This window comes from Cydia splendana, chromosome 7 (assembly GCF_910591565.1).
Source record: "Cydia splendana chromosome 7, ilCydSple1.2, whole genome shotgun sequence".
Classification (NCBI taxonomy): Eukaryota; Metazoa; Arthropoda; class Insecta; order Lepidoptera; family Tortricidae; genus Cydia; species Cydia splendana.
The window spans coordinates 8,137,955-8,426,312 of record NC_085966.1 but is presented as its reverse complement, the minus strand read 5'-3'; the positions used below and the strand labels follow the sequence as shown (position 1 = coordinate 8,426,312).

Sequence of the window (288,358 nt, the reverse complement as noted above, 5' to 3'; positions counted from 1 at the left end):
TTGGAATCCAGTAAATTATACCTATAACATTTTAGTTCCTTGATATGAACAACATTACACCATTAAAATTCTTCGGGTTCCTCCCCGGCAACTGGTACAGTCAAGTGTAAGAATATGGGTGCACCAATCATCTCAAAAATATGTCCCATAGCTCTTATGTCAGCGAATTAAGAACTATGGGACATATTTTTGAGTAAGTTGTCTACACCCATATTTTTACACATGACTGTACTAACAGAAACACACTTAGCCAACCATTAGTGGATACCTTGTATCTGAGCAATAAGTAGGGTGGTTAAAAAAACATTTTTTTTTTTCCGACGGGGCACCCCCTTATTTTGTTACACTTATTATGCTGATAAAATACACCAAGTTTCGTAATTTTATCTCAACTACAAGGGGGTGCTCAACCACTCTGAAAATTTTGTATGTTGTATGGAAACCAAAAAAAAACAAGTATTTATTATTCAGAATTTTATTTAAGTATCTGTTTTCACATTATTTGTACATGTGATTTATAAGTTTTTAAGTAGAAAAACATTTTTATTTCTATTTTTTATAATTTTTCAAAAGTATGATTTTTAGAATTTCACCTAAAAAAAATCATAAAAAATAGAAATAATAAAAATGGGTTTTCACCAAATAAATTTTAAATCACACTTTCAAATAATGTGAAAACTACTACTTACATAAAACTCAAAAAAATAATAACTTGATTTTTTTGGATTTCATACAACTTTAAAAAATTTGTAAGTGTTTGAGCACCCCCTTAGTAGTTGAGATAAGATTACAAAACTTGGCATATTTAGTCAACAGAACAAGTGTAACAAAATGAGAGGGTGCCGCTTCTTCTAGCTAGAGTTTGAATTTTTTCCATACAAACGTGAACCACCCTAGCAATAAGGTTTACGAATTGTCATTTTACAATGTGCACGATAGTTTGCTCGTTCAGTTAAGGCGAACGCTCGCCTTTGACCGGCGAACGATTTAATACAACCCAGAAGTATAAGTATTCGCCGGCCAGTTTGCCCGCAAGTCAGATAACGGCTAATGCTGCCAGCCCGTGGGATTCCTGAGGGTATACTGTGAAAATAGAAATTTCGTTATTTGCCTCTCTATCACTCTCGCATATTCCAGCGTTAGAGAGGCAGATAACGAAATTCCGATTTTCCATATTCGCGGTAGACCCTCTGGCTCCGCGCCGAGTCGTCAGGACGTCGACACTATCTAAATGTTTGTCCAACTATAAACTTGTTTCTAACATTAGGACCGATCCAATGGCAAGTGAGGCTTGTTAATTGAACTAATTTTCGAATTTCAGGATTGTTCATGCTAATATAAATTGAAAATTGTCTGTATGAGTTGAGGATTTCAATAGATTCAAATAACAGGAGAGATCTTGTTATGTTGTTTCGAGCGGGTGATGGGAGTAGAAGTCAAACACCTTATGTGTGATAGTATAAGAACGTATATTCTCTAAATGCCTGCCTATATATACACGTTAGGTTGCGCTGACACAAGCAATACGCGTTTATGTCGCAGTAAACCAAAGCGTTACTGCTAAACACTAAAAGTGGACAATCGCCATATTACACCTCCCCCGAACGTTCCTCTCACCGCCGGGGTGGCAGAAGAAAAAATTTAAACGCATGTTACTTGTTTACAATTTTTTCTGAAATCAATAAAAAAAATGTTAATAAATTATATAGGTATAATGCAAACAATCTTTAGCTTGATTTTATGTGTCGTATTAATGTCGTAGTCCTTGTAAAAAAAATATCGTGATCTTTTAATAAGAAAATATTATTTTCACTTAAAATGTTATCATCTCTCAAACGTTAAAATATTAATTTACTTCCTTTTCTCATAAAATATAAATCTCGTTCTTTAAAAACATTTACCTACTCTTCATCTTTAAAACATTTACTATTCAACTTTAAAACATTTAAAAACATTTGGTATTCAACTTTAAAATATTCACTCTCGCTGTTTATAGTTACGGTACCCTATAAATCTCGTAATAAAAATAACTAATGCCGTATTAAGACGGAGTCCTAAGCTCCTAACATAATTAATGGGAATGGTTACCCAGGGCATGGTCACCCTATAATCAATACATCATGGGCTACGCTCCCGTGCGTACCCGAACTTCATAACTACACGTGGGATTGGCTACCCGAGGGCATGGTCACCCTAAAACACAATAATAGCGGCATATCAGGCCAGGCTGTACGGATCTGCCTGTACCTAGAGACACAAATACATTAAGACTTAAAAGTCTCCTACAACTTTCACGGAGGATACTGTATATCACACTATGATCAAGTACGAAGGACTAGTGCTCTAGCTATAAGGTCACATTGTACGAATGTGCCTATTAAACTCCTTAAAACTTCTCAAACTTGTACCGTACTGTAAGGTTTTTTATAAAATAAACACTATTATTTAACTTCCAAAATTAAAAAAAAAATGTAATAAATCAAACTTTCGCTGTATATCAGGTGATCAGTCCGACACGTAGCTAAAGTATTAATCATTACTCAAAAACAATTAAATAATTTTATTGAATTGAGTTGTTTATTACTTAATCGTTATGCGATGTATCAAATTTCATTCATCGCTTATTAAAATATTCTAACTCGCGGCAAAGTCTCGCGGCCTAGTTAAGTTTTCTGTCGACGTGCGCACAACGTGTGGCACGCGCTGCAAATTGCAACATACATAATTGAGGACACTATTCGACACTTTTAATTTTTATATTATACTATGACTTCTTATGAAAATTATTTATGCTCGAAACGAAATTGAGTTTAGCGACAACCTTTAATAATTATGCATGATTTAAATATGACTGCTACTGAATTGGAAAAAAAAAATGCTGGCTTTTAGAGAAAATTAAATAAAATACTAAATTACACGTAGGATATACATCCTATTGCTGCGTGGCTGGCCGTCCTCGGCTTCGTCTTCGTCCGGTCCGGTGCGAGTTCGCGACCGGCATTCTTGGCAGCTGTTGACGTGGCCTGGCGAGCTGGCACCTCCACGTGGCACTCGCTTGACGCTTCATATGGCTGGCTGGCTCTGCTTCCGATGATTATGGTGGGCCGGGATAACCCTGGACACCTCTTGGTTTGCGAGCCGGGAAACCCTGGACAACGCTCTTCGATCTTCGCTCTTCTTGATTTCTCTTCTTAACTTGGTTTCTGTTTTTTGATGTTGGGTGGTTCTTCTTGTTTGTTGGTTCTTAATGCTGGTTGGTTCTGACTGCGTGGATTCTTGCGTTGAAAGTGTGATTGATTTTCTGGGTTGATCTTGACTGCGTTGGTTCTTCTCTTCTTTTGTAGTCTTGGTAGATTTTCCTTTTTAAGTGTTAGTTCCTTGGTTCGCTGGTCCGGGTCGCCATCAAATAACAGGATAGAGTTGTTGTTTATGGTTTCGAGCGGGTGATGGGAGTAGAAGTCAAACACCTTATGTGTGATAGTATAAGAACGTATATTCTCTAAATGCCTGCCTATATATACACGTTAGGTTGCGCTGACACAAGCAATACGCGTTTATGTCGCAGTAAACCAAAGCGTTACTGCTAAACACTAAAAGTGGACAATCGCCATATTACAAGATATTGAACAGTATAAGCAGGAAACGCACCACGTAATACATGCGTGACCAAATGGGTATGTTACTTAGTTAGATATGAAGTCATTTGAGCGAACATAATTTGCAGATCCCGACCCAGTTTTGAGACTCTCGGTGTGTTTCATTAAATAAAGATGTTTCATTTCATTTCAACTACCTACCTACACTCATGTTGAATTCAATTGAGAACTGATGAGAATCTTTATGCACTTTGTTACTACTAACACTTTAATAGTAATTAGTGTACCAACGCGAGAGCACTCTGCGTTTATCAGTAGGTACGAAGACGCCGTGTGTATTCCATATAAATAAAACGACCTGTGTACGAGTTCAAATGCATCTCAAATTGTTAATAATTTAAATTATTCATGTCTTTAGTCTGCACTATACTATTTATTTGACATAATTAACATAAATTACAGTTTCCCCGATAACGAACAGCATTTACCATTTTTATATTTAGAACCCTCATCGATTCCTTTGCTAACATTAGAAATTAAAAGTTAAATAAGACTAAACAAAGTTAAGGTAGTTAAGAACAAAAAAAGTTTCGTTTACCTTTCTTCGTTTACTTTCATCCTCTATGGGTGAATCGACTTTTTAGTGTCACTCGTTGCGAAGATTACGGTTACGTATAGTTCGTTTTTTTAGGCATTAGAAATAAATTAAAAAGTCTTCACGTGTCTTTTTATTAAAAACCCTTTTGAACGGGTCACGGCAAATATGTAACAATTATGAAATTTATGAATCATATACGATTATTTACATTTTTTTGCTTTCATAAGTATTTAATAGTTACTGATTTTTAAAAAGTGTTTTCAATTAAAAGACACGTCAAGATCGCGTAGTCTTATTCTAATGCAAAAACGAACTATAGGAGAAAAACAATCCATAAAATCCTTATTTTTTGTTAGGTACTTTAATTGCCCAACCATGCATATTTGTGGTAGTTGTAAGTAAGTGTAAGGTTCTTGCTACTAATTATGTTAGTAAAACATGATACAACATCTCTTAACAAACTAGCACACTGTGCCCGTACTATCCCATTAGACAACGACACAGAATAAAAAAAGATGATCCACTCTATACAGAGAGACTGCATAAAACAAAACGATGTCTGTGCGAGTGCAAATTGACACCTTCCCAGGCCACATTCATTATTCAAATCGTATTACCTCGTCCGGTGCGACTCGGGTCAAACATTTCGCTTAAATCGTGTCACCAATCATGAAAAGCCGTAATTTATGCGAATGTCGATTTCGTAGCTTTGTCTCTCATATTCCGCCTGGAAATAATTGATAGACCCTTTATAGTTTTTTAAATGGACATTTTTGTAACAATGTATATTTAGTCTGAACAGTTTCTGCTCACAAAGTGATTTCCGGCAATTTCCACACAACGTATTCTGTTGTATGTCGTATCAACACATGAGGTGACATACGGTGTCAGATGTTATTATTATAATTATAATTTATTTTTAGTTTTTAAGTTTGTTTCAAGTTTACAAACAAGTACGTTCACCTACTCTTGTTTAACGCACGGACTCTGTGGGTACTGGTTTTTGTCTATTAATAGTTTAAACTCACTTTCTCCCACATGTTAGCTTGGTTTTGTTTTATTTTATTTTTATTGTGTTATCCCTGGGTGCCCTGAAAACCAGCGCCATGGCTTAAGTATCTTAGTCATCTGCATGTGCTGAGTGGCCTCCATTTTGGTCTAAGAATATATTAGAATAAAATGTATTATAAGTTAAGTTTTATGTTTTACACCAAATAAAGTATTTCTATTTTATTCTATTCTATCTTTAAAAATTATAATAAACATTTATTAAAAATAAAATATCCTCTTTCTTCAATGCAAATATGTAGCCGATAACACGGGATATGCGGAATATAGGTTAAAAATATTTTTAAAAATGTTCGAAGTCGAACATTTTAAACAAAAAAAAGTTAGATGCAATCCTCGTTTTGAATTAAAACTCGCAGCTACATTTTCCTTTTTGGCTTTAATGATTTTTCGTTTTCGCAGACAATATCATTATGAAACGACATTTCCAATTACTTAGACTAAGTATTATATGAGACTTAATGCGGCGATATACTGTTGACTATTGACCATCTCGCTATGTAATTAGATCACACGTCAATCACGACACACAAGGGCCGATAATGAGGTCCGCAGATTGGCCACTGGATGCGGAAGTTATACATCCCACTCGCGCCACCGCATCCTGTCCTGCCGGCTTCCGGCAACCATCCTGTATGTTTGGAACAGACTATCAACCAAAGACTCCAAATAACTCGGTTGCATCCTTCACCATTTTGTACTAAATCACCCATAGTCTAATAAAACATGGTCTTCTCTTCCCAGAGTGACACAAGCCTACGTCACAATTAAGGAATGCAAATCGGTTATTTTTTGTATGGAAATAACCGCGGTTTCGGTTAAAAACCGATTATTTACATACAAAAAATAACCGATTTGCATTCCCTAGTCACAATAACATTGGCACTTTGTATAGCGATATTGCATACTATTATATAGCGCTGTCGCATGATGACGTAGACTTGTGTCAGTCACGTGGTCGGAAGAGAGTACCAGGCGGAGTATATTATTATACCATGTAAAGCGCCCATGATGCCGGCGGCCAATGACACTGTGCGAGCGGGACAGCGATATAATTACGCGCGATCGATAGAGATAGGAACAGGAGGGTCAATGTACGAAATACTTCGTGCTCAGTGACCTTACTTTACCTACAACTAAAATTTTTGTCCATATTTGGTATTTACATGAATTAGTTTACCGCGACCGTTTAGGTACACTGACTACGTAACTCGGTGCATCTATAGTTCGTTTTTTTAGCATTAGAAAAAGACTACGCGATCTTAACGTAACTTTTAATTAAAAAAACGCTTTTTAAAAATCAGTACTTATGAAAGCAAAAGAATGTAAATAATCGTATTATGATTCATAATTGTTACATATTTGCCGTGACTTATTTTTCAAAAGTGTTTTTCAATAAAAAGACACGTCAAGATTGTTTACCTTTTTTCAAATGCTAAAAAAACGAACTATAGCTCAAATACTAATAGATTGGTGTGAGTGTGCAGCTCGCGAGCGAGTTTGCGCAGTAGCTAGCCCTAATGCGGCCTAGATATGAGCGCCGCGCCGGCGCGCCGCCGCCGCCGACAAAATTTTCGCGCCGCCGCCGCCGACGTTGCGCTATCGGCGTGGCATCGGCGTGACCTTGTTAGATACTACTATTTTCAGAATCAGATAATATATATTTTATCTAGTTTAGATCTTTAACGGGGCCAGTCTGAATAGCTTATAGACATTAAAAGGTATTTTAGGTCCATATAATTCAAAAATATCGATGGTAAATTCAAACTTTTCTGTTTGGTAACCGCGCTACTAGTGTTAGGGCAACGAAATGACTAATTTTGCCAGCTGGCTAGCTCATCCGTCATTCACCGCTAATTTAACCATTGCAAACATGGTTGAATGTCTTAAAAAGGTGTAAAAGGGGGTTAATTTCAGATATTAAGTGTTTTCACGCCCAAAGGTGGCCGTTGGCTTCGCACGGAAGGCATCGGAAGCGGAATCAGGTCTCATTCAAGCTTGGCCATTGTTCAAATTTCAAGCGTTGCTCCCTCGCAGCCCAATCTTTGGCCTCGCATCGCTCGCATAGAAGTAAGCCGCTATCTGAACCTCCAAGTTTTCGACCCTGTTTGTAGCCTAACTTTAGGCCTCGCTTTTAAAATGCTTGGTCATTGGTTCTTCTCCGATCTTAGCTCCACTGCTGCACAGCCTTTGGCCTCGTACAAATGCACCTGCAGGAAAGCTCCAGGTCTTTAACACTATGGCCTCGGTCTTTATCGGCCTTCGGACTTGCTTACACTGGACCAATAGTTCAATTCCAGCTTTGCTCTCTTGCAGCTTGTCCTTCGGCCTCGCAAACAAGCGCGCCGTAGTCGGCGCTCCGCGCATTCGGCCTTCAGCCAAGCTCACACTTGGCGTTCGATTCTAAGCTGTAAGCTTACCTGCAACTCAGCATCTAGCCTCTCATGGGAAGGCGTCGGAATCAGGTCTTCGGTGTTAGGTGGAGCTCGGCCTTTTTGACATTAATCGGTTTGTTGGGTCGATATTGGTTCATGACGGAGTTTGATTTTCCTCACTTCGGCTCTTTGTACTGTCGACCAGACGTTTCCATGATACAGTCAATCCGCTACTTTTTACTTAGTACAAAAGATAAGGGCCACGGAAAGATCTTCCGGCCAGGGCCTCGCCAAGATTAAGACCGCCTCTGATGATGCGCGCTATCGTTTATACTATATTAAAAAAAACCGGCCAAGTGCGAGTCGGACTCGCGTTCCAAGGGTTCCGTATATTACACAATTTTTAACAATCAGTGCCGGATTAAGATATGTTGATGCCCTAAGGATTTCTAGGTGCCCCCTCTCCCTCGGGTCATCAAGATTACATTGATTTTTTGGTAAATTGAGAGAAGTTCATTGCTGCGTTACAGCTGAGAATGGAAATCAGTCACATCATTTTATCACGAAAATTGACAGTGCCGCAGCAGTAATGTTGCAACAGAGTAGCTAATGCTGTTGCAGTCGCCACCCGAATGTCACCTTTATCATTGGTTAGAAAGTAATAGAAACGCGAGCGAAGCGAGCGCGGAAATTTTTCGATATAAAAACGCAATATGATAGACAGTTGTAAATTTTTACTTTTAGTATGGAAATCAGTCACATCATTTTATCACGGAAGTTGGCAGTACTGCAGCAGTAACGTTGCAGAAAGTACTGCAGCAGAAAATTTTTCGATATACAAACGCAATTTTACTTTTAGTCCCAACCAGGCGCGAATCCAGGATTTCATACAGAGAAGGGATGGGACAGTTTTCTATCAGCCTAGCTTCGCATAGGGCTCGATATTTCTTAGGCTTCGATATTCGAGGTTGTTTTCATGCATAAAATATGCAAGAAAGCAGAGCTTGGAATTGAATTGGCGAAGTGTGAGAAAGGCAGTAGGCCTAGCTGCGAAAGAGGAAAGCTTGGATTTGGATCCACGCCCAAGTGTAATTAAGGCAGAAGGCCTCGCATAAGACCTAACGCCGAACCGCAAAAGAGTGGGTTGAAATCGAATCTATGCATGTAATCACGACTCTTCTTCTGCTACCGATTGTTTCCCAAAGAATTACGCGCCATTATTTTTGCAAATTAGCTTTTGGACAGCTAAAAAAAATCGTGTGGTAAAAACGATGTGTCTGTCCCTAATTTTAAAATTTGTTCATCTTTTTCAACCTGGCATTTTGGTGCCCCTCCTGAACGTGGTGCCGTAAGCACGTGCTTGTTTTGCTTATTGGTTACAAAGTCTTTATTAATTCAACCATTAAAGTCGACGAGTACAAAAAACTTTAAGCTAGCTCTCAATTTAACATTTTTTTTAAACATTATTTTTAGTTTGACCTTACAATTACTCGTAAGTAGGTAAGACCGTTAAATATTTAAAATGATTATCTTATCAGAAAATTATCACCAATTACTCTAAGAAAACTAATACTCTAAGTAATCCGGCACTGTTAACAATGTATTTTTTATGTGAAACGTGAGTGAAATCTCTTTAAAAAATCCGTAGGGGTCGGATTAAAAACTGTAATTAAGTCCGACTCACGCTTGACTGTACATTTCTAATAGGTTTTCCTGTCATCTATAGGTATAGACCTATTTTATGTATTTTTTTCAAAATTTTAGACCTAGTAGTTTCGTAGATAAGGGGGGGGGGGGGGAAATGGTCATTTTTTGCCTATTTTCTTGAATAACTTCTAAACTGTTGATTCGAAAATTATAAAAAAAAAATATTTGAAATCCTTACAATAAGCTCTTTCATTTGATATGTAACATTTTAGAAGTTTTTAAACATTTTTTTTTCATTTTTTCATTTACCCCCCAAAAGTGGCCCCCATGTTTAAAATTCATTTGTTTACGTTACATGTCCATATTCGGGTAATAACATAACACATAACTTACATATGTGTACCAAATTTCAACTTGATTGGTCCAGTAGTTCCGGAGAAAATCGGCTGTGACAGACGGACAGACAGACAGACAGACAGACAGACAGACGCACGAGTGATCCTATAAGGGTTCCGTTTTTTTCCTTTTGAGGTACGGAACCCTAAAAACCGGACAAGTGTGAGTCGGACTCGCCCACCGAGGGTTCCGTACTTTTTAGTATTTGTTGTTATAGCGGCAACAGAAATACATCATCTGTGAAAATTTAAACTGTCTAGCTATCACGGTTCGTGAGATACAGCCTGGTGACAGACGGACGGACGGACGGACAGCGGAGTCTTAGTGATAGGGTCCCGTTTTACCCTTTGGGTACGGAACCCTAAAAATCGTACCTTTATTCAATAAATTTTGCTTGAAATTGAAAAATGCACTTATTTTATAACTTTCTTACAGAAAAAACATGTATTTTCGGTAAAATTTTGGTTTGATTTATTTTTTCATTAATCAAAGGTGTTTCAAGGCCACGCCGCCGATTCGCCGCCGCCGCCGACCGATTTTGACCGGCGCGCCGCCGCCGGCTAAATGCCTATCGGCGCTCATATCTAATGCGGCCACACTAAATTAATCGTTGTGCGTTGACGTTACAGAAATTCCGCATCGTATATGCTTAATCTAGCAAGTAATTGATCTGGGACTCGAAATTTCAAACGTTAACATTTTACTGCGAATCGAGCAACAGTTTCCCAATAACAGGTATGCGATTTGCGAACTCTCTGCTCGTGTTATGACTGGACCCCGTGATGGTCTATCATGACCCCGAGACCTTTAGTCTGAGGTTGGGGTTGAGGTGAGGTGAGGTTGAGGTTGAGGTAGACACTCAATTAGGGCCCGATTTGACAGAAGAAAATTAGAGAAGCTGACATGTTTACCATTATATGGATAGATTCTGTGTATTGTGACAGAAAACGACAAAGTAAGATATAATTATAACCAAAATAGCGCCATAATGATGAGCGAATATAAATTATGAACAAAGGCTTATTAAATGTATATTTAGGTTTAAAAAACTCTCTGCCAATTAATAGCAACGGGTAATAAATATACGAGAAATAAATGAAGGGATAATCATATGTCAGAAAAGCAATTTGTAGGTATCAGTTACCTAAAACGTAAGCGCTCGATCAAAAAGTTTTGTCGATTCGAGAAAATGTTAAGGGGATATGTGATCTATCACGCTCCGCGACTGATAGCAACAAAATTACCGAATCACTTTTATCATTTTCAATTCAAACGACTCATGACGTAAATGGACTATACAGGGTGGAACATTTCTAGAGACTGAGCTGAAAGGATAATGTTATCTAAGTGATCTACAATCGAGTTATTATAATCGTAAAGCTGAAGTAACAAGTAAAACAAAATCACTAAAATGAAATATTTTTATATCAGTGACAGCCCTACAAAGATATTTACATTTTAAATTGACACATGTCATGTCATACAATAAGATCTACTCGCTAGGGTTGTAACATACAGATTTTTGCACTAATGTTTAACAAACTGTATCTCTAAAACAGTTAGAAATATTAACGTGATTAATAAGTGAAAAATAAAGTACGTAGCCTAAACAATTCCCCGTTTGCGTAAAAGTCCTTCGTTCTGTTCCACCCGATATAAATCGTGTTTGAAACAAAAGTATGTTAACCTATTAAACGTCTCACACATGGCATTTTCATTGGTTTATTGTGGATTGAGATTAATAATAGTTTGGGCCCGTTTTTGCTTTTCAATACAAAGTCTCCTACAGCATTTTCAAAAGTGTCAGAGTTGTCACTTTTGAAAAAAATTGTTTCAATCGTTTCAGTAGTTTTAAGAAAAAAAATATGATTATTGCTGTACATTTTTTACAAACAGCAACACTCCTAACTGTACATCGGTGGACCTTATTACAAAAGGCATAAAGGTCCACTTATGTACAGTTAACAGTGTGGGCGATGGTACAGTCGACGTCAAATATATGTTTACACTTTTCGCCTTATTACAACGGAGTAAGGTGCAAAAGTTATCTATCTTTGACGTCAACTGTACGTTAAAGGCCTAAAACATCTAAACAAAGTAAAGTTCACTGTACTACTTACATCGATACGAATTGAAGCCTTCACAGCTACCTTGTGCCGAAATACGACCCTGAATCCAATGAACCTCAAAGTTCATTGTACACTTGTTCAGCGCAGCACGTGATTCGAGGCTCAAGACAGGACGTGATCTTTAATAATATTGTAGGTGCGAAATTGCATTGCAGTCCTCTTGAATTACCACTACCGACACGTGATGCTTGCGATTCTCTATGAAAAAAAAAACCGGACTAGCCCACCGAGGGTTCCGTACTTTTTAGTACCTATTTGTTGAGGCAAAAATACATCATTTGTGAAAATCTTGGCTATGAGATGTATCATGTTATATGTATCTCAGACCACTGTGTCTCATGAACCATGATAGATGGACAGTGGGGTCTCGGTAATAGGGTCCCGTTTTTACCCTTTGGGTACGGAACCCTACAACGTAAAATTAAACATTCTAATGCTATTTTTGCAAGATAATACCTATAGCATATATGCCTCGGTAACCAACAAATTGTGTTTAATTTCAGCCTAGTCATACAGGGAACGGCAAACTTCGCTTATAAAATCAGTGAACAATTTAAATTTTCTCATTTAGGAATTCTCGGCGTCCGCACCCACTTTAACTAGCTTTTTACATACTTTAAAAGTTATATGGAGTTGGAGTGCTGAAACATTCGTTGGTGGATGACAGGCGAATAATTTTACACAACAAATTTCCAGACTTTTTAAATTCAAAATATTCCGTGCAGTGAGCATTATAACATTTTGCAACGCTGAAATGTTTATGTAAACGGTATTTTATTGGTCATGAACAACCTTTGAATGTACGTATAACTTCCAATTATTTTTAGCGATATAGCTTGACACGGCTTCTTTCATCTTCATACATTCATTCATACATACATTAATATTTATTGCTTTAACGTCCGACTTTTGTTTTGGTTAAAAAATAACATAGGTATTTAACCACTTTTTTTTACATAATTTTTATTTTTTTTAAATTTTTTTCATTGTCAATAGCTTTTGAACTGTGGTATATTTCGGAACACAATGTATAACTTAAATGTGGGTCGTATATTTGATCTACTTTCACACGCGTATATGCAATACATAGTTTGGGTGCAAATATATTAATTCGCATACCTCGTAACTCCATTTTTTTTGAAAATCATGTTTTGACACTTTTAGATAGTACTTTTCTGAATGCATCTAACGGCAAAACTCTTAAATACCAAAAATAAACCGATTACGTTTAAAAAGCAAAATAGAAAACCTTGTAGCTCCCGACCGCCATTTTGTAAAAGGAATACCTCGTATCTCCACCCCGCCACTCCCTTCAGTACAGTTTGCGACGGGGTTTTTTTTTTTGAAAATCATGTTTTGACACTTTTTGATAGTACTATTCTGAACGCATCTAACGGCAAAACTCTTAAATAGGTACCAAAAAGAAACCGTTTACGTTTAATAAGCAAAATAGAAAACCTCTCCCGACCGCTATTTTGTAAAAAGTTTAACTCGTATCTCCCCTCCGCCACTCCCTTCAGTACAGTCATAAAGTAATAAGTAAAGAAAGAGAAGGAACTCCATAGTCACACTCACATGTTTGACTAATCAAAGCATAGATGGCATTACTATACACTCATGAAAAATAATACTGATGAATTCGCCACATTGTTTCACTTAAATAACCCAATTCGTAATATTTATAAATATGAAACTTAATCGTACAAAATTATCACTTTATAACACCTAAAATTGGAAAATCATTTAAGGCAATTTTTACCAGTCGGCTACTTGAATCAGCTTGAATTGATGGAACCTTTTTTTGTAAGTTAAATGACTAAATAACGAACGTCGTATTCCGGTAGGTGGCGCGTGCGCAAGGTGCACACCAGTGCGTGCCAGTGTATGCTAAAGAAAGTTGCCATATTGACGAAAAAAAAGAGAAACCTAAAATTTATATACAGGCACGGATTCCGATTAAAAATAAATATTGCTAAAAAACTACATTTTTATACTTCAAACTTCTTTTTTACAGTTTCCAAAACACATACAACATACAATAAATGACTTGACACCGTTCATCTACGGTTGAAAATCACAACGGCGACAATTAATTTTATGTGGATGGGATTGTTTAAATTTCTCAGCTTATGTTGCCTACATTACAAATTTCAAATCTGGAAAGTCTATTTGAACATTTCATTAGGTACTAGAGCCTGTGTGGAAGGAGAAGAGTCGTAGGGTTTTCGCATAGACTCTGCATAATTGAAGAATTTTAGTTATAGAAATCAACCATTACAGTATTTTGAACAAATTATTTAGCTCTACTCATTAATTATACAAAACTAGACTAGAACATGAACTAGACTAAAGGAATATTTTTATTTATTTTTTGGTTTATTGAAATGGCAACCTGACACTACACTAACTCGAATAATGAGTAGGTACACAATGCAACGACAGGATGCGACGTTGTCTAGTCAGTGGTTTGGCGGTCATTGCGATTTGGCAACGCCGCGTGGTTCAGAATTTCAGATACACACAAATTTATTATCAAGATTGTGTTCGCATAACGTTCCGTTTCAAATTCTTATTATGACCACGGTAAAATAAATTAAGTATATCTTAGCTAATATAAATAACAACAACGTATTATTGTATTTCTAATAAAATGTTCTACAAAAAATATACTTAGTTTTTAGGCTGTTGCTAGAATGGACGCATGTATTTAAATTACAAATTATGTTCACTAGGGAGCCAACTGCGTAAATAGAAACTGTACCAAGTACGGGTTGTAATTCTATTAAAACAGTACCCTACTTCGGGGTGTTGTTATAATGCTGCTTCTTAAAAAACGACTGGAAATTTTAGGCATGTATTTTAAAATTCAAACATTATAGTAGATTTATATTTAAAAAGTATTTTTGGACATAATTTTTTTATTTGATCCATTAACATGTGCAATTAAGAAGCAGAAACAATAATGACATGACAGCACCTCTAGCACATCTTGCATCCGCGACTTAGACCGCGACTCGAGTCGACATTCCCGCGGCTGTCAAATCTGTCGATTTCCGTAGCACAACTTGTACCCGCGACTGCAACAGCCGCGTAGAGAACTCAAAGTCGCGGCGCGACTCATCAGTGTTCCCCGATAGAATCAAAGTCTAAACATAAATGCTATTTACATGTGACAACACTGAATCGGAAACAGGGTTGCGCTATTTCATTCGTTCTTTGGTGGTAAAAAATCTAGTTTATTGTCGATGGTTAAGTTTTTCCTGTCAAAGTCAAGGAACTTTCAAATTTTGTCAACATTTAATTACGAGAAAAAATATGAAAAAATGTAAGTAATAGAGCCTTATATACTAAATTTTGATAATATTCCTTAAAATATATATTGTTTTTTTAATTTCTGTTTAATAAACCTTTTAAATAAAATATTTGTGTAAATAACTATAATTAATGGAATTGCTATTATTGGTTTTAGTTCTCATATTCCTGTTGTAAATTGTGTTTTTTTTTTTCAGAATAAGTCCAGCATTATCCTAGACACGATTGATATCCCAGCACCCAAAGGAAAATATTGTTAACAGGAACGTGCCAACGGGCCCCGAAGTGGAGAGTCAGGAAAAGAAACACACTAGGCAAGCTTTTAGGTTTCAAACGCGGAGCTGTCCCCGTTTCTAAAGTCACTAAGATGTGAGAAGCGCTTTAGCTTTAAGAACACCACCGAGGAAGTGAACTATTATAATAACCATAATGGTTATGGCGTACCTATCTATAGTTCGTTTTTTTTTAGCATTAGAAATAGGTAAACAATCTTGATGTGTCTTTTAATTGAAAAACACATTTTAAAAATAAGTTACGGCAAATATGTAACAATTATGAATCTAATACGATCATTTATATTTTTCTGCTTTCATAAGCAAATATTGTGCCAATAATGGATGGCATTCGTGTGTATGTGTACTGTGTAACTGTTTATGATTTGACAAATTGATAAGAAAAGCTTATTTCATAGTCCTCGATGAAGCCACGACCATATTTTATTTTTTTGTTTACAAACCAATTTTCTTTCCAGGGTGATATTTAATTGTCCTACGCCGCATGTCGAAGAAAAAGGAAGAGATAAAATACTTTTCAAGGGTAATAAAGAAGATTCTTACAATTTCTCTATTGTGGTTCTAGATGTTAATAATATATTAGGTTTAATAATAAGAAGTCGAATATTGCAAGAATATATAAGGCAAAGCTATATATTATTAATTTAAATATTGTTTTTTTTTCACTCCTGTATTTTTTACTTGAAATGAAACAAAAATAAAGTAGGTAGGTACCTACAACTCCTAGAAGCCATGATTAGCTCCCCAAGGCCCACTTCATACTTAATGCTGACAGCAACGTATCATAGCATGATCGTATCAGACCCTGTTAAACATGAAGTGAAACATCTAGAACGCGAGTATGATCTAGAGGAGTTTCAATATGGTAGAGTAGACCATATTATTATGATAACCGTACCTATGCTACGCAGACTATGACATGAGCGTAACGACTCCTTCAAAATATTGTTGGTCGGGTCGGTCCAGTCACGTCACGGTATGGTTTTGGCAGGGGACGGAATGGTTTAGTGGGTGATGACTGATAATATTTCATACAAAGCATGATTTTGAGCCGGACATGATCCTGTTACAGCCACGTATTACATCATTCTGTTACAGTACGATGCAGCGGGCACAGGCCACATGTAGGTATGTTTTGTTGAAGTCGAGGAGGGTTCCAAACGGTACCTAAATAGTAAGAGATTGTTGAAATTAGACATCTAACCGTGATCCTAAATACTACTACTAAGGCTTACTTAATAATAATAAGTTAACTACTTATACTAAATTACTTAATAAGTTGGATAGTTTGTTTTGAACATTTGTACCTACCCACCTCATCGGCTTCGTTATGTACAAGCAAGCGGGCTCCGTTGTTAGTTGTTAGGTTGATGAAAGTTTTGTGTAAGGAAGTCTTAGGATTATACTTTTACAAACTTACGAACCTGAATTGAAATTTAAAAAATCCTACATATGTACCTATTTACTTAATTGAGTACCTACAAGCTAGCTGTTTGAAATTAAAGTTGTAAACATGATGGGTGTGTTGTGGTACTTGTGGTACTTGTAGGTATCACCGTGCATAATCGATATAAGAGTGCGTAAAGCGCATTTAGTGATTGTTCCATACTTCCTTATCCCTTAGGGCAATAAGTAATTATACAAATTATATTATTACATAATATATGAAACTTGTTTTTAAGTTATAATTATCATGAGTTCAGTTAAAAAAGTACAAGCAAACCACCCGCGAGAGCGAGTCGCGTTATAAAGTCGCGTAGACTTCGACTCGCGGATTGACATAAAGCCGAGAGAATATTTTGTCTCAAAATAGGCAGTTGTGCTACGGATTTTAGTTCAAAGTCGCGATCGTTGTCATTTTCTGACAGTGACACCTGATCGCGAGTTTGTTGCGGCTCTCGCGCGTGAGTTGTGCTGCCAACACGCGACAAGCCGCCAAGTCGCGCCGATCTGTCTCTTCTCGCGCCTGTCGCGGCCAGTTGTGCTAGAGGTGCAGATATATTTAGGGAGACTAAAAAAATCAATGGCAACACTAAATATAAACTGTCAGAGGGCCTACCGCGAACCACGTTCGACGTGTTGCCTCTCTGTCGCTATAAATCCGTACTTAAGTGTGACAGGGAGGCAACATCTCGTACGTGGGTCGCGATAGGCCCTCGGGACCATGTCGTCGACGGCCGCCTACCGCGTAGCGTCTGTTTATGTTTATAACATCATTATGATTTTTTTTTATTTCATGTGTTAAATTTAGTTCGGTTCGGTATTTGATATTATTCGAAATGTAGTTCACAATAGGTACTGAATTCCTGTGGATTCCTGAAGTACCATCAGAATTAAACTAAAGCAGGTCAAACAAACCTGAGGAGAGGGTGTTTGCCAATCAGTGATGAATATTGCCTGCAATGGATTAATAATATGCATCAGGTAAGTTTATTAAAGGTTATTTAATGTAAACTACTGAAACATTTTAACATATTCAACGCTCTATACATATAACTTTTTATTTTAACCTCTTGTCAATCCCGAACTAACGACCGTGAACACGGTTAGGTACCTATGTAAACTTGAGTGGTGCTTTGACATTATTTACTGTCGAAAATAATGAAGCAAATCACTCTTGGCTGGTTTTACTTTAGTGAACGGAATTTATTGGTTATGTAATCTATTGGTTGCTCAGTTATTAGTAAAATAAGAGTATAATTATTCTGTAACTATAAGTTTTCCAGTTCTTAATTTCAAACCATGTAAGATAATCCTCAGTAACATTTTACTGAATCTATGTAAGTTGTTAATATAATCTAGTTTTACCAACAGAAAGGTCTTAATGTAAGGTTGTTTTTTTTTTTTTGAAAAGTAACAATTTTTAGAAAATACAGATGTAGTTCTAAACACTCAAGTTACGGACTTTATTTTGAAAACATAATGATTTTTATGATGAATGCTTGCTTTCCTTCCAAAAAATTTTGTAAAAATTAGGGACCGTTACCGGTATCCGGTATAACTAATAATAAAATATCACATAGCATTCACAGTATTTTATTTTTATTTTAGAATAGTATTTAGGTAAGGATAGTGATTGATAAGATAGCTAAATTAAATGCAAAAATATAGTGAATAGAATCAGGAATCAAAAATATACATAAACAACCGTGATACCGAAATTGAATACCCGTTAATTTGTATGAAAAATATACTGGTATTCGGTCCCTGGTCAGAATTGTATCTTTAAAATATTTTTGTATGCAACAAATTATTTTTTTTATTTCAGGTGCTCCCATTCTAGCTCCTATCACCCGAAAAGCGAACAATTGGAAATATTTTTTAAATTTAGAAGGGGAAACATGTCGTTAAACATCGTACGCCTGCTAACCAATGGATAGAGTTACTACTGGTCAATGTATTATATCTGACTGAGCTGGAACGAGGCCAAGATGGATGCTCGAGACAGAAAAGCGTGGAAGGATGTTGTGGAGGCCCTACACACCTACGGGTTGCCGTTGAACAATCAACAACAACAATGTATTATATCTGAAAAAATTAAGTGACAAAATATAATTTATATGGAATAAGAGGAGAAACATGAAATTGTCAATTCCTGCTTCAATGGATGCAGATCGATGCAATGAAAAATTTTTAATTAGTTATTAATACCCATTAATAAATTTTATCCTTATTTCAATCCATGCTTTATTTTTGTCTACCCACCTTCATTATATTTGCTGAATTGCCACAACTGTGTTCTGTGTTCAACGATAGTTGACAACAGGATCCTATTTGCTGTAACTATAATTTGTAATATGTGGCTTTCCATCACAGAAGGGTCCTTATGGTTCAAGCACAATAAGGTCTTTTCCATCTGAAATTCCAACTGAAATTCTGATAAAAAGGTCCTTATTGTACATAACCATAAGGACCCTTCTCTGATGGAAAGCCACATTTATACTCTGGTACACCAACATTGTCAATAGAAAAAGGCAGCAAATTTTAAAAATGTATGCGTTTATTTACTGATAAGGGGGTTGTGTTTGTAGTTTAAAAAGTATTCTTTGTAATTTAAAATTTTAATTTCTTGTAAGTGTGTTGGCGTAGGCTGTAAAAATATGAAATAAACAGAATAAGCCTAAATAAAGTTTTACATGAAAAGCCATAGCGTTACGAGTAGGTATTCTAGTTTCTGACGTTAGCACCAAGAGGGGAGTTTAAATTTTAAGTCAACGCATTCAAAACATAAGTTTGGTTGTGTCAAATATTTCATACAAAACCCAACTAAAGTAAGGGAGTATTTTTCGAAACTAAAGTGAAGGAAAATGAGGTTGGTGTCCAGGGGACAACTGCAATTTTAAGTTTGTATCTCAACATATCTCAATGATAGGTAAATATCTAGATTCTATTTGTAATAAGTATTATTCGTTGCATCACTAAGAAAATCTATAAATCAGGAACAACTAATATTAACTATTTGAGAGAAACATATTACATACCTATCGGTAAGTATATTCTAGGTCCAAGGACTCCTTGTTTAATATGATATATGAGCACAAATTAACATAAGATTATTATTGCTTTAATTTCGGGAAAACATACTTTTGAGTATTGTAGGTATATCTTTTGTATCTCATTGAGATACAAAATGTAATGTATAGTGGCAGATACCATGGTATCTCCCACTATACATTACACTGTAGAACAAACGCTCTCACATTATAAATACATGGCGTTAAATACAAAGATATTTTTATTAATTATGTTTTTTACATATACCTATAGGATGTTTTTGATTATTTTATAATTTTTAATATGTAGGGGTCTCTTCAGAGACATTTATGGATGTAACAATGTTTACTTCATGAATTGTATGATACATTAAAAAAAAATTTTGATTAAACATTTTCGGATAATGTAAAATAAAATAAAAAAGTGCCACCGGAGCTGGGTCTCGAACCCGAGTACTCAGAATTGCAAGTCAAATACTCAAACCTCTCGACCAAAACTGAAGTGGCGCAGGTGTCAAAATATTAAATCAATTCTTAGATATGGTTACTTGACGGTGTAATTCATTGCTACCTCACTAGATGTCACTATTATTTATGATATTTATTGATAACAACGCCATCTAAAAATAACGCGAAGACATTCGAGGTACCGGCGAAGATAACGCGATTTACGTGAGCCGTGTAGCAATGTACCGAGTTACTTTTCTTCGTTACTTCTTTATTCTATGGTACAGTCTGCAATGGCGTTGTGACTGCACGTCAGTTTTGCGTAAAGAGGCTTTTCTGTTTAAAGTTTAATAAAATAATATATTTTTTGATCCACAATTACCTTGTTCAGTTCAAAAGATTATCCTCTATTTTCAAGGATTTTTATAGCAAACTCCCGATTAACTTTCGAAAATTTTCGAGAAAAACTCGTAACTCCAAATTTTCCAGGTTCAGGAGATTTAAACAAAAATTGGTTTTAACAATCTGACGGCTAAATTTAACTTAACATTATGTAAAAAAAAACTAAGCAAGTCTTCATGCAAAATTTTTTGTAATTAAGTTTTTTGTGCCTCCTGTAAAATTTGGTCAGATTGAGTTACGAGGTTTGCGATTTAGGCCGACGGTATGCAGTAATCGGAACGAGCCGAGGTCCATTTTGATGACGTCATTACGCTGAAGTACACTGTCTCCTGGCAGCTTTGGAATCCCAATACCACGCCCAAACACATACTGAAAATTAGTAACGGTTACCGGCTCTGAACTATCTCTTCGATTCCCGTAAGGAATAATTGTAAAAACTGCTACGACGCACAACGTAGCGCGTAGCAAGTTAATCTGGATAGAATTACAATAGTTTACCCATATTTTCATAATAATAGTCCACAACAGTACAGTAGCAATTATCTGCATAAGATTATGACGGCGTTAAGGCTAATCCGCCTTGGCAGCTCTGACTATAAGCTAATAGAGGCTGTCATCAAGATACGGTCAAGCAAGTTGGTTGGTTCATAAATATCTTATTCGTTTCACGCTTGAGACGTCGGTTCAAATAAATGAATTTTCATAGATTTATGTGTGTTTCATTGCCAAAAGGTTGTTCAGGTATAAGTAATATAATACAAGCAACTTCAATCTATTATATAGCACATCACATTACCATTGTACATATTCAGTAGGTACCAAAAACAGTTATCCTTTCCAGATTTCCTTTTAAATTCTACACATTATCAAAATGTTGTGCTTGGTAGTTATTGAACTGTAAATTCATTATAATTTTATCAAAAAATGTTTAAAATAATTTACATTTTACCTTGCCTGATACTATAATACCTACTTAAACTTATTAATAAATACTCCAATGAAAGTCAAGCTAGTATAAGAGCTAATAAATTATTATATCCGCAAGCCACGCGGGGCATATCGTGTGCTTGACGTTAGATAGGAAGGATTTTCTTATCCTATCCACCCGTCCAACACATGCATGCTCATATTACGTAAATGAGTATTTATGAACAAGAAACCATCTATTTACGTGAATATCTGAATCTAGTTTCTCGCACAGCGTACCACACAGATATATTAGATATGCAATATATATTAACGTATGCGCCAGGACTGACTCAAAGAAACTACAAATTTGATCCCCATGTAGGTATGTTCAGCGAAAAGAAACGCTGGTGACCTAGCGGTAAGGACATGCGACGTTCGATCCTGAGGTCGTTGGTTAAAACAATTAATTTTTCGGAACATATGTACGAAATTTCATTTCGGTGAAGGAAACCGGACTAATCCCAATAGAGCCTAGTTTATTTACCCTCTGGGTTGGAAGGTCAGATGGCACTTGCTTTCGCAAAAAAACTAGTGCCTACACCAAGCGGACCCCAAGCTCCCAGGAGCCGTAGCAAAAATGCCGGGATAACACGAAGAAGATGATGTATGTTCAGCCAAAATGGTTTCGGAGATATAAATGACTTTGTGTAAGTGAACCGTGCTCCTTAAACTTTTCCATTTTGGTTATTTCTTGGTAAAAGTATGGATGTCGGTAGGTAAGTCAAATATGCCCTCATAAAATGATGGACAAGACATCAAAATGAGACATGTTACCCAGAATTGACTAACTGTCTTGATGGTTTTCAATGTATCTCTTAAACTGTTTATTTGCTGATGGATTGGGGTTCACATCGATAGCTTTTATGGTCCTCTATAATTGCCTAATTGGCCTTCGTTTAACCCGTACTAAACACGACATTGTATATTCTATTGCGTGCTATAGCCAAGGCATGAAAATATTTCATGATAGGATAGCCGTTAGGTTAAAGCCGTTAAAGAATTGAGGAGTTTCTTTTCAAAGGGACTAATTTTTGTATAGTGCTCATAGAGAAATAAGCCCTTTTAAAAAGACTCTCTCCTCAATTGTTGAATTACTTTGAAACTCTCCTCATAGTACAGAATCAATAATATTAACTACAAAAAGTAAACTATACTTACTTTATAAAATATCATCATATCTTGATAGCGAAAATAAACTTTCAAAGGAACTTAATAATACAGCCGTCTGCAGAACCTGTCTAACATTGTAGTTCCTAGACGTAGACAAATTATAACAGGGGAATGATTTATGAACCTGACACCTGTTTGGATTTATTTCTTACTTGTTTTACTGTATAAATGAAATGAAAATATTTATTTACAGGCAACTATTGGCCCATAGATAAATACCTTAAAGCATGCATACATATTATTATAAAATATATCTTAAAACTAAAAACACCCAATTATGGCTGCGATGCAGTTCGCAACCCCGCAGTGTCAGGGTGTATAAAGTCTGAATGGTTTATAAATAAACAGTTTTAACTCATTGAGATACTTTGACCCTGATTTTATTAACCCCTGACTCAAAAAGAGGGTTGTTATGAGTTTGACCGCTATGTAGGTATATATTGTGTGTTTGTCCGTAGCACTGGGTAAACCGATTTGGATGCGTTTTTTTATTTGAAAGTCGGTTCTTTACTTTAGCACTAGCTCTTAGACATTTTTTATCGAAATCCGTTCATCGGTTTCATTGGATTGTTTTTTTTTTTTACTTAAATAATGAGCTGGTTATACAATCTCATAACTGACCGACAAACACGCATGGCCCAAAAGAAATTGTAACTTAATCACCAACTAACAGTTAAATATGAATCCCCAAGAAATGAGTCCGATGAGTTTCCTAGCGTCGGTAACTTCTCGGGGCTGTGATGTAGGATAGGTTAACGAATCGGTGGTAGTTTTTGGCATTCATAAGTGCATTGTAATTATGCCTAAATTGAAGAATAAAGACTTTCATTTTCAACATCATCCGAAACTAAAAGATCTTTATAATAGGTTTTTAATAAAAATATAATAAAAGAGAGTTTATAATGTTTTCGCCAATTTAAATAGTGCAGCAATAATTAAGCATTTTTGGGAATGATAGCTAAATATATATATAGGTACCTAAGGAAGATTATATTATTACCATTTTATATATATATGTCGGACCCTGACACCAGAAAGACGTATTGCAGCGTTATAGTTCATTATTTTAGACGCCTATATAAAATCGATTAGCAATGTTGAGCTACGTATTATTTGGTTGTAACAAAATAAATAAAGTTGTGTAGAGAGTAACTCCGTCTATTGGCGCATTGTTGAAATAAAGTTGCGTAGAGAGTAACGCCATCTATTGGCGTGTTGTTGAACTGAGATGACAGGTAGAAGGCTTTGGAACGTCGAGAGGTTTCTCTCGAGTGAGCGTAGGCACGAGTTGGCGTTTTTATCGGTATGTTGGTAGACTGGTCGAGCAGGTTTGCCAACTTGACTGAGGCGGGAGCGGAGAGGCTCCGCCGCTGGTAGTTCTTCTTGATCGGACCGCGCTAGAGATCGGACGTACTCGTTAGCCAACCTCGTGCCTAACTCGCTACGTTCCTGAAGGTTTATACCTGAAGGATTATTCTGATAGCTTATAGAATCCCGCGTTCTTTAACCATTTAGCTAAGTGTTTTATTTCAAGTGTTATTTTGATTTCTTATGTTTCATTAGAAGCTTACTTTTGTGAAATAAAGAAATGATGTGTTATGTGTTGTTTTAATGATGTGTTAAGATTTGTCCTTCTGAGTTTGTTGCCGGTCCCATATAGGGCTAAATCTTCTCAGCAATGGTGGCATACTGGTTTAGCTGTGAAGTAATACATCGAGATACTACCCCACGCGCCCACCGCTTTAGGACCATCGGTTATCGATATATATATATATTCACAAATTAAAAAAATACACTGAATTGCTTTCATCGAATAGATATGTTGTTTATTCCACGTTAGTAATAAAATCATCATACCGGAATTATTAACAAAACCGAAAGAATTACAAAAAACTATTTTACAAATGATGAATGCTGAATGTACATATATATAATATAAAGAGCAGGACAAAGAGGTTTATTGATAATTTAAATTTATTTGGCTGTTAATTATCATAAAGCTCCGACCGCTTCGTTTAAAGTCAATAATACTTTAAATACAAATTGACCAAATTACAAAATCAAAATCAATGAAATATTTCATTCCTCGTACCATTTAAATGTAAATATGTGTAAATTGTGTAACAACGATTTTCGTCCAACCAATTCTCGAATTTATGGAATTATTTGCACGTTCTTTTTACGCGTATGATTCTGCCGCCACAAAAGGCTTTTAAAATACATGTTGGTAAATGTAATATCTGTGTTAAATTGCTTTATCTCACGAACTTTTAGGTTAAGCGGGAATTTGGAGTGGCCATTCAATTTTCCGTTAACATGCGCTTGATATTCCATATATGAAAAAGCTTTAACACAGCTATTCTCAAAGTGTGCTTAGAACTACTATGATGAGATTGATGAGGCCAATTGCAGTGATGACAGCACTGCATGCATTACACTCGTAATTGTCCGTACATGTGTTAGCGCGAGCGACAGGCCAATTCGAACGTGGACTTAACATCAAACCGACATTAGAATGATACTCCAATCAGTTAGCTGTCATTCGTGCGGGCGTCTCACTTACCTACACGGACAAGTCCGACCGTATCATTGACCGCGCGAATGACAGCTAACTGTATATGATTCTAATATCATTCTAATATGGGTTTTATGTCAGATGCACGTTCGAATTGTCCGCGAATGTCCCCGGTAGTACTAAGTGGGTCATACACATTTAACATGTTCGCGTCTTTCCTGTAGACATCGCAAAGCTAAGGGAATCTAGACCAAATTTTTACGCGGCACCTAAGGCGGGATACATTTTTTCAGTACTTGAGACTCAAATAAGAAAAATAGGATATCTATGTAACAACTAGGTACCAGAGTCGTTAACTTTTATTGTCCACAGAAGTAACCTTATTCTAAAATGTGTTTGATCCAAGTACCAACAGCTACCATTCATAACAAAACTCGAAGGGGTTCGATACAATATGTAAATAGAACGTAATTTTAAGATAGCACCGCCGCTGATCTTTACAGTTTGAGAAGCTCAGGTCTAGCATAATACGCTCTCGACCCTACAATGGCGTGTCCCAAACTTGTCAAAAGTTTGCGGCGCCCCAAACACCAGCTCTGGCGTGACATACGTGACTACGAACAAACGTCCGTTAGTTCGCGACATCTATTTAGACTAATTTATTTTGGGACAATCAATTGTTTCTTGATGTTATTTTGTCCCGTCAGGCAGGGGACAAAAGTAGCAGTTTTATTAGAAGAAATGATGAACCATTCTACTAACATGATTAGTAGATGAAATGCATGTTTATTGAGTTTAAATAAAATAGTTTTCACCACACCAGCTCGGAAAGGCTTACTTTGCACTTCAAAAACTGATAGCAAAGTTGCATTTTATTCACATGTGAGGCAAAGTAATCAAATGCTAATTTTGAGTTGTTTTCTTATGTTTGCTGGAAGAATTGACTTTTAAATGATGATTTTGGATGATAAATATTTAATAACATTCATTTGGATTTGATTTTCTTTGATATTTTACATTTAATATTTGCTTTGGGTTGGTGTGGTGAAAACATTTGTGTTTCACTTGGGGGCAAATTTTGTTTAACCCTCGTGCTTTGAAACCCTCGCAACGCTCAAGATTCCATTTTTCGAACCACTCGCTACGCCTGTGGTTCAATTTTGGAATCTTTCGCTTGCTCGGGTATCAATATTAGCACGAGCGGTTAAACAACAACTTTGCCCCCTTGTTAAACAAATAACTATTTTAGTTAGTTTTAAAAGTGAACCAGGAGAACGTAACCATGGCGTTATTAAATAAATAATATTTTATACAGACATATTATTAACTATACACATTATGTATTATCAAAGTATGATACAATATGATGTATATATGATTCCTAAAAATCTCTCAACATGCACTATAATAATGCTGTCACATAGATATACTTGTGACTGTGCTTTGTTCCAAGCGAGATCGGAATTTTTTTTAATGACAGGTAGGGAGTTTTGATATCGATAAACTCAATTATCGATGCTTCTCTGATCTGACGGCATGTATACCTACGGTGTGTACCTATTGTATTCCTGATAGTAAGTGCCAGAGCTCCCGAGAATACACTGTAGGTCTTAACGGAAAAGCTTTAATCCTGTATTTGCACCTTAAGCTGGCAAACGCCAGTTGGCAGCAAATCCTCATCCAACTTATAAAGGACCCAGAAAGCTATAAGACATTTCTATGTACCCAAATTCCAAATCCTTATACTTAGGTACTTGCTAACAAGGAGATCATGCGCAATTTGTCGCAGTTGTGAATGTTGTGATACTTAAAAGCCCCTATGAATAAAAGAGGTACAATTAATAGGTAAACTAATTAAAATCGGCGACTGGAACCCCGACGAAGGCGGCACGCTACAAGTCCAAATATTTGATATAATATATATATATAGTAATTAGTGGGCCAAACGCCAAATGCAAATTTATATCGATACAAGGCTTGTGGTTTCAATAGTACGAGTTCCCTTTCAAGGAAGTCCGCGAGACGTAAACTAAAGTACCTAACTCATTACAACAGGATCGAGTTAAGACGTTAAAAAACAAAAGAGTATCCGTTAAGATTGAGCTTGTTGGAGTGGAGTAGAGGTACACTTGGAACTGCGAACTCTTAACTCAATCGAAACTAGTCAAATGTTTGAAACAACTCGGCGCGCCGTGGCAGGCGTTTTAAGTTTGTGTTTATGGGTTACGGGACTTACGGCTGAGCGGGCCAGTCGAGTTCCAAGTGGAGCCACCTCAACATCCTGACCCGAGTTTGGGCCCATTAGAAAGGTCTCGAAAGTAATCAAAACAAATGTATGACTGCAACAAACAAACAATATGAGACTACAACATCAGCCTCCCCTAGACTTTTAAGGCCATGTCGTTGTTGTAGTAAATTGATGTGATTTCGTAAGGCTGGTCCCCGCCGCGTTCAACTCGCCCACGTGCAGCAACACCGTGAAACAACAGCATCCAAGTTCGCCCGCCGTTGTCGGACAACACGGAATGTACATTATACATTACATTTGCATCGAGCTAATCCTCTTATTGCGTTTTAATAGATCCTGCGGCACCATTAAACACCGGCCAAGTGCGAGTCGTACCCGCGCACGAAGGGTTCTGTACCATTACGCAAAAAACGACAAAAAAAATCACGTTTGTTGTATGGGAGCCCCACCTAAATATTTATTATATTCTGTTTTTAGTATTTGTTTTACTATCACGGTTCATGAGATACAGGCTGGTGATAGACAGACGGACAGCGGAGTCTTAGTAATAGGGTCCCGTTTTTACCCTTTGGGTACGGATCCCCAAAAACAACACGGCCAACAACCAACTTTTTTACGTGGTTCCCACAACTTCGTTCTAAGAGGAATAATGAGCTTTTAATATTTGTTTCACGCTAAAGCCACGTGTTTCCAGCATGATTAAATTAAATCTTTAAAAAATAGAATTAGTATAAATTTACATTACCATCTAAACATGCGTGGATAGCAAACATGCGTATTAGAGAAATGGAGGGATTTATTTTGTTTCTGGTGAGCCTAGAACTCGCCTGTTGACAACATGTTACTCGTACCTATAGGCAGAGTATTGCGAAGCAATGAGAAAACGCTTCACGGCTTCAGAAAGCCTTCATAGAGAATTGCAAATGACTATGCTTCTATGGTAAAGATCCTATCAGCCGATAAAGTAAATATTCAATTTTTTAAAGGCCGTTACTGATCACCCTTTTGTGAAAACGCGTTCATACGTTAAATTGCTCTTTGAACTATAACGACGATTTCCAAGGTAGTAAACTTAACCCCTTACTGCATATAATAAAAAATATTTGTTAAAATTTGAACTTTAATAGCTGTCAATAGAGTTAAATATCATATCCGCCATATATGGCTTCGTATGCGGTAAGGGGTTAAAACATTACAAAATTAATGTAACTGAATATTTGTTATTCAAAATCATCGCTTTCAATTCCATATTTATATATTATGTATTCCATCAACTTACATGAAGTAACAAATCGTTTCATCTAATTACGTTGCACACTGAAGAGTCAGACAAAATAAGAGTCCATTTATGTATACGGGATAGTGTAATTATGCAGTCAGTAGTCATGTTATTGTAAGATAAAATTATGTTACCCAGGAACAAGTGATAAAACCTTCCAAACTGCGGAATTTGAGTCCGCCAGAAGCAAGTTAAGTCATTGACAAAAGGACACACCTGGGACCGCGTTCGGTTCCGAAACTTTACAACATTCGTTAATGAAATACTTGCCTGTACAAATTCACTTTGTTTGCGACTTTACCCGGAATAAACTTATTTATAGAGGTCCAATTGAAGTGACTCTATATGGGAACTTCTATATACTTATATATTTGTATGTAGCGTTAGTTCAAAATTACAAATGTTGTGAGACATGTCAAATAATAGGACTCAATTTTTAAAAACTATTCAGGAGGTATTCACGCACATTAGGGAATAATATTCCCTCATTAAAATTCTAACCGGAACTGTAAGTTCTACAGGATCACCAAAAACTACTCTCGAAACTGTCGTCGTACGGAAATCCTAATCATTTATAAAAAAAACATTCGACAAAACCTTTTTCCGCTTTGATCATGACTTTATAAACTCATTTTACGTGCCCATTGCCCATAGGCACCGGCGTAAAAAGTAGCACAGCTACCCAAAATCGAGTCCGCTAAAAATTTTTGCTTTTCCAACGCACGTTGATGACGCGTTTTATGCGACTTGCGCGTATCTCTGTGAATTATGTCGACCGTAAATATTTTGAATACATCCTGTATTCCTGTGGCGGTGTTGACGGGGAACAATTGATCACTGCGCTGTGTACAAATTTTCAATTTTTAAATGAAATTCAATCTGTTCTGAGCTGAATTTAAATTTCAACTGTGGGTCGTTTTTAGGAACTGCTGATGTTTATCCTACCCCCTGATGTTACCTTTAAACGAGCAAATCTCGGGAACGGCTCTAACAATTTCGATGAAATTTGCTATATGGCGGTTTTCGGGGGCGATAAATCGATCTAGCTAGATCTTAACTCTGGGAAAATGCGCATTTTTGAGTTTTTATATGTTATCCGAGCAAAGGTCGGTCTCCCAGATATTTATTTTTACACGAGTTATTTTTAATAACTACATATAATTGAGTGACTGATTTGTAACGCTTGTTTGTAACGTATCGTCCGAAGAGATCTTGCTACACTGTGACAGCGACAATACCGCAAATTATTAAAAAAAATTATAGTGACATCGCAAATTTTCCACTACGCTGCATCAGCTACACAGCAGCGGTAACCCTGTAGCAGTCGCCCTCCGAATGTCACTAATCACACACACAAATACGAATTCTGATAAAGTGGCCTGATAGTTTCACGTATATATGTATTTGAAGTGTTGTTATGTGTGTGGTCTCTCTTAGACCGTGCGGTAGTACAAAATAGTTAGCTATTGCTTGGACGCTACTATTTACGCCGCTCCAGTGTGTGGAAGAGATCGCAATGTGAAGACCGCCTTGAGTGTAGTCGCTTCAATAACTATTTTGTACCATTGTGATGTTAACTAAACGTAGTTAAGGGAAAACGTAGCGGCTAGTAGCCAATTAAGGGCGGTTGCAACTCTACAAGTGGAAGTAACATGCCCATTGCCACGTCAAAGGAGAATTTCTTGAATTTGCAGAATTGATTTGTTTATCGCCGTCAACGTTATAAAATTATAACTTACCCTTCAGGTAGTATACCGACATAATTTATGAGTTTTTGGAATTACAGCTTTTTGTAAGATTTTTTTAAGCTCACATATGCGACCGTTTACCGTCTACCACACTAAGGCTTATATTATGCAAGTTTTGAGTTCACGAAAAAGCATAGTGCCGAGTTTAGACTATTACCTTCAGGGCAAGAACAATTTCCTTTTGTCAAGCTTAAACAGTCAACAGAGATGTGATTTCACGCTCAGTTAAGTGCAGACTCATTCTGTATATTATGAGCAGAGATATGTTATTAATAAAGACATATATTAATATAGTTTCTATACAAAGTAAATAAGTAGGTATAAATAATGTAGGGCTATATTCGTCAGAGTTTCCCAAGCCCTAGTCCTAGTTTGGGGCCCGTCCAGAAAGTTCCTAGGCGGGATGTTTTAATATTATATATAGATATATGAGATACTAGAGCTCTTCGTGGACCTAGGTGGCTTTTCTTCAACAATTACAAGCAATATAATTACATTACGATCGACAATATTTATTATTTAGTAGTTTCTAAATCTTGCGCTTCCATTATAATATTAATAATACATATAGGTATAGACTTGGAGTGACGTGACTTATGGACTAGTTCTTGTGTTAGTTATGAAATAAGACCTTAAAAATAACTATTTCATTTCAGGCTTTTATTACTGTAATTTATTGAATAAAAATTGAATTTCAACGGCTAAGCCCGATGAAAGATAAAGATAAGATAAAGATAGTTTATTATTTAAGTAGGCATATTACAATGCGCTTTTGAACGTCAAATAAAGCAACACCGGCTCCAGCGAAAGCTTTTTAAATTTGAAAGCCTCTCAAAGCTAATTGTGGAGAGCGAATCAAGCGCATAAAAAATAAACAGATTTTACGTTAGGAATTCGAATGCCAGGACAAAGTTGTTCTCCTACACAGGTCACTGACAGTCGCTTTGCTTATCCTTTAATTGTTATTTGTGCATCAAGGAAGTAAAGGTATTTTTTTGCTGTTGGTACTAATTGAGTCCCAAGTAAGCGGAAGATTTAATATCTATCTCGCTATACGGTAGTGATTCGAAACAAGAATGTTTAGAGATTGAAAAGCCATGGGTGCGAAAATATTTAATCGAGATTAACACATACAACTTTTGCCCTCAACTTGCGTTCACTTTTTTGTCACTAAAATATGCTTGTTTGAGCTACTCAGATGAAAAAGCAATTTTGGGTCTGTTACCAATATGTAGAATTATAATAAAACTGCAATCTTCTGGCTACATTATGAAGTCCGTTTTCCTTGGCAAGTTAAACCCGAAGCGTAAACGTGAAACGTAGAAACTGGTTTAATTTCCCCGGCTCGTTAGGTTTGCTTTTATAAAATAACCATTTGCAATGTTCATTACATGCTTCGGTGCAAACCTGAAAGATTAAATTTATGCTCGTAGGTACTGCGTCTTATATTCTTCCATGGTAGGTATACGAAATAAATCATACATAGGTCGCTTTCTGTACATAAAAACACACGACATGTGCAGCGGCAATGTACCTACTTATAGTTATTGTGGATGAGCTACTTACACAGAATTTTTCCTTTCTTGATAACCGCTCTTTAAAACTCTGCTTAAATTGATATTATACAATGTTCAAATTATTCGTTGGCATAGTAAGTATATTTGTGCTCTGTATTACAGTCTCCATTAAGTTTATGAATGCGAAATTTTCAGAAGAAAAATACCGTTTCTGTGCGTAATGTTCAGGGCCCGCCTGCTCTTTACCATCAGTCGTTTTGATTTAGGAATATGAACCTTAATTGACACGAAGTAACGTTGTTTTTTCTAATTCATTGTGTAAGATACGAACTTGGGTAATAACAATAGCTACCTTGGACCCGCTTTGTGCCACTCGACTCAAGAACGAGGACTTTTGCTTGAGAGCATCATATTGGAGCAAATGCACCGTGATTTCTTATAAGTAAAAATGCACTCTACCGTATGCTTAGAGAAAGCTTAGGGAATATTCAAGTATCATTTCTGATAAAGCAGATTTGCAGACAAGAATGTTTTAAGCTTTACCCGGAAAGGTTGTTTCTTCGTAAAATACAAAATTACCCTATAACTTGAAGGAAGATGGAGAAATACAACTTTGTTGTTTGCTTTGAGTTTATATTCAGGTAATACAATTTTATATCCTTCATATCTAAATGCATTGTTTACCTAAGTATTTATTGACAGCAATACGAGTTGAAACTGTATGTAGTTAACAAAAGAGCTCAAACTTAAGTTAAGATATAGGTATTCCTTACGATTTTATTTCAACTAGTTTTTCAAATAATGCCGGTGCCTGGCATCCTTAATTTTGCATGCGTCAACCGCATGTGGTGACCAAAGTAGTGTAATTACGGCATACCTAAGCATTTTTCGGTCATTCACAAAAAAATGTCTGCGGTCTCACTTCCGCGACCCATACAAAATGTATGAAAAGAGTCGTGGCAATTAGACGCAACGCAACCGCAGACATATGTAGGTATTCTTAGAGAATGACCCTTTTCTGGGAAAATGTCAGGTCCATCTTATCACTAAATAAACCTACAATCTCAAGGAAATTGCCATTCTATTGGGGCCTACAGAGATGTTTCTATTAAAAGCCTAAAAATGTTAAAGACTCCTCGTTTTACGGACGTATGGGCTGAAATTTTTTCTTGATGATTTAATTCGTTGGACTAATGCCTACTTTTTTACTTATGCACAATATGCACATTTTGCACGACTGTTATAAAACTTATATTTTTGAATTCATTACCTTTTATCATTTCAGCGCGCCACCATCAGGTAAGAAGATCGCTTAGTTAACAATAACGGTTTCATAAAAATATTTTATCTACTACCTACTCTAAATAAAGTTTTAAAAAGAAACTTTGCTCACTAGAAGCTGACTACAATAATGTAAATTTAGAGCGGGCCCGGCTTCAGGAGACGGTTGACAGGTTCACTGAGTGTAGTGCTGCGTATGAGCAGGCCCTGAAGGACATCAACTCATTGGAGAGAGCACTGCACGACGCCCACGAACAAATCTATGAGCTACAGGAGGCCCAACACAATGCAGCAGTGGCACACTCTCAGAGCTTGTTCGAAGAACTGGTCCGGCCCGACTCTCAGTTGGTTGCCGCACCAATTGAAAACCTTGTGGCCCCTACAGATTTAGCCTATCATACTACCACACCAAGGTTAGTAAATTGCAGCGGGAACAAACTAAAGAATTATATTAAATTAAATAGACTAATAAAAAAAAACCAAAACTTGTCAAAAATAAATAAATTGTTTTTTAAAAAATTGAGATTTTGTAAAATTAATGTTAATTTAGTGGATAAGTTAGATTTATATTCTGCCCAGTTAGAAAATAGTCAATTGCAATATGAAACCGACACACAGACTTTAAAATTAAAAATTCAGAGTTTAGAGGATTCCATAGAATCCTTAGAAAAAATAAATGAGAGTTCTAAAAAGGTGATTAATGAATATTCTTTGGCCATGGATGATTTAATATCCCAGATTAAGCTTAATTCAGAACGGTTTGAGTCACTGACCAATGCCCAGTCATGTGCTTGTAAGCAAGTGACTGAACATTCGTCGACCAGTTTACTCGACCTAAGCCTGTGTGACGGTTTACCACAACAGCATGTAAATGATAATAGCTCCTTCCACACTACACAACAAAGCACACCTAAACCTAATGTTATTATGTATTCTGATGAAATTGGAAGCAATATGAGCTCATTTTTAAGCTTTTACCTAAAGGGACTTAGTACAATCAGCAATTGTCTGCCTCACAGTAGCTTTGAAAATATCTTAAAACAAATTTTAAATGACAGTAATATTAATTCTAAGACAACACTGCTTATTATTATGGGGAATAGGGGTAATGTGAACAAAAATAATTTAATTAAATACTTTGAACAGTTAAACTCGCTTGCAATGCATGAAATTATTTTTTTCACATTCCCCTATTGTGAGCAAATGTCAGAGGCAGAAAATACCACTAGACATAAGTTAAATATATATCTCTATATAATCTTTGTACATATAGTAGTAAGTTTAGCATAATTGACACTAACAATTTTGTTAGTAAATACCATATGCCTATGGTGTTTTTGACTAAAGGCAAGTGTTGCCTTTCAAATTATTACAAAAGACAAATAGCTTTATCGCTATCATATTTACTTGACATTTCTGCCAAGAATTTGGCAGACAATTCTGCTCCTATTGAGCAGCCCAGTATGAACATGGAATTCCAGTCATAACCAATGATTTAATAGATTTAAACTAGGTGTTAAGACAAAAGATTCTGTCTCTGGCAATTTAGTTTTAAATAAATATAATGAAAAATACTGCAAACATGGAAAGTATATCCACCTGGTGCATCAAAATATTCAATGTATTAGAGGAAAAAAATTACAGATAGAACTTTTTTTGAATGATTTTAATATTGATATTTTATGTCTTACTGAACATTGGTTAAATAATAATGAATTAATGCCCCAATTTAATAATCACCAGGCGGGAAGTTCGTTCACCAGACTTAGTTCCATACATGGTGGGTCATTAATTATATTAAATAGTCAGTTAAAATTTAAGGAACGTAAGGACATTGTATCCATGTCTGTTGAACGGACTATAGAACTAAGTGCAGTAGAATTAGAGCAATTTATTGTTGTCTGTGTGTATAGGCCGCCATTAAGTAATTTTGAATTATTTGAAAACATAATGGAATCTGCCCTACTTAAAATATCATCTTCTAGTAAGAAATTGCTTATATGCGGCGACTTTAATGTAAATATTATGGAAAATTCAACAATGTCTTGTAGATTATTGAATCTTTATAAATCTTGTAATCTCAATCACATGTTTATGGAGCCCACTAGAGTGACTGCTACTAGTGCAACCTGTATAGATAATATTTTCACAGATATTTTTCCTATTGCTAAAAAAGTTATCAGCAATTTAGAATCAGACCACTTAGGTCAATTAATGGTATTTGAGGCATTAAGGAAAAATACCATGAGAAAACAAATAACTTTTGTACCAGTAACCTCGGACCGCGTGGAAAGAATGAAGCTAAGTTTAGTTCAGGCGCTACCCTTTTTGTCTTCCGATATGAGTCCTAATAGTATGTATAATTCATTCTTTCACACTTTTATGGATCATTATAATGCGATATTCACCTCAAAATCGGTCGTAGTTAGTGGTGCATCAGTTTTTAGTGAGTGGGCTACTGCGGACTTACATCAAAGAAGACGTGACCTGTATGCCTTATATGAGGAACGGCGGTTTAATCAGAGTGATGAATTTAAAGAATATGTGAAGGAGTATTCGAAGAAGTTTAAAGTAGATTGAACTAGATTGTCATATAGCTAAGCGAAATTATCTAAGTCAGAAAATAAAAAGTAGTTCCGACATTGTTAAAGCAACCTGGAAAGTTATAAATGTGGAGACTGGTCGCTCTAAACACACAATTAAAGAGCTTAAACTAAACATTGATAACAAAATTATAGATTCCAATTTAGAAGTAGCTACAGAATTTGAAAAATTTTTCACCGGGGTACCAGTATCCACAACTAAGGATTTAAATTCATCACCCTCATCTGCTGTTACATTATTAAAACATAACGCTCCAGAGTGTTGTGGAGACCTTCATTTTGAACATGTTTGTACCTCAGATGTAATAAAGGCGTTTAAATCAATTAATGTCAAAAAAAACTAATGACCTCTGGGGAGTCTCTGTCCATGCTGTCAAATCCTTAGTAGAAATTATAGCGCCTGACTTGGTAGTTATATTTAACAACAGTGTTGATTGCGGCGAGTTTCCTGATCTAATGAAACATAGTAAAGTAATTCCTTTATTTAAATCTGGTAGCAGCTCTGACCCCACTAACTTTAGACCGATATCTGTGCTACCAACATTTAGCAAGATTTTTGAAAAATTAGTTCTTTCTCAATTAGTACGACATTTTAACGTTAATAATTTGATGCATAATAAGCAGTTTGGTTTTACACGGGGTCGCTCAACAACCGATGCCGGTGTTGAGCTAATTAATCATATTTTCGATGCCTGGGAGGAGTCACGAGATGCTTTAGGTGTCTTCTGTGATTTATCTAAGGCCTTCGACTGTGTTTGTCATGAAACATTAATCAGGAAACTTCATTATTACGGAGTTAGAGGATCGGCAATGAATTTACTTAAGTCCTACTTAAATGGTAGAATACAAAGGGTCGATGTGAATGGACAACGATCACCTGGGTCATTGGTCTCTATGGGTGTACCACAGGGGTCAATATTGGGGCCTTTCCTGTTCCTTATCTACATAAATGACTTGCCATTCCTTGTTAAGACCCACCATGATATAGTATTGTTTGCAGACGACACCTCACTTATTTTCAAAGTCAAACGACAGCAACAAGCTTACAATGATGTAAACAATGCCATTTCAAAAGTAGTAAATTGGTTCAATGTTAATAATTTATTGTTAAATGAGAAAAAGACTAAATGTATTAAGTTTGTCACTAGTAGTAACGTAAGGCATGTGCAAACAAGTGTCATTGTGAAGGATGAGGAATTGGAATTAGTTGATAGTACAGTTTTTCTTGGTATAACTTTAGATTCTAAACTCCAGTGGGGTCCCCATATTGCTACTCTTTCGAATAGACTGAGCTCTGCAGCTTTTGCAGTGAGCAAAATCCGTCAGTTAACTGACGTGAAAACAGCTCGATTAGTATATTTTAGTTACTTCCATAGCATTATGGCATATGGTATTTTACTGTGGGGCGGTGCTTCAGAGATAAATACCATTTTTGTTCTGCAGAAGAGGGCTATTCGAGCAATATACAAAATGAACCATAGAGACTCACTTAGAGATAAATTTAAGGAAATTGACATAATGACAGTGCACTGTCAATACATTTATGAGAATATTCTGTATGTACATAAAAATATTGTAAATTTTAGGAAAAATTGAGAAATTCATAATATTAATACTAGAAATAAACATAAGCGCGCAGTGCCCTTCACTCGGCTCCATAAAATTAAAAAATCATTCATGGGTAATTGTGTAAGATTTTATAATAAACTTCCAAACCATATTACTGAATTATCTATTAATAAATTTAAGAATTATGTAAAGCGTAAACCTATTTCTAAAGCTTATTACACCACACAAGACTACATGAATGATATTACAACGTGGGATTAATTGTTATTCGAAATGATTATTTATTTATTAGGTATATTTGATTATTGATGAGGAAATGGATATTCCGATGTAATTAGGGATTGCAATCCGGTCCGGCGGATCCGGTAATCCGTCCGGATCCGGCACTTTTTAGGAGCTACCGGATCCGGTTGAAATCACCGGATCCGGACCGGATCCGGGAAAATAGAAAAAAAGACCGCACGCTACACCCACTGCGCGTTTTAGGTGAGATAAAGGCGACGGATAGAAGAAAGAAGTTAAACAGAATAAAGAACGAATGAAAAAATCCAAATTTAGTAAAATAAGAAGATATTTAATATGACGATGATTGAGAACAGAAGGGGATTTCCTCTTCTTTCATGTTGGTGGCACGAATCGGCACGATACGACGATTACTTAAATCATTAGAAGTAAAAATTAAAGGATGGAGATGCCATGGAAGGCATTTGTAACGACCGGTCTGGCCTAGTGAGTAGTGACCATTCAGTGACCCTGCCTATGAAGCCGATGGTCCTGGGTTTGAATACCGGCAAGGGCATTTACTTGTAGAATAGAATAGAATAGAATAAATTTATTCGTAAGCACAAACAATCCTACTAATACTTGTGTGATGAACACAGATATTTGTTCCTGAGTTATGGGTGTTTTCTACGTATATAAGCATGTATTTATCAATATACTATACGTATATATATCGTCGCCTAGTAGTACTACCTAGAGCTAGCTAGTACCCATATTACAAGCTTTGCTTGGTTTGGGGCTACGAGTAGGTCGATCTGTATAAAATTGTCCCTAAATATTTATTCATGAATTATTTATTTATTTGTGATTTAGGCTATAAAACTATTTTCATGGATAAAAAATGAAAGCAAGATAATATTGGAGCGCATTTCATACAATTTTGGTTAAAAGTAAAATACCTTGTTACTAGAATGGATGCCAGCGTTACAAATAATTCCATCAAAGAACAGTTACGAAAACTTAGGACAAGTTTTCGTAATGTTCTTTGATGGAATTATAATTCAAGGAGTTCCATTTCCCATCCCATAATTATCCCATTAACAGGCTTTGGAATCTAATAACATTTATATTTTTATTGTAAACGTATAAATTTGAGCAGAATGTGAATGATTAAATATAATAAAATTAATAAATGACTTAGATTTCAAATTTTATTTTTAAATTGAGATCGACTATGTGACACTTTTTAATACTTAGTTTTATTTTATTGTTAAAAAGTTATTTCTTATTAACTTCAAATTGTTGTTTTATGAATACATTTGTAAAGATACCCTTTGTTTCTCATATAACGCATAAAACTTGAAGTTATGTCATTTAATTAACTTTAATATCCTTATATCTAACCGGATCCGGTCCGGCCGGACCCGGCCGGATTGAGGCCATAATCCGGCCGGATCCGGCCGGATTGAAAATTAATCCAGTTTGCAATCCCTAGATGTAATACTATCTACTTCTTTTGTTACTTATGCTTTTTTTTTGACATTTAGATTTTATTCTAGAAATTCTAGACTAGTATTTTTTTATACAATCTTTTTAATGTTTGACGATCCTTTTGTGAAATTCTTAGTGTTAAATTTGATATGTATAATAATCCAATTTTATTATGGAATAATATTAACATCAATAAATTGCTCTGATAATTAGATTAAGATTAATTACGATTCATAAGAGCTTGTTGCTAGGCCTACATGAATAAAGTATATTTTTGATTTTGATTTTGATTTTGACACGAAATCTCTTACAGAAGCAAACACAGTTTATAGTATAAATACGAAGAAAAATTAAAATCAAAGCTTTACAGCCGACTTGAATCAGAGTGAATCAAGTCAGGCGGTGAGATTGCCGAGGCGTGCCAACTCGTCCCCGGCGACCGTTCTGGGCCACTGTCACCTGCTGTGTCTACCTTGATACATTACACGTTACATTTGTCGTGGATTCTAAGTTCACCAAGAATAAGACAGGGAATTATTTAAATTAGGAGTATCTAAGTAGGGGAAAATCTAAAGATGCACGTTTCATTAAAACGCACGTTTGGGCACCTTTTGGTCTGGCAGGGCGCGGGATGAGTTGTTTGACTAAGTTCTTAGTTGTGGCTTGAATTTATTAAAATTAATATAATTATTCGAAATTTGAGCGAATTGCCGAACTGCGAGCGCCCTTGCCGAATAGATAGGGCATTTTTTAATAGTGTAGTTACCTACTTACTTTTAATCTTCAAAAAATCTATTGAAAAGTACGGAAATTAAATGTTCCGCACTTAACAACAATTCCTAAATTCTGCACAAACGAGATATTGTTCGTAGCACTCGTCACGCAGCACATTCTTGTTACATCACGTCCAATTGTCTTATAAACTATGCAGTAGCAAATGGTTTTGAAGTTTCATACAAAATATGTACCGTTAAATTAGGTAACTAGGTATAGTCCTATAATATAATACAACTATGGTCCAATTCTTAATATTGATTATCGACGAGCGCTTTTGATTTGTAAGCTCGCTACACTGAGAAAAAAAACTAACAAAAACACACTTAGAATTACAAAAATAAAACTTAATCCGGGGACAAGGAGAGTCAACTAATAGGAACAAATTGACTTTTGCAATTTCCATTTAGTAGGAAATACAACTTCTATATTTGTAATTTGAAGTATGCTAGAGTAATTTCATAAATTTGGTTTTGTTATTCCGAGAGGTGCTTTAGCAATATCGGAGGTGATGACGTCATGGGTGAAAACTAACCGTTTTGTAATTCTAAGCGTGCTTTAGCAATATCGGAGACGATGACGTCATAGGTTTTACTAAACTGTACTGCGATTCCAAGCTAGCTGTTGTTATTCTAGAGATAATGACGTCACAGGCAAAAACTAAACTGTTTGCAATTCCTCCGCCCCTAGCAAACGGGCGCCGCGAGAGCATGTCGCGCGCGTGGTAGCTACCCGTCTCTATTTCTGTCTGTATGAATAAAAAAGCATTTGGTAGTATATCTCTGTACTAAAGAGGCACTATAAAAGCCTGTCGAGATATTCTACCCATTCCTTTCTTATTCATACAGTCAGAAAGAGACTAGTAGTTATTACGCGCGCAACATGCTCTCGCGGCGCACCTGTGCTAGGGAGGTTGGAATTGCAAACAGTTTAGATTTACCTTTGATGTCATTATCACTAGAATAACAACAGCTAGCTCGAAGTTGCAGAACAATATATTCCTGTAGACCCCAACTACACAGTAGGTCGCGGGTTAATATGTCCATGGCCCACAATATATCCTAAATTTATTATTTAACTTAAGTATGTTTTAAACAAAGAAGACACGAGACACGCCCGCCCGACATCCGACACAATACTAACTCTAACCAAATGAACGTAGCAAGTAGCTGTGTTGGTATTACAAAACTCGTTTAGTGATTGGTACAACAATGAACATAAACACAACAAGTCTATCTACTAAATACCAGTAAACTTTGTAATGTCGCTATAGTAACAACTGAATTGTTATTTTAAATGGGGTAATGTTATTCCCGCGAACTCGTTTTTTAGATATTACAAAACTATGTAAGTGAGACATTTACTAAAATCACAAACTTTACTAGTAAAAATCGGAGAATTTTAGTAGTAATAAAAATGGATTGTAACAAATACTGAACTTTGTTTAATGCTCCATTTACTAAAGTCTGTTTGCTGAAATTAGATTTAGTATTACTGAGCTGTTTGTAGAAATAAATAAATTTTACAGAAATAGTGAAACTTCCATGATTACTACTAAAACTTCATTTTTTCCCCCAGTACAGAACTGTTTATTAATTCCTGGTGATGATTTTTCTCTCAGTGTATATTTATTTTATTGTTTAGATATACCCATATAGCTTTTTTTATCTTAGATACTCATTATAATTTGAAAAATATTAATATATACAGAGTGGAAAAACAAGTCGGGCCCTGGAGGGAAACTACCTTAAATCCTTAAGTTGGCTCATTTTACTTAAAGGAGTTATTCCTTTATTTTTATAAAGAAATAAAACTGCATTTAGATTTTTCTTTTTTTCTTAGAATAGAAATACATTTATTTATGACAAACAAACACAGATGACAAAAACAAAGGGTCACAACTCAGCATGTTGCTATCAAAGCCAGCGCTGTTCTTCCGTTGTAACCCAGGCGTACGCCGTTCGACGACGAGGCGGTTATGCTATAATTTACTAAACTAATTAAAAACTAGAACTATACCTAAAACATAAAATTGAAACTAAAACTATTTAATATACCACTGCAACATTGCGGCAATTGCCGTATCTGGAACAGGCCTGACAGCCAAGTGACAGCTGGCCGCCACGCCATGGCCACGTCACACGGCACGACACCAGCACGGCCATATTTGTGCTATGACATAGCTATCCACGTGTACAATTTGTGCAGAAAACTTATAAACTTCTAGTCGTAAAAGCTTTAAACAAACCAAACTATATCACTAAATTAATTATTTGGAAAAGACGAACAAATTAAAACAAAGTGACAAAAAATTGTGCAGAAATGGTTGGCTCATGGGACATAACTACAGGTATGTGAAAAAAGGCTTCTTAGATAAAACTAGTATCACATCTTAAACTTTCCTGTCTTTGCTGGTGTTCATATATCTCTTTTTTTAGCGTAACTTTAAAACTACTAAAAAACTCTTCAATTTTGCTTGTCTAAAAATATTCTTTACTCTATAGTACTAAATATTCGATTTTATGTATATTTTGTACGACAGACGAGTGTAAGACCTAATGTTTCTTGGAGAAATGTTATCATTAACATTAACTGTATCGACTAGTAGAAAAAAATAGCCAGTGTTTATTTTTTGGAAGTTTTACTCGGTTCGATTCCCGGTCAATACAAGCGAATTTAAAAAAATCTTTGAATGCAGTTTTGTTTCTTTTTTTTAAAATAAAGGAATGTCTCCTTAAAGTAAAATGAGCCAAATTAAGGATTTAAGGTAGTTTCCCTCCAGGGCCCGACATATCTTTACGACATATCCACACTGTATATTACTGGGACTTGAATTTGGACCACAGTTGTAAGTTGTGGACTAAAGTTACCCGAGTTTACGGTAGCCGATTTGACTCTGTAGGGCACCAACATATCGCTACAATGTCTAACGGTAACGACACAATTGCCTTATATAATGAATATATTCGTGTCTAGTGATGTGCCGAGAGTAAAATACCATTACCGGTATTTTACCATTTGGGAATATTACCAGTAAATTACCATTCTTCCCGGTAATATTCCCAAAAGCGGGTAATATACTCGTACTTGAACGCTTACGTTATAAATGAATTAATTTAATTTAAAACATGTAGGAATGGCTTAATTATCTTTACGTCTCTTCCACTCGTAGCTTCAGCTATCTCTTTCACTCAATCTTAGCGGAGTTGCGAAGCAATGCAGGTAGTATTACGCTGTATCCCGTACTGGGCTATAACCGCAAAAATCAAAGTTCGTCAATTACGGAGGTTTTTCTGTCACTAAATAAATAAACAAAATAAACAAAATAAACAAAATAAACAAAATAAACAAAATAAACAAAATAAACAAAATAAACAAAATAAACAAAATAAACAAAATAAACAAAATAAACAAAATAAACAAAATAAACAAAATAAACAAAATAAACAAAATAAACAAAATAAACAAAATAAACAAAATAAACAAAATAAACAAAATAAACAAAATAAACAAAATAAACAAAATAAACAAAATAAACAAAATAAACAAAATAAACAAAATAAACAAAATAAACAAAATAAACAAAATAAACAAAATAAACAAAATAAACAAAATAAACAAAATAAACAAAATAAACAAAATAAACAAAATAAACAAAATAAACAAAATAAACAAAATAAACAAAATAAACAAAATAAACAAAATAAACAAAATAAACAAAATAAACAAAATAAACAAAATAAACAAAATAAACAAAATAAACAAAATAAACAAAATAAACAAAATAAACAAAATAAACAAAATAAACAAAATAAACAAAATAAACAAAATAAACAAAATAAACAAAATAAACAAAATAAACAAAATAAACAAAATAAACAAAATAAACAAAATAAACAAAATAAACAAAATAAACAAAATAAACAAAATAAACAAAATAAACAAAATAAACAAAATAAACAAAATAAACAAAATAAACAAAATAAACAAAATAAACAAAATAAACAAAATAAACAAAATAAACAAAATAAACAAAATAAACAAAATAAACAAAATAAACAAAATAAACAAAATAAACAAAATAAACAAAATAAACAAAATAAACAAAATAAACAAAATAAACAAAATAAACAAAATAAACAAAATAAACAAAATAAACAAAATAAACAAAATAAACAAAATAAACAAAATAAACAAAATAAACAAAATAAATATACACGCTCAAAATAAGAATCTTATTATATCAATTAAGCTATAAAAAATTACCACTTAACGTATAAAAACAATGTCATTGTACTACACCTTACCTACTCATAAAAATGTGATGATTATTATTAAATCAATGTGATTTTTACATTTTCGTTTTAGTTTTACTAAAATTCTAGTATTATTCATTGAGTGGTTTTGACTGGAACTGGTTTTGACTATGCCCACTTGCCCAGACAAGGGGAATACTTTCTAGTAATATTGCTAAAATACCGAGTAACATTGGGAAAATTACCAGTAGTATTGGGAATTTACTAGAAAAGTAAACCTATGTTGATTTTTTGCACTTCGTATGATGCAATTGTTGACAAGTAATGATTTAATGTAAAACAACTTATGTTGACATTTACTTAATTTGAATATTACCGTAAATTACTGATTCTGGGGAATCTTACCGGTAACATTACTGGGAATTTTCCCACCTTGGGTATTTTACCGGTAACGGGTCATCACTATTCGTGTCAAACCCGGACCTTTAGTCCCCGCCCGCTCCGTGAGGTAAGTAGATTCCATTTTAACAATTTGAAATGGTTTTCATCTTGTTTTGATACGATTTCACCTTTCCAATAAGTTCGGGCGAGATGCCTTACGTTACGACACAAGTAGCCGTACAAATAGCAACACTCTTAACTGTCCATCGGTGGACCTCATTACAAAAGGCATAAGGTCCTCCGATGGACAGTTAAGAGTGTGGGCGATGGTACAACGAATTGTCACTTGACGTTTACGTTAGCGCAAACTCGATCACCGTCCATCTCGCTCGCACTTGATTTATTGGTGGGAGAAGGAATACAATCGAGTTCACGCAGTCGCTAACATAAAATAAATGTTAAATGCCAAATCGTGATCGTATCAAAACAATGCGGACATCTTGTCAAAATGTTAAAACACAATCGGCCGTATGATAAATCATGCCATTTCCCTGAAGCGAAACTGATTCTGGTTGCGGTGAGGCCGGGAAATGTAGCTGTGATTTGGGGATCCGTAATTTGATAACTTGTTGATTGTAACAGAGGCTGTTTTAGACTGGGCATGGGCACCACGTGTGGCCGAAATGTTACAGGGCACGGGAGTAGAAAAGGCTTCAAAGGTTATTTTGTGGTCGAAATACAGTTGCAATCAAAAATATTAACACAGATAACAGACAGCCAGACCAACACACCGACAGTCAGATTTTCGCATTTATAATGTAAGTAGGAATTATTTAATGTTGTGTAACAAATACACAAAATTATTACCCTGAGAACGAACTTTGTTCATTATAATTAAATTAAATTAAATTAACCTACCTTACGTAATACGGTGTTTCTGACTTTCAACTGAGTAGTGGCTTAGCAAAATATTTCTCATTTTCTTTTTATAAAGAGTTATCAGCAAGAAGGATTGCTACTAAGACCTAAACGTTACGTCTGAGATCTTTATCTTAAGGGTTATTTAATGCTAAGAAAATAAACGATCATACAATTCTTCAAGAGCCTTATTTTAACTTTAAAATAGAATTTGAAAGTCTCTGATCAAACATTAAGAAGGAATTATTCTTTCAAAAGTTTTATGGCCACCTACTTTATTGCATTATTTTTAGAATACTTAACGAGACGTCTTTTAACTCGAGAAGATTCTTTGGCCTCATTATAAAGTTCCTATAGCCGCCTATCAGCTCTCTGTTATCACTTATCGGGCTCTATAACTTAATAATATGACCTCGACTAACCGTATGTGACTGTATTAGGTAGGTATGCACGCCAAAATTCAGTTCTAAATATTAGGCACGGATAGGTTAAGTTTAAGATACAAAACTTGACACTTAGATAGAGTTTCTTAAACGCACTAAGTATATTAACTTCGATGATAACTTTAGGGGGCTGACAAAAAATCGTGAGGGATAATCCTGAACAAATTCCAAGATCCTTCCCTTAAGCCGGATTCACATTTGTCTGACGTGTCGTGAAGGTAAATCGGTTCCATACATTTAATATGGTTGCATTCACATTTCTGTGATGCACACTGCGTCAAATAAATAATAGTGAACGCAACCATATTAAATGCATACAAACGCAAAAGGACATTTTTTCTTTTCTACAACTGTAACTAATACTGTCTCGACCGGGTTTTGTGTGTGTGTATCATTTTAAAAGTCTCATACAATTTTTCAGAGCTGGATTACGTACCCTCGAAAGTAATTCTTAAAAGAATTTTTATTAAGCCTCCCGTGAGAAACGGGCTGGCATTCCGACAATCTGATGGTAAACTGTCATTAAAGTCATTTGGAACTAATTATAAGTCTGTGGCGCGATTAGGCGAGGCCATTTGATCGCTATTAACGATGCTCCGTTGGCTTCTAACTTCTGGTAATTACACCTAAGATCTTAAAATACCATTTAATCCCTGGTATTAAGGTTACGTTTGTCAATTTCAGCTTGTAACTGAATAAAGTTAAGGTTATAAGCGTAGGTTTATTCAATTATTGTTACCTAATTTAATACGCATAGAAGCGTTAATTTCGTTAATAGTTGTCTATGTCTAAGTAAGTATATACAATTATACATAGATACTTATTATTCGATTTTGTCACCATAATTCACATCGCTTTATTTGTTAAAGATTAAAAGATGAAAATACAAAAGAGATGTAGGTAATTAAAGATTTTTCATTAGTTTGTTTGTTGTTGGAATAGCTTACTGTACAACCATGCGTACACATATATAAACACAACAACACAACATAATGCGCTTAATTTAAGCTTGTCAATCGGCTAATTGATTGTGATTATCAAATTGTTTGAGTTTCCCATTAAACAGATACATGCAGGTAATACTAATATCGCTTCGCTTTCATTCTGCTCTAAACTTGATTTATAGTGAGTAGTGGTGACTAGTACCTAGTCTAGTAACTACACTACTTACACGAAAAGTTATGCAGAAGACAAAACGACGTCCTTTTTGCTACCTATATATAAAACATACCTATGTTTCAAGCAATGGCGATATTTCAGTGCAAGTAAAAAAAAAAACAAATTAAACGAAACAAGGAGAAAGCAATCTTAATCAAATAACACTATACTTACTGCAAAAGTATTTTTTTTAATGACAGTACCTTAAATTAAAATCCCAAGTCCCTACTACCAAACTTACTCTTTTCGACCAGAAAGCTGCATGTGTTACACTAATACCGATAAAAATAAAGCATTCTCCTTAGTCATGATGCGATTACCCGCTAGCGTTGCAGTTTGTAATCGGGAAATTCCGGAATAACAGTGGGTTGCCATAAATTTAATATCGGAAATCGCAGTCGGTGTAACGAGGCGCGTAGCCAAGTCAAGTGTCGGCGACTGGTGTTCGCTGCCAACACACATTGTAAGTGTTAAAATATGTCCGAAAATCCGGGCGCCGTCCCCAGTTATAGGTGATCGAGCTTACAACTTTGCAATCGTTGCATACATACAAAATGGTTGAAATCCCGGATAAGAGAAAAATCTAATGGCGTTTACAACGACCCTACGGCAGAATTCTGAAAACAACGTCGCTGTATTTTTATTCTAGTGCATAAGTTTGACAATTGTCGTGTCTTAGTAACTACAAATATAACTGGACGTCGCTAAGCTATTATTTAATTCACGAGCACGAAAATGCACATTAAAGGGGAAAATACTCTAAGAGAAAATTTAAATTTGCTTAAATCCTTTTCGGCCTCTAAATACTCTTAAATTACCTAAATGATTCCCGAAATGCAGCAGAAAGTACAGCGACAGTTGAACGTTTAAAATAGTGGATTAATTTGACGGTTCGCTCCCCGTATCGCGTGTGGAAAGGAAGCTCTTTTATTCCCGGGACGGAATCGATTATCAATTTAACGGGCAGGATGAGAGCTCTTACTGCACGTAGTCCGAGAGACAGACGCAACTTTATGAACGTAACAAATGAAAATACCACACCATATTAACCTGCCCTTGCCTTACTTTAGGTACTGGCTATAGGTAATAGCTACACTTTGGTTACCTATGTAGTGTTGTATTCCTGGCCGGTAAGATTATCAGAGCTGCCAAGGATGATGTGTTGGCTGTACAGAGATCCTTTGAAGTCTCAAAGTTCCCATTATCACAACTGGTTTTTGACAAATTTGGGACCATATATTCGTATAAATTGGACATTGGCTGAGTTTTTAATATGACGTAAGTCCGAGAGGTAACATTTCATTTTCTCACCTAATAAGCTACGCTAATAATGCTACGCCGTAGCGTAGCACGTAGCTTCTCATTTCATTATTGTAGGGTAATCAGGAATGAGCGCAAAAACATCCTTAAGAGCATTACGCCATGCCAATTTAGATAAATTTAGCATGGCGTAATGCCAGTTTTCACGACTGTTACAGATTTTCCATCCATCCATCCATCTAGATTATCAGTCAACTAGTCGTAAAATCTGCGTTTGCATCCCAGCTTAACCGGCTTTAGCTCGTTACCTAATCACCTACGAAAATCCCCCGTCCATTAAATGGGCAAAAAATTTACCGTTATTGAAAATGCATGAGCATCGAATGAATTAAATTGAGATCGCTCAGTTAAAGCAGACCAGCTCATTAACGTTTTATTCGGTTTACAGCCTTATTCTGTATTATAAAAATGATGCAAACATATTTAACGCAAAAACTATTGAACATGTACCTAATGTAGATATTTCTATGACTGACTGATTGTTGTATGACTTATATAGATTTATAAATTATAAAAGCTGGCGCGAGATTTGTACCTACTGAACTGTCAAAATGTACATAACAATAAAATCTGCGCCAGCTTTCGTGAATCATCCTTTAGGTATCTGCTTACTTAGACAACTTAGCAATTATATCTAACTGCAAATACAAACAAGGAAGCTACACAAGCTACATGCGTCGATACACTGGCCCCGTCCCATCTTCATGGCACCTCCGTCTCACCGGGTGCAGCTGCGGATGCGGCTGAGCGAAGAAAAAGGGCTAAGTACAGCCGTATCGGCCAAGAATATAGCTTTACCCCTTTTGGTGTGGAAACACTCGGCCCGTGGGGTCCCAGTGCCCTGAAATTTTTCGGAGCTTTATCAAAGAGGCTGGTGGATGTGACTGGGGACCGTAGGGCTGGCAGCTTCCTCGCACAGCACTTAAGCATTGCAATTCAGCGAGGTAATGCTGCCAGCGTCTATGGGACCTTGCCGAGGGGTGATTTTTTATTGTAGTTTAGGTTTAGGGATGTTTTATTTTTATTAATTTAGAATAGTTAGATACTTTTAGTTTATAAGTTTTTATACAATATTTATATTTATTTGATTAAACCCTTAATTAGGTAAAAAGGAAGCTTAGTTATGTACCTCTTGAACGTTGGGGTAGGTATTTGTCCTGCTCCGGAATAGTCTTTGCTCGTACCACATTTTACACACACAACGTAACACAACTCACGCACACGACACACAATATCAAGTTAAAGTTACACATAAATATGTACATCACACGCGTCGGTCACTCACGGGTTTTTATAATAAACTAGTGCTAATAAATTTAATATAACTACTGATTAAAATATTGAATAATAATTGTAGCGCTGCAAATGACAGTGCTTACCGTGTTACACTGACAACTATCATGACATTTCTTTCTTTTTAAAGACGGTAGAAAGCCCTCCAGTAAAAAGGGTAAACATTTATACATTGGGCCTACTTACCCAAGAATATAATACTCACTAGAACTACTTACATGCCAACATTGGGGCAACCAGTACTTACTTTACTCTTTGGGGCCAACGATGGTAGTAAAGTAAAGACTAAAGAGCAAGAAACTCGAGAAAGCATTAATTGCAATTGTGTTTAATCATTACCTACATTATAGTTTGTAGGTTTCTAATAGAGCCCGATGGCTAATCCTATTGTCTATTGTTAAGTAAAACCGCACGTGCTACTTACCTGCAAAAAAAGGGTCTTAATTATTCTATTTGGCATCTGAGCGCGGGCTAGTCCAACGCTCAAAAAACCAGTGTATGTGCGCTCTCCGATAACGCGCCTTTGTTACGCATCTCGATGACACATTTTAGACTGGTTCTGTAGCGTTCGACTCGCCGGCACTCAGTAACCGAAGTACGTATTTTTTATGCAGGTGGTTGTGGCACGTGGCACGAGCGTTTTACTTAACAATAGACAATAGGATTAGCCGTCGGGCTCCATTAGAAACCTACAAACTATACCTACCTATATTCTCTTATTAATAAGTGTTTTGTTTTCATTGCTATGTCGTTTCCACAATGTATGTGGAGGTATGAATTCGTGACAGCAAGAGCTGTAGATGTGCCAAAGAAATAGTTATACCGATGTAGGTAGGTACCTACACAACACACTCGAAAAAGGGTCGGCAAAACGTTGTTCTTGCGAGTTAAAACTTTGCCGTACATTTTGGAGAATTAGCCATAATCACAGACAACAGCGGCAAACTATGAGAAAACATAAGTTTTCCATATGAAGAAATTATGCAGTTTGGCCGAACTTTGTACGGAGATGAACAAACTTTGGCCGAGAATGTGGCGTCGCAGCGATAAGTTGTCCTGACCATGTATTCTGATCGGTACACGGGAGCGGGCAAGTCGACTTTCCAAACGAACCTGTCTAACTACGACCTTGTGATTCGTTACAACTATGCGAAAGCAATGAGTGTACTTTTGCACTGGTTCACCTGCCCATTCGACTCGACTGCAATTGGAATGAAACCCCTTTCCCTACCCTAATAATGCTTAGAATTGTAAAGCAGGACTATTCCTGTAGTGATGACCGTATTGTTTACTATCATTTCAGTACTATGTTTCTTACTGACATTGCTTTTAATGTTTTACTGCCCCTTGGATAATTTGTCTGTGATGTTCCTGGCACCCGTAAAACTAAGTAATTGTAGACGGCACAGGGAACAATTGCGGATTCTTCAGTTACCTTGTATTTGCCAAAAAATTTTGAACTGACTACTATTCACCACCAAACCAAATTAAAAGCAATAGATGTCACATACTAAAGTAGGTAAATAAAACAGATTTATGGTCGCGGTAATGGTAACTAATACCTGATTTATGGTGACGGTTTATGGTAACTACAACCTGATTTATGATGTCACTGATGGAAGTGAATTCCGGAGAGGAGGTCTACACTTACCTAAATACGTACAAGATTCAGAAGAGTGTAACTGTAAGGTAAAGTAGTGATTGAGTGAGTGTAGCTTAACACACCGCAGTAAGGGCCAGTTGTACCGACCACACTTGACAGACTGATCAACGTCACTCAGCAGTGAACTATGAAACTTCCCATACAATAAAATTTAGCGCACGCTTTAACGGTGACAGGCGGTTTGGTGCAACTGACCCTTAGTGGAGTATTATATTATGTAAGGTTCGAGTAATTTAAAACTAACTTTTATTACAATTTTTATAATTATTTAACATTTTTACAATTGGTAATACTGACAATATTTTTGATGAAGGTAGTTTGGGAGTTGAAAATAAAAAAATATAGAAGACGGGTAGAAGGCGGTCAGTTAGTTCGGGGGTTAAAGAACGTGAAATAGGTCGGGAAAAGAAAATAAATGTTAATTGTGGATTACCAGTACAACTGTGTTTTATTGAGGAAGATTCTAACAAGTCAGAAGCGGAAGAACCAGCGCTAACGAACGTAAGTACACCTGATACTCAAATAATGGAAAAGTGAAAGTTTAGAACAGTGCACATAGGCACAAGGAAAAAGTTGTATTTCCGACTATCATATTGTTATATTACAGTAGTATTACATATAACTACAAGTATTACGAGTACGAATGCGTATAACGTTGTTGTTTTAATTTCGTTAAGGTTTATGAGGTAAAAGTATAAAAAATCATATGAAGTCGGCAAAATACAACCGTATTGTAATGTATTGTAACGTCGAAAATGTAAATAACTATAATTAGATTTTGTTTACTTATTTAATCTTAAGGCTTATTCGGCCAACGGTACGACATATTTTGTGTTTGATGTATTCAGTTTTGAATTACAGATAATAATATTTTAGTATCTAGTTAAATGGTTGCATAAAACAGGCAGGGACATATTGTATTTAAATGTGGCTCATGCTTTTATGTTTCCAAGTTCCAGAAAATGGGTGATGCGGCTGAAAATGACCGCAATGGAGGCAATCGCAGGCTATTGACTCCATTGCGGCATGAGCACAATGAGACGGTAGACAGACGCTCCCGAAGCCGGACGCACGTGAACAGGCGCAGTCGTAGTCGCGTGAGCAGGCGCAGCAGGAGTTCTAACCGCCGTCGCTTACAAGATCGGGAAAGAGAACTGGACATCGAACGCGAACGCGTACGTCGGTTGGAACGTGACCTGTTACGAGAGCGCGATGAAGACCGTAGGAGACGCAGCGAACGCACCAGCCGTCGCTCCAGCTTTGAGAGGAGCTTACGCCACAGTCGGCCTCGCAGCACTGAGCCAGCCGAGCGCCGGAGTCGACATCCTAGCAGAGATAGGATCGAGCGGCGAAGCCGACGTCCTAGCACTGCAAGGAACGAGCGTCCGAGTCGCATAAGTGAGCCCAGCCGCGACCGACACACTCAGCAACCAGAGCCGTATCGACAGCGGGATCGTCACCCGAGCGGGGAGCGTCGAGAGATAAGGTCACGTAGTCCTGTATTTTCTAGTAAAGATATTGTAGGCATTATTCAGTCACTGAAGAGTGGTCAATCGTCGCATGCTGTAAACCAGAGTACACAAATGAATATTAAAGGTTTGGATTATAAAAATATCGTACCGGAGTTTGATCCTTCCGCGAAAAGCCAACGTATTGACGTTTGGCTACGGAAAGTTAACGAATGCGCCTCTGTTTACAACTGGGACGAAAAAACCACTGTTCATTTTGCGATGCAAAAACTCCGGGGGCTGGCCAAGACCTGGTATGAGAGCCAGAGCTCTATTTTGTTCACTTGGCCAGAGTGGCAAGAAAAACTTACTGCCTCATTTCCATGCGACCAGAACTATGGTCAGTCCCTGGAGGAGATGCTTAGACGACGTAGTCGATTTAACGAGCCAATTGAGGTCTACTTTTATGAAAAACTTGCTCTTTTAAATAACTGCGATATAAAAGGAAAACGGGCGGTTGAATGCCTAATTCACGGAATTACGGATAAAACTACTAAATCTAGTGCTTTGGCGCTCAGGTGTACTGAACCGGAGGCTCTATTACAGTTTCTAATGAGCAATAAAGAAACATATTTGCCTCAATATGCACCTTTTAAAAATAAAGCTTCTAATGGTGCACCTGGTTCAGTAGATAACAACAAAACAAATAGGCCTCCTACCAAATCCACTCCCAGCTCGAGCACTAACGGCATATATTGTTTTAACTGTAAAGAAAAGGGGCACCCTTACTTACAATGCCCGAAACCCTTGCTTAAGTGTAATCAATGTAATAAAGTAGGACACTTAGTCGAAAATTGTTACTCGAAAGAAAAATCTACAAATTCAGACACGGCGAAGACTGTAATGTGTGTTTCAAGTGAGAAGCCAAACGAGAAATATTTCAAGAATATAACTGTCAATGGCTTGCCAATGGATGCATTTGTAGATTTTGGCAGTGAGGTGACGGTATTGAAAGAATCCACTCTCCCGCTATTGAATGTTACTCACGATGGAAAATCAGCTGTATTGACAGGTTTTGGGGATGGTCTGGTAGAGGCATTAGGATCCGTCCTTTTAAAATTGTCTATCGACGGAGTAGATGCGACCGTTAAATGTAAAGTTGTAAAAGACCACCTATTGAATAGGCCTATTTTGGTTGGTCAATCGTTCACTGAACAACCGCATATTCTTGTTATTAAGGACTCGACCAGGTTACTGTTTTATAACATTGGCGTCGAAATACCTAGCCATGACCCGGACTCCGACAACGAACATTGCGTTAGGGTTAGCATAAAGGATCACAGTATTTTACACGGTATGGCTAATGTGAAGGCCGTTTCTGAGCCCAAATTTACAGGAAATATATTCTTAAGCACCAAACTCATAGGAAAACCAAATCAACAGTTCGTCGTAAGTGGGGGAGTTTACCCTGTTAAAGATGGTAACTTAAATGTCGTAATTACACCTTTAACAGTCCCGTGCTTATTACAGAAAAATGCAGTGTTTTCCCGCGGAGAAAGGGTAGAATTAGTAAATCGTATAGTCGCGCATTCAACTGAGATGCTCTCACCAAATGGTAAGTCAAGTTCTAATCCTACATGCTTAATAGCTGATCCGATAGATGTTAACCAGATAAGTGTAGGCGAAACGGTGTCGGAAGCAGATAAACTTAAATTAATGGATTTGCTCGAAAAGTACAAACATTGTTTTGCATATAACCTGTCGGGTTTAGGTTGCACAGACTCTGCCGCAATGACTATCGAGTTGAATAGTCAACGCCCGGTGGTATACAGGCCCTATAGACTATCCTATCATGAAAGGGAAAGAGTCCGAGGCATGGTAAACGAGATGCTTGAGGCCGGGATAATACGTGAGAGTGTGTCTAGCTATGCGAGTCCTATTATTCTGGTTAGGAAGAAGGATGGTAAAGTGCGTCTCTGCGTTGACTATAGGATGTTAAACTCCCTTACCGTGAAGGAGAGGTATCCCATGCCCATAATAGAAGACGAAATAGCTCGTCTATCCGGTCAGGCCTGGTTTGTCACCCTAGATTTGATGTCAGGTTACTACCAAGTGCCCATTTCTGAACAGTCGAAACATCTGACTGCATTTGTCACGCCGGACGGCCAGTACGAGTTTAACCGTATGCCGTTCGGCCTGGCAAATGCACCTGCTATATTCCAGAGGATGATGAACCAGGTTCTAGGCCCGATCCGGTTTGAAAAGGCTACAGTATATATAGATGACTTGTTGGTGTATGGCAAAAGTCCTCAAGAGTGTCTCAATCGGTTAGAGGAGGTCCTGCAACTTCTAGACAAAGCTAACCTGAAATTAAATCTTTCGAAATGCAGTTTCTTGCGAAATAAGATAGAGTATTTAGGCTATGAAATTGATGCAGAGGGTATGCGACCAGGGAAGGCCAAAATACAATCAGTAGTTGACTTTCCATGCCCAGAGAACGTTCATGGTGTTCGCCAGTTCATAGGACTGGTTAGTTATTTCAGAAAGTTTATTTACGGTTTTGCTCAAATCGCATATCCTCTGACTAGACTGCTAAAGAAAGATGCAGCCTGGCAGTGGGACAAAGAACAGGAGGATGCATTTCAAATGCTTAAATCTAAATTAATTGAACGTCCCGTGCTAGCCATATATGATCCGAAAGCAGAGACTGAGCTCCATACAGACGCCAGTCGGCTGGGGGTAGGCGGCATCCTATTGCAGCGTTACCAACCGAATGATAGCTTTAGGCCAGTAGCTTATTACAGTCGGCAGACGACGCCTGAAGAGAAAAATTTTCACTCGTATGAGTTAGAGACGTTGGCGGTAATTTGTGCTTTAAAAAAGTTTCGAGTGTATCTGTTGGGCAAAGAGTTCAGGGTCGTTACCGACTGTAGTGCGCTGCGGTCTACTTTTGAAAAACGGGATCTCATACCCCGCATAGCCAGATGGTGGTTGGCTTTCCAGGAGTTTAACTGCTCCATAGAGTATCGAGCTGGAGTTAAAATGTCCCATGTGGACGCGCTGTCAAGAAATCCTATCATTGATAGTGAAACGGAAAACATTGATCCATACCCAGCGGTGATGGCCATAAGTGATGAAGACTGGTTGCTTACTCTGCAGCTAGGAGATAGTGAGTTACACAGGATTCGAGGTATTCTATGTAGCGGGCTTGATGAGAAGGGACTCGAATACATCAAAGATAACTATGTAATCAAAGATAATAGGCTCTTTAGGTGTATTGAGGGAGACAAAGATAATTTACGATGGGTTGTCCCGAAGGGCGCGAGGTGGCAGTTGTGTAGGTTAAATCACGATGAGATGGGACATATTGGTTACGAGAAAACTTTAGAGAGGATCAAGAAGACTTATTGGTTTTCAAAAATGTCCCGATTCGTTCGAAAATATGTAAATGCGTGTATTGAATGCGCTTACGCAAAACATAATCACAGCAATCGCGAAGGGCTCTTACACCCTATTGAAAAAGTGGCAAAGCCATTCCATACCCTACACATCGACCACCTCGGGCCTTTCGTGAAATCAAAGCAGGGGCACACCCATATTTTAGTTGTGGTCGATTCTTTCACTAAATTCGTTTTCATCAAATCCGTTCGCAACACAAAAACACAAAATGTGATTAAAGTTTTAGATACGATATTTGATACCTTTAGGGCACCGGATCGATTAATTAGTGACCGTGGTAGTAGCTTTACATCCCATGCCTTCCGCAAGTTCTGTCAGGATAGGGGTATCAAACACGTGTTAAATGCAGTAGCGAGTCCAAGGGCGAATGGACAAGTAGAACGCTACAACCGTACCATATTGGACTCGTTAACTGCATCTAACCTCTGTCATAATGAAAAAGATTGGGATACCAAATTGGGAAAGATTCAATGGGGTTTGAATAACTCTGTTCAGAAAACGACGGGTAGGGCGCCGTCGGAGATAATGTTTGGCACGGCAATGTTAAGTGAAGCTACACCGATACTTAATGAGCTAGCTGATGTAGTGCGCCATGACCTTGATGTAGATACTATAAGGGACCAAGTAAAGACTAGAATTGACTCTGAACAGGCTAAGCAAAAGCAACGTTACGATAAGGGTAGACGACCTGCTCCTACTTACGATATCGGAGATCTAGTTAAAATTACTAAGACTGTTTTTCAAAATAAAGGAAATAGCTCTAAGTTACTACCTTCTTTTGAGGGGCCTTACAAAGTAGTTAAATGTTTAGGAAATGACCGGTATAAAGTTGCCCCGATTCCCGGCTTTGAGGGAATGAAGAATAGACGCAAAACCACCGTAGCCACTGATAGAATGCGGCCGTGGATACATTTACCTGCATTAGAATTAAATGAAGACGATGATGTCGCTGATGATCTTAATTGTAATGAAGACGCTAATGAAATGTCAGATTAATATATTTTATACAATTATGTACTTAGAGGTTTCTCTGTTGTTCCAGGTCAAGGGCGAGAACAGAATGGTTTGCACCTTGACGATGAAAATGCTAGAATTGATTGGTTCGCTAAATTGATATGGCCAGTGGGTAAACCTTGAGAATTGATTGGTTCAAGGAATGCTTATTGGTAAAACCTCGAGAAGTGATTGGTTCGAGGTTTAGTGTAAGTCCCTCGAGAAGTGATTGGTTCGAGGTTTAGTTTAAGTCCCTCGAGAATTGATTGGTTCGAGGTTTAGTGTAAGTCCCTCGAGAAGTGATTGGTTCGAGGTTTAGTTTAAGTCCCTCGAGAATTGATTGGTTCGAGGTTTATTTAAATCCCTTGAGAAGCGATTGGTTCGAGGATAAAGCTTAAGTTTCTCGAAAATAGATTGGTTCGAGGTTTAATAAATCATGTAAAAGTTAATTATGTCGAGTAGTTTGACGTAATTTTATACTAGCGTAAATATTTAACTCAAATTCAAATGTAGGAGGAGAAATTGTTATTGTTAATTTTGCGAATGAAACCCAAGAGTAGGTTTAGTATATCATATTGCAAATGTATTTACCAAATTAATGTGATAATAAAATAAAATGGTTTTGTTATTAACTGAACTAACTGACCGAATGTAAGGTTCCACCAGGCGCGTGTATGGGGACCATACACGACGTCAGGATGGTCGAATGTAAGGTTCGAGTAATTTAAAACTAACTTTTATTACAATTTTTATAATTATTTAACATTTTTACAATTGGTAATACTGACAATATTTTTGATGAAGGTAGTTTGGGAGTTGAAAATAAAAAAATATAGAAGACGGGTAGAAGGCGGTCAGTTAGTTCGGGGGTTAAAGAACGTGAAATAGGTCGGGAAAAGAAAATAAATGTTAATTGTGGATTACCAGTACAACTGTGTTTTATTGAGGAAGATTCTAACAATTATAACTTCTCACCCTTCCTCAATGTTAAGTGGTAGATTCTTCGAGCAACACCGGCTTCCGACACATCGGAAGGGAGGGGCCCAAGCGATATCTCACCGTACAAATCTTTCTGCCATTTTTCGCGGGGGGAAAGGTGCACACAGTCGCACTTCTCACACACTTACATACAAAATCCAATCTGTAATGACGACACAAATACGTAGAAAATGACACACGTCAAAGACAAATCTTGCAAACCTCGATCTCTTTTTGTGTACGGACGAGTGACAAGTGTCACAACACGCACACTAACACATTTTCGTTGAAGTATGTTATTGTATTCTGAGAGATGAGAAGTCGGATTTGTCGCTCGACCGATCCACTATTTGTACTGAGCGAGCAAAATCGATAAATCCAACAATTACATGAGACTAAAATATAATAATTGTGTTTGAATGTAATTAAACGTATGATATGTATAAAAAAAGATTACATGTGAAATGTAACACTTTCTTTTTGTAAATTTGATGTCTTCGACCTCTTTTTATAACAAAAAACCGAGCAAACAGGCATTTTTGTGCAGCAGTGTTCACGCGCGCGTCTGGACTAGGTCTAGTGAAAAATCCAAGTGCAACTAGTTTTATTACCCGCGCTAGATTAGATTGACGCGCTAATCTTGTACCTCGGCAGAGGGGAAATAGTGCGAATGCCGCCTCCCTTCCGTGTTGCTCGAAGGGTAGATTAGATCTACAGGTATAGTTGACAGTTCAATTCTAAATGCCATTGCCATCGTCGCAGTTCAAAATTGTTTAGTTCCAGTAAAAGCCCCACCCCAAGTGGCGTCTTTGTTCGAAATTCGAAGTTTACTGGAGAACAATAACTTCGGAGTGACGTACGTACCTATTGTCGTGGAGGTGCCATCTGGAAACTGTGGTGTCATTACAATCCCTTGCCGTACACAGGTAAGTGAACCAGTTTATAAAAGCATTCTAATTAGAATGTAGAAATGTGCAAATATTATTACATACTTACTTACCTACTATGTAGCCAACAGCAATAAGTAGTATTGGAATAGATCGATTATTTACTTTCATCAATAGCTGGTCAATTGCCAATCGGAATTAAAGTAGGTAATCGACTCCACACTCGCGTTCGCGGCTTCGCGGCCACGAGTGTGGAGCGTGCTTAGTGGTTATATTCTCTTTGCGGGCTTATGCTTCGGATCTCGTTACGGTGGTCCGCGACGTAAACTCGTCGTCACCCAAGCAAAGGCAACGAGGAAGCGACTTGCGCGCGTGGCTGGCTGAGGATTAATAGTGATGAATGCTGATATTAGATAACTTATGCCCCTTATGCATAGCTCGGTATTGATGAACGATGACCGATTAAACGGGTTAGTACCAACGGGAAATGCAACGGAGATCTTATTTTATGATGAGTTACCGCGTATGGCCAGTAGCTATGCACCTACTGGGTCCCTTATGTCCCATATATTATAAGACGTTTCGTTACACGAGTAATAAAAGGAGTTAACACATTCAACACCAAGAACCCGACTGTCGGGTACACTGTTCGTAGCGACTACGCGCTACATACGACGAAACCGTGGCTACGCGCTACGAGCGTAACCCGTAGCACTTAGTGGTATTGAATGTGTTAAGCAAAAGCTGGTGCTTTCAAGCTTTAAGAGAAAATTTACGTCCAGCAGGTACGTTACATTAGGAAGTCGTATTAAATAAGTGTAGGTATCATTATTGCAACTAACAACTCATTTAAATTATTGCAACTAACAACTCATTTAAATTATTGAAACTAACAACTCATTTAAATTATTGCAACTAACAACTAACAATAGTTAGTAAATTGCGGTTAGTACCTAGGTAATAAAAGCGAGTTATCAATATGTATTTATCCAGCGCCCATTTAAAATGGTACAAACAAGTTTGTAAAGGTTATTTTTCAACAAAATGAAAGACAACTATCCTTAGTAGTTAAGTTTTTATTTTAAAGTTTGACATTAACCATAATCCTAATGCATTACACGTCGATACTTAAAATACGATCTTAATAAATATATTTACTCTTATATCACATTAAATGTTTAAACCATGCATAAAGTCACAAATAACTTTATGGAAAACACTGAATTGATTTTTTTTTTCCGTTAATACTTGTTCATGATGCACACACAAAAAAATTACAACCATTAGTTGTTTTCTTCTACGTCCTGTAACAAATAATACAATTACTTAGCATATGGTGAAGGTAGAAAGGTAAGTGAAGAGTTTATATAGTTCAAAAAAGTACAGGTCGATTCACGAAAGCTGGCACGAACGGAATGAACGAAACGAATTATATCTGCCATTGTGTGACTGGCACAGTATCGGTATACAGTCAGAGACACCGTTTTATTGGTTTATCTGTTACACACAAAGATTTTCCATTCATTCAATTCGTGCCAGCTTTCGTGAGTCCACCTGTACGTTGTGTTGTTTGATATGTCAATGCATTTTAAAAGGAATCTGACGCCTGTGGATGCTTTTTGTTAAACAGGTAAAGAAATTTTGATTCTTATCTCCTGATTGATAGATTATATAATATTACAGTCATCTAACACACTCGATAGGCATATAAATTGTACTGAAAAATTAACAGCTTAGGACCTAAAATCTGGTCAGTTGAGCGTGAAATAAATAGAAAAAATAAATAAATAGAAAAAATAAATAAATAGAAGTAAATTGTATTTTTTTATTCTATTTTTTACTTACAGTAGGATCGCAATCAGCACAGTGCCACGAGTAGCCTCGTTTTTTAGGGTTCTTGTTGAGCGGCGGCTCCAGGCATGTGAAATGGTACCTCTTGTTGCACTCGTCACACCTGGAAAACCCACAAACATTAATCATTCATAGCAGCATTTTATAATTATAGAGGTTGAGAGAGGTCGTGTGGTCACTTTTTTGACCAAATACATCTGCTGATGATGATAAAACCTCGGGTAAAAATATCTCTAAATAGCTTTTATTGCGTATCTGGGTGTTTGGTGGAGAAAACGAGGTGAGGCCTTTGCCCAGCAGTGGGACACCAAAGTAGGCTAATAAAAAAAACTGGGTGTTTACCGTACCAACGGAGCGATTGCGGACGTTCACGAAGCTTCACAATACATCTCACGGGAGTTTTTACCCGGCGTATCCCAGTGAACGATTTGCAGCAACAAGACGCAGTACTTATATCGTTGTGCCACTCGTACTCACCGGACGAGGTTGGCGGGCCCGCCGGGCTGCTGGCACACGTCGCAGTGCGTCATGGGCGACAGCGCCGTGGACGCCGGCGCCGCGCCGCCCGCCTCCGCGCGACCCCGCCCAGCGCGCGCGACCTGTCACACCAAGTTTAATTATGAATGCGTCTTAGGGTGGTATTCCACCTGTCCAATGTGTATTTTGTCTCACATTTTGCTCAATGAGAGAGTGAGACGCGATGACATTGGACCAAGATATTGGACAGATGGAATACCACCCTTACACAGATTAAGGTCTGGCAAATCAATAGCATTGTCTGTAGAAAAAAGGCGGCGGTTTTGAAATTGTAGGCGCTAAGTTTCGACGCTCGTACAGATTTTGAATTTCACGTTTTCGCTTCTTTATTACCGCATTTTGACACGACTCGCTGATCAGTGATCACTAATCAGTCTAGAAGTCAATACATTTTTTAACCCAATTTTCGGGTTAGGTTTTCATTTGGTGTGTTTGGTTATACAGATATTGCAACACGAATAATGGGCCGATACTGACGAGCTAAGTACGGAAATCTGAGCCCATGACCATAGACCGGAAGATAGTGACACATTTTACTGGGTCATTTGTACCAGTATGGCGGTTCGTCAGGGGTCTAAGCATGTAATGAAGGAAAGAAAAATTATGGTCATAGCGCTGGTACCGGCGGCCCAATCGCGTGGGCGTTAGTCGAACGTGTCGGATAAAATACGAGTGTCGAACGATTTGTTCCACAAAAATCCTCGTATTTTCCGATAGTCCATAAAAAAGAAGTAGGCGGTAGCATAATGCCATACTTCTCCGGTGTGACTTACAGCCCACCATACTGAGGCGAACACATTAATTAAAAAAAAACAATTCAACCATTTGTGCCAAGCTAATTTTTGCACAGGTGATCATCGTCGAGCAGCCATTCATGGACATCACCATGCCATACTCTTCGGACGGTTCCAAATGGCCGCCATACCGCCGCAAGGGAGTTAATTTTTTTTTTTGTTAAACGATTTGTACCAGTATTGCATTTAAATTTTTGGAAAGTATTTGATAAAATGTGACCGTTATTATAATTGCCATACTTATAGTAGGGGGATAAAGTGCTGCCATACTTGAAATAGTACATTGTGTATTAAGGGCGGGAAATAAGAAATTACGAACGAGTGTCAATTTTAAGCCCGACGCGAAGCGAGGGCTTAAAATGTTCACGAGTTCGGAATTTCTTTACCGCCCGTGGCACACACAATGTTTTTCATCACACTTGTAAGGAAAAAAAGGAGAATTAATAAAAACAAACTTCTGTATAAAACACTTTTCCGCCCTAGGGCGAAAATTTCAATTTCCCGCCCGCAAGCCCTACGTGTAAATAAGTGTTTTTCATCACACTTGCTCGGAAAAGATTTTTTCCGCCCTAGGGCGAAAAATTCAATTTCCCGCCCGCAAGCCCTACGTGTAAATACATCTTTTCCGAGCAAGTGTGATGAAAAACTTATTTAATCGACACGTTTCAAAAATACGACTATGTATACGTAAAATAATTTTTTACAGCATGGCATCATCATATTCTGTTTGTTTGGATACAATTGTACCTAAAAAAATATATTTCAGATTATAACTACGGGGCGGACGACTGTGAGACTTAAGCCAAGACTTAAAACAAAAAACAATTTTTTGACGATTTGTACCAGTATGGCATTTGGATTTTTGGAAATTATATGATGCAATGTGACCATTATTATATTTGCCATACTTCTAATAGGGGGAAAAAGGGGCACCATACTTGAAATAAAAAAAAAATATTGTACACATTTGCCACCTCCTACAGGTATGGCATTATGAGATTTCCATTTATGATCACACAGAAAGTCTTGAAAAAAAATTACAAGATGGTACAAATCGTTTAGCAATAAAAAAAAAATTAACTCCTTTGCGGCGGTATGGCGGCCATTTGGAACCATCCGAAAAGTATGGCATGGTGATGTCCATGAATGGCTGCTCGACGATGATCACCTGTGCAAAAATTAGCTTGGCACAAATGATTGAATTGTTTTTTTTTTAATTAATGTGTTCGCCTCAGTATGGCGGGCTGTAAGTCACACCGGAGAAGTATGGCATTACGCTACCGTCTACTTCTTTTTTATGGACTATCGAATAATACGAGGATTTTTGTGGAACAAATCGTTCGACACTCTTATTTTATCCGACACGTTCGACTAACGCCCACGCGATTGGGCCGCCGGTACCAGCGCTATGACCATCATTTTTATTTCGTTCTTTACGTACTTAGACCCCTGACGAACCGCCATACTGGTACAAATGACCCAGTAAAATGTGTCACTATCTCCCGGTCTACCACGTCTCACCATTTATGAAAAGGCAAATGGAAAAAATAATGAATAGAATCACACACACACAGAGATAAGAAAGTATGGAGATACGTGTCCTATAAAAATTACACTGATTACATGACTTATATTTGTATGCTTGGCTGTCCTTGCGGTGCAACACCACACACACATTGCATACACACAACATAAACTTACCTTCTGTGCAGGTTTAACTTGCTCAAGCACTACTTGGGGCATTGACTTTTCGGGCTCAATCTGATTTTGATTGAGTTCCTTTTTCGGAGGCTTGCGTAAGAGATGTCAGTATGAAATACAATTTGGAAAAGGTAGGTATATTTTACACAAATGTTGGAATATGCTATGATACTTATGATACTTAGACTATTGATACTTCATGGCCAAGAGCGTTACTTTTCTAACGATTAAGTAGTTATAATTTCAAACTATTTTCCAAGTACCCCTACGTACGTGACCCTTCATTTAAGGTAATTTTAAGGTCCATATTCGCATTCCTGCGTCAAAAATCTTTGAACGTTAAGTGACCGTTCCGGAACGTTATTACAACGGGATAAAGCCTACCAATAATGAGTTTAGTCTGTTGGTGTCAGTACTTACGGCTATGGCTTCTGGTGTATCCGCGGCCGGAGGTTTGGCAACTACTTCTTGCTCGGCGTGCTGTACAATAATATATTTTTTATATAAATACATAGATAAGAAGCGCACGAATGAGGATAGACCTAGCGCGGTCTACACAACTTTAACACCCACCCTCTATCTTCAGTTACTCGTGAACAAGCATGTAACTGCGTCGAAATATCGGGAGGTCAAAAATAATACAAAAGGTAATTACGGTCAATATCCCGGTCGATATTTCTAGTGGGACTAACCGTGAACACCGTGAATCATTCAAAGTTAAAATATTTTTTTCTAAAAGCGTATTTGCAGCTAGTTTGAACTTTAAGTATAATACCTTGGAAAGTTTCCTCATGACGGCAGGCGGTGGCCCATCGTTGCTGTCTGTGGGCACGTAGAACATCTGCGTATCCAAGGAACCATCCGGCTTCGGGATCGGCTTGATCTACCAAACAATTTATATACATCATACATCAGAACTCTCAAGTATTGTATAGATTAGTTCTTGGAAGGAAGATTTCTATATCAACCCCTAAGATTTTATTACAAACGGAATTTGAATTGTACGGTCAGCAACAAATCTATTGTTACAGATCTTTTTTACAACAGAAATAAGGATGTCTTTAGATATATATTGGTGTCAAGGTACATCATTTCGGATCAATGTTTGATACTTTAATGTTGTCAGCAACCAAGGGTTAATAGGTTATTAGGTCTTAGGCTGCAGAAAAACTGACATATGTTGGAACATAATACATAATATATGGCTTTCCATAAGAGAAGGGTCCTTATGCTTTCATGTGAATAAGGACCTTTCCATGAGAAAACAATCCTTATGCACATGGAGCATAAGGATTCTTTTCTGATGGATACATATGTGGTATAACATACAATACAATACTCTTTATTGCAAACCTAAACCTCACATAGTTTACAATAAATGTACAGTAACATAAACAAAGACATAGTCCTATCTTACCTTAATAGTAATTCTTGGATGAGGCATATCTGGATTCTCCATATCCTGCGTTTTCTTCTTCCTCTTGTGCTTATGAGACTTGGACGGCGACCGCAGAAAATCGGGCGAATACCGCGACCGATGCTTTTCTTTCCTGCGTTTCCTATTCGCTTTATACGTAGCTATATCCGAAGATAAGTTAGCTAGAGTATTCTCAATAGAGCTTTCGATAGTTTTGCTGTCCCGTTCTTTCGGTTCTGTGAGAAGAGAGGAGAATGACGAATTATGGGACAGGAAGCTAGAATCCTCCCGTTTAGTTGGAGTCGCGGTTGCGGAGGCGTTTGAGTTTTCGTTGTGAGAATCGTTAGGGCTGTCCGCGACTATGGGGGTTATCGACATGAGAGGGGTGTTTGTCAAAGTAGGGGAAGTGAATGCACGTTTATGCATCTTCTTTGAGAGTGACTCTTCTCCGCCGGAAGCGCCATGTTCCTTCTTTTTCTTGATTCTTTTATCTTTCTTCTTGGATTCAGTTTCGACATCGTCGCTGATGAAATCGAAGGGTTTTATAGTTACTTTGATAGGTGATACATTTTCTGTGGTGGCTACTTTGACAAGTTTCTCTTTTTCAGCCTTGGGAGTTCTTTCCTGCTTGTGTTTAGCGGGTGGCGAGTTGGGTACGGAACCAGGGCTCAGTGGGTCGGTGATGATGGCGCCATCCTTGCTGTATCTGATGCGAGAGCGGCGCGGTACTTTCTTTTCGAGTACTTCTGGTTCTGAATCTGACGTTTTGTCGCACTCCGAACATTGCCTGTAGAAGCAAATAAGGCATGCCATAAGTCTTGTAAAGTTACCTATTATACGTGAAAACTGAAAGAGAATCATAAATCCTACAATAATATCCACTACAGTTTAACTAAGTTGGTTGGTAAAAAGTTACTATTTATGGTCGGCTACGGAATGGTTACAGGCTTGGCTGTATGTAAAAAAAATGTAATATACAAACTAATTTTAGTCCCAAAACTCAGCTACTTTATTTCCAACGTTCCAACTGCTTTTTAGGTATTGCAAGTTATTTTTGTAGACAGGGTCGCCATGATAGCTCGCTGTCCTGTAGTATACAATACTAGTACGTTACCAGCCGTAGAGCTTGGTCTTCTTGGGCGGGTGCAGCGGCGAGTTGAGGCGGTGATGGATGTTGTAGGCAGGGTCACCATGATAGACCCCTGTCTTGTAGTCTACAATACTAGTACGTTACCAGCCGTAGAGCTTGGTTTTCTTGGGCGGGCGCTGTAGCGGCGGGTTGAGGCAGTGCAGGTGGTAGTGTTGGCGGCACGTGTCGCACGCGGCCATGAGGTGCCGCTCGCTGTGCCGGCCGCATACCGCGCATGCGCCTATTGCCAAACAAAAGTTATTTCCAATAATCGACAACAAAAAGAAACATACTGTATTAATCATTGGCAGTGCTTTTGACAATTTCTTTGAAAATATGCGGCAATGATGACATTTGTCAAATGTCAGAATCTTATTAATTACATAAATAAAAAAGATAATCAAAACGGTCGAAGAAGGTTTCATACTATTTATTACCTCAGGAGCTAGTCTGTGCGGAAAGAAAAGAGTCGTAGAATGTATTGGGCCCCATACATTCCACGACTCTACTAAACATACAGGTTGCTCCAAAGTAAAAAAATCGTAATTTGTTAATTTCTTCGTAACCGCTACACCGATTGTTATGATACTTTGTATACTGGTTCTTAATACCCTAATGCATATGTACATTTCGGCTTTGTCCAATGGCAAAGGACAACCTGTATACTCTCAGTGAGTTCAACAGATGTTTAAGTAAGATGTTTCGTAATTTATTTTCAGAATTGCTTAGGAAAACAAAAAGAATGGCATGCAAAAAAAATTGATAATGGTAAACATTAAATTTTTGCAATTATTTAAGAATGAGGTGCATGAAAATATAAGTTAGATAGTATAAGATATTCGCAAGGTTAAAAATATGTTATTATTACATAAAAAATGACTATTATTAGGATGATTAAATAAATAAATAATTTGATATTTTAAAGAACTTATTGATATTTACCAGAGTTGGGCAAAAATTAACTTGAATAAGAATAAGAATAAAAATAAAAATTTTATTCTTATTCAAATCGATATGAATTAGAATAATTCTTGCACCAGTTATTTTAGAATAAAATTAAGGTGAATAAATCATGTGACTTTTATTTTAAATGCGGAATAAAAAACAGAATAATTATTCTAGAAGTGAGACTATTCTAAATAAGGTTTTATTCAATTAAAATGTTATTTAGAATTAAGTTAATTTTTGTAGTACAATCGGTTATACATATTTTGTAAGTTGATTTTCAGCCTTCTATTTAAAAGTCTGATTGATTTGATATTTGTCACTTCAGTTTAGGTACAGTACACATTGAAGAGTTCCGCTATATACTATCTAGTTCTATCATCCGATCAGGATGCTTAGCCAATATGCCAAACGTTAACGCTCCGTTGAGTTGCGTATAGTCTCTCTCTATCACTCTTACATATTAGTGCGATAGAGAGACAGATAGCCTTTCGTTGTCGTAGCACAAACGATTGGCATGTTGGCTACGCACCCAAGGTGCCTAGCCAAAATGACAATTTTTCTTTTTAATTTAATAGCCAAATCATTCGGTAAATTTAGCTGTTCTGGGGGCCTAGCCACGATGCCAATCGCTTGTGCTCCGACAACGAAGCACTTTCTGTCTCTATCACTCTTACATATTAATGCGAGAGAGAGACAGAGATAGCGTTTCGTTCTCGTAGCGCAAACGATTGGCATATTGGCTACGCACTCAAGGTGCCTAGCCAAGATGCCAATTTTTGTTTTTAATTCAATAACCAAATCTTTGGCTACAATTTAGCTGTTCTAGGGGCCTAGCCAATATGATAGCTTGCGCTCTAACAACGAAGGGCTTTCTGTCTCTATCACTCTTACATATTAGTGCGATAGAGAGTCAGAGAGAGCGTTTTATTGTCGTAGCGCAAACGATTGGCATGTTGGCTACGCGGTTATTAAATTAAAAACAAAAATTGTCATCTTGGCTAGGCACCTTGGGTGCGTAGCCAATCGTTTGCGCTACGACAACGAAACGCTATCTCTGCCTCTGTATCGAACTAATATGTAAGAGTGATAGAGACAGAAAGCGCTTCGCTGTTGGAGCGCATGCGATTGGCATGTTGGCTAGGCCCCCAGAACAGCTAAATTTACCTAATGATTTGGTTATTAAAATAAAAGCAAAAATTGGCATCTTGGCTAGGCACCTTGGGAGCGTAGCCAACATGCCAAACGTTTGCGCTACGATAACGAAACGCTATCTCTGTCTCTCTATCGCACTAATATGTAAGAGTGATACAGACAGAAAGAGCTTCGTTGTTGGAGCGCAAGCGATTGGCATGTTGGCTAGGCCCCCAGAACTGATTGTACCCAAAGATTTGGTTATTAAAATAAAATAAAAAATTGGCATCTTGGCTAGGCACCTTGGAAGCGTAGGCAACATGCCAAACGTTTGCGCTACTACAACGAAACGCTATCTCTGTCTCTCTATCGCACTAATATGTAAGAGACAGAAAGCGCTTCGTTGTCGGAGCGCAAGCGATTGGCATGTTGGCTAGGCCCTCAGAACAGCAAAATTTACCTAATGATTTGGTTATTAATTAAAAACAAAAATTGGCATCTTGGCTAGGCACCTTGAGTGCGTAGCCAACATGCCAATGGTTTGCGCTACGACAACAAAACGCTATCTCTGGCTTTCTATCGCACTAATATGTAAGAGTGATAGAGACAGAAAGCGCTTCGTTGTCGGAGCGCAAGCGATTGGCATCTTGGCTAGGCCCCTAGACGAGCTAAATTGAACCTAATGATTTGGTTAGTAAATTAAAAATAATACGGTTACTGAAACTATGCGACAGTCAATTTGTAAGATTTTATTCCATAAAATGGGTATCAATTAGACAAGAGACTAACTACTATTACATCTACCTAACTATTATACGTAATTAGTACCTATACGGTACCCAGACCACATTTTTATTCGTGGAATATTATTTCGAATAAAAATCATGATTATATTTATTTGATTAAGAATTTGTTATTCTCATTCAATTTTTTCTCATACGAATTATTCCCGACCAAAATTATTTGAATATTTTTGACTGGAATAAAATCGAGATGATTTTATTCCTACAAATTCTTATTCAAATAATGATTTTATTCTTGAATGCCCAACACTGATATTTACTAATTGATAGTCATGAATACACTTACCTTCAAGAGACGTAGACAAGACTTTTCCTTGGCGAGCGTCCGGGTTGTCGCTAAGAGGAAAACCAACGCCCATCTTAAGAGCAGCCGCGGTGGGCACTGACATAGACCTGGCGGCCAACCTACTATGCAGTATTCGGCATGTGGTAACGTACATAACTTATCACAAATTGGTGAATATTCGAGCGTTCTATCGCCATTATTCTCCCCAAAATCTTACTACAATACAAGAACATCGAAGGACAATACGCAACAATCTTTAACCATTTACCAGGCTGACATTTCAAACATGACAATCGAATATCAGTCTTTCTCATCGAAAATAGAACACATGTTTAAAGTGCCGTATGTGGGAAATATATATCCCTTAACCTGGTAAAGGGTTAAGTGTAAAATAAAGACGCGAAGCACGAAGTATTTCGTATATTGGGGTCTCTATTGTTTCCCAAATAGTTTTAAGTCATAATGTATTGTTTGTCCGAATTTTCGTTAGTCATAATTGGTTTTTCTCAGAAACGCGTAACTTTTCAGGATTGCCATAAAACAAACCTAACCTAACCTAACCTATCTACAGAATAACCTTACGAAAATCCTGAAAAGTTAACGGTTTCAGTTTTATGACTAACGATAATATGACAAACAATACATTATGACTTAAAACTTTATGGGAAACAAAGGGACCCTCGTATATTGACCCGCCTGTTCCTATCTCTATCGCACGCGCGTAATTATATTGCTTTCCCGCCCGTGACATGATGCCAACGGTCAATGCCACTGTACGAGTGGGACAGCGATATACTAATGCGCGACAGATATAGGACCAGGCGGGTTAATGTACGAAAATGTTGGTGCTTAGCGTCTTTACTTTGTATCGGTATTATCGTTCTTTCATATAAAAAAAAATATATTCGTTCAGGGTAGTGACGAAAAACAACGCAATACAAAGCTAAATATTCACCTGATATCATACAACTTTATGTGGAAAGGCAAGTCGAAGGCTATTACGATTTAATATTAAAAAATAGAATCGGGAATGTTTTTTATATGGTAAGAGAATGACAAAAATAAAGTTGTGTGGTTAGTAAAATAAGATCAATCAAACAGTGATTTTTAACTCAAGTCCAAAAAACCTACCAATATCACGGTGGCTTATGTCATGATCAATGTTACGATTGGTGGTTAAGATCTGAATTAGCTGTAAAATATTTCTTCCAAGTAACAATCCTTACTTTAGTGTATTAGTAAAGAATGGCTACTTTCATTTGCCCTTACAATAATTTCTAGAGAACAGCCAATTACACGTTGTAAAATATACAAATTTAATTTTAAGACGAAACAGGAGCTGAGTTTTAAATATTTTAGGTAAATATACCCGTCTCGCTAACGGAAGCGGCACCTAAAAGTAGTGCGATAAGGACAAGGCGAAAAATCCTGCGTAAAAATCTCAAAAATCGAGCTTTCGTACTCCTCTGTTTCCTCCTCCAAAACTTAACCAATCGTAACCAAATTTGGAAATCTAAATGATTATGAAATTATCTGTGTCGGACCGTTTTGCTTTTTTGGCTAATTGATATCAGTTTTGAATGCCACGCCTCTCATTGCGGCATAGTCAATTAGGCCATTTTGGCCATTTTTGAAGGGCTCTAGCGCCTTAAAAAACAAAAATATCAAAAAAAGCAAAACGGTCCGACACAGATATTGACAATATTAATCTGTGTTGAAAAAATCATTGCTCTAGCTTCAAAAACCACGGAGGAAAACGAGGAGTACGTTTGTATGTAGAAATGACCACTCCCGTTGGCTCTTAAGACCAAGTGAGTCTACGCATTTTTATAACTTTAACTATATGAAATTAAAGGCTCCGTCACACAGGCGCGTTTTGCGGGCGGCGCGTGAGCGGGGCGCGCCGCTTTTACATATAAAACGCTCACGCCACGCTCACGCCCCGCCCGGAAACGCGCCTGTGTGACGGAACCTTAAAGCAATTTGCAAATTTGTTGTTAACATTCATATTCGCAATTTAACACTAACTTTAATAAAAATTGTGCGGAGTCTATCTTGGTCTGTAATCAATTTTATTCAGTTGAAATCATACGTATATTAATGTATTTCTTCACCTTGATCGATTGCAATAAGGTGAAAAAATTTATATGTATTTATGAACTCGACTGCCCATGAATAACATCCATACATACCGTTTCTGCAGCTGCTGTGGCGTGACTTTCGGAGTAGACCGCGCCAGGACCGGCGGCAGCAGAGGCTTCTCCTCCATTATGGGGGGCAGCGTTTTGGCGGGGCAGATGGCCGTGAGCGCTTCGTATATCTTCTGGAGGGCTTGCTTGGTTGACGTCAGCTCGGCTAGTGCATCGGTGTTTTCTTTCGAAGCCTAGCAAAATAGAGAGCTTGTCAGTCGAGTACAGTGTTTAGGCAACTCAGTGCAGAGTTGCCTAAGTGAGGTACGAGATTTAAAAGCTTAATTGTATAAATCACTATTGTATAAAGTATTTTTTGAAAAGATCTTTATCTTGACAGAACAGACCAATTAAGATGAAGATATATGTATTCAGGAGCAGATAGTCCCTTTTTTCCTCTCTGGATATTAACACTACAGATAATATTTTTACACAGTTAGATTTATATTAACCACACATATGCCCCTTCGTTTGTTTTCTTTTTCGATTTTAAATTTTTATGAGTTAGGACTTAAGGAGCTGCAAACGTTGCATGGAATTTGTTTTTCGCACCTAACTGAAGGTTAGGTTGGTTAGTAAAGGTCGACTGGTAGAGAATGCCTTATGACATTAAGTTCGCCTTTTGTACAGTGTGTTTTCTTATGTGCAATAAGGATTAAATAAATAAATAAACTCTTATAATAATCAAAACATCTAAAAAAATTAAACGAAGGGGCAAAGCTACGGTTAATATACAATAAATTGTGTAAAAATATCTTCCATAATGGTAATATCCAGGAAGGAAAGTGGGGACTACTTTTAAATGGAGAAGCGTTCGTCCCTTATCCTCTTAAGTAGTCTCATTCTTCGAGTTTCTCTAAAGAGCGCTTAAATAACGTGATGCGACAGTTTTTCTAGTTACCGACGAACAAGTCTGGTGTTAACGTACAGTTATGTTTATTGGGATACTTACGTCATCATAATCGGTCCTGAGTTTCTCATCGCCTCCCAGTAAAGTCTCGTTTTCCTTTGTGAGCCTCTCCAGCGACCGCCTCAATGACGTCACACGACTGTTTCTCTCTAGATAGTATCCGACGAACTCTACTGAGAAGGCGGGGGGCACGTGCCAGCGGCGGGACACGTCTTTCAGGGCGGCCATCTGTTACAATACAATACAATACAATACAATACAATGCAGAAACAAAGCCATTGAACCAGACTAACGATGAGAAAATAATAATATACTATTTTTCATAGGCATTTACCTGTGCGTCTTGAAATTCCAATGCATGCGTGTCAACACCCATACATTCCGCTTTTCTCTGGAATTTCCTCATTGCCGAAGCGCTGCTAAACAACATTCTCGCCATTTTCTGTGTCGGCACTGCAAATAAAAATCAACTGTAATGCTAGCTCCTAAGAGTCCAATTCTGATTTGCATTATTTATCATGTAATTATGTAATTACCTCCTTATTCATAAACGCGCTACAAACCTCAATTAGCTAATAATCGTTTGTCCTTATCTATCATTTTGACTTATGTATTTGTAAGAAAGGGATAAAACATAATTTAACTAAATCAATCCCGTAAAGTTTTATGAATAAGCGGGTTAGACCATATCCTTAAAAGAAATGTGGTGTTTACAAATTAAAAACACTTATATTTGGTTATGTAAAACTGTTTGAAGTCAAATTTTGAGAATTATGCATACCCCATGGAGGATTCCGGGTTTCCTTGTGCTGCAAATACTTCTTCCTGTATTTGATAAGTTTCCGTTTGATCCTGGCCTTCTCTTCTGGAGTCGGGTTGTTTTGTAACTCGAATTTCCTAAGCAACAAAAACAAAGTGAATGGAATAGGTACCTAAATAGTGTTTTTTTATAAAGGAAGAATTCAAAAAGAATTATTTCTTGGACTTTAAACTCTACCAAGAGAACTTACCCGGTACTGGCAAATATGTCCTATACGCTTCATTGTTTCACACGCCTTTGTGGGTAAAACTGTCCCATAGCTCTTATGTCAGCGAATTAATATTTTTGAGTTAGTTGTAGGGTGGTGTTAGGGTAGGGCGTAGACCCCATATTTTTACACTGGACTGAACCAACACCTAAATGAAATTAAAAAAGTTACCTCTTTTCGGTCCTTAGTTGCAGAGCGAGCCAGTTTCTCTGCCGCTTCTTGACGAGCGTTTTATCAGAGTGCAGTTTGCAGTGAGCGTAGAACGGGTCTGCTTGCTCCGCCTCCTCGGAATGCGCCTCGGCCAACAGCCCTGCTCTTTGACCGCTAAAATAAAGTGGAAACTCTATACAAGGTGGTCAAAAAATTTCCCGTTGCCAGGGAGGTTTTGGGATTATACTGAGCAACTTTTACTATGGGACCAACCCCGAAATCGCGAAAAAAAATTTACCCTCCCATAGAAGAAAATGGACCAGCCAAATGTATGAAACAGTCAAATTTTTTTTCGCGATTTCAGGGTTGGTCCCATAGTAAAAGTCGCTCAGTATAATCCCAAAACCTCCCTGCCTCCCTTTTTTGGCTACCCTGTATAGTGACACTCAAGGTACTGGACGTTTTTTGACGCTATAGAGAGTTTCCGTTATATAGAGAGACATTAATATGAAAGTAAAGCTATAGCCAACAATTGTCGACGTTATAGGGAGTGAATCATTATATCGAGTGACGTTTTATGGAGTTTACACTTTAATTTATTTATTTAAAATTTGATACAGGCAACAATGCCCATATTACAAATACCTTATTACTATTTAGACAACAGAACGGTAAAGAATACTGTAGTTCACTTCAAATACTAAACTTTGTTTTTATTTCCCAGATATCAAAATGACAGTACGATTGCACTTATTTGTCCAACCGATCACTCATTTAAGGTCATTAGGAGATAACAATAGGCTTAATTATTAAAACCAAAATATTATTTTGCTAATCCGCGAAAAGATAACGTGCTAGTCAATCAGTGCTAACCCGTTATACTTACTTGCGTATTTTTACATGCAATTAATATTCCCACCCTCCCACCGCAAAAATAAATACGCAAATAAATATAACAAACCACCACCAAAAGAATAAACCTCGACACGTGTTTCGCCTCTCTACGAGGCATCCTCAGGAGTTGTTGACGGTCTGACGCCCGGCAACGGAATGACCTGTCTAGAATAGTCGGCCATATTTATACCTTGACCACTCCCCCTACCGTGCAAGTGTGAGTGAGATGGAAAAATTCGTAATAACGGCGATGACGCAACATTCAATTGTTCGTTAAGAATCATGCCCCTATTGTTGTACCTAATTATTTCCAGTTGTTCCAGAACACCCAAACGCAATCCCTTTTCGCAAACATGTAAAATATCAAAAGAATGATTCTCAGATAAAGTGTGACCCGTATCTAATAAGTGCTTTGCAAAATTGGACTTCTCTGGATGGTTATGTCTATATGACGCAACATGCTCTTTATACCTAGTAGTGAAACTACGGCCCGTTTGCCCCACATACACTTTATTGCAATCGTCACAGGTAAGCTTATAAACTCCAGACTTTTTCCCATTCTCGATCTTATCTTTGCCATTGCAAAGCTTTGAGTGCAAAGTATTATTTGTCTTAAAGGCCACAGGAATGTCGTTAGACTTCAAAATTTTGTAAATTGCATCAGACAACTTGCCAACATAAGTTATGCTCGCTTTATATTTTTTAATCGGTTCAGAGGATCGTGCCGCATACAACATAGTGTTGACCATACTATTCCGCTTTTTCCTGATGATACCATCCACAACAGACTTATCGTAACCATTCGAAACTGCTAAGTGATAAATATTATTTAATTCAATCTGATAGTGTTCATCAGAAAGAGGCACAGTCAATATTCTATGCACATAACAATGAAAAGCAGCCAACTTATGCTGCCACGGATGCGTGGAAGAAGCCGGGATAACTGTATCGGTATGTGTAGGCTTACGGTAAATTTTGAACTGATGCCTGTTGTTTACTTTAGTGATTGTTAAATCTAGAAAATTCAATGAGTTGTCTTGCTCTAGTTCCTTTTTAAACTTAATTTTTGGATGCTTACCATTAATTTCAGCAATAAATGCATCCAGCAGGCCCATACTCCCCGTCCAACAAATAATCAAATCATCCACGTATCTAAAATAGTATAATATATTATTGTTGCCCACAATATGCTGGTTCTCAAAATGGTCCATAAAAATATCAGCCATTAAAGGACTTAGTGGTGAACCCATAGCCAAACCATCACTTTGCAAATAATACTGTCCCCCAAATCTGAAATAATTTTGTTTCATACAAATCGCTGTTAGATCTATCAATTCATCTACTTCCCCTGGATGTAAACGTTGCCTTTCAAAAAGACCCTTAATAATCTCCAAAGTCTCTCCATATGGCACATTTGTAAACAAACTGTCTACATCCAATGAAAGAAGAACAGCATTATCTGGTATGTTAATGTCCTGGATCTTTTCTATTAACTGCAAGCTATTTTTCAAGCAATATTTCGGCTGGAACTGGGACTTGTCTCTTATAATGGAATTCAACCTTTTTGCCAGATTATAAGTTGGCGCACCCAAATATGAGACCACTGGACGAACTGGGATATTATCCTTATGAATTTTGGGAAGTCCATAAAGAATAGGAGCTCGTGGATTCATAGGCACAACCATACTCTTCTGATGTTCGGTTTCAAAAACAAACGAAGAATTCTTAACTGCTTGTCTGAGATCTTTCTGGAAACCTGGAGTTGGGTCTCTTTGCAATCTCGAAAATCCGTCACCTTGAATAAGGTCTAGTACTTTCTGATTATACTGTCCCTTCTCCATAATCACAATGCAGTTGCCTTTATCTGCCTTTGAAACCACCAAATCACTGTCTTGCACTTTCTGTTGTATAGATCTTAGCAGCAAAACATCAGAATCAACACACGCACTCTGTGCTGGACTAGTACTCTTGATAACATTAGCCACCATGGTCTTTGTATCTACATCACCACGGCCCCGCACTATTGCAACCTCAGAATCCACTGCCAAATTTTCTAATGTTCTATGAGTAATTTTTGTCTGGAAATTATACTTCAAACCTTTATCTAAAAGCCCAATTTCATTTTCTGAGAACTCCACATTAGTTAAATTCTTGACTCGAGGATGGAAAATATGGTGAGTTGTTACTTGCACATCCCTTCTCCTTAAAAATGAACCAGAACTCGACTCTGTTAACCCCTCTCTGGCTCTGTTAACTCTGTGTGTGTCTGTGTTGTGTGTGTGTGTGTGTTGTCTGGTGTCTGTGTGTGTTGTTAAGTTGCATAATCTCGAATTCGATATTCTGGACCAGAAGGCGAGATACTTTGCTTCTGAACTTGCACACCAGATGTATGCTACCCAGCTTAACAAATTGCATAGGTTAACAGAGTCGAGTTCTGGTTCATTTTTAAGGAGAAGGGATGTGCAAGTAACAACTCACCATATTTTCCATCCTCGAGTCAAGAATTTAACTAATGTGGAGTTCTCAGAAAATGAAATTGGGCTTTTAGATAAAGGTTTGAAGTATAATTTCCAGACAAAAATTACTCATAGAACATTAGAAAATTTGGCAGTGGATTCTGAGGTTGCAATAGTGCGGGGCCGTGGTGATGTAGATACAAAGACCATGGTGGCTAATGTTATCAAGAGTACTAGTCCAGCACAGAGTGCGTGTGTTGATTCTGATGTTTTGCTGCTAAGATCTATACAACAGAAAGTGCAAGACAGTGATTTGGTGGTTTCAAAGGCAGATAAAGGCAACTGCATTGTGATTATGGAGAAGGGACAGTATAATCAGAAAGTACTAGACCTTATTCAAGGTGACGGATTTTCGAGATTGCAAAGAGACCCAACTCCAGGTTTCCAGAAAGATCTCAGACAAGCAGTTAAGAATTCTTCGTTTGTTTTTGAAACCGAACATCAGAAGAGTATGGTTGTGCCTATGAATCCACGAGCTCCTATTCTTTATGGACTTCCCAAAATTCATAAGGATAATATCCCAGTTCGTCCAGTGGTCTCATATTTGGGTGCGCCAACTTATAATCTGGCAAAAAGGTTGAATTCCATTATAAGAGACAAGTCCCAGTTCCAGCCGAAATATTGCTTGAAAAATAGCTTGCAGTTAATAGAAAAGATCCAGGACATTAACATACCAGATAATGCTGTTCTTCTTTCATTGGATGTAGACAGTTTGTTTACAAATGTGCCATATGGAGAGACTTTGGAGATTATTAAGGGTCTTTTTGAAAGGCAACGTTTACATCCAGGGGAAGTAGATGAATTGATAGATCTAACAGCGATTTGTATGAAACAAAATTATTTCAGATTTGGGGGACAGTATTATTTGCAAAGTGATGGTTTGGCTATGGGTTCACCACTAAGTCCTTTAATGGCTGATATTTTTATGGACCATTTTGAGAACCAGCATATTGTGGGCAACAATAATATATTATACTATTTTAGATACGTGGATGATTTGATTATTTGTTGGACGGGGAGTATGGGCCTGCTGGATGCATTTATTGCTGAAATTAATGGTAAGCATCCAAAAATTAAGTTTAAAAAGGAACTAGAGCAAGACAACTCATTGAATTTTCTAGATTTAACAATCACTAAAGTAAACAACAGGCATCAGTTCAAAATTTACCGTAAGCCTACACATACCGATACAGTTATCCCGGCTTCTTCCACGCATCCGTGGCAGCATAAGTTGGCTGCTTTTCATTGTTATGTGCATAGAATATTGACTGTGCCTCTTTCTGATGAACACTATCAGATTGAATTAAATAATATTTATCACTTAGCAGTTTCGAATGGTTACGATAAGTCTGTTGTGGATGGTATCATCAGGAAAAAGCGGAATAGTATGGTCAACGCTATGTTGTATGCGGCACGATCCTCTGAACCGATTAAAAAATATAAAGCGAGCATAACTTATGTTGGCAAGTTGTCTGATGCAATTTACAAAATTTTGAAGTCTAACGACATTCCTGTGGCCTTTAAGACAAATAATACTTTGCACTCAAAGCTTTGCAATGGCAAAGATAAGATCGAGAATGGGAAAAAGTCTGGAGTTTATAAGCTTACCTGTGACGATTGCAATAAAGTGTATGTGGGGCAAACGGGCCGTAGTTTCACTACTAGGTATAAAGAGCATGTTGCGTCATATAGACATAACCATCCAGAGAAGTCCAATTTTGCAAAGCACTTATTAGATACGGGTCACACTTTATCTGAGAATCATTCTTTTGATATTTTACATGTTTGCGAAAAGGGATTGCGTTTGGGTGTTCTGGAACAACTGGAAATAATTAGGTACAACAATAGGGGCATGATTCTTAACGAACAATTGAATGTTGCGTCATCGCCGTTATTACGAATTTTTCCATCTCACTCACACTTGCACGGTAGGGGGAGTGGTCAAGGTATAAATATGGCCGACTATTCTAGACAGGTCATTCCGTTGCCGGGCGTCAGACCGTCAACAACTCCTGAGGATGCCTCGTAGAGAGGCGAAACACGTGTCGAGGTTTATTCTTTTGGTGGTGGTTTGTTATATTTATTTGCGTATTTATTTTTGCGGTGGGAGGGTGGGAATATTAATTGCATGTAAAAATACGCAAGTAAGTATAACGGGTTAGCACTGATTGACTAGCACGTTATCTTTTCGCGGATTAGCAAAATAATATTTTGGTTTTAATTAGTATGGATTTCCGCAAAGTAACGCCTGATTCTATTCACTATTTGAAAACGGCTTGCGTGGCCGAACAGGCACGACTTTATGTCAAACTAACCAAACAACATCGTGCAGCTGTCCAGAATGTTTGGTTTAACCAACAGTGCAAGCGTTTGAATGTTGTTCCTAATTACATCCATTTCCGCTGTAGTAGTACTTCCAGGGCTGCTAAATTGGCTATTAATAGGGCTCAGAAAATATGGTTGAACGAAGAATCTCGCCACTGGTTTTCAGTAAGGGATAATTTGAAATTGCATCTTAAGGTGTTATATTCAGAACTTTCATTTAAGTTGCATAATCTCGAATTCGATATTCTGGACTAGAGATGTGCGCCGATGGCAAAATCATCGGCGGCGGCGTCCGATGATTTTTTGACCGGCGGCGGCGGCGTGATCGGCGTGAAATCGGCGTGGCATAATTTTTGATACTTTTTGAGAACGTGGCTGTAGAAACTCTACATTAAAGCCTTCTGAGTATTTACTAAGCTATCCAAAACATATTATGTGTGTTTTCTAAATTATTGCCGAAAATTATATCCCATCCTGTCACTTGGCAACCATTTATTACCAATACCAACCTAACGGTTACCAACGGTATGTTTAAATATTATAATATAAAGGATACTTTAAAGCGCTACATTTTAGGCAGTATTTTTACTTTGTAAGCGGAATACAAATAAAACACAAAATACAATCTTTATAAGTTAAGTCTTAAGACTCTATCTATATTGACATTACCCAGCCGTCGCCTCATCTAGAATTTGTTACGAAATAATGATGAACTATGTACATAGGTACTTTACATTTGTCTGAACTGAAGTTTAACAGAGATGTATGTTAGAATAAAGATGTCATCGTTTCTAGTTTGTTTTCTTTACTGATAGCTTAGTGATGATAGTTGGTGATTTAAGTTCCTACAAGTAGGTATAATTGTGCTCACCCATATTTCATCTAAATACTTGACTTGTTACAATTCGCTCCTTAAAAAGCGCATATTTAATTTACCGGTACTTAAAGTTACAACGCCATTCTCAAGCACTGTGATTTAAAAGATAGCACTGCAAATGAGGCCAAAAACACTACCTATAAACTACTTCAATCACCGAGTTACACAGAGACAGAAGCTATTTTACAAAGTGTCACTTCACTGTAATTTTTACCTTAGACTATGTTAATTGTAAATTTTTAGTTTTAAGTATTAAATGTAAGTTTTAATGTTATTATGTGATATTAATAGTTTAATAGTATGACCTGCACACGATAACGATACTCTGTTATACAACTGTAATTGGTTCCCCGCGATACAGGTGTAACCTAGTGCGGGGGCCCCTGGTAACTATGTTTGTAACACTTTTTAGAAATAAATTATTCTTATTCTTAATTGTTTACGAATAGCTTATTACGAAGCTTTAACCTGACTTTTATAATTTTGATTGAAATATATATTGTTAATTAAAAGAAGCTGATAATCACCATAAATAGACTAAGAATTGATCGTGTTTTTTTTAAATGAAATTGTATATTATGTGATAAATAAATCAAACCATATCTATCATATGTTGACCCTTATGCGTGTCACTATCATCACACAAGAAATCATAAAATACGCAATTATAATCGTGGTGACAGCTTGCTGGAGATTCTAAGAAAAAAATAGCATGTTTTTGTTTATGTCCTAGGATATGAACCCGCTATTTTCTTGACTTTAGTTCACTGATTAAATTGACAATCAAGAGACTATTGATGTAAAACAAAATGCGTTCTGCAAAAAAGCTGTGCGATAAAATATCAAATAATAACCTGAGATCCAGAAACTAGATCTTGCTTAAATTAACGTTAAATCGTTATCACAGCTAACACCGCAACGACAAAAATGATGCTAATTTGGTTCACTGTCAAATAATAAGCGAAAAAGCATAAGGATCTTTAAATTATACCTCTGACACTATCTACTCACTACGCAACATGGAATAAGACACGATAGGTATCAAAATTTCCCACGCCGATTATACGCCGGTCAAATTTATCGGCGGCGGCGGCGTGGAAAAATCGTCGGCGGCGGCGGCGCGGCGGCGCGGCGCACATGTCTATTCTGGACCAGAAGGCGAGATACTTTGCTTCTGAACTTGCACACCAGATGTATGCTACCCAGCTTAACAAATTGCATAGGTTAACAGAGTCGAGTTCTGGTTCATTTTTAAGGAGAAGGGATGTGCAAGTAACAACTCACCATATTTTCCATCCTCGAGTCAAGAATTTAACTAATGTGGAGTTCTCAGAAAATGAAATTGGGCTTTTAGATAAAGGTTTGAAGTATAATTTCCAGACAAAAATTACTCATAGAACATTAGAAAATTTGGCAGTGGATTCTGAGGTTGCAATAGTGCGGGGCCGTGGTGATGTAGATACAAAGACCATGGTGGCTAATGTTATTAAGAGTACTAGTCCAGCACAGAGTGCGTGTGTTGATTCTGATGTTTTGCTGCTAAGATCTATACAACAGAAAGTGCAAGACAGTGATTTGGTGGTTTCAAAGGCAGATAAAGGCAACTGCATTGTGATTATGGAGAAGGGACAGTATAATCAGAAAGTACTAGACCTTATTCAAGGTGACGGATTTTCGAGATTGCAAAGAGACCCAACTCCAGGTTTCCAGAAAGATCTCAGACAAGCAGTTAAGAATTCTTCGTTTGTTTTTGAAACCGAACATCAGAAGAGTATGGTTGTGCCTATGAATCCACGAGCTCCTATTCTTTATGGACTTCCCAAAATTCATAAGGATAATATCCCAGTTCGTCCAGTGGTCTCATATTTGGGTGCGCCAACTTATAATCTGGCAAAAAGGTTGAATTCCATTATAAGAGACAAGTCCCAGTTCCAGCCGAAATATTGCTTGAAAAATAGCTTGCAGTTAATAGAAAAGATCCAGGACATTAACATACCAGATAATGCTGTTCTTCTTTCATTGGATGTAGACAGTTTGTTTACAAATGTGCCATATGGAGAGACTTTGGAGATTATTAAGGGTCTTTTTGAAAGGCAACGTTTACATCCAGGGGAAGTAGATGAATTGATAGATCTAACAGCGATTTGTATGAAACAAAATTATTTCAGATTTGGGGGACAGTATTATTTGCAAAGTGATGGTTTGGCTATGGGTTCACCACTAAGTCCTTTAATGGCTGATATTTTTATGGACCATTTTGAGAACCAGCATATTGTGGGCAACAATAATATATTATACTATTTTAGATACGTGGATGATTTGATTATTTGTTGGACGGGGAGTATGGGCCTGCTGGATGCATTTATTGCTGAAATTAATGGTAAGCATCCAAAAATTAAGTTTAAAAAGGAACTAGAGCATGACAACTCATTGAATTTTCTAGATTTAACAATCACTAAAGTAAACAACAGGCATCAGTTCAAAATTTACCGTAAGCCTACACATACCGATACAGTTATCCCGGCTTCTTCCACGCATCCGTGGCAGCATAAGTTGGCTGCTTTTCATTGTTATGTGCATAGAATATTGACTGTGCCTCTTTCTGATGAACACTATCAGATTGAATTAAATAATATTTATCACTTAGCAGTTTCGAATGGTTACGATAAGTCTGTTGTGGATGGTATCATCAGGAAAAAGCGGAATAGTATGGTCAACGCTATGTTGTATGCGGCACGATCCTCTGAACCGATTAAAAAATATAAAGCGAGCATAACTTATGTTGGCAAGTTGTCTGATGCAATTTACAAAATTTTGAAGTCTAACGACATTCCTGTGGCCTTTAAGACAAATAATACTTTGCACTCAAAGCTTTGCAATGGCAAAGATAAGATCGAGAATGGGAAAAAGTCTGGAGTTTATAAGCTTACCTGTGACGATTGCAATAAAGTGTATGTGGGGCAAACGGGCCGTAGTTTCACTACTAGGTATAAAGAGCATGTTGCGTCATATAGACATAACCATCCAGAGAAGTCCAATTTTGCAAAGCACTTATTAGATACGGGTCACACTTTATCTGAGAATCATTCTTTTGATATTTTACATGTTTGCGAAAAGGGATTGCGTTTGGGTGTTCTGGAACAACTGGAAATAATTAGGTACAACAATAGGGGCATGATTCTTAACGAACAATTGAATGTTGCGTCATCGCCGTTATTACGAATTTTTCCATCTCACTCACACTTGCACGGTAGGGGGAGTGGTCAAGGTATAAATATGGCCGACTATTCTAGACAGGTCATTCCGTTGCCGGGCGTCAGACCGTCAACAACTCCTGAGGATGCCTCGTAGAGAGGCGAAACACGTGTCGAGGTTTATTCTTTTGGTGGTGGTTTGTTATATTTATTTGCGTATTTATTTTTGCGGTGGGAGGGTGGGAATATTAATTGCATGTAAAAATACGCAAGTAAGTATAACGGGTTAGCACTGATTGACTAGCACGTTATCTTTTCGCGGATTAGCAAAATAATATTTTGGTTTTAATTAGTATGGATTTCCGCAAAGTAACGCCTGATTCTATTCACTAGGCTTAATTATAACAAAAGGAACTTCGCAAGACCCTTTTTTTGGTGTGGTGGTTTTCTTTTTTTCTCAATTTGCTGTTAAAAAACAATAAACAAAACATAACAATAGACATCGTAAAACTAAACGAAGTGTGGTCAGCCTATTCAATGAACAATTGTTTTACAACCCCTCTTGAAGACTTGGTAGTCAAATTTTAACTGTTCGGTTAATAGGGGCAATAAAGTGTACCTTCATAAAGATAAAAGGCACGAGCCAGAAAGGCAAAGGGTCAGTAAAAAATTACGTAGCTGACCGGATTTATTCTTCTTAGAACCAAGATAACAAAGAATTCTAATGTCATCAGCTCACAGCGCGCACGAACGCGCTTAAGCGGGAGTACAGTTGTAGTGCATAATTATCTTCCATCGTATTTTCACGGAAACGTACGAACGTGTCTTGCTATTTCAATCAGTCTCGGTACAAAAAGTACTGAGGTTGACTGAGGTAGCATGACAAATACGAGCGTTTTCGAGAAAGTAACGATGGAAAACAATTATGCACTACATCTGTATATCTCGAACGTGTCACGCTGTTTTATGTTACCATGTGACGTGGAAGAATGTGTAGCAGTGTGACTCTATTTTTTTTATACCATGTGACGTGGAAGAATGTCTTGCAGAGCCCGGCGTCGCAGCCGACGCACACGCCGGTGCGCGCGAGCGCGGCGTCGGCGCACAGCGCGCACGAACGCGCTCCCCAGCGGGAGTACGCCATCTCGAATAACGTCACGCCGGATAGTCTCTCCACCTGTATGCGCGTTTAATTTGTGAGAATTTTGCATGCGTACAGTCATTTCTAGGGTGCACCTTTGTACCTCAATATCAGTAAATTTTATGTGAACCTGTGTTGTGTACAATAAAATGCCAGTGTAGCTATAGACGGTCAAGCAAATCTTGTCAGTAGAAAAAGGCGCGAAATTCAAATTTTCTATGAGACGATATCCCTTCGCGCCTACATTTTTCAAATTTGCCGCCTTTTTCTACTGACAAGATCTGCTTGACCAAGATATTAGATACTTCTAATTTTTTGTATTTCCATAGCCTCGGTAGAGTGGGACTAATTTTTGTGCAATTCTTTATTTCTATAAAAGATCAACATTCGAGTTTAATATGTACTAAGTAGAACAAGTATGCCGGGACTTTCGTGGCTAACGGACTATATAGACCATCAGTGTGTTCTCACTTTTTAATAATCTTTTCCCACATCTCAATTTTAGAAGTGTGTATAATGCTTCTAAAACAAAAGAGAAATAAAAATGGAAGTAAAACAATTTTTACCTCTGAGAATGCCACTCCAGGCACGTAAAGTGCACACACAAGATGAACCCATGCTCCAACTTCTGTTTCCTTAAATATGCCACCTAAAATAACGAAACCACATCAGCTTTTATCCAAACAACTAACTTTTAATGACAATGTTTTATAAAAAAAAAAATATTGTATGTCACAAACAACTTATAAAGTTGGTACAACCATAAGGTAAGTAAAGGCAACACAAGACGAATCATACTACCTTTATTTGGACAGAGCTCACAGCTAGGGTCAGTGACCCCCGCTTTGCATGCCTCACAGAACCACGGCTCGGTGGAGGCGGAACTCACTGTGCTGGACTCACTAGTGACGTCCGAGACGCCGTAACAGCCTGTAACAAGTAGAAGTGTTTAACCCGTGTGTGTGTTTGTGTTTTGAATGACACGCCTATCGTGTGCGAGGCGTTGTCGTGAACTTACAGCGTAGTCTGGCACTGGCAAACCAATTTGTCAGACGAAAAAGAGCGAAATGCAATATTTATATGGGAGATTGTATACCTTTGCGCCTGCATCTTTCAGCTACCTATTTCTAATGAAGAAATTCGCTTAACAGACTACAATTATTACAGAAACAGAGTAGAGAACACTAAGATCTTGTTAACACTTTGCGGGATACTACTGTATATTTAAATGATGTCATTTTATTCTCACACACGGGTGCATTTCGCTTGTACTTGTTCAATAAATCGAGCAAGACGCACGGGCGAATGATAACAGAAAGACACCATTTAGATATCAATTTGATGTCAAAATGTATGTTTGAATTGGCCTCCAGTAAGACAAATTAATTGAGCTTACCTTCATGAACAGTCACACCACAACCGTCACACTCAACAATCTCATTGAAGTCATCACTCCTCGAACCAAGGCAGCCAGCACAGATCAGCCAATTGGCTAAGTCACCGGGTATCTGAAACGAATACATTGTGATTCATTCAAACAAAAATTCAGCTATGATGAATTATTTCCATTGTGCTATACTAGCTGACTATATCTAAGTAGGCAAGCGAGAAATGTGAACATTCTAACCAGCTCACACCAAAAGAGAAAGAGGCAGCTTATGTTTAACAATGAGTATGAAAAAGATGAATGGTATGTGAAATTAATCAACAAAAAAGAAACATTAGTAGGTAAGTAATGAAAAAAAAAACAACGGGTTGCACTCCGGGAGTGCCGACAGAAGTGAAAACTCAATGACTAGTCCAAAATGTCTGCAGCTCTAAAATTCGAATAGAATTTGTAAAGTTACCTTGCAGACCTCGCATCTAAATATATTTGGTCATGATATTTTGAGTTTTATTCACCAGTACTAGAGTTCACTTTTATTAGTGATTTCATCAAGATGTAGCTTTATTGAATTATATTAGAGTGATATAAAGTTAGAATGTAACTGTGAGATCCTCGTATTTCAGCCCGTACAAGATTAGAACATTGAGCTTTATTGCTTAATGTAAAAGTCCAGTTTTAAATAATTGACCTGATTATGATACATTATGACTAAAGTTCTTTGGTGAATAACATGGTCTGTGACACATGACGTCAGCGTTGCGTTACGCGTTACGCTGAATCGAGTTTATCATTTTTTCCCCACCTCAAAAAGTGCTCAGCGTCGCTAAAGAAGTTTTCACTTCAAAAATTTGGAAGTATTTTTTGTGCTCCTTATGTATGAGTATAACAAATACCTTGAATTCAGCTTTCTTGGCTCTTTCCAATAAGTCAGTGACGGATGAGTCTCCTATTTTACTATTGTCCTTAAACTCGTCCTCAGCATCTGATGCAGACTCCTCAGAGCTGCCACTGTCATCTTTTCCTGTTTAAACAATTAAGACTTTTTTATAAGAAGATTTTGCAATAATTTTCTTTTCTAATTAAATAGTTATTGATTACAAGTATCCGTACAGATACTTTATATAGGCCTTTATTCTGAATTCTTTGGCTCCGCTTCTCTAACTTTCATCCGTTCAGATATAGATAATTGTTTATAAGTAAAATATATAAATAATAATAATAAGTGTTATTAATATTGCAAATGTGTCGTAACAGTACTACCATCATCGTTACTGTTGATAGAGTGATCATCGCTGTCTTCAGGGTGGTCCTCAATTCGAAAATCCGAGTCGTCCGAGCTTTCACCTTCCCCAAGATCGAAATCCAGCAGAGACTGAGCTTCCACTGGCTTAACCTTCCTCTTCGCAGGATCACGGCCGACTAAAAATTAAAAACAAAGAATAAGTATCAGTCCGAGCATCTGCGTTGTTACTCTTGATGATGAATTCTTGTGAAAATTAGACATATAGTATACTTACGGTTGTTCATTGTGGACAAAATAGCTAAATGTTATTATTTCTACTGCACTTTCATTACGTTTGAGTTAAAAAAATCTTTAAAAATTACGAAATACTGCCGGCGCAGCTTCACGCATCATTTTGCAATTTGACAGATCAGTGTTACAAGTGAAAAAGAACGAAGTATTATTCTATTCTAAATATGTTCGGCCATAATGTACGGCCATGAAAGTACGGTCGAATCTAAACACACATTTAAGCATTTTTAGCTCAACCACCTATCTGATCTGGACCTACTTTTCCTAGAATATTCTGACTATATAATTGATGTCGAGTCCTCATCAGTCCATTAGAGATTTTATCATGAAACCTTGTAACAAATGCGATTGGCAAGCGATTGTAGATAATCACTGGCTAAACAGGAGCAACGAATTTAATAGATCGATCAAATGCCGCAATGTATTGCAAAATGCATGTGATTGTCGATTACGTTTGTATAAAGAGGCCATAAAAGTGACTGTGCTTTTAAAAACTTGAAAAATGACGTCAGGGCTATAACCGCGAAAATCGCAAATTGCGGGCATTTTTCTCCGTCACTCTAATACGCCTTCATTGGAGTAAAAGAGAAAGATCCCCGTAATTTGCGAATTTCGGTTTTCGCGGTAGCCCCTCAGGTTTGTCAGGTTAGTGACAGTGACAGTTGTGACAGCAAAGTCTGAGCAAACCCAACTAATCGAGCAAGACAAAAAGGAAGTTTTCAAAATCGCAAATACTAGTTATTTATGTTGTTCCAACAAAAGAAATAAGAAATATATTGTGTTTGTGTAAGGTTTTCTACAGAGTTTCGGGTCCGAACAAACGGTACTCGATTAATTTGTAGGGAATAAAGTAAAACATAGTCAATTACCCCTTTTAAGACATGGTTGGGATAGAAGCCGACATGAACCACGATGACGACTGCGACAACATTGGACTCGGCTGCGCTTTGGAGCACTTTTCTGAGGTCGAAGAGGTGTTAAACATGATCGATAATGTAAAAAATATTTACAACACCCCTTCCTTTGAGGTCGAATACGATAAATTAAATGCTATACTGAAACAATACTATGAGCAGCCGCATCTGCTCGATCCGCACTTAGACAAGATTTTAGGGAAGGTTATTGCCATTATCAAGGATAAGGAATGTCCTCTTGAATTAAAACATGCTACATTCAATTATATGTACCAGATTATAAGAGTAAGAGGATACAAAGTGGTTGTGAGACATCTCCCCCATGAGGTAAACAAAAAATGTTTTTTTGTACAGTCTGGTACATGTTTATGGTCACTGCTTATTAACTAATTGCTTGCAGTTTAAATTGTATCATGGTCTAACAAAACATGGTCTTCTATTCCCAGAGTGACACAGGCCTACGTCACAATAACATGGCCGCTATATATAGCGCTATCGCATATTATCATATAGCGCTGTCGCATGATGACATAGGCTTGTGTCAGTTAGGTGACCTAGAAAAGACGGGAATAGAGTACCAGGCGGAGTATATTATTATACCATGAATTGTATGAGATAAACCTGCAGAACAGAAATTCTTGATTTAATACATCTGTAAAATACTGATGTGGAATTGTTGAGTTTTCAAGCTACACTTACTTTAACCTTTTGTCTGTGTTAATTTTGGATATGGAACACATTTCTTACTGAAAGTGTTCCTTCCAAAAGTGTTGTTTCCTGTTCAAAATCCCATACGCTCGTCACAATTTTGAATGAAATTTACAAGGGTTCAGTGTTCCATTTTTGAACTCCAAAATTGTTGACAGGTTTCCGACTTGCTGTATGTTCTCACCTTCCTGGAAGCTGAAGACCCTAACAATAAGGAGACATGGCGCAGCAGATTTGTGCTGCTCTTGTGGCTGTCCATTGTAGTCATTATACCATTCCACATGAGTCGGCTTGATGGATTCGCACCTGGCCAACCTGGTAATAACTAATTTATTTAGCCATTATATTTTTTTTTTTTGCTAGCCTATGATGGCTCCCCTCATCTTCCACGACTCCCGACATAGCGCCTGCTCTGGCCAGTTACTGAGGAAGCTGTCTAGGTTGTCCCGCCATCTCTGTCTGGGCCTGCCGCGTCAGCGCTCTTCTTCTGGCATCCATTTAGTCCTTATTGAAACAAAAAAAAATTGAAGAATCTGGAAGAGGCCTATACCTCTTAGCAGGGTTCTGGAATAATTTACGATATAGATAAATTAAGTTAAAACCCAAGATTAAATTTTGTAACCCAGAAATAAATAAGTTTTTGGCAAAAATTTCATTTTTGGTACTAGCTTTTATCACTGACTGTACTTTTCTTGCAACAGACAACTAATACTCATCGAGACAATTCTAAAAACCCCTAACACAATTAGGTTGCGTTGTTTCATCACAGAGTTCCTACCTAATAAAAGCTTGTTAAAAAGGTTTTTATGTTTATGTACATTGAGGCAATATGTATAGCAATCACATAAGGCACTTCAAAAATATGTTATCAATGAGTAAGACCGACATTCTACTGTAATTTATTACTTTGCAGAATTCCATAATAATTACTAGACTAATATTGCCCGTTACTCCAATTATTTTTTCAAAATATCATATCAATATTATTTTACCCCTACATATATATTTGTTAACTATCTCTGCAGCTGACTGTACTACTTGAAAAAAAATACAAGTAGCAGACATGCCATGTAACATTCTAGAAAATACTGAATGCTTACTTTGACATGAAATTGCAGATGCTGGCACATCAAAGAAGCTGACAGTAATGGAGAGAATCCTTAATATTTGCAAGACTTATTCTATGAGCAAAGATTGCTCGGCAGAAGCTTGTGCTTTCCTGTCATCCAAATTCCTTGTCAGGTAAATGAAGTATTTTTTTTTTTATTTGTAGTATAAAATTTATTGTTTCATTTATTGAGGTATGAAAGAAAGAGTAAGGTAAATGTGGAGAAGACCAGCACATAAAATTTATTGCTGGGTAGACCACCAACCTCCTTCCTGGGTACCAACTGTGCGGGTCTACCAACCTTCTTCTAGACTTAAAAGCAACAAAAGGACTTGTAAATGGTCTGGGTTTCTCCACACTGATCTTAATGTGTGTAATTGGGTAAATGTTCTAGCCGAAGAAAAAAAACTGATTCTGATTTGCAATGATTTATACCAACACCCCTGTGGAGTAGCTAAGCTTGTAACAAGCATTTGTACACTACTTTGCAGCAGCACTGTACTGGTAATAAGCACAGAGTCTAAGAACAAAGTTTTTCTGTCTGTCAGACATATGCTGGAGTTATCAACGTTATGTCACTTTTTGATAATTATGCTCAGTTTAAAGGAATCTTCAACATACCAGTCTATCTATCTATCTATTAAGCCCTTTTATTCTGAGTTAGAGTATGTTTCTAAGCTCAGTGTGCGGCTTGGCAAAGGCCTCCTCTAACTCTTTCCATTGAGGTCTGTTGTACCAGTATCATGTGATAATCACACTTATCATATGCATGTATCATGTGTAGTATGGATATAAAGGTCACTTTCAATCCCGCGTTGTTAAATGTGACGGTTATTTTATCACGTGGATAAAGCCTTCCGTATTATATTACGCCTTTAGAGTATATTCTTTAATTAAAACAGGTCAGATGTAAAAGAGCTATACATGGGTGAATTCTTCGACTGGGCGTGCAAACTACATTCCAACATACAAGATGAAGATAACATCCATTATGGAGTATTAGCGGCGGTGGCAGCAGTGCTAAAGCATGGAAAGAGGGATGACCTCTTGCCTTTTGCGTCTAAACTACTTGATTGGGTGACGAGGCAGAATTATCAGCAGCACAAGTTCATGCTTGTCCGGAAGTACGGTGTCAAGATTGTGCAAAGAGTTGGTAAGGCATCAGTCTGTTTGTTGCATTCAAATTCGACAGATCATTCATTACATACTAGACGCAACTATCCATTAATTTCATTTGCATATTTTTATTTCATTTTATTCCTGTATTGAAAGGGGTGTTGATTCTATTTGAAATAAATTATAGCTCACACCATGCACGAAATAAAGCACCAGAAAATTAACGTAGACAGCAGTTATTTTTTGCCACAATTTATATTTATTAAATTGGATAGAACTATAAAGAGTAGGTAACTTGACCATGGCGTCACTTGTTCCGTTTTTCATATAAATTCCATAGAGGCTAATCGTTTTAATAGTTCGAAAATGAATTGATCTGACTAGTCAGGCGAATACCGTATTACATACCGTATTGCATTGCACCAGGGTTGACATTCCTACGGCCACGAGTAGCGGCGTGGCGTTACACCCGCGGCTCCCGGTCACTCGTCGTGACCTTGGGTGCTGCGGCTGCGGCGGCGGGCGACACCGAACCACTGCCCGTGCCTGAGGATGACGATGAGGACATCCCACAGGAGGTGCAATAGACTATATACTGTATTGCATTGCTAATATGACATTCCTTCACTTGCCGTGACCTTGGATGCTGCGGCGGCGGCGGCGGCGGGCGACACCGAACTACTGCCCATACCTGAAGGCGCGTCTCGATATTGCGCGGCGGCCGCGCGAGCAATGTTCGACCGCGGCAAACCTGTATTTTGGCTCGCGAGCCAATTTCGGCACCATCTTGAACTTATGCGCGGCGGCCGCGCGCGGCAGGCGATCCGACGATCGACCACATTGTATCACAAAAATTAATTATTCGGAACGAAGTATAGCCAAGTAGAAAAATGATCTGTTGCGATAATCATTTACTGTTCTATAGAAACTGTTTAGTGCCGTATAATTCAATTAAAGTACGACACTTTTCATTATCCATGTATGCGGCCGCGCGAACCAACTGAAATATATACACACCCGTCCCAACTGCGCGCGAACATTCCTTTGCCGCGCGTCGAAACACCTACAATGAATGGTTCGTAGTGCGGCGCGTTCGAGCGCGCCAATGATCGAGAGTTGGCTCGCGCGGCAGCCCGGTATCCATTGCGCGCGGCTGCCGCGCGAGCCAATGTTCGATAGCTTGCCGCGCGATATGGAGACGGGCCTTGAGGATGACAATGAGGACATCCCACAGGAGGTACAATAGACTAAATACCATATTGCATTGCTAATAGGGTTGACATTCCTTCACTCGTCGTGACCTTGGGTGCTGAGGAAATAATGAGGAGGAGGTAAGTAATAAAAGTAGTTGTAAAGCTGTGGTGGCCGAGCGGATAAGGCATCAGGTGGCGCGGTGAAGCGGGCAAAGAGGTAACTACCAACTTGTAGCGAACGAGTTATACATACATCATACATTTTATTCAAAGATTTGATAATTCTTTTCACAGGTTGAAGACATGGTGGAACTGCTTCTCAACTCGCTTCGCGACGAAGACACGGTGGTTCGCTGGTCAGCTGCCAAAGGCATCGGCCGCATCGGCGCGCGGCTGCCCGCACCCGCCGCCGCCGACGTGTGCGAGTGCGTTCTATCGCTTTTCACGCATAACGAGCGCGAGACCGCGTGGCACGGCGGTTGTATGGCGCTTGCTGAACTAGGTACGTGGCTGATCAATCGAGTCGCTTAACTTCAAACTCGGGTAAATCCATCTGTCTGATTATGCGATTTTGGTATTAAGAAAAGGTAGTAGGGTATTATTCAGAAAACTGCACTATTTGTGTCCACGAAATGCGCTTTTGCAGCTGATAGGGTACAACGTTACTAAAGGCTGAATAACAGTGAACCTGTGGCGGCTTTGTAGCGCTTAATATGATCGCTGTACAGAATAATGCATTATATTGTGTCACGTTATTTCTTATGCAGCTATTGCAGCCCGAGTGAACACTAATAAGTCGTTAAAAGTGCTTAAACAACCGATGTGGACCTAGTGTGGAATTATATAATGCATCTTTGTGCTATTTGGGAGATATTTGCTAAGAGGGTCTAATGGCTTTACCCGAGTTTGAAGTTAAGCGACACAATCTATGAATCTAGTGATATTTTTACGTGTACATATTATTCGCGAGAACGTGTCGGAAAACAGAAAAACAGGGACTGTCATTTCGGACCTTTCAGTATTTTATTTAAAAAACCGCTTGCAATTCTGTACATTTGGTACTTCATAAAAAATCAAAGCCCTCCAGTGTTCAAATACGATTCATATTTTGTTCCCAGCTCGTCGCGGTCTCCTCTCACCCGTCCAACTAGGCGCAGCGATAACGGCTATAGTATCCGCACTCCGCCGCGACGAGCCGCGCGCCGCGGGCGGCGGCGGCGGCGGCCGCGCGGCGCGCGACGCGGCCTGCCACGCCGCGTGGGCCGTGGCACGGGCGTATGACGCAAGTCAGCTCGCTCCACATGCCACAGTGTTGGCCAACGCGCTTATAGCCACGGCCTGCTTCGATCGAGAGGTCAGTGGGATTCAAGAATGAAGATTAATTTACAGCTGGGCCGTGTCGCATAATAAACTACAATATTAGTTGTACAAGAGACTTCCTCTTTTTAATTCTACTTATTAGAAAAGGAGTTCCGCTTGTAATAATAGTTGTAGTTAATTATGCAAGACGGCCCTAGTCGTCGTCTACTCTCCTCGGTTCAACAAGGCGCAGCATTAGCGGCTATGGTGTCCGCCCTCTGACGCGGCGGCGGCGGCGGCCGAGCGGCCCGTGACACATCTTGCCACGCCGCGGGGGCTGTGGCAGGAGCATATGATGACATATAATTTTGCATTTTAAGATTATAAATTGTATGGAGATTTTAGCTGTCACCGTACCCAAGCTAGCAAGCAAAAACTATAGATGTAGTGCATAATTGTTTTCCATCGTATTTTCTCGGAAATGTTCATATTTGTCATGCTACTTCAGTCAACCTCAGTACTTTTTGTACCAAGACTGACTGAAATAGAAAGACACGTTCGTACGTTTCCGTGAAAATACGATGGAAAATAATTATGCTCTACATCTGTAAGTGATGGTTTATGTTAGCTAGAAGAAAGTCATTATTTGAATTGTTGTCATATTTCCGTAGATAAACTGCCGGCGCGCGGCCTCGGCGGCCTACCAAGAGAACGTCGGCCGCCACGGCATGTTCCCGCACGGCATCGCCGTCCTCACTATAGCTGACTTCCTATCTGTCGGCGTCCGGACCAACACGTACTTAGTGGTGGCGCCACAGGTAATAATGGTTCACACTATTATTGATGCAATACTGTTGATAAACTAGAAACTACCAAGAGAACGTCGGCCGCCACGGCATGTTCCCGCACGGCATCGCCGTCCTCACTACAGCTGACTTCCTATCTGTCGGCGTCCGGACCAACACGTACTTAGTGGTGGCGCCACAGGTAATAATGGTTCACACTATTATTGATATAATCTCGTAGGTAAACTACCAAGAGAACGCGGCCGCCAGATACAAATTTAGAATTTCCTGAAAAAAAATCCTGATTTCCGAATATTTTTTCTGACATTTTTGACGACGACGACGACGGGGGGGGGGAGGGGGGGTTAAGCCGTTTAGCCGTTAGCGATGGCCGCCCGAAAGTTTAGTCCGATTAAACAAGATGTTTTACCTAAATGCGAATATTACACATGATTTCGATTTCTAAAACATCTATGTATGTATGCTTGAGTAAAGTTTTGTTAATTAATAATTACGAAGTTATTGATAAGTTGTACTAGAGGAGTTGTATGAAAATTTGTAGGTGAGGGTCAAAATAATTCCCACAAAGACGGGGTTTGGTTTTTTTAGTTCTTTGGTTGTATCTTTTTGACATACTAAAAATATATCAAAATATATGTATGCAAAACGCATTTATTGACATTTGAAATTTGAAAAATAAAAAAAAATATAAATCGTGTGTGGTATCAAATGACAGGAAATTGCACGCTAAAAAGGGTTGTGAGGTTGATTTTACAAAATAAAAATAAAAAACAAAGTGGTGGCTGAAAATCTCATGTTGAAAATTATTTCCTACATTGAAAACTAAACTAAACTATTATAGTATTACACATCAAAATACATTGTGTAAAAGAAAAGAATATTTAATTCATGAATACCTATTTTTAATTATATTATTATACATAATATGGAAAATATAGGCTCTATATAAATTTAAAAAGTTTTATCAATAAACTGAAGTAGGTGCTTGGCAGAATATAAAAAACAAAAAACTATTGTGGACTGGTTATATTTTTGTAAAAATCGATTTCGACTGGCAAATTATATTACTTTTTGGCAACCGGGTTTTTTACGCTAATTAGACCCCGCTGAATCCGAATTTGATTCTTCGTGACCGGAAGTGAGATTTCCGAGATCCGAGATCCGAATTTGATCGAATTCTTGACCGGAAGTGAGATATTTGATATAGATATGATATGATAAAGGTCCCTTTTTTTAGTATGTCGTAAATAACTCTTAAACGGTGGCGCATAGCAAAAATGTTCTTATACGTAAGTAATCTGCATAAAATTGCCTACATGAAAGATTCAGTACAATTTTTCGCTAGGATCAATATTCAAAGAGATATTAACGCGGTAAAGTTAATTATAATCACTTCTTAGGTCCCTTTTTTTTAGTTTTTCGTAAATAACTCGTAAACGGTGGCCAATATAAAAAAATGTTTTGAAATGTTAATAATCTACACAAAATTTTCTACAAAAAAGATTAATATTTAAAAAGATAATAAAGAGGGAAAGCTAATTATAATAAATTCTAAGGTTCCTTGTTTATACTTTTTCGTTAATAATTTGAAAAGTATGACTCATAGCAAAATAAAACTTATACATAAATAATGAACATAAAATTTCCTACAAGAAACATTTAGAACACTTTTCGCTAGGATCAATATTTAAAAAAACCGGCCAAGTGCGAGTCGGACTCGCGTTCCAAGGGTTCCGTATATTACACAATTTTTAACAATCAGTGCCGGATTAAGATATGTTGATGCCCTAAGGATTTCTAGGGGCCTCTCTCCCTCGGGTCATCAAGATTACATTGATTTTTTGGTAAATTGAGAGAAGTTCATTGCCGCGTTACAGCTGAGAATGGAAATCAGTCACATCATTTTATCACGAAAATTGACAGTGCCGCAGCAGTAATGTTGCAACAGAGTACCTAATGCTGTTGCAGTCGCCACCCGAATGTCACCTTTATCATAGCTTAGAAAGTAATAGAAACGCGAGCGAAGCGAGCGCGGAAATTTTTCGATATAAAAACGCAATATGATAGACAGTTGTAAATTTTTACTTTTAGTATGGAAATCAGTCACATCATTTTATCACGGAAGTTGACAGTACTGCAGCAGTAATGTTGCAACAGAGTAATGTTGCTGCAGTCGCCACCCGAATGTCACATTTATCATACCTTATAAAGTTATTGAAAACGCGAGCGAAGCGAGCGCGAAAATTTTTCGATATACAAACGCAATTTTACTTTTAGTCCCAACCAGGCGCGAATCCAGGATTTCATACAGAGAAGGGATGGGACAGTTTTCTATCAGCCTAGCTTCGCATAGGGCTCGATATTTCTTAGGCTTCGATATTCGAGGTTGTTTTCATGCATAACATATGCAAGAAAGCAGAGCTTGGAATTGAATTGGCGAAGTGTGAGAAAGGCAGTAGGCCTAGCTGCGAAAGAGGAAAGCTTGGATTTGGATCCACGCCCAAGTGTAATTAAGGCAGAAGGCCTCGCATAAGACCTAACGCCGAACCGCAAAAGAGTGGGTTGAAATCGAATCTATGCATGTAATCACGACTCTTCTACTGCTACCGATTGTTTCCCAAAGAATTACGCGCCATTATTTTTGCAAATTAGCTTTTGGACAGCTAAAAAAAATCGTGTGGTAAAAACGATGTGTCTGTCCCTAATTTTAAAATTTGTTCACCTTTTTCAACCTGGCATTTTGGTGCCCCTCCTGAACGTGGTGCCCTAAGCACGTGCTTGTTTTGCTTATTGGTTACAAAGTCTTTATTAATTCAACCATTAAAGTCGACGAGTACAAAAAACTTTAAGCTAGCTCTCAATTTAACATTTTTTTTAAACATTATTTTTAATTTGACCTTACAATTACTCGTAAGTAGGTAAGACCGTTAAATATTTAAAATGATTATGTTATCAGAAAATTATCACCAATTACTCTAAGAAAACTACTACTCTAAGTAATCCGGCACTGTTAACAATGTATTTTTTATGTGAAACGTGAGTGAAATCTCTTTAAAAAATCCGTAGGGGTCGGATTAAAAACTGTAATTAAGTCCGACTCACGCTTGACTGTACATTTCTAATAGGTTTTCCTGTCATCTATAGGTATAGACCTATTTTATGTATTTTTTTCAAAATTTTAGACCTAGTAGTTTCGGAGATAAGGGGGGGGGGGGGGGGGGGGAATGGTCATTTTTTGCCTATTTTCTTGAATAACTTCTAAACTGTTGATTCGAAAATTATAAAAAAAAATTATTTGAAATCCTTACAATAAGCTCTTTCATTTGATATGTAACATGATATAGTTTGAAAAATATTTTTTTTCATTTTTTCATTTACCCCCCAAAAGTGGCCCAATGTTTAAAATTCATTTGTTTACGTTACATGTCCGTATTCGGGTCACAAACTTACATATGTGTACCAAATTTCAACTTGATTGGTCCAGTAGTTCCGGAGAAAATCGGCTGTGACAGACGGACAGACAGACAGACAGACAGACGCACGAGTGATCCTATAAGGGTTCCGTTTTTTCCTTTTGAGGTACGGAACCCTAAAAAACAGAGCGGCGGGTAAGTTAATTATAATAAATTTTAAAGTATCTTTTTAGTTTTTCGTAAATCGACAGTTAGTTTTTTGTTTTTTATATTCTGCCAAGCACCTCCTTTGATCTGCGTTCAGTTTATTGATAAAACTTTTTAAATTAATACACCGTGTTTTTATTGAATTCCGTTAACTTCGGGGTATAGTTAAGTACGTTTATAAGAACTAAATGGCATAGTTAATTTTCAAAAAAAAATTTTTTTTTTGTTTTCTTTTTTGTTTTTTTTTTGTTTAAAAAGTAATTAAATGTAGCATATAGCGTGTTTGTAACACGGGCATTACATTTAACTCAACCAAACAATTGAAATCTGTGACATATCAATGTCATTTCGTACATCAATCGACCGAGATTGTACTTAAGTTTAGTAGCAAATGTATGAACTCATTCTAAACACTAATCAATATGTAAGCCGGCCCTAAGGCAAGTGTACACGCTTGTAGAGGCCTTATAGGAAAAAAAAAATTATGGATTATCTCCGAAATGGACTTAATTAGAACATCGGTGTCTTTGAGAAAGTTACTTGATTTAAGCTCAGGAATGCACCCTTGAAATTAACGGAAATCAAAAAAAACACGGTGTATAGAGTTATATTTTCCATATTATATTAATATTATTAAAAACAGGTATTCATGAATTAAATATTCTTTCCTTTTACACAATGTATTTTGATTTGTAAAACTATAATAGTTTAGTTTTCAATCTAGGAAATAATTTTCAACATTGAAAAAAAAACAGTTTTTCAGCCACCACTTTGTTTTTTATTTTTGTTTTGTAAAATCAACCTCACAACCTTTTGTAGCGTGTAATTTCCTTTCATTTGATACCACACACGATTTTTAATATTATTTTTGTTTTTTCAAATTTCAAATGTCAATAAATGCGTTTTGCATGCATATATTTTGATATATTTTTAGTATGTCAAAAAGATACACACAAAGAACTAAAAACATCAAACCCCGTCTTTGTGGGAATTATTTTGACCCCAAAGGCTATATCTTCTCTACTATTGAGTGGATCTCATTTATTATTTTTTTACATTTTTTGGATTAATTTAAGTAACTAAAAAGGTACTTTATAAAAAAGTCTATCAATTCAAAAAAATCCTGACATTTTCGTGTTCCGTTCCCATTCCTGACGAAAGGCCAAAATTCCTGACATGTCAGGAAAATTCCTGTCATCTGGTAACCCTAGTCCGGAGTAACACGTACTTAGTGGTGGCGCCACAGGTAATAATGGTTCACACTATTATTGATGTAATACTGTTGAGGTGCGGTGGTAGCCGAGTGGATATGACGTCCGACTTTCAATCCGGAGGTCGCGGGTTCAAATCCTGGCTCGTACCAATGAGTTTTTCGGAACTTATGTACGAAATATCATTTGACATTTACCACTAGCTTTTCGGTGAAGGAAAACATCGTGAGGAAACCTGCATACATCTGCGAAGAAATTCAAAGGTGTATGTGAAGTCCCCAATCCGCATTGGGCTAGCGTGGGGACTATAGCCCAAGCCCTTTCGCGTATGAGAGGAGGCCTGTGCCCAGCAGTGGGACGTATATAGGCTGAAATGATGATGATGACTGTTGATAAACTAGAAACTACCAAGAGAACGTCGGCCGCCACGGCATGTTCCCGCACGGCATCGCCGTCCTCACTATAGCTGACTTCCCATACAACCATTTCCAGTCGCCGTTACGACGCGGTGTTGACACATCTTGTGTCGACACCGTCTGTTTCGGTCACAATTCCAGTCGCAGAGTCGTCGCCGTGTCGACACAGTTACCAGAAATGGGGAAGGGTCGACACATGACACAAAGTGACATAAAGTGTGGTCGCCGTGTGCACACATTGTTTCGGGTTTGCGACTACTTTATGCCAAAATCATTCGTTCATTCGTTCATTTTGTTCCTGTCAAATGGAAACTGTCAGATGGAAAAATACTTAAATAAAAATAAGTGACATTAATACGCCATCTCTTAAACGGATTACAAGACGTAATTATATATTGTTTGCATTTATATTACAATAGGACTTAAATTATTATAGGGAATTAAACTGCTCGAGTGATTTGATAAACTAAGTGTAATATAATCAACGCGCCACCACATTGTTTTAGTTTAGCCGGAAATGAAATTGTTTACTTCTCAGTGCCTGTGTTCATAACTATATTATTTGAAGCATTTTTAGTACTTCGATGCGTATACTATACTTAAATAACAGAAATAACGCTTTACATACTACGAAACTTGTTAATTATGATGTATAAATATGGTTTAAGGCTGAGAAATATTGCAGTCACAAAGTAGTTGCAATGTTTCGACTTTGTGTCGACTCTGTGTTGACACATGACACGCGCTGTCAAAAGTAATAACAAAGTTACTGGTATGTTACTGGATTTGCAAAATGGCTCCTTGTGTTGATTTGTTTTCAGATATTCTCAAAGTGTAAAAATGCCGTGGTCAGAGATGGGCATTAATCGATTAACTGTTTATTCGACTAATTAATGGAATAAAAAAAGTTAATTCTCAAATTTTAATCGCGATTAGTTTAGTCGACCTAACATAGATTGAAATTGAATTAATCTGAATATTAATCGAATAAATTATCGATTAAATTATCGATTAAATCTCGATTGAAAGTTGACAGGGGGCCATTTTTGTACGTAAAAGTAATAGAAATGTCTTGCATGCAGATGGTAGCAAAACACTTTGTCATAAAAGTCGAGATGGGTGTCGATATATAGGTTTTAGGGGGCCCCGCTTTCGAAAATGATGACCATATTGGAATCCGAAATGGCGGCCATGCACTATGTCATAAAAGTCGTCATGGATATCGTTTTATAGGTTTTAGGGGGCGCAGATTTCGAAAATGATGACTATTTTGGATTCCACTTTTATGACAAAATACGTAGCCGCCATCTTGGATTATAAAATGATCATCGTTTTCGAATTCTGCACTCCCTAAAACCTATAAATCGACATCCGTGACGACGCAAGTTATCTTTATTTTCAGATCTAACAAATTGCTACAGAATACAAAGGACAAAAAAGAAGCGAGGAGGTAATGAAACAAGCAAAAATACAGATGATTCCTCGACGCAATTGGGTGATTCTTAAATTGTGTCCAGATTTTTTTTGTCATAAAAGTTTTAGATTTTTTTTTGTGTTTTGTATCTGTATTTTTTATGTAATTCGACATTAAGAGACCATACACATCTCTTAGTAATTGTAATAAGTTAGATTGAATTGTTAGTTTTATTTTATAAAATTGTTGATGTTATTATTTTTGCTTGTATGTAAATTCAATGATGACGTGTAAAAGTGCCCTTGTGGCCTATTTGCTGAATAAATGTTGATGTTTGATGTTTTATTTTTCACATATTACTCTCACAAGTTCCGTGACATTTCGACCTTGTAATTTTTTAAGTAAATGTTTTTGTTTATCTATGAGGATCTCACTAGAATAGTATAATCAAGGTATGTTTATATTTGATGAATGAAATAGTAACGCAAAAAAAAAAAATATTTGTGTCTTATATTCCTGCCGAAGACTTTTATTTTACCTTTTCCTTCTACACAAGTTTGGCCAAGTAATAAGAATTTAGGGCTCTCAATTTTATTTTGACTTCTACAACAGTAAAGCTACGAGGCCATGTTTGGTATCGTTTTCGTATAAATTCGCAGTACCAAATTTAGTTAAGGTATCACATTGACACCATTCCGAAGTAAAAACATATAAACTTATTAAAATACTTTCTTTTAAACTCCTCTTCACGCTTAAACTGCTGAACAGTTTTAATTTAAATTTGGTACACATATATTTTGAGTCCCGAGACAGGATATAATAAGTTATCTCAAAAATCATCCTTTAAAGGTGTGAAATGAGGTGTAGGGGGGAATTCAGAATTGACTTCTTGAAGTTAATACTGTTTAAGTTTAGGTTTGAAGTCATGTTTTTTCATCATTTTTAACTAAATCAAAGATGTAGACCATCCCAAATTTCATATAAATCGGTTCAGCGGTTATTGATTTCCCGTACAAATTTCCACGCCACTTTTCACACCTTCAAAAGATGATTTTGGTTATAAGATCTATCCTATGTCCTGTTCCGGGACGCAAACTATTTTTATACCAAATTTCAACGAAATCGGTTCAGCGGTTAAGCGTCAAGAAGAGTTTCAAAAAAACCGGCCAAGTGCGAGTTGGACTCGCGTATTAAGGGTTCCGTACATTAAGTCCGACTCGCGCTTGACTGCACATTTCTAATAGGTTTTCCTGTCATCTATAGGTAAAGAACTATTTTGTGTATTCAGACGGACATACATACAGACGCACGAGTGATCCTATAAGGGTTCCGTTTTTTCCTTTTGAGGTACGGAACCCTAAAAAGATTTATTTTTATTTTGTGGAATGGTGTCAATGTGATATCTTAAATGGATTCGGCACCCCAGATTTATACGAAAACGATACCAAACACGGCCTAGCACCTTCACTGATATAGATATATCAAGATAAAATTGAGAGCCCTAAATAAACTTTCAAGAGCGGATATCTCAAAAACTATTCAACATATCGAAAAAATTGACTGAATAAACTTGTAACAAATTAAATTAACTTTCATTTTGTATAGTGGCCATGTCGCTGAGATGCATAGTTTCCGAGATATAATCGAAAAACGGGAAAATGGGACCTTCAAAGCCCCCTCTCTCCCCCCCGCTCAAGGGCTACGACCGGGGACTTTTGATATGTTCACCTCCTAACTTGTCAAACCTAGTTACGGAGTCAAAAATTGTGTTCCGAGCATTTCCCTCTACAACTTTTGGAGCATTCGTTGCCTGACCTAAGTAGCTTATTGAATTTCTTTAAAAACTTTTCTGTAAAAGGTTGACGGGTGTTGGGTGTTTATATGGTTTCGGTCGATTATTATCATTTGCATTGCCCATGATGACTTACTAGAATTACGAGCACACGAGACACTAATAGTAGTTTGACAAACCTTGGTTTTCAAGAGGTATTTTATATTGACATTTGCTGTCACAAATTTGCTGTCAGATTTAGTCGCAAACCGCACGCAAAGTGCACACAAATGTGTCGACACCTTGTTACGGAAAAGTGTAGACACGGCGACGACACTTTGTTTCGAAACAATTCTAGACACATTGTGTGGACTCTGTTACGACACATCTGACATTTAGTTACCACTTTGTGATTCTGCGACTGGAATGGTTATATGGGTTCCTATCTGTCGGCGTCCGGAGCAACACGTACTTAGTGGTGGCGCCACAGGTAATAATGGTTCACACTATTATTGATGTAATACTGTTGATAAACTAGAAACTACCAAGAGAACGTCGGCCGCCACGGCATGTTCCGGCACGGCATCGCCGTCCTCACTACAGCTGACTTCCTATCTGTCGGCGTCCGGACCAGCACGTACTTAGTGGTGGCGCCACAGGTAATAATGGTTCACACTATTATTGATGCAATACTGTTGATAAACTAGAAACTACCAAGAGAACGTCGGCCGCCACGGCATGTTCCCGCACGGCATCGCCGTCCTCACTACAGCTGACTTCCTATCTGTCGGCGTCCGGACCAACACGTACTTAGTGGTGGCGCCACAGGTAATAATGGTTCACACTATTATTGATATAATCTCGTAGGTAAACTACCAAGAGAACGCGGCCGCCACGGCATGTTCCCGCACGGCATCGCCGTCCTCACTACAGCTGACTTCCTATCTGTCGGCGTCCGGAGTAGGGTTACCAGATACAAATTTAGAATTTCCTGAAAAAAATCCTGATTTCCGAATATTTTTTCTGACATTTTTGACGACGACGACGACGGGGGGGGAGGGGGGGTTAAGCCGTTTAGCCGTTAGCGATGGCCGCCCGAAAGTTTAGTCCGATTAAACAAGATGTTTTACCTAAATGCGAATATTACACATGATTTCGATTTCTAAAACATCTATGTATGTATGCTTGAGTAAAGTTTTGTTAATTAATAATTACGAAGTTATTGATAAGTTGAGTGGATCTCATTTATTATTTTTTTACATTTTTTGGATTAATTTAAGTAACTAAAAAGGTACTTTATAAAAAAGTCTATCAATTCAAAAAAATCCTGACATTTTCGTGTTCCGTTCCCATTCCTGACGAAAGGCCAAAATTCCTGACATGTCAGGAAAATTCCTGTCATCTGGTAACCCTAGTCCGGAGTAACACGTACTTAGTGGTGGCGCCACAGGTAATAATGGTTCACACTATTATTGATGTAATACTGTTGATAAACTAGAAACTACCAAGAGAACGTCGGCCGCCACGGCATGTTCCCGCACGGCATCGCCGTCCTCACTACAGCTGACTTCCTATCTGTCGGCGTCCGGACCAACACGTACTTAGTGGTGGCGCCACAGGTAATAATGGTTCACACTATTATTGATATAATCTCGTAGGTAAACTACCAAGAGAACGCGGCCGCCACGGCATGTTCCCGCACGGCATCGCCGTCCTCACTACAGCTGACTTCCTATCTGTCGGCGTCCGGACCAACACGTACTTAGTGGTGGCGCCACAGGTAATAATGGTTCACACTATTATTGATGTAATACTGTTGATAAACTAGAAACTACCAAGAGAACGTCGGCCGCCACGGCATGTTCCCGCACGGCATCGCCGTCCTCACTACAGCTGACTTCCTATCTGTCGGCGTCCGGAGCAACACGTACTTAGTGGTGGCGCCACAGGTAATAATGGTTCACACTATTATTGATGCAATACTGTTGATAAACTAGAAACTACCAAGAGAACGTCGGCCGCCACGGCATGTTCCCGCACGGCATCGCCGTCCTCACTACAGCTGACTTCCTATCTGTCGGCGTCCGGACCAACACGTACTTAGTGGTGGTACACGTACGTACTAAAAATAAAATGAATATCTTGTTAAACTACCAAGAGACCGTCGGCCGCCACGGCATCGCCGTCCTCACAACTATGGTGGAGCCACAGGTAATAAAATAATATGTTTCACACAATTTCCCAACAAATATCGACTAGCCAAAATCATTAAAAATATTAGGCAAGCCAAGTAACGCGTGAAACAATTATTATTGGAAATTTGCACTATAAAATAGCTAGCTTTACAGTCTGAATTCTGGCCAGTCTTTATACAAAAACTGATTTTGTGAAAAAAATATGATATTACCAAAGTATAACCATGTTCCATGTTCGTATAATTGTACTCCCGAGAAAATTAGTCCCGTTGAGTTTCTTATGGTGGCACATCTTCTCAGTATTTGTATACATTCATGAATAAACGAATTGTAATTACAGATGTAGTGCATAATGTTTTCCATCGTATTTTCTCGGAAACGTTCGTATTTGTCATGCTACTTCAGTCAGCCTCAGTACTTTTTGTACCGAGACTGTTTTGCTAAGACATGTTCGTACGTGTTTCCGTGAAAATACGATGGAAAATAATTCAACACTACATCAGCTGTAGTAGATTTTTTGACTTTGACAGGTCGCTCGCTTTGAAGAATACACGCGGCCGTTGGTCGATCATCTCGTCGAGCTCAAGGTGGAGCATTGGGACTGCGCGATCAGAGAACTGGCCGCTAAAGCACTCAACCGGCTTACTGAAAAGGTACGATCAGAAAGGCACCTATAGTTAGACCAAGAAAAGTCTGCAGCGACTTTGACAACCCACTCAGTGCAAGTGTTATTTTAAACGTCAAACTTCTATGATATTATGAGGTATAAATAACATTTGCACTGCGTGGGCTATCAAAATCGCTGCAGACTTTTCTTGGATTAACTTTACCAAACTTATTGCTTAAACTATAAAAGCATTTTTTTTTGTTGTATTGTTGTGAAATGTTGTTGAAAAAAATACCTTGCACGTAAATTTGAAACTACGTATTTCAAAGAAATTCTAAATTTGTTTTCTTTATTTCGTATCATAGGGTGGTATTCCGTCTGTCCTATACATTGGTCCAATGTGTATTTGCGTCACACAATTTTGCTTAATGAGAAAGTGAGACACAATGCACATTGGACTAAGATATTGGACAGATGAAATACCACCCATCGGGTAGAGTCTGTTCGGAAAGTCAAGGAATGTATTGGGCCCCATTCTTTCCACGACCCTTCTTTTTCCGAACAGACTCTATGTATTGTATCCACAGAACACCGCCTCTAGAAACCTAATATTGGCCATTTTGTTCCCGACGCAAATCACCAAACTGTGAGGTGCGGGAGGGGTGCTCACGGCGTTGCGATTGGTCGTTTCAAACATGGCGCGCGGACACGTGTAAGCGTAGGGATGGGACATGTTCATTACAGGTAGTGGGTACTGCTACCAGTGATACCGAAATTTATTGTGGTAAAATTGTTACCAATTTAGAATACTTAGAGTAAACTTACTTAATAATTATATTGATTAATTTAATATTTCATTAAGTAATTTAACAATGTACCTGAAATGTTTACTTAACATATTAGGGCATTTCTGTTTAAAGTACCCAGAACATGAATTTTAAAGTTTAGAATTTTTATATTATTTCCACTCAGAAACGCAATCTCTTTCGATACGAGAAAAAAGTCTCGCCAAAGTCTCATACAATTATTTTCTTTTCTCCGTTTTATTAAGGTCATAGAAGGTTGTATTGAAAACATATTCAAATGGACCAATAACATATGCCTATTACAAATCAACTCCGAGTTGTCTCGCACTTCTTTGAAGTTCATCATCAGGTCCATCTCGTGACATGAGACCTAACTGCTCACCTAGAGGATTCTAAAAAACCCATACAACATATGTCTATCACAAACCAACACCGAGATCCCTCGCACTTCTTTGGAGTTCATCATCAGGTCCATCTCGTGACATGCGGCCTAACTGCTCCGCCAGGCCAGCCTAGAGGATTCTAAAAAACTTACACAACATATTACCTATATATTATGTCTAAAATGGTACAATACGGTATGACGAAGCACGAAGTTTCCGCAACTGAAAAACCATCATCGTCACATCACTAGTCGAAAGGGAAAGGGATAGCGCATTGCATTTTCAAGTTGACGAAAAGGGACGGACATACTTCGCCTCTGCTAACGACCAGTATAAAATGAACCCCGCGGACAAGAAACATTATTCAATGAAATAATGAATTTGACTTTCCTGTGGGATGTTATTCCATCTGTTTCGTAAGTAGATGTCTTAGATGACTTGCCACACCATTTACGCTGCAATATCCCATGATTTCCCAATGAATTCAATAGTTTACGATTTATTTTCTTAGACTCGTGCACACTGCTAACAGGTCGTAACCTTGGGCGCAACTGATCGGAGCGGCGCGCGAACAATCTTATATTTGACCTATACACCATACGGGCAGTGGCCGCGAGTCGTCCTATAAGCTCGGTCTATAGGGGTTGGTCTGTGATTGTATCTTAGTCAATTCACTTACAGTTAGACCTAGAAAAGTCCGCAGAGATTTTGATAGCCCACGCAGTGCAACTGTTATTATAAACGTCAAACTTTTATGATATTATGACGTATAAATAACACTTGCACTGCGTGGGCTATCAAAATCGCTGCAAACTATTCTTGGTCTAACTCTATCTGCCAAGTTTCTAGAGTTAGACCAAGATATGTGTGCAACGATTTTGATAGCACACGCAATGCAAGTGTTATTCATACGTCATATTTTCATAGAACTTTGACGTTTAAACTAACACTTGCACTGCGTGTGCTATCAAAATCGTTGCAGACTTTTCTTGGACTAGCTCTAGCAACTTCTATAAATCGAACTCTTTGTGGAGGTTTCTAGGCATTCGGAAATTGGCCGGTTATAAATGTGACACAAATAAATATTCGTCTTTAGAATTCATTGACAGGCGGCATGCTGTCTACGTGATGTTTCATTTAGTTTTGTGATTTCGCTAGGTTAAGTAGGGTTAAGTTTTGTATCCGGTTTCTGTCCGTTATTCTGTATGATTTTGCTGTTTAATTAAATTCTTCTGGATTAAAAATGTCCGAAGTAAGTTTTACTCCTATTTGATAAAGAGCGCATGGCATCATGTGACTGAAATTTAAATTTTACGTGTGTTCAAGGACGCACGCAATGTGCGCTGGCTTTTACGTCAATTATGTCTCGTTTTACGGATTGTGGTACGTAAACATAAATTGCGACGAATGAATGATTATGATTATGAACTATGGTTTCGAGGTTCACCTCTCGATTTTTTTTCTGCTTCGAAATCGAAGTTCTTATACGAACGAAGAAACGCTAAATTTTGTTATTAAATAGCCGGGTCCACACGGCCAGTGTAGACGAGCCTCGGCCGAAGCGGAGCGCGCGAGGCACGTATACAGTATACTCCAACGTAAATAGGGGTTTTATGGAAAATGCCCTTTAACCCGGATATTGTGCACAAATTGGAGTTTACAACCCATAACAGAATCGTGAAAACTATTTTGAACATGATAAGATAATAAAAAGAATACTGATATAAGTATATATATGCCTAACATACGTGTGAACATGACCCAAAAAGGGCGTAAGCGACGCCGAAGAGCGAAATTTGACGCTTATTTAAACATATAAGTAACCCTTTTTTTGCAGTAAAATGATACTTTTCGTAATCAATAACATCGTTACTTTGACACAAGAATGTCTAAAAAAAATTACTCATATATTTTTTTTACACTGTAGCATTTTCCTTGTTTTGCATGAAATTGCTGTTTAATATGAAATTTTGAAATTATATTATATTGCATAAATATTGAAAAATGCACAAAAATATTGGTAATAACTTATTATACGCTTATTAAGTATTATATAATTTCAATAAAATGTACACATATTAGTGAAATAGTATATTTTAATAATTGATGAAAATGTACCCTTATTAATTTCTTTAGCGGCCGAGTAGAGGGCTAAAAGTAGTGTTGATTTTGAAACTTGATATAATCACTATAATCTACATGACTAACTGCAACTTTTGGTACCGGTTCCACATTGATAATCAATTTTTTATTTTTTTCCATACAACGACGCTCCACCCTAGTATACACTCATACACTGGCCGTTTTGTACGCGAGGAAATTGCCCCGCGCGTATGCTCGCTCTGTGTGAACCCGGCAAATAGTGCGGTTTTTAAACTAAAACTTCTGGTTTCTTTAAAAAAAAAAATTGTAATTTCATATTTTGTATTTTAGATTCCGGAGTATGTCGCGACGGTCGTGTTACCCCAACTGGTGAAGAAGACTGAATCCATCGACTTGAACGTACGCCATGGAGCTATTCTTGCTATTGGTGAAGCTTATCATGCTCTATCGCAAGCACAGCTGGCTAATGGTGAGTTATACCATCCTTTCAGCTTATCATATTATTCATATTTACGAATTAAATCTTGTTAGTTTTTTTTCTACCTCGCGTTATCCCGGCATTTTGCCACGGCTGGGGTCCTCCTCTCAATCCGGAGGGGAAACTAGGCCTTATTGGGATTAGTCCGGTTTCCTCACGATGTTTTCCTTCAGCGAAAAGCGACTGGCAAATACCTATTAAATGATATTTCGTACAAAAACTCATTGGTACGAGCCGAGGTTTGAACCCGCGATCTCCGGATTGAAAGTCGCACGCTCTTACCACTAGGCCACCAGCGCTTCAATCTTGTTAGTAGAAAATTGATTTTTTCTCAGCAACAATCTTTCCTTACGATGAATAAATAAATAATAAATAAATAAAATTTATAAACCTGTTTTATTTAATGTTTTTACTGATTCTATTGTAGTACCTAGTTGATTTTGAGACCAGACCGTTGTCTTTCTGACACAGAAGTTATTGAAAATAATAATATTTCAAAACTTTTCACAAACTATAACAGTACTCCGGCTCCGTACATTACTGATAATGGTAATTCTGAATGTCAATAGCCGGGTCCACACAGAGCGAGCATACGCGCGAGGCAATTTCCTCGCGCACAAAGAGGCCAGTGTAGACGTGTCTCGCGCGCGCCGCCTCGGCCGAGGCACGCCTACACTGGCCGTGTACTTAGGCTAATACTTTTCACGCCACTGTTCGGAAATGCGGCAATAGATGGTCAAAAACCAAGCTGGAAAGTAGGCAATAGCTGTAGCACCTGAACCACCACTACTACAATGTTTCATTGTTATCATCATCTGTCATTGTTGACGGTTCGCTACAGCAATGAGTATAATTTAAAACATAAAAATCAATAAAAGGTCTTTTTTGCCGCAACTTTTTCCTTCAAAAATAAAATTAGGTTATTTATAGGACCAATTTCTTGTTTAAAAAAAAAGAAATGTCAAAACCATTCGGTTCTTTTTTTTTACAATTATCCATTCAGTTCACGCTTAAGGCGTTTTTTACTTTTGTAGCTGTTTGTGTTTTTTAGCAAAAACGCTTCTAAGTTTAGAGTCGGTTTGAAGCAAATAACAGAAAAATGTCTCTTAAAAGTGATAAAAAAAGTAAAAAAGGCGGGATCTGAAAATACTTACTGAATTGGATAGTGTAAATTGTGTTTGACTAAAAATATAAGAAACACTTATCTACGCTCGCTATAAAAATGAGTTCTTCTAGTGAAGAAAATTATATTCTTACGCTGACGCCTACCGCAATTAAAGAGACAGCACAGGCAGTGGCTAGTAATTTGCTACCAGAGAAATCGCGGGCTAGTACTTATAGTTATCAAATGTTTTCTTATTTCCTCGCAGTAGTCGTGAAAAGCACTATGTAATGCCTCGGCCGTAAACGCTAAAGATGGACTCGTATTATTTGAGGGCCTCCACTAACGTGTCGGCCCTCAAACGACTCGTCCATCTTTTAGCGGTTTTCCGTCCTCTCCTACAATGTACTATAGTTGAAGTTTGACAATCCAATTACCATTAAACCTGGCGTCGTACGTATATAACGCCTTTTTCTAGTTCGGCTGTCAGACTTTATCCTCCTGAGACTAAATGTACATTACAATGTACATAATCGTGCAATCTAATTTGAACCTTTCATGGACCAAATAAAGTAGCATTTCTTTTGTTTCATTGCTTTTTAAAATAAACGACATTCGTTCCAATTTACTTATAGAATAAGGTTCAAATTAAAAATATGAAAACTTTATATGCTGGGTCTTACGAGGTTAAGGAGGGTGCAGCAATAGGAGCTACAAAATTGAGATGGTTTTCTCCCTCTTAGGTAACCCCGCCTCCACCCTGATTTCACCCGAAGTGGACGACGACATACGAGACTTGGTAGCCAAGCTGCGTTTGAAGCAACAGTTCCGAGGTTTAGGAGGCGAGCTGATGCGGCAGGCGTGCTGCCACTGCATCGGGCAGTTAGCGTTAGCTGGCGCTCCTTACCATGGCCATGAGACTATTGGTGAGTTTGGATTTTCACACACTTTTGAATCGGTTGAGAATGGGGTTGGCCGGTCGAAGTATTTAGCAAATGACGCCAGCATAGCTTGCCCTGTCAATCCCTAGAATTGTGTCAAATTTTTGTTTTTTTAATGGAATTGTATGCTCTGGATGCCAGCCCTTTAAACCAAATCTTATAGAAAAAGGGGCAAGCTATGATGGCGCCATCTATGCAAACCTTTCACAGTTGCCAACTCCATTGCGACCTGTTGCGGAGAAAATGCGGACATACGAAAGCATTTTTGCCCCAGCTGAACCGCTCGGTCAAAAATTACCCCACTTATATTGTGCCGCGAGCGACTGAATTGTGCAGCGCGCATCACGTCTACGTCAAATATTATAATGCCGCGAAATAGGTTTGACTTCTACATAGAATTTTGCTTTAGGGTGGTATTTCACCTGTCCAATGTCTCTGTCATTAAAGCAAAATGTAAGACGCAATACACATTGGACAAAGAACATCTGCAAATGCAAAATTGGATAGGTGGAATACAACCCTTAGCCAATAAAACTTTTACTGACTAAACACCACTTTTTTTAATAGCAGGAAATTGTGTTTAGTAAATTATTTCAAAGCGTAGATGAGAAGATGACTGTACAAAGTATAGCCGACAATAAAAATGTATTAAGTACATTAACTTGTTTCAGACGAATGGCTGAACCTAATCGAAGAGTGCCTCGCCCACGAAGTCCAAACCATCCGAGAGAAGGCCATCTCTGCGTTCCCGCTCGTATTCGACCAGTACCTGCGCGACGACAACACGGTGTATGGTGACATGACCGCGAAGCAGAAGAGAGTGATGTTGATGGAGCGGTATTGTGAGCAGTTGGCCAATACTGGTGTTAGTGGGCTCGTGCTGCGGATGGGTTATGCGAGGGCTCTTGGTAAGTCAGTTTAAGAGGAAAGGGGATGACCGGTTCTCTATACAAACGTAGTCACCAAATTAATTTGCGATGCTAAACGCTGATATTTTTTTACAGGAACTCTTCCAAAATTCGTCCTGTCAGAATACCTGCCCAACGTCATCCAATCTTTAATAGACTGCACCAAAGTGACGGAGACCACACAGAAATGGGCCGAGGCGCGTCGCGACGCGGTCGTCGGACTCACTGCAGTGTGCCAGACCATGGGCATTGTTGATGGCGTAGAGAAATATGTGCCGATGATTATAGAGGCCCTGTTGCACTGTCTATCGGAGTATACTATCGATATGAGGGGTGATATTGGAGCGTGGGTCCGGGAAGCTAGCATGACTGGTAAGTTTTTTGTTTCTAATCTTTACAACACGTAGTAGTAAGACTTACTAACCTATGCCAGACCATGGGCATTGTAGATGGCGTAGAGAAATATGTGCCGGTCATTATAGAGGCGCTGTTGCACTGTCTATCGGAGTATACTATCGACATGAGGGGTGATATTGGAGCGCGGGTCCGGGAACCTAGCATGACTGGTAAGTTTTTTGTTTCTAATCTTTACATCACGTAGTAGTAAGACTTACTAACGTGTGCAAGACCATGAGCATTGTGGATGGCGTAGAGAAATATGTGCCGATCATTATAGAGGCGCTGTTGCACTGTCTATCGGATAGACCGGGAGATAGTGACACATTTTACTGGGTCATTTGTACCAGTATGGCGGTTCGTCAGGGGTCTAAGTACGTAAAGAACGAAATAAAAATGATGGTCATAGCGCTGGTACCGGCGGCCCAATCGCGTGGGCGTTAGTCGAACGTGTCGGATAAAATACGAGTGTCGAACGATTTGTTCCACAGAAATCCTCGTATTTTCCGATAGTCCATAAAAAAGAAGTAGGCGGTAGCGTAATGCCATACTTCTCCGGTGTGACTTACAGCCCGCCATACTGAGGCGAACACATTAATTAAAAAAAAACAATTCAACCATTTGTGCCAAGCTAATTTTTGCACAGGTGATCATCGTCGAGCAGCTATTCATGGACATCACCATGCCATACTCTTCGGACGGTTCCAAATGGCCGCCATACCGCCGCAAGGGAGTTAATTTTTTTTTTTGTTAAACGATTTGTACCAGTATTGCATTTAAATTTTTGGAAAGTATTTGATAAAACGTGACCGTTATTATAATTGCCATACTTATAGTAGGGGGATAAAGTGCTGCCATACTTGAAAAACTTATTTAATCGACACGTTTCAAAAATACGACTATGTATACGTAAAATAATTTTTTACAGCATGGCATCTCTATTTTTCTTTCCTTCATTACATGCTTAGACCCCTGACGAACCGCCATACTGGTACAAATGACCCAGTAAAATGTGTCACTATCTCCCGGTCTAGGAGTATACTATCGATATGAGGGGTGATATTGGAGCGCGGGTCCGGGAAGCTAGCATGACTGGTAAGTTTTTTGTTTCTAATCTTTACATCACGTAGTACGTACGTATTTACATACGTAAATATTGTTTGTCATATTATTTTGTATCTGTCATCGTCCGACCAAACAGGGTCGGAGTTCAATCTCACTTAGTGACTCAATTATCTGAAAACACCTGTTCTCTCTCCTGTGATAATGTCAAGGTTAAGTGAGATACCATTGTAAACAATATGATTGTTCTTATCTCACCACATTTGACAGGTGGTTTAACATTATTTAATTGTTTGTTTAATTACTGATAAACTGAAATTTATAATAGTTGTTGAGTCAGATTATTTAACCTTATATATCGGCTATTCGGCTCTTGTCTATAAGTTCGCATAACAACAACATATGAATTCAACCAATTTGAATAACAAGATATGAACGATATGCATGTTTTTACTTACTGTTGTTTTGATCGTTTTAATCAATATCGCAAATCTCGCCACTTGTTATTAAGTACGTCAAATCATGTTGACAACTTATTTGGATATTTTGAATTGAATTTCAAAGCAGCAACATTGTTTTCTCTGTCCTGCAATAACAAATTTTAACTGAGCAAAGACTGAAGAAAGCGGTGGTGGCCGAGTGGATCTGACGTCCGAATTTCGATTAAAGCTGACGGGTTCAAATCCTGGCTCGTACCAATGATATCATTTGATATTTACTTATAGCTTTTCGTTGAAGGAAAACGTCGTAAGGAAATCTGCATACATCCGCGAAAAAATTAAATACATATGTGTCGCTTAACTTCAAACTCGGGTAAATCCATTCGACCCTCTCAGCAAATATCTACGCTACCTTTTCTTAATACCAAACTCGCATAAACTGACAGATGGACTTGTTCGCGACTCATATGAAGTCTTCAACACGTATCGGGCCAGCGTGGGGACTATAGCCCAAGCCCTACCAGTTGTAACCAGTGGTAACAACTGAGATTTTGTTTAAAACGTGTCCCCAGTGGTATGCCTCGCTTGCAGATTCGAACCAAACTAAATCTGCATGACATTTGCAATAACAAAGTGTGGTAATGTCATCATTAATACCAAATGTCTATGAAAATATGACGTATTATAAAAACTCCCTTACTTTTTGCTATTCAAATGAATGCAAAGTAAGCTCAGACGGACTCTAGCTCATCATAATGGGAATCTTGTTTGACTTGGCTAAACTTTTACCCCAGTTGTTTGGTGTGTCGCGTCGGTACCTACCTAATTACTTAACCATTACAACTTCACCAGGTTTGCTGTCGATCTGTCGTCAATGCGCTGTGGAGGCTCCACACCTAAACTCTCCGGACGTAGTGCGTGCAGTTGCGTGCGGCGTGGCACAACAATCCGTCGAGAAGATCGACCGTACACGCGCGCACGCTGGACGGATATTCACGTCGCTCATATACAAGTTAGTTTAGTGTTATATTACTGAAAATGATGTCGATCTGTCACCAATATGCCGAAGAAGGTAAAGGGAATGGTAGAGCTAGAGATACTTGTGCCATACTTTCCTGACGTATGAAATATACGAAAAGTTAAACAAGCATCTTATTAACTGAAATGAATTGAATTGGCCTGATGACAAATTTTGAAATCCCTTTTAATATTGTCGGTACACTTGTATTGGTTCCGAAAAACACAATATTTCAGCTATACTCATAAGATTTAACATAAATAATTGCATTTTTTTATAGCTAGTTTAAACCTCGCGCGAAAACGCCTCGCAAGCCATTTGTGACGTCATTAATTAGTTGGAGGAAGGGTGATAGATATTGTTTACATACTTACAGTTACGATTTTTCCCTTGAATCCGAATGATATTGTTAATTCAGCACCATATATTACGATTAGGGATGATAAATACATTACAAACATTAATCACAATAACTCATTTTATACAAAAACTCTCACACGGTTGCAATTTAAGATGAATATTTAGATACATGTAAATTCTGAGTGAAAATCACTGATCGCCGGTTTTACTTTTTCATTTTTAGGGTTCCGTACCCAAAGGGTAAAACGGGACCCTATTACTAAGACTCCGCTGTCCGTCCGTCCGTCCGTCCGTCCGTCCGTCTGTCTGTCACCAGGCTGTATCTCACGAACCGTGATAGCTAGACAGTTGAAATTTTCACAGATGATGTATTTCTGTTGCCGCTATAACAACAAATACTAAAACCAGAATAAAATAAAGATTTAAGTGGGGCTCCCATACAACAAACGTGATTTTTGACCGAAGTTAAGCAACGTCGGGCGGGGTCAGTACTTGGATGGGTGACCGTTTTTTTTTGCCGTTTTTTGCATTATGGTACGGAACCCTTCGTGCGCGAGTCCGACTCGCACTTGCCCGGTTTTTTCTGGTTACGACAGCCAACATGGCAATGATAGTTCCATTCAGCCAAATAATTAAAAAGTTTTTTGGTGGAATATCGTATTATTTAGCATTTTATTTATGTAACAACAAATAAATATTTCCTTTACATCGTGTATTAATATTTTTTGGACGTAATGAATGTTTAGTGGCGAAATAATATTTTTTTGAACCTCCAAACTCTTTGGTGAGGATGTATGGATTACGGTCAACTAGGTTGTCTTTGCTGTTCTAAGAAATACGTCATGGATTGATGACGTCACTTCTTAGATCGCTTCTGATTGGCGTTTCAGTCAAAATGGCTGATTGGAGAATTTTGCACTTTTATTTTATTTAATATATTAATAATCCTAATGTTTATACTGAGATTGGGCCATTTTTAGAATCATATTAACATATATGTTTCTTTGAAACCATTATATCTATGATTCTTTGTTACTGTCATCAGGCCAATTGAACTGGATTGATGAACGGGAGATTTAGGCATACGCGCTTACCTTGCTCAGTGCATCGGTATAGTTTTATTACTCTGGCAAGTCAATTTGTCTTTTAAAAAATGGTTGCTGGACTATCATTTACTGTCTTTGAATCTATTTAATGATTTTAATTTGGATTAAGATGATTTTAGGGATGAGATTTTGAATTTTCACAGTATCAATTACATTACTTTATAAACTATATTTTACCCATCAATTCTGTTTAGCTAACAAACCAACTTATTTCAGTGAGCCGCCAATCACAAACATTCCACACCACGACGCTCTAAAACGCATCTTCCCACCCGAAGAGATCGAACTGAAACCCCAGGCCCAGAACGAAGACGTGCCGACCAGTGAGAATACAAATGTGGTCCTATGGCTGTTCCCTGGGCATACTATGCCGAGGTTCGTTCAGCTGTTGAACTACCCGGCGTATAGGTATAGCGTGATTAAGGGGCTGGTTGTTAGCGCTGGAGAGTTGACTGAAAGCCTGGTAAGTCATGACCTTTACAATGAAAAAATATTAAGTTGTAGTATATACAATACAATAGACGGTGCAGCCGGCCTAGCCAAGGTTACAATCGCTATCGCTTCAACAACGAAAAGCATTATGTCTCTCTATCACTCTTCCAAATTAGCGTGACAGTGACAGTTGCGTTTCGATCGCTCGCGTAAGCGATTGGCATCTTGGCTACGCGGCCAGGTCGGGGTTTAGGCAGACCGAAAAGGAGATGGCGGGCCGACTTGGACGCATACTACCCCAAATGGTGGGAAAATGCCGATGACAGGGTCGAGTGGAGAAAACGAGGGGAGGCCTTTGCCCAGCAGTGGGACACCAAAGTAGGCTAAAAAAAAATATATCTTGAGTGTTTCGTCCACTCGAGACAAATAGTTGCTTTCTCCAAACTTGCAGTTACATAACACTTTAATAAATAGATCTATCTAGGATAGGTACTTGGAGATTATAGGGTAAAATTACCAACAATATTAAATGACTGCAAAAAGCGTAAAAATAAATGTGAGTTTGTTTTTTGCTACGAAACAATAGAAGTTATACGGATTATACTAGCAGACAAGCAGATATACTTCATATATCTATACTCCATTCGATTCCCACCGGCTTGCATATTCAGATAGTTGAGCACTATGCCTACAGCTCAGCTGAGGAACATAAAATCCAAATTAACCTTTTCAACGCCGTGTCAAACAAAAGCTGTCACTCAGACGCCACGTCACCGAAGTGTCAAAACTGAAATTTAACTTTATGAATATGCACGTAGGTAGGTCTATATTGCTCTGTGGTCTGTGACCGATTAATCGGTCTTTGGCGTTGAATCTGCGGTGCGGATATATCGGTCATTGGCGTCCAAAAGGTTAACTTTTCGCTTGCCGCAATGGCGTTACGACACTATCTCTGTTACTTGTTTTGTTCCAGGTGAAACACACGACACAGTCTCTCTTTTCATATTTAAACACATTACACAGTGATAAAGAAATGCTGAAATCGATCTGTGACACAATTATTAAAGTTTTCGCTGATAATATCAACGTGAAACGAATCACCACGGCGATATTCAACTTTTTGGACAGACTATTGAGTTCGGGTAAGTCGCAAATTGAACCTTGTCTATCTATTATTATAGCATAATTTTATTTAATCTTTCGTAGCAAAATATATTTTTAAATATCGTTCTTGGCGGTCTTCACAATGGATGCGCATCCATTCGTGGACGTCAAAGATTATGGAGCGTTCAACGAAATTGTCTTCCGATGTCCCGTACAAACGCGAATTTTCTGAAGGTTTGCTGGTATAGGAGTTTTTTTATTACAATGGATGTAAAAAGTGCTCTGTAAAATAATCATCGACTGCTGCAAACGTTAAAAAGAAAAACAATATACGAAATTAAATGCGTTTGTACGGGACAGCTCATGGAATGTCCCATATGATTTCACTTTTGTAACGTACGCCTTTGTAATGAGACTAATACATTAGGCGATACATTTAAACATGTTTAACGTCGATCACATTTCCATCTTTTATGCAAATTGACATGTTAATTTTTTTTTTAAGTTAATTCATTATTAACCTTAGATCATTAAGTGAACTGATTAAATAAATGACAATGTATGACTATCTTGTGTTTGTAAATCTACCTTTAATGTAGTTTAGTCATGTAAGCCTGACCTGTAATTTATATTATAAATAAAATATGAATATGAATATGAATTACTGAATAAATGATATGATATGATACAATTATGTAATTACCTACTTTGTTTTTATGTCGTAGGTGCTGTTTCGCCAATACTCGACGACCCCGATTCTACGTTTGCTTCTGATATCCTCAAATACCTATTGATAGAGCTACGAGGCGGGAAAAATATCTACAAGCTGTTAGATTCAATCAATGTCCTTTGTCAGCTGATTCAGGTAAGTACATATGTGGCTTTCCATCAGAGAAGGGTCATACGGAATTTAATACAGAGAGTTCAAAGATGTGCAAGTTCCGGAAAGTTTGCAAAAACTTTGAAAAGTTCTTAGATATTTTAGGATTTTTTTATATGGTGGAATTATTCGCTGTCCTCGGGTGTAGTCTCGGTAGCTCAGTTAGCAGAGTATGGGCTACCCAGTGTTGATTTTAGGAAGTTTTCAAAATATCCAAGAACTTTTCCAAGTTTTTGGAAGCTTTCCGCTACCTACTTGTACTACATATGCTACGGCGTGGAGTATGTGTATCTACGATACATTTTTTATACATCTTATTCATATAATCGGTTCCACCGAAAGAAAGTTATACTTTAATACGTAGAACTATTTCTAGACAAAACGAGCGATTGTCAAAGTTCACAATAAAATTATTTCAGGTTGGAGGCACCGTATGCAGCAAGTCCCTAGGTCAACTAGTGATCTACTTGTGTTACGCCGACCGCTACGTGCGGCGCTGCGCCTCGGCGCGGCTGTATGAAGCGCTCACCCTGTATGGGGACGAGAGCTCCGTGCCAGACGAAAATATTGAAAAGGTAGGTCAATTCAATACAGAATCCACATGGATCTTAGAGACTACCCTAGGCTAGCTAGTGATCTACTTGTGTTACGCCGACCGCTACGTGCGGCGCTGCACCTCGGCGCGGCTGTATGAAGCGCTCACCCTGTATGGGGACGAGAGCTCCGTGCCAGACGAAAATATTGAAAAGGTAGGTCAATACAGAAGCCACATGGATCTTAGAGACTACCCTGAGCTAGCTAGTGATCTACTTGTGTTACGCCGACCGCTACGTGCGGCGCTGCGCCTCGGCGCGACTGTATGAAGCGCTCACCCTGTATGGCGACGAGAGCTCCGTGCCAGACGAAAATATTGAAAAGGTGGGTCAATTCGGTACAGAATTCACATGAATCTTAAGCCCCATTTATGCAGATCAAGGACTTACATGCGATTTTCGTTTCATTGTGGTATTTAGTGGATCTAGTTCATTCGTTGTACTTAACCTTTTCGCCGCCATTGACTTGATATAAAGTCAGTACATTTCATGCCCCACACGCCACGACTTGATATGCTATACGGGTTGTCTACGTGCAATTTTTGACGTGGCGTCCATGACACTTTATTACGACGACTATTATATTGACGAAAAGGTTTAAGGGGCCCACAGATTACCAGTTCGCCGGAAGATATCATACCGTCAGTTGTTCGGAACTGTCACCTTTTGCATTTAACTGACAGGCCGATATCGTCCGGCGGACTGGTAATCAGTGGGCCTCTTAAGAGTTAGCAATGTATAGAATATTGCATGCATTTTTCTCTCGCGGCGTAAATGGGGTTTTAGAGACTTTACTGAGATTGCAGACTTTACTCACTTTTATCTACTTCAAAACCAATAGATTATAATCAATTAATCACCCTTGGCGTCATATGTGATGATTCAAGACTATAAAAACAGTCGTCGATAGTATGTTACAATTTGCGTACATAATATTATGTTGGAGTTGGAATCGGTAGTGATAAAGAGTATTTTTGTCTTGCGTCTTCGTCCCGCGTTTCTGTTCAAGATATACGTTACACAAATTTTTGTCATTGCTTAGAATTCATGTGAACTGATACTGATCATTCGTGATCATTATTGTAATGAGATAACGTCTACAACTGGTTAGTTAAGGTTAATGTGGAGAAGACCGGCATATAAAATTTATGGTCGGGAAGACCGTCATATTTGAATACGTATTTTGCTCAGACATAGTCGAAAAAGAAAAGCTTCGCTCTTTCTGCTCTACCGATCTTATGTAAGAAGAGTATGTGTAAAAACTAGACGGTTTTAGCTGATAGACAGGCTTCACTACGTTAATCTTAAATGTGTTGCTGTTAATACCTGTGCAATTTTGCATCCAAATATGATGTGAGTCTACCTTTATCATCGTACTGTTTACATTTATTTTTCTCTATATACATTTGAGTTTTGTTTGTACTGAGTAAACATTCAGATCAATAAATACGTGCTTTTTGCCCAAAAGGATTTCTTTATTAAGTCATCTATGAATTTTATTTCCCTAGGTAATGACAATCCTTGAACAAACCGATTGGGAAAAAGACGTCACAGAACTGCGACCAATAAGGAACGAGCTCTGCGATCTCATGGGCATCAAGCGGCCAGTTATGAAGCAAAAAGCACCTTAATCTTACTAATTAAGAACTAAATTCGTGTAACACGTTTGCGAAGCAAGAAGAGGCGTTTTGGTTATTCCAAAATGGTGCTTTAGTTGCAGCCTAGTGCCTTTACGTGATGCATTTTTTTTTCTCGCATATTAATTGTGGTACCAACAATTGCTTTAGCTGTCTTAAAAGCTTGTCAGGCCTGAATAAGGAAGATTGAACTACTGTTTGTTTTTATACACTGCGGATCTCTTTACCAAAACGGTAAAACCTTACCTCATAATTATACTTATTCAACTGGTCAATCAACTTTTTTTAACCATACTGTTTACTGATATACATTTTTTATTATAGATATTATATAGTATTGTATGATGACTGTCTCAAATTGATGTTCTTTATTTTTTTATATGTGCGACTCATCTGGAGATTATTTTAATGAACTATGTAACACAAACCATGCATAAAATAAAATATTTATTTAACATATTACAATTGTTTCACTTTTATACCTTATATTTAGTTATTGCACTATCACACATTAAAAAAATATGCGCTCTATAACAACGTATTGTTCTTGCAAATGATCATTGTAAATTTGATTCCCGGTATAGGTAGGTACACATTTTTTGCCAAAAGTAAAAATACATTTTCACGACACCAGCTCGTAAAGGCTAAAAGCCTATTTTACTAATGAAATAAAAAAGGCTTTTAGCCTTTTAGGCGTCAAGAAACGAGGCGAGCCCTAAAAAAAGGCTCACAGGGCTCGAGTCTTTTGGATCACTACTCTTAATATATACTACAATTCAATTTTAATTTATTACAAAAACTGAGAAAGTCGCAACGCTCAAGATTCCACTTGTCGAACCACTTGCTACGCTCGAGGTTCAATTTCAGAATCTTTCGCCTGCTCGGGTATCAATAAACTTATTAAACAACAACTTTGCCCCCCTGTAAAACAAATAACTATTGTGTAATCTCAAATTACTCATTCCTGTTAGCATTTTATTCCGTACCTACCAAATTCAACCCATTTTCAAAATTATCCAGATATAAGTACTTATTCATAAAACTTTACGAGCCTGAGTTAGTTAAGTTATGTTTTATCCCTTTCTTACAAATGGATAAGTCAAAATGACAGAGAGAAACGATTCATAACTAATTCAGGCCAGTAAAGCGTATAAGTACCTACTCGATTCAATTAAATGGATGACCAAGTACCAAGTTGGCCAAGGATAATGTGGCTCCTATAGTATCTAGCAATCCTTGAAGTTATAATCTATAGCTTATTGCGAATCCGAAAAATCGGAGAGCTGTCAAAGAGCGCTTAAAATAACCTTTTCGCCGCCATTGACTTGATATAAAATCAGTACCTTTCGTGCCCCACACGCCACGACTTCATATCAAGTCGTGGTTTTGGTCTGGTTTGACGTGCAATTTTTGACATGGCGTTGATGACACTTTATTACTTCATTGATGTGGCGGAGAAAAGGTTAATGGTTGAAACTTTTTGAGACAAACGAAAAATTAAATCTGTCTTGCATATTTTGGTCAATATTAGTACGGATCTCCAATAGTTTCAACACTATTTTCGCATAACAATACTGAAACTGGTTCAGCCAAGAATTTGCAATTGTGCTGGATCCTGTGGCGCCTCCGCTATTAAATTCGACCAGAATGTTGAGTAATTCTTCAATACGGTGCCTCTGTAAAGTAAAATTATACACATTAAAATTTTAAACATATTTTGCACTTAGTATGCCGCTTAGCACGGCTTGCGTTGTATGCGCGCGGCTCCATACTTGCAGTCGCGTTGGACATATGATAAGGAGTCGCGCGCGACAAAGCAAGTCATGTAATATGTCACACGTGTCGCGTTCGGCAGGATATGTATATCTGACGAAGGTTTGACCCCCAGCATGTAGGTATGTTCAGCGGCAGTGTCGTACCGTGAACTAATCTAGCCGTGGGCGAAGTTACATCTGCGAGGCCCTTTTCTATCAATGTGCGGCGCGAGGCCGTAGGGGAGGGCCCACTTCGCCCACGCCTAGTCTAGCTACGCCACTGCATGTTCAGCGGAAATTTATAGTTTCGGAGAAATCACACAACAGCTTTGCAATATACCTACAAAATAATGCGCAACATGTCGCGTCTATTACGAATGATAATTTAGTTTTGTTTTAATTCTGATTAACCACCGACGATTAAGGTTAAAGGAAATTAAATAAGATCACGGATAACATTTCTCAAACTAGTTCTCATTTTAACTGATTTATATTTTTTGTCTAGAGGCCAGGGTCACGCTGTATAAATACCTACATGTTTACTAAATTAACATGCCGTTTTAACATATTTAATGATCTTTTATGGGCAATCAAATGGTACTGTAAGTACTTACTAACCTACATAAATTACTAAGTAACCCTCAGAACCAACTAATCATGATATTTCAAAATGTGTCAATAAAAATAAACATATGTAGGTAGGTACCACAAAGGTCAAAATGCACGAACGGAAGTTTCTTAACGATGGACTATTTTAGTTGAAACGGATTTTATCTTAAGGTCACCCGTTTAAACCGAAGTTGCACAACGCGTATATGCGATCGAGTGAAAGGAACTTTACTAGCATGTATGTACGTTTATGATCTGAGACGACAAGGGATTAGGAGCAATACATAGACTCGTGAATTCGCATTGCCAATAGTAGGATCAGTAGGTACCTATAGGTAATTGCTAAATATCTACACTACTATTGCACAAAAAACTAGTAGAGTTAGACCAAGAAAAGTCTGCAGCGATTTTGATAGCCCACCCAGTGCAAGTGTTATTTACACGTCATAATTTCATAGAAGTTTGACGATGACGTCTAAAATGACACTTGCACTGCGTGGGCTATCAAAATCGCTGCAGACTCTTCTCGGTCTGACTCTAAGTACCTATATGCATCATCAATGAATTAAATGTTGAAGTTTTGAAGTAGGTATATTGTTTATAATAAAATAAAATAAAATGGTAAAGTTAAAGTATTCCACACTAAATAAAGAAAGAGCGCGCCGCGCCCTTAGATGCCTGCTGCCCTAAGTCAAGACCCAACTGTCGTCTTTATGCGAACGAGTTTTACAAGATAAGAAATCATAACAATAGAATACATACGTGAAGTAAACCCTCCCCTGTGCGTCGGGCGGGGCGCGCCACACCAGCGTCGCTCGAGTCTTTTCTCTGGGATCAGCATGAGTGACGGCGGCGCACTCGGGATGGATCGTAGTATTCGGTGCTTCCTCCCATGAGCCGAGCCACCGGTCGTCCTCGACAGAACGGGCTTGGATAAAGAACCCTTTGAATGACTCGGCACCCTCAATGGTCACTGAAAAGAATGTTGCTTGGTGAGGGTGCGATCTCCTTTGTATGTTTTCTGCATAAGTCCCACATCTGAACCTCTGCGCTTTAAATGTGGAATTATTAAACCCTCGTAATTTCTTCATGGTTTAAAACCGGAACTAGTTTTACTCCTTAATCAGCTTTAGCTTACAGTCAGAAGTCCAATGAAAGATTTGCCAGCGAGCAATGGAGCGCAGGGCTATAACCGCGAAAATCGAAGTTCGCAAATTGCGGGCATTTTTCTCTGTCACTCTAATTACGCCTTCATTGGAGTAAAAGAGAAAGATCCCCGCAATTTGCGAATTTCTGTTTTCGCGGTAGCCACTCAGCATTCTAGATGTCACAAGGACGGATCGCATCTCTGGCGCTTCAAAACACGTATAGCTGGCGTAGGGGAGAAGACCGCCAGGCTGAAGTGGGACTGAGCGGGTCAGGTCTGCCGAATGCATCCGGATAGGTGGGCTAGTATATAGCCACCAAGTAGATGACGCAAAATAAATTCGGACGTGGCAGGCCCGGACGGAGAGGACTTAGGTCGGAAAAGCACAACAACGGGAGTTGTGGAGATCAAGGGGAGAGGCCTTTGCCCAGCTGCAGTTTAACGGGCTAAGAAAAAAATACTAAAGGGTCTGTGAGCATGTACAACTCGGAAACACAACTTAAAACTGAAAAAATGTGTGGCTCCGTCATTTTGAAATACTAAATCGACAAAAAAACCTATTTAATCACCGAACCTGCTCACAAAATTTCACGAGAATGTTGAGAATTGCGACTGTAGAGAAGAACATCCGGATATATACGAAAGCATTGTTGCCTAAGCTGTAACGGAGACCTTCGCTAACGCTCGGTCAATAATGTAATGAGATTGAGGAGTTCTTGTACAGTATATAATTTAATGAGTATTTTGACAGCGTGTTCGCTCCAGTTTGTCTGGAAGTGCCGGCCGCAAACCGGTCTGCCGGCTCGCCATAAGTTGTCTGACCTACAATGCAAAGCATGGCATTGCGCAATCGCGTACGATACTACTACACGACACGAGTAGGTACAAAAGATTTTATCAATGAACATTATCTGTTTTTAACCAGCGTCAAAAACAGTAAGTAGGTAATACCCAAATGTTTTTTCTTTAGTGTTAATTTTACGTCATATGGCATTCCTTATGTAAGTAGTTGCCGCTTTTCATGAAAAAAACCTGAACATAATAATTAACTAACATGAGATTTTATCGCGTATAAATATGCATGAACTTACCTTCGACGTTTCGAAAGCATCGTGCCATCGTGATCCCAGAAAAAGTTATACTTCTTCCCCAATAAATACAGGATGTCGCGAGTTCAGTCCGTTCAGTAGATACGGATCAAATGCACACCCTCCCATATAACCATTCCAGTCGCAGAATCACAAAGTGGTAACTAAATGTCAGATGTGTCGTAACAGAGTCCACACAATGTGTCTAGAATTGTTTCGAAACAAAGTGTCGTCGCCGTGTCTACACTTTTCCGTAACAAGGTGTCGACACATTTGTGTGCATTTTGCGTGCGGTTTGCGACTAAATCTGACAGCAAATTTGTGACAGCAAATGTCAATATAAAATACCTCTTGAAAACCAAGGTTTGTCAAACTACTATTAGTGTCTCGTGTGCTCGTAATTCTAGTAAGTCATCATGGGCAATGCAAATGATAATAATCGACCGAAACCATATAAACACCCAACACCCGTCAACCTTTTACAGAAAAGTTTTTAAAGAAATTCAATAAGCTACTTAGGTCAGGCAACGAATGCTCCAAAAGTTGTAGAGGGAAATGCTCGGAACACAATTTTTGACTCCGTAACTCGGTTTGACAAGTTAGGAGGTGAACATATCAAAAGTCCCCGGCCGTAGCCCTTGAGCGGGGGGGAGAGAGGGGGCTTTGAAGGTCCCATTTTCCGGTTTTTCGATTATATCTCGGAAACTATGCATCTCAGCGACATGGCCACTTATACAAAATGAAAGTTAATTTAATTTGTTACAAGTTTATTCAGTCAATTTTTTCGATATGTTGAATAGTTTTTGAGATATCCGCTCTTGAAAGTTTATTTAGGGCTCTCAATTTTATCTTGATATATATATATCAGTGAAGGTGCTAGGCCGTGTTTGGTATCGTTTTCGTATAAATCTGGGGTGCTGAATCCATTTAAGATATCACATTGACGGAATGGTGTCAATCACAAAATAAAAATAAATCATTTTAGGGTTCCGTACCTCAAAAGGAAAAAACGGAACCCTTATAGGATCACTCGTGCGTCTGTATGTATGTCCGTCTGAATACACAAAATAGTTCTTTACCTATAGATGACAGGAAAACCTATTAGAAATGTGCAGTCAAGCGCGAGTCGGACTTAATGTACGGAACCCTTAATACGCGAGTCCGACTCGCACTTGGCCGGTTTTTTTGAAACTCTTCTTGACGCTTAACCGCTGAACCGATTTCGTTGAAATTTGGTATAGTAATAGTTTGCGTCCCGGAACAGGATATAGGATAGATCTTATAACCAAAATCATCTTTTGAAGGTGTGAAAAGTGGCGTGGAAATTTGTACGGGAAATCAATAACCGCTGAACCGATTTATATGAAATTTGGGATGGTCTACATCTTTGATTTAGTTAAAAATGATGAAAAAACATGACTTCAAACCTAAACTTAAACAGTATTAACTTCAAGAAGTCAATTCTGAATTTCACACCTTTAAAGGATGATTTTTGAGATAACTTATTATATCCTGTCTCGGGACTCAAAATACATGTGTACCAAATTTAAATTAAAACTGTTCAGCAGTTTAAGCGTGAAGAGGAGTTTAAAAGAAAGTATTTTAATAAGTTTATATGTTTTTACTTCGGAATGGTGTCAATGTGATACCTTAACTAAATTTGGTACTGCGAATTTATACGAAAACGATACCAAACATGGTCTCATAGCTTTACTGTTGTAGAAGTCAAAATAAAATTGAGAGCCCTAAATTCTTATTACTTGGCCAAACTTGTGTAGAAGGAAAAGGTAAAATAAAAGTCTTCGGCAGGAATATAAGACACAAATATATTTTTTTTTGCGTTACTATTTCATTCATCAAATATAAACATACCTTGATTATACTATTCTAGTGAGGATAGATAAACAAAAACATTTACTTAAAAAATTACAAGGTCGAAATGTCACGGAACTTGTGAGAGTAATATGTGAAAAATAAAAACTTTTATGACAAAAAAAATCTGGACACAATTTAAGAATCACCCAATTGCGTCGAGGAATCATCTGTATTTTTGCTTGTTTCATTACCTCCTCGCTTCTTTTTTGTCCTTTGTATTCTGTAGCAATTTGTTAGATCTGAAAATAAAGATAACTTGCGTCGTCACGGATGTCGATTTATAGGTTTTAGGGAGTGCAGAATTCGAAAACGATGATCATTTTATAATCCAAGATGGCGGCTACGTATTTTGTCATAAAAGTGGAATCCAAAATAGTCATCATTTTCGAAATCTGCGCCCCCTAAAACCTATAAAACGATATCCATGACGACTTTTATGACATAGTGCATTGCCGCCATTTTGAAATTGAAAATGTTATCATTTTCGAAATCTGCGCCCCCTAAAACCTATAAAACGACATCCATGACGACTTTTATGACATAGTGCATGGCCGCCATCTTGGAATCCAAAATAGTCATCATTTTCGAAATCTGCGCCCCCTAAAACCTATAAAACGATATCCATGACGACTTTTATGACATAGTGCATTGCCGCCATTTTTAAATTGAAAATGTTATCATTTTCGAAATCTGCGCCCCCTAAAACCTATAAAACGACATCCATGACGACTTTTATGACATAGTGCATGGCCGCCATCTTGGAATCCAAAATAGTCATCATTTTCGAAATCTGCGCCCCCTAAAACCTATAAAACGATATCCATGACGACTTTTATGACATAGTGCATTGCCGCCATTTTTAAATTGAAAATGTTATCATTTTCGAAATCTGCGCCCCCCAAAACCTATAAAACGACACCCATGACGACTTTTATAACGTAGTGCATGGCCGCCATTTTGGATTCCAAAATGGTCATCATTTTCGAAAGCGGGGCCCCCTAAAACCTATAAAACGACATACATGACGACTTTTATGACATAGTGCATGGCCGCCATCTTGGAATCCAAAATGGTCATCATTTTCGAAATCTGCGCCCCCTAAAACCTATAAAACGACACCCATGACGACTTTTATGACATAGTGCATGGCCGCCATCTTGGAATCCAAAATGGTCATCATTTTCGAAATCTGCGCCCCCTAAAACCTATAAAACGACACCCATGACGACTTTTATGGCATAGTGCATGGCCGCCATTTTGGATTCCAAAATGGTCATCATTTTCAAAATTGGGGCCCCCTAAAACGTATAAAACGACACCCATGACGACTTTTATGACACAGTGCATGGCCGCCATTTCGGATTCCAAAATGGTCATTATTTTCGAAATCGGCACTCCCTAAAACCTATATATCGACACCCATCTCGACTTTTATGACAAAGTGTTTTGCTACCATCTGCATGCAAGACATTTCTATTATTTTTACGTACAAAAATGGCCCCCTGTCAACTTTCAATCGAGATTTAATCGATAATTTATTCGATTAATATTCAGATTAATTCAATTTCAATCTATGTTAGGTCGACTAAACTAATCGCGATTAAAATTTGAGAATTAATATTTTTTATTCCATTAATTAGTCGAATAAACAGTTAATCGATTAATGCCCATCTCTGACCACGGCATTTTTACACTTTGAGAATATCTGAAAACAAATCAACACAAGGAGCCATTTTGCAAATCCAGTAACATACCAGTAACTTTGTTATTACTTTTGACAGCGCGTGTCATGTGTCAACACAGAGTCGACACAAAGTCGAAACATTGCAACTACTTTGTGACTGCAATATTTCTCAGCCTTAAACCATATTTATACATCATAATTAACAAGTTTCGTAGTATGTAAAGCGTTATTTCTGTTATTTAAGTATAGTATACGCATCGAAGTACTAAAAATGCTTCAAATAATATAGTTATGAACACAGGCACTGAGAAGTAAACAATTTCATTTCCGGCTAAACTAAAACAATGTGGTGGCGCGTTGATTATATTACACTTAGTTTATCAAATCACTCGAGCAGTTTAATTCCCCACAATAATTTAAGCCCTATTGTAATATAAATGCAAACAATATATAATTACGTCTTGTAATCCGTTTTAGAGATGGCGTATTAATGTCACTTATTTTTATTTAAGTATTTTTCCATCTGACAGTTTCCATTTGACAGGAACAAAATGAACGAATGAACGAATGATTTTGGCATAAAGTAGTCGCAAACCCGAAACAATGTGTGCACACGGCGACCACACTTTATGTCACTTTGTGTCATGTGTCGACCCTTCCCCATTTCTGGTAACTGTGTCGACACGGCGACGACTCTGCGACTGGAATTGTGACCGAAACAGACGGTGTCGACACAAGATGTGTCAACACCGCGTCGTAACGGCGACTGGAAATGGTTGTATGGGCTGTACTGTACACACCCCGCGTGGTGGAACTACTTAAAACAATTTTATTTTTGAAAAATTGAAGTAAGCACTGTTCCCCAGGGGGTATACAGAAATTACGGAACCATCAAAACATGTAATTGCAACCTTTTGAAAATTAAATGGTCAAGAACCTTTCAACGGCTGAGACATAATATTCTGGGGAAACTCCACAGACCGAGATATGGCCTTCAAGGCACAGAAAAAATGTCTACGATCAGTGTGTCGGGTTCCACAAACCGAAACCAGCAAACCAAATTTCATTAGGCTCAACATACTCACATTACCTTGCCTGTATATTTACGAAGTAGCGGTATATGTTAATAATAATATTGGCCAATTTTCTGTTACCAATAGTGCACGTCGTTGCAACAAAATTTATATAAAATCAATAAAAACGGCTTTTATGGCCAAAAGTATTTTCGGCATGGCCCCTAAACTCTATAACAAACTGCCAGATGATATCACTAAATTAGATGACATAAGTATTTTCAAAAAGAGTCTGTTTAAATTTTTAGTTAGGAAAGCATACTACTCGATCGGAGAATATTTGTCTGATACAGAATATTAATTATATAGGTATATGTAGGAATGTAAATTACTAAATTATATTTTATTTTTAATAGATTAAGTTTGTAAATATGCATGCACCATCTGGAAAATATTTGTATGCCTAATGGCTAAACATAGTCATACTCTTTTTAAGTGTACAATTATATCTGTAAAAACCTATGTTTACAAATAAATATATGATGATGATGATGATGATGATGACGACATATGAGTAGGCACATATTGCCACTCAAGACGTTATCCGTTAACGTGTTTTTTATTCATTGGGTAATCAGTAATCACTGGACATTTATTTCAATGTGCACTCCGAGTACTAGATATTTTGCAACCTAATTTTGTAATGCAACATTTTTGCAATGGTATTCGCGATCGTGACTCGTATGCTACTGTTTAATATTGTTGACATTGAGATGAGTAAAACACTGATTTAAACTTTCACGATTTTTACTCATTATAATTCGCAACGGCGGGGCTTAATCGCGTAAAATTGCGTTTTGGTTTTGGAGGTAAATTTAACAACATTTTACGCGATTAAAGACATTAAAATTCCGTCGTTGTGAATAACATTGAGAAAAGTAGGTACCTACTCAAAATTATTTGAAGCCTCATGTTAACTAAAATAACTATCCTAAATATACAGTGTTTTTTTTAAAGTCCATTAATTTCAAGATTGCATTCCTGAGCTTAAATTAAGTAATTGTCTCAAAGTAACCTGTATTCTAATTAACTCCATTTTGGAGATAATCAATGATTTATATTTATCTGATAAGGCTCCTACTAGCGTATACACTTGCATTAGGGCCTGTTTACATATTGATTAGTGTTAGTGTACTTAATCAATATGAGGTGGGTTTTTGTAATGGGTTAACACACTCTCTGCGGTAATTAGCTTAATTTATCAGTAACCTTGGTCGAGTTTACGGGATCGAATGGACCCCGTAGTCAACGAAAGAGATATTAATTATTGTAGGGGAGCCCAAGAGGGTATTTCGGGATCTACTCGAGCGCGGCAGATTAATATACAGGGGGATAACTTGTACCCGGTTAAGTACTTCCACCAAATATGAGCCCCATATACACCGTGTTTTTATTGAATTCCGTTAACTTCGGGGTACAGTTAAGTACGTTTATAAGAACTAAATGGCATAGTTAATTTTCAAAAAAAAAAATTTTTTTTGTTTTTTTTTTTTGTTTAAAAAGTAATTAAATGTAGCATATAGCGTTGTTGTAACACGGGCATTACATTTAACTCAACCAAACAATTGAAATCTGTGACATATCAATGTCATTTCGTACATCAATCGACCGAGATTGTACTTAAGTTTAGTAGCAAATGTATGAACTCATTCTAAACACTAATCAATATGTAAGCCGGCCCTAAGGCAAGTGTACACGCTTGTAGAGGCCTTATAGGAAAAAAATAAATTATGGATTATCTCCGAAATGGACTTAATTAGAACATCGGTGTCTTTGAGAAAGTTACTTGATTTAAGCTCAGGAATGCACCCTTGAAATTAACGGAAATCAAAAAACACGGTGTATATGGCCGCCCATCAAGGATAAAGGATCAGATTAGTAAAAAAAATTGATCATCTGAAATTCTCGAGCGCGTCAGATTAAGGTAGGGTGAGTTAGTTACATGCTAAAACATGTATATTCCACTAATCTGACAATTTGAGAGTAACGTAAAGAAGGGGGAGGGCTACAAAGTTATAAATAAAAACGTCATCTCGACATGAAAAGAATAAATATTTTTCATTTCTCATGCTCTGAAAGAGGGCCATTGTTCGCACCCAACAAATGTTTACTACTATACATACTTCTATAGATTATCTGTGCATATCAAGGCCCCAACGTCGTCTGTTCTCATTGACGGCGCAGCAACTATTATCACTTATCTCTCCCCGTTCTTTTAAAAATGTCAGTTGTCAAAAAAAGACAACCATTATGAGAAGATGAAATTCAAATCAAGGTGTTGCCGTTTTCGGTGGTTTCAAGCTGTGTATGCGGTGTATGTGTGCGTAAAAACGTGTAGGTATGTGTGCAGTTTTAAGGAAGTGAAAAGTAGATTTTAATCATGTTATATTTCGATAAACGCTACACAGCAGAACGAAATAGCGATTATACTTGGTCAAGCAAGTCTTGTCAATAGAAAAAGGCGCGAATTTCAAATTTTCTATGAGACGATAACTAGGATGAAATCAAGCCAGAGGAGGAAGATGATTCTACCGATGAAGACGATAATTTAAAATTTTTTTTTTTTTTTTTTTTTATTATTAATTAATTATGTTCTTATTGTATTTACAAGTATTCTACATGAAAAAACATACACTTTTTTATTTGCACGCTATTTCCTGAGCTTTTCAATTAATTAAGTTCAATGATGTAAAAAAATAAAAATAAATTTTTTTAATTGTCAGATTAGGCGAATCCCTCCAGATAATCGTCAGATTATGAGATAGCACGTCTAGGGCATAAAAATGAACCATATACAGGGTGGAAAGGCACGACGATCCTTTCCGGAAATGGGAGATAGTTTAGCCTAAGCTCTATATTTTCTCCATAGAAACTATGTTAATATGGGCAACCGTTTCTAAATTATGACCTTTTAAACATCCACGCAAAAAACTACTTTGTTCTAACCCTAACAGGTGACAGGGTCAATGAACTTACTTGTAAACAATCAGTATTCGACAGGAAATTATGCTAATTTGTTGCCATCTAACCATTTTTAGGTCTGCTTACAGCACGGTAAGAATCATTGCAGGATTTTCGCTTTCTTAGTGGTTCCACTTGTTCAATACTTGAATGAAATAGTTATGTTATTCCTTAATATTAATAATACTAACCACAACATTGTTTACAACGACAGTTCAAATGGTGACATTGACAACCACTCAAAAGTACGCAATCGTCTTATAAATATCTCTGGTTTCCTTGACTGATAAAAAGGTTTTAGTTTCTTAACACGTTTCACAAAATTATTTTCGAATAATTGGAAACTATTTTTTATAATAATAAATTACATGTAGGTTGTGTTAGTTGCACCAAATGAACTTGCAAAAATGAAATACTAAGAATAAATCAAGAATAAATACTTCTTCAATACCAAACTAACAAACCTTCTTGCGTGGTAGGAAATAGACAAGACGTCTGATGTTTGAAATTAAATTTTCATTGAACTATACTTATTGAATGTCATATTCTTCAAATAAAAATGTTAGATGCTCGTGGCTATTTAAATTTGTGGGGCTGTGTAAAAGATATGGTGTACCAAACCAAACGGAATGTGAAACTGCGGACGAAATGAGACAAAGGCTAATTGGTGCTTTCTGCGGAGGATAAATGACGAAGAGCATACACTATATCGCATGTGCATCGACATACTCGGGTACGGGCTGCGGCGGCGTTGTAATACACGGAGGTACATTTGAACACCGTATGTGAAAAGAAGATAGTATTAAATATTGGAAAAAAGTAATTATCTAAGAAAGTAATAAAATTGTTTGTAATATTTTTGCATGCATTTGATTTATTTGACATTTATGCGTCATTCATACATCATTGCGATACTGTCAACGATCGGAAAAAAGTGTAAAGTCCCGAGCTTTCCCGACGGAGATCCTTAATCTAGCCGTCATGTGCACATGCTATAGGGTTATCACCACAGTTAAAAAGTAGTATTTTTGCAATTTTTATTTTTTACTCAATTAACGATTCTTACCATTACCAATAGTCTCTGTATCACTTAAACGACCTAATACTTCCGGGAAGGATCGTCGTGCCTTTCCACCCTGTATATCTTAATCTGACGCGCTTGAGTATTTCAAAATGGCGAATTTTTGCACATTCTAATAATGGCCGCAAGTTTGCGTCTCATCCAAATCGTCAGCTTTTTTAGGTGCACTTAACATCTCCTTAGAAAATCTGACGCGCTCGTCAAATTTTTTTTTTATTCTTCACTTTCAACCCTTACGTACGACCACCCCCATCATGGAAACAATCAGATTAACATACGTACATTTTAAAAAACGTGGGACATGGATGATATCAATATCTGACGCGCTCGAGTATGTCTATGCAACAGTTTCTTTTTACATTTTTGAAAATCTATAGCCGCTCCCCCCACCGATGAAAAGGTATATATGTGACGTCCCACGGGTAAAGGTACCTTATGGCGGTTGGCGCTTACGCTATTATTAACGCCGCTCCAATATTATTGCGGCGCTGTGTGACGTAAGCGCCAGCCGCCATAAGGTACCTTTTTCCGTGGAACGTCACATATTATATGACATTTTTTCTTTTTATCATCTAAGCTTTGCGACCCAATAGGTCTCTATGACGCTCGAGTAAATCCCGATTTAGCATCGTGGGCTCCCCTGCCATTAAAATAAGATAAAAATTCAAACTATTTGCAACTAACATGTTTAGGTGTTCTACATGCTTAGAGTTCTGATATTAATGGGCATTTTCAGGATTGAAATGTCAAAAGAAGAAATAAATTTTGAGAATCGATAATAAATAAAGGTCCGAATTATATTTACCTTATTATTCACAACGACAGGACTTAATCACGTATAGTTAGGGTTGCCATAATGAGTCGGAACTGATAAGGGACAGTGGTATTCTAGAGCGCTATTAATAAATAAATAAATATTATAGGACATTTTTACACAAATTGACTAAGCCCCACGGTAAGCTCAAGAAGGCTTGTTTTATGAGTACCCATAACACAAGACAACGATATATATAATATATAAATAAAGGTACTTAAATAGGTACAAAGAAAACAACCATGACTCAGGAACAAATATCTGTATCACCATACAAATAAATGCCCTTACCAGGATTCGAACCCGGGACCATCGGTTTCATACTCTTCATAGGCAGGGTCACTACCCACTAGGCCAGACCGGTCGACAAAATACGGGACAAAAACGGGACCAGTAAAAATACGGGACGTGATACTTAAATACGGTGACAGTCCCGTATATACGGGACGTATGGCAATCCTACGTATAGTGGTCTTCTCCGAGACCACGGGGACAACTACTTAAAACGTAGTCGTTATATTCTCTTTGGGGACAACGCCGTCCTCGAAACGTCGGACAATAGAAATCGTCGGAAATAGTTTGGGAGGTAAATTTAAAACTTAATTCTACGCGATTAAATCCCGTCGTTGCGAATAGTAAAATCAGTAGGTATCTTTTCCTTTTTCGGATCCAGTTGAAAATAAATACGAAAATAAAATGTTAGTAATATTAGTAGGTATCCCACATTTGTTATAATTGTCGAAAAATGCCTAAGTGAAAGTATCTGTATGCTGAAAAAAAACTAACCTGTAATTGCAGCATTTGGTCCATAATTAGTCGCTGAAGCGTACACTCTGTACGGCAGTGTGTTCAGCGGCTGCGTCCGATGCTGTCCATGATTGGGCTGATTAGGCCGGTCCTTGACACAGGCGTCTATAGGCGCCCCATCGGGGAACCCCTCAACCCCCCAACACAATAAAATAGCCACTAATAATTTGGACCACATTTTTTATTAATACCTACAAGGTGTCAGTTTAAGGTCCAAGTTGAAAATGCGCGCGCGCGCCTCGACCGCTCACTTTTGTAACCGCGGGTTCGAAAGGATCTAGATTTTTGAGCGAGTTGACAGATGGATTTATTTCGGTAGGGGATATGGGTGCGCCTAAAGCATTAGGCCGTTGCGCAAACGTGTTCACTACAGTATAAAAAGCTGTTAATCATGTCAATTCAGGTTTATTATTAAAAATAAATAGACTAAACTAATGTCCCTTAACCAAATATACAAAAATAGTTTGTTATTCTTCTACAAATACAATTTGATCTTCTTTCTGCCTGTTTGGAGATAAAAGTTCAGGATCTAAACGTTCTTTACTAAAATCGATGAATTGAAATATTTCTTCGAACATACTGTCACGGTCTGTCCCATCTAGCGAATCATCATAAATTGTCTCTAATTGTTTTGAATCATCAACATTGTTATTACTAACTGTTTTTGGATTGTTTATATCTACGATATTATTTTTAGGCCCGTTTACTTCTTCAAGTTTAATTTCTTCCGGTTTTTCATGTTCGGAATGAGAGGTAGGACTTTCGTGTGACGTAACAGACCTAATCCAGTCTTCATTCTCATAAGAGGTGCTTGAAGCGTTTGTGTAGTTATTATATTTTTTATCTCGAGTTAGGTCTTGAGTAAAATCGTAGCCTTTATTTGTTTCTCCCATATCAATAGTTTCGTAGACGGGGTCCAAGATCTCTGCTAATTTTTCGGTAGCATTTATTGATATGATTTCAGCAACGTGTAGCTTGGGTAGGACTACATCGTCTACCGGGTCCTCGAAGTGCGAAGGGAGGTTGGTGCTGTAGGTCATTCTCCTGGAGTTTGGGTTGAGGCTGGGTCGGGGGTAGGAATCCCCACGAACACGTGATACTACTGCCTGTTCTGTTTTCTGGTACGTTGCTTTTATCAACATGCGCACCTGAAAAAATAATATAACTGCATTATTGCAAATGTCTTAAAGAAAGGGTACTCCCAAAAATATATGACACTCGTATGTGGCTTTATAAATAAAAAGTTGTCAAATTGCACGTTTCGTCATGTGTTATTGCAGGAAATTAGATACAAGTGGTACCTAAGTATAATTTTTCTGAAAATCTATGTTTTTAAAGAGCATAAAGCCTCTTTTCCTGGCCTATGCTACCTCTATCAGCTGTCATATTATTAAATCTTGTGCGAATATTTATTCCCGACGTCTTTCTAAAAGTCAGGTCTGTGACAAACAATGGCCCGGCTGATGGTAAGCGGTTATGATAGCCCTACAACTCCAAGGTGTTACATGTGCATTGTCGGTCCTTTAACACGTTAACTGACCTATTCCGAATTGTTAATACAGGCTTGCCATGACCCATATACTGGGCAAGGAAACGTGTTAAAAATCTTTAAAATCCTTTTATTGTAAATTGCCCTTAGTGCCTATACCTCGGCAAGGAGTTCAACTTTTTATCGAATAAATTTCAATAATGTAACCTCTTTATTGACATAGCAGTACAGCATAGCTACGACGAACCCCTGCAGGCCCTCCACGGCGTAGGTGACGTAATAGTAGATCTGCTCGCCGGTGCAGTTGGTTGTGTTCGGCCGAAATGCGGTCAGGAGGAACTGGGAGCCGAATATGGGCATCAAGAAGAGCGTGGCTTTTGTTGTGCTTCTGTGAATTTACAATCAAGTAAGTAGGTCCCGTAAAATGGGGTGCGTAGGGATTACGGGGGCAGTTGGGTTATGAATGGGGTGAGGAGGGAAGGTACGGTTATTTTTAGACCAGAGTTATCACATTCTAAGAACAAATTAAATTATAATTAATATTTTAATTTGTGTTTTTCCAAGTAGACATTTCGGTTTAGAGTTATCACATTGTTACGTAAATACTTTATTCAATCTATTGTAATATTCTGTGAATTTTAGCAACTGTCCCATCTCACTCAATTCCTATCCCCCCTAACCCCGACTACGGGATGAGGTGGGATTTCCTACTATTTTGTGTTTATCGTTGAATCTATGAAATGAAACGAAAAATTATCATTGAAAAGCTAAAGTTCATACTACCGGAACACTTTTCAAGTATAAATATCAATTCAACGTGCCACATATAAAAATAAACTTTTATTGAGGTTTGAACTACGGATTTGTCCCAACTCACCCCATTTTACGGTATTGAACTTTCGTAATCTTTCGGTTTACACTGCATCCTCAGAAAGCATGTTACTTACAGCTGATTAGCGTTCTCGCTGTTCCTAATCTTAGTAAGCAGCACTCGTAACACGTCAACAAACAGGGCTGTGTTTATGAGCAGCACGGCCAGACGCGGCGCGTCGAGGATCCACTGGATATTGTTCACTGTGTACACAACCCAGCAAGAATGGTCGTCCAATAGGCCCATGACGATGGACCAGGCGATTACTGGGACTATGGCGATTACTGGAAATAAGAGGGTGAATTTGGTTGTCTTAAATTATATATAGATATACTAAAATACAGGTTAACCTTCTTAGGAAACAGGGCTTCAGATTTATTTTTAAGAGTTCCATTTTTTTAAGTTTGTTTATGAAATATATATTTTATTAATGTATGCGTAAGCTTGTAAAAATGTAAGCCATACTCCTAGAGGACAATATATGGGTCAACAACTTTTACTACCTACTAAACTTATCAGCCATTTCTCATTAGGTATTATTTCATTCTTAAATAGCAGTAAGTAGATATAAAAATATTATATGGGTGTACGAGCAATGGCCACTGAGGCAGAAAGTGGCAACCGCGAACTGAAGGATTCAATCAGAAAAGGCCCTCAACAAAATGGACTAGTCAAAATTCAGTCATCAGCAACCGATCGTAGCGAAAATTTAATCATTGCTATGTTCAGCAACTGACACCTTGAGACCTTGACACCAGATGCCTAACTCGCAGATAAAATTTTTGGATTTCGTATTTATATTTGGATGTTTGATGGTCATTAGATACGTACCAGCTCCCGAAGCGTACAGCCACTTAACATTCAGGTTTCTCCTAAAGGTTGTCACAATCATCCTATGCAGATACACCCCCTCCACCAGCATGCACACAAACACTGCGTTGGCTGCGATCTTCTCTAGGATAGCCAGTATTCGACACCACACGGCGTGAGTCGACATTACAGTTTCACCGGAGCTGGTTAATTCGTCGATGTAAATCTGGGTAGAGAAGTTGGGAAACCATACGGATGAGAAAGTAGTAAAAGTTGTAAAAATATTGGAAAAATTTGCCGTTACAGCACCATACGTGAACAATTTGGTCCGTCTTTAACAAAGAGGTACCCACATATAAAGTCTAGGAAAAAATCGTGCTTCAAATTTAACAGCCGAAGTAGATGGCGTTGTACGGCTCCTTACCCCAACGGCAGATCGTTGTAAAAAATTGACGTTGCATGGACAATTCATTTATTTACTAGTCTTACTATTTTGTTCGCATTGGTATCCTAGTCTTACTATACAAAAAAGATTGCGCCGTATAGCATAATTTAGTTTGGCTTTTAATTTTGGATGCACGAAAATATTATATTTATAATTAGTGTTTTTTAGTATTTAATATTTAGTGCTTGAAATAAAAGCTTACTAAAGTATTGCAATTATTGAACGTAAAATTCTCAAACGACTTACCACACTTCTACTAATGATGACCAAAACATTCCTTATCACTATAGCAATCAGCAGATTCCTATGTAACGCCACTCTCGTCACTCTGAGCCTCTTGTAGAAGAAGAAAATGGCCACCGCCGGCAGACACGATGCTATGGAGAAGGCTAACATGGCGATGTAGAAGCGATATCGCTGGAGGAGGCGGGCGGTGATGCTGCAAGTGCTGTAGTCGGTTTGAAGCTCCCAGGTTCCGTTTTGGTAGCACTCCTTGCTGCTGAAATCTGATGAATTTAGCAAAAAATAAAAGTTGTTTGAAAAGTATAAGATACATAAGATAACTACAATAAATTGGTGTAGTTTTTAGTAGTCTCAATCTTTGCACTGGATCAGTGCATCCCTACATTCAATTTAAGCATGTCAATATTAAATTCATGTTTAGGAAAACCAAAATCATACGAAAGGTTAACTACTAATTTTATATGCCATTTGCTTGATCTTTACTGTCAGACGTTTTAAAGATTAATTAAACCACTTAAGTACCTATGTTTGAATTTTCGTCATTTCGTACTTTAGAACCCCTAGTATAAATTTCATTCGATAGCGTGAAGAAAAAGAAGCTTTATTTAAAACTAGCATCTATCTGGCATACTGCTAGAAGTATGCCAGATAGCAGTGTTGGCCGAAACGTTAATGCAATTGAATATTCTTGACCATTAACCAGTACAAATTGAACCGTCAACTGTAACCGTCCGTTACCGTTTACGGTTCAATTTGTACTGGTTAATGGTCAATTGCAATTAACGTTCGGCCAACACTGCCAGATAGGTGCTAGTTTTTAGAAGGTAATAGAACTTACGATGACACGTCGGTCCTTGGTTAGAGTAGGCAAACTCCGAGCACACATCGACGGCGGTGGTACCGCCGGGGGCCGACACCCAGCAACTCCAACCATCGAATGTAGGGCTACATTCGTGTTCTTCATTCTCGGCATAGACCTCAAGGATATCTGTGAATCCTATTAGCAGACCGGCCAAAGAAAGAAAAGTCTTCTAGAAATCGATTTTCGCTCATGTCGTCTCGGATATGGGGGGCGATTTTTGAATTTTTATCGCTCGATTTCGTCACTCGTAAATCAGTGGAAAACGGCGAAATACAATTTTTTTTTAATACGAGCGATCGAAATTGGGAATCTAGTGGTATTGACCACTCGTTTTCAATTCTATTAGTAGAATTTAAATGCCTAGTAGTGGAGATATTATTGAACGAAATACTCGAAATCGAGCGGTCGAAATTCAAAAATCGGCCCCATGGATGAATATGGTATCGACGCATTCAGTGTAATGCCCTGAATACAAATATATGAGATGACAAGCGCGTAAGTGGTGGGGGTAGTTGCTGTGACGTCATAAAGTCGGCACTACAAACTTTTTTTATTATTTTCTTTTAAACATACCATGTGGGGTATCCAATGAAAGGGATTTGTGAGCAACAAAAACAAAAAAAACCCGACTGTTGACATATATTTTTGTTGTGGTGTTTTTACTAGCTTTCATTTGATACCCATATTGCGATAGTAACAACCCAACAGTGGGTATGTATACCTATATGTGTTTTTATTTGACACGCCCTACAGCCCAAACGGCTGTATGAGGTGTGGTTGAATTCGTCAGAATTGTGGTAGTGACACAGGCTATATAAATTTTGAAAATGACGCCCGCAAATGAAAAATGGAGGGGGAGGCTCGTTTTTTTTTCTTACTGCAGAAATATGGGTAGGTACCAAATGAAAGCTACTGAAAAGACCACTACAAAAATATATGTCAACAGTCGGGTTTTTTGTTTGTTTTAATAATAGTTGTAGTTTAATGTAACAGAAATCTTATGCTTTTTTATCCTTGATGCACTTTTCTTATGTTTTGATATATCTGGTTGATTATTTTTTAACATTAAGTATGTAGAGGATATTCACAGTCACTTGGTATGTATTTTGGACTTATCCATTCAGCCATTTTCAATTTAGAGCACTTGAAAGTCAACAGTGGATTGTGAAATTTTTGAACGTTTTCTTATAATTTGTTAGACCAAGTATAGAAAATGTTACAGTATAGTATATATTTGAGATCTACTCACAAAGCCCTTTCATTTGGTACCCTACATGGTATGCTTAAAAGAAAATAAAAAAAAGTTTGTACTGCAGACTTTATGACGTCACAGCAACTACCCCCACCACTTTCGCGCTTGTCATCTCATATATTTGTGTTCAGGGCATTACACTGAATGCATCGATACCATATTCACCCATATCCGAGACGACATGAACGAAACCTAACCTAAAGCCTGAAAAAACGGCCCTCATAGGTACAGGGCGTAATCGTTAAGTGTAGCCAGGCGATAATTCCGTAAATATAATAGATATCAGAAAACTTCAAATTCATATCGAAAGTGCGTTACCCAATGAGTAAAATTACATTAATAACTTTTTTTTAAATAAAAACAGAAATATCCCAACATTAACTTCAAACCCTCCCATACATTTAGTACGACGACTCACCCCTCAAAGAAGGTCGGTGTCGTAAGAGATAAAACTGCTTGCGATTCATTATCTGCGATAATAAGCTGCAATAAAATAATACAACTACCGTTTATAAAATAATAAATCTATAATTTGTTTTTTAATTACACCGCAAATTTTAAGAAAAGTTCATTTAGAAACATTTAAGAGAGCCCGTCAATGTATCGCACAAGAAGGGCGTCACTTCGAGCAACTACTGTAAACAAAAAATGTACTTCCTTATTTATTATTTCATAAACGATAGTTTTATTATTTTAGTACAGTTTATTATCGCTAATAATGAATCTCAAGCAGTTTTATCTCTTACGACACCGACGTTCTTTGAGGGGTGAGTCGTCGTACTAAATGTATGGGAGGGTTTGAAGTTGATGTTTGGGATATTTCTGCTTTTATTTAAAAAAAGTTATTACCTAATGTAATTTTACTCATTGGATAACGCACTTTCGATATCAATTTGAAGTTTTCTGATATCTGTTATATTTACGGAATTATCGCCTGGCTACCAGGGACAGGAACCGGTTACCTTAACCGGGGTTTTTCATAGGGTTATTTTAGAGGTGTTTATAAAAACCCCTACCATAACGGTAACCGCTTAATAAGGTAACACTTTGATTCGGTAACCGTATCAGATCGAGTTAACCTCTGTTACCGGTAACCGAAATAAAAACCCAGTCTATTCAGTTACCTCATTATGAGGTTTTTGACCAGTTCAAACGATTGTAATCTTTACGCACACTTAAATTCTACTTATTATTGAATAACCGAGGTTGGCATGGGCGGTCTATGAAGCCTCCAGCACAAACAAGTTTTTTTGCCTTTCCTTTGTTTATCTTTATACCTACCTGTGTGGTGTGTTCTTATTATAAATATTATTATATTATAACTAAAATAAATAAATTAAATAAGATTAATAAATTAAATAAATTAAATAAATTAAATAAACTAAATAAACTAAATAAATAAAATAAAATAAATAAATTTAATAAATTAAATAAATTTAATAAATTAAATAAATTTAATAAATTAAATAAATTTAATAAATTAAATAAATCAAATAAATTTAATAAATTTAATAAATTTAATAAATTTAATAAATTTAATAAATTCAATAAATTAAATAAATTAAATAAATTAAATAAATTAAATAAATTAAATAAATTAAATAAATTAAATAAATTAAATAAATTAAATAAATTAAATAAATTAAATAAATTAAATAAATTAAATAAATTAAATAAATTAAATAAATTAAAAATTAAATAAATAAAATAAAATAAATAAATTAAATAAATTAAATAAATTAAATAAATTAAATAAATTAAATAAATTAAATAAATTTAATAAATCAAATAAATTTAATAAATCAAATAAATTAAATAAACTTAAAAAATTAAAAAATAAAAATTAAATAAATTTAATAAATTAAATAAATTAAAAAAATTAAATAAATTAAATAAATTAAATAAATTAAATAAATTAAATAAATTAAATAAATTAAATAAATTAAATAAATTAAATAAATTAAATAAATTAAATAAATTAAATAAATTAAATAAATTAAATAAATTAAATAAATTTAATAAATTTAATAAATTTAATAAATTTAATAAATTTAATAAATTAAATAAATTAAATAAATTAAATAAATTAAATAAATTAAATAAATTAAATAAATTAAATAAATTAAATAAATTAAATAAATTAAATAAATTAAATAAATTAAATAAATTAAATAAATTAAATAAATTAAATAAATTAAATAAATTAAATAAATTAAATAAATTAAATAAATTAAATAAATTAAATAAATTAAATAAATTAAATAAATTAAATAAATTAAATAAATTAAATAAATTAAATAAATTAAATAAATTAAATAAATTAAACAAATATAACAAATTAAACTAATTAAATAAATAAAATAAATACAAAAAAATAAATAAATTCAATAAATTCAATAAATAAATTAAATTTAATAAATAAAGTCATTAAAATTAACAAAATATAAATAAAGTAAATAAAATAAACAATTTTTTTAGTATTTTTTTTAGTTCTGACGGCACATCACTAAAACTACTTTAATGTAGCAAACCAGTAAGCAACCGATAATAAAGGTTACCATAACTGAATGAAAACCTGTTAAAAACCCTTAACAAAAACCCTATCGCGATGGGGTTTTGAGATTAACTCGGTTAAAGGTTAGGGTTACCGTTTCAATAAGGTTACCATTACAATCAGGTAACAGTATGATAGGGTTACCGAATGATAAGGTAACCGAATCGATTGGGTTACCGAATTGATAGGATTAAGCGTAAAGAGGGGTTTTCCGGTCCTTGCGCTTAACCGCTGAACCGATTTCGTTGAAATTTGGTATAGAAATAGTTTGCGTCCCGGAACAGGACATAGGATAGATCTTATAACCAAAATCATCTTTTAAAAGTGTGAAAAGTGGCGTGGAAATTTGTACGGGAAATCAATAACCGCTGAACCGATTTATATGAAATTTGGGATGGTCTACATCTTTGATTTAGGTAAAAATGATAAAAAAACATGACTTCAAGCCTAAACTTAAATAGTATTAACTTCAAGAAGTCAATTCTGAATTCCCCCCTACACCTCATTTCACACCTTTAAAGGATGATTTTTGAGATAACTTATTATGTCCTGTCTCGGGACTCAAAATATATGTGTACCAAATTTAAATTCAAACTGTTCAGCAGTTTAAGCGTGAAGAGGAGTTTAAAAGAAAGTATTTTAATAAGTTTATATGTTTTTACTTCGGAATGGTGTCAATGTGATACCTTAACTAAATTTGGTACTGCGAATTTATACGAAAACGATACCAAACATGGCCTCGTAGCTTTACTGTTGTAGAAGTCAAAATAAAATTGAGAGCCCTAAATTCTTATTACTTGGCCAAACTTGTGTAGAAGGAAAAGGTAAAATAAAAGTCTTCGGCAGGAATATAAGACACAATTTTTTTTTTGTTTGCGTTACTATTTCAATCATCAAATGTGGTATTATCTATGAAAAGGGACCTTATTGTCGATGGCGCTTACGACACTAACATCGATGAGCACAAAACGTAGTAGTTTAAAATTGGGGATTCTGGCCCATTTTAGTTATTTTGATTTCCAATTTAGCAATTAAGTTTCTTTGATTACTGGAACATTCAATGTTGCTGTCTATCCAATGCGGAGGTCAATTTATGTTATGTGACGCTGATGAACTTATCAGTCATCGGGTTTAAAGGTCCCTTTGTAGTTTTTTATAAATAACTCGTAAACGGTGACTTGTAGCAAAAATGTTCTGATACATAAGTAATCTGCGTAAAATTGTCTACATTAAATATTCTATACACTTTTTCGCTAGGATCAATATTTAAAAAAATATTTAAGGTAAAAAGTTAAATATGATCAATTGTTAATATTTTTTTGTAAATAACTCGTAAACGGTGGCCTGTACCAAAAAATGTTCTGATACATAAGTAATCTACTTAAAATCTACTCACACCAGAGGATGCTGAAGACCGGACGCTTAGCTAAAACGCTAGGTTGAAGGAGAAGAAGATTGATCCTAGCGAAAAAGTGTATAGAATATTTAAGGCGCTCTTATACTCGAGTTTTACGTTTTCAAGGGGGTGACGCAGACGAGTGGTAGAACGGGCAGGCGGGCGCCCCGCGCGGCGCACCGCACCATTCCCGCGCAGCACGTCTACGTCCTTATTCTGACGACATCGGTATTCTGAATCGTCAGTTCCGAGATTTTTGTTCGGCAATTAATATTGAAAAAGATTTATTAGTAAATTCGAATTTTGATGAGTACTTAATGAAATTTAAAACCGGACAAGCGCGAGTCGGACTCGCCCACTGAGCCCACCGAGGGTTCCGTACTTTTTAGTATTTGTTATTATAGCGGCAACAGAAATACATCATCTGTGAAAATTTCAACTGTCTAGCTATCACGGTTCGTGAGATACAGCCTGCTGACAGACGGACGGACGAACGGACGGACAGCGGAGTCTTACTAATAGGGTTCCGTTTTACCCTTTGGGTAGGGAACCCTAAAAATGGTAGGTAAGACGGTGAGGTCGGTGAGTGTACCTAAATAATTATTAATTATATGTATACAATATGAGTGTATACTTGACTGATCATGTTTTTGTAAAAATCGATTTCGACTGGCAAAACATATTATTTTTTGGCAACCGGGTTTTTTAACCTAATTAGACCCCGCTGAATCCGAAATTGCCGGTTGATTGATCGAATTCTTGACTGGAAGTGAGATAGTTGATATTAAAGGTCCCTTTTTTTTAAGTTTTTCGTAAATAACTCTTAAACGGTGGCGCATAGCAAAAATTTTCTTAAACATAAGTAATCTACATAAAATTGCCTACAAGAAAGATTCCGTACCATTTTTCGCTAGGATCAATATTCAAAGAGATATTAAGGCGGGAAAGTTAATTATAATCACTTTTTGAAGGTCTCTTTTTTTAGTTTTTCGTAAATAACTCGTAAACGGTGGCCAATATAAAAAAAATTGTTAAACGTTAATAATCGACACAACATTTTCAATAAAAAAAGATTTAGTACATTTTTAGCAGGGATCAATATTTAAAAAGATAATAAAGAGGGAAAGTTAATTATAATAAATTCTAAGGTTCCTTGTTTTTATTTTTTCGTTAATAATTTGAAAAGTATGACTCATAGCAAAAACAAACCTGTTCACTCGAAACCCAAACACGCGCACAAGAGGACACTACCTTAAACTAGTAACCACAAAGCATAAAACAAATATCGCGAAAAACTTCATTGCAAACCGGATAGTAAATGCTTGGAACAAATTACCCTCTGAAGTTGTGAACTCTACAAGCGTGAATCAATTTAAAAATAGACTGGATAAACTATCTAAACAGTGAAATCATGCTAAGTGAACTATGATTTAGACGCACCAGCATCAGCTGCCTGTCTAAAACGAAATAATAATAATAATAATAAATTTTACACAAATAATAAACATAAAATTTCCTACAAGAAACACGTAGAACACTTTTCGCTAGGATCAATATTTAAAAAGACAAAGCATCCGGTAAGTCAATTATAATCAATTTTAAAGTCCCTTTTTAGTTTTTTGTAAATAACTCGTAAACGGTGTCCCATAGCACAATAGGTTTTTATGAATAAATAATCTCCATAAAATTTTCTGCAAAAAACATCTGAACACTTTTCTCTAGGATCAATATTTAAAACGATATTAAAGGAAGAAAGTTAATCACAATCAGTTCACAGCTCGCTTTTTTTTTCGTAAATAACTCGTAAACGGTTGCAACGGGGGCAGTTGCAAAAAATATTATACATAAATATTGAACATAAAATTGTCCACAAAAAAGGTTTTGTACACTTTTTCGCTACGATCAATATTTAATGAGGTATTAAAGGGGGTAAGTTAATTATAATCAATTTCCAGGTCCCTATTTTAAGTTTTTCGTAAATGACTCGTAAACGGTGGCCCATAGCAAAATAGGTTCTTAATGTTAACTAACCCCCCTTGGCTAAAAAGTGGCCTCCATGTTTAAAATTAATTTGTTTACGTAAGATGTCCGTCTTTGGGTCACGAATTTACATGTGTGTACCAAATTTCAACTTAATTGGTCCAGTACTTTTGAAGAAAATGGGCTGTGACAGACGGACAGACAGACAGACAGTCGTGCGCGGTCGGCCAAACGTCACTAACGGATGCTCGTAAATTTTGCAATTTTAACGGGCAAAATGGAGAAAAGTGATACGAATACATTGCAAAACTTGCTAATAGACCTAATCAAACCGATCGAAAACAAAGTGTCGGAGTTAAGTGCAAAATTAGACGACTTATTTGCTGAAATACGTGAAGTGAAATCAGTTTTACCGATCAAAAATACTGTGAGGTCAACCGATCTGTCCAATAACAACGTAAACAACAGCGCCTCGTCTACACCATGCAGCGCGGTGTCGACACCGACTAGCCGTCCTGCTCGCACGCAGGCGCCTGCGCCGCGTAAAACGCGCGCTTCCGCCATCCGAACGAAAGAGAAGCTGGCTGCGCTAAGCAAACCGTCAAATTTCAAACAAAAGAACCAGCTACCAAAACCGGAGTCCCAGCGCATACCGACCGCCATGACAATACAAAATGACAACGCAATAAATGCTGAAATTATCAAACCAAAAAGTGACCAAATTGTGAATGACATTGTACAAACGGATGATTTAAGTAAACAAGTGAATAATACCCCACCAGGGACCGGAACCGGTTACCTTAACCGGGGTTTTTCATAGGGTTATTTTAAAAGTGGTTATAAAAACCCCTACCATAACGGTAACCGTCTGATAAGGTAACACTTTGATTCGGTAACCGTATCAGATCGAGTTAACCTCGGTTACCGGTAACCGAAATAAAAACCCAGTCGATTCAGTTACCTCATAATAAGGTTTTGAACCAGTTCAAACGATTGTAATCTTTACGCACACTTAAATTGAACTTATTATTGAATAACCGTGGTTGGCATGGGCGGTCTATTAAGTCTCCAGCACAAACATGTTTTTTTGTCGGTAACTTCGCTTATTGTCAATTCAAACAATATTGTACTTTGAGTCCTTAAGCTAAAATTGAAAACATTATTGAGCGATTACAGTATTACTTTGGAGCGACAGCCGCAGCGCGGCCATTCCTTTGTTTATCTTTATACCTGTGTGTTCTTATTGTTTTTGTTCATTTCGGAGCAATTCTAGTTTGGAATTTTTAGAAAAGGGCTTGCTGCAAGTAAACACCGTCCTATCCTAGCAATATCTGCTATTATTTAGTTATATTTTTAATGCTACTTAGATATTATTTTTCTATTTTCGGGTTCGAACTTGGTATGTACATACAGAGTAAAGACTGATTTAAGGAAATATTTTAACCTAACTAGTAATTTTACTGGTAGGTATAGTTTATCTTTAGATAGAGTGATTAAATAAATCACTTTGTGATAAAGATACATGCGTTAGCGGATTGTGGTAGTGTGGTAGATATTTAACCATTGTTGACAAATGACATAATAGGTAGTTATTATGGGCTTATTTTATAATAAGCAACTACTTTTAAACGTTTTCAGATGCGGTGAGTTGTGTCAGCTAAAAGTCGTAATTTACCTTGTTTTGCTTAATGCAGCGAGCAGAATATATATATATTATCTATAGCAGTGATAACCTTATTTTAATACTTCAAATCTTTCATTAATACCAGAATTCATGATATTTATTGAGTATCTGTAACATTGGTACCTAGGTGAAATAATTTTGATTAAATTAAATAGATACATACTTAGTAAGCAGTGTTGGGCATTCAAGAATAAAATCATTATTTGAATAAGAATTCCTAAGAATAAAATCATGTTGATTTTATTTCCGTCAAAATTATTCCAATAATTTTGATCGGAAATAATAAACGTATGTGAACAAATTTAATAAGAATAATCTCATTCTTAATCAAGTAAATGTAATCATGATTTTATATTCTTAATAATATTCCTGGATTAAAATGCAGTCTGGGTGCCGTATAGATAGAAGTAAATAATAATAGTTTCTTGTCTAATTTATACCTAATTTTATTACTTTAATTTACTGCCGCATAGTCTTTGTGTTGGTCGATACCCGTATTGCTTTTAATGTGATAACTAAATCATCAGGTACAATTTAGCTGATCTGACCGGATGGTGGATAGCGAAACACTTCAATGGCTCACTGTGCCTAATTTAATGTAAAAAATAAAATACCGGCCAAGTGCGAGTAGGACTAGCGCAGGAAGGGTTCTGTACCATTGCGCAAAAAACAGCAAAGAAATCACGTTTGTTGTATGGGAGCCCAACTTATATATTTATAATATTCTGATTTTAGTATTTGTTGTAATAGCGGCAACAACAATACATAATCTGTGAAAATGTCAACTGCCTAGCTATCACGGTTCATGAGATACAGCCTAGTGACAGACAGACGGACAGCCGAGTCTTAGTAATAGGATCCCGTTTTTACCCTTTGGGTACGGAACCCTAAAAAAGGTGTTTTTAAAGGTATGATAAGGAATAGCTCGATATGGTGTATTCCTATTTCTCTCCGCCGGGCACAGATGGGAATAGGCATTAGTATGTAGTTTCAGTGTCCGAGTTACTACCGAGACTCATTGTGTTTTTAAAAGTTCAGCTGATATTTAAAATTTGCATTAATTATTAGACGGAAATCAATAGGTATTAATATCGTTTCACACACCGCCTACCGCACGTGTCTCAAATCAAATGCTGTCAAAAAATTAACCACGCCACGATTAAATCTTATTGTTATTGCCAATGAGTAATAAATGACGGTCTCAAGTGGAAACACGCCAAATAATACAATACAATAATTCATGCTGCGATCTGCGACTTTCTGCAAATCTAGTGATAAGCGTAGGACTCTTTTCTTACCTGCTGTAATTTGCTATCTCATTCACTTTCCGTATGTGTGAAAGAGATAGCATACGTAAGACCTCAAGGCTGATAAGAATAATAAACAAAATACATACTTAATTGGCAAAGGAATATACATTGAACCATCATAATTATAATTTCGCAGTTTACTTTTTATGTAGCTTCATTATCAAATTATCATCACCGTTTCGAAAGCTCCTAAAAAAAATGTACCTACCTATCTATCACAATCACAACTTTTACGCTAAAAAAAATTCAAATCAATCCGACCATTGAAAAGAGGAGTGAAATTTATTTTACAAATTATATACATTGTACTACAAAAGTTAACTTAATTCAGAATAACATTCTAATTGAATATAATGCAGAAAGTCGCAGGTCGCAGTATGAATAACTGAAACCACATACTAAACAATACATGAAATGAATGAAATGAACGAAATAAACACAATAAATACAATAAACAAAATAATCAAAATAAATAAATAATATTAATCAAATAAATAACATTAATAAAATGAATATTATTAATAAAATAAATTACATTAATAAAATGAATATCATTGATAAAATAAATAACATTTATAAAATAAATATTATTAATAAAATAAATAACATTAATGAAATAAATGAATTATAGTAAATAAATAAACAAAAAAGTAAAAAAAAACAAAATTAAGAAAGTTAACAATTAATAAAACAACTATTTTTTTTAGTATTCTACTGACGGCACATCACTAAATACGGATGTTGCAAACGTATAAGCAACCGATAATAAAGGTTACCATAACCGAATAAAAACCTGTTAAAAACCCCTAACAAAAACCCTATCGCGATGGGGTTTTGAATTAACTCGGTTAAAGGTTAAGGTTACCGTTTCAATAAGCTTACCATTACAATCAGGTAACAGTATGATAGGGTTACCGAATGATACGGTAACCGAATCGATTGGGTTACCGAATGGATAGGATTAACCGTAAAGAGGGGTTTTCCGGTCCTTGCTGGCTACACTTAACGATTACACCCTGTATACTTAAATAGAGTCTGTTCGGAAAGAAAAGAGTCGTGGAATGTATTGGGCCCCATATATTTCACAACTCTTCTCTTTCCGCACAAACTCTATAGGTGTGCACTGTGAAAGGTACAGGTTTATTTTGGCAACTAACTTCATAGCAATAGGTATGTGGATGTTTTGCAAAGTAGAGTCTTTATTATACGTTGCCTTAACCAAGTTCTAGTGGCAAACAACAAACTACAAAATAACTCTTTTTAGAACTCCCCAGAGTCATATTATAGGTACTGACACGCAAAGCATATCTCCAGGAATGCTGACTTGGGAGATAAATCTTCCTAAAGCTCTCCAGAGCATCTCCATAACCACATGTACCTAGTGAGCATACATAATGAGCCGGACACCATCAAGAAGCATATTTTTAAGTGTTTAAATGACTTACACGTTTACTAACCTAAAAGGTAGCTCTTTCTAGCGATCTCTGGAGCCATATACTGATTGCAACAAGTGGCAGCCTCTTCGAAGCATCTCTCCCAGCGCCCATGGGCAGATGGAATGAGCGCGTTCTCCACCGCCGCCACCACCTCTTCTAAACCTGGGTCGAATGGGTAGCACGCGTATGTACCGTCTTCTTTAAGCTAATTGAACATAAAGATATCTTGGGTTATCAAATTGGAGATTTTAGTGACGTCCTGACCTGGAACTGAGAGTAGCTGCTGCTGATGAGATGCGAGTTCTCGCAACTTCTAAATCAGCCCTAATATAGTCACGGTATGTTATATTTGTAAATTCCTAACACATGCTCCTTGTCCCTGTTCTAATACTTCTAATTATCCTGCTTTACGTCCACTCTTAAGATTGTTTAGGTATATAACTGCGATAGGTAACTACTGATATTATTGTTCTCAGTCCACACCTAATGCGGAAATATCATATTGTGCAACTGCAAAACGAAAATGTCCCTTTGTTTTGTCGGTTAATTGTTCCGCGACATACAGGGCACGAAATTTACCGTGAAGAACATTTCTTCTAAAGTTAGACCAAGAAAAGTCTGCAGCGATTTTGATAGCCCACGCAGTGCAAGTGTTATTTTACGTCATAATTTCACAGAAGTTTGACGTTTAAAATAACACTTGCACTGCGTGGGCTATCAAAATCGCTGCAGACTTTACTTGGTCTAGCTCTAAAGCCGCGATTACAGACTATTGGCGGTTGGCGGTTTTCGGTCTAACTGTATAACAAGTGTATAAATGTCATTCATTAATGTATAAATGCGTTATCTTTTTGCGATCATGTGACGAAACTCACGAGATTTAATGAAGTTTATCAATTACACCATTTAGAGCGTGTAAAGACCGCGTATTACTGTGACCCTGTATCACGATAAACCGTCAGTAAACATCGTGATAATTAAACTAATTACATATGGATAATGTATTTCATATGTTCATGGTTGCATATGTACCTATATACCTAATACTCAAACCTCTTAGTGATTTACTGAATTCCATCATTAAACTTTAATAATTATTAGGAATCCTGTACTGAAAATTATACCGAAGATCCCTCAAGATCACAGACAAAACATCCTCCAGACTGAGCATAGTCGCGCTACCCCCTCTGCCACGCATACGGTAATTTTACTCCATGTTCGAGTCGAAAGTGTCTTTGTGTGACGTCCGTGAATGCTTGTAATGCATGAATGCGTGAATGTTTGTATTACGTCAGCGCGTTTCAAGTAATGCGACGAAATAACGCTAGATGGCGTTAACCTCAATTATACATAATGCTGCAGACATTTTGCACTAGATGGCGCTGTTATTAATATTTTGAGTTACAATGTCGTTGAGTTTTCACTTCCCGGAGTGCAACCCGTTGTTTTTTTTTATACTTCAACTTCAACATTTATTTAGCAAATAAGTAGGCCACAAGGTCACTTTTACACGTCCACATTGAATTTTCATACAAGCAAAAATAATAACAATGCATCAATATAACTTTTAGTGTCTCCTCCATGTCCAATTGTTTACGTCGAAAGAAAATGGTTTATAAAAGAGTAATTTTATTACCTATACACCTATCTCGTGAAGTAATTGCGTAAAAAACTATCCTCTAATTATTCAGTTAAAAAACATTGAAATGCCGGGACGTGCCCCTAACCAGGGATGTACTCGTATTCTAAGTCGAATGTATATATGAACTTCGCTTCGCTCGCTCGATCGTTCGATCAATAACTACGTAAGCCGGTGTTTTCCAAGATACATTAAGTAGTAGTAGTAAGTATACTATGAGTGTTCTTACAGACACAATTAACAAGCAAAACTTACAATCTCCAAACACGGTGCCCCCAAATTTCCATAAATACACACACTGTTCAGATTGAGAGAATTGGTGCCGTCGACATATAGGAAGTCCGGCGTGTAGAGCAGGCAGCCGCGGCCCGCCACCCACTTGTAGATCTGCTCGTGGTAATCCACGTTGCGGTAGTTGCAGCTCCGGTTGGACTCTGGAGGCGCTGTATCGGGCGGTTCCTGCAATGGGGTTGGCAACTGTCAAAGGTTCAAAGATGGCGCCATCATAGCTTTCTTTTGCTCTGAGATTTGGCTTAAAGGGCTGGCATTCAGGGCATACAATTCCATTAAAAAACAATAATTTGACACAATTCTAGGGATTGACAAGGCAAGCTATACTGGCGCCATCTACTAAATACTTCGACCGGCCAACCCCATTAAAGGCACTATTTTTAATCAAGAACCGTGGAGCTCATAGCTCAACTAAGCCGGAATGAGATCTGGACTGTCATTTTCCCCTGTCTCTCAAGACGAGGTGTAATAAAAATAAAATTGCCTGCGTCCATCCCTGAGCTGAAGCTTTCTATATTATTATGTCGACTGCAGCGATATCGAGATATTCCTAATAAGCATATCATGAAACGCTGCCATTTCAAGATCTGCCTAGCGACCACCAGTCATATCGGTGATATTGTGCAAACCTCAAGGTGTGTTTATTCCTTAGGCAGATCATGAAATGTTGATTCGACAGGGTAACGGACGGATGGAGCAAGAACTATCATTATGAATTGTAGGAAAGGAAAAGTCATTAGCACATTCAATGTCATTTTGCTATCGGCCTTCCGATATGTACTTAATAGTAGAAATTATCAGGTCAATTTCATTCCAAGATAAAGACCGGCCGGAATTTTCATAGGAAACAAACGACTATAATTAAAAATACCTTACCTCACAAACGTAAAAGTCATCATTTGAAGGCCTAAATGCATCTCGCCCATTGCGTTGCTGGTTCCACGCGCCAATATTATCCTCTTCAGGGTTCAGTGAATAGTTGCAATAGTTACCGCCCTGAAACAGTGCAGCAACCCCAAATATACTGTAAACATTTGTATAGCTGCATGGCACATCTCGTTTTCCATATTAAGGAATGAGATGCAATATGAATATTTGGACAATAAAAACCAAGGACAAGTGCGAGTCGGACTCGTCCACCGAGGGTTCCGTACTTTTTTGTATTAGTTGTTATGGCGGCAATATAAATAAATACATCATCTGTGAAAATTTCAACTGTCTAACTCTAAGCTATCGCTATATATATAAGCGGTTCATTCATGAGATACAGCCTGGTGAGAGATAGACGGACAGTGGAGTCTTAGTAATAGGGTCCCATTTGTACCCTTTGAGTACCGAACCCTATAGACGGCTATGTGTGCTGGCGTAAGAGGACACGTCTACTGACAACGCCTAAACTGAAGCTCATACAAGGGCGTCCTCCTCGTAATCTTCCAACCAATTTTAACAACCATAAATACTGTCGCTCTAGCAGGAGTGCGAAACTCCTCCCTTCGGGAAAATTCGGCTCCTTTCGGCTCAGCATTGCTCCGAGCAAATATAAGGGTTGACACAACTTGATGTCCCTTTGCGTGCACGACCACAGATAAGATAATGGCTTGAATTTTGACAACCCTAAATAGCCGAAAGAGATAGTGCCATATATTAGAAAGGGACAGCATGATTCGACCCTGAACCGCTGTCAAACTTCGGTTTTGTAGGAAGTTTTCTTTCTGTACGGTGTAGTACTATTATTTATTCTGTGGCTCTAGTAAAAAGGGGTACAAGTCTCGTGCAGCGCGGATGAAAAAGGGTATAAAATAAAATAAAAAAGCCTTTTATTTCTTGCATATTACAATGTCAAACATAAATATAATCTGCAATACAATTTGTTTAATTTTTCTAATAGTCAACAACAAGAACAAGTAGTTTTTACTACGTGAATTAAGCAAGAAGGGCTATTCCCACTAGTTACCACCAAGTTCTTACCACTGGTAACTACTGGGAAAAAAAAATCCCACTAGTTACCACCAACTCGGCTTGGTGGTAACTACTGGGAATTTTTATTCCCAGTAGTTACCACTGGTAAAAGGTGGGATTTTTTTTCCCAGTAGTTACCACCAAAATATTGTTAGAATTCAATACTAATAAAAACAGTATAAATACTACCTAATAAAAACAGTATAGTATAAATGTAGCGTGCTGTAATAAATAATTATGTGTCAGTTAGTGATTCAGTAAACTGCTTTAAAAGTGATCAAAAATATTTAAACAGTTTTACCGGTATAAGTGTAAAAACTAAAATAGAAGAGTCTCATTCTAGTTAAGTAGAAATTAACTTAGTATCCGGATTAAATTTATCTCATTAACTGTAGATTGAATTACATATTTATACAAACGAACAAACAAATCAGTCAAAAACCGACAGAACTGATTTCGTTTTATTATTTACAGCTACTTCATTTCGTTCTATTATAACACGACGCAGAGCTGGAATATGTAGGTATTCATAATTTGTAGTCAAGCTAAATAAGTAAAGAGCATGGTTGTTATTAAAACCGCTTAGGGCGCGCCTCGGATGGGCTGACTGCTTGGACTAACCAGCATAGGCTCGCATTCCAATTACGCACGGGCAGTACATCGCTCGGTCATGTTACGCTGGTTGGCTCGATTGCTTAAACACCCACGCTAGCGGGATGGTAATAACACTCTACCAGAGGGGCATCAGGTACTATTTGTACACTTCTTTTTTTGTATTTAACTTTTATTCTTTTGGAAAATATGTTTTTTGGAAGAACTAGTGGTTGCAAATATGTAATAATAATATCCAAGCTATCTAATTAATGTTCCCTCTGCACCACAACTCTCATTGCAACTTGGTTAATCCTAATGTTGGAATAAGACAATGGTAAAAAAAACTACCACGATCCGTGAGCTTTCGGTCTAGCTCACATGCCACCCGATAGGTAAATATAATTATCAAATTATGTCACCCAATACCATTCTTATCAGCCATAGGGGCTGGCAGTTATGCCGAACAAAGAATATTTCGCAAGGGTCAGACACGGCGGTTAAGAACAAAAGGGTGCGCGGTGTGCGCCACACTCGGTTCGGCATTTTTGCACTCTTGGTATTTAATAAAACAACACAAAAGATATTTAGGAACTAAACGATTGTTTTGCAATTACAAGGCATAGGTACCGATATTATTCATATTTAGGTATATTGCAATAAACCAATCTAATATGCATAAGGTATTAAGGTCCTACATTGTTTCTTACTTAACCGTGATAAATATTAAGAAAACTTAAAAACATCTATACCAAATTTTATTGCAAGATCACATTCACATTCCCAACTCAACTAGGTTTTATAGACGTTCGCATTCGCACGCCATCGCCATCAGAATCAGATAAAGTACATAATTATTATTTTGCTCTTTTTCTCAATTTTGCTTTTAGCCTAACGCCCTCTTGCCCCTTCGTCGTACTCAATTTAAGGTTGTTTTATGTCATTTTAATTACTTACACGTTCTTAAAATAAACAGATTTTCCAAAAGAATAAAAGTCAAATACAAAAAAAAACTTAATACGAAGTGTACAAATAGTAACTGATGCCCCTCTGGTAGAGTGTTATTACCATCCCGCTAGCGCGGGTGTTTAAGCAATTGAGCCAACCAGCGTAACATGACCGAGCGATGTACTGCCCGAGCGTAATTGGAATGCGAGCCTATGCTGGTTAGTCCAAGCAGTCAGCCCATCCAAGGCGCGCCCTAAGCGGTTTTAATAACAACCATGCGCTTTACTTATTTAGCTTGACTACAAATTATGAATACCTACATATTCCAGCTCTGCGTCGTGTTATAATAGAACGAAATGAAGTAGCTGTAAATAATAAAACGAAATCGGTTCTGTCGGTTTTTGACTGATTTGTTTGTTCGTTTGTATAAATATGTAATTCAATCTACAGTTAATGAGATAAATTTAATCCGGATACTAAGTTAATTTCTACTTAACTAGAATGAGACTCTTCTATTTTAGTTTTTACACTAATACCGGTAAAACTGTTTTAATATTTTTGATCACTTTTAAAGCAGTTTACTGAATCACTAACTGACACATAATTATTTATTACAGCACGCTACATTTATACTATACTGTTTTTATTAGTATTTATACTGTTTTTATTAGTATTGAATTCTAACAATATTTTGGTGGTAACTACTGGGAAAAAAAAATCCCACCTTTTACCAAGCCAAGTTGGTGGTAACTAGTGGGATTTTTTTTTCCCAGTAGTTACCAGTGGTAAAAGGTGGGAAAAAAATTCCCAGTAGTTACCACTGGTAAGAACTTGGTGGTAACTAGTGGGAATAACCCTACAAACCCCCTCTCAGGTAAAGCCCTCCTCCAGAGTAAGCCAGTCGGATCTATCCTGTGCTTTTTGTATCCTTTTTGTCCCTGCGACTTTAACTATCTCGTCTGACCATCGCGTGTATGGTTTGCCGCTGTTACGCTTTCCTGGTGGTCCTGGCCATGTCGTTACTTGTTTTGCCCATCTATTGGACTTCATCCTGACGACATGTCCTGCCCATCTCCATTTTTGTTTTTTGCGTATTTGAGCGCGTCTATCGCGTTAGTTTTGGATCTAATAATGCTGTGTTTGATTTTCTGGATTTTTCTAATATTTGTCATAGGTTCCATACTTCTTTGGCAAGTAATTATTTTGTTTTTAATATTTTTTGTAAATTTCCAGGTTTGCGCGGCGTACTCGTACGTGAGCGATGGTAGTAAACATGAGTCCATGATTTTCTTTTTAAATTTAGTAGGAATTGTGCTCTTTAGTATTTCTTTTTGGCTCCAGAATTTGTTCCACGTGATCTTAATTTTCCTGTCAACTTCATGTTCGCTATTTTTCATGTCAAATGAGATTTGCTTTCCAAGGTATATATAGTTATTAACGTACTCCATTTTGGTATCTTCAATATGCATTGGTTGTTGTGTACTATTAGTCATTATTTTTGATTTGTTGAAATTTATTTCTAGCCCTGTCACTCTACTGGCAGCCTGCAGGGTTAGTATCATGTATTTTAGGTCTGAAAAGCGTTCTGAAAGCAAGACGATGTCGTTTGCGAATCTTAGGTGATGTAGGTAATATAGCTACCGTTTATAGGCAATCCGCGGCCAGACCAATTCAGCTTGCTAATTATCGACTCTAGCACTGCAATGAATATCTTGGGTGATATGGGATCGCCTTGCCTTACGCCACGTTCAATTTGTATTGGTGGGCCGATTGTTTCTAGTTGGACTCTACTCGTGGTATGTTTGTAGAGTTGTTTTAAGATATCAATGTACTGGAGCTCTACTTGTTGTTCTTTTAATGCCTCCCATATTGACGAGTGGGATAGGGTATCAAAGGCTTTTTGATAATCTATGAAGGCAATGTATAGCGGCCTCCGGAATTCCTGGTATTTTTCAATTAGGAGCTCTACTGTGTGCACATGATCTATCGTTGAGAAACCGCTTCTAAAGCCTGCCTGTTCAACTGGTTGACATTTTTCTAAAGATTTGCTTATTCTTTTTTCTAAAATCGCTGAAAAAAGTTTGTAGAGGCTTGGTAGTAAACTAATAGGACGGTAGTTTGCAATGTCATTGGGGTCGCCTTTTTTATATAAAAGAATAATATTGGATTCCGACCACTGTTTTGGTGTTACTGCTGTGTCAAGTATTAGGTTAAAGAGGTGTGCAAGTGGGTGGGCAAGAAATGTAGCGGCGTATTTTAATGCCTCGTTGCTTATTTTGTCTGGGCCCGGGCTTTTTTCTAATTTCAGTTTTTTTATTTGCTGCATCACCTCGATTTGTCAGGTGACTTTTTTCCTTGATATAATCTCTTGTAGAAGTCTCACGGGCGTAGCCAGGGGGGGGGGGTTTGGGGGTTCAAACCCCCCCTCCCCCCGAAAAGTTCAGAATATTAACATTCATAGAATCAAAATAAGAACAGGCGTGCGGCATATTTCATTGATTACTAACTATTACCTATAGTATACGGTGGTTAGGATTTTGGATTTCTCCGCCATCGTCGATTATCGGGTCACATCAATTACTTTCTAAGATATGATAAAGGTGACATTCGGGTGGCGACTGCAGCAGCATTATTCTGTTGCAATGTTACTGCTGCAGCACTGTCAATTTTCGTGTTAAAATGATGTGTCTGATTTCCATACTAAAAGTAAAAATGTAAAACTGTCTATCAAATTGCGTTTTTTATATCGAAGAATTTTCGCGCTCGCTTCGCTCGCGTTTTCAATTACTTTCTAAGATATGACAAAGGTGACTTTCGGGGGGCGACTGCAGCAGCATTACTCTGTTGCTACGTTACTGCTGCAGCACTATCAATTTTCGTGATAAAATTATGTGACTGATTTCCATACTAAAAGTAAAAATGTACAACTGTCTATCAAATTGCGGTTTTTATATAGAAAAATTTTCGCGCTCACATCGCTCGCGTTTTCAATTACTTTCTAAGATATGACAAAGGTGACATTCGGTTGGCGACTGCAGCAGCATTACTCTGTTGCTACGTTACTGCTGCAGCACTGTCAATTTTCGTGATAAAATTATGTGACTGATTTCCATACTAAAAAGTAAAAATGTACAACTGTCTATCAAATTGCGTTTTTATATCGAAAAATGTTCGCGCTCGCTCCGCTCGCGTTTTCAATTACATTCTAAGATATGGCGACTACAGCAGCATTAGGTACTCTGTTGCAAAGTTACTCCTGCGGCACTGTCAATTTTGTGACTGATTTCCATTCTCAGCTGTAATGCGGCAATGAACGTCACTCAATTTACCAAAACAATTCAATGTAATCTTGATGACCCTAGGGAGAGGGGGCACCATGGTCTAGAAATGCTTAGGGCATCAATAGTTATTTGTACAACAAGAGATCAAAGTTTGATATTTCTTCGAGTGCTTATTTTGAGTCCCGTGCAAGCGAAAGATTCTATAATAGATTCACGAGCGTAGCGAGTGAATCTAATTTAGAATCTTGAGCGTAGTAAGGGATTCAAAAGCGCACGAGATGTAAATAACTTTGATCTCGTGTAGTACACAAAATTTTTCACCCTAAGCAGTGAGAACATACCTAGAGGGACGGAGGTAATAGAACCCCAGTATATCGAACTTGTATTAGACCCCGCATGTTGAAATGACATTTGACTATAAAGGTAACTTGAATGTATTTTTGTCTCACTCAGTGAGCAAAATCGCTTTTTGATCACTCAGTGAGACAAAATTACTCAGTGAGCAAAATCGCATTTTGCTCACTGTTTTTAAGAAGCAAAGTACCCTTGTTCGAGCTGCTGAGGTGAAAAATATCTTAATCCGGCACTGGTCGTTTGCGGAGTCAAACGATTTGGGACTCGCATTTTATACACATTTCCATGCCTTCCCGAAAAAAAATCGAATCATTCGCGAAAGTCTCGCAACGCATTGAGGTTACAAACGGCACGCGGTCTTCCTCAGGAGTCTGAAGAAGACCACGGTGAGTGGCGCTCTAGCCAGGCAGGCCGCTTCGCTTTCGCTCGCGTGCGTATACCTTACTGTATCGTCCGATATACACCTACTCTGTCGTTAAAATCACGTGTAAAATTATAATAAGGGCGAAAAAAACTATTGATTTTGGAGTGTAGTTTTATTAAGTGGTACCTACAATATTTTATCTGGATTACTGTCCTCTAGCATATCCATCTGTCAACTTTACTTCAAGTTCCGCCTCCAGGAGAGAGGGAGAGCAATTAGGATTAGAAATTAGCCGCTTACTGACACAGACAGAATTCCACGCGGGCGGAGCCGCGGGCACAGCTAGTCTCTAATATTTTTCTTGTGTAAGGGTTATTTAAGTACTTTTAGTCGTTTTATTTTCTTGAACCCCCCCCCCCCCCCCCGATACTAAAACCTGGCTACGCCCGTGAGAAGTCTGTTGCTACAGTTAAGACGTCGTTTCTTTTGTGTGTTATTTTATCTGACGTTTTTATTCCTTCTATCCAAGTTTTATGCGTTCTTAGTTCTTTATACGCTTTCTTTAAGCTTCCAGATAAGGTGAGGTGTTTTTTGAATTACTTCTTGTCTATGGTTTTTGTCATGGTCTAATAAAACATGGTCTTCTATTCCCAGAGTGACACGGGCCTACGTCACAATAACATTGCCACTTTATTTCAACATAACATGTTACATGGGTACATTATAGCTATGGTTAATAAGTTAAAATATTTCTTTATAATTTTATAATTTTGATTTATAATGTATTTTATCTTAAATTTTACAATAACACGTCATTTTTAATTATTCGTTAGCAATATCTTCCGATTCACGAAAGAAATTTCAGACGTTCGGGTATTTCTGTTTACATTACTGGCAACACAGGATAGCGCTGTCACATTTGACAATTCGGATCTAGATAACTTCATGCCCTGACCGTCATCCTTGTCGAACGCGTGTTAATTGTTATTTCCTTCTCGCTCAGTGTGAGCAGTCGCAGTGTTTTCCAAACTTTTCACGTCGTAAGCTTGGTAATTAATGTGTAACTGTGAATTAGTTTTTTAAACGTTTGTCTTGTATAGATAAATAAAGTTTAATTTAATACATTAGATTTGTTTTATTTTACTATGTTTCTACATGAATAACTTAAAATTAATGCCGTTAAAATAATTTTCACCGTTGATTAAAATTCTCCCACATTTTAAAGTTTGAGAACCTGTAAACAGCATGATGACGTAGGCCCGTGTCAGTTAGGTCATACGCGAATCTCGGAATAGAGTACCAGGCGGAGTATATTATTATACCATGGTTTTTGTAATCGTTTTTGATATTTTTGCTAATCAATTTATAAGGTGCGCTCAGCTCTTTTTTCATTAATAATGATTTCGGTTTAGTGTTTTGAAGCTCGTGTCTTCGTTTCATTAGTTTTTTTTGTGTTTTCAGTAATCGTCGAGTTTTCCGGATGGTCTTTTCTAACTTGTTGCGCTTTTTCGAGACTTCGTATGATGGCGTGTGCAATCTTGTCATGGTAAAAAAAGGGTATAAGTTCCATATAAAACTTGTACCCCTTTTCACTAGGGCCACAGTATTGTTTTCTAATATATAAGGCCCTAATGAATAAGGGTTCAGTCCGAAGCAATAGTTGCTAAGCGGGGAAGGTGTTCAAAATGATCTTGACGCGATTTTATTGTGAAGAGAATAAGAGCGCGTCAAGGTAATTTTGAACACCTCGCCCGCTTAGCAACTTCTGCTGCTGACTGTACAAGTCTCGGGCAGCGCAGGTGTAAAAGGGTGTAAGTTCCACGTGACACTTATGCCCTTTTACACCTAAGATGCGCGAGACTTGTACCCCTTTTCACTAGGTCTACAGATATAATTTTGTAATTTCATTGTTTACCGGACTCCTCCACTCCAATTTTTGATAGACGTAATTTTAGTTAACATATTGAATGCATGATTGGAGTAAATCCTGTAAGCTCGTGGAAAAGTGGGTTTAGGTATGTACAGGGCCGTCTTAAACTATGCTGGGGCTTTTGGGCACATAATAATTTGGGGCCCTTTTGGAAAGTAAAGAAAGCAAAATTGAACTAGCATTTTTCTACTATGACCTTATATTTATTATGACCATTATGGGTAATCATTAATCAAATATACTGTTACTGTCTGATCTCGGGGCCCCCTGAGGATGGGGGCCCTGGGTACGGGCCCCGTGTGCCCTTTTGGTAAAGACGACTGGGTATGTAGATCTTGGACTATTTAAGGTTTACTTCCGATTTTTCCACTTTTTCCTTTAATATTTTACTTCCAATACCCGACGTATATCGTTCGACGCCTCGTCAAAAATTGTTTTAATCTATTCCTGTCCCATAGATATGATTCAAATGTTTTAGATAAAATTCCCGTCTCAATATACCTACGGATCTTTATCAAGTTGTTAATTTACCGCTCTAGTGCGGTAGTTATCACTTCACGTGCCCATGTCTAAGATTTAAAGAGCCATAATAATATGTAGTGTAAAATATTGTACGATACACGTGCGAATAGGTTATTCGCAACTAGTGTCGATCACTCCCTTCAGTATTTCCTACTTTCGCACTTGTATCGTAATGTATTTCCTATGTATTCTTACCTCTGCCACAACCAAGACAGTTGTAAAGCAGAACAACCCCACTTTATCAAGTCCACACATTTTTCACTTCAGCACTATACACACATATATCACACATAGTGGAATATTATATATTCCAAATAGTCTCGAACACATACACGGGGAGTTTAATTACAGTGTCCACTTGTTTGCGGGCGCACTGCATTTGAGATCACAATAGATTCACAATGCATTCCGGACAGTTTACAATCATAACAGCTTTTGTTGGCGATTTACTGTTCGTGTATCTTCTGACGTCTGAGGCGTATTGTTATTCGGTGTGTTTACAAATTATCTATAGCTACAATCAATTGTTATCTTAGGATTAATTGGGCGTTTATCTGCAGAAATAAGACAGACTTTGATTGCAGCAACGAAATCGATTTTAGTTATGATTTAGCAGAGATTTTTATTTAATAAAGCTAAATATTTACTCTCTCCCTCATCTCTACGTTTATCCCGGTTGCCACCGCAGCTGCTGTTGGAATTGAAATGAATGTAGAGTTAGACCAAAAAAAGTCTGCAGCTATTTTGATAGCCCACGCAATGCAAGTGTTATTTATACGTCATAATTTCATAGAAGTTTGACGTTTAAAACAACACTTGCACTGCGTGGGCTATCAAAATCTCTGCAGACTTTTCTTGGTGTAACTCTAGGTATTGTCTGGACTGGAGTTTTATATTTTACAAGCTTTGTTAATTTCGCATAGGTACATTTCGTAAATATTATGATGATGACATGGAGCTGATCTGATGATGGAGACAGGAGGTGGTCATGGGAACTCTGTGATAAAACAACGTAGTCTAATTGGTTATTAGTATTGTCTCAATAAGTATTAGTTGCCTGTGGAAAGAAAAGTACCTACATTCAGCGATAAGCTATAGCAGATAAAGCTTACGTAGGTACCAAAAATGATTTTTTTGTCAAAAAACTTATTGTTTTTCAGATGAATCATGCTTCACGTTTGAGTTTGCTGCTTTTTCGATCAATCCAACTCCTTGTCTTCATTGCTGAAGATTCTGTCTGATGAGTTTTTGGATGACTTATATTAGTCCTTTCTATACCCCATCCTTAGCGGTAATAACGGTCCTGACCGTCAGGTTAGCAAGATAATTATTAATTATATAATTAACTTTCATCGGCTAGACCTAGAGGAAGCCCGTAACGTGATTGCTTGCCAATGCCATCTTTCCAATCACCACCATCTTTAAAGTTCCCCTATGTTCTCTGAAATGCGCAATAAGGCCAATATGTATCGATTTATGACCCATTTCGTACCTTGTGACAATCAATATGAAAGTTGCTAGAGAAGAGACCTCGTACTATTGTCACTGTGACAAGGTACAAAATGGGTTATAAATTAACCTTTTCGACGCCGTGTCAAACACAAAAGCTGTCACTCAGATTCCACGTCACAAAAGTGTCAAAACTGAAATTGAACTTTATGCATATGCACGCAGGTCTACGTTGCTCTGTGGTCTGTGACCGATTAATCGGTATTTGGCGTTGAACCTGCGGTGCGGATATATCGGTCATTGGCCTCCAAAAGGTTAAAACTTTCTACTTGACCTAATAATATTTCGCACGTAACTTCTGAAACATGACAAGAAATTAACTCGAACCGACGTCCCATCGCCTATCAATGGGTAATAAGGAAAAAAGGAATTGAAAATAACCCGGCTTCTAGTCTTTATACAACTTACTTATTTATTTCCAGATCGAAATTTGTAAACTATAAAGATAAGACCAGTTGTCCACGTTCCACGATGACTCTTCATTACTTATCATCAGGTGAGGTTACTAGGTCAACACATTAAGCTCATTAAATTATTGAAAAGCAAAAGTTCACGTTGCAGAGGCATGAAAAACAACCATGACTGTGCAACATAATACATAATACAAATGGTACATCGTTATAATTATAGATTATTTTATGCACATACGGGGGTTTTATCAATATGAACACCATCTTGCTTGTACGAGTAGGTATTCACATAAGTCACGGTCCTAACCCGTGACAGGAAATGAGATAATTTAAATTCATATTATGTCATCAATTATCATCTCGTAAAATCTTCGTTATTTATTATTAAGGAATATAGTACTCCTCCTCCTCGAGTCGTATTCCTCATAGCTGAGGGTCGTGACCTCTATAAATTACTCTTTCGAACGATTGCTTTCCACGTGTTTCGGTCTTCGGCAGTGTGAATGGCCTCGTGAACTTTCTTGCCGGAGTTGTCACTGATTTGATCAGTCCATCGCATAGGGCTTCTTCCTCGTCGATATCCTTTTTTTTCCTGTCACAACCAATATACCACTACATTGCCCAATTAAAGTTTCTTGAGTTAGTGGTAGAGGTAGCTACAAATAGATTTAACGTACGCTGAACGTACACTGACATCATAATATTCATAATGATAATATATAATATCTAAATGATGTCATTTAGTTATCGTCCGTCTCGCTCGCGCCTTTACATGTATGGACAAGTACGACTGAAATACACGATAATCAAAAAAGATATCATTCTGATGTCAGCGTACGTTCGAATTGGCCTGCTACTCTCGTTGGATGTCGTTCGGCCCTCTGGGACAACACATACCGAGAGAGATCTTCTATTCTATTTCATTTCATTTTTAGGGTTCCGTACCTCAAAAGGAAAAAACGGAACCCTTATAGGATCACTCGTGCGTCTGTCTGTCTGTCCGTCTGTCACAGCCTATTTTCTCCAAAAGTACTGGACCAATTAAGTTGAAATTTGGTACACATATGTAAATTCGTGACCCAGGCCAGATTCGAACTTTAAGATAAGTCACTTAATAGATCTAGAAACGATATGGATTAGATATGTCAGTGTCAAATGTGACGTTTCTTCAAACAAAACCTCACCCTTGACACTGACACATCTAATCCATATCGTTTCTAGATCTATTAATTGACGTATCTTAAAGTTCGAATCGGGCAGATAGACGGATTTCTTACGTAAACAAATGAATTTTAAACATCGAGGCCACTTTTGGGGGGTAAATGTGAAAATTAAAAAATATTTTTTTAAAACTATATCGTGTTATTTTCTCTTGTTCCTATTACCCCTTGTCCCTTACCACTAATTATAAACATCGTCTCAATAACACTTACGTACCTAAATAAGATTTCTACTTAATGCATGATGCATGAGGGTGGTTAATAGTTATTTTTAAATATTGAATAGTATACAGTTATTCAGATAAGAATAAGGAAAACGATTTCTACTGCGTAGGCACATCCAGATATGAAAAAGATTTTGTTACGTAGTAGGTATTAGGTATTACATATAAATATATACCTACCTACTCAGAAACTCGTAATATACATTCCTCCCATCTATACATATAATAAAGCTGAAGAGGGTCAAAAGTCTGTACATGGAAGATATTCGAAAAAAAGTTGGCTGGGGATACTTAGAATCGATAACAGAACACGTTCCAACAGTTTTTAGAATTTTTGTCTGTTTGTCTGTTTATCTGTTTATCTGTTTGTCTGTTTATTTGAACGCGCATCACGTGAAAACGGCTGAACGGATTTTGATGCAAATTTTACTAATCTGCCGAGAACATCCCCGGCCAGGTTATAGGCAAGGACCGGAAAACCCCTCTTTACGCTTAATCCTATCAATTCGGTAACCCAATCGATTCGGTTACCGTATCATTCGGTAACCCTATCATACTGTTACCTGATTGTAATGGTAACCTTATTGAAACGGTAACCCTAACCTTTAACCGAGTTAATCTCAAAACCCCATCGCGATAGGGTTTTTGTTAAGGGTTTTTAACAGGTTTTCATTCAGTTATGGTTACCTTTATTATCGGTTGCTTACTGGTTTGCTACATTAAAGTAGTTTTAGTGATGTGCCGTCAGAACTAAAAAAAAATACTAAAAAATTTGTTTATTTTATTTACTTTATTTATATTTTGTTGATTTTATGGATTTTACTTATTAAATTTATTTAATTTAATTTATTTATTTAATTGATTTAATTTTTTGAATTTGTTGAATTTATTTATTTTTTTGAATTTATTTTATTTAATTAATTTATTTTATTTATTTTATTTATTTAATTTATTTTATTTATTTAATTTATTTAATTTATTTAATTTATTTAATTTATTTAATTTATTTAATTTATTTAATTTATTTAATTTATTTAATTTATTTAATTTATTTATTTAATTTATTTAATTTATTTAATTTATTTAATTTATTTTATTTATTTAATTTATTTAATTTATTTTATTTATTTAATTTATTTTATTTATTTTATTTATTTTATTTATTTTATTTATTTTATTTATTTTATTTATTTTATTTATTTTATTTATTTTATTTATTTTAGTTATAATATAATAATATTTATAATAAGGCGTAGGGATGTGACGACCCCATCGCCCGCTGGTTTTACCAGTGCAATCAGTCAACGCAGGGCAGCTTGTGGCGAGCTGTTGGGGATTAGCGACCTCACGTACCCGAGTGCTCCTGGAGAGTTCTGTTACCCGCAAGGAGGGTGGGTGGGACAGGATTCTCTGCCTCTGGCTTGCCTTAGCCGGCCGGCCAGAGTGGAGTCGTTAGAGCTATAAGCTCCAGGGGTGGAAGTGAAATATGCATAAGACGCGAGTTGGCACAGTGGCTGTTAACAGCCACTGGGTAGAAAGCGGCGCACACCTCTCGACACCCCTGAGCCGCTCACACCGGTGTTGCCCTTGAGCCATCCTAGATGTCGCTTTTTGTGGGGGCCCATCTTGTGAGGGCGAGTCACCGTCTGCCGGATATAAAATTGCATACCGTTTTATTAGGCAGGCGTCCGGTTTTTTACCCCATAGCTCAATTCTTAGTCCATCGCTTTCACCCAATAACCTAGTTCATTTTAGATTCCATCAACTCTCAATAGTCCTTACACCCTGGCGGGTGCTGCCTCTGCGTGCGTCCCATGACACGGGCAAGGGCAGCCTCCGCTCGGTGTACCCCTTACATTTCATTAAAGTGTCAAAAGGGCCTCTACGTGTTGGCTTCGGCTCCGCGCACGCCTCCCAAAGGTCCGGAACACCATTGTTCCGTGATGGGAAAGACATACATTTATAATAAGAACACACCATACAAGTAGGTATAAAGATAAACAAAGGAAAGGCAAAAAAACTTGTTTGTGCTGGAGGCTTCATAGACCGCCCATGCCAACCTCGGTTATTCAATAATAAGTTGAATTTAAGTGTGCGTAAAGATTACAATCGTTTGAACTGGTCAAAAACCTCATAATGAGGTAACTGAATAGACTGGGTTTTTATTTCGGTTACCGGTAACAGAGGTTAACTCGATCTGATACGGTTACCGAATCAAAGTGTTACCTTATTAAGCGGTTACCGTTATGGTAGGGGTTTTTATAAACACCTCTAAAATAACCCTATGAAAAACCCCGGTTAAGGTAACCGGTTCCTGTCCCTGGTTATAGGCTATAAAAATTCAACCCCTAAAAGGGGGGGTAGCTATAACACTCGATTGACTTAAGTTTGCCCCTGAATCTTATGGCGCTACTTAGGAAGGAGGGGCAAACTTTTTTCAAATATGTGCTACCATTATAGAGTACCCTGGTAAACTAACAGATGCGCTGAATTTAATACGTGTTGACATGAATAGGCCACCGAGGAAGGATTTTGCCAAATTAACTCTAAGTTTAGCAGAGAGGGTACGGTTATCAACAAATTTAATTGAATAATTATGTTGATTTAATAATACAACAAAATTAAACGACAGTAAATTAATTGCCCCTCATTGCACAGTGCCATCTTTTGGGGAACTGAGTAAAAATTAAGTAATCAAGAAAACTAAAAATGAGTTTACATAGTTACGTAGTGGTAAAATAAACACACATATCAACACGCGTATAATTGCATAATTATTTAAAATTATTAATTTTCTCCGTCATGAATTATACCTAATCGTAATTATATCGCATCCATATCAAATCCATATTCATACGTATACAGCACTTAATAATGGCTACGAAGGTGGGTACTTTGAAAAAAAAACATTGACCTCTGTCATTTGCAGTGCCGGATTAACCCTTTTAAGCAAAATAAGCACTTGCTTAGGGTACCACGTACCACGTCTAGGGGGCACCAAAACCGTAGGCAAAAAAACGCGCAGGCTGCATCAGCATTGCAGTCGTCGTGGAGTAGGTACCTACATGAAACTTTTATACGTGTACAAGTACTTGCCCATCTAATAACGAAGGGTCGTAGGGATCAAGTAAGAGAGTGAGTTCGATTTGACCTTACGCGGAGGCCCTTAAAGTCATGGAAAAATATTTTGCTTTCGGGCTTGCGGCCAGCCGATTTTTTCGACATAGGTTACCGATTTAATAGCGAATTTTGCTCTCTTGCACGCCAGATTTATCGGCCAAGCCAAGTTGCTCCTTAGCCGCGATCCTGAGACCTACCTGTCAAAAGTGTTATAAGGGGCCCCGTGAAAGCCGAATACTAAAAGCATCCTATCAAGTAGCGCTTCGGCTTCGAGTGAAGCCGAACAGCGAGCAGTAGAAGAGTCGTGATTACATGCATAGATTCGATTTCAAGCCACTCTTTTGCAGTTCGGCGTTAGGTCTTATGCGAGGCCTTCTGCCTTACGGCAAAGTTGATCTTCTGCCTTAATTACACTTGGGCGTGGATCCAAATCCAAGCTTTCCTCTTTCGCAGCTGGGCCTTCTGCCTTGCTCACTCTTCGCCAATTCAATTCACTTGGTCAATTCCAAGCTCTGCTTTCTTGCATCTTTTCACCTCTCTTGCATCAAACAACCTCGCTGAGACCCTTAAATATCGAGCCCTATGCGAAGCTAGGCTGATAAAAAACTGCCCCATCCCTTCTCTGTATGAAATCCTGGATTCGCGCCTGTTGGGACGAAAAGTAAAAATATACAACTGTCTATCAAATTGCGTTTTTTATATCGAAAAATTTTCGCGCTCGCTTCGCTCGCGTTTTCAATAACTTTCTAAGATATGATAAAGGTGACATTCGGGTAGCAACTGCAGCAGCATTATTCTGTTGCAACGTTACTGCTGCAGCACTGTCAATTTTCGAGATAAAATGATGTGACTGATTTCCATAATAAAAGTAAAAATGTACAACAGTCTATCAAATTGTGTTTTTTATATCGAAAAATTTTCGCGCTCGCTTCGCTCGCGTTTTCATTTACTATAAAATTATATGGCTGATTTTCATACTAAAAGTAAAAATGTACAACTGTCTATCAAATTGCGATTTTTATATCAAAAAATTTTCGCGCTCGCTACGCTCGCGTTTTAAATAACTTTCTGAGATATGATAAAGCTGACATTCGGGTGGCGACTACAGCAGCATTATTCTGTTGTAACGTTACTGCTGCAGCACTGTCAATTTTCGTGATAAAATGATGTGACCGATTTCCATAATAAAGGTAAAAATGTACAACTGTCTATCAAATTGTGTTTTTAATATCGAAAAATTTTCGCGCTCGCTTCGCTCGCGTTTTCAATAACTTTCTAAATTATGGCAAAGGTGACATTCGGGTGGCGACTGCAGCAGCATTACTCTGGTGCTACGTTACTGCTGCAGCACTGTCAATTTTCGTGATAAAATTATGTGACTGATTTCCATACTATAAGTATAGATTTCCATATTTGATAGACAGTTCATTTTTATGAACTGTCTATCAAATTGCGTTTTTATAACGAAACATTTTCGCGCTCGCTTCGCTCGCGTTTTCAATTACATTCTAATATATGATAGAGGTGACATTCGGGTGGCGTAAGGTGACATTCTCAGCTGTAATGCGGCAATGAACGTCAGTCAATTTACCAAAAAAATTCAATGTAATCTTGATGACCCTAGAGAGAGGGGGCACCATGGTCTAGAAATGCTTAAGGCATCAAAATATCTTAATCCGGCACTGGTCGTTTGCGGAGTCAAACGATTTGGGACTTGCATTTTATACGCATTTCCATGCCTTCGAATCGAAAAAAATCGAATCATTCGCGAAAGTCTCGCAACGCAATGAGGTTACAAGGGGCATGTGGTCTTCCTCAGGAGTCTGAAGAAGACCACGGTGAGTGGCGCTCTAGCCAGGCAGGCCGCTTCGCTTTCGCTCGCGCGCGTATACCTTACTGTATCGTCCGATATACACCTACTACTCTGTCGTTTAAATCACGTGTAAAATAAAATAAAATAAAATAAGGGCGAAAAAACCTATTGATTTTGCAGTGTAGTTTTATTTAGTGGTAACTGTAAAATATTTTATCTGGACTACAGTCCTCTAGCATATCCATCTGTCAACTTTACTTCAAGTTCCGCCTCCAAGGGAGAGGGAGAGAAATCAGGATTAGAAATTAGCCGCTTACTGACACAGACCGAATTCCACGCGGGCGGAGCCGCGGGCACAGCTAGTTAGGGAATAAGTACAGTCCAAGTCCAAAATCGCTCAGTAGAAAGAGCGCTACCGCTACCACTATTAAGATAATTTTTACCACAGTCATAGGGCGAAATTAGGTTATCGTCCTAACTAAGAACACTAGGTACCGTAAAATGTGGTGAGTAGGGCCAAAACTGACATTCAAACCTCGATAAAACTTTATTTTTACATGTGGCAAACTGATTTTTATACGTAATAAATGTTCCAGTTGTTTGAATTTTAGATTTTTTATTATTTTGTGTAGTTAATTCCATTTCATAAGTTTAAAGATAAATACGAAATAGTAGGAAATCCCAGCTCACCCCGTAGTAGGGGTGAGGAGGGATTTCAGACTAAGGTGAGTTTTGAAAATTGTTTGATCGACACTTTGGGATTATGAACATTATAATAGCTTGATTTGTTATTAAAATATATAATTTACGTAGCAGTAGCCTGTAAAGACCAACTCACCCCTCTGTCATCCCTCCTCACCCCGTTCATAATCCAACTGCCCTCGTAATCCCTACTCACCCCATTTTACGGTACTGAAAACTTAGCACGATGGGCTTTATCACAAACTCACAAATGGGCAAAGCTTTAAGGCCGTAACACACTATCGCACCGCACCAAGGTCATTTTGCGACGCACCGATAAGTAAGAGCGAGAAAGAGATATCGCTTTCTCGCTCTTACTTATGGGTGCGTCGCACAATGACCTTGGTGCGGTGCGATAGTGTGTTACCACTATTATATTCCTAGCAAGTACCTAGGAACTGCGATCATATATAACCATGGATACCGCCTTTAGGAACATTACCGTTCAAATTCTCGGGCCAAATTAGCACACATACACAATTACGCCTACATTCAAATAAGACGACGCGTTTACAGAGCCTGTAATCAAAGCTGGTAAACAAAATAAGAGTCATCTTTATTACACTAATGGTACATAGCTAAGTGTAGATGAAATGCATATAATGTCAATAACTACCAATCAGCGACATTAATCCGCTAATAACCTTCTTGCTGTACGTACTGGCCGCTGAGAGTTCGCGGTTCAATTATTTGATTAGAATATGACTTGGACAGGGATAGGTTTATGCCATACAGTGAAGAACCAGTCAAATAATTCACGTATAATAATTTAATGCAGATTAAAAGATAACTAGTTAAAATGTTGTTATGACATGACATACTAACTCAACATAAGTAAATATATCATTGTTGTATAAATGTATTCCGCTATAATAAATATTTTGTATATTTTATTATCAATCTGCATGGCAGTGCGAAGTCACGTTCAGGTATAGTCTGTCCGTTTTTCTAAGATCAAGTACGCCATAGTAAATGTATGGCCAACTTGATCTTAGAAATCGGACTGGCTAAGTGGCTATACAGTCTGCAAAATTTACATGGGTACACGAATCGGGTCAAAAATATTTGAAATACTTTCAGTTCAGAATATTTTATACGTATATAGCCGGGCAAGCAAGTTTGTCAGTAGAAAAAGGTAAATTAAAATTTTGTATAGGACCACAGCCGTTCGCGCGCTTACATTTTCTAAATTTGCCGCTCTTATAATAATTTAAAATTTCGCGTTTTGAACACATATTAACTCACATTATACGAAACGAAACTGATTTACGTCGGTAAATCAAGGTAATTTAATATAATTCGCGTTAGACCCGTCTATAATGTGAGTTAAATGTTTGCCGCTCTTTTCTAATGACGGAAATGGCTTGAGAGAGAACCTACATATATGTGACAGTAGAGGGTGGATTCAAATGATCAACATTTTCAGATAATGTGTGTATTTTTTAAATTAATTCAGTGAAAGCATGATAGGAAAAATGTATCTACATTGTAGTGTTGGACGTTAAATGAAACTATTTGGTTGGAGTATAGGTCTATAATGTCTAGAATAACATGGGTACGAGCTTATATAGTCTAGGCTATGTTACGTGTGAGGGTAAGGCGTAGCACACACTACAACATATAGGAGACCGGGTATGATTATCTCACGGGTTATATCTCATGAATAGAACATATTCTAGATATCTTTGCCAGGCATCCACTCAATTTCATGTCTCTCTAATTGGACAGCTTTTTTCCATAGTTCTCTGCGAATAGCATCTTGTGGGAATCTGAATGGAAAGTAATGTAAAATGGCAATACCAAATTTGATTATTAATTTGAAATAACTAGGTAGTTTTTTTATAGCTCCATCTCATGAAATAAAAAAGGAAAATACAAATCTGTAAGAAGGAATTTATTACTACATTTATAATTATATAGAAAATACCTAAACCAAACACACTTTAATAAAATAGTCTACTTCATTTAGCATAACACCATCCCTATTATCCTCGCAATTTAAAAAGTCGTATGTTGTTATGAAAGTCGTATGCAGTTGTTACGTTTTAGCTTAGCACGGTAGTATTGAAAACAAATCGTCATGTTTTTTCCAAATTCTACTGAAGTTATCTGTTTACTACAAGTGAAAAGTGATTCCACTGTCCTTGGTATGAACTAAAATAACTTCTGCACCACTTCACGACACATGAATATATTTTTAATTACAAAAAAACGTTGTTTTTATAAATCAATTTAGCCATTTGTCACTGACTGTCATCTCGGTGGTACTGAGATTGCCAATCGAGCAGTTTGTAAGTACCGCCTATCGCGGGGTAGTTTGCGTTGGGTCATAATTGAGCGGACAGAATACTTCCATGTATAGCATTTCGCTGCCTAGGAACGACTGCTACAGGTATATGGGTAATTTTTAGGGTTCCGTACCTCAAAAGGAAAAAACGGAACCCTTATAGGATCACTCGTGCGTCTGTCTGTCTGTCTGACCATTGGGGGGGGCCCTTTATCTCTCAAACTACTGGGCCTAATATTTGGAAAAAAATACACAAAATAATACTTTACCTATAGATGACAGGAAAACCTATTAGACATGTGCAGTCAAGCGTGAGTTGGACTTATGTACGGAACCCTTGGAACGCAGGTCTGACTCGCACTTCACCGGTTTTTTTTCCAATTTCCCAGTCCGACTTTGTCTATTTTATGGAATTAACTATTACTTACCTAATTTGGTGAACGGAACTATAATGGTAGGGGAGCCCACGATGCTAAATCGGGATTTACTCGAGCGTCATAGAGACCTATTGGGTTGCAAAGCTTAGATGATAAAAAGAAAAAATGTCATATAATATATACCTTTTCATCGGTGGGGGGAGCGGCTATAGATTTTCAAAAATGTAAAAAAAAACTGTTGCATGGACATACTCGATATTGATATCATCCATGTCCTACGTATTAAAAAAAATGTACGTATGTCAACCCTTTACCGCATATGGGTCCAAATTTGGAACGTAATGATATTATCCTCTTGGATTGATATAAGCGTCATCTGTTTTACTGAACTTGTAAGAGGTAGAAACTATGAATACTACTGAACGTTTTCTGTACTTGATACAGCTTCTAACTAGTTTGTGGTCCATATGACGTTATCTTTTCCACCGACGTCCGGCAATTTTACTTGCAAGTGTGATTGACTACTTTGTAATTAGCTTTTCTTTGTTATATTTAGTGCAATAAATAAATTTCCAGCGTTGAGTATTAGAAAAATAGATGCCGCGAGATTTTACGGTAAAACATGTAAGCATTTATATTCAAATTACTATGTATGATGTCGTGAAAGTTTGTTCCTGAAATGGAACATTATGTGTTATAAGCTAGAAGGATTGGACTAATATGGAACATTATGCATTAGTGATTTTTTTATCAGTTTGACAAATATGGAACCTTATGCACTCAGGCAAGCTACTTCTTTATTTTATTTTTGTTAAGTTAGGTACGTTAGCCGGATTGCTAATAAACTGTAGATAACCGGTGACAGCTGGTAGCACAGATAACCAATAACGATCAAATTATTTTACTACGTCAATGACAAACGTTCGTACGTTCCGTATGGTGGTAAGACTGGTAAGTGGCTACCATAGCCTAAACCTTACCAAAAATAAGTATACAAATAATAAATTGTTTTTGAAATTGTAAGTGATTTTTTTAAACTTACTTTTCCATACATATATTGCATACAGTTCCAAATTTGACCAGTTTAATAATCGGGCTCCGGTTAGCCACTAATACATAAAGTTCCAAATGTGGAACAAATTGTTATTTACTATTATTTTTAATTGGGTCGAATATAGATTTTTTTCAAAATTTTTGTTATGTTACATTTATAGTGTTTTATTACATATATTTAATTCGGGGAGAATAAAAAATCCATGCGGTAAAGGGTTAAATTGATTGTTTCCATGATGGGGGTGGTTGTACGTAAGGGTTGAAAATGAAGAATATTTTTTTTTATCGAGCGTGTTAGAATATTATTATCCTATGTACAAATTGTAGTACGTATGAAACTGACCTGTTTCTCTTTGAAGTCCAATGTTGATAATATATTGTACTATTTAAACACTTAACACAACTTTATGTGAAGTTTACACATTTGGTGATTTATGTGGGTACAATACGAAACCACGGTTGATAAGAGAAACATGGGTAGTGGTAACTTTGAGATAGTAGTTAACCAACTACTAAGATTTGTATATTAATTTTAAGTGATTATATTGTGTATAAATATTACTGATTAGTAATTATGTATAACGGAGTTTATTGAAAAGATGTTGTAATCATTTTATTCTGCATAACTCGATTAATGGACGAGGTACATGAGCAACTACGATTGTGACGTCATTTCTGGAATGACAAGTGGCATGATCAACCAGGCTCCAATTTCACCACGGTGACAGGTGCGACAATTGTAAAATCACTGTTGCTGACGTCACAGGCATCCATGGGCTACGGTTACCGCTTACCATCGGGCGGGCCGTATTCCTGTTTGCCACCATCATTGTTTTATTAAAAAAAACTTTATTATATCGGAAAAAAACAGATATTTCTTTTGCGAAGTTTCTGACAATTGTCAAGATTTAGAAGAATTGTAGGTAATTCTTGACAGGTAATGAGTTATATGTCGGAATTTCGTGACAATTGTAGTGTTTATTGTGACAATTGTCATAAACTTAGCAAGAGAAATATCTGTTTTTTTCCGATATAATAAAGTTTTTTTTAATAAAACAATGATGGTGGCAAACAGGAATACGGCCCGCCCGATGGTAAGCGGTAACCGTAGCCCATGGTTGCCTGTGACGTCAGCAACAGTGATGTTTTACAATTGTCGCACCTGTCACCGTGGTGAAATTGGAGCCAGGTGCAAGTGGCTAGCTGGCGGTGGGCATAAAAGGGCCCGACCAAATTCATTTGGGTCATTCTGCTTCGAGCATCAGCACTGAGTTAATCGTCGCCAAAGGGATATTGAAAGTTAAGTAAATACTATGTTGATAATTAATAATATGTATTATATTTAGGTGTCCGTGCCTTCGCTTGAACCACATTATGAGATAACACCCTTGTAACTCAGCCCTAATCAAGCGAATTCATCAACTAGTAGCGCCATCTATCGCGCTACCCAAGTAGTAATGTCACCCGGTTGCCAGCGCGCGGCTGCTTTCTCTTCAGTACGCTTTTGTAACTCAGCCGAGCAACACGTTTACAAAGCAAGTTTAAAAAGATGAAGAAATTTAAATCGTAAAAATATTTTGAAAACCTCCGACTTCGTGACATTCCGCTCGGTGCCCATGGCCCAGCGACGAGACGCAGTGACCTTCCTACAGGCACCGTCACAAAAAGTACACGGGTACTTACGCCTCATGGCCTCGTCCTGTGGGACAACAAGCGTCGTCCCGTGAGACGACATGGCGTCGTCCCGTGGGACGACATGGCGTCGTCCCGTGGGACGACATGGCGTCGTCCCGTGAGACGACATGGCGTCGTCCCGTGAGACGACATGGCGTCGTCCCGTGAGACGACATGGCGTCGTCCCGTGAGACGACATGGCGTCGTCCCGTGAGACGACATGGCGTCGTCCCGTGAGACGACATGGCGTCGTCCCGTGAGACGACATGGCGTCGTCCCGTCAGACGACAAGCGTCGTCCCGGGAAATGACATGGCGTCGTCCCATGAGACGACATGGCATCGACCCGTGAGACGACGAGGCGTCGTCCCGTGAGAGGACAAGGCGTCGTCCCGTGACACGACATGGCGTCGTCCTGTGGTATCGTCCTGACAATGGTATTGTCCTGACAGACGACATGGCAGCGTCTTGTAAGACGACGAGCATCGTCTCGTTAAAAGACCTTGTGATATTCCGCTCAGTGCCCGTGGCCCAGCGATGAGACTAAGTGAGCTCTAGCCATCACCATAAATAGAATACCTACGGGTATAAATGGCACACGGCGTCGTCCCGTTGGACGACAAGCGTCGTTGCGTGAGACGACATAGCGTAGTCCCGTGACATCGTCCTGTGGGACATCAGGCGTCGTCCTGTAAAACGATAAGGCGTCATCCTGTGATACGACAGGCATCGCGATGAGTTACGTCCTCATGTGAGAAGACATTGCGCCATCCTGTGGTATCGTCCCGTGAGAGGATATTGCGTCCCATAGGACTACATTGCATTGTTCCATAAGACTACATTTTGTCGTATCGTGAGACATTAATGCGTCGTCCTATGAGACGATATCGCATCGTCCTATGAATCGTCCATTGAAATGACGTTGTCTTGTTATACAAAAACCGTTGTCTCATGGTCTACCATTAATACGGTAGCGGACGTCTTATTGGTCGCTTTATCGTTCGATGTCTGCACGGTGGGCCTCGCATTTAAGATCTGCATGGTCATGAACAATGCACGACTTAGTTAGTGGCGTCATCATCAATGTAGCCGACCAAATGGTGTGTCACCTTTTAAACCGACGAGCAGCAGAATTTCTATTAGAGGGTTTGGCGCGAAATTGATAACGAAATGCAGTTACAGTAATTGTCTCAACCTGCCAGGAAAAAGGAAGGTTTCCGTCTTGGTCGTGTACAAATGTTGGTCTGGGTCGATAACAAACAATTCTCGTGAGATACCAAACAAACCAAAAATATACATTCTGAGGATCATAAACTGTATGACTAACCGGCCATGAAAAATAGCAGTTAAGAAACTGTGAAAAGGGAAAAGTACGAAGTGAAAAACCTTGTGTTATACTTTGTCCAACTAGATCCTATACCAAAAAGAGAGAGGGGGAGGCAAGAAAATTGACGTTAGCCTTAAAGAAGGAAAGAAAACTAAAACTCTCTCTTCTGAATAGGAATACCAATACAAGTTTATACTTGTTTATACCAATTCATTTACGGCTCTGTCATAGGCTAACAAGAGATATCTCTTTATTGCGGCTCTAAGCCTGAAAAGAATAGAGTTTATGATACTCATATATATTAGTGAAAAATCATCGCACTAAATCCCTCTTTTGAATGATGAATGACTATTAGTCAGGTTGATAGTATCTTTGGGAATACTGAAGCATCTCCTGTATACTCTCTAAATATTGACCATTAGCTAAAAAATTGTGGCCTGTTACAAAGAGAAATCTTTTACTTACTTTAAATCGTCTACTATGTAGCTGTGAAACAGAGACCACTAAACTAAGAGTAACACGTAGAAAACAGCAAGTACCTTCCATCGCATTCCGTCCAATAGACCGAACTGACAAAGGCATTTATAATGTAATTAGTGCTCTATTCACATCAGTCAGGTAGAAACTTGTGAAATTAGGTTCAAAATTCTAGTAACAAGCTTCACTTCGGAAGATTATCTAAGCAGTGGGTTGTCAATCGACCTGCCGTTGGTATAACAATCATACATCATAAAACGTTGACCATAAACGTTACATAGTTCAATTTCAAAGGAAATGAACTCTTACTGGTAATATAGCTATCGGAAACAGACGGTATTTGTAGGAGGTGCTTTCACAGAATGTCTAAAAGGACCAACTAGTAAAATATTAAATTAGTATGGTAATCCGCATAGTTACTCATGATTGTTCAATAGGTGAAACATCGGTTTCTTTAGTGGTAAATGTTATGCCTATGTAGAAGATGAAGCGCCCCTTCAAGTTATGTAAATAAATAAAGAATTTATGAAAAGATTTTTCGGTAGTTTAGTTAGAGTGGAGTTACTGATTCTGTTTCGAAAAATCGCGAATTGAATTAGAGGTGAAGCCGCCTAAGAGAACTAAGGTGTCGAACCAATAGCCACGGTCCACGGCTTTACATCTAAACGATGATTGTTTAATTTCTCCAAATATACAAATTAAAATGAAGTCAATTCAGAAACTTTGAAACCATGTGGACTGCGGGGCAAGCCAACGTACATACAAACGTACAACGTACGTAAACGTACACACATGCGTAATATGTAGAAAATATTTGCAGGCAGTCACCGATAGCAGATACCGGATTCTGAAAGAACACGGATCAGAAATATGCTTCTTTCGATTTCCAGATGAGAGGTTTCCTTTGCAGATAAGGAAGTACTCACGTGATTTTATAAAAGAACAACAACATACGGTGGTTCAGGAAAAAATGCAAGATCTAAGTGAAATATGATCCCAGTAGTGACTCATGACTACAAATATGTTCGCCGGTTAAATAGAGCCTGCAATTTACTCTGAAAATCAACACTAGTTCTGCTGTCATTGCCGGATCTAAGTACAATAAGCTTAGCTGAAAGGTAGTAGTCCAGGGCTTACAGAATACTGTTGTAACAGGTCTCGTAGGGCATGTAATTGGAAACGTCATCGTCAATGCAATCAATTAGAGTTCCAGGTGTAGTACCCTACAAAATCATCGTGTCTTGGTTATAGGGCAGATGCGCTGCTAATCGAATTACAGCATTAGTTGTGAAGACAACTACAATTCATATATTTATATATTCATGATAATATGCTTAAAATATCATTAAATACAGTAAATATGAGATGTCAGTAGACATATATCAACGTTACGTCAGGCGTAGCTCACTCCGCGATTTCGTCGCGTCGCTACAAGTACATGCGGCCCACACCAATTTTGGTATCTAGCACTAATAGTTACCGCGCACCGCTATGGAACGGACGCGTGCTCGCGCTTGCGCCACCTTGCGGTCATAATCTGTCGTAATAGTACATACTATTATTTATTCTATGGTTACGTCAAGGTAGTGACATGAATATAATATGTCGCAGAAAGGCCTAGATCATCAATTAATTGTTTATTTGTGGGCATCATGATGCCTAATTAACCCTAGGGATCCCTCAAGATCATCAAATGATACACAACTTGATTGCACGAAAGCCAATAAACAACATACAACGTCCTTGTATTGCTAAATTTCTAATCAAAAGTACCTACAAATTAATAATAATAATAATTCAGCCTATATACGTCCCACTACTGGGCACAGGCCTCTTCTCACTCGCGAGAGGGCTTGGGCTATAGTCCCCACGCTGGCCTAATGCGGATTGGGGCTTCAAAGTACAAATTAAATAATCAAATTAATATTTGGTAATGAACGCGTCTACACGTGTTAAGGTTCGACAGGAATTGTGCCACAGCATAACCCGCGCGCGCCGGTGCTGGCAGCACTTGAGATTAGATGACATCATGAGACACCCGTGGTTTGTGCCACTGCAATGGTATAATGCCAAGAACTTACTGGTTCAGACCAATATACAAATAATAATAATGTTTTAATTTGTCTGGGTGTTACGAAAGTTCCGCAATTGGTTTGAAAAGGTTGCACTACAATTTAAAGTAGATAGGTCCACCTCCACTACTCTTACTCAAAGATTATTTCATCGTCAGTCAAGAGGTTTTACACTCTTATTAGAAGATCGTATGTATACGAAAGCATTAAATACTCACAAATCGTGCTAAGTTTAACAATAAAGCACAATCCATTACCAGCGCGCGAACCATAAAATCTTCAGTTTGGGAATCAGCTTGCCACCGGAAAGAGTGAACATTAAACAACCTACAATTACAAGCCTTTATTATAATTAGCCTAAAAATTATGGGTGAAGGCATTGGAATTATTCAAAGATTAAAAAATCTTCTAAAATATCCTACTTGGTAGACGGATCTTCAGTCTACGCACAACATCATGGTGAGATGCCACACAACAACTGGAGTTGTCAGCATCACTTTAAATTCATAATCATCGCCTCCATACGATTGTAACCTTCGTGTCAGTGATTCTGTTCATTCGTTACATTCGCTTGCATGACTGACAAGTGACAAGCATATAATATAAGCTTGGTTGACCCGGCACCAGCCTAATTGGCAAGTTTTCAGTTATCTGTGGGGAGTAATAAATTTAGCAGCATAATTGACACTTAAAATAGGTAGGAGCCTACCATTTCATATAAGAATTAATATCTATTCATGGCTTACTATTAATATGGTTGTTTTTAAAGCAACCCTCACCTAAAACTAATCAGTAAGGAAGGATGTATTATCGCCTCAGTTGAAACTACTGCTAGGTTGTTGAGAGTTGTTACTTGTTAGTAACGCATACATTAAATCATGAAGTGTTGTATTTTCTTCTTCACTTTCTGACGCTACTTTCAGGCAGAGGAGTACTTGATTCGAAATAAATCTCAATTGCTTCCACAAATAAGAACATCATGTTTATAATTTTTAACACATTTACGGAATATGTTGTCCTTATGTAATGATAGCCCATTAACAAATAAACCTGCTATACCTAGTCAATAACTATGTATTAATATCTAAATAATGTCAATATCGTATTGTAGTGGGTACCTATACAAACCTTTGGTTATTTGTCCACATTAAAAGTCATATTACATTACATCTGGCCTATGATGCAACTTACCAATTTACATTAAATTGTTGGAAAATACGATAAATCAGAGAGGACCCAAGCTTTTCCAATTAGTTACAAAAATTTTAAACAGTGGATGGGCCGACAGTGCTTTATTTGTGTTAAGCAGTAGATAAGTAGTAGTATCATGTAGTGGTAGTAGTAATATCATGACATCATACAACAAAACCTTTTTATCACCTAGTGGGCTATTGTAAGGAAAGAATCAGGTAATTTGGACGGGTTTAATGTAAAACTCACTCGATGAGGTTCACGTTACACGCATCAGAGCTACTACTTCAGATAGTGGTTACACTTAAATTTGTACGACCTACAAGTACCTACTTATGTCTTTAATTATGTTTTTAGGGACAGTCTTTCAACTAATAGTCACACAGTTTTGTTTTATATAAAAAGTTAAGTAGTTTTATAGTCGCAATGAATAACTTATGTTGCCAGTCAGTGCTAACAATTGTCTCGTCTATCGGTAATTACAAATAAGGAAAATCTAGTTAAGGTTTGACGTAAACAATCCTTTAGTATATCAATACGGAATAAATTTCAAACCCATATTCTTATTAAGTGATTTTTGCATAAATTTAAATATTATCAGTCACAGTACGCCCGGGCCAGCGCCGGCAGAGGTTTAAACACGTCTCATAATGTGGTTCAAGCAAAGGCACGGACACCTAAATAGAACCGTTTTTCCCCCGAAGGGTAAAAAACGGATATTTAGGTTCCTGCCGAAGCTTGAACCACACCTAAGGGCCTTGCCGGCTTATGTGGTACTGAAGAGAAAGCAGCCGCGCGCTGGCAACCGGGTGACATTACTACTTGGGTAGCGCGATAGATGGCGCTACTAGTTGATGAATTCGCTTGATTAGGGCTGAGTTACAAGGGTGTTATCTCATAATGTGGTTCAAGCTTCGGCAGGAACCTAAATATCCGTTTTTTACCCTTCGGGGGAAAAACGGTTCTAATAATTAAGTATTTACTTGATTAGATGGATTAATTAATTCAATCATCTCTTAGTGAATTATAACTCTTAGTAATTATATTTATTAGTTGTTGATGATAAGGTGAATAAATTGGATTATTGACTTTAATAAACAGTTTTATTTTCAATTACATCTGTTTATTTATCATACTTATAACCCCAATAACAACCAGTGATTGTTTTAGCAATGTATATACTTTGAATCAAGGTAAATAAATAACTAACGACAAGTTATGCCTAATTTATACACTAAAACATAGTGTTATTAGGCAGTAATGAAAATAGAAGTAATATTGATTATTCATTTTGAGTTTAATATTTAAATTTGCTTATTTACATGGAAGTGGGGTTTCTCCTTATTTACTAAGACAGCTATTTTAATTCGCTTTTCTCACAAGCGCGTCAGATTTTTTAAAGAGCTGATAAGTGAACCTAAAAAAAAGCTCTTATACAGGGTGATTGGAAATTCGCCGTATTCCTTGAAAGGGGTTATTCTATGGTCATTTGCAATGATTTAAGTCCAGTCAACTAGGGGGCAAAACTCATTGGTTTTCAAGTTATTTGAGTTTTTTGTTTTTTGTTTAAAAAACCCGCCTTTCGACTACAAAGTGGTAATTGTGAAAAAACTACTCAAATTTGGAATTAAAAAAAGCATTCATCTAATAGCCAATCAACTACTGATTACGTGAAATTCAAATTGAATTTCAAAGAAAAAAGATTTAAAGTCACAATTTTTTTGTAATTTTCCCAAGACTTTGTAACATTTTAAGGCATAAAATAAAATTAAAAAAAAAGTATGACACTTTGCGTACAAAATACAGAAATGAGTTCCTCAGAGCCTCAGCTTTCCAAAAAAGTACAAATGTTGACATTTTCTCTTACAATTTTTGAAATAATAATAATAATAGCAGAGCAGGCGGAAGACTTGACCTAGCGTACGTGACTATTAATCGGTTTGTTTGTGTCACTTTATTATCTCCATGGGCTTTATTTGTCCCTTAATCGGTTTGTTTGTCATTTTAGCATCTTCTTGGGCTTTATTTGTCTCCGTTACCTTATCTTATCTTATTTTCTTGGGGTAGGGGTCACATCCTTGCCTTCGGTGACACTAACTAACTAATTAAGGGTCTTTACGGTAATTAGTTTCTACGTAAGCATTTTTTGTCTTCGGTACCTTATTTTATGTTATTTTCAAGGGGTGGGGGTGCTTTCCATGGAAAGAAAGTTGAAACTAAGTGATTGATTACTTACTGCACGAAGATTAAATAAGGCTCGGTTGGTCCCAACCCTACTCCATGAAAAGCACCCCCACCCCTTGAAAATAAGATAAGGTACCGAAGATAAAAAATGCTTACGTAGAAACTAATTACCGTAATGACCCTTAATTAGTTAGTTTGTGTCACCGAACGCAAGGATGTGAACCCTACCCCAAGAAAATAAGATAAGATAAGGTAAAGAAGACAAATAAAGCCCAAGAAGATACTAAAATGACATAAACGAACCGATTAAGGGACAAATAAAGCCCATGGAGATAATAAAGTGACATAAACAAACCGATTAATGGTCACGTACGCTAGGTCAAATCTTCGCCTGCTCTGCTATTATTATTATTATTTTAAAAAGTTTAAGAGAAAATGTCTACATTCGTACTTTTTTTGAAAGCTGAGGAACTGAGGACCTCATTTCTGTATTTTGTACGCAAAGTGTCATACTTTTTTTTAATGTAATGCCTTAAAATGTTACAAAGTCTTGGGAAAATTACAAAAAAATTGTGACTTCGAATCCTTTTTTTTTTGGAAAATTTTGGAAAGTTTTGGCATTTTTTTTATTTCACGTAATCAATAGTTTATTGGCTATTAGATAAATGCTTTTTTTAATTCCAAATTTGAGTAGTTTTTTCACAATTACCACTTTTTAGTCGAAAGGCGGGTTTTTTAAACAAAAAACTAAAAACTCAAATAACTTGAAAACCAATGAGTTTTAACCCGTAGTTGACTGGACTTAAATCATTGCAAATGACCCATAGAATAACCCCTTTCAAGGAATACGGCGAATTTCCAATCACCCTGTATAATAATCTGACGATTTGGATGAGACGCAAACTCGCGGCCATTATTAGAAATGCGGCCATGCAAAAAAAATTCGCCATTTTGAAATACTCAAGCGCGTCAGATTAAGATATATATGGTTCATCTTTATGCCCTAGGCATGCTGTCTCATAATCTGACGATTATCTGGAGGGATTCGCTTAATCTGACAATTTTATTTTTTTATTTTTATTTTTTTTAATCATTGAACTTAATTCATTGAAAAGCTCAGGAAATAGCATGTAAATAAAAAAGTGTATGTTTTTTATGTAGAATACTTGTATTTATAAAAACATAATTATTAAAAAATATTTTTTTTGAGTATTTTAATTATCATCTTCATCGGTGGAATCATCTTCCTCCTCTGGCTCGATTTCATCCTAGTTATCGTCCCATAGAAAATTTGAAATTCGCGCCTTTTTCTATTGACAAGATTTGCTTACTCGACTTTTCACTTCCTTAAAACTGCACACATACACGTTTATGGAATGAGAAGTCAAATATCAGAATGGAAATTGTATAACAAGTCCATTTATACCCAAATTTCAATTGCGTCTCGTAAAAAAATAATAAAATCATACTTGGAACCTAAAATACGCTAGTGCAGAAACGTATCATTTTCTGCACCCGTTTTAGAACAACAATGAGCCTCTTTCAGGGCATTTCGGTTTCAATTTCGGTAAGTTTTGTCAGTTTTCGTTTTCACTAAACCATCTTTAACTCGGAAACTAGAATCGACAAAGTGAGACCTTTTACTAAACTTTGATACATACTTATAGTCTGTATCTTTAGGTATTTAAATAAATGTAAACAAACAATTTGTACATTTTCGGGTAGTTTATTGGTTAACCAACCAAATACAAAACCGTATGGATCTGTCACTGAACGACCTGACTTTAACCTACATTATTTGATCATATAGGGTCAGTTGTCCTAGGTTGAAACAAGCGGACACAGTAAAACTTTGCGATATCTCGGAAAATAGGTGTTACCAGCTAGTGCCGTCTGTCAAGCAAGGGCAGGCTCAGGGACCCCCAGCTCCTCACCAATATAACACTATATAACACTCATAACTTTAAAAACACCAGAGATAGGAAGGTTTGAACTTTTTGTGTTTCATTGATCAACAAGTTACCCTACCTAATGTTTTCATCTACCCTCAACTGGCCTAAGGAGCCATTTGAGCGTAGATTTTGTTTACTTTTATTTAAATACCTAAAGATACAGAGTATAGGTAAAAATGAATACGCTACTGATGCTAAAGTGGAAATCACGTTTATCGACTAACCTGCTTTTGATGACCATTATAAGTAAAATTGTGACGTCCCACGTGTCTTATGGCGGTTGGCGCTTACGCTATTATTAACGCCGCTCCAATATTAGGTAGGTACGCCGTAGGTGCCGGCCGCCATAAGGTACCTTTTGCCGTGGAACGTCACAATTGTGCTCGCATGAGGAAAGCTTAGAATTTTATCAAGGAGGAAAATGAATATGAACTCTAGATTAATTTAATTATGTTATGAACCATCTTTGTTCTTACTCGCACTTCAGACTTTGTACCTAAAATTTGAAACACGCAGTCCGTGGTATAATAGTGACTGATAGGTTTCTAAGGGTGGTATTCCGCCTGTCCAATAACTCGGTCCAATGTGCATTGCGTCTCACTCTCTCACTAAGCAAAATATGAGATGCAAATACACATTGGACAAACAAATTGGATAGGTTGGAATACCACCCTAAGATACAAGAAACAATTGAACTACAAGTTTGACCCCATTATATTTTATAAAGAAATAACTGATGTCATGTAGGGTTTCAATAATTGGCTACCTTATACTAAAATGAATTTTATTTATAGGTGAATAGAATTCATTTTTAGTTTAGGGCGGCCAGTTACTAACACCGGCCATATACTGGCGAATTACCCTATATACTCGTATTTCTTAGACGATAAAATCATTTACGCATTCAGCCGTTATTTATGTGGCTAAGTACCTTAGTGTTATCGGATTACGGAGCGAAAGTCTGTTATTGGTCTCAGGGGAAACACGGGCTGATCTATGACCAGTCTAGATACGATACTATTACGCAGCATATTGATCTGTTTCAATAACAAGAAGCAAATCATATATTATTCTCGTGTATGATATGTGATCCAATACGTTATTACCTATATAATATACTTCACTCATAGCACCCAGTTTTAGACCGCGAGCCAGGAACTGATTTCCATGATCCATGACCAATCGCCTCCTGTGGCTAACGGCTATGTATAATGGACCCTCATCTACGTCAGCTTTCGCTCCGTTGGTGGGTTGAGGAATGGCAGCCACCAAAACATGTAAAAAAATAAAACAAATTTAGTCATCGCCTCCCGTTTGATACTTTATGACTTAAAAAAATCGTCAGCCGGATGTATCGCGGTGGGAAGACCGTCAGCTGGTCGCATAAAGATGTAAAAAATAAGCACTTTACCTTTTTATGATAGTGATAACAAAATAATGAAACTTTGTAGCATTTCATCATGCGTTTCAATAAACGACTTACGGATTAGCGGACGTAAATGGTACTTAAGGCGCGTATTTTTTACATGTTTATGCAAGTAGCTGACGGTTTTCCACCGCTATACAACCCGCTGACGGTTTTTTTTAATTTATAATAGCAACCAAACTATCATCTGACACAGTATCGATCGGGAGGCGATGAATAAAAAAAACTTTTTTATATGTTCATGTGATCAACTGACGGTCTTTCCACCGAGATACATCCGGCTGACTATTTTTTTAATTCACGATACGATAGCATCTAAACTATCATTTGACCATAGTCTAATAAAACATGGTCTTCCATTCCCAGAGTGACACGGGACTACGTCACAACAACATGGCCGCTATATATAGCGCTGTCGCATGATGACGTAGGCCCGTGTCAGTTAGGTGACCTAGAAAAGACGGGAATGGAGTACCAGGCGGAGTATATTATTATACCATGCATTTGACAAAGTATCATGCGGGAGGCGATGACTGACGATATTTGCTCCTGGCCCGCGGTCTATTTTAAGTTATTTCACTATATACCTACATGTAAATATCAATACAATACAATACAAATCCTCTTTATTGCACAACCTCAATAAAACATTTACAGAGAGACACACATAATACTTGTGGTACCTAACAACAGGGGGTCTTCTCACTAAAGAGCGATCTCTTCCAGACAACCTTTAGGTAGTGGAGAAATGACATAGAAATGATATAATTAAACTAATAAAAATTAAACTAAGAAATTTCATATACATATACATTATTGATAACTTGAACTAAATAAAAACTTACGGTGTGTAAACGAACATAATCACTATCTTTCAACCCTCTTTTAAGGTTCCGTGTTCCGTAGTCAAGTAGGAGAGTTCCTAATAATGTTCCTATATAATTATAGTTTCGCCATATCCGTCTGTCTGTCTGTCCGTCCCAGGCTTTGCTCCGTGGTCGTTAGTGTATTGCTAGAACCCAAGTAGCATGGAAGTGTCGGCAACATCAATATAGCAGCCAATTAAGAACTTAGAGTGATTTAAGGGACGTATAAGAGTGTCAGAAAAGATTTAAGCTGTATAAAAGGTACTTTACCGACATTATACAGCTCAAGCTGTATAAAATCATTATAAAGGATTCTGCGGAAGCATGGCGTGCTTTATCAGAATATAAAAAATCTACTATAAAACTAAAAGTGTTGTGAGAGACTACAAGCTAATTCTATCGTAAAAGCTGTATACAGGCTGTATTGTAGTAACACTTGGCACTTTTAGCTGTACAAAAATATTTGTCAACTCCGTTTTAAAACATTAAGTGTTGTGAAACACTACAAGCTAATTTTATCGTAAAAGCTGTATACAGGCTGTATTGTAGTATCACTTGGCACTTGTAGCTGTACAAATGTATCTGTCAACCCCGTTTTAAAGCTATTTCTTATGGCGTAATCTTACTCTCCTATAAGAATAGTAGTTGTATAACTTCTCTCTGTAAGGGTATTATAAAACCAAATGAATAAATGGCAGCTATAATACAGCTTTTTTCTGTATTACTGATAGAGTCGCTTATAACAATCTTTTGGCGTAATTTTACACTCGTATAAGTATAGTAGTGTAATGATTTCTGAAAATAAGTGTATTATAAAACTAAAGGAATATATGACAGTTACAGTACAGGTTTTTTATTTGTTATACGGATCTCTAAAGAGAATTATAACTTATGTACGGAGAACCGAAATACAGCCAAACGAATACAAATATTCTATTATAAAGCTGTTTTAATTACAAAAGCTGTAAAAGACACTCCATTTATTACACAGCACAGCTACTAAGATTATAATGCTCTCCAACTACCTTGTAGGCTGTTTAAAAATTGTCGCCATTATACAATAAAAAAAAAACGTATTTGTAAATATAATTAAAGAAATACTTGCAAATATTTAGCAGACTAGCGCCGTGTTATGATTACCAGATAAAATAAATTGTTTAGCCTTAGAATTAATATTTATAAATACTTTTGATACTCTAACCTTAAAAACAAACAGTAACTTTACCGATTTTTTATATTTTCCTTATGGTTTATCTTTGTTATTTTGCAGGCGCGTAAATATTTTGCCAGAAAAGATACACAGGTTCACAATAAATAATAATCCGCACTTAGGTACCAATAATGTAATATTCCATTCAAGTCCTGTATAATATTTACTTTTACTTTTACCATCCACTATAACACTTTATTGTCGCCATTACTATATTACGAATGAACAAGATTAAGACATTTTAGTTTCTTAAATGATTATTATTCTCTTGTAATTCTTTCTTATAACTCATTTAAAACTTATATTCTTATATCGTACTTATAAGAGATTATCTGTAGTGTTAAGGTTTCCTGTTAAACCGAAATATAGCTGTAATGCAGCTATTATGCAGCTTATGTATTGCTTATACAGCTACTCTACAGCTCTAATAACGCCAAAGGCTGTATAATTTGGGCCCTTTTTTTACTTATAAGGGCTGTATAAGCGCTTATACAGCCTTTGTACAGCCTAACTGTACAGCTTATAGTAGACAAATAAACTTTAATACAGCTTATATACAGCTTGCAATGCTACTTGGGAAATTTTGAAAACTGCAATTTGGCATGGATATACATATAAATCAATCATGCCGACAAAGTGGTAAAATAAATGCCTAGATTTTTGTGTACCGTAAAATGGGGTGAGTAGGGATTGCGCGGAGATTCGGGTTATGAATGGGGACAGAAGGGATAGCAGGGAGTTGAGATTGTTTTTAAAGGCTACTGCTACCTAAATACAAACCTACCTACCTATTCCTATTACAAATGGAGTTATAGTAATATTCATAATAAAAAAATCGATTCAACAACGTTTCAAAATCACCTTTTGTATGAAATCCCATTTCACCCCAGCTACGAGGGACTACGGGGTGAGGAGGGATTTTGTGTTTATCGTTAAAGTTATGAAATGGAACTACCTAAAATCTAAAAAATACTAAAATACAAACGCCCGGAACATTTATTAATAAAATTAAGTTTGCATAAAATGTAAAAATAAAATGTTATCGAGGTTTGTAGGTCAGTTTTGTCCCTACTCACCCCATTTTACGATACCTTCCCTACACGTAAAGTGGGGATGCAATGTAAAAAATCGAGAAAGTAGAGCTTAATGAAGACTTTCAATGGAAACTATAAAATCTTCCCTTCTTGGTAAAAGACGTACCGACAAAGCGCTGCGAAAGTAGTCCCTTTTGCGTGTTATGTATCATGTACTTACATAATATAATATACTATACATGATACATAACAAACAAAATATACGATAGATATGTACTTACTAATAGCCCCTAATTCAAGCCTGCCCATTGTGACGGAGAACCGGTAACCAACTACGGAACCCTAGACTGAGTATGGCCCGACATGGTGAGGGCCGGTTTTAACTGCTGTATTCACTTTTCTGTTAATAGACCAGCGGTGGAACAAAAATGGGTTTTGATAACATTAAAGTTTTTTTCTTTTTTGATATGTTATTGCATGCATGTTAAATAACATTTATGTAAAATATTAGAAAATTATAGGTGGAGCGTTCGGCCATATTTAAATATTTCAATTTTGCTAAATAACTATGTAAATATAAAATTAAAGTTACAAAAAACTGTAACATGTTCAATAACACTTTAATTTATTCACAATATTCGGTTTTTAGAAATCTGGAACAGCTGCTTTCTGGTGAACGTAAAAACACGAATTACTTTGTCAATAAAGAATTAAAGTAGCTGATATTGTAAAATTACGATATTATCTATGAACTTAGTATACTCGTAAAAAGTTAGAAATGTAGACAATGTGCTTATCTAGATATTGATTTCTGGTTAAGCAGTATAGCCAATATTGAATTAAAGTTTGTAGAGTTAATATTACACGGTCATAATAAAGATCTTAGTTCCCACACAAAATATTAGAAATATAAAATCACGGCGACACTAAATACTGATACGTAAGTATGCATTCCGCGCTTATATTGAGTTACATTTCAAACGCGCGGCGTTTTCGCGCGCCGCGCTGTGCGCCGTGGCAGGAGGCAGCGATCGACGGTGGCGGGCTAGCGATTAGCGCGGTGTCCGTAAAAAATACGCAAAACGTTTATAAAATTATTATCAATGGTAAATAGTTATATTGTTAATAGTAGGTACACTAATGGAAACTTACCTACACTTATTTATTTCTATATGTACTAGGGATTGCCCGCGGTTTGGTTTACGTAGAATTCGTTATCGTGTTAAGTATAGAAATAATAGATACATTTGAAAATTATTTTAGGTGCATTGTCATACAGATAACCACCCTTGTTAAAGTATTCTTCAAATTCAATAGACAGGTGTCATTTCAATATAATTTTGCGTAATTTGGCGCTTTTAGGTAATAAATGACTAGCGACATATATTTTTTGTTTAAGAGCGATATCCGATATATATATCTCCGATAATATTTACTTTATCATTTAAATCAATTTCAAACTAACGTTATTCAATATTTATCATTTTAAAGTCAATTTTACCAACCAACTGAGCTTTACGAGTATACCTACGGAAACAACTCAAAATTTGCATCAAATTAAATGCCACTCTTCTTATCCGTTTCGAACAATCAAGAGGGCCTTTACGAGCTGATGTAGTGAAAATTTTGTTTAACCCTCGTCCCTTGAAACCTTCACTACGCTCGAGGTTCAACTTTACGAACCACTCGCTACGCTTGTGGTTCAATTTTAGAATGTTTCGCTTGTTTGGGTATCAATATTAGCACGATTAATCAACAAATTTTCCCCTTGTAAAACAAATAAATAAGGTAGGTGAGGTGCAGGCATATGAGGCCCGGCGGGTAACAAGGCCCAGCATTCAAAAGTAGCAGTTGCTCCCTATTATTCTGAATTTGTACTTGTTGCTAAGAAGATCCACTGTCAGTGCAGGTAAAAAGGTTCAGTCTCGGGCCTTATTGAACGTATGAGATGAAATAATAGATTAAAATATTTTAAGATAATTTTGAATATTTTTAATCTCTCATTAATAAGGCCGATTTGAAGAAACTTCTATGAAATTATGACTTATAAATAACACCTTTACTGCGTGGGCTGTCCAAATCGCTGCAGACTTTTCTTGGTCTAACTCTAATAATTTTTCACTTGCTTTATTGACCTAAAGACGTTTTAAAGAATCAAAAAGTCTAATAACATTTAGACACTTATACTTTTTAAAGGCAGTAACTACTTACTTATATAGGTAACTTTTTTTATTAATACATAGGTAGTTATTTACGATAGAAGTGCGAAAAATAGAAATTTTGCAACGAATGACGAATTTTAAAACACGGCTAAAGGGAGTGTTTTAATGTGCTTATTATAGCACCGGTGTCGTAATGTAGCACCAGGGCCCTATTTCACCAACGTGACAGGTGCGACAATTCGACAAGTCTCATTGTTGCTGACGTCACAGGCATCCATGGGCTACGGTTATAGCTTACCATCGGACGGGCCTTATTCCTGTTTGTCACTATCATTGTATTATTTAAAAAAAACTTTATTATATCGGCAAAAAACAGGTATCTTTCTTGTGATGTTTATGATGATAATGATGACAATTGACACAAGATTTCAAAGAACTTTCGGTAATTCTTGACAGTAAATGAGTTCTGTGTCGGAATTTCGTGACAACTGTCGTATTTCTTGTGACAATTGTCCAAGTCCCAGCCCCCCCTTTGCTACAGTCCAACCCGAAAGGCACCTTAGGTCGGCGCTTACGTCATTATTACCGGCGCCCCAATACTAATGCGGTGCTACGCGACGTAAGCGCCGACCGCCATATTCAACGTGGTTTGTCACATAGTACCCTGTAAAGGTATGATTCCAGGGATAAAAAATATGTTATAACGTTATCCAGCGTATAATGGAATTCATAAAAGTTTTTCTTTATAATTACTACAAGTAAATTTGTTCATATTTGCATATTATTAAAAAGGTAAATGAAAAGTAATTGAGTAATTTAATTACTAATTAATGTAATCACAATTGCAAATTACACAGAAAAATTAATAACATGTAATTAAATTTTATGTAATTAAATTACAAACATTTTAATTACATGTAATTAAATTAGTAATTAAATTACACGAGTAATTAATTACGCCCAACACTGGTTGGTGGCAAACAACCACACCGCTCGTCTGATGGTAAGCGGTTACCGTAGCCTATAAAGGCCTGTGACGTCAGTAACAGTGATGTCGACAAATGTCGCACCTGTCACGTTGGTGAAATAGGGCCCAGATGTACAGTAAAAATCATGTTAAAAGATAATACTAACTGTTACGAATAAATATTTATACTGTAAAAAATTATCCCACCAAAAACATTTTCATGTAAAATGTTGCTAAGACGAAACCATAAGCCTAAGACTCGCACTGTTAAAAAGTTATCAGATCTCTTGTCGAGCCAAGCTTCAAACTCTACAAGCCCCTTCACTAATTCTACACCTTAGTCAAAATATGTGGCTTGGCTGTTTTGCTACCGCCACATGGGCATAACTGGCATAAGGTGAAAAACTTATTATAATCATTATTTTTAGGGTTCCGTACCTCAAAAGGAATAAAACTGAACCCTTATAGGATCACTCGTGTGTCTGGCTGTCCGTCTGTCACAGCCTATTTGCTCCGAAACTACTGGACTAATAAGTTGAAATTTGTCTATAACCCAAAGACATACATGTAAAGTAAATATGTAATATAAATTTAAATAAAGGGGTCAATTTTGAGATGAATGATAAATAGAAGAAAAAAAACTATATCTTTGACGACCGGTCTGGCCTAGTGGGTAGTGACCCTGCCTATGAAGCCGATGGTCCCGGGTTCGAATCCTGGTAAGGGCATTTATTTGTATGATGATACAGATATTTGTTCCTGAGTCATGGTTGTTTTCTATATATTTAAGTACATATTTATAAATTATATATATCGTTGTCTGAGTACCCACAACACAAGCCTTCTTGAGCTTACTGTGGGGCTTAGTCAATTTGTGTAAAAATGTCCTATAATATTTATTTATTTATTTATTTATTTATCTTTGTTATATATCAAATGAAGGGGCTCATTTTAGAATTAGAATCTCAAATATATTTTTTTCATAATTTTAAAATAAATAGTTTAGAAGTTATTTAAGAAAACAGGCAAAAAATTTACATTACCCTTATCTCCGAAACTACTGGGTCTTTTTATTATGAAAAAAATACACATATTAGCTCTTTACCTATAGATGACAGGAAAACCTATTAGAAATGTGGAGCTAAGCGTGAGCAGGCCTATGGAACTCTCTGCGCGAGCTCGGATTAATACCTACGAATCTGCTCCCGTTCACGGTAGAAAAGCAAGCTAGTTGGTTGCCACACGCGCTCACATACGTACGTCACCGCGCGCCGCACTGTCAATTTTTACGATAGTTACACGTACGGCGGGATTCGGGAAATGAATTAGAGATGCACTAGATAAGAAATAGTAAAGATATGTGACGTTCCACGGCAAAAGGTACCATTGCCCCGACTGAATATTGGAGTGGCGATAATAATAAGCGTAAGCGCCAGCCGCCATAAGGTACCTTTTGCCGTGGAACGTCACATATCTTTACTATTTCATATCTAGTGAATGTCTAACGGCGCGATATCTTAAAGTTCGAATCGCGCGGGTAGTAGGTACCTACCTACTATTGAATTTCTTTAATTAAACATGTAATGTTTAATATGTGTGACAAATGTATAGATTTAGATATCTATCTATTTGAAATAGGTAGTAAATTTTTAATTTATTTTGGTAAATGTTTATTTTAACGACAGTAAGTTTACACCGGAAAGTGCCTACTCATTTTTGCTCTGGTTAACTTATAATTAATTACCTTTATTCATGGGGTTTCTATTTTTTTTCTTTACTATGTAACATTAATCTCTATCTGGTTTTAAATTACACGAAGTTTTAAAACTAATTCTTGCTGGGATTATTGCGCGGTTTATAAAACGGCGTAAACACTGCGGTTACTGCAGGGACATATGACCTTTTAAAATGACTATTTCGCAAACACTAAAGCATAATCGGAATATTAGGTATAGTTTAAGATTTAGCTTTCCTTTTATTTCACTCCGCTGTTTAAGTGGGTATTTATTTATCATTTCTAAGCGTCAGCAACCCTAGCGTTGTGCCGGTGCGCGCGGTGCGGGGAGCGGCGCGTTGAAGGTCACTCCATTGTATTTTTGTGTAGGTATCAAAACGGTAGGTATTTGCGTTTTGTTTGAGAGATAAGTATCTGTTCGTAAGGGGCTATTCATAAATTACGTCATTTCAAATTAGGGGGGGGGGGGTCTGGTCATCGGATGACGGTAGCATGTCGTAGGAGGAAACGGGGTCATTCGAAGCATGATTTTTGGATGATTTTAGGGGGGGGGGGGGGGTCAAAAATCGTCAAAAAACGATGACGTAATTTATGGACAGCCCCTAAGAACTATTGTATAATCTGTGGCGTGAGTCGGACTTAGTACATACTTAGTTTTTGATCCGATCCCTACGGGTTTTTAAAAGACATTTTACTCACTTTTAGCTAAAAAAACATATTGTTAAAAATTGTGTAATGTACGGAACCCTTGGAACGCGAGTCCGACTTGCACTTGGGCGGTTTTTTTATTATACATACAATAGTTCTTGTAGAAACGAAACGGCCGAGCCACATACTTTGACTAAGGTGTAGAGCTAGTGAAGTTAGGGCTTGTAGAGTTAGAAGCTTGGCAAGAGATCTGATAACTTTTTGACAGTGCAACATTTTACATCAAAATGTTTTTGGTGGGATTTCACTTCTTTTTGTAAGTTGCTTATGACAATCTTCCATCCCCTAATTTAAAGGGTTGGGGGTGATTTACTATTAAAAATCCTGAAATAAGTATCTGGGGGCATCTGTTACACAATGTACTTCTTACTGATTCCCCATATAAACCCTTCACCCCGTAAGGGTAAACTTTGGGGTTGAAATCTGCCTTCACCCCGTAAGGGTAAACTTTGAGGTTGAAATCTATTCTATATCCTTCCCCATAACAATACCTATCTACATACCAAATTTCAACTAAATCGGTTCAGCGATTATTGATTCCCCATACAAGATTAAACCTCCTCATCGTCCCCTTAGGGAATAAAAAATTCAAGTTTTTGAATTTATTTGTTGTTTGTGTACTAAAACTATCTTACATATCAAATTTCAGCTTCTTAGAGGACTTCAGGAAGTACCCTAAATGTATTAATAATCATCAAGTGAGTGAGTCAGTGACGAAATCGAAGTTTTTAGATATGAATAAAATCTAAAGTATAAGAGCTATGCAATTGATATGCTTAATAAGTCCGAGAACTTTGTTTATCTAGTATAATCCAACCCCAAGTTATGAGGGTTCCAAAAAACGACGAAGCGCTTCGAGAAAAGGTAGATAGTGCCCTTGCGCTTTGCTCGTCTTGGCGGGGGCACTGCCGTGCCCCCAGATGTTAAAACATAATAATAATAAAGATTTATGTTTAGTGACTTTAGTTACCTACTATTTTCGCGTAAACTAGACAATTTTTATATCTTTAGTTAATAAGGCCCAAAAGAATTATTTTTAACTTATTATAAATATCCTCTTGTTGTGAAGTACCAAATATTGTTATTTGTATATGTATAACTCTTAAGTTAAAAACAATAAAATCTGTTATTGTCTACTGTCAAAGTGATTATTTTTTGCGGGATTAAGTAATACCCTGCTAGTGTTCAATAAGGCCCACAATAGGACTTTTATAAAAGGTATATTTTCCAAGAGTATCGTAATATTTTTATAACTATTTTGGTATAATGAAGAAACTTCAATAAATAAGACACCTATTTGAGTGAGTTTTTCATACTTAATATCCTGTTTATTAAAAAAAAAAACATTTTAATTTAAGGTGGGCCGTATATAAGCATATACGGCCGACACGGAATATACGATAAGGTGAGGTCACTTACCTTATTGTATATTCAATATGTATACGTGTAATATTGAGCAGTTGGTTTATAATATACATAATATGATATTGACGTTGAATAGGACAGTACATGACAATAGGAACCAGAAATAGGTATAGTCGGTCAAACCAATTTGTCAGTAAATAAAAACAAAAAACTATATTCATCCTTTTCTTTTGGGTGCTAGTACTAGTGTAAGTCAAAGATAGTATGATGATTCTCTCTATGTTTGAAATGAGACAGTCCTTTGACAAACTATGGTAAAAAATAGTTGTGAATATCATGTACATTTTTATTACAATTTCGAAATTCAAATGTTCTTCCTAATCAACTCGGCCACTAAACTAACTGATAACTTGGTATCCGATCCGCTAACTCGGCGAATGAATCGCCAATTCGCCAACTCTCCGAGCCGAGTCAACGCTATCACACTGCTACTAAGGCCATTCAAAAATAAACCTTAATTCGAGAGCCCGAAGGTTCTGATATGGTAGAAGAGCCGGCCGCAAAATTCCTAACCGACTTGATACCACGATGAAATGCACAATGGTTTCCCATAAAAGTGATGCTAAGTCCGAATTCGATAGTCTGCCACGGCGGAACTTGCCGAAAGTACGAAAAAGAAGGCCACTTCCGGTGCGAAAAAAGGGGCTGATTTAACCCATCTGATACCGAAATAATAGTTATGGCAGCAGTTAGAAATTTACATGTAGACACAGAAAAGCGAAATCTGCCAGTATTTATTTTGCCGGAAGTGCTTGGCAGACGCTCTCAAAGGTGGCCACCGGGACCCCTAATTTAACCCATCTGATACCACCATGAAACCAATTCCAGTCGGTAGATATGAACCCTCATGTCAGGAATATATAAGTCTGCCAAGGCTTTTCCTGCCGAAACACCTTGGCAGACGAGATTATGTAAGCAAGGTCGCCATCGGTTACCCTACACTAACCCATCTGATACCACCATGAAACCAATTCCAGTCGGTAGGTATGAACCCCCAGTTTAGGAATATATAAGTCTGCCAAGGTTTTTCCTGCCGAAACACCTTGGCAGACGAGATTATAAGCAAGATGACCATCGGTTACCGTACACTAACCCATCTGATACCGCCATGAAACCAATTCCAGTCGGTAGGTATGAACCCTCATTTCCGGAATATATAAGTCTGCCAAGGCTTTTCCTGCCGAAACACCTTGGCAGACGAGATTATGTTAGCAAGGTGTACATCAGTTACCCTACATTAACCCATCTGATACCACCATGAAACCAATTCCATTCGGTAGGTATGGACCCTCATTTCGGAAATTTTTAATTATGCCAAGGCCTTTCCTGCTGAAACTCCTTGAGAGACGAGATTATGTAAGCAACATCCGCATCCGTGGGACCCGTATACGTAATTACTGTACACATACGGGTACTGGTTTATTTATTCCTTTATGCTTATACATATTTGTATATTATTATGTTATCAATAAAATATATTTATAATTTATTAAACCTATACCTAATACATTGGGAATTCATTACCTGCTTACGGCAGTAGTAGGGATTAGTGGGTGAGTTCTGGCTCACTTAGCCAGGCCAACAGTCCCTCCCCCTTTTTTTCCCTTGTTGAGGCCCTTGCCTTGAACCCAATCTAATTTCATTGTAGCTCGAATCTAACCTAATCTATTTATATTGCTTTTAGAATATTACAATTATCTACTTTTGCAAAGTTAAATGTTGAAATCTTTATTTCGCAAAATGGAATTTTAATATGACTTTAATGTATGTGCAATCTACTTAGTAATTGGGTTTAAAAATATAAAAACACATTTTATGTTTACTATCCTATCCTAAGTTTATTCAAATAATATTCTGAACATATGAGATATAGTAACATCATTATTTATTCTGTGTACAGTGGAGAAAACATGAATGAAATCATGGAATTTGATTTTTTTATTTTCAAATAAAGATAAACTAAACAGTATTTTCCACAAACCGATGTGAAAAAACTTTGCAGTTGTTGGTTGGCATAATACCATCTCTTACAATTTCTCTTTATTAACATTTTATGATACCTAACCTTCCTGTTTTCGCCCGAATTAATCAAAAAATTCACCAACACCCGAATTCAAAATCTTGCTTGTTTTGCCAGTGGGGTAACTTGCTTAACAATCATATAGAAAAGGACAAGTCGTTGAGGAGTTCCGTTCTGATCACCATCAGCAGTACCACTTCATCAAATGCGACTATTCTTAATGTAAATCCTTGATTGCGTGATGAAAATACAAAAGTCACTATACAATGCCATTAAGATTTGTAGAGTTCCCTCGATTCCTTATGGATCCCATCTTCAGAACTTGAGCTTGACAAAAAGTGACTTAAAAACCTAACGTGCTTAACAAACATAACGAAGAGGACAAATCCCCAAACATGAGCTATGCGTCGTTGAAGAGTTCCATTCTGATCATCATCAGCAGTTCCACTTCATCAAATGTCACAATTTAAAATGTAAATGCTTGGTTTGTTTATAAAAACACAAGTATCACTATATGTATACCTACAAGATTTGAAGAGTGCCCTCGATTCCTCATAAATCTCATCATCAGAACTGGGTTTTGACAAAGACGGAACCAATCTGTATGTATAAACTTGTAAGTTACAACGCAACTAATAAAAAGAATTTTCAAAATCGATCCTGAAATGACGGAGATATCAAACATTAAAAAAACCGAATTAAGAACCTCCTTTTTTGGATTTGATTTTTGGTTTTGCTTTATTTTATTATTTTTGTATTTTTCTTTAACTTTTTAGTGGTAGGCATGTTTTAATTCAAATTTTTAGTATCTTTTTTTATTTACTTTATTTTATTTTTTACTTTTTATGTGATCGGTACTTCATTTATTTTAGATTTTGGGCTAATATTAGTTTGTTAACCGACTTCCAAATCTCAAAGAAGGAAGTTATCAATTCGGTTGTATGTTTTTTTTTAATGTGTTTTACTCCATATCTCCGTCATTCATCATCATCATCATCATCATATCAGCCAAAGGACGTCCACTGCTGGACATAGGCCTCCCCCAAAGAGTGCCACAATGACCGGTCTTGCGCCACCCGCATCCAGCGGACTCCTGCGACCTTAACCAGGTCGTCAGTCCACCTTGTGGGGGGTCTACCCACGCTGCGCCTTCCGGTACGTGGTCGCCACTCGAGAACCTTTCCGCCCCAACGGCCATCGGTTCTACGGGCAATGTGCCCCGCCCACTGCCACTTAAGTTTAGCGATTCGGAGGGCTACATCGGTTACTTTGGTTCTGCTGCAGATGGCCTCATTTCTGATGCGATCACGCAGAGAGACTCCAAGCATAGCCCTTTCCATTGCCCTTTGGGTGACTTTGAGCCTTCTTATGATGCACACAGTAAGCGGCCATGTTTCAGTTCCATATGTCATCACTGGCAACACACACTGGTCGAAGACTTTCGTCACGTGAGACACTGCGGAATATTGGACAAAAAGATGTGCCGTAGCGTCTCCGTCATTACTGGACCGATTTTGAAAATTCTTTTTTTGATTGTATGTATATGCATAGAGATTGGTTGCGTTTTTGTCAAAACCCGGTTCTGATGATGGGATCCATGAGGAATCGAGGGAACTCTTCAAATCTTAAAGGCATACATATAGTGATTTTTGGGTTTTTATCGACAAATTAAGCATATACATCCAAAAAAGTAGCATTTGATGAAGTGGAACTGCTGATGATGATCAGAACGGAACTCTTCAACGACGCATAGTTCACGTTTGGCGATTTGTCGTCTTCTTTATGTTTGTTAAGCAAGTCAAGTTTTAAGCCACATTTTTGTTAAGCTCGAGTTCTGATGATGGGATTCATGAGGAATCGAGGGAACTCCTCAAATCTTAAAGGCATGCGTATAGAGATTTTTGTATTTACATCAGAAAATCAAGCATTTTCATTAAAAACTGTCGCATTTGATGAAGTGGAACTGCTGATGATGACCAGAACAGAACTCTTCAACCACGCATAGTTCACGTTTGGCGATTTTTCCTCTTCGTTATGTTTGTTAAACAAATCAAGTTTTAAAGCCACATTTTTGTCAAGCTCGAGTTCTAATGATGGGATCCATAAGGAATCGAGGTAACTCCTCAAATATTAAAGGCATAAGTATAGATTTTTTTGTATTTTCATCATAAAATCAAGCATTCACATTAAAAACTGTCGCATTTGATGAAGTGGAACTGCTGATGATGACCAGAACAGAACTCTTCAACGACGCATAGTACACGTTTGGTGATTTCGAATTTCGATTTTGACTTGGACTGCGACCCGGACTCTGACCCAGAACCGGACTCATACCCGGATCCGGTTCGGACCCGGACCCGGACGAGGACTCGGACCCGGATTCGGACTCGGACCCGGACCCGGACTCGGACCCGGACTCGGACCCGGACTTGGAACCGAACTCGGACCCGGAAAACCACTATGATACCTGAAGGGGCCGGTATATGACGTTTTCGATTTAGACCTCACTTTGTGACCATAATTTGTTCAATAAATGTTCAATAATTGCATTAAATTACACGTAAATTTGTTCACGAAGAAACCATGTACCGACTCTTCATGCCATTATATTTTTAATTTGCTGTTATTCTCTACAAATCGACACTAAAAGTATCAAAAAATCAAAATATGGTGTTCCGTTTGAGAAAGAAGCAAAACAGTTTTGTCTTTGACAGTAATTGAATTATTGTGTGATTTTGAAAGCTAGATAATTCAACTACCAATTTATTATCGATTTATATTTTTACTCACAAAGACAACACAGAAATTCAATCTCAAATGTAAACTTTCGAACAATTTCCATACATTGACGACATCACTCAAAATTCTTCTTCAAGTCAGATGCCCGCTGGGGCTGCACCGGAGCACACGTATACTTCTTCAAATGAAAATGAAAGCTTGATTTGCTTGCTTTTGACAATTATATTGACATTCAATCATATAATCATATCATTATAACGCACACGAGAAAGTATACCAGTAGATAAATTGTATTTCAAAATATAGGGTACATAAATATCAGCTCGCGTCTCATTTAAATTTGATTTGCTGTTATTTACGGGTCATAATGGTTGAAAACCGCAGTAAACTCATCTTTACTGATTAGGATTAATTTTCATTATGCTGGTATTCATTTTGCGTCATTTTAAAAACGTATTTGACTTCTGTACTAGGGAATGCAAATCGATTATAACCGTAACCGAAATAATCGGTTTTAACCGAATATTTTGACAAAATTTCATAACTGAATATTGGAAAAAGGAATAACCGGTTACGGTTATTTTCGGTTATTTAAATTCTATGTTTCTATCATCTAATGACTACAAAATCCTGTCTTTTTTGGCTGTGACGCCTGTGACTATAATTTTTGTCATTCCTGTACTTTAATAATGAAAATATACCAAATTGACTTCCCTTATTTATGAAATATTTTTATTGGATATTGTATCACGTCCAAGGTCATATTTTACTCTTACTGTATTTTGTGTTTTATTAAAAAATAAAGACTATAAACTCACATTTCCTAATACTGTACCTTTATTTTCGTATTTTTTAGGGTTCCGTACCCAAAGGGTAAAACGGGACCCTATTACTAAGACTTCGCTGTCCGTCCGTCCGTCCGTCCGTCCGTCCGTCCGTCCGTCCGTCTGTCACCAGGCTGTATCTCACGAACCGTGATAGCTAGACAGTTGAAATTTTCACAGATGATGTATTTCTGTTGCCGCTATAACAACAAATACTAAAAACAGAATAAAATAAAGATTTAAATGGGGCTCCCATACAACAAACGTGATTTTTGACCAAAGTTAAGCAACGTCGGGAGTGGTCAGTACTTGGATGGGTGACCGTTTTTTTTTGCTTTTTTTTTTCGTTTTTTTTTTGCATTATGGTACGGAACCCTTCGTGCGCGAGTCCGACTCGCACTTGCCCGGTTTTTTAATTACTTCATTGTAAAATTATCATTATTGTTGAAAATAACCGTAACCGATTATAACCGATATTGGGTTTTTTTCGGGCATAACCGTAACCGAAACCGGTTATGAAGATTGGCCGGTTATTGCATTCCCTATTCTGTACGTCAATGAATTTAGATGACAATTGTAATCTTGTATTATATTATAGAACTTTTATCTTTAAATATTGCCTATTAACAGGAAGCGTTATGTAATTCGTATAAGTAATACCTGAAAGTCTTGTACCTAGATCTGTAATACCATGGATTGCGAAGAATAAATGATTATTATTATGCCGTTCGTTCCGTCTATATGGATAATGCGTGTACGCGCTGTTCTCTGAAAATCTTCAAGACAAAATAACGGCTAGACCAGCACTAAGTACTAACGAGTTTTTGCGGCTTTGGAGACCGAGATGAAGCTTACAGGCCAATACCGCTGTGGCCTGGTTATTGTTATGTATCGAATGTTTTATAGATTTACTATAAAAAGCAATATTTTATTTCGATTAGGTCTACATTTTGTGCATATTGCATATCTGAAGTATTTTCGTACTAAACTTGAAACTTTCGTCGAAACTAAATAAAATAATTATTCCAAATATACAGTCACCTGCAATTTATGTTACACAACACAACGAAGGCCGCAAAAATATCTGACACGATCTTATTTGTAGAACCATAAGAGCATGTCACATATTTTTGCGGCCTTCGAAGAGTAGGTACCGTCATTATCACCAACTTTGCCCGCATTTAAAAAAAAAACATGAATTTCTCAAACAAAAAATCACATCATATGACTTTTTTTTGCTCAGCACGTCCATTGTGATCAAACGCATCAGTTTATTTGAAGAAAAAATATTTTTATCGTGTTTTTACCCATTTTTTTTTTGCGTTTTAGAGGGTGGGCAAAGATATCCGGGGTTTTCGCCAACATTTACCACGTCAATTTGGTATTCAAATACAGCTCGTATGATGATGATGTCTAAGGATCACTTAAAGGTTTTGGGCAATCCTACCATTCCCTGTTAATATCTTAGCGATAAGTGTAAAAAACTTTTAAATAAATTTGCTGGGCAATGTTGCCTACCCGTTTTTGCCCATTTCCATATAAGGCTCGCCTAAGCATTTTACAAAGGCTAGGGTTGTCACTTTTAAAAAAATCTGTTACAATAGTTTAATGGCCAAAAATATGATTTTTGCTGTGTTTTTCATTCGTTAACGGGATAAAACATATAAGTAAAGGATAATAAGATAAATTAAATACAGTATATATTTATAAACTTACTTTAGTGTAAAAACATAACCTTCTTTTACTTGCGAAGTTGGGTAAATTAGATGGAAGTGACAACCCTAATCCGTTTTTGGTGGTGGGCAATGTTGGTATGGATGGCAAATCACCGGATTACTTTGCTCACCGCTAAAACTCGCTAAAAATTACAAATTAAAGATATCTTATTGATACTGTTTTAACACCCCCTGGCACTGATTAAAATAACCGACTTGGTTTCACATTACATCTCAAAACTTTTTGAAGTGAAAACTTCTTTAGCGGCGCTGAGCACTTTTTGAGGTGGGGAAAAAATGATAAACTCGAGACAGCGTAACGCGTAACGCGCTGACATTATGTGTGACGGACAATGTTATTCACCAAACAACTTTAGTCGTAACGTATCATAATCAGGTCAGTTATTTAAAACTAGACTTTTATATTAAGCAATAAAGCTCAATGTTCTAATCTTGTACGGGCTGAAATACGAGGATCTCACAGTTACATTCTAACTTTATATCACTCCAATATAATTCAATAAAGCTACATCTTGATGAAATCGCTAATAAAAGTGAACTCTAGCACTCGTGAATAAAACTCAAAATACCATGACCAAAATATATTTAGATGCGAGGTCTGCAAGGTAACTTCACAATTTCTATTCGAATTTTAAACAATTAACGCTACAAATTTAAGCTCACTGGCCAGCAATTTCGGAACTAAAGTTTTTCAATAGAAAGGAGGATGGGTCGATTATACATAGTGCTGCAGACATTTTGGACTAGTCATTGAGTTTTCACTTCTGTTGGCACTCCCGGAGTGCTAACGCGTTGTTTTTTTTGTAGTAGAAGCGTTGCGAGACTTGCACCTTTTTACATGTAATGTTTTTGATGGGATCTCATCTCTTTTTGTAGGCAGTCCTTCTTTTCGGGTACTCACACCCATACTATGTATACACATATCATAACTAAACACATTTCATCATTCATACTCACATCGTACATCGTAGTATACCTTTACTTCACCTACTATTTGTAGGAACTGCAACAGTAACTTTGTAATAGCATATATTTATATGGAATTACAAACTTACTTATGCAGTTCTTAGATCTTTTAAACCTGACTGATATTGCAATATTTTTAAATTTTCTATGGCTTGATAAGCTGAAATCTACTTATGTTTAAAATTTGAAGCTTGTGGGCATGCTAGAAGTACAGTGTCAGAGTCGAAACTAAGGAACTTTGACGTACAATAATTCTTAAACTACAAGTTCATAGTAGGAGATCCCACATATATGGTCGACTTCACCAATCTGTCTGACGGATGAAACTATGAAAATATGAAAGAAAATATGTTCCAGAACATAAATAAATAGGGTTGCCTAAAGAAATATGGTCAAGGTTATTTTTAACAAATTTTTGTAAAAAAAAAATTCTCGGCAATTTTCACCGATTTGACGAACGAAATAAGTTTCAATATAAAGTATACACCTTGTACAACATAAATCAACGAGGTTGCCTATCTTTTTCCGGTCACTATTATGTGGTTGCCGTGTTTAAAGAGGTGATTTTATATCGATAATTGCACTCATCTGTCTGACGCTTGAATTATACATCAAAATGATGGTAATTTTGTTGCAAATACAATGGTATTGGGTTGTCTGCGAAAATCCGGTCACAAATAAGGGTTGCCAGGCTTTTAATTAAAATAAGAAGGGAAGACTTTTAGGTATCACTCATAAACGGCTTAACTGATCAAGTTTGTTTTAATTTTATTTGATTGAGTTTTTTAAGCACTATTTTTATGATTTTTTCCATATTTTTTGGACAGATGGTTCAAAAGTTAGAAGGAAAAACCTTTTTTTTCTTTCTAAACGATTTATTCCGAAATGATTCACTTTATTTCTAATCTATTTATTATGTATTTCTAATTCCCGTTTCATTTTTATCCAATAGTATATCTTTTTCAGTAATAAAATGCATATATAATTAATTACTGTAATAGTCTGTACCAGGGATGTTACGGAGCTCCGGTTCCGTTTCCGTTAAGGCGGAACTTCCGTTTGGTATTACACATCCGTTTCTGTTCCGGTTCCGTTATGTTTGAAACGGAAGTTATAACGGATGTCAATGCTTCGTGCGGCGGCGGCGTACATCCAAAACAAACAGGTTCATACCAGTCATTCGCTCATCGCCCCGCTTGCCACGTGCTACGCTAATTTGTTGTTTGTTTGTATACTTTGTTTTATTCGTGTTATTAAAATTAAAATCGTATGTGTTCTGTTGTGTACTGACTACTGACTGTATGTAGTGTGTGTGGTGAATGTTAGTGTGTAAAAAAACGCACAATGAAGCCGAAATCAAGTTCGATTTGGAACTATTTTGATGAAGTAAGTGGGGACACGGCTAAGTGTAAACTTTGTCTGAAGGTTTATTCTAGAAAGGGGAAAACGAGTACATCGTTAAAAAGTCAGGCTCCGATTCTAGTTCCAGTTCCGTTTCCGTTTACGGTTCCGTTTCCGTTTTCGGTTCCGTTTTCGGTTCCGTTAAACTAAATTGAAAACATCTGTTTCCGTTTTCGGTTCCGATAAAACCACATCCGTTACATCCCTGGTCTGTAATACGTGATGGTTTTACTCCGGGCCCAAAATCGATGATCTCCTTTGACGATAGGTATACCGATAGCAGCGCCACCTACCGGGTCCTACCGATTTTCAAACCATCCATGTATACTAACACCTTCTTCAGAATAACAAATACCTACCCTTCTGAAAACCGCATCAAAATCGGTTCAGTCAAACGCGAGATAATCGTGAACAAACATACATACAGGGTGCCCAGTAATTAATGGACAACCTTCTATCCATCGACAGGGCACCTTAGGCTGGTCTAGAAAATGCACTTATAGGTCTAGTAAAAGTTTCGTGGTTTTCGAGATAATCGCACTTTTCTAATTGTGGTTCCTTGTTTCACTGTAATGATCGTTTAGGCCACAAATGAAAAGATTTTTAGTTACGTTCTGTTTTTTGAAAAATATTCTCAAATAGGCCTGCTAACCGATAGGCAATACAGTTTTTCCATAGCCAAGGTGTATTTTTAGAAGACCTTAAATGCTCAAAAACGTGCCTTCGTATTTAACCACTTTCCAAGAATACATTTTAAATATTAAATATACCTAGTTTTTGGTTATTTTTTGTGAAATTTTTCTTATTAGGTAGGTGCAACAGATATTCGGTATTCGGCCGAATATTAGGCAACATTCGGCCGAATACCGAATATTCGGCAAAGTGGCCGAATAGGCCGAATACCGAATGGTTGCCGAATATTCGTGTCATCTCTAGTTTTGATTATCTTTTTTATTTATGACATGAATAAGATTCTGACTATTGACAAATCTCATCATTGCCGCACATTTTCAAACAAATTGTCAAAAGCACTGCCAATGATTAATACAGTATGTTTCTTTTTGTTGTCGATTATTGGAAATAACCTTTGTTTGATAATTTATTTTTTTATCTTTTGTTCTAATTAAAAAGAAATAACCGTTAGAGCATTTCTGAGAAGTAACCCTATGTGGGATTTCAGGGTTTGTCCAATGGCTAAGGTCACCCTGTATTTAAAAACGTAAACGTTAAAGTTTTGGGATATATGTATAGTAGACTATTAATACTCCACATTGATACCATAAGAAGTTAATAAAACTGCCTGAAAGTTAGAGAGGACTATGGAGGAGATTACTGTTTACTAGCTTTTGACTTAACTCCTGGCCCCTGTTTCACTACGGTGGCAGGTGCGACACTTGTCGACATCACAGTTACTGACGTCACAGGCTACGGTTCCATAGGCTACGGTAACCGCTTACCATCAGACGGGCGGTGTGCTTGTTTGCCACCAACATGTTAATAAAATAAAAACTCCATTATATCGCCAAATACTAAGGGGTCATCCATTAATTACATCACACGTTTAGGGGGAGGGAGGGGGTCAAGAAAATGTGACATGTTGTGACTAGGGGGAGGAGGGAGTCACAAACTTTGTGACGTCACTTTAACTTCATCAGTAATCGAAAATTTATTTGAATTATTTTATTCGCTATACAGTTATATAAAAAGTTTTTGAAACGATAATCATTTTTATTCGTTTAATTTCATTTCTTAATCAGTTTTGGGTTATAAAATTACTAATATTTCTTTTATCAAAAATATTTCGATATAATATTAAATAAATATTTGCCGATTTCTTTGAAGAAATGTGACGTCACACCAAGGGGGAGGGGATTGCCAAATGTGACCAAGTGTGACAAGGAGGGGGGGAGGGGTCAAAAAACCAAGAAATTCGTGTGACGTAATTAATGGATGACCCCTAAGTACTTATTTTGCGAAGCTAATGACAATTGTCACAAGAAACACGACAATTGTCGGTAATTCTTGACAGCAAATGAGTTCTGTGTCGGAATTTCGTGCCAATTGTCGTGTTTCTTGTGACAATATCGTGTCGTGTTTCTTGTCATTAGCTTCGCAAAATAAGTACTTATTATTTGGCCATATAATGGAGTTTTTATTTTATTAACATGTTGGTGGCAAACAAGCACACCGCCCGTCTGATGGTAAGCGATTACCGTAGCCTATGGAGGCCTGTGACGTCAGTAAAAGTAATGTCGACAATTGTCGCACCTGTCACCGTGGTGAAATAGGGGCCAGATATTTCAGCGAGCTCTACTTCATATTGGAATTTAGTCAGACATGGTAGTGTAAGGCTAGAAGATCGTTTTGATACAGCGTTAACAGCAACGCTTAATGGTTTAGTTATGCCGAGTTTGCATTAACGTTAAAGAAATCAATAAAAATCGGGATGTAAGTGTCGATTACAACATTTAATTACTAGATAAATAAAACAGACAATGACTTATTTCATCACACGTGTAATATAACTCAAGATAAATACACAAGAAATTAAACACTATATGAGTAAAATGAATATAGGCGTGGAATCGAATGTATTTGCAGCCAACAAAATGCCAATGTTTGTTCAGCTACCTGTTTACCTGTTTAAATTGCTTATTATCAATTTAGATCCGGATTTTAAACCTGGCTGACATTGGATAGCCATTTATATTGATGTAAATGGTGTTGTAAGATATGGTATTGTAATCAACAACTGTAAAGTTTTTTTTTTACATCGGTTTGTGGCAAATACTGTACAGTTTATCTTTATTTTAAAACGAAAAATGTCAAATTGCATGGTTTCGTTCATGTTTTCTCCACTGTACACAGAATAAGTAATGATGTTACTATATCTCGTATGTTCAGAATATTACTTGAATAAACTTATCCTATATAAAATGTGTGTTTTTATATTTCTAAACCCAGTTTCTAAGTAGATTGCACATACATTAAAGTCACATTAAAATTCCATTGTGCAAAATAGAGATTTCAACATTTAACTTTGCAAAAGTAGGTATGTAATTGAAATATTCTAAAAGTAACAAAAAATAGATTAGGTTAGATTCGAACTACGATGACATTAAGTTGGGTCCAACGCAAGGTTGAAAGGCTCCAACAAGGGAAAAAAAGGGGGAGGGACTGTTGCTCTGGCTCAGTGAGCCAGAACTCACCCACTAATCCCTACTACTGCCGTAAGCAGGTAATGAATGCCTAATGTATATTTTGTATATTAATAATTTATAAATATATTTTATTACAACATAATCATATACAAATATATTATAAGCATAAAGTAATAAATAAGCCTACAGTAATTACGTATACGGGTCCCACGGATGCGGATGTTGCTTACATAATCTCGTCTGTCAAGGAGTTTCGGCAGGAAAGGCCTTGGCAGACTTATATATTCCTGAAATGAGGGTTCATACCTACCGACTGGAATTGGTTTCATGCTGGTATCAGATGAGTTAATGTAGGGTAACTGATGTACACCTTGCTAACATAATCTCGTCTGCCAAGGTGTTTCGGCAGGAAAAGCCTTGGCAGACTTATATATTCCTGAAATGAGGGTTCATACCTAAAGACTGGAATTGGTTTCATGGCGGTATCAGATGGGTTAGTGTACGGTAACCGATGGTCATCTTGCTTATAATCTCGTCTGCCAAGCTGTTTCGGCAGGAAAAACCTTGGCAGACTTATATATTCCTAAACTGGGGGTTCATACCTACCGACTGGAATTGGTTTCATGGTGGTATCAGATGGGTTAGTGTAGGGTAACCGATGGCGACCTTGCTTACATAATCTCGTCTGCCAAGGTGTTTCGGCAGGAAAAGCCTTGGCAGACTTATATATTCCTGACATGAGGGTTCATATCTACCGACTGGAATTGGTTTCATGGTGGTATCAGATGGGTTAAATTAGGGGTCCCGGTGGCCACCTTTGAGAGCGTCTGCCAAGCACTTCCGGCAAAATAAATACTGGCAGATTTCGCTTTTCTGTGTCTACATGTAAATTTCTAACTGCTGCCATAACTATTATTTCGGTATCAGATGGGTTAAATAAATCAGCCCCTTTTTTCGCACCGGAAGTGGCCTTCTTTTTCGTACTTTCGGCAAGTTCCGCCGTGGCAGACTATCGAATTCGGACTTAGCATCACTTTTATGGGAAACCATTGTGTATTTCATCGTGGTATCAAGTCGGTTAGAAATTTTGCGGCCCGCTCTTCTACTAATATGACAAACAATACATTATGACTTAAAACTTTATGGGAAACAAAGGGACCCCTTTAATTTCACGTAATGTCCGCATCTAATTTATATATGTCCACAGTAAACAAACAAATGAATGATAAGAAAAGACAGACAGTGCTGTGAGCGGGAGGTGGGGCGAGGCGAGGGGCGAGGTATAGGCAGGCTATGATAGGCTCTCGGGCGGCGCGCCGGCGACACTGACGGACCAGCGCGGCGTATGTATGAATTTCGCGCCTTTTTAAATATATTTTACTATTACAATGCAAGCTACACACCGAAATTTCTTATTTTCTATAATATGGCTGCGTATATTATTTTATAGTAATAGACTTATTTTTACAGACTCTAATTCAATATTAGATATTATAGGACAAAAAACGCATATTAATTCTAAAGCATATATCTTATTCTTCTAAATTTTTAGCTTGCCTATTAACTTAAGAATTTAGATATGTTGTTGTGGATTTATTAAACTTTAATTCAATATCGACAAAATAATAAGCTAATTTGTAGTTTGACTAAGAAGCACGTTAAAAAAAATTCTAATAATTTTACATTATAAAGCGTCATACATATTATAAACGATGGAACTTAAACATTGCACTTTAATTCAATATTAAAAAATCATTACTAAAAATATATAAATACCTAATTTATATCTAACGCTCGTTCTAACTTTTCGTCATATTTTACAAATATGCTTAAAAATATGTCCCATGTCAGATAAGTATCACTTTTTCATCTTTAGAATTATCAAAACTTTTAGTGTAAAAATCCGGTCCCACTATTGGTCTATAAGTACTCACTTCAAATATTGTCTCAAATTTCAACCCTTTAGAGGGTCGAATTTTTCAAATTGACTTCTGCAAGCTGTTATCAGTGTGTTATATTTATAAAAATAAAATGTTATTTCGTTCGACCTGGTTGTAGATAAAATCTGGTTTCTGCTAGCTTTTATAACCTTCTTATCCATCTCTTATCGACGCCTGCGCTTCGCCCTGGCCACAGTAATGCCTAACTATGTATTTAGATGATTGGATTAAAAACAAAAAATAGTTCCGGGTTGTAAGTAGGTATGTATGTCTATATTGGCTATTGAAAAGTACAAGGAAACCGGATAAGTAGTAACATCAGGGCTGCAGGCGTGCGAAACTCCTGACTTCGGCCAAACCTCGGCTTCGCTAGCCTCAGCATTGCTCCGAGCAATTATTAGGGATGACACAACTTGACGTCCCTTTGCGTGCACGACCACAGATAAGATAATGGCTTGACTTTTGACAACCCTAAATAGCCGAAAGGGATAGTGCCATATATTAGAAAGGGACAGCATGATTCGACCCTGAACCAGGCGTGGCTCACTCCGCGATTTCGTCGCTTGGCTACAGGTAGCTAAAAGTACATCCGTTCCACACCAATTTTGATGGCAAGAATAGCCATAAGCCGCGCGTGGCGCTGTCGCCACCTAGCGGCCATATCTGTCCTGATCGTAACAGACGTGTTTTGTTAGAGAGTGAGTCTTCTGTATTTAGTACTATTAGGTATTTATTCTGTGCCTGAACCGCTGTCAAACTTCGGTTTTGTAGGAAGTTTCCTTTCTATAGACCGACCACTTAAATGAGTCCTCGCCTGCGCGGTACGGGGGCGTACGCCTGCCACCCGCACCTTCCCCGCCAACCCTTAGTCGTCCTTCCCCGTCGCCCCCGTACCGCGCAGGCGAGGACTCATTTAAGCGGTCGGTCTATAGTAGGGGAGCACAAGAGGGGATTTTTGTAGTTACTCGAGCGCGTCAATTTAAGATATGAGTGATATCTTGCTACCCCGTGTAGTCTACCTTTACCCCTTTTAGCCGTCTATGTTGAGCCATTGGTTGGTGGGGGGTTGGTGGGGGGTTCAACAAATTGTTAAGCAGATTGTGGATTTGGTCATATTACTCCAAATTAACGCTATAAATTGTGCTATTACTAAATGTGATAATTGTTTGTACGCATTTCCTTAATCTGACGGTTACAATGTAAAAATTGGGCGTCAAACTTGTGTTCGTCAGATTAAGAAAATGCCTACAAATAAGTGTTATAAAGTTTGTCAAAGGACTGTCTCATTTCAAACATAGACAGAGAGAATCATACTATCTTTGTCTTACACTAGTACTAGCACCCAAAAGAAAAGGACGAGTATAGTTTTTTTTTTCACAGGAGGCCCGTGCCCAGCAGTGGGACGTATATAGGCTGAATTATTATTATTATTTTGTTTCTCCGTTTAGGATTTCACGGGCCTAATAAATCCCGGTCTTTTGATAGGCTTGCGTGGGGATATAGATCCAACACGTAGAGGCCCTTTGGAGAGCTTTAATGATTATTATAGTTTTTTTTTTGTTCTTATTTACTGACAATTTGGTTTGGCCAACTATATTAAGTTATAGAAAAAATATAGCATTAACTTGGACAAAAACAACCAAATCCACAAACTGCTTAACGATTTTTTAACCCTCCACCAACCTCCTGATATTTAAAAAAAATTGTAGACGCTTCCTGCTCGCTGGAAAAAAAACTTTATATATGTATAACTTTTTTCTTCTTATCATCTAATATTTCTATTCCAATAGGTCTGTACGACGCTCGAGTAACTACACATTTACCATCGTCGGCATTCAGGTTTCTGCATTAAGTTTGGTGTCAATGTTATTATCAAGTAGGTAAATAAATAGGAAAAAAAATCATTTATAGAAATAAAGGACTCGTATTTATGGAACAAATCGCCCCCTGCCCCCCCCCCCCCCCGCTTTTACCCCCAACGCGTCAAAAATCAAGGTGGCTCCCCTTTCTAATATGATCGGGTTCTAAGGACTCACAATGCAAAATGATATTATATTACCACATCGTCTATTACCATTTATAACTCTGTGCTTACATATGTAGTAGGAATTTATTATCTATTATATTATACCTAAAGACCTAAACGAAGATAAGAATAGTTTTTGCGAGCCTCAAAACTTATCGAATGACCCAAGTATGTAGATGCCATGATATCTAGCAATTGACCTCTGGTAATGACTGATATTGATAACATTTTAAGTTCAGAACGTGACAAACAAAATGGCCATGATGAAGCATATAGGACAATCAAAAGGATAACAATAAATAAATGCTAATAGCAAAGCCATAACGAAGCAAACTTGATAACATTATTTATAAGTGATGCAATTTTTGATAAAAAATAACTTGTACCAAAGAGAATTTGAAATATAGTTACTGCCATCTCTCGACAGAGGATAAAACTGATAGAACGCCATTTGACTTTGATCATTATTCTTCCACTGATATGTGTTAACTTGTTAAATATTAATATTAACGCCATCTACTCGAACGTAGGCTGAAGGTTATGGCGCCGTCACTCGAAAACATTGCACCATACCTTTGGCCTAGTGTCGAGTAGATGGCGTTAATATTAATATTTAATAAGTTAACACATACCAGTGAAAGAATAAGGATCAAAGTGAAATGGCGTTCTAACAGTGTTAATCTTCTTTCGAAAGATGGCAGTAAATTTACAGTGGCTACATAATTCCGCCTCTTTACATTATTCTCTTTGGGGTCATCCATTAATTACGTCACACGAATTTATAGGTTTTTTTTACCCCCCCCCCCCCCCCCCCCCTCCCTCCTTGTCACACTTGGTCACATTTGGCAAACCCCTCCCCCCTGGTGTGACGTCACATTTCTTCAACGAAATCGGCAAATATTTATTTATCAAACTATTTGATAAAATATTAAATAATTAATTTGACAAAAGAAATATTAGTAATTTTATAACCCAAAACTGATTAAGAAATAAAATTAAACGAATAAAAACGATTATCGTTTCAAAAACTTGTTATTTAAATGTATATTAGCGTATAAAATAATTAAAAAAAAATTTCGGTTACTGATGAAGTTAAAGTGACGTCACAAAGTTTGTGACTCCTCCTCCCCCTTGTCACAACATGTCACATTTTCTTGACCCCTCCCTCCCCCTAAACGTGTGATGTAATTAATGGATGACCCCTTTGCCTGTACAGAAGAAACCCGTTTTTGTCAAAGCTTGTAAAAATAGAGTAGGTAGAGTTAGACCAAGAAAAGTCTGCAGCGATTTTGATAGCCCACGCAGTGCAAGTGTTATTTTAAACGTCAAACTTCTATGAAATTATGACGTATAAATAACACTTGCACTGCGTGGGCTATCAAAATCGCTGCAAACTTTGCTAGGTCTGACTCTACGTATGTTTCTCTTTGCATATATATGCTTTAGTGCAGGGTTCGGCAAACCGCGGCTCGCGAGCCGCATGATGCGGCCTTTGAAGATACAATAGCGGCTCTATTCAAGTCACTGAAAATTATGAACACCCACTTGGAGTTTCCAGAACAAGGACAAACAAGTACGTTTGTGGTTCGTTGAGGTTCCTAAACTATAATCTGTATCTTTAGGTATTCAAATAAAAGTAAACAAAATCTACCCTTGAGTTAAGTCAGTTGAGGGTAGATGAAAACATTACACGACCAAATAATGTAGGTTAAAGTCAGGTCGTTCAGTGACAGATCCATGCGGTTTTGTGTTTGGTTGGTTAACCAATAAATGTTATAACCACCCGAAAATATACAAATTATTTGTTTACTTTTATTTAAATACCTAAAGATACAGAGTTTAGTGATTTCTACTGTGTTTGGCTTTTCTTCTCAAAAGTTTTCCGACCCTTGCTCTAATAGTGACTGAAATATATGTAGCTTATTTGGTAGATTTTTAGAAGGGCGGAGAACTTACTACACGAATATTGACGTGGTAATGGTAACCTTCACAAAACTACAAGTTGTAATCTTTATATGATAACGAAATGTGAAACAAGATGACGGTTCAAGACGCGCAAATAGTTGCGTCATCTTGAGAAACTAGGGAGGATCCAATCATATGATACTTCGTGTCATCACTGTGGCGAATTCTCGCTAGCAAAAGTTCAAAGTTTATCTCATGATGATCGTAGATTCGTTATACGAGATTGTTAACACTATTTTAGGACTACTTATAAAGAACGTCAAATTACTCATAATTAAAGAGTAATAAAAGGTAGGTATCTATTAAATAAATTTGATCGTTTAAATTAGAAGTGGACCCATGACGTTAACGAGCTGAAAATGTTTGTCACTAGCGACCCGACCCGGCTTTGCTCGGGTTACACAAAACAGTAACAAATTATAACACTTAAACCACTCAATAGGAACAGTGAGGGAGGAATCTGAACATTTAAAAAAATACGAAAATTGATTTTACAAATAATTATTGTAATCTGTATTTTTCTATTTAAGTTCTAAAAATACCTAGGCTAGGCCAAAGACAATGATTAATTGATTATTGTAAATATAGAGAGGTAAGTCTATATAAGAAAAAAACGTAACTTTGGTAGCCCCTAAATAGCTGAAAGGGATAGTGCCATACATTAGAAAGTCGCTTGGGACGAATCATGCTGTGATTCGTCCCAAGCGACTTTCTTTTTTGTAGGAAGTGTCATTTCTGTACGGTAGTACTATTTTTTCTGTGATCAGAGTTACCGCAAAATGTATGGAGCTACAGCGCCATCTCGTTTACCTGTCAAATTCGAAGCACGAAAAAGAAAGATTTTACGCATCTTACTCAATCAATGTATCTTTGGCTAGGCTAAACATTATAGTTACCTAAGCGTTGAACTCGATCTTGGCCTATGCTTTATATCTTAACAAAATATGCACGATGTTATCTAAAAGCATGATAGGTACACTGTAGGACACCTATTTAAAGGAACCGATGCAATCGCAACTGTTTCAGTTGAAGTTTGTCACCGCAACGCGTACGGTTTCTCTGCGGTACACCTAAAATAAATGCTTTCGATTTCGGTGCAAGTGAAAATACAATAATATTATTAGTGAAACTTTTATGTATTTACAAGATTTCATTACAGCACATTGTGATACAACCTTTAAAGAAACAATATAAGGTAAGATTTCGGTTCCAGCTGACATAGATATATAAGTAAGCTAAGAGTGCTCACTCCATACATCAGTTTCCTTACTTACATCGGAGGTATGGTAATAAAACGTATTATTAAAAAGTTTATTATAACTCTCTGAAAAATTAATACTTATTAAGCTTAAGTCTTATTACTTACTACAAATAAGTTTTCACAAAACTCGCTTAAAACTTACTTATTTCAAAAAGTTTATTATAACATTTATAACTCTCTGAATTTAAGTTGATAGTGCTTAACTTTCTTCAGAAAGTGTATCTGCAGCTACTTTTAAGTTATTTCGCTTTTACTCAACTGTGACGCGGTGGGCAAAGTTATGTTGAAAGAGCAAAGTTGTATACTTTTACGGTACTTATTAAGCTTAAATCTTAGGTACTTACTGCAAATAAGATTACGCAAAAATCGCTTAAAACTTACTTATTTTAAAAGGGATTTATATTGGGTTTATATCTATGTATGGAGTGAGCACTCTAAGTTTAATCTTTTCTCTATGTAGCATGATGTAGCTGAGCAAGAAGTTGTTGTAAATTTTAAACGGTGTTTAGACTAGACGAAATTAACAAACGGTATATTATACGTACTAAATAGCAGGGGAGCCCACGATGCTAAATCGGGATTTACTCGAGCGTCATACAGACCTAATTGGAATCGAGATATTAGATGATAAGAATAAGAATTTTTTTTCCAGCGAGCCGGAAAGCGTCTACAATTTTTTTTTAATTTCGGGAGGTTGGTGGAGGGTTAAATAGTACATTATTGTCGAGGCTCGGAAGTAGCTACTTGCAGGCTGAGGATTCGTTTTAAACGGACGACCTTGGGAGTCCGTTTAATTGAATCCGAAGCCAGCAAGTAGCCTTCCAGCCGAGTCATATATAGTGCTTTTCTCAAAAATGGTGCAAGAAATATAAATATCATAGAAATATTTTACAAAAGCAACTTTCTTACGTATATATTTTCACAGAAAAAAGTAGAAACAATTGAAAAAATTTGCTTTGCCGCCTTTTTATTTTTTTAATAAAAAAATAGAAGTGTATTTTTCTGCCGAAAATACGCCAACCTATTTGAGACAGCTAAATAGTCGCGGTACTAATCATCTGTTTGGCTGTTTAATGGGCCTGTGCCTTCATTTGATATGGCCATTTCAACTATTAAAAAGTTTGGAACTCGACAAATAATGGAATTTGTATGCAACATTGCAGTCCCAAAATCGAGACTGCAATGTTTTTAACTTTTTAATTTTTGACTGTCCATAAACTACGCGCTTCGCAACCTATTTTTTAAACGGCAAAGTCGACTTTGCCGTCCATTTTTGAGAAAAAATCGTTAAGCAGTTTGTGGGTGGGTGGGTCGTTTTTGTCCACGTTAATGCTATATTTTTTCTATAACTTAATATAACACTTATTTGTAGGCATTTACTTAATCTGATCAACACAAGTTTGACGCCTAATTTTTACATTGTAACCGTCAGATTAAGGAAATGCGTGCAAATAATTATCATATTTAGTAATAGCACAATTATAGCTTTAATTTGGACTAATATGACCAAATCCACAATCTGCTTAACAATTTTTTGAACCCCCCACCAACCAAGGGCTCAACATAGATGGCTAAAAGGGGTAAAGGTAGACTACACGGGGTAGCAAGATATCATTCATATCTTAATCTGACGCGCTCGAGTAAACACAAAAATCCCCTCTTGGGCTCCCCTACCAAAACTGTCAATTCTTTTATAAACCTCGTCAACTATACTGTATTTAGAGTACCAATTTAAGACATTTTTCGTTTTTTCCTGAATTTTTATTTAAGAATACCGCCCTTTTTCATGATTTTCATGAATACAGATAACGTCAAAATTATCTGTGGCGTTTTTACAAATGAAAAGTGCTTAAAATATAAGTTGTGTTTGTGTTTATTTTAATTACACAAATGAAATATGTGGTGAATATTAAGATTTTTAATAATAATTACCCTATAACCTTAAGTACAGCAAATTTTGATTTATGATTTATTGCTTTTCATTTTCTTACAGGTCTAGAAAAACATTTTATAAAAGTCAAAACAAACCATTTTGACCAATAACAACGCTTGTATCTGTCAGCTGTACTAAGCGCGTCATCGCTTCTCATTGGTCATTATTTGCGTCTCTGTCGCGCCGCTCCGACCTTATAAATATCAGCGCGAACTCGCGCCGGACCTCTTTTCCACAGTGTTAATTCAGGGGGTTTTAGTCGGGTTATTTTGTGAGCTAACTCTTATTCAGAATGCCGGAAACTTCAAAAATGAATGGATACACAAAAACTAACGGACACAGTTATGATATGGAAGATGGATCAGAGTTTCTTTTCACCTCCGAATCGGTTGGTGAGGGTCATCCAGGTTAGTTTCAAATCTCCAATATCAAATGCTGCAGGAATCATGTTACTCGAAAGATGGCCGCCCTAGGCATGTGCGCAGATAATTTACAAAATATCAATGCTGTGCTGGCTAGAAACATGCTAAATTCAATTCAGCCACTTTAAGAATGCTATTGGGTTCCACGGTTCCTGTCGATTACAATGTTACATCATGGGCGGCAGACAATTACATTTGTCAAAATAGTCGCAACACGTGGTCCGAGCCAAACAATGATGAAATTGACTAGCAATTTGTGGGTTAACTATAACAGCATGGATTTTACAACTGATCTGGTTTCGTTTCAGATAAAATGTGCGATCAAATAAGTGACGCGATTCTTGACGCGCATTTAAGACAAGATCCGGACGCAAAAGTAGCATGCGGTGAGTGCATTATCGATTTTTGCAAAGTGTTTGTTTGAAGTACTGTGAATGTTTACTAACAAGTGCTACATTTAACAGAAACTGTGACAAAAACTGGGATGGTCTTGCTGTGCGGCGAAATCACCTCTAAAGCCAATGTAGACTATCAGAAGGTAGTCAGAGAAACTGTCAAGCACATCGGCTACGATGACTCATCTAAAGGTAAGCATACATCTTCATTATCCTTGAAATATTGTCATTATAGTGATAAGCAGACATCTAGAAGCTGGCAACATGCCAGATACTGAACAAGACGTTTAACTGTTCAGTAAAATCTAGAATGTCATTAAAAACTATGTTTACATTTGAAACCTGAACTATTATTTCCTGCACAATAGGTTTTGATTGGCGTACCCTAAACTTATTACTGGCTATTGAGGAACAAAGTCCAAATATCGCAAAAGCATTTGAAGATAGAGAAGAAATTGATCTTGGGGCAGGAGATCAGGTATAAATTCAACTAGAGCCTGTTGCACGAAAGAATTATGGGTTTCAAACAGAACGCTGGACTACCAGAAATTGGCTAGTATTATGTGCATGCTAAAACATGTGAGGGTTCATGCAAAAGGTATCACATTGTTGGTTGTCATAAGGACAATATTATATCCAAATTTCCAAAACAATTTCTTGACAACCATCAAAGTGGCAATTTTTTTGCCTGAACATTTCATAATTCTACATTAAAAAATACTACAATATAACCCGTCTACTATTAGAATGTTTAAATTTCTTCAAAACGGTACTTTCCATCGTGGCTCATAATTTGGATGATTGCATCAGAAAAATGAGATGAATATTAGCATTTTCACTTAAGTATTTCATCATTCTTGGGAAACTTACATTTGGCAGGTTAAATCAGAACAAACAATTAAGTATGTAAGAGTAATGTAGTAAATATCATAAATATACTAATGGGCATGTTGGGACCAGGGTTTGATTACAAGACATGCAGTGTCATGTTGGCGCTAGACCAGCAGTCTCCGAACATTGCTGCCGGAGTGCATGAGAACAGAAATGATGAAGAAGTAGGAGCTGGTGATCAGGTAACTGTCCCTCTCCATTTCACCTGGTCTCATTTTCATGATCTTGCACTTTTCACCTCATTACAAAGTTAAAATCTACAGTATTTGCTATACTAACAGTTTACTGTGGCCATAAATGTCATGAATTTTCTCTCACTGTAACATGGGATTAGCAAGTGTGAGAGTTATACAGCATTATGAACACTATTTTCAGTTAGTACCATGGTTACTTCAGTAATTGATTATAATTGCGATTAATAACATTCATTATGACATCCACATTAGTAAGTTCTGGGTCAAACATTAATTTTAAAAGGAAAATAGTTGATACTGTTGCAAATATTAATAATAATAATATTGGCATGTGATAAAGCTACTAAAAACCTTTTTTTTATAATATCGGTTTTCAATTTGTTTAAATTTTGTGATAAATCAATCAATAGTAATAATCTCTCTAACATGTTCTCATCTGTTGTATTGATTGTGTTATAAAGAATTTGTAAAATCAAAAATCAATAACTTATATTAATGTTATTCATTCAATTACAGTGGTATTACACATTTGCAAACACATTATAAAATGTATGTATTTTATTATGCAGGGCCTCATGTTTGGCTATGCGACAGATGAAACAGAAGAATGCATGCCACTGACAGTAGTGCTCGCACACAGACTAAACCAGAAGATTGCAGACTTGAGGCGAAATGGAGAATTCTGGTGGGCTCGCCCCGATTCCAAAACTCAGGTAAAATTTTATATCCTTGTTTGAGTTGAAATTATATCAGAAACATTATGAATTTGAAGTACTGTCAAAGAATTGAATATCTCACCCATTTCGTACCTTGTCACTAAGACAATCAATATGAAAGTCGCTAGAGACCTCATACTATTGTCACTGTGACAAAGTGCAAAATGGGTAGGAAATTAAATTCTTTGGCTGTACACTAGATAGTATAAGCTTAGCCTTATCGCGATGAATTGAGTATACTCGATAAGAAATGCAATAAGGGTAAATCACATATAAAATTGTTATTTCAACGGTTTCTTGATCTCATTAAAATCAATAAAATGATGAAAGAGATGAACAGTCTCCACTAAAAATATACCTAAGCTAAAGTACTTCATGTTAAAAATGTCGTACATAAATCATTCCTTATCAACTAGAGCATGTGCTCTAAAGCGAATATTAAAACTTATTGCCGAGAGATCAGTTGCCAGGGGATCATATGACAAAACACGTCGGCAGTATCGTTCACGGGTACTATGTCTCAACAATAACGCTCGCAAGTGATAAAATTGACACCGTCTGCCAGCGTTTGAGTTGATCAAATTAATGTGCGGACAAGACTACAAGACCACACGCCATGTTTCAATTTTACTCCATTTGTTGGTATAACATTAAATTGACGGTTAGTTAACCTTTTGAGACGTGTCTGGAAGACCGAGACGCGACGCCTTTTGACGTAATTTAGCGATAAAATTGCTTTCACAAGTATCTTTTTATTGTTTTACTTTTCTTATCTCTTATGCGGTTCTATTATTAGCATTATATTTAAGCTCTATATCACTACTGAGTCTATTACTTATCTATGGTGTTATTGAGAGATGGTTTTAATACCTACATATAATATTATAATTATAAACATCATACTATTGTGCTGTCTGTTTTTCATATCGACTTTATTCTGTTAAAGTAAAGGTACAAAATCGAATGTATAAAAACCATCTGCTAATCACAAACGAGAGAATTAGTAACTACTTTTCTTGCGAATTATTCGCCTGTACCCGTACGTATTATTTGTAAAAAAAATGTCTCAATGTTCATTGGATTTAATACTCTGGGGCATGGCAAATAAGTCCATAATTGACTGATTACAATTATAGGCTTGCTTGTTTCAAACACCGTTTTACATGAGAGTAATTTTCAGGTAACCTGCGAGTACATCTTCGCCGGCGGCGCGACGGTGCCACAGAGAGTCCACACTGTCGTCGTTTCTCTACAGCACTCTGAAAAGGTAAACATTTCTACTTTACCTCATAATCCTAACAAAAGACAGAAATACATTTCCAGCAACACTTACTGGTCCGGGTTATTGTCCTATGGTACCCCAGTAGAGCCTTCACCAGGCTTTAACACATTCAGTGAAAACCCGACTATCGGGTATTTTATTTATTATTTCGTTCCCAGGCCGGACGACCCGATAGTCGGGATCGTGGTACTACTGCTTTATATGACGAAATTGTTGTGGCCTGGCGCGGATGTCTTGTTTGGCTGGGTGGCAATGAATGTGTTAAGAAAAAAAAATAAACTGAATCTCATGCCATATCCCTCAATCCCCAGCTGCGCTCCTAAAGTGGGTCAGCTCGTCTTCAGCATTCAGCTACTTATGCCAACTGTACTGGTCTGGGTCGTTTTTATTTTATTTTGTTCAAATAATATTACCATCTCCTCTTCTCATTAAACACTTAAATAATAACACTTATGTAATTAATATGAAATCCTTAACCCTTTAACTGGCATTAAGGTGTCATAAATACGCAAAATTGAACCTAATTGGGAATAAAATCATTGTGGGAAATATATTCGCTTCTGTCTTATAAAGGCTTAACGAAGCTCATTACACTGAAGTTGTTGTCCTGTCTTGCCAGAGGTTTCAACAATGTTTTCAACGATTCAGGTTCGAATTACTAAAATACTCAGTCATTGCGGTAGGGGGTCGAAAGACCCCATGCAAAGTATGGTTAATTGCGAGTTACGCTAATTGCCGCAGCGAAGGTGTTAATACATAGCCTAAGTAATAATGTATTAATAATCTGCGCACTTCATACATACACGTAATGATTATGACGAAATGTTGTGTAATCATAAAAATTACTTGCAACTTGTAAAACCTTGTTGGAATTATTCTTTATTCAGGCAAACACTGGGTATAAGTGTACAGCTATAGCCAAGACACTTATACTGTTAATACATATGTAGTCAGTATCATAAAATTATGAAAACTGCTCAATGGTAATACGGAAGCTTGGCGCCTGATTGACCTTTCTGATAACATTATAAAATGTCCCTGATAAGAAATCGCAAACTTTTGAGAAGAACCAACATAAATTTTATTAAATTTATGTACGGTGATTAAATTTATCTAAAACGTACATTTCATTGATATTTATTTAAAGCGATGTAAGAATTGTAAGATTCTTCAAATTTCAAATGACTGTATTGCTAAAATATGATAAGTTGATAGTTACAAAAATATGTATACTAAGTTATTCTAGAATCCAGCAGGCTAAATATAAAATTTTTTGAATGAATATTGTACAAAATAGGTGTTTTTATCCCTTTATACAATATATCTATCAGGAATATTTTTTATGTATGGAACGATCTCTTTATTTATCGCTTTTGAATGGATGATGATCCATTTTTACCTAACTAGCGAAAAAGTAGGGTCATATTATCATCATTTATATAAAATGTTATCCTGTTTCGAATTACATGGTCACACGCGAGACTATCTAAATCGCGAATGATATTGCGCGCGTGTATGAGTTCAACAAGCCTTTATAACAAATTGATTAGCCTTGCTTGATAAACAATTATTCATACGTATATGACGTGAAAGATAAGGTTTCAAACGCATGTTGTTACGTCAGTTTCTTAGCTTATCAGACATCACTTAAAACCATGCCACGGCGTGGGAGTACGTTTAGATTGCCTCAAGTATCAATCCTATATCAGCACGTTGTTCAACCTGTGTTATAAAGATTTCAGATCATTTATTCAAAAATATAACATATTTATAAGTCAAATAAATAGGTACTCAGTTCATAATAAATCAATTTACATTATGTGTTATTTTATCTTAAAATTATTTAGGTTAAAGTTATTTTGATTATAATCTTAATAACATAGTCGTAGGAGGTTAAAATCATTTTTATACTTGTTATAAAGTTAAAAATCGTCAAAATTTTGAAACCAGACAGACAATTGATAAACATCGTTGGTTGAAGAGTTGTAATTTTATAAATTGTTAATATTATGTTCACTATCCGTGTAAACGGAATGAACAGTTTAGTATGATGTAGATTAGAACTTATATGAAATTGTCGATCCTGGTGCCTGAATTATTATTTATTACAGTAGCCTAGTCTTGTACCTAACGTCCTATGTAAGTCCTTGGAAAAACATTAGTATCTATTTACATAGTAACTATACCTAATAGAATTATTGTTATTTCAAATGGGTGTCTACTTAGTAATCAGTAAATAAATAACTATTCAAAATATGTCTGGTAATGTTAAATACAACGGCTTTTTACGCTGTTTTGAATAACAGGCGTGGTGCACTTACAATATAAGTAACATATGTAATATCCGTACACGGCGGGAAGAAGTTGATAACTCGAGATATTCTAACGAAGAAATTTCTAACTTAAAATAAAATTACATAAGGTTCAAATTTCTTCAATTTTTTCCCGCGAGTTATCAACTTCTTCCCGCCGTGTACGGATATGTAACTATGGTTACATAAGAACGTCTAATTATGTTTTTTTTACTTGTTTGACGCGCGATGACCTTAACACATTCGACACCGCGTACCCGACTCTCGGGCACTCGTAAACTTTACTCAGATGCCGGACAACCCGCCCAGCGGGTTGTTTTGTACGCAGATATAGACGACCGGTTTCTGGGGTAGTGCGCCGTTTTTTGCCCGGTTGCGAAAGTGTTAACGCTGGTAGATGAGTTTCGATGTTGTACGATGTAAATTGGCTCTTTCACAACTAAATACTGACCGATTTTGAATTATCTATGTAGAAAACTGGTTACTTTAATTTTGCAAATCGATCACCTGGGGGAGGAAAAAGAAATGTTGCAAACCGACCGAGTTATTTATACTTTATTACAATATTATAACAAGGTACAAAACTGAAAATACGTATGTTGTTTCACATTTGACATTGTGTATAAAAATCAACCTTAACAACAAAAGCACTTATACTCTTCCTATTATCACGATGCTTACAAGATAAATTAATGTGCAGATAACTCTGGAGACGCTTCGAGAGGAAATCCGTGAGAAGGTCATCAAGGAAGTTATCCCCGCCCAGTACCTAGACGAGAGAACCGTCGTGCACATCAACCCTTGCGGGCTTTTCATCATCGGTGGACCACAGGTAACCTTTTTTTTTCGTTGGAGTTTACAGAAAAATGTCCAGCGTTTTCTTTATGGCCATGTGTCACGCCCAGGAGACAAAAGGTAATCTTCAACACTGATTTCGTAGAACAGTAGTGACATGTTAAAGGGGCTCAGTGATTAACAGTCCGCCGGACGGTATCGGCCTATCAGTTGTTCGGAACTGTAAAAATTGTGTTCTAACTGACAGGCCGATACCGCCCGGCGGACTGTTAATCAATGGGCCCCTTTAAGGATCTATAACAGCATTTAAGTGCGCGCGAAAAGCCTACTGGTAAAGGGACATGGGTATCTTTTTTCACTAATGGTGGCTCGACCTAAGTAAGGGGCTGTCCATAAATTACGTCATCGATTTTTGACCCCACCTCCCCCCTATAATCATCCAAAAATCATGCTTCAAATGATCCCATTTCCTCCTACTTCATGCTACCGTCATCCGATGTCCAGACCCCCCCCCTAATTTGAAATGACGTAATTTATGAATAGCCCCTAAAGGTTAGGTTAGGAGTCATCGCTTTTGGTGCAAGGACCATTTTTGTTCTTATTACAATGTGATAAAGTCTACAAATAGTTCGATACCATGTGTTGCTGTTAGTAGAATGCCATCTAGTGAAACTAAGTATGAAACTTATTGTCTGGAAGATAACTAGCTTAATAATGGTCGCGAAATTGTTGAATTTTATTGTAATGAATAATCGCACATAAAATAACATGTTTTACTGACTTCTTTTGAACTTGAGAATAAATATGTACGCGGACGTGATATAACATTTCAGTGTATGATTTCATAATATTGAAATATCTGCCTATCAGAAATGCCAATGTTATGATAACCTATGACTGTGCTTTACACAAATATTTTTTCTAGATGTTTTGTTTAGAAGTAGATAGTTTTTTTTACACAACTAGTTATCTGCAATGGTACTTTTAAAACTACAAATACAATAGGTATAGGTATACAAGCAATTTATTTATCATTCGATAAATTACCAATAATATTCGTATGACCCTGTCTTTGTCATTCATCTATTTGAAAAAGAAAATTGAACAGAAGTGGGCGGATCAGGCATGAGGGGTGGGGGGAAATGACCGAACGGGATAGTATTATGTATCTTTCAGTAGGCGTAGCAACGATTATTATTTGTCCTTGTCACAGTCTCACATTTTTTAGGGTTCCGTACCCAAAAGGTAAAACGGGACCCTATTACTAAGACTTCGCTGTCCGTCCGTCCGTCCGTCTGTCTGTCTGTCTGTCACCAGGCTGTATCTCACGAACCGTGATATGATATGCTAGACAGTTGAAATTTTCACAGATGATGTATTTCTGTTGTCGCTATACCAACAAATACTAAAAACAGAATAAAATAAAGATTTAAATGGGGCTCCCTTACAACAAACGTGATTTTTGACCAAAGTTAAGCAACGTCGGGCGTGGTCAGTACATGGATGGGTGACCGTTTTTTTTTTTTTGCATTTTTTTTTCGTTTTTTTTTTCATTATGGTACGGAACCCTTCGTGCGCGAGTCCGACTCGCACTTGCCCGGTTTTTTTTATTCCCTACCGTAGTATGGATTATGGTGGGCAACAAATAAATTCGACCAATCATAGTGTCGCATTGCGTATGTTTTATAGGACCCTACCATCTATGGCTAAAACTGTTAATTCCCTTGTTATTCCAGTCTGACGCGGGGCTGACGGGGCGCAAGATCATCGTGGACACGTACGGCGGGTGGGGCGCGCACGGCGGCGGCGCCTTCTCCGGCAAGGACTTCACCAAGGTGGACCGCTCCGCCGCCTACGCCGCGCGCTGGGTCGCCAAGTCTCTCGTCAAGGCCGGCCTCTGCCGCCGCTGCATGGTCCAGGTAACAATACGGCTACGGTATCCCCTGCCTGTCGTTAAAGGCGACTAAAAGGGGTTCTCGGGGTCGGAGACGGTCGCAGCTAGGGACTGCGACTGAAAAAAGAGGGGACCCACAAAGGGGCATAACGCTAGGACGGCACTGGCGTGTTCATTGGAGATCCCAGAGCCGTCCGAAATGCGCCGACGAGGACAACTGGGAGGTTTTTAGTCGGTGAAAGTCCGACATAACCTCCGCGCTGTCCCTGCGGTGCGGAGATATCCATAACGTATTTACCTCCCAATAAAAAAAAGGTAACAATTGACCACTTACACTTACCCCTCTCTTCTCCTAAGCTAAAAGGCAGTATCTCAAAACGAATGATCTTAAAAATTGAACTCTCAGATTATGATACTTGAATGCAAACTTGTACCTTAATATCTAAGTACATAAATGTTTGCATTCAAATTTCATTTGGGATACTGTTTGTTTAGCTTATCAGGACAGCCCTGTCTCCAGGCCAGAAGTTTCAAAACGAACCCAAAGAAACAATTATGGGACGATGATGGTGCTTCGTTGCCAGACTAAAGATTCCTTCTTATTCTGAGGGTGAATTAGTAGTTAAGTGGCATTTAAAAACGCTTCCCTTCAAACCGGTGGCACGAAGTTAGTTTAATACTTTTGGCCTGGGGCGTATCATAGTGTGATCATATGGTTAGATAGTGAAGTGACACTACAGATTTAGTGCATATAATCCTTTGCCATTGTATTTTCACGGAAACGCATGAACGTGTTATGCGATTTCAGTCAGTCTCAGTGCAAAAAGTACTGAGGTTGACTGAAGTAGCATGATAAATACGAACGTTTCCGAGAAAATACGATGGCAAAGGATAATGCATTACATTAGTACATTCTTCCCATTTTTGTATCTTCACAAGCTAGTAGAGTGGAGGTATGAATGGGAACTCACGTCATGTCGCTGTGATAATTTCGACCCCGACTGCAGAGCCGTAGCGCCATATGCAGTCCGTTACGAGTGAGAGTGGCAATACTGATCTGCGTCGCTGGCTTCGTGTCGCCGACTTCGAATAGTAATACATAGAAACTAGTCGTGTCGCCACGACGTGTCGTCTGCAGTCGCGACACGGGTTCCGACTTATATAGATCGTGTCATTCACGATGAACCGCGAATTTGACAAATCTAACCTTTAACGGCATAACAATACGAACCAAGGCACGCGTCTTCGTAAATGACACGATCTATACCTTAAGCCGCCCGACTTACGAGGGTCAATGGGTGTTGCCGACGTTTTTCAATTAAATAGTCAACAATATAAAAACCTAATTATACATACAGTTCCAGTGATACCTACAGTTACAATTGGCATTTTATTGCGATTCTATTTGTTTGATACGTAATTTCGTAGGTTATGGATACAGCTGGTAAACAAAGCAAACTGAGAATACTGAGATAACATTTTAGCCATGACTTTGCTTTGAGATCATATCTAAGATAGGCCGATCTATTTTACTAACAACAGCAAGAGAAATGCAAATTGAATTTGTAATTATATACAGTTTCAGTAATACCTACAATTACAATTGGCATTTTATTGCGATTCTATTTGTTTGACACGTAATTTCGTAGATTATGGATACAGCTGGTATACAATGCAAACTGAGATACCTATCGTTTCAGTTATGACTTTGAGATTTCATCAAGATATATCTATTTGAATACGAAAAAGAGTGACATTTTCCGATACTAATCAAGTATCGTAAATCATTTTATTTTTTGAGATAGGTAAACCAAACGTCTTACATCTCCAAATCTTCATACTTTAGGCATGACTGATATCACATCTTAGATAGACAGATATGTTAGTTAACATTTTTTTATTGTATAAGTATAAGATTTTATTGTATACAAAGGAAGCGCGTCAAATAGAGATCCTGATACGAATCACGTATCGTAAATCTATTTGATTATTTTCAAGATTGTACTATGCTTCATAGGCTTATAGCTCCCTAAAGGTACACTTAAACCACCTTCGCGTTTTGAAAAGCCTTCGCACACGGCATTAACCATTTGATAGCCAAGCTTATCGCGTGCGGCGCCTCTTCGTGAACCTTGTCCGAATGCACTATGGTTGATATTGAAGAGAATTTGAAATAGAAACTTACTGTCATGGTAAATTATGTAGCTACAGTACATTTACTGCCATCTTTCGATAGAAGATTAATACTGTTAGAACGCCATTTGACTTTGATCATTATTCTTTCACTGATATGTGTTAACTTGTTAAATATTAATATTAACACCATCTACTCAAGAGTAGGCTGAAGGTTATGGCGCCATCGCTCCAAAAGATTGCACCATACCTTTGGCCTACAGTCGAGTAGATGGCGTTAATATTAATATTTAATAAGATAACACATATCAGTGAAATAATAAGGATCAAAGTCAAATGGCGTTCTAAAGGGGCCCACTGATTAACAGTTCGCCGGACGGTATTGGCCTGTCAGTTAGAACAAAATTTTAACAGTTCCGAACAACTGACAGGCCGATACCGTCCGGCGGACTGTTAATCAGTGGGCCCCTTAACAGTTTTATCTTCTGTCAAAAGATGGCAGTAATTTTACAGTGGCTACATAATTTACTTTGACAATCCGCCTCTATACACTCTATTCTCTTTGATATTGGGCTGTAGCCAGTGGGGAGACACTCCTGACTTCGGTCGAACTCGGCTCCGTTCGGCTCAGCATTGCTCCGAGCAATTATTAGGGTTGGCACCACTTTACTTCCTTTTGCGTGCACGACCACAGATAAGATAACCACTTGAATTTTGACAACCCTAAATAGCCGAAAGGGATAGTGCCATATATTTGAAAGGGATAGCATGATTCTCACCCTGAACCGCTGTCAAACTTCGGGTTTGTAGGAAGTGTACGGAAGTACTATTATTTATTCTGAGCTGTAGCCGCGCTCGTCAGGGTTAATGAATTGACTGATTCTTAAAACTATAATGAGTTATTTGAACGTTCCAGGTGGCTTACGCCATCGGAGTGGCGGAGCCGCTGTCCATCACGGTGTTCGACTACGGCACGTCGCACAAGACCCAGCAGGAGCTGCTTCGCATCGTGCAGAAGAACTTCGACCTGCGGCCCGGCAAAATTGTCAAGTGAGTTAGTCTTTCTTATTTTGCCTCTGGTAATTTGGCATTTTACACTGTTATCAAGATTCCGCATACAAGTTACTTAATTTACAACTATTTTTTTGCGCAAATACACGTAATAATTCCGCACAATTGTAAGGTTCTGTTTGACTCAATGGTTGACTGGTAGAGAATGTTTTAAGGCATTAAGTCCGCTATTTTTACTTTCTTGTATTGTGCAATAAAATTAAACTGCTGGTTTCTAAAATGACTGTGTACTTATTGTTTATTACTTTAGATGTCACAAAAACCTGTCCTCGCCCTCTTGAACTAAAACTGCCTAGCATTTATTTTATAAAAATATTGTCATTTTTAAATAAACACGATGTGACAATGATTTTACGCAGTTATTAACGTGCGCGTATGAACACCTGTTTCCAAAACCATCCGAGACGTCTGTATACTTGGGTTATGCCAGGAGATCGCTTTAGAAACCAGATTGATTACATTGCAGTGGCAAAGAGATGGAGATCATGCATTAGTAACACTAAAACATACCCTGGTGCGGATAGCGGAAGTGATCACAAACTATTGGTGGCAGAGATGAGTATTAAAATTAAAAGGTGTATAAGAACTACAGTAAAACCTCAAAAGCGAATCTCTGGTCAAGCAATCGTTGCGTTTAAAGATAGTTTTATCGGCAAAACCACAAACTTTGTACACGAAGATAGTGAGGACGTAAACACAAAATGGACTAAGTTAAAAGAGCTAATTCTTGAGACGCGGAAAGAAGTATTAAACCAAGAATTCGATTGTCCGAAAAAGCCGTGGATTACCGAGGAAACATGGTCCGCAATCAAATATAGGAAACAAGCCATACCAGACAGAAGTGATGCAGGTCTAGCTCAATATCAGCACCTCTCAGCAAAAGTACAGCGTCTATGTCGCAGAGACTACAATCAGTATCTTAACTCAATATGCCAAGACATTGAGAATCATGCTGCAACTTTACACACCAGAGATCTTTTCCTTAAAGTGAAAAGTATCACACGAGACTTTAAGCCGAAGACATGGGCTGTCGAAGATGATCAAGGCATTCTGCTGACACAGATAGATCAGGTCACGGAAAGATGGCGTTTATACTGTGAAGGGTTGTATAAAGAGCCGGGGAACGGAAGAGCTGACGACTCAGGATTGCCACCAGCCCACTATGATAACGTCGAGCCTAAGATACTTGAGTCTGAAGTTAGGGGAGCTTTGAAAAAGCTTAAAACCAACAAGTCAGCCGGAAGAGACACGATATTAGCTGAAGAACTTCAAAACCTAGGAGACACAGGTGTTAGAATCATGTTGGACCTGTGTAACCAGCTTTGGACTACTGGTAAATGGCCAAACGATTGGAAAGAGTCTCTTTTGATACCGTTGCATAAAAAGGGTTCAACGAAGTCTTGTGGAAATTACCGAACAGTAGCGCTCATATCTCATGCTAGCAAAATAATGCTCTACGTCATCAGCGGACGGCTACAATCGTACCTGCAACACCAAATACCAAACGAACAGGCTGGTTTTGTCAAAGGCCGAGGCACCAGGGAGCAAATTGTGAACATTAGACAGATGATAGAGAAGAGCCGAGAGTTTAATGTTCCAATGCACATGTGTTTTATCGACTACACAAAGGCGTTTGATTGTGTAAGATGGAGTTGTATGTGGAGAACCTTACAAGAAATGGGCGTCCCTCTGCATCTGATAGCATTGATTAGTAGTTTGTACGAAGATGGAGAATCGAGCATCAAGATCAATGATGTTGTGTCCGGTGCTTTCAAACCAGGAAAGGGTGTCCGCCAGGAATGCATTCTATCACCGCTTCTTTTCAACATCTACGGCGAATATATAATGCGAAGAGCCCTAGAGGACTGGGAGGGAGGCATCTCAATAGGTGGTGACAAGATCAGTAACCTTCGCTATGCAGACGACACAACATTGTTTGCTTCTTCAGAACAGGAACTAGCCGAATTGTTTAGGAGGGTAGAGCGTGAAAGCAAAATGCTACCATTTTCGGTTAACAAATCGAAGACCAAAATCATGGTCATTGATCGAGCTGGGTTGCTTGTACGGACTGGTGAACTGTCGGACTTCGAATGTGTACAAGAGTTTGTCTACCTGGGCTCACTCATCAGCAATGAGGGCGGCTGTGAGAAAGAAATTCGAAGACGCGCACAGATGGCAAAAGGCGCCATGAGCAAATTGAACACAATTTGGCGGAACAGAAACGTCTCCAATGACACCAAGATGAGACTTGTGCGGTCTTTAGTGTTTTCAATTTTTCTCTACGGCTCGGAGTCATGGTCAATACGGGCAATAGACAGGAAAAGAATTGAGGCATTTGAGATGTGGTGTTGGAGGAGAATGTTGCGCATACCGTGGACAGCAAAACGAACCAACAAATCCATTCTCAACCAACTCAGGATCAAATCCAGACTATCCACAATCTGTTACCAACGAGTCCTGGGCTATTTTGGACATATTGCTCGAAGGCAGCCAGATAACCTGGAGAAACTGGTTGTTTGTGGAAAAGTGGATGGCAAGAGGCCGAGAGGACGGTCACCCACCCGTTGGTCCGATCAAGTAAGGAACATTACAGGACTTACTGTCACTACTGCCCTTAGACAAGTCGAAGACAGGGTGAAATGGAAGCAGCTCGTCGAGGCCTCGGTGAAGGCATTTCAAGACAGGCACGACCTTCAGTAATGAAGAATACGAAGAAGAAGAAGAACGTGCGCTTAAAATATTTTACACTACATATGGTCCTATATTCCCGCACTAGTGCGTAAAATAGCACTTTTCGTGCGTATATCAAAAGATTAAAGGGCCATATGTACTGTAAAACGTTGTACGATAACGTGCGAAAAGGTAATTCGCAACTCGTGTCGATTTAAAACACGACCGAAGGATTTATCGCCACACATTTAGAATTTCCTTTTTTCCGCACTTGTATCGTAAATAACTATTACAGTACATATGGTCCTATTTTCCGACACTAGTGCGTAAAATAGCACTTTTCGTGCGTATGTCAAAAGTTTAAAGGGCCATATCGTCGGGTGACAAGCAAAAGTCACTAAGAACTATCAAAAAATTAAAGTAACAATGCACTTTATTACACTTCGTCGTTGCTCTTTCCAAAGCTGATATGTGGTCGATTTTTGATTGACAAATAGTTACCTAGTAACTAAACGTATAAGGTATCAATTCATTTGATTAAAATCTCGCACATATCAGATTTGGTAAGCGCAACGACGACTTGTAACACGGTTTATTGTCCAATAATTACAATGGTGTTAGTTAGTGACTTTTGCTTGTCACCCGACGATATGTACGTACTGTAAAACGTTGTACGATCGCGAGCGAATAGGTAATTCGCAACTCGTGTCGTTTTAAAACACCCTTCGGTCGTGTTTTAATTTATCACCACTCGTTTCGAATTTCCTCTTTTCCGCACTTGTATCGTAAATAACTATTTTATGTGTTTTTCAGGGAGCTAAACCTCAGAGCGCCGATATACCAGAAGACCAGCACCTACGGCCACTTCGGCCGAGAGGGCTTCCCGTGGGAGAATCCCAAGCCGCTCGTCGTAGAATGACTTCGGACCTGAGCTATAGAACATTGTACATATTCCACCATATAACACTTAATCTGCGTGTGTCTTTGTAGCGAGGGCGCGGAGATCGTACCGCTGATGTCTCTCTATAGAGGATTTATGTTTGAGCGATTCTAATCTCGCCTGTGGAACCCGCGTTCCAACGGCGAAGGTTACACTCGCTGGATTCAGTGTAATTATTAAGTATTCATTAGATTAGACACATTAGACACGTAGGTTTAACACGGTGCCGTCATATCTGAATTTGAGTTAGTTCAGGGGTTCGACCGGGCAGTTCTATCATTTAAGATAACAATATTTGCTTCAGGGGGCCGATTTTTGAATTTCGAGAGCTTTATTTCGTCATTTGAAAATCTGGAAAACGGCGAAATGCTATTATTGAAGTACAAGCCATAGAAATTGGGGATCTAGTGGTATTGACCACTCGTTTTCAATTATATTAGTAAAATTTAAATGCCTAGTAGTGGAAATAGTATTGAACGAAATACACGAAACGTCGCGGTCGAAATTCAAAAATGGGCCCCATTGAGGAATTTGTGATTTATTTTTATGTATGCCGTACCTAATTGATGAATTATGCCAGTGCAAACTATGTAATGATTTTTAAATGTTATTTTAATTACTTAAAAGGTGGACTGCCTAACAATCTCGAATGTTTTTCATTGTGAGCTTTATGATGTAAGTGCTATGATTGCCGGTAGAGTAGACTACTTCCCTGGTCGCGTCACAGTGTAGCGAGGGCCGACTTAGTCAGCTTTTGCTTGCTGCAAATATAGTTCTGCGCGGTGGCGTATTCGCCATTTATTATTAAGTTTTAGCTATGTAATTTAAGTGTCAGTGAACTGCCTGCTTATATAATTCATGAATTATTTTAGCCAATTATTGTTGGCGCGGCGTTCCGCGCAGAACGATTTGTGTTGTGTTTCCGAAAAGGAAAGGAAAGGAGCCATTTTGAAAACACACCGACAACCCCAGGGCAGTAGTGCACTGTGCATTTACCACGTTATGATGATTCCGCCGGTAGGCTTAATTAGGCGCAATCCTAACCGTACATTTTATGACATTAGAATTTAGAATTTTAACTATTCGTAGGTCGGTTAGTGAGTATTGTGGATTATATACGTTTTGATCTGTTTCGACCCGTTAAAAGTTTCTAATTGACTTACTGTGGAATATCGATTTATCAGATTGTGGAATTTAAACTAATATTAAAATTGTGTTCTCCCGGCACATTATCGGGATTTGAAAAGGTGTTTTATTTTACTATTTTTAAGAAAACAACAAGGTAAGAACGTGAAAATGTAATCGCTCATTAAATTCTAGTTTGTGATTGACAAATTGTTCTGAAGTCATTCCATTTTCTACTTTATTACTATGATTTATGCAATACAAACTTGTCAATCACAAAGTAGAGATTACCGAAATGTGTATTCAACATAAGCTACTATTAACAGAGTATTAGAGATTATATAAAACTTTAGAAGTTAAAAAAAACTATGCTGGCAATGTGGCAGCATACAAAATGGCCATGATTAATTATACAATACAATACAATTATTCTTTATTGCTCACCAATATGACAAAGAACATGACATACAAATTAAGCATAACTAATAATTATCCAGTCATTTGATTTTTGTGGCCACGCCACAAGACTTGCGACACAATGAAAATAAATAAATAAATAAATATTAGGGGGACATCTTACACAAATCAACCTAGCCCCAAACTAAGCAAAGCTTGTACTGTGGGTGCTAGGCGACGATATACATACCTATATATAGATAAATACATACTTATATACATAGAAAACACCCATGACTCAGGAACAAATATTTGTGTTCATCACACAAATAAATGCCCTTACCGGGATTCGAACCCAGGACCATCGGCTTCGCAGGCAGGGTCACTACCCACTAGGCCAGACCGGTCGTCAAATGCGTACAGATGTAGTGCATAATTATTTCCATTCGTATTTTCACGGAAACGTCCGGACGTGTTTTGCTATTTCAGTCAGTCTCGGTACAAAAAGTACTGAGGTTGACTGAAGTAGCATGACAAATACCAAAGAGAATTTGAAATAGAGGCGGCTTGTCAGGGTAAATTAATATGTAGCCATAGTAAATTTACTGCCATCTTTCGACAGAAGATTAAAACTGTTAGAACGCCATTTGACTTTGATCCTTATTCTTTCACTGATATGTGTTAACTTGTTAAATATTAACGCCATCTGGGCCATTTTATTTAAAGTGGTCTCCTACACCTATTTTTCAAAATTGGGATTTTTTGTGTTATTTCTACTCAGAATCACGAGCTCTTTCTATCCTAATAGGAGAAAAAAAGTGTCCCAAGGTTTTTTTTCCACTCCGTTACCATTTTTGCATAGACTTTGTATGGCGGTTTCGGAATGGAAAGATCGAAAAATGTATGGAAATCTTGGGACACTTTTTTTCTCCTATTAGGATCAAAAGAGCTCGTGATTCTGAGTAGAAATAACATAAAAATCCCAATTTTGAAAAAAAAGTGTAGGAGACAACTTTAAATAAAATGGCCCATCTACTCGAAACTAGGCCTAAGGTATGGTGCAATCTTTTCGAGCGATGGCGCCATGACCTTCAGTCTACTCTTGAGTAGATGGCGTTACTATTAATATATAACAACTTGACACATGTGAAAGAATAAGCATCAAAGTCAAATGGCGTTCTAACAGTTTTAATCTTCAGTTCTGTCGAAAGATGGCAGTAGATATATGTGGCTACATAATTTACCATGACAGTAACTCTCTATACACTCTATTCTCTTTGCAAATACGAACGTTTCCGAGAAAATACGATGGAAAACAATTATGCACAACATCTGTATCTCGCGGTCGGCTGTGCTAGGAACGGTTCTAGTTGAGCCAGGAAGCCACGATGCGCCGCACCTCTTGCTTCGTCTGTGTCATTCGGATGGTGTCGGTGGTCAACCAGCCCTGCATGTCGAAGCAGTGAGATGCCCTGCACAGACAACGGAAGAAAAATAAAGTTCTGATCTCTAAATTAGCGTAGTATCATTTTTGAACTAATCGTCTGTTTAGTTAGGTATGATGATTTACTATTACGCTTCCTATTGGGGAAAAAAACTGGAGAGCTTACTAGATGGTATTACAACAATACAAGCGAATGTCAAAGTACCGATACAAAATAGTGAAACGATGTAATTTTGTACGGTATCTTGATATTTGCTGACCTGATAACGCCATCTAACGAGTTCTCCAAGTTTCTTTTTTCATGGGAGGAGTGACAAAGTGAATATATTATATTACTTGTTTCATGACTTGTCTTGATACAATCTAATCAGAGATTGATTTAAAAATCAAAGTGCAGATTCTTATCTTCAACCCTTTGAACGCCAGACGGCCAAGGTATATGCGTTGCCCCGGACGCAGGCGATCGCGATTATTTAAGCGAAATTGAACTTTACGGAGTCCCGCGTAAGTCCCTATTGCATTGGCGAAGCTGACGGCGCTGTAGCTGTCGTTGGCGCCCTTGGCACAGAATAAATAATAGTACTAGGTACAAAACACTCACTCTAACAAAACGCGTCTGTTATGATCAGGACAGATATGGCCGCTAGGTGGCGGCAGCGCCACGCGCGGCTTATGGCTAATAGCCACCAAAATTGGTGTGGAACGGATGTATATACTTTTTGCTACCTGTAGCAAAGGGACGAAATCGCGGAGTGACCCACGCCTGCCCGTGGCAAGACTTGTCGATGACGACCACAGCCGAGCCGTCTTTGTCCTATCCTAAAAACTGAAAGTACTTATCTGCTCACCTAGGCACAGTGATAGTGGGCGAGTTCTCCTTGAGATCGTGTTCGTGCACGCCCAGCGCGTGCCACGGGTCGTAGTTGCCGTGAATGTTGATGGTGTTGTTCACGTTTGGTTCCAGCCCGCCGAACATCAAGATTCACTCGGTCCACTTATGTCGCACTATATCTACTCACCTAGGCACAGTGATAGTGGGCGAATTCTCCTTGAGATCGTGCTCGTGCACGCCCAGCGCGTGCCACGGGTCATATAGTTGCCGTGAATGTTGATGGTGTTGTTCACGTTTGGTTCTAGCCCGCCGAACATCAGATTCACTCGGTCCACTTATGTCGCACTATATCTACTCACCTAGGCACGGTGATCGTGGGCGAGTTCTCCTTGAGATCGTGCTCGTGCACGCCCAGCGCGTGCCACGGGTCGTAGTTGCCGTGGATGTTGATGGTGTTGTTCACGTTTGGTTCCAGCTAGGGATTGCAAATCGGTTATAACCGTAACCGAAATAATCGGTTATAACCGAATATTTTGACAAAATTTCATAACCGAATATTGGAAATTCGAATAACCGGTTACGGTTATTTTCGGTTATTTATTTATGACTTAAATTCTATGTTTTTTTTCATCTAATGAATACAAAATCCTGCCTTTTATGGCTGTGACGTGACGCCTGTAACTATATTTTTTGTCATGCGTGTTCTTTAATAATGAAAATATAGGTACCAAATTTTCTTCCCTTATTATGAAATATTTTTATTGAATATTGTATCACGTCCAAGGTCATATTTTACTTTTTCTGTGTTTTGTGTGTTTTATTAAAAAACGAAGACTTATACTCACATTCCCTAATACTTTACCTTTATTTTCGTATTTTTTTAATAACTTTATTGTAAATTTATCATTTATTGTTTAAAATAACCGTAACCGATTATAACCGATATTCGGTTATTTTTCGGGCATAACCGTAACCGAAACCGGTTATGAAGTTCGGCCGGTTATTGCATTCCTTAGTTCCAGCCCGCCGAACATCAGATTCACTCGGTCCACTTACTTATGTCGCACTATATCTACTCACCTAGGCACGGTGATCGTAGGCGAGTTCTCCTTGAGATCGTGCTCGTGCACGCCCAGCACGTGCCACGGGTCGTAGTTGCCGTGAATGTTGATGGTGTTGTTCACGTTTGGTTCCAGCCCGCTGAACATCAGATTCACTCGGTCCACTTATGTCGCACTATATCTACTCACCTAGGCACGGTGATCGTGGGCGAGTTCTCCTTGAGATCGTGCTCGTGCACGCCCAGCGCGTGCCACGGGTCGTAGTTGCCGTGAATGTTGATGGTGTTGTTCACGTTTGGTTCCAGCCCGCCGAACATCAGATTCACTCGGTCCACTGCGTCGTAAACGAACTCCTCGTCGAATCTGTAATGGCACTAACGTTTGATACGTATGTATGTATGTATAAACTCTTTATTGTACAAAACACAAATTTATGGGACAGGATAGGCAGTACAAAGGCGAACTTATCCCTTTAAGGGATTTCTTCCAATTAACCTTTGAGTAGATGAGAATTGATGAAGAACGGTAGACAAATATATAGCACTGTGTACAATAGGCTAGAGGAAAGTCAATAAAATTATAAAAGAGGGCAAAAATGAATATACTTTCACGTTTCACGTTTGAAATAGAGAAATACAGTCATAAATATTGTTTTAAGTAACTAAAAATGTTGAATCCTGTTATAAAAATATTTCCCGTCGCGTAAAATTTTGTTTAGTTTACGAATTCACCGCTAGATGTCGCTGTTCCGCCTAGTGAAAATTCTGAATCGCGCTATTAAGATTTTTCTTCGGATAATGACTCCAGACGCCTTCACGTTTTGTTTAGTTTACAAATCCAACGCTAGATGTCACTGTTCCGTCTAGTGAAAATTCTGAATCGCGCTATTAAGATTTTTCTTCAGATAATGACCCCAAACGCCTAAAATTAATATTTAGTTTACAAATCCAACGCTAGATGTCGCTGTTCCGTCTAGTGAATATCCTGCATCGCGCTAGTAAGATTTTTCTTGAGATGACCCCAAACGCCTAAAATTAATATTTAGTTTACGAATCCAACGCTAGATGTCGGTGTTCCGTCTAGTGAAAATCCTGAATCGCGCTATTAAGATTTTTCATGCCATTTATTTATTTAATCGTATGGCAAACATATTTTAAAATAGAAACAAATATGTACAATCAGATGTCTACACTAAGACCATTCAGCCACTTTATGGCTTCGTCGCTCAGGGTGATCAGGTCTTCGGGAGGACCGGCGACATAGCGCGTTATAGGGCAGTCTTGGATTATATGCTGGATGGTTTGGGCTTCCGCACCGCAGCCGCAGCCCGGCCGGAGAGTTCACCCACCATGCCATAATGACCCCCGTCGCGTAAAGTTTTAGTATAGTTTACGAATCCAACGCTAGATGTCGCTTAAAACACTGGGCAATTTTCAGTCTGCGTCTGTACTTAAATATTTTGTTATAGTTCGGTTTTTTTTTAGCATTACAAATAAGGTAAACAATCTTGATGTGTCTTTTAATTGAAAACACGTTTTAAAAATAAGTCGCGGCAAATATGTAACAATTATGAATCTAATATGATCATTTATATGTATTTATATTCTTTTGCTTTCATAAGTATAATAGTTAAGTGCATGATGCTAATAAAAACCGGGCAAGTGCGAGTCGGACTCGCGCACGAAGGGTTCCGTACCATAATGCAAAAAAAAAACAAAAAAAAAGCAAAAAAAAAAACGGTCACCCATCCAAATACTGACCACTCCCGACGTTGCTTAACTTTGGTCAAAAATCACGTTTGTTGTATGGGAGCCCCATTTAAATCTTTATTTTATTCTGTTTTTAGTGTTTGTTGTTATAGCGGCAACAGAAATACATCATCTGTGAAAATTTCAACTGTCTAGCTATCACGGTTCGTGAGATACAGCCTGGTGACAGACGGACGGACGGACGGACGGACGGACGGACGGACGGACAGCGAAGTCTTAGTAATAGGGTCCCGTTTTACCCTTTGGGTACGGAACCCTAAAAACGAACTATAGCAGGATTAAACTCTTACGTCTCTGTGAAAGCCTTTTTGCAAATGTCGACGTAGAAATCGACGCTGAGCCATATTAAGGGATCAAATACTGTGCCACTCCTGGGTGCGGTTTGGTAGTACCCGTACTCTGTACAAGTCTGGTAGTACCAAGCTCGAGCTAGAAAGTAAAATAATAATTATTCCATATTATCAGAAATGCATTTACTTATTTAGAAGGCCTGCGAGTGAACGCGAGACGCTGTATCATATGTAGGTATATGAGATAATGTCTACTAAGGAGCTATCCTTATTGACCGAGCGTTAGCGAAGGTATATCCGTTTCAGCTTGGGCAAAAATGCTTCCTATGTCCGGATGTTCTACTCTGCAGATCGCATTTCTTAACCGATTATCGTGAAATTTATTAGTGAACAGGTTCGGTAGTTAAGTAGATTAATTTTGCAAAGTTACTTTTTTGAAAAAAAAAACTCGATGGTGTAAATTGCTAGTTATGAATACTTACAGTTTGATCGTGGGTTACTGTAGGTATTAATCAGTACAGAATATGCCATATTCCAGCAAGTCTGCAATCCAGCGGTTTGGGCGATGTAACCCCCAATCTTTTGCATCGGGGTGGTGCCTAAAAATTAAAACGTTAGTTCAGTGTTTTTCAAACTGTGGGTCGCGACCCCTCAGGAAGCCTCTGCCAGCCTAAAGCAATACATAATCGAAACATTTTGTTCGTACTAAGGGGGTCGCGTCATGAAAAAGTTTGAAAAACACTGCGTTAGTTAATAATAGCGCCATCTGTTGACACACTTTTAATTAGCTTAATAACCGCTGTAGGTACTAGACCCAACCCTAAATTAATATATAAAATTGCATGACAACTTTATGAATTAATTCATACATAATGTGACCATGCAATTTTGCAGTTCGGTATACAGTCAACATCAAATATGTACATATATAGTGACGGCCAAAGTGGCCAAATATATCGTAACTAGAGATGCCACGAATATTCGGCAACTATTCGGTATTCGGTCTATTCGGCCACTTTGCCGAATATTCGGTATTCGGCCGAATGTTGCCTACTATTCAGCCGAATACCGAATATCTGTTGCACCTACCTAAAAAGAAAAATTACCTACACAAAAAAATAACCAAAATAATAACTAGGTATATTTTTTATTTAAAATGTATTCTTTTTAAAATGTATTTTATTTTTATCATAGGTCTGATTTTATTGACTCTAACTACATTAATTAATTCTGTTCATCAAAACATAAATCTTAGCAAACGTTGTGCTTTGTTGGCGAACAGTTTTCATACTAATTGTGACTCAAAATGTTCGCATGACATGCCGAATATTCGGTCGCCAAATATTCAGTATTCGGCCCAGAGAGCGGCCGAATATTCGGTATTCGGCCAAATTCACTATTCGGGGCATCTCTAATCGTAACACACCTTTGTTACCACAGAAATAAGACTGTGTTTCGATATCTATTTGATACCGACTGCTCAAAGTGGAACCGTGCGCGTTGGAGGGTCTGCCATCTTGTGACCTAAATTGAAAACTTCAACTTGACATTGTCACTTCATGCCAATGAAATAAGCTGGTGGTACCCCCAATAGTTCACGAGCGCTCCCTTGTGCCTGCCTGCCATCTACTGGCATTAAACAAAAACTTAAACTTGACATTCAAATTCGCGCCGAACAAAGGGCTCCTGTGCTGCCCTACAGTTTATACATGCTCCCTATATGAGGTTTTAGCAATCAGAGGGCCTGCCGCGTACCACGTTCGACGTCGCACTTGTAAATTCGTACCTACGTATAAGTATGACAGGGAGGCAACACGTCGAACGTGGTTCGCGGTAGGCAATCCGCAGGTGCCATACCGTAAATATCTCCGGCAAAGTTGTTGCAAATGGCTAGAAGGTCGCCTGGCCGTGCCGTCTGCACGCTACCGGAGAATCTCCAGCTGATCAGACCGGAGAAGTACCCTAGTTCGTATACGTCATCGTAGTCTAGAAGTGGCGTGCATAACCTGTAACATAGGGTTAAATATTGATTGTAGAAGAGGTGAGATGCGAGAAAAAAAAAGTGATTCAGAGTTTTTTGAGTAGGTTATCGTTTACGAGTAGGAGGTATTCGTCAGTGCAATATATAGATCGTACCTACACCATGGCACATGGCATGGTGAGTTTTCTCTGTGACGTGATGAACTCGGTGCTTTAACCCTTTGACCATGCACCAAACACAACTGACGCGCGCTGCTCCAGCCCAATATCAACCTTCGTGCATTTCGACCAGATTGACGATGACGCGCCGCACACGATAGGCGTGGCGTTCAAAGGTTTAAAAGTGAGTAATTCAGGATTACGTACATTACCGTCTTTACCAGGTCTTTACCATAAGGGCACACGGGGCCCGTGCCCAGGGCCCCCATCCTCAGCAGGCCCCGAGATCAGACAGTAACAGTATACACAGACGCAGACGCATCTGCATGTTAAAAAATAAGTGTTCCGTGAACAAAGTTTGTACGGAGCACTAAAAAATTGATTTAGTAACAGTATATTTGATTGATTACCCATAATAAATAGAAGGTCATAGTAGAAAAATGTTAGTTCAATTTGCTTTCTTTACTTTCCAAAAGGGCCCCAAATTATTATGTGCCCAAGGGCCCCAGCATAGTTTAAGACGGCCCTGATTACGTACCGATAGGCCTGTTCTAATTCACGCCGGCCCTCCTCGGTCTTCACAGCTTCCACGGTGTCCAATATGCCTTGTCTGATGGTCGATATGCACTGCTCGCCGCCTTCCGCGTAAAACGCGTCGTGTACTACTTCCAAATATCCTGGAATTTAAAAATCTTATAATCTGTACAGTGCCGGATTTACCAGTAGGCAGAGTAGGCTGAAGCCTAGGGCGGCAGATTTTAGGGGGCGGCAATTTTGGGTAAAAACAAGTATTTTATTTGCTTTCCAGATAGGGTCGACCAGAAATTTGCCGGTCCCCTGTTTTTTTGTAAAAGTTAAATAACAAGCATTATTTGTCGATTTTGCCGCCCTCTGTCATGACAAGACCTTTATATTGAGACAGACAGACGGCCGGACGGACAACAAAGTGATCCTATATGGGTTCCGTTTTTTCCTTTTGAAGTACGGAACCCTAAAAATATACTATTTACGTTATTTTTATCGAAAAAAATTCCTCCGGCGCGCCTCACTCTAAGCTTTATATCTGCATACATCTCGCAACTATATCAAGTTTGGTGTCTTTTTCGTGTAATTCGAGGATGAAGAATTCATTTCTGTGACTAAATTTTCACTCACCCATACAAAAAATTCGAGAAATTCAAAATTCAAAAAATTTATTATCATTTTCTTTTTTCAAAAATCCTCTACAAAATTTAAACTATGAGGATTTGCTATTATATAGAAAAAAAATACATGTGAATAGCCCAGTTATCCTACTATACGGAAAGTAAACTTTTCAAACATTTTTTTTCATAACTCTGTTAAAAAAAATGATAGTTTGTAAGGTATGTATCTATGGGCCTTAGTTGCCTGATAATAAATGTTATTTGATTTATTTTGATATTTTGATAGCCTCCTTGGTAAACTGCACGGAGAATATGTCTACGTAGGTAGCGCATCTTCCATTGGAGGCAGAATCTCTAACTGGAGATTTCTTTTTTTAAAAGTACTTTTCGGCACTCTTTTACACTCGTACTTGTACCTGATCTAAAATGAGTAGCAAAATACTGTGCATTTTTTAAAATAACGTCTAGGGGCAATTCATACCTCGTAATTCAAATCTGTCCATACTTACCAGGGATGTAACGGATGTGGTTTTATCGGAACCGAAAACGGAAACAGATGCTTTCGATTTAGTTTAACGGAACCGAAAACGGAAACGGAACCGAAAACGGAACCGGAACCAGAATCGGAGCCTGACTTTTTAACGATGTAGTCGTTTTCCCCTTTCTAGAATAAACCTTCAGACAAAGTTTACACTTAGTCGTGTCCCCACTAACTTCATCAAAATAGTTCCAAATCGAACTTGATTTCGGCTTCATTGTGCGTTTTTTTACACACTAACATTCACCTCACACACTACACACAGTCAGTAGTCAGTACACAACAGAACACATACGATTTTAGTTTTAATAACACGAATACAACAAAGTATACAAACAAACAACAAATTTGCGTAGCACGTGGCAAGCGGGGCGATGAGCGACTGACTGGTATGAACCTGTTTGTTTTTGATGTACGCCGCCGCCGCGCGAAGCATTGACATCCGTTATAACTTCCGTTTCAAACATAACGGAACCGGAACAGAAACGGATGTGTAATACCAAACGGAAGTTCCGCCTTAACGGAAACGGAACCAGAGCTCCGTAACATCCCTGATACTTACTATTGTAAGACTTTTACTTGTCATACAAGACAATAACAATTTTTTCCAATATTGGCAACGCCTGCTCAGTATTGCCTTGTTTGCCGTATTTAAACCCCTCCGTTATGGCGGGTTCAGGATATGCGCTTCAAGCTTGAAATACGCTTTTTTCCCTTTCCACACAAAAAAGAAACAGTGTCGCAACCTGAAAAGGCGTGGAAGAATGGCAAGACTTCTGACCTTTCTGGTCCTGTAAAATAAATTATATTTATTTTACAAATAAAAAAAGCTTGTATTTAGTCTCAGAAATGAATTCTTCATCCTCGAATTACACGAAAAAGACACCAAACTTGATATAGTTGCGAGATGTATGCAGATATAAAGATTAGAGTGAGGTGCGCCGGAGGCACTTTTCCCCCCCTCCCCTGCCCACCTGCTGGGGGGAACCTCTTGGTAACCGGGCTTAATCAGCTCAGATCACCCCCAGGAATACCTGTTCCAAGCGGTTTGCTTTGTCTCCAAAATGCAAGGTCCCCTTAGAAAACGGGACCTTAGATCTCCTGCTACGATAGCGCATCGTCATTGAGTTACAAAAACGGCCCATATAAACTATATGTATCTAGAATAGTGACGTCACCTTATATGCATTTCAATATGGCTATGGTGTGTTGTACTATAAAATTAAAGGCCTCTGATTGGAAAGTACTTTAAAAAGCTATAAGCGAGGTGTGGATAGGGGCGGCAAATCTGCATAGCCTACGGGCGGCAACTGTCTAAATCCGGCACTGAATCTGTATCTGACTTTTTAACACAAAACCTAAAGACAATAATAATAAAAAATACCAGTGAAGTCAACTTCTCCTTTAATCGGTCCACTCGATGCTACCACCCCCTCGACCAAGTGTGGGTACCGCTGTTTGAACCACAGCGCCATGTTGGCAGCATAGGAGCCTCCGTAGAGGATGAACTTGCTGTCAGCGAACTGAGGCACTTGCTTCATGTTCTGGATGAAGTAGGCGAGGTCGGCCAGGGCTTGGTCGACGTTTAGGAAACGCAGGTTTTCGGTGGTGAAGTTTCTGTAAAAAATGACGTAGCTGTTGTGGTGGAAAATAAAGTTTAAGTAGTTAGGTGTGAAGTTAATGAGATTACGTTGTTCCCGCAGGGTGGTATAAGTTTACGCACGTGTATGGCACAGTCTCGCCGTAATACCGGTGTTCGGTGTACACCATATAACCGCCGTTCTCGCGAGCCATCTCGAACATGTTGCCGGCGAGCAGCCACCCCGCCGCGATGTTCCACTCGCCGCCCACCATAATGAAGACTGGCGAGCCTGGGCCGGCGAAGAATTGTTCGTTGAACATGTAGCGCTGAGGAGAACAAAATAGAGATAATAGGTACTAGATCTAACGCCAGCGCGTCATTCGAACATTGCGCATTTGTGCATAAGACAATTGAGCATGATAGTAGAATGGTGACAAATGATCAAAAGCTTGTAAATTGGACATGAGGACGATTGTTAAAACGAAAGCGAGCCAATCGTGCAGTGACTGCACAACTCATCGACCAATCGCGTTGTGGCATTCTTGCGCACAATGCGGCAAACGGGCCCTTTACTTTTGAAATCATTGCTCTAGGTTGTATTGGAGAAGATAGTCCACAGGAAATGTTGCCAATTACCATCAAAAACGTGTCCGAGTTCTGCGGATTAAAGTGGTCCAGCGGCATTGGGATGTAGGTCTCGAAGACGTTGCGGGTGCTCATGCGAGCCGTCTCTGGCGGTGGCGGCATGTCATAGCGCAGCGGGGGTTCCACCACTCGCGGGTCCGGTACCACTTCTGCACTGGTGCTTGCTAACAGGAACAGCCATAACTGGAAAATAATAGACTACGTTAACATTTTTATAAGGAGTGAAGAGCGAAGAGCGGTTCTGTCACACAGGCGCGGATCCGAACGCGGACCTCGGTACCTATAACCCCATGTCGAGTCCGATGTAGTTGAAAAGGTTTAAATGTTGTTATTAACGGTATCGGCCTGTCAGTTAGAACAAAATTTTGACAGTTCCGAACAACTGACAGGCCGATACCGTCCGGCGGACTGTTAATCAGTGGGCCCCTTAAGAGCCCATCAACGTGCACACTAGCGCCACTGCTAAATAATCGTGATAATTTAAATTTAACGAAAGATATTTATAAAAGGAGGCCTTTACGTACTGTATTGTATATTTAAGTACCTTTTCAATACATAAAATTAGTTTTTATGTTACTGTATTCGTCAGTATATGCGTCCAAAGTTAAAACGGCCGTTTTTGTTTTGAGTTCATAGATCGATGAATCCAGCAACATAAAACCTATGTATATTTTACGTAGGTACATACTTTATTTAAACAAAAGGTTAATGGTATATAAACAATCATACAAAAATAACTTAAATATATCTAAATATTAAAATATTTTAATCTAAAAGACCTCGGCGAATTGTACCGGGTGCAAAGGTACCCATCACACTTGCCGCATTACCACGTTGGATAGCGATGGCCAGCCTTTGCACCAGGTACGAACCCGCGTGTAGGTAGGTAGATATTTATCTTACTTACCAAATACATGGTGCTATTAATCAAACTTCACCGTAAGAATCACATACACATTCTGATACTATTGGTATTTGATTAATGTTCCTAATTATCATAAGCCTGCGATAGTGTTGAATATTTAGTTAAACAATACTTATCGCTATCGACCTAGTATGTATCAATCATAACGATTAAGAGATAAACTGACCCAACTAAGCCAATGATAAAACGATAAGGTTAAGAAATTGTAGGGAATACCTATTAGTATTTTTCTATTGGTTATTTTCAATGAAGGGTATTTTGTTAAATTTGTTTAACTTAAAAACCATTTACCGCCAAAAATGTCAAACTACGCGCGCGCTTTTGTTGCAGATTTATTGAATTTACTATTTATTTTTCTATGTCACATACGATACTGATATAAAAGTCATGGCAAATATTGTTGCAATAGCTCTATAGGTACAGTATACTACCCACATAAAAATATTCGTTTCTTTCTAATAGTGAAAGGAACCTAATGCTTAAGTTACAAAGATTTTTGTTTGCAACTGAGTGGCGCGTGACTGAAGGCGCGCTGCTTCTACTAAGGTTTTTCCTAGCATTGATGGCGATGGCGATGTAGTAGGTTTCTTTTTACTCTAGCTAGTTCAATTAAGTAAATAATAGCTACTTTAGAGAAAGACAATATGTGTTGCAAAAGAACTTTGAAATAACTACAATGTTGCTGTATGTTTTACAGCAGGTATAGATAGACATTAGAAGCGCACTCTATCTTACCTAAGAAACTTGCAGGACTAAGTAGATACCTAATTTAATTAATATTAAAAATTAACAGACAAGGTACCGTAAAATGGGGTGATTTAGAACAAATCAGAAATTCAAACCTCAATAAAAGTTTATTTTTATATGTAGCACGTCAATTTATATACTTGAAAAGTGTTCCGGTAGTATGACGAACGTTAGTTATCAATGATAATCTGTCGTTTAATTTAATATATTCAACGATAAACACAAAATAGTAGGAAATCCCACCTCATCCCGTAGTCGGGGTTAGGGGGGTTAGGAATTGAGTGAGATGGGACAATTGCTAGACTTGACACAATATTACAATAGCTTAAGTTCTCAAGAGAATAATGTATATACGTATTAACAATGTGATAACTCTGGTCTTAAAATACCATCTCACCCCCCTACCATTACCATCCCTCCTCACCCCATTCATAACCCAACTGCCCTCGTAGTCCCTACTCATCCCATTTTACGGTACATAAAGTTCGTTCTATTCATCCTATCCATATATTCCTACATATTATACCTAATGAAATGATAATAAAAATGTTCAGTGAAACTGGCTTTATATTCTTGCTTGTACCTATATAGAAATATAGGTACCTATTATACTTTTTAATTTGGATCTTAAAGGGATCGACTGCTGAAGAGTAGGTACACTGTTAAAGAGGAAAAAAATAATTTCTAAACACACCATTGTAATGTTAAGGTATAATTTATTTCATCTCTCCAATATCACAGACACGGTATTGTAACATTTGTAACTAAAACTAATAATACTAATACGTTTTATTCTAGGTATCCCATTTTAATTTAAGCCTCTTTGTCGTACTTAATTATTATATTATAGATACGTACCAACATGTTGGTATGTTATATAAACTGTGTAATTTTGGAGTCGTTGACATAACTGTTGTCTAAGGTTCAAATTAAATAAATGTTCAAATAAAATGCATGGTACTTGGGTCAGATTAAGTGATAAGTTAATCAAAATTAAATGCTGTAACTTTTGTATCGTAAACTGGGGTGACATTTAAATGTGGTGCTATTGAATAGATAAGTAACTATACATTTAGGTAGGTCAAGGTAGCCCCGTTTTCGTTAAAGTCAACCCCATGCCACAAACTTGAGGTACCGAGTCGCATTCGCCGACGGTAAAATGATTGGAATGTAAATTCTACTGATCTAATTTTAACGGCGCATTAAGTACCTCTATTTTGATAAATTTAATAAGAGAACATGTCTAATGTCAAAAAGTGATAAACTAATCCAGGGATTTCCAAACTACGGCTCGGTCGGTGGTAAACTGGAGTTACTTTGATTTGTGTCGTAGCATTGATCATCGATTTTTGAGAAATAGGGAGTTGGTTTTAGAACGCGAGTTTAGGTGTTTGACAACCTTAACAGATAATTATAGTAATTATACGCGATGGAAGCGCTTATGCCGGGGCTACACTAACGGGAAACGCCGGGAAACACCGTTTAATTATCGCGATAATTTACACTTTTCATACGGCCACACTGAGATTATCGCGATAATCAAATTAACGGCGTTTCCCGTTAGTGTGGCCCCGGCATTAGAAACCAATTTCCTTCTAGTTAAAAAAATGATGATCAATGTTAACCCATGAATCAAAGTAACACCAGTTTACCGGTAGCACAGCCTAGCTCCTGACAGCGACTGTCAAACGTAAATGCAAAGTTTTGACAAACACTCAAAAAGATTGGAGAGCCCTGAAACAGCCAATCAAATCGCGTTGTCCTTTTAGCCAATGAGCGTTCAGCATTTGCTTCCGTACTGTCTTGAGCAGTCGCCGGCGCCGCACATAAGTTTGCCACTACCGTGGCCATTTCTGTACGGCGCTTCGCCTATCCAGTTACCACTAAAAAAAAAAACAATGATGCATTTATTATTCAAAATAAGAGATCAGTTGATTAAGATCATTAATTCTTTATAAATATTGCGTGTCTATGCAAATACCATACTAACGGATGACTCACGTTAGACCGGGCCGTGTCCGGACCGGAGCTTCCGGCGCTTAGGTAAGTACTTTTATATGAGATGACAGGCGATCACGTGATGCTTTCCATAGAAAACGAAGCTCCGGAAACTCCGGCCCGGTCTAAAGTGAGTCATCCTTAACTCTTTATCTCGGGAGAGTCAGGAGTGTCGTATATATGTATGTAGTATTATGTAATAGAGACAGGTCGTATAAAACGGAGGTCCCAGCGCTTTATACAGGGTTAAATTTTTATCGGCTACAAATATAATGACCACCAAAAAATACTTTGGTACCCTAAATAAAAAAATCATGCCTACCAAAAAAAATTACTGAACACCAAAAAGATAAGACCTAAAAATACAAAAGTACCACCATTTTAATTACGACTGCACTTCAAATTGTATTCAAATACCAAATATATTGAATGATCACCAAAAATCATTAATGATCACCAAATCTTGAAGACCAAATTAATGCGATATTTTCACCTAAATAAACCACTATGATTACCAAAAAATGTATACATATTACCAAATAAAGTAAACTGATGCCAAAATTACTAGCCCCTCCCGCTCAACCCCCCGTACCCCGTACCGCATACCTACCTTACCTAATCTACTTTTCTAGTAGCATTTCGTTATGCTACTAGAAAAGTAAGTCAAACTGCTATCAGTTAAGTGGGTTAGGTTAGCACTGCGACCCTTACAGAAACGAAATGGTACTAGAAAAGTAGGTCAGGTTAGGTTTGAACTGCGACCTTTACAGAAACGAAATGCTACTATAAAAGTGGGTTAGTTTAGGTTACAACTGCGATCCTCACAGAATCGAAATGCTACTAAAAAAGTGGGCTAGGTTAAGTTTCAACTGCTACCCATACAGATACGAAATGCTACTAGAAAAGTGGGTTAGGTTAGGTCTGAACTGCGACCCATACAGAAACGAAATGCCAATAGAAAAGTGGGTTAGGTTTGCTATCCTATTAAAGCAAATGACTCCAAAATAATCATTCTTCTAGAAACGAAATGCTACTAGAAAAGTGGGTTAGGTTAGGTTTGAACTGCGCCCCATACAGAACCAAACTGCTATCAGAAAAGTGGGTTAGGTTAGGTTTGAACTGCGACCCTTACAGAAACCAAATGCTACTAGAAAAATGGGTTAGGTTAGGTTTGAACTGCGACCCTTACAGAAAAGAAATGCTACTAGAAAAGTGGGTTAGGTTAGGTTTGAACTGCGACCCTTACAGAAAAGAAATGCTACTAGAAAAGTGGGATAGGTTAGGTTTGAAATGCGACCCTTACAGAAAAGAAATGCTACTAGAAAAGTGGGTTAGGTTAGGTTTGAACTGCGACCCTTGCAGAAAAGAAATGCTACTAGAAAAGTGGGTTAGGTTAGGTTTGAACTGTGACCCTTACAGAAAAGAAATGCTACTAGAAAAGTGGGTTAGGTTAGGTTTGAACTGCGACCCTTGCAGAAAAGAAATGCTACTAGAAAAGTGGGTTAGGTTAGGTTTGAACTGCGACCCTTACAGAAAAAAAATGCTACTAGAAAAGTGGGCTAGGTTAGGTTTGAACTGCGACCCACACAGAAACGAAATGCTACTAGAAAAGTGGGTTACGTTAGGTTTGAACTGCGAACCTTGCAGAAAAGAAATGCTACTAGAAAAGTGGGTTAGGTTAGGTTTGAACTGCGACCCTTGCAGAAAAGAAATGCTACTAGAAAAGTGGGTTAGGTTAGGTTAGGTTTGAACTGCGACCCTTACAGAAACGAAATGCTACTAGAAAAGTGGGTTAGGTTAGGTTTGAACTGCGACCCTTACAGAAATAAAATGCTACTAGAAAAAGGTGACGAAGTGGATTAATTAATTTAATAGGATAACGATATATTAAATATTTGCACATTTTTAATTAAAATGTCGTTAAAATTTTGGTGGTCATTTACTAATTTTGGGTTTACAATGATTATTTTGGAGTCATTTGCTTTAATATGATATCAAGATTTAAAAATTTGGTTATAATTTTACATTAAAATGGAGTTCTAATTTTGGTGGTCATTTACTATTTTTGGGTTTACAATGATTATTTTGGTGTCATTTTCTTTAATAGGATAGCAAGATGTAAAAATTTGGTTATCATTTCACATTAAAATGGGGTTTGAAATTTGGTAATCATTTAGTATTTTTGGGTTAATAATGATTAGTTTGGTGTCATTTCCTTTAAAAGGATAGTAAAGTGTAATAAAATTGGTAATCATTTCACATTAAAATGGTGTTATAATTTTGGTGATCATTCATTATTTTAGGGTGGTAAAATAGATTTTTTTGGTATTAAATTTTACTAAATCTGGTGATCAGTTAAATAGCAGCCATTTTTATCATTTCATTAGCCATACTCTGTGTAGTGACTTTATAGGTCATAATGAACAACTTTTAGTATGGGACCAATGACGAAATCGCGAGTAAAAATTTGGCTGTTTCATACATGCCACGGCTGAGCTGATGTGATGTCGCTGATTTCTATGGGACAGCCAAATTTTTTTTCGCGATTTCGGCATTGGTCCCACAATAAAAGTTTTGCAGTATGTAATAATTTCACCTTGTATGATTAAGTACATAGTACTGGGACTTTTTTGAAAGTAAAGCCATTTAGTTACGACTCCGCTTTGACGTAGGTACCTAACTTAAGACGAAACGGGAGCTGAGCTAAAAGTCAATTTTGAGATTTCAAGCTGAATATACCCGTCGCTCTGACGGGGCGTGAGAGACTGTATTTGTGTGTGTAATGCACGCACACAGATGCGTACGCTTGCACCCGCGCGCGCCTCATTCCCGACAATTTGCAATGTTATTTTTCGTGCGTTACTGCCACGAGGCGTTCACTTATTACTTACTGTGTTGCGATTGAATTTTTTGACCCGGCTTACGTTTACGGAACTCGATAATCTTTCTACTACTGTGACTTGGCTTTGTTTACTTGACTTTGCTGATCAGCTTATTGTTTTGGACTCCGTGAGTTGTGGTTACCTATTGGACCGCACGCAATTCATCTACCTTTATTCAAGTAATTAAGCGTAATTAGCCGAAACCTTTATAAGAGTGTAATTCATAAGAAGTACATAAGATATAATTTATGTACTGGTTTGCTGTTAGCTTTTAATTGTATCACTTTACATATATGTTACTCAAATAACTAACACGGTTACACTGTTGTAAGAACATTATTTTTCAGGTAGGCCTTATTATACCTACTATAGGCCTTATTACCTCCTAGTACCTTAGTAGTGTAGTAGTAGTACTACTACGGAAATTGATTCAAAGACTCAAGACTGACTTAAGTGGCAGTAGGGTGTAGGGTTTTTTCTAGGCTTAATGAGTTCGCTGAAGCTTATTTTTTATACTTAGCGCACAGAACCACTAGTTTAACAGTATCAGCTCTAACCACATGTCACCATTTTGTCCTTTACGTAACAAACTCAGGGGCCCAGAATATCCGATGTACCTATCAAATCAAGGTTCTGTACCAAATAAGGCCCGGTTATTATAGTTCGTTATTTTTTAGCATTAGAAAGAAGGTAAACAATCATGACGTGTCTTTTTATTAATAATTATTGAAAAACGCTTTCAAAAATTAGTTTATATTACTTATGAAAGCAAAAGAATATAAAAAAGTATATGATTAATACATACATACATACATACATACAATCACGCCTATTTCCCGGAGGGGTAGGTAGGCAGAGACCACGGATTTCCACTTGCTACGATCCTGACATACCACTTTCGCTTCCTTCACATTCATAACATTCCTCATACACGCTCGCCGGTTTAGGGTGCTCTTGCTCATTAATATGATTAATATGATTTATAATTCTAACATATTTGCTATGACTTATTTTTCAATGGTAATTTTTAATAAGACATGTCAAAATCTGTTACCTTAATGCAAACAAAACGAACTTTAAGCGTGCTAACTTTCAAAATTTCATTTTTTATAAGATAGTATAAGTAGATGGGCAAAAATTTTGCGTCCATGTCCACCAGTGAGTAAGTGATTAAGATACCTAAACATTTAACTTTATAATGTAAAATGATATAATTTACTAACCTACTCGTTTAATTTCAGGTAGGTTGAATAAGGAACCAAGTAACCATGGGGAGGAGCAGTATTTACTAAAATTTTCTTTTTGGGTCTTCAGAGTGTATCGTTTCCTTTTTTTTGCACATATTACACTTAAATATATATTCTCTGTGTAAACCCTTACGTCTTTCAATGACAAAGGCAAGATCAGCAAATGTACAATTTGTATGATCGTGCCTGATATTTGAGATCACAGAAAATAAATATTTTAAATCCACTATTCTGCGACCTTCTAAAATTTTGTTTTATCATGATTCATAATCAAAAAGCTCGGATTCAATAGTCATATCAAACGTCGATTATGCAGTTGATGATGAGCTTGCATTTTCTACCATTGGTGCTGCAAATGCATCAACCGGTGGCGATAAACTTTGCCCTCTTGTAAAACAAATTACTATTGTGATTGTGTCCAGCAAAAGGCCAAAATTCGGTTTACTTTCCTGTTTAAAATATTACTAATTTATTCATATTTCAGATTAGGTACATAGGTAACTGTCTGAATGTTACAATGCCAGCTGGCAAATTTTATCACATTTGTTTGTTTGGTAGTCATGGTAACATTCACTTACATTGATATCCTTATTAAGATCTGTATCTTATTATCCAGACCTTAAAATATTGCCACCGTTGCCCTTTAAAAAAATACTGTTTAAATAATTGGCTACTCAAACAATGCTTCTATAGTATAAATAATGACTACACAAAAATGGGTAGTATTGTATATAATGCACGAAATAAGGCCCGATTCTTAAGCGGGTTTAAATTTTGAGGCCATGTCCGCTAATACTATAGACAAAATATAAAGTTTAATAAACACAAAAAAAAAAAACATTGATGGGCCTTATTTTATAATTTATGCCTTACTTTGTAATTTAAAGTAGAGTTAGGCCAAGAAAAATCTATAGCGATTTTGATAGAACACGCAGTGCAAGTATTATTTCAAACGTCGCTTCTATGAAATTATGACATATAAATAACACTTGCACTGCGTGTGCTATCAAAATTGCTGTAGACTTTTCTTGGTCTTACTCTAAAATATTCTTTATTACACCACAAACATAAAAACAAATTTAAAAAAAACCGGCGAAGTGCAAGTCGGACTCGCACACGAAGGGTTCCGTACCATTATTTATAAAAACGGTCACCCATCCAAGTACTGACCCTGCCCGACGTTGCTTAACTTCGGTCAAAAATCACGTTTGTTGTATGGGAGGCCCCACTAAAATTTTTATTTTATCCTGTTTTTAGTATTTGTTGTTATAGCGGCAACAGAAATAAATCATCTGTGAAAATTTCAACTGTCTAGCTATCACGGTTCGTGAGATACAGCCTGGTGACAGACGGACGGACGGACAGCGGAATCTTAGTAATAGGGTCCCGTGTTTTACCCTTTGGGTACGGAACCCTAAAACCGATTTACAATGTAGATAAAGGTAGCAACAGGCGGTCTTATCGCTGTTAGTTCTTATTCTTCGTTTGTTTAGCATTAGAGTGAAGGTGACGTGTCTTTTTTAAGCAAGCAAACGTATAATTATTTAGCTTTTTTTGTAATAGTTATGTACTTAGTGGTTAATATTAGTATTTACTATTTTTTTTTCAATAATGCTTAAAAACGAAGTATAGACATGACAACCAAATATTAACGCCATTGTAGGGCAGGATATACAGAACATGAATCATTAGTACTGTCACGCTCCGTGATTGTTGAGCCATTTAGGGTTCTAGCTAAATTGGACATTCCATAGAGCACGAGTAAGTATGGAACAACCAATTCAGCTAGGACCCTAAATTGCTCGACAATTACGAAGCGTGCCTGTAGGTACCTAAAAATTTTGTTAACCCATTTTAACCATGCAATAAAATATTTTTGATTTTGATTTCTAATTTGAAATATTAGAATCAAAAAGTTCATAATAGATTGTATATCATAACTACAAAAATGTGTTCCCTACTCTCAACCCAAAACCCCTTGTATCTTAGGATCTAGATATTTTCACACAAGACGGTTTATCGATAACTTCTTACATCACTAGATTATCGACATTAAATGTCGACTATTGCCCATCACTTTTCTGGCTGTGTACGTATTTAGAAACTTGACTCCGCCCCTAAAATTAGTGCGATAGGGACAACTGCAGCTGAGGCGAAAAATCCTGCGTAAAAATGACAAAAATCGAGGTTTCGTAGTCCTCTTTTTCCTCCCCCAAAACTTAACCAATCGTAACCAAATTTGGAAATCTAAATGATTATGAAATTATCTGTGTCGGACCGTTTTGCTTTTTTGGCTAATTGATATCAGTTTTGAATACCACGCCTCTCATTGCGGCATAGTCTATTAGGCCATTTTGGCCGTTTTTGAAGGGCTCTAGCGTCTTAAAAAACAAAAATATCAAAAAAAGCAAAACGGTCCGACACAGATATTGACAATATTAATCTGTGTTGAAAAAATCATTGCTCTAGCTTCAAAAACCACGGAGGAAAACGAGGACTACGTTTGTATGGAGGAATGACCACTCCTGTTGGCTCTTAATTGAGTAAAAAAAAAGAAGCACTTTATTATTACAATCTGGTCTCCATCAAAACAATAACAATAAGGAATTGTGTCATCAATAGAAGGTTACAACTTAATTAACCTCCTAAATAGTCTGTAGATTAAGATCTTTATAATCTTACATCATATTTCCTGGTTTAAGAAATAAAAGATGTAATTTTTAATTGCAGTTAATAATAGCTAATGGTTACCTAGTAGTTCAATAGTGCGAATTTCAAAGCAGAGGATTCATTGACATGTAGCTAAGGACGGGCGGCGCCCTACGGGCAATAAGAATGGGATAAGCACAACGGTGTTCCACCGCTACAACGCGATTGGTTGATGAGTTCGCATTACGCGCGCGATTGATCGCAACTAGAATGGTTCGAATCCGTGAGTGACACCGCTGAACTAGCACCATTCTTAGTGCCCGTAAGTCCCGTCCTTAGATATAGGTATGTCAATGCACACAACGGGTAGTGCGGTCGGAATTGTATGAGTATATATGAAGGGGGAAATATTAAACTATATTTTCCAAAAAGGAAAACTAAGTGAGACAACCTGGCCTAAGAACAAAGCTTGATTTCCCCTCTTTGGCTCCATGACAATAGTTTTCGTCAAAACCCAGGACTCCATTCAAATGCAACCAGGAAAATACTTAAATGAGGAAAATATCGTCAGATGAAAACCAACACTCAGTAATTACTACCACAAATTCAGAGCCATATTGAACCGTACTATGAACAGAACAAGATTGATTTGTTTACCTAAATATTTTTTATGCAATTATTAGTGAGTTTTGGTTGTCACCTAGCTACGAGTATTTATAAGTTTTTTCCAGTTATAACTTTGTTAGGAGAAAAAAAAAATTTTTTTTTAAATATAGTCACGCCTTTTTCTACTGACAAAATAAGAAAAAAATATATAATTACGCTGGTCCGTAGTTGCAGACAACTGTAAATTTGTTCCAGTCTCCGTCGTGATTTTGTGACACTGCACAACCGACGTATGTAGAATCGGACCATATCATCTGTAAATAAACAATTTTATTTTGAATTATTCTTTATTAACAAAAATACTAAAAAATAAGACAACAACGACACCCTCTATCCCTCTAATAACAACACCAACAACGGCCTCTTAATATCAAAGTAAATATAGAAAATGTGACAAAACAGAACCTGCTCTGTAGGTTTAGTCAGGGGTGGGCAAACCACGGCTCGCGAGCAGCAAATGCGGCTCTTTTAGTGAGGTGCAGCTCTTTGAAATGCCGGAAGGATGATTTTATACAGTTTCTTTTTCAAGAAGTTTAACTGGCCGTCTTATTTTCTTATATATTTTTTTCATTAGCATAATAAAAGCCAATAGCTGGTATTGTCGTTTGGCACTATTAACCGACTCCCGTGAAGTGCCTTTTATACATATGAAGTACCTACATATTGAAATTGTAACTAATTACTTATAGGTTGGTTGGTTAGGTATAGGTACTATAGGTAGGTTGAAATGTGGATAATGGAACCGCCGCAATAGCGTATGGACCTATCCTATCCACTACTTTAGTTATAAGAACGAGAATTTGCCTCTTAGTTTATGAATAAAACGTTAAGGACATATATTTTTAACACTCCTAAAGCGCACCTGGGTGTAGTGTCCAATCTCCTTGCTGCTTGTAAAATCAGACCCCTTTAAGGGTCCGAAGGTATCCCTAGTAGCATTTTCGTTGGGGCCCACGGTGCCAACGGTAGGGAAAACGTTGGGATGAGGTTCGTTCCGTAGCCAACATTAATTTTGTATTGGCCCACCATCGCATTTACCAACATTCGCTGTGGCACAGATGCCCAACAATGGGCCTTTGTGTATTTTGGTACCGTTGGCTAAACAACGATAATATTCGTTGGCCCAATGATGACATATATCGCATTTACCAACATTGGCAGTGGCAGTGATGCCCAACAATGGGCCTTTGTGTATTTTGCTACCGTTCGCTAAACAACGATAACAGTCGTTGGCCCAATGGTGACGAATACCGCATTTACCAACATTGGCTGTGGCACGGATGCCCAACAATGGGCCTTTGTGTATTTTGGTAACGTTGGCTAGTCAAGGATATCATCCGATGGCCCAATGATGACAAATATCGCATTTACCAACATTGGCTGTGGCACTGATACCCAACAATGGGCCATTGTTTATTTGGTAACGTTGGCTAATCGGCGATATCATCCGATGGCCCAATGACGACAAATATCGCATTTACCAACATTGGCTGTAGCATTGATGCCCAACAATGGGCCTTTGTGTATTTTGGTAACGTTGGCTAATCAACGATATCATCCGATGGCCCAATGATGACAAATATCGTATTTACCAACATTGGCTGTGGCACTGATACCCAACAATGGGCCATTGTTTATTTTGGTAACGTTGGCTGATCGACGATATCATCCGATGGCCCAATGACAACAAATATCGCATTTACCAACATTGGCTGTAGCATTGATGCCCAACAATGGGCCTTTGTGTATTTTGGTAACGTTGGCTAATCAACGATATCATCCGATGGCCCAATGATGACAAAAATCGCATTTACCAACATTGGCTGTGGCACTGATGCCCAACAATGGGCCATTGTTTATTTTGGTAACGTTGGCTAATCAACGATATCATCCGATGGCCCAATGACGACAAATATCACATTTACCAACATTGGCTGTAGCATTGATGCCCAACAACGGGCCTTTGTTTATTTTGGTAACGTTGGCTAATCAACGATATCATCCGATGGCCCAATGACGACAAATATCGCATTTACCAACATTGACTGTAGCATTGATGCCCAACAATAGGCCTTTGTGTATTTTGGTAACGTTGGCTAATCAACGATATCATCCGATGGCCCAATGATGACAAATATCGCATTTACCAACATTGACTGTGGCACTGATGCCCAACAATGGGCCTTTGTTTATTTTGGTAACGTTGGCTAATCAACGATATCATACGATGGCCCAATGACGACAAATATCGCATTTACCAACATTGGCTGTAGCATTGAGGCCCAACAATGGGCCTTTGTGTATTTTGCTACCGTTCGCTAAACAACGATAACATTCGTTGGCCCAATGGTGACGAATACGGCATTTACCAACATTGGCTGTGGCACGGATGCCCAACAATGGGCCTTTGTGTATTTTGGTAACGTTGGCTAGTCAAAGATATCATCCGATGGCCCAATTATGACAAATATCGTATTTACCAACATTGGCTGTGGCACTGACGCCTAACAATAGGCCTTTGTGTATTTTGGTACCGGTGGCTAAACAACGATAACATTCGTTGGCCCAGTGAGCACAAATATCGCATTTACCAACATTGGCTGTGGTACTGATGCCCAACAATACCAGTTGAGTTTGCTTGTGGCGTCACTAGATGGCGTTACTGTCTCCAAACATCGAAGTTATAGTTATTTTCTCGATTATTCCGGATATAATCATAATATTTTTTAAAAGTAACTTATAAATCTAATAGCTATAACTATAAAATTTATACATAAATTTAAAAAATTGTATTTTACCAACATTTTCTCAATTTAAATCTCAAAAAACATAAATCTCGCTTACGAAGTTTCGAAGTGCGGTTAGTATATATACAAATTAGAGTGTATAGTAAGTGTACTTGCTTCGGCAGTACATATACTAAAATTGGAACGATACAGAGAAGATCAACAACAACTGCTGCCTAGACTAGGGCCTTCATGTGGATACAACCAATGCCTACCGTAGTGTAATTGTAATATTTATCAGCAAAGGCCCAACGTCGTATTACACAACCACTTACTTAACGTAGGGTAACTGTAGGACTCGTAAACAAAAGCCCATTACATAACTAGACTGTAGGCACACTATAAATTACACAACTATTTACCTACGGTAGTATTGTAAGAATCCTACACAAGGCCCAACGTTAAAGTTACAATGTTGGCCCTTTGTGGGACAAGCTGTGTTGGGCCTTCAACCTGGTGCACGACTACCTACCGACCTACCTGACTTGCCGTTGGGTAATTGTTGAATTTGCAAACAGAAGCACAACGAAAAAATTGCCCTTTTTTATTTTTTTGCAGTTGGCCCTACAGCAAGCCATACGGCCAAATGTAACAATTAACCAACCATCAAACAAATGTGTATAGGGCCCAACCAAAACCACCACCGTTGAATAATTGTATGATTTATTTAAATAGGCCCAACGAAAAAATTACTCTAATGGCCCTCTGTTGGGAATCTTCGGGAGGGCCTTTGTCGAGGGCCCTCCAGCAAATCGTACGGCCAAATGTAACAATTAACCAACCATCAAACAAATGTGTATAGGCCCAACCACGGCCCAACCAAAACCACCACCGTTGAATAATTGTATGATTTATTTAAATAGGCCCAACGAAAAAATTACTCTTATGGCCCTCTGTTGGGAATCTTCGGGAGGGCCTTTGTCGAGGGCCCTCCAGCAAATCGTACGGCCAAATATAACGGTTGCCCAACTAATACGTAAACAAAGGCCCAACAAAATCCCTACAAGAAAATGCTATTAGGGATAGTCCTTGTACTCTTCAAACCACGACTTTAGAGCGTTATCCACGTTCAATTTGTACGATTTGTCTGTGGTCATATACCAGTAGAGATTCTCGCCCGTTTGGTACTTTCCGGATCCTGAACAAAAATAAGAAAAATCATAAACGCATTTAAAGAGTCTCGGGAGAGAATGAATGGGAAAGGCTCAAAAAGAAATGTTTTAATTTAAGAATTATAAACAGTTTTTTTTAATTATATCCTTTCTAATTATCTTTTGTTTATTATCATACGAGCCTTGTAATATTATTAACGCCTACTTAATAAAATAAACTGCAAATACATCCATTACTTAATTGCTTAATAATTGATAACAGTTGTTTGGATTCTTCCATCAAATTATCGACGTGAGCAGAGCTATTAGCACAGAATCTGACATCTAAGATTAATAATTGGTCAATATAATTATGTTGTAGTAGGGTAATAATGACAATATTAACATCAAAATACTCACCGACTGTTCTATCAGGGTTATGGCCGGAAGGATTTGTGGAAGCCCAATGCGCCGCCTTAGCGGCTAGTTCTTCGTCCCAAATCTGTTAAAGTGTGATTGCCATTAGTTACTAAATTAGATTAAATACATATATTAATAGGTTTATTATGAGTTGAAAATAATTATTAGGCCAATCTAACATCGAATCTAACGCAACGAAACTAATACGCGACGAAACGTATCTAGTAAACCTACACAAATAAGAAATAGATTTCCTTTGGTTATTCCGTTCTGATGCCAATTGGTGCTTGTTTGCAAGTTGTTACCGCTCTGTCCACTCATGCTTATTTTTGAGTTAAGCAAATTAATGATTTTAAAATCGAACTACAGGAGAGTGGTTCCAAAAGTTGAATCTTGCATGGGTATTGCAGGGGTTTCGAATAAGACGAGGGAAATAAACTTGCAGCGAGTTGTAAAGTAAGATCTATATATTCAAACGTGCCATAAAAATAGGCTAGAAATAAATAAGCGATAAGAAGGAATAACGAGGTGAGGGACGAGTTATTCTTGTAAAAGAAAATAAGGACCCAATTGAAATAGTGTAGGGACCGACTATAAAATAATTAGGCACTGACACGATACTACTATATTAATCGTTAATAAAACCATCTTAGATCTAATCTGAGATTAAGTAGGTACCTACATAACTTTAACTTCACTTTAACTTGTACAGGTGCATATTTTAAAATAACACTTCTAAAGTCATGCAAAAATATACTTACCATTGACTTCATCTTTTCAGCGCTTGGTTGACTGTTTATTTTGCCATTTGCCACTTCGAGGCGCCTTGAATTGTGACCATCCACAAATTGGTGAATTTGCTGACACGACAAATTTAGCACTGAAATTAAAAATATATTGTTGATATTAAGGTAAACTATTATGTAAAGTCTACTTCATGTGACTGATGTTGTCAATTAACCGGCTTCGATTTTTGAGACATCCTATACAAATAGTTAACGAATTAAAGATTCCGTTCAGTCCAAACCATTTATTCCATGTTCAAGTTTAGGTAAATTATGAAACTGAATGGGAAAAAATGTATTTCGTTTTGGGCCCTCTTTATACTAAAATATCAAAATTAATTAGATACTAATTAGGTACAAAGATAAATAAAAACAACGTACGTTTGCATTGCGCTACTTGCGCTAGGCCGATAATGGTAAAAAATACGAGCACACGAAAAACCATTGTTTCAACAACTGTCGCTTGCCGGTGTTGAATGTTGACTGTGATTTTGATTGCGAGTCGTTTAGTGCTATACCGTACCGTAGTGTTTTTATATTCTAGAGTAAACAGTAAGTGAGTAATGCATACAAGTCTGTTGTGACGATTTTACAACGCAGGAAACTTTGACTAATTTTATAGGGTTGTCAAAACGTACGTCAATCAATCAATTGCAGGACTCGTAATAATTTTAAGGAATAGCCGCAAATCATAAGCTTTAAGAATTTCAAAGAGCCGCCTCACTGTAACTTTATATTTTCGGGAAACTAAAAGAGCCACATGCAAATCACAAACCACGATTTGCAACCCCTGATTTGTCCAATACGCTCTAAAATCAGAATTTGATCCTTATCAATTATATCCTTACCTATATGTGTAAGGTCAGGTGGGGTCCGACTCCGAAGATTCCCTATGTTTCTCTTTCTTCACCTGAGCTCAATAATATGTCTAATTGCAACTAAAGTGACGTGATGATACTGATGATAATAGGTAAACATATTCTGAATGTTATCTCTTTTAACCCCCAATGAGAAAAGTGGATAGGCATTAACCCAATTTTTTTTTTCAATTTTTTAACAAGCAGATACGTCTGCGAGCGATATTCCAAATTTTATATTAAAGGACAAAATGGAAAAATTTACGCTTCCGGCAGGACTTGAACCCGCATCCAAGATGTAATTGTCTTTCGGTAGATGTCGCTATACGCCACCCCAAAGGCGTGTTTACATAAAGAAAGGAATGGAAAGATTTGCGATGTCCTGGTAGGCTTCCGTAGCTCAATTGGTTAAGAGCAACACACGGATTGTGGAGGATGCGGGTTCAAGTCCTGCCGGAAGCGTAAATTTTTCCATTTTTTCCTTTAATATAAAATTAGGCATTAACCCGTTAGATGTTCTAGGAGCTATCTAAATGAGAACGTAATCGGAGTTTTATTCATAGCGATAGAACACATACACATACTCGTACAGTGATCTATGACGGTTTTTACAAACGGTATAAAGTACTTAACTATACTATTACCACCTTTACTACTAAAGTAAGTCATACTATTGCGAAATAAGTAGGTATCCTGTCCTTTTGTGCTTAAGTAGGTATATTTATTTTGAGATTAAAGTTCCTCTTGAATCTGTTTCAGTAAATGCCACTATTATTATATATACAGGATGATTTCGGGGTCGTGGAGCAAGAGAGCCAGACATCATACAGAATCCAAAGATGAGCCTAATGATGTTGTTAATTATTATTTATCACCAATAATGATGATTATTTTCCAGATGACAAGTAGGAAAAAACATTTTTGCATACAATTTGGTACTCAATGTGACGTCTTGTCGCTTTTCATACAGCGTATGTCAAAAGTCATAGGGTGACCATAATTACTTAGTATAACATTAATTTTACTTGAAAAATAAGAATAATTAAAGTAATTATCTTTTAATCAAATACTACCATATGATAATGTGGATCATTTACAGAGTCAGAAAAGTGGTTCTGGATCACGACCCAGAAATCACCCTGTATATTAGACCAAGACAAGTAAGCAACGATTTTGATAGCACACGCAGTGCAAGTGTAATTTATACGTCATAATTTCATAGAAGTTTGACGTTTAAAATAACACTTGCACTGCGTGTGCTATCAAAATCGTTGCAGACTTTTCTTGGTCTAACTCTATTGCTCTTAAGTAACGCGCGCTTTGAGTCTCAAGAGATGTTGGTCACTTTTCCACAAGACTACACAACTAACTACCTACCGGTAGAATCAAGCTTGCTTGCAAGTGTAAATATTCCTTATCTATGTACCTACTTCTTTACATATTTAGTTTGCGGAACATATCATAAATAATGTATTATTATAATAAACAATTCGGTGAAAATAATATTTGCGCTTTACAGTAGTATAATATTTTCATGTCAGTCAAGTCCTTTTAAACGAATATACGGTCAGCAGCAGAAGTTGCTAAGCAGGCGAGGTGTTCAAAATTACCTTGACGCGCGCTCTTATTCTCTTAACAATAAAGTTGTGTCAAGATCATTTTGAACACCTCGCCCGTTTAGCAACTTCTGCTGCTGACTGTACTGAGTGAATATAATTTGTATATTAGGTAACGACGAAATAATAAATGCAGTCATTCTTTTTTTCTTATAACCTAGGTAGACTTACAGACAAGACGGACTTTTCTCATTCAAATTACTGTAAGTAGGTACCTATTACTCAGCCACTTCGTTTCCTTTGTGAATATAGGGTATGACTAAGATGTACCTAAACCATGCCTAAACCTAATTAGATATGGTATGACCCTTTTCTTATGAATTTATGATTTCAGGTGAATGAAAGGTGGGATTTCGTAGTAGTCGGAACTTTAGCACATTTTAATGTTTACTATTTATTTGTACATAAGTATGTCACTCATTTTAAACGATAGTAGACGCTTTACCATACAAATCGTAGTCCCGTTTTCCTTTAACATCATGGAATCAAGGGCTGAAAAGCCACCCATTTCTGACAAGGTATTTAGGCGCTCGAACGAAGTGAAAGCTCAAATAGTTAGAATCACAATAGAATGGATGCTTTTCACCAGAAACGTATCACTTTCCTAGATAAATAATGATACATTTTCAGAGCTTGGGAAATGAAAAATATTTTTACACAATTTATTGTAAATTAATTAACCATTAAGCTACCTCTACCTATGTTATTGTGTGACTTTTTCGATTTTTTACAAGCTTTTATTTAGTTTCACCTGTTTCGTTTGTCTGCATGACTTTAATCAAATCTTGCAAGTTAAATTTGACCCACTTCCCGCGGTTTCCGATGAAGCTGAAAATTTGCAGACATATACGAGTTTGTAAGTCAGGTGTCAATGCCATATTATGTGGCATGGAGACACGAGGTGGCCACTAGGAGCTCTGTGATAAAACAACACAACTACGATTATTAGTTGCATGTGGAAGAAAATTAGAGTCAGCGCTAAGGGGTCATCCATTAATTACATCACACGTTTAGGGGGAGGGAGGGGGTCTAGAAAATGTGACATGTTGTGACAAGGGAGAGGGGGGAGTCACAAACTTGTGACGTCACTTTAACTTCATCATTAACAAAACATATTTGAACTATTTTATTCGCTGTACGGTTAAAAAACAAGTTATTGGAACGACGTTTTTATTCGTTAACTTTCTGTCCCAGGGTGGATTTCATTACCAAAAATTTCACCATACAAAAAAATATTTTTTTTAAATGTTTAATTTAACACGATTCTAGCTGGGTAAAGTAATAGGGGGCTGTATATTGATGATATTTATGGTATTTATACAATCATTTGTGGCTTATATTTGAAGTTATCGCTTTCGGAAAATAAAAACGCAAGATGGTGATGACAATCATGGTATGGTAATGACTCTTTTATAGACGGTAATGACACTGCATGTACGGTAATGACGATTTGGGAACTAATTTATATATGTATTAAAAACGTATTAAAAAGACAAAAACTTTTTTTAATTGTAAGGCTTTAGAACTTTAATAAACATTACAAATAACATGTTTTTGAACATAAGACTAGCTACATAAATTATTTTTAGAAAATTATAAAAAATACATTTTATTCATATAAATAAATATATAACAAGTATTTTAATTGTATAATTTTAAATAATTTATATTCCGAAATAGGCAATTTATGTATTCATTTTTTTTTTTGGGTTTTTTCAATGTTAAATCATATTAACAATATTGTACTCTTATTATCAGTTTAAACCCGCATCTTCTTTTATCTACTGCATAATTTGGTATTTATATCATATTATAAAATTGCTGGCTTACCAGTGAGCTTAATTTTTATGATATATTACTTTTTTTTTGATAATTTGATTCATTGCATAAGTTTGTATTTTTGTTGTTTTATAAATTAACTTTAAAAATAGCTATAATGATTTAAATCCATATATATATTGTTTAATAGCTAAACATTAATATATAATCAGTGTTTTATAAGTTGCAAGACCCCTACTTGTAATGCATGTCATAAGTTACAAAATGTTAGGTATTGGGTCCGGTGACTACCCAATGGTATAATTATTAATTGCTGTAATTATATACATCAATTAATATAATATTATCAAAAAACATAAGGCCATTACGATAGTGAGCCAGTACCGTAGCCTATGGTCGCTTAAAACTTAATATATGTTGCTTGTTTAAATACTTTGTTTTAACACGACTAACATGCAATTACAGACTCTAAGTTGCACGATTTACATTATTAGATAATAAAAAATAAACATGTGTATGTTCTAAGTTCTAAGTAACCTAAATTTTGCCTACTTCAGTCAAAATGTTATTTAAAACTAACCATCCTCTAGTGTGAAAAAAATAGTCATATCTTCTTCTACATTTATTCTACATTTATAAGGTAGACATTATATAGTGTTAGAAGACATAGAGAACGTTTTTCAAACATACAGCTTAATTTCATAATGAATTATAGCAATATAACTAGAAAAGTTTCTGAGAACCGTCATCACCATACACATGAAATCATCACCGGTCGTCATTTTTTCCCGGTGATGATGGGTATGGTGTTGACGATTTGAGAGTTTCTTGTTTTTATTTCTAGAATACGAATAAAAGTAGTTAATGTCTATGCTACACAATAAACTTCATGTAGTTTGCCATTCATTTCAATAATTATTTCTAATATATCATTTGTAACTTTTTTAAACCAAAGCATAACGGTGATGATGCTCTGTTGTGACAAACTACGTTTTACAAATTTGTTCGTAATATTTCTCACGATTCAATGATGTGACTTTATAGTGAAATCATTTTTGGCATTCTATATTAAAGTGAAAAATAGGGCAAGGACCTTTAGCGGTATTTCGTTGTTCATACACGGAGATAAGCTCACATTGACATTACCATGACGGTGTTGACGAATATTCGTGACAAAATTTTAAATATTTTTAAATGTACTTTCTCGGTGAGGGAATTATTGCACATTTTCCCATTTGTTAAACAACAACATGGAAAAGATATAAGTAAAAGAAAAATCGCAATCGTACGATAGGTATGCTATAATTTTCACTGCAAACAATAAGGTTCAGATTTTTCCGGTAGACGGTGATGATTTTAGACACATAAAACATTTTATATAAAAAAAACTATTAAGTTATTGGAGATGGTAATTGAAGGAACATGAAGATAATAGTTCTTAAAACCATATAAAAAAGTTGCAACTCGCACAACCTACTAGTTTTTTTTATAAAGACCGAACCATAAGTTTTCGCAGGATTTTGAAATCCACCCCCCAATCAGTTTTGGTTTATAAAATTACTATAGTTATTCCTTTTGTGAAAACTATTTTGATAAAATATTAAATCAATATTTGCCGATATCGGTGAAAAAATGTGACGTCACACCAGGGGGGAGGGGGTCTGCCAAATGTGACCAAGTGTGACAAGGAGCGGGGAGGGGTCAAAAAACCTAGAAATTCGTGTGATGTACTTACCTAATGGATGACCCCTAAAAGCTTTGTGTACTTACTAAAACAGTTTTTTGCTAAAAACATACCTATTGATTTTTTATTCTTAAAATATATCTATAGTCGTGATTTGAGTGACAGCCCTGAAAAAATATCTGTCCATTTAGTGCGTCATGTCATCTCATACGATTATTGGACAACCGAAGTAAAGGAAGCAGATAGACAGCATGCCAAATCGCATTCGCAATGACTTCGACTTCATCTTCAACGAAAACAGTATATTTGTTACGAGACAACATAGGTCTAGTGTTTTTATGTCACTGTCATACTATGACGTGTGATGGGACGTTAGCTTTGATTCCAATGACGCAAATATTAACAATAATAGACGTACCTAGCGTAAAAGAACCATTGCTTCCCATTTGTTGGCTCTGACACAGCTAAGAGTGATATTCCACTTATCCAATTTCTTGGTCCAATGCGTATTGCGTCTCACTCTCTCATTAAGCAAAATGTGAGACTCAAATTGATACATTGGACCAAGAAATTGGACAGGTGGAATACCACCCTAAGTTATAGAGTTACACCAAGTCAAGTCTGCAACGATTTTGATAGCATACGCAGTGTAAGTGTTATTTCAAACGTCAAACTTCTATGAATTTCTAAATAACACTTGCACTGCGAGTGCTATCAAAATAGTTGCAGACTTATCTTGGTCTGACTCTATCTTGTATCCCAGATTTGATTGGTCAATCTACTACTGTACAATCATTGTGGTGAAATGATTGGGCTGATGCCCAATTTAACTGTAATTTTAGTTTAAAACCAGACAGATTAGGTAGTAGATAGGCCCAATGTGTGTTTACCTCATAAGGCCTAACGTGGCCCAACATACAAAAAAAACCATAACCGAAGGTTCGATTTGGTCTAGTTTCGGCCGAAACGGACGCTTTGGTCGAAACATAATTGTGGAAACAGAAAATTCGGTCAGACATTACCGAAATAACTGTTTCGGCGCAGCCGAAAGGTACGGCAGTTTTTGGCCGAAACTGAACCTAGCACCAAACATGATTTTTATACCGAAACCGAAACGTCGGTCACACACTAATCAGAATACCTACACACTATTTCTGATCACATTGTGAATCAGTTCAATTTATTTACAAAATCAACGTCAGAAACGGATATCATTATCAACTCTGAGGTGTTTACTCAGAAATTCCGTTTTTATTACCAGCCTAGATAAAAAAATGTACTATAGGTACATATTAATTACATAGTAAAACATGAAAATATTTAAGTAAAGAGTAAATAAAGCGTCACGATTATATAATAAACTCATGCACGTTGTCATTTGGGTAGTACGTAGTACAGTCGACGTCAAAGATATTATTGTTTACACTTTTCGCCTTATTACAAAGGAGTAAGGTGCAAAAGTGTAAACATATTTTTGACGTCGACTGTACCTATAAGACGTTCACATTCGTCATTGACAACTGTACGTGTGTGACTAAATATTGGGGAAGTCCGACATTCAGAATTTTTATCAATTTTCCTTAGTTTCTTTATGTTGTGCTATTGGTCAGAAAAGCACAAGCAGGGGTTTCAACAAGTGATTTGTAGCAGTCTTCACATCTCGGGTACTGGAGCACTATATCACGAAAAAAAAAAATACGCCATTCATTCGCTTCATGGAACAACGACAGTCAACGACTTTGATTCAATTAGTTAGACTACATTGTTGAATTCATAAACCAAACAACATTGTCGTCCGAGGTCATTATCTCAAGAAAAATCTCAATAGCGCGATTTAGGATTTTCACTATACGGAACAGCGACATCTAGCGATGAATTTGTAAACTAAACAAAATTGTAGGCGTTTGGGGTCATTATCTCAAGAAAAATTTTAATAGCGCGATGCAGGATTTTCACTACACGAAACAGCGACATCTAGCGATGAATTTGTAAACTAAACAAAATTGTAGGCGTTTGGGGTCATTATCTCAAGAAAAATTTTAATTGCGCGATGCAGGATTTTCACTAGACGGAACAGCGACATCTACCGTTATATTTGTAAACTGAACAATATTGTAGGCGTCTGGGGTCACTATCTCAAGAAAAATCTTAATAGCGCGATTCAGCATTTTCACTACACGTAACAGCGACATCTAGCGATGAATTCGTAAACTAAACAAAATTGTAGGCGTCACGAGAAAAATCTTAAATAGTGCGACTAGGATTAATTAACCTTTTGGACGCCAATGACCGATATATCCGCCGAAAAGGTTAAAGTAAATATCGTATCGTAAGAATTAAATAAAATATCCATACCTACCATATGATTCGGTCAAATTGTATTTTTTCAAAAACAAATTATAGCCAGCATTCAATGAATGTAGTATGATACCTTTGGGTACACAGAAAACCGCCTGGGTTGGTCTGTGCACCATACCCAAAGGTATCATACTACATTCATTGAATGCTGGCTATAATTTATTTGTCTTCCCCATACAATATTAGAACAGGGGTCTCCAAACTCCATACTAAATTGTTGCCATGTTTAAGCAAAAATGTAACAGTTACGGAGGAAGTGGCGCCCTCATTTATTTTCTACAATTTCTTGTCGGGCTATAGAGCCCATAACACGATACCGTGTCTTATTTAATAATTAATAAGGAACAATTTGAAATAAAATAACGATTTACATAAATGATTTTTATTGTTTCACATAACATACACTTAAGTTTCATTCACAGATCAAAATGGAATTCGCGCAGCATTCTACCTCATACTCCTCTAACAGTATATTACAGCAGAATAGTTTTCTTGGTAGAGCCACAGTCAGACTATTGATTTATAGAATAAGAGACGAGTAAATATTAAGACTTGTAATCTCTGTGCGAACGTAACAAGAGTAGGTGTCACTTTTGAAAACATATGTATCCGCCCGTGTCTCTTTACATTCACTTTTTGCGGGTAAGGTAACGAAGATAGTCTAGAATTTATTCATCTTTGATTAGGGCTGATTTACACGGCGCGCGAACTCGCATGCGATTTTAGTTACATTGCGGTCTGTTGGTTACGTCGAATTCAACCGACCGATCAAAAACCGCAATGTAATGATTGTAATGAAACTCGCATGCGAGTTCTCGCATCGTCTAAATGAGCCCTTATTCTATAAAATCAAATTGGTCTGTCTGGGCTTCATACGTAAGAATATCTCAGTACCTTTGGTGGAATTCAATTATGATTACTTTTATTGCTATTTTAAAAGTCGATTGTACTCGCTAAGTAAAATAGTTTGTTCCGCAATATTTTATAACAATTATTTACTTTTTACAGGTTAAACTTTGGGTTCATAATAATTAAAAGAGCCAAAAAGTGGCATTAGTTTCATCACAGAAAAAAAAATACATAGAGTGCTCACTCCATACTTCAGTTTTAGTACCAAAAAGACTATTATTTTCGTAGTCGACATCTAGCATCGAGTAGCGGAATTATCAGGGCTATAACCGCGAAAATCGAAGTTCGCAAATTGCGGGCATTTTTCTCTGTCACTCTTATTACGCCTTCATTGGAGTAAAAGAGAAAGATCCCCGCAATTTGCGAATTTCAGTTTTCGCGGTAGCCGCTCAGTACTGCTACTGGACCATAGATGTAGCACCAACCAAAAAGTCCAATGCTCAACAATTTTCAGCTAATATTATAACCGGAATAACCGGAACTCTATTTTCAACGATTTCTGCTTTTAATATTAGCTGTAAATTGTTGTTCAATACAATTTTTGTGAGTCGCGACACTAGATAATTCTAGTATCGAGTAGAGGTACTGATAATTCCGCTACTCGATGTCTGCTGCGAGAATAATAGTCGTTTTGGTACCAAAACTGATGTATGGAGTGAGCACTCTAATAACTATATTTCTCTATGGTTTCATTTACATTTCGTTTCAAGCTGAAATAATTTAAAAGTGAACTTTTTGAGCCCTTCATTTAGGATGGTATTCCACCTGTCCAATTTTTTTTGTCCAATGTCATTGCGTCTCACTCGCTCATTAAGCGAAATGTGAGACACAGTACACATTGGACAAAGACAATGGATAAGTGGAATACCATCCGTCTTTATTTCAACAAATATATGTAGGTATTTCTAGCCAGCAACGGATAATAATTTATTGAATTGAGTGTTTGAATTTGAGAATTTGATCAGTAGCTTGAACATATAATATGGGGCATTATCTATGAAAATGGCCCTTAATGTCGATGGCGCTTACGCCGTACAGCGTCGCGCGGCATTGTATTTATATCGGAGCATCGTTAATAATGGCATAAGCGCCATCGACAATAAGTCCCTTTTCATAGATAACGTCACATATGTTGTTGATTTGAGAACAGTTCCAACCTCTTGATTTTCATCACAATTATTTAAATTGTGTACTCTATGATTCTTATTACATTTGTAGACATGGCTTGTTTTGATATACATAGTTGAATAACATCCAACAATAATGTACAAGGCTTTGTTTATCCACTGTATCAAAGGTTTGAAGTTCAAATTATTACTCACTTGAATTTTTAGTCGCTATTGGCGACATGTTTCGGGCCCGTCGGGGGTCCTTCCTCAGGCTCGAGTGCTCGCGGCGGTTGCACATCGTGCTTCGGGCCCGAAACATGTCGCCAATAGCGACTAAAAATTCAAGTGAGTGAAACCGTTGTCCTCTAAACAGTTTAAACAATGTTCTCTCGAAAACCACAACATAGTCTGTATGTCCTAATGCCCACAACATTCACAATTTCAAAGTACGACTTACTTGTATTTTATACTGTTACTCATCGATATCCAGAATCATTTCATATCACTTATCAGTATCGCACATTCACGCGTGTCCAAACTAATAAATTAATTCGTCTACGAGTAAAACATCTCACACATGCCATGATATGACAATAATACTTATTTACGTTACAGTACCGTGTGTCTTTGCTATCTTAAAACTAAGGGCTGATTTAGACGATGCGAGAACTCGCATGCGAGTTTCATACCATTGCGGGTTATGATCGATCGGTTGAATTGGACGTAACCAACAGTCCGCAATGTAATTAAAATCGCATGCGAGTTCGCGCGCCGTCTAAATCAGCCCTAAGACTACGAAATAAAATGTTATTCATCCAAGAGAACCTATTGAAATCACAATTCTACTATGAATGCATTGAGTTTACTTAATAAGTCTACACTGATAATAAAAAATAATAATGATTACTAAAACTGGTTGGTCAATATGTATAAGACTAAAAATCATGATTGAGTGCTTAATTTATCAGAGAACACGAGTTAACACCTTTGTCATATTTTCGAGACTCAAGATGTTATCTTATATTTGGTTTCATAATTTATAGATTTTGAAGGCCATTTTTTTTTATTTCGTTGCAATAGCCTGGGGAGTAGCCCTCGTAGATCTTGTTGATGGTATCAGTGGCGGGCTGTCAAACATGATTGGGCAAGCAAGAGTCAAATTAGCTTGATTTTGCTAGGATACAAATTTACCCCCTTATTCATAAAACTTTACGAGCCTGATTTAGTTAAATTATGTTTTATCCCTTTCTTGCAAATACATGAGTCAAAATGGCAGATAAAGCAAACGATTATTAACTAATTGAGGCTTGAAGTCCGTTTATGAATAAGGGTAGTGCATAATTATTTTCCATCGTATTTTCACGGACGTGTCTTGCTATTTCAGTCAGTATCAGTACAAAAAGTACTGAGGTTATCTTAAGTAGCATGACAAATACGAACGTTTCTGAGAAAATACGATGGAAAACAATCATGCACAACATCTGTTAGGTGCTTAATTGTCTCATATTACGCAAGCCGGTTGTCTAGTTACGCACGCCCGCCACTGATAGGTATATGAAAGTTCAAACAGAGCCTCTACCATCAGTTTTAACATTGACATAACGCTCACGTCTACGTAATTTACTTTCTGTACATCTCGCTTCCACTATTGCTCGCATATGCGAGTACGAGCGAGATGCATAGAAAGTAAGTTACTTAAACGTGAGCGTTATGTCAATGTCAAAACTGGTGGTAGCCGTATAGCACAGGCGGAAACCGACGTGTTTATAAAACCGTTAGCGACCGAATTATAAAAAAAAAACATACGAACACATGAAAATCACCAAGATTCAAGATTGCTCAGACACTGAGCGCTTTCCTATTGATCACTATTCACCCGCATGAGTTTCAATCATTAAATAATTACATATCGCCGCTATACTTACTCAACCTCGTATCTGCAACACTCATTTGATGACAAAAACACCCGTATTCCGAATGAAAGAAAAGCGACATTTCCATCAAATGATTGTTGCAGATATGAGGTTGAGTAAGTATAGCGACGATATTAGATTTTTAATTACACAAACGGGTCTACCGCGATATAATTTCATTGTATTTACCTTAAATATCGACGTTTCAGCTGAGTTGCACCAGCTGTGGTCACGGAAAGTCTGACGAGCCTGACTGAAACGTCGGAATTTAAGGTGAAAACAATGAAATTATATCGCGGTAGACCCGTTTGTGTAATTAAATATGTGTACAAAACGCGAGAGTTTAAAGTGTTATATTTGATTTTATTCAATTATCCCTGTAATTTAGGTAAAATTGAAAAACGTATGTCGTGACAAAAAAAAATTAAAACTTAAATTATTCAATTGAAACCTACTTATGCTTAAGTTTTAAAAAGTCTACAAATAAAACCATTTGTAGAGTAAAAAAATAAGAGGAAATAGTTTCCACGTCTGATTAATATTACTAGTTTACAGGGCTGTACAAAATTTGTTGCATTTACAGAAACATCAAGTATAGTCGTTCGATTTGTAGCTGGCCCCGAACGGCTAATCCTTTATCTATTGTTAAGTAAAACCTAAATTCAATAACCGGTTAAAGTGACCGCACCATTTTTTTATGCAGGTAAGTAGCACGCGCGGTTTTACTTAACAATAGACAAAGAATTAGCCGGTCGGGGGCAGCTACAAATCGAACAACTATAACATGTAACCATAAATTATCATAATATATGTTTTTTTTTATTTATTATAGTAATTATGGGTGAAGACGCATACTTTTTCATACTGGCGTTTTTGACACACGGATGTTTTTGTCATCGTGATGCTTTTAGGTTAAGAGCATTATACCACAAGTTATAAGAGTCCGCGCAAAATACCGTTAGCTTCAAACGCCGGTATAAAAACGCTATTAGCGTCCTTACTGTAACACGAGGCAGATGCACACTAAAGGAGCCGCCTCGCGAAGAAATTGCCGCGCGAAACAACCCGGTCGGTTGTGTTGAGACTTGTCTCGTCGAGGCACATCTATACAAACCGAGCAAGTGGCCTAGCCGAGGTGACGATCGCTTGCGCTTCGCCATCGAATCGTTTGTGTCTCTCTATCACTCTTCCATATTAGTGTGACAGTGACAGCAGTGGGGAGACACTCCTGACTTCGGGCAAACTCGGCTCCGTTCGGCTCAGCATTGCTCCGAGCAATTATTAGGGTTGCCACAACTTGACGTCCCTTTGCGTGCACGACCACAGATAAGATAATTACTTGAATTTTGACAACCCTAAATAGTCGAAAGGGATAGTGCCATAAGTTAGAAAGGGATATCATGATTCCACCTTGAATCGCTGTCAAACTTCGGTTTTGTAGGAAGTGTCCTTTATGTACGGTAGTACTATTACTTATTCTGTGGTGACAGTTGCGTTTCGTTCGCTACGGAGCGTTAGCGATTGGCATGTTGCCTGCACCGCGCGGCAATTTCCTCGCGAGGCGGCTCTTTCTGTGTGCACCGCCTGTTTATAAGAAACTGAGGGACTTGTTGCCTCTGTCGCACTTGTAAATTCGTACATAAGTGTGACAGGCAGGCAACATCGAACGTGGTTCGCGGTAGGCTGATTTTCCCAATTTACCTGCAACAAATTAAGAACAGGCCCCGATAATGAATTGTCCTAATTCATGGACTAGGAATCTTCTAGACGGAGTTTAGAGCAATTATTTCATGAAACCGATGCTGCCAAAAATACGGGGGTGCGGGGGACGAAGTGAGCGAGTCCCGTGCCGTGATTGGTCCGTTCAAAGACACGGGCGTCACACAAAGACACTTTGACTCGAAAATGGAGTAAAACTACCGTATATTTGTGGCAGAGGGGGTAGAACTACTATGCTCAGTCTGGAAGATGTCTTGTCTGTGCCTCCCTATCACTTACGTACGAATTTACAAGTGCGACAGAGGCAACACATCGAACATGAATCTCTGATTTTCCCATTTACCTGCAACAAATTAAGAATAGGCCCCGATAATGAATTGTCCTAATTGGTGCTTGGGCTGTCAGTCCCGCTGCCGCTGTTCTCAGTGTTGAGCGCCATCTTGGCGTTCTTGTTGTTCTTCTTGGCGGACTTGCTGAGGGTGGCCACCTCCTTCAGCAGGCTCTGGATCTTGGTGTTCATGAGGTTGAACTTGGTCTCGTTGAGGCGCTCCTTGTTCTTCATCTCGTTCTGGATGTAGGTTGAGTTGTTGTGGTGCTGCGCCTTTAGCTCGGTTATCTATAATTGAAAATTATAAAAATGAACGGCGTTATTTTATGGCGTTAGATTACTAAGCTTAATGGTAACATTCCATTTCTGACCGCAGCTGCACTACTAGTACTGAACGCGTCGGTGTTATTGTCAATTTCCATAGTAAAATGAACGGTAGTGCAGCTGTCGTTGGAAATGGACTGTCACCTTAAGTGGGACTGGTTACCGAGTGGGCCGGGGTTCCAGAAGACCTAAAAGGAGATGGCGGGACGACTTGGACGCATTTTATCCGGATTTGCGGGAAAGTACAAACGACAGGGTTGAGTGGAGGAAAGGAGGGGAGGCCTTTGCCCAGCAGTGGGACACTAAAATAGGATAAAAAAATGGCGTTATTTATAAGTCTGTCAAATCTTGATCAAAACTCAAAATACGTTTACTTGATTTGTTTCCTCACTTTGACATTTCGTTCATTAAAATCACAAATAATTTCAGGATTATGGGGGTTTGTGATTTCAGCTGACGATACCTGAAGTTACATAGATCTCAACCATGGTATAATAATATACTCCGCCTGGTACTCCATTCCGAGATTCGCGTATGACCTAACTGACACGCGCCTACGTCATCATGCTGTTTACAGGTTCTCAAACTTTGAAATGTGGGAGAATTTTAACCAACGGTGAAAATTATTTTAACGGCATTAATTTTAAGTTATTCATGTAGAAACATAGTAAAATAGAACAAATCTAATGTATTAAATTAAACTTTATTTATCTATACAAGACAAACGTTTAAAAAACTAATTCACAGTTACACATTAATTACCAAGCTTACGACGTGAAAAGTTTGGAAAACACTGCGACTGCTGACACTGAGCGAGAAGGAAATAACAATTAACACGCGTTCGACAAGGATGACGGTCAGGCCATGAAGTTATCTAGATCCGAATTGTCAAATGTGCACAGCGCTATCCTGTGTTGCCAGTAGTATAAACAGAATTACCCGAAAGTCTGAAATTTCTTTCGTGAATCGGAAGATATTGCTAACGAGTAATTAAAAATGACGTGTTATTGTAAAATTTAAGCTAAAATACATATAAATGAAAATTATAAAATTATAAAGAAATATTTTAACTTATTAACCATAGGTATAATGTACCCATGTAACATGTTATGTTGAAATAAAGTGGCAATGTTATTGTGACGTAAGCCCGTGTCACTCTGGGAATGGAAGACCATGTTTTATTAGACCATGATCTCAACTTCCTTTGAAGGAGTTAAGAGATTTGCCGATGATTTGTGTCTGCTAAAGTGGTATCCCACCTGTCCAATTTGTTGATCCAATGTGTATTTCCGTCTCAAATTTTGCTTAACGAGAGAGTGAGACGCAATAAGACGCAAGCAAAATGTGAGACGCAATACACATTGTACAAAGAAATGGGATGGGTAAAATACCACCCTTAGCTGGTGCATATACATACCAGTTTGTCCTTAGCCAGTAGTTCGTTATCCTTCTGCTGGACTTTCTTCTGCAAGCTGGCGATGGTTTCCTTGAGCTGCATCATGGCCACCACGTGGTCGGAATTGTTCGGGTCTATTAGCTGGTGCATAATACATACCAGTTTATCCTTAGCCAGTAGTTCGTTATCCTTCTGCTGGACTTTCTTCTGCAAGCTGGCGATGGTTTCCTTGAGCTGCGTCATGGCCACCACGTGGTCGGAACTGTTCGGGTCCACTTCACCTGGAACATTCACAATATTCTGAACCTTACGACGCTTATTTCTTTAACCTACATGTAGGAGTTAACTCTTTGAAAACCACGCCTATTATTTATTACGAGTGTCAACTAGGGTATTAATATGTAAGAAATGTGAAGCTAATGTTTACTTTTTGTATTAGCATGAAGGTTAATATTAAACGGTAACCGTGAGCGTCTATGGGCGTCCTTAGCGGTCAAAAGGCAATGAGTAAATAAAAAAGTATCTTCTTCCTCGCGTTGTCCCGGCATTTTGACACAGCTCATGGGAGCCTGAAGTCCGCTTGGCAACTATTAATCCCATGATTAGACGTAGGCACTAGTTTTTACGAAAGCGACTGCCATCTGACCTTCCAACCCAGAGGGGAAACTAGGTCTTATTGGGATTAGTCCGGTTTCCTCACGATTGTTTCCTTCACCGAAAAGCAACTGGTAAAATATCAGATGATATTTCGTACATAAGTTCTGAAAGACTCATTGATGCGAGCCGGGGTTTGAACCCGCGACCTCCGGGTTGAAAGTCGCACGCTCTTACCGCTAGGCCAGATTGCCCAATTAGAAATTAAATAATTAACAAAGTTTTCGTTCCCATAAAAAAATACCGGTATCCGATCCGGTATTTAGTACGATGTCAACTAGGGTATCAATATGTAACACACCATTTTAAACCTTATTGGACTGCATGAAGGTTAATATTTAACTGTAACCGTGAGCGTTTGTGGCTGTCTTTGATGATCAACGGGTTAAGCAGGTCATATCTATTGAAGTTCTGACCTATTTGCCCAAACTGTATGATAGATATTGGTAAAGTTAGAATAGTTTAAAAGTACAATTTTTTTATTTAAAAATAATCTGCCAGCTTTAGGCGGTCAATCATCAAACTGGTAATTATAACGTACACTCATGGACAAATTCAGTGGAACGCAAAAATAAATTAATTACTAATTTTGAAAATACTTTAGGTGCTGTAATCCAGTAATTATACCCTTTTTTTGTGTTCCTCCATCCATGAGAATAGTAAAAAGAAACATTATAAAAATACAATATGAATACTTATTATTTGATTTTAGTTAGTAGCCATAACAGTCTCTTGGGAGTCTTTGTCACTCTTCGAAACTATTATTTTGATAACTAAATGTCTGACTCATATTTTATTGGTTTCTTTGAGTTCTAACCCACGCATATTAGTTATATTTGACAAATTTATAAGTGATAAGTTAATGTAAAAATATCCCGAGAACATGTAAATTTTTCCTCCTCATAGGGTAAATTGTCAATTACTGCCCATTGACCACCCTAAACTAAAAATAAATTCTATTTACTATAAACAGAATTCATTTTAGTATAAGGTTTCAATAACTAGCCAGCCTTCAATAATTATAATTATCCATCTTATACTAAAATGAATTCTGTTTATAGGTGAATAGAATTCATTTTTAATATAAAGTGGCCAGTTACTGAACAGTGGCCAGTAACTGACGAATTACCCTATATGACACCAAATATTAACAACAAAAACTGAATAAATACAAAGAAATGATATTAAAGTTGCAAAAGAATGAAATCAAAGGAAGCGTAACAGTTACCTCGGTTACCTTGCATGGGGTTCATCTTGGACTTCTTCTCCAGCGGCTGCGAGTCGTTCAGCGACGAGTCGGAGGTGTTGATGGATTTCATCATGTCAGATTTACGTTTCTCCTTGTGACTGCTTTTTGATCTGAAATGTAAACACTTTATTGTACGAAAAGAAAGGAATATTCATCAGATACAACATAAATGTTGTGTAGTACAAAGGCAAAATTATCCCTAAGAGCAATCTCTTCTAAATATAAATGATGGAAAACTCGTAATTTAGAATAACTTATTTGTGTTTGTGTCCACTTGACGAAGCCTGTGTCGCTGAACAAAACTTATTCAATAAGAATATTTTTTTTCTGACCTTTAATTCCATTTTTGTACTACTTTCATGGCTTGTACAAATAAAACATGTATATTTAACACTCATCATTATCATCATATTGGTCAAACAAATTAAGAAATATTTCCATTTGTTACAATTTCAATTCCTATTTCCAAATTAAAACTTCTTTTTTCTTATCAAATTTTCCAAAGCATCCAGGTTTTTTAAAAACTGTCCACAACTTGAATCAAATCTTCAATCAATCAATCATTAAAATCAAATCATCTTTGCCACACCTTGGACTCCTCCACAAACAGTTTATTTCCTATTTCAGAACCTAGTTGTTGTAATTCTAGAACTTTTCGACCTTCACCTTTTGAATTAATAAATGTTTAGTTTTTCTTACTTGTGTCCCCTATGCTTGTGCTTGTCCACAGAAGAGATATGCTGTTTGGTCCGCGCCAGTGCCCGCTTAAGAGATTGAGTGCACAGCCAACACAACAGCTTGCCATCAACCTGAAATCAAACAATTATTGGATGTCAAATTATGAAATTGCCAATACCCAATATTATAGCCACTCACATGCTTGATATTTTTCAGTGACCTCTATTATTATAATAAAATAAGGGTGACAGCTGGTAGCTACAGTTACCAAAAGCAAGTGAGTGGATAGTGCAACAATTTTACAGTTCTAAACTGGCAACACCAGTAAAAAGGCTGCTTATCATCATCATTTCCTTGCGAGGCAGTTAGTTCTGTGTGAACCCGCCTATTGCTCAAACTAGTGTTAAACTGATTGTTGTTGCTTTTACTCCTTTAAAATTATTTCACCCGTATAATGGGCATTTGACTCACCAGCTTGTAGCCACTATCGAATCTATATGAAAAACAAAACAAGTGATGTAACACTGAAGTTTCCTACTTTTTATTTCTTTGGTTCCAACTTATTACATAGAAATTGTGTCAAAAATTTATCTTAGGGTGGTATTCCACCTGTCCAATTTCTTTGCCCAATGTCAGTGCATCTCACTCTCTCATTAAAGTAAAATGTGAGACGTAGTACACATTGGACAAAGAAATTGTATAGGTGGAATACCACCCTTAAATACAGTCAACATTGCCAATTGTTAGGGTTCAACTCTGTTGCTCAGAAATGCTTACAATAAAAAGGGCATTTCAAGTGCTGGACACTCAAATGCTGTATGAATGATGATGAAAATATGATGATACCTTTTTGCTATCATCATGGCGGTCAAAGGCGCAGCGTTGCTTGCATTGCTCGCACGTGACTGCTGGGCCATACTTGCGTTCGGAGTTTGCACAGCGCTGACATTTATTACCTGAAAAGTAAATAATTATAATTATATCATCTATAAAGAATACTTTTTTTTTGTACAAATGCCAGTTTTTAGATTGAAAATGCAATAAGTAATTATTGATTCTAATTTGATAGAAGGTGCTACAGCTGCTTGTAAATGCTTTTTTGTGTTCATCTTTTTTGGTGATGTGCAGTTGTCTTTAATAAACAAAATGTGTCAAAACTTCTCTGTCAGATTAAAAGTTAGTTATGTTTATAAAGCCATTCCATTGTAAAACCGGCTCAAGTAGGATAAAATGAGGGAACAATTTCAAACTCGGCAAACAAATGGAATTAAAATATAAAGTAAACTTACCAATGAAGGCAGCAATGGTGTTGCAATATTCACATGCTGAGGGTTTCCCATAGGCCTTGACATTAGCTTCACATTTCTTGCATATTGAAGAAGTATTTGATTTGCTAAAATTATGAAAAAAAAAAAAGTAATTATTTCAATACATATTTGTCAAAATTATGGTCAAAGTTTTGCTATATTTTGAACACATTATGAGACCGATACAGTAAGAAAATATGCTTTACACAAAATACTAACACGGGCATTTACTACGTAGACATTAAATTGAACTAAATCTGTAATGTCATCTCATGACCTCAATAATTTACGCCATTTATTGATGAAAGTGACTGTTCTCTTTAACGATATTGTGTTTGGCAACTTGCTCTGGCACTGACCTTGTTTGTTGAAACTCCGACCGGCAATACGTACACTTGACGACAGGAAAAGAACCGCGACATTCCTGGAACCCAGAGAAAATCGTCTTAATCAAACGTGCGTCATCAAACAAGTATAACAAATAAAAATCATTTATACCAGTTTTTTTCTAGAAAACTCAAGCCCAAGTTAACTTAACGAGTTATCAAATCGTATTTCGCACGTAAATACCTTGCAGAGCTGTTCTCCTGGAGACAGTTCTTCGAAAGGATGTCTCGAGAAACAGCGAGAACAAGCAAACAATGGGGTAGATGCAGCAGAACTCATTATAAACAGAGTGAATGAACCGATTTTGAGAAAATAAGCAAAAACAAAATAAATTTAGTGACGCACTACAAATAATTTAAGACAATGTATTTATGACGACGTCGCGACGTTATCTACTACCGCCATATTGAATGGCGTCAGCACGTCAGCTGTCGCTTGCCATTTTAGGGTTGCCCAAATAAAAAAAGAAAATTTGCAATTCCAGGTTTTAAGGGCCTCTATTCTACAAACCGATTTACGTTACCTTGCGGCATTTCATGGATCGATTGAATTCGCTGCATCTACCACAAAGAGTAGTATAATTATAGATGGTCAAGCAAATCTTGTCAGTAGAAAAAGGCGCGAAATTCAATTTTTCTATGAGATGATATCCCTTCGCGCCTACATTTTTCAAATTTGCCGCTTTTTTCTACTTATAAGATCTGCTTGACCAAGTATATATATGAGACTTAGCCAGCTAGCAATTATTTAAAATCGCATGCCATTTA

The 288,358-nt window shown here is 37.4% G+C and overlaps 8 protein-coding genes across 15 annotated transcripts; 2 read left to right on the top strand and 6 right to left on the bottom strand.

The window, feature by feature from the left end:
• Nucleotides 1–60,397: 60,397 nt before the first annotated feature.
• LOC134792078 (PHD finger protein 14) lies at nt 60,398–88,199 on the bottom strand. Of its 4 annotated transcripts, none has more exons than XM_063763212.1 (21): nt 88,065–88,199; nt 87,808–87,966; nt 87,441–87,568; nt 86,557–86,668; nt 85,962–86,090; nt 85,727–85,809; nt 85,042–85,196; nt 74,235–74,387; nt 73,817–73,932; nt 73,370–73,488; nt 73,078–73,263; nt 72,129–72,319; nt 69,937–70,055; nt 66,874–67,009; nt 65,640–66,426; nt 64,998–65,105; nt 64,643–64,702; nt 64,223–64,312; nt 61,668–61,789; nt 61,185–61,293; nt 60,398–60,643 (listed from the first exon to the last, which is right to left on the bottom strand). In XM_063763212.1, the coding sequence occupies exons 1-21, from the start codon at nt 88,072–88,074 to the stop codon at nt 60,623–60,625; spliced, it is 3,093 nt and encodes a 1,030-aa protein (XP_063619282.1). In that variant the 5' UTR covers nt 88,075–88,199; the 3' UTR covers nt 60,398–60,622. The 4 variants fall into 4 exon arrangements, with proteins under 4 accessions (XP_063619282.1, XP_063619283.1, XP_063619284.1 ...); XM_063763213.1 differs by having other exon boundaries at nt 69,937–70,043; XM_063763214.1 differs by having other exon boundaries at nt 69,937–69,986.
• On the bottom strand, nt 70,342–267,960 carry LOC134792106 (venom allergen 5.02-like). Its single transcript, XM_063763296.1, has 8 exons — nt 267,706–267,960; nt 267,301–267,419; nt 266,540–266,621; nt 266,046–266,166; nt 263,105–263,162; nt 262,399–262,496; nt 253,587–254,683; nt 70,342–70,615 (listed from the first exon to the last, which is right to left on the bottom strand). The coding sequence occupies exons 1-7, from the start codon at nt 267,767–267,769 to the stop codon at nt 254,581–254,583; spliced, it is 645 nt and encodes a 214-aa protein (XP_063619366.1). The 5' UTR covers nt 267,770–267,960; the 3' UTR covers nt 70,342–70,615; nt 253,587–254,580.
• LOC134792102 (tubulin-specific chaperone D) lies at nt 88,756–122,667 on the top strand. The gene is made up of 19 exons (XM_063763292.1): nt 88,756–89,322; nt 89,862–90,021; nt 90,822–90,945; nt 91,714–91,964; nt 92,354–92,505; nt 93,415–93,622; nt 94,239–94,474; nt 95,091–95,237; nt 106,383–106,505; nt 110,082–110,220; nt 112,075–112,257; nt 112,944–113,180; nt 113,277–113,552; nt 115,931–116,090; nt 117,779–118,025; nt 118,968–119,136; nt 119,824–119,963; nt 120,398–120,553; nt 122,080–122,667. The coding sequence occupies exons 1-19, from the start codon at nt 88,963–88,965 to the stop codon at nt 122,200–122,202; spliced, it is 3,591 nt and encodes a 1,196-aa protein (XP_063619362.1). The 5' UTR covers nt 88,756–88,962; the 3' UTR covers nt 122,203–122,667.
• On the bottom strand, nt 123,749–137,301 carry LOC134792100 (putative defense protein 3). Its single transcript, XM_063763288.1, has 3 exons — nt 137,081–137,301; nt 125,334–125,544; nt 123,749–123,884 (listed from the first exon to the last, which is right to left on the bottom strand). Exons 1-3 carry the CDS (start codon nt 137,277–137,279, stop codon nt 123,794–123,796), a joined length of 501 nt encoding a protein of 166 aa, XP_063619358.1. The 5' UTR covers nt 137,280–137,301; the 3' UTR covers nt 123,749–123,793.
• LOC134792080 (uncharacterized) lies at nt 137,265–165,907 on the bottom strand. 2 transcript variants are annotated; one of them, XM_063763219.1, is made up of 10 exons: nt 165,508–165,907; nt 156,240–156,359; nt 155,328–155,531; nt 153,455–153,638; nt 141,798–141,956; nt 140,963–141,222; nt 140,293–140,497; nt 139,538–139,745; nt 138,798–138,978; nt 137,265–138,249 (listed from the first exon to the last, which is right to left on the bottom strand). In XM_063763219.1, the coding sequence occupies exons 1-10, from the start codon at nt 165,565–165,567 to the stop codon at nt 137,569–137,571; spliced, it is 2,262 nt and encodes a 753-aa protein (XP_063619289.1). In that variant the 5' UTR covers nt 165,568–165,907; the 3' UTR covers nt 137,265–137,568. The 2 variants fall into 2 exon arrangements, with proteins under 2 accessions (XP_063619289.1, XP_063619290.1); XM_063763220.1 differs by having other exon boundaries at nt 141,798–141,947.
• On the top strand, nt 222,508–239,408 carry LOC134792064 (S-adenosylmethionine synthase). Of its 2 annotated transcripts, none has more exons than XM_063763190.1 (10): nt 222,508–222,854; nt 223,178–223,255; nt 223,334–223,456; nt 224,225–224,337; nt 224,919–225,062; nt 226,246–226,332; nt 229,360–229,491; nt 231,191–231,373; nt 234,398–234,531; nt 238,036–239,408. In XM_063763190.1, exons 1-10 carry the CDS (start codon nt 222,740–222,742, stop codon nt 238,139–238,141), a joined length of 1,215 nt encoding a protein of 404 aa, XP_063619260.1. In that variant the 5' UTR covers nt 222,508–222,739; the 3' UTR covers nt 238,142–239,408. The 2 variants fall into 2 exon arrangements, with proteins under 2 accessions (XP_063619260.1, XP_063619262.1); XM_063763192.1 differs by lacking the exon at nt 224,225–224,337 and adding an exon at nt 223,633–223,742.
• LOC134792105 (putative serine protease K12H4.7) lies at nt 241,025–251,306 on the bottom strand. The gene is made up of 9 exons (XM_063763295.1): nt 251,120–251,306; nt 250,625–250,809; nt 250,286–250,518; nt 247,757–247,895; nt 246,937–247,085; nt 245,562–245,678; nt 245,080–245,218; nt 243,210–243,383; nt 241,025–241,155 (listed from the first exon to the last, which is right to left on the bottom strand). Exons 1-9 carry the CDS (start codon nt 251,228–251,230, stop codon nt 241,050–241,052), a joined length of 1,353 nt encoding a protein of 450 aa, XP_063619365.1. The 5' UTR covers nt 251,231–251,306; the 3' UTR covers nt 241,025–241,049.
• Nucleotides 267,961–281,360: 13,400 nt separating the features above from the next.
• Nucleotides 281,361–288,019, bottom strand: LOC134792063 (protein FAM76A). Of its 3 annotated transcripts, none has more exons than XM_063763188.1 (8): nt 287,775–288,019; nt 287,564–287,628; nt 287,187–287,290; nt 286,744–286,853; nt 285,919–286,028; nt 285,199–285,329; nt 283,476–283,591; nt 281,361–281,884 (listed from the first exon to the last, which is right to left on the bottom strand). In XM_063763188.1, the coding sequence occupies exons 1-8, from the start codon at nt 287,868–287,870 to the stop codon at nt 281,651–281,653; spliced, it is 966 nt and encodes a 321-aa protein (XP_063619258.1). In that variant the 5' UTR covers nt 287,871–288,019; the 3' UTR covers nt 281,361–281,650. The 3 variants fall into 3 exon arrangements, with proteins under 3 accessions (XP_063619258.1, XP_063619259.1, XP_063619257.1); XM_063763189.1 differs by having other exon boundaries at nt 283,476–283,597; nt 285,208–285,329; XM_063763187.1 differs by having other exon boundaries at nt 281,362–281,884; nt 283,476–283,597.
• Nucleotides 288,020–288,358: the final 339 nt, after the last annotated feature.

Coding starts and splice junctions, on each gene's coding strand:
- LOC134792078 (XM_063763212.1), bottom strand. Junction 73,933..74,234: donor CAACTAAGGACCGAAAAGAG/GTAACTTTTTTA, acceptor TTTGTTGCTTAG/GAAATTCGAGTTACAAAACA. Junction 70,056..72,128: donor CCACAGCAGCTGCAGAAACG/GTATGTATGGAT, acceptor ACTGCATAGTAG/GTTGGCCGCCAGGTCTATGT.
- LOC134792102 (XM_063763292.1), top strand. CDS start 88,963: ATGGTTGGGATAGAAGCCGACATGAACCACGATGACGACTGCGACAAC. Junction 90,946..91,713: donor TCATCCAAATTCCTTGTCAG/GTAAATGAAGTA, acceptor TAATTAAAACAG/GTCAGATGTAAAAGAGCTAT. Junction 118,026..118,967: donor GAGAGTTGACTGAAAGCCTG/GTAAGTCATGAC, acceptor GTTTTGTTCCAG/GTGAAACACACGACACAGTC.
- LOC134792100 (XM_063763288.1), bottom strand. CDS start 137,279: ATGTGGTCCAAATTATTAGTGGCTATTTTATTGTGTTGGGGGGTTGAG. Junction 125,545..137,080: donor ACCAAATGCTGCAATTACAG/GTTAGTTTTTTT, acceptor CATTCTTTTCAG/TGACCATTGAGGGTGCCGAG. Junction 123,885..125,333: donor CAGGGGAGGGTTTACTTCAC/GTATGTATTCTA, acceptor TTTACTTTACAG/AGGCACCGTATTGAAGAATT.
- LOC134792080 (XM_063763219.1), bottom strand. CDS start 165,567: ATGTGTGGACTTGATAAAGTGGGGTTGTTCTGCTTTACAACTGTCTTG. Junction 141,223..141,797: donor CCAAGGACCGACGTGTCATC/GTAAGTTCTATT, acceptor TAAATTCATCAG/ATTTCAGCAGCAAGGAGTGC. Junction 139,746..140,292: donor GCTGTACGCTTCGGGAGCTG/GTACGTATCTAA, acceptor TCTTATTTCCAG/TAATCGCCATAGTCCCAGTA.
- LOC134792064 (XM_063763190.1), top strand. CDS start 222,740: ATGCCGGAAACTTCAAAAATGAATGGATACACAAAAACTAACGGACAC. Junction 223,256..223,333: donor GGACGCAAAAGTAGCATGCG/GTGAGTGCATTA, acceptor TACATTTAACAG/AAACTGTGACAAAAACTGGG. Junction 234,532..238,035: donor CGGCCCGGCAAAATTGTCAA/GTGAGTTAGTCT, acceptor TGTGTTTTTCAG/GGAGCTAAACCTCAGAGCGC.
- LOC134792105 (XM_063763295.1), bottom strand. CDS start 251,230: ATGCCGCCACCGCCAGAGACGGCTCGCATGAGCACCCGCAACGTCTTC. Junction 245,679..246,936: donor CTTTGCCGGAGATATTTACG/GTATGGCACCTG, acceptor TTTAATTTTTAG/GCACCACCCCGATGCAAAAG. Junction 241,156..243,209: donor CCCACGATCACCGTGCCTAG/GTGAGTAGATAT, acceptor TTGTCTGTGCAG/GGCATCTCACTGCTTCGACA.
- LOC134792106 (XM_063763296.1), bottom strand. CDS start 267,769: ATGGTTTTTCGTGTGCTCGTATTTTTTACCATTATCGGCCTAGCGCAA. Junction 266,167..266,539: donor TAACCCTGATAGAACAGTCG/GTGAGTATTTTG, acceptor ATTTTTGTTCAG/GATCCGGAAAGTACCAAACG. Junction 262,497..263,104: donor AGATTGGACACTACACCCAG/GTGCGCTTTAGG, acceptor GTTTATTTACAG/ATGATATGGTCCGATTCTAC.
- LOC134792063 (XM_063763187.1), bottom strand. CDS start 287,870: ATGAGTTCTGCTGCATCTACCCCATTGTTTGCTTGTTCTCGCTGTTTC. Junction 287,291..287,563: donor TCGGAGTTTCAACAAACAAG/GTCAGTGCCAGA, acceptor TCATAATTTTAG/CAAATCAAATACTTCTTCAA. Junction 281,885..283,475: donor TACTGGCTAAGGATAAACTG/GTATGTATTATG, acceptor TTTCAATTATAG/ATAACCGAGCTAAAGGCGCA.